Below are 288,358 nucleotides of genomic sequence, written 5' to 3'. Positions count from 1 at the left end.
GTTGGGAACTACCTAGACCACTCCTCTCAGGAGCACCCCCAAATGCCTCTTCAGACTCTCTGGTACTCACCCAGAAGTCTGCCTCCATTGTAAGCTCCCTGGGGTCAGAGAACTCACACTCCACCTGGTGTTGGCATAGCTCTGGAAAATAAGGACTAGACATATGCTCTCCAGCAATTACATCACTCAGCCCCTCGCATGAATTAACCAAAGTACCCTTCACCCAACCATCCAGTGACTCTGCTTTGAAAAAGCACCCCACATCACCCTCCTGAGACTGGTGAGACAGTACTTGACTGTCCCTGACACTCAACCCACACTCTTCTGGGATGTTTTCACACTCCATAACCAGGACTTCTACCTGGGGGGAACCCCTCTCCCTGTCACTCTCACCTAGAGTCAGTAGAGTGTCCCTCCCACCAGTAGGAATATGACTCCCCATGCCAGTTCCCCAATCCACCTCAGGGACCCTGTGCATCACTGGAGCTACCTCATACCCCTGAACCTCCTGGCGTGTGTTAACTCCCTCCTTCAAGTAGGGCACCACCTCTCTGGGCATGTGCACTTCTGCAGCATCACTGGATATACAATTGTTGCTGCCACCATTCCAGCTGGACTCAGCCCTCATGACTTCCAGCTCTTTCAATTTAAGCTCGTAAGCATAAATCATTTTTTTAATCTCTAAGTTCCTCCTCCTTTCTTCCAACTCCCAATCGAGCTTTTTCAGCTCCCATTGGTACTCCCTCTCTGCCTGTCTGTCCTGTAACTCTTCAGGAGTCAGACCCTTGGGTGACACCCTGCCATCCCTCCTGGGGACCCTCCCCCCAGGCGTAACAGGTTCCTCCACTACACCACTGTGTATCCTCTGCACTTCCCCCCCCATATTCTCCTCCTCTGTGTGCCTTCCAGCCTTCTTGATTGTCACCCAGGCCCTCTGTGCCTGTTGCAGCTCCCCCTCCCTGGTGGAGCTCTCAGTGGGACAGTCAAGATCTTTAAGGAACTGTTTTAATTGAGCAACTGAGTACTCCTTCAGTTTCTCCATTTCAAACACAGCTCCAGCTGTTGCATCTCCAGATTGAGACATGATGGTCACAAGTGCAAAGTTCCAAAAGGCAGAAAAAAATAATTTCCCAATGAAGTAAAAAGAATCAGTCAAGGGATCAGCAAAATCATGGAAGTAGAATAAAAAGAGTCCTTAAGAGAAAAATCAAAAGATCACCAAACAAGTAGTATGTGGTCACGTAGTGGTCTGAGATCAAAACAGTAGTGTACACTTAATTACTGTATGTCAAGTACAAATACAAGTCCAATCCCGACCGCTGGTCACCAATGTTAGAAATGGGGTCTCTGGTTGACAGTCAGGTTAACCCCTGTTCAAGCAAGGACCCTCACTCTAGTTAGGATAAAAGAGAATCACCCTCAGCTAACCCCTGCTTACCCCCTTGGTAGCTTGGCAGAGCAGTAGGCTTAACCTCAGAGTGCTGGGCGTAAAGTATTTGTACCAACACACACAGCAACTTAATGAAAACACTACAAAATGACACAACACCAGTTTAGAAAAATAGGAAATATTTATCTAGACAAAACAAGACCAAAACGACAAAAATCCCACATACACAAGTCAAGTTATGATTTTTTAAAGGTTTAAAATAAAAAGAGTCTTTAGGTAGTTGTAACAACACACTAGCGCTGCTAGCGTGTAAATGTACCTGGTTTGCGTCAAAAATAACCCCGCACGGGCGGTGTGCGTCGAAAATAACCCTGCACGGTTATATGCGTCGAAAACAACTCGGCACGGCGATGCGCGTCGAAAAAGCCAGCCACGTGACGGTCCGAAAGTCCCGCGGCGCAGGTTGCGATCTCTCAGCCTTCGTCAGCGATGCTGCGCGTCGTTTCTCCTGCTCCGGGCGTCGATTCTCCGGTCGCGTTTCCTGCGGCGTCGTTTCTCAGCTGCGGAGCCGGCGTCGCGTCGTTTTCTCAGCCGCGATCGGATTCGCGTCGATCTTTTCTCCGCACGGCGCTCGGTGCGTGTATTTTTGTCCTTAGGCTGCCAGCCTCTCCTTTCAGGGTCCCAGGAACTGGAAGGGCACCACAGAGCAGAGTAGGGGTCTCTCCAGAGACTCCAGGTACTGGCAGGAAGAAGTCTTTGCTATCCCTGAGACTTCAACAACAGGAGGCAAGCTCTACATCAAGCCCTTGGAGATTTCTTCTTCAAGATGGAAGGCACACAAAGTCCAGTCTTTGCCCTCTTACTCTGGCAGAAGCAGCACTGCAGGAAAGCTCCACAAAGCACAGTCACAGGCAGGGCAGCCCTTCCTCAGCTGTCAGCTCTTCTCCAGGCAGAGGTTCCCCTTGGTTCCAGAAGTGTTTCTGAAATTTGTAAGTTTGGGTGCCCTTCTTATACCCATTTTAGTCTTTGAAGTCACCTTCCTTCAAAGGGGACTCACACCTTCTTGTGAAATCCTGCCTTGCCCAGGCAAGGCCTCAGACACACACCAGGGGGTTGGAGACAGCATTGTCAGAGGCAGGCACAGTCCTTTCAGATGAGAGTGACCACTCCACCCCTCCCTCCTAGCAGAGATGGCTAATCAGGAAATGCAGATCACACCCCAGCTCCCTTTGTGTCACTGTCTGGTGTGAGGTGAAAAACAACCCAGCTGTCAAACTGACCCAGACAGGGAATCCACAAACAAGGCAAAGTCACAGAATGGTTTAAGCAAGAAAATGCTCAGTTTCTAAAAGTGGCATTTCCAAACGCACAATCTCAAAATCAACTTTACTAAAAGATGTATTTTTAAATTGTGAGTTCAGGGATCCCAAACTCCACATGTCCATCTACTCTCTAGGGGAATCTACACTTTAATCATATTTAAAGGTAGCCCCCATATTATCCTATGAGAGAGACAGACCTTGCAACAGTGAAAACGAAATTGGTAGTATTTCACTGTTAGGACATATAAACCACATTACTATATGTCCTACCTTATCCATACACTGCACCCTGCCCTTGGGGCTACCTAGGGCCTACCTTAGGGGTGCCTTACATGTAAGGAAAGGGAAGGTTTAGACCTGGCAAGTGGGTACACTTGCCAAGTCGAATTTACAGTGTAAAAATACACATACAGACACTGCAGTGGCAGGTCTGAGACATGATTACAGAGCTACTTATGTGGGTGGCACAACCAGTGCTGCAGGCCCACTAGTAGCATTTGATTTACAGGCCCTGGCACCTCTAGTGCACCTTACTAGGGACTTACTAGTAAATCAAATATGCCAATCATGGATAAACCACTTACATACAATTTAAACAGGAGAGCATATGCACTTTAGCACTGGTTAGCAGAGGTAAAGTGCTCAGAGTTGAAAAGCCAACAGCAACATGTCAGAAAAAAATAGGAGGCAGGAGGCAAAAAAGTCTGGGGATGACCCTGCATAAGCAAAAGTCCAACACGACCCCCTACCAGCCTAAAGCCAGGGGAGAACAATCAATACCTTGATGTACTTCCCTGATTGGGGCGATAGAACAGGGACCCAGGCCCACAACAGCAGGGGCATGTTCCAGTTCTACGCCTTCCTGACTCCAGTTGGATCCCTCTGTCCATACTCTCAGGGCCCACTAAGCTAACCCATGGGGAACCCTTCTCCACATCTACAGACACCATCTGTGCAACACCTAACTTTACTTTGCTCACAGATGTATTGCAATGGGCAGATAGTACCACCAGGGCCAACACAGTGGTGTTGCCCACTCCACCCCCGGGGTGTGACTCTCGTCCTCCCCCCCCCAGGGGCAACTCTGTCCACCAGGACAGCAAGCCACAGTGGCCCCAGACAACTGTCAGGGATGAGAGCCCGACCTCAGGCCTCTCTAACCACTGTGACTGTGGAGAGTGGGGGGTGGTAGCCCCAGGTGCCTGGCACCCTTTGACCACTCTCTCTTCCACCAGGTCAGGGATGACAACCTGACCCTGGTCCTCCCTGGGGCTCTGTAACCTCCCTGCAGAAGCGGCACCCCCAGAGTCAAAAACTGTCAGGGTGCTTGTAGAAGCAGTCCTGCACAATTCTTCCACCAGTGCAGGGATGTTAACCTGCAACTGGTCATCCAACCTAGGGTCACCACCCTGCGGTTGAACCACTGCCTGGCACACCAGGACTTCCTTGGGAGCACACTTACCCCCCATCAGGTCAGAGTTTACCCCCTGAACCTGATCATTCAACCCAGAGTCACCACCCTGCGGTTGAACCATTGCCTGGCACACCAGGACTTCCAGGGGGGCACACTTACCCCCCTCAAGGGACACACTGTCCCGAAGGGCCACACAAGAGTCTGGCTGGCGCAGGTCCCCTGGCCTCTGCCCATCTGACAGAGTCTGGATTCCCCCCAACCCAGAAATGGTCTCACCAAGGTCATTCATGGGGGGCTCTGCTCTCAGAGCTGACCCCTGACCCTCCAGGTTCTCCACTGGGGTCCGCAACCCCCTCTCAACCCTCTGTCTGGACTTCTGCACCCCCTCACTAGGAGTGGTACTGCCAGACACCAGAACTGGTGGGACGCTGGCTACAGCCGCCCCCCCCAAGTTCTCCTGACACTGTGGGGTCTCCCTCAACAGATGGCCCTATGGTACAGGCTAGGCTCCCCTCCTGGTGTTCCCGCAGGGAACCCTCCAGGACCTGGGACCGGATCTCGGGCACCTTGGGCCTCAACCCATCCCCATTCCCTCTCCTCTGAGACTGGACATGGGGTCCCTCACCCATCCCACTACACTGGGACCTACCTGGGACACTACAATCCTTCCCTACCTCACCTGGTTGGGAACTACCTAGACCACTCCTCTCAGGAGCACCCCCAAATGCCTCTTCAGACTCTCTGGTACTCACCCAGAAGTCTGCCTCCATTGTAAGCTCCCTGGGGTCAGAGAACTCACACTCCACCTGGTGTTGGCATAGCTCTGGAAAATAAGGACTAGACATATGCTCTCCAGCAATTACATCACTCAGCCCCTCGCATGAATTAACCAAAGTACCCTTCACCCAACCATCCAGTGACTCTGCTTTGAAAAAGCACCCCACATCACCCTCCTGAGACTGGTGAGACAGTACTTGACTGTCCCTGACACTCAACCCACACTCTTCTGGGATGTTTTCACACTCCATAACCAGGACTTCTACCTGGGGGGAACCCCTCTCCCTGTCACTCTCACCTAGAGTCAGTAGAGTGTCCCTCCCACCAGTAGGAATATGACTCCCCATGCCAGTTCCCCAATCCACCTCAGGGACCCTGTGCATCACTGGAGCTACCTCATACCCCTGAACCTCCTGGCGTGTGTTAACTCCCTCCTTCAAGTAGGGCACCACCTCTCTGGGCATGTGCACTTCTGCAGCATCACTGGATATACAATTGTTGCTGCCACCATTCCAGCTGGACTCAGCCCTCATGACTTCCAGCTCTTTCAATTTAAGCTCGTAAGCATAAATCATTTTTTTAATCTCTAAGTTCCTCCTCCTTTCTTCCAACTCCCAATCGAGCTTTTTCAGCTCCCATTGGTACTCCCTCTCTGCCTGTCTGTCCTGTAACTCTTCAGGAGTCAGACCCTTGGGTGACACCCTGCCATCCCTCCTGGGGACCCTCCCCCCAGGCGTAACAGGTTCCTCCACTACACCAATGTGTATCCTCTGCACTTCCCCCCCCATATTCTCCTCCTCTGTGTGCCTTCCAGCCTTCTTGATTGTCACCCAGGCCCTCTGTGCCTGTTGCAGCTCCCCCTCCCTGGTGGAGCTCTCAGTGGGACAGTCAAGATCTTTAAGGAACTGTTTTAATTGAGCAACTGAGTACTCCTTCAGTTTCTCCATTTCAAACACAGCTCCAGCTGTTGCATCTCCAGATTGAGACATGATGGTCACAAGTGCAAAGTTCCAAAAGGCAGAAAAAAATAATTTCCCAATGAAGTAAAAAGAATCAGTCAAGGGATCAGCAAAATCATGGAAGTAGAATAAAAAGAGTCCTTAAGAGAAAAATCAAAAGATCACCAAACAAGTAGTATGTGGTCACGTAGTGGTCTGAGATCAAAACAGTAGTGTACACTTAATTACTGTATGTCAAGTACAAATACAAGTCCAATCCCGACCGCTGGTCACCAATGTTAGAAATGGGGTCTCTGGTTGACAGTCAGGTTACCCCCTGTTCAAGCAAGGACCCTCACTCTAGTTAGGATAAAAGAGAATCACCCTCAGCTAACCCCTGCTTACCCCCTTGGTAGCTTGGCAGAGCAGTAGGCTTAACCTCAGAGTGCTGGGCGTAAAGTATTTGTACCAACACACACAGCAACTTAATGAAAACACTACAAAATGACACAACACCAGTTTAGAAAAATAGGAAATATTTATCTAGACAAAACAAGACCAAAACGACAAAAATCCCACATACACAAGTCAAGTTATGATTTTTTAAAGGTTTAAAATAAAAAGAGTCTTTAGGTAGTTGTAACAACACACTAGCGCTGCTAGCGTGTAAATGTACCTGGTTTGCGTCAAAAATAACCCCGCACGGGCGGTGTGCGTCGAAAATAACCCTGCACGGTTATATGCGTCGAAAACAACTCGGCACGGCGATGCGCGTCGAAAAAGCCAGCCACGCGACGGTCCGAAAGTCCCGCGGCGCAGGTTGCGATCTCTCAGCCTTCGTCAGCGATGCTGCGCGTCGTTTCTCCTGCTCCGGGCGTCGATTCTCCGGTCGCGTTTCCTGCGGCGTCGTTTCTCAGCTGCGGAGCCGGCGTCGCGTCGTTTTCTCAGCCGCGATCGGATTTGCGTCGATCTTTTCTCCGCACGGCGCTCGGTGCGTGTATTTTTGTCCTTAGGCTGCCAGCCTCTCCTTTCAGGGTCCCAGGAACTGGAAGGGCACCACAGAGCAGAGTAGGGGTCTCTCCAGAGACTCCAGGTACTGGCAGGAAGAAGTCTTTGCTATCCCTGAGACTTCAACAACAGGAGGCAAGCTCTACATCAAGCCCTTGGAGATTTCTTCTTCAAGATGGAAGGCACACAAAGTCCAGTCTTTGCCCTCTTACTCTGGCAGAAGCAGCACTGCAGGAAAGCTCCACAAAGCACTGTCACAGGCAGGGCAGCCCTTCCTCAGCTGTCAGCTCTTCTCCAGGCAGAGGTTCCCCTTGGTTCCAGAAGTGTTTCTGAAGTTTGTAAGTTTGGGTGCCCTTCTTATACCCATTTTAGTCTTTGAAGTCACCTTCCTTCAAAGGGGACTCACACCTTCTTGTGAAATCCTGCCTTGCCCAGGCAAGGCCTCAGACACACACCAGGGGGTTGGAGACAGCATTGTCAGAGGCAGGCACAGTCCTTTCAGATGAGAGTGACCACTCCACCCCTCCCTCCTAGCAGAGATGGCTAATCAGGAAATGCAGATCACACCCCAGCTCCCTTTGTGTCACTGTCTGGTGTGAGGTGAAAAACAACCCAGCTGTCAAACTGACCCAGACAGGGAATCCACAAACAAGGCAAAGTCACAGAATGGTTTAAGCAAGAAAATGCTCAGTTTCTAAAAGTGGCATTTCCAAACGCACAATCTCAAAATCAACTTTACTAAAAGATGTATTTTTAAATTGTGAGTTCAGGGATCCCAAACTCCACATGTCCATCTACTCTCTAGGGGAATCTACACTTTAATCATATTTAAAGGTAGCCCCCATATTATCCTATGAGAGAGACAGACCTTGCAACAGTGAAAACGAAATTGGTAGTATTTCACTGTTAGGACATATAAACCACATTACTATATGTCCTACCTTATCCATACACTGCACCCTGCCCTTGGGGCTACCTAGGGCCTACCTTAGGGGTGCCTTACATGTAAGGAAAGGGAAGGTTTAGACCTGGCAAGTGGGTACACTTGCCAAGTCGAATTTACAGTGTAAAAATACACATACAGACACTGCAGTGGCAGGTCTGAGACATGATTACAGAGCTACTTATGTGGGTGGCACAACCAGTGCTGCAGGCCCACTAGTAGCATTTGATTTACAGGCCCTGGCACCTCTAGTGCACCTTACTAGGGACTTACTAGTAAATCAAATATGCCAATCATGGATAAACCACTTACATACAATTTAAACAGGAGAGCATATGCACTTTAGCACTGGTTAGCAGAGGTAAAGTGCTCAGAGTTGAAAAGCCAACAGCAACATGTCAGAAAAAAATAGGAGGCAGGAGGCAAAAAAGTCTGGGGATGACCCTGCATAAGCAAAAGTCCAACAAGTGGCTTATGCCCCGGCAATTGGCTAAAACTGTGTTAAAAAATCAGCTTTTCTTATTCTACTCTGCCTGTTTCTGAAAGCCACGAATGTGGTGATTTTAGAATCACAAACCCTTTGTTGATGCCGTTTGCAGGGTAAACACAAGAAGCTTTATTCTGCATCCCTTTTCCCATTTTTCTCAAAAAAAACAAAATTGTGTTGCATTTTAGCTAATTTCTCAGTCCCCTCAAAGAGAATCCTATACCCTGGGTACCTTTAGAATCCCCAGGATGTTAGAAAAAAAGGACACAAATTTGGCATGGATAGTATAGGTGGACAAATCGTTATGGGGCCGAAGTGCGAACTACACCAAATAGCCAAAAAACAGGCTCAGCACATGGGGGTAAAGGCCTAGCAACGAAGGGGTTGAATTAGCATTTTGCATGTTCAGTATTTGTGATACAGCTGCGGGTATTTGTATATGTGCAAGACATCAAGGGCATTATTTAGAGTTTGGTGGATGGGATACTCTGCCAAATCATGCTTGATGCTATGAGTTATAATGGACTTACAATACGCTGGATGGGATAGAGTTGTGCATTGCAAATTGATGCCCCCCCGGCAAACTGTAATCAGGGACCCATGAGTCTAACATATCTTACATATATTAATTGACCTTGGGTTGAATTGGGACACCCTGAGGAATTGGGGACACCGTGAAGAGCTGGGAGGCTCCCTTGCCCAGCACGGGCTGCAGGGGCCTGTGTTACACTTCTGACAGGATAGCCAAGTTTGTGACAGAGTATCCCATTGCCAAAGTCTAATAAGACCTGAAGAATGTAGCTGCTCCTTCTTAATTGTTCACTGTAATAATTATTGCATTAATTCCACTTGTTTGGAGTCTTTGTGCTATGAAAGAGTATCCCTCAATTTTCTGTTCTGCAGACTGGCAAGTATTTGGGTGCCGCTAGTGTCACTTTGTTGGTTCAGAAACAATTATCCAAGTGCAAAAATAATTTTCCTTTTGGGAAAGACTTTGCACTGCCATTTTGTAGTCTCTATGGTGTGCGTGGGGGGTGTCCCTGGGGAAGCAAGCTTAGCGCCATTATTGAACCCCTTCGCTGCCAGGCCTTTTCTCCCTCCTGTGCCAGGCCTTTTTTTGCCTATTTGGGGCAGTTCGCGCTTAGGCCCTCATAACTTTTTGTCCACATAAGCTAACCAAGCCAAATTTGCGTCCTTTTTTTCCAACATCCTAGGGATTCTAGAGGTACCCAGACTTTGTGGGTTCCCCTGAAGGAGGCCAAGAAATTAGCCAAAATACAGTGAAAATTTCGTTTTTTTCAAAAAAATGGGAAAAAGTGGCTGCAGAAGAAGGCTTGTGGTTTTCCCCCTGAAAATGGCATCAACAAAGGGTTTGTGGTGCTAAACTCAGCAGCTTCCCAGCTTTCAGGAACAGGCAGACTTGAATCAGAAAACCCAATTTTTCAACACAATTTTGGCATTTTACTGGGACATACCCCATTTTTGCAATTTTTTGTGCTTTCAGCCTCCTTCCAGTCAGTGACAGAAATGGGCACGAAACCAATGCTGGATCCCAGAAACCTAAACATTTCTGAAAAGTAGACAAAATTCTGAATTCAGCAAGGGGTCATTTGTGTAGATCCTACAAGGGTTCCTACAGAAAAAAGCAACTGAAAAAGAAAAATATTGAAATTGAGGTGAAAAAAACATCAATTTTTCTCTACGTTTTACTCTGTAACTTTTCCCTGCAATGTCAGATTATCGAAAGCAATATACCGTTACGTCTGCTGGACTCCTCTGGTTGCGGGGATATATAGGGCTTGTAGGTTCATCAAGAACCCTAGGTACCCAGAGCCAATGAATGAGCTGCACCCTGCAGTGCGTTTTCATTCTTTACCGGGTATACAGCAATTCATTTGCTGAAATATAAAGAGTAAAAAATAGCTATCAAGAAAACCTTTGTATTTCCAAAAAGGACACAAGATAAGGTGTTGAGAAGCAGTGGTTATTTGCACATCTCTGAATTCCGGGGTGACCATACTAGTATATGAATTACAGGGCATTTCTCAAATAAATGTCTTTTTTACACACTCTCCTATATTTGGAAGGAAAGAATGTAGAGAAAGACGAGGGGCAATAACACTTGTTTTGCTAATCTATGTTCCCCCAAGTCTCCCGATAAAAATGATACCTCACTTGTGTGGGTAGGCCTAGCGCCCGCGACAGGAAACGCCCCAAAACGCAACGTGGACACATCCAATTTTTTTTAAAGAAAACAGAGGTGTTTTTTGCAAAGTGCCTACCTGTAGATTTTGGCCTCTAGCTCAGCCGGCACCTAGGGAAACTTACCAAACCTGTGCATTTTGTGAAAACTAGAGACCTAGGGAAATCCAAGATGGGGTGACTTGTGGGGCTCTGACCAGGTTCTGTTACCCAGAATCCTTTGCAAACCTCAAAATTTGGCTAAAAAAACACATGTTCTTCACATTTCTGTGGCAGAAAGTTCTGGAATCTGAGAGGAGCCACAAATTTCCTTCCACCCAGCGTTCACCCAAGTCTCCCGATACAAATGATACCTCACTTGTGTGGGTAGGCCTAGCGCCCGCGACAGGAAATGCCCCAAAGCGCAACGTGGACACATCCAATGTTTTTAAAGAAAACAGAGGTGTTTTTTGTAAAGTGCCTACCTGTAGATTTTGGCCTCTAGCTCAGCCAGCACCTAGGGAAACCTACCAAACCTGTGCATTTTTTAAAACTAGAGACCTAGGGGAATCCAAGATGGGGTGACTTCTGGGGCTCTGACCAGGTTCTGTTACCCAGAATCCTTTGCAAACCTCAAAATTTGTCTAAAAAAACACATGTTCCTCACATTTCTGTGGCAGAAAGTTCTGGAATCTGAGAGGAGCCACAAATTTCCTTCCACCCAGCGTTCCCCCAAGTCTCCTGATAAAAATGATACCTCACTTGTGTGGGTAGGCCTAGCGCCCGCGACAGGAAATGCCCCAAAGCGCAACGTGGACACATCCAATTTTTTGAAAGAAAACAGAGGTGTTTTTTGCAAAGTGCCTACCTGTAGATTTTGGCCTCTAGCTCAGCCGGCACCTAGGGAAACCTACCAAACCTGTGCATTTCTGAAAACTAGAGACCTAGGGGAATCCAAGATGGGGTGACTTGTGGGGCTCTGACCAGGTTCTGTTACCCAGAATCCTTTGCAAACCTCAAAATTTGGCTAAAAAAACACATGTTCCTCACATTTTTGTGGCAGAAAGTTCTGGAATCTGAGAGGAGCCACAAATTTCCTTCCACGCAGCGTTCCCCCAAGTCTCCCGATAAAAATGATACCTCACTTGTGTGGGTAGGCCTAGCGCCCGCAACAGGAAATGCCCCAAAGCGCAACGTGGACACATCCAATTTTTTGAAAGAAAACTGAGGTATTTTTTGCAAAGTGCCTACCTGTAGATTTTGGCCTCTTGCTCAGTCGGCACCTAGGGAAACCTACCAAACCTGTGCATTTTTGAAAACTAGAGACCTAGGGGAATCCAAGATTGGGTGACTTGTGGGGCTCTGACCAGGTTCTGTTACCCAGAATCCTTTGCAAACCTCAAAATTTGGCTAAAAAAACACATGTTCCTCACATTTCTGTGGCAGAAAGTTCTGGAATCTGAGAGGAGCCACAAATGTCCTTCCACCCAGCGTTCCCCCAAGTCTCCCGATAAAAATTATACCTCACTTGTGTGGGTAGGCCTAGCGCCCGTGACAGGAAATGCCCCAAAGCGCAACGTGGACAGATCCAATTTTTTGAAAGAAAACAGAGGTGTTTTTTGCAAAGTGCCTACCTGTAGATTTTGGCCTCTAGCTCAGCCGGCACCTAGGGAAACCTACCAAACCTGTGCATGTTTGAAAACTAGAGACCTAGGGGAATCCAAGATGGGGTGACTTGTGGGGCTCTGACCAGGTTCTGTTACCCAGAATCCTTTGCAAACCTCAAAATTTGGCTAAAAAAACCACATGTTCCTCACATTTCTGTGGCAGAAAGATCTGGAATCTGAGAGGAGCCACAAATTTCCTTCCACCCAGCGTTCCACTAAGTCTCTCGATAAAAATGGTACCTCACTTCTGTGGGTAGGTCTAGCGCCCACGAAATGAAATGGCCCAAAACACAACGTGGACACAACATATTTTTTCACAGAAAACAGAAGTGTTTTTTGCAAAGTGCCTACCTGTGGATTTTGGCCTCTAGCTCAGCCGGACCCAGGGGGGGGCAGAAATGCCTTAAAATAAATTTGACCCCCACCCCCCCCCAAACACCCCCCTGCCTGGGAACGACCCTTGCCTACGGGGTCGCTCCCCTGCGTGACATTGGCGCCAAAAAACAAATCCCCGATGCCTAGTGGTTTCTGCCCCCTTGGGGGCAGATTGACCTCAAATCGGCCAATCTGCCCCCAAGGGGGGCAGAAATGGTCTAAATACAATTTGCCCCCCAGGGCAGCGATCCTTGCCTGATGGGTCGCTCCCCATCTCTAAAAAAAACAAACAAACAAAAATAAAAACACAAAAAAAAAAATGCCCTGGCGCCTAGAGGTTTCTGCACCCCCTGGGGGCAGATCGGCCTAATAATAGGCCGATCTGCCCTCAGGGGGGGCAGAAATGGCCTAAAATAAATTTGCCCCCCCAACCCCCACTCCCCCCCCGGGAGCGACCCTTGCCTACGGGGTCGCTCCCCCTGCGTGACATTGGCACCAAAAAACAAATCACCAGTGCCTAGTGGTTTCTGCCCCCTTGGGGGCAGATTGACCTCAAATTGGCCAATCTGCCCCCAAGGGGGGCAAAAATGGTCTAAATACAATTTGCCCCACAGGGCAGCGACCCTTGCCTGATGGGTCGCTCCCCATCTCTAAAAAAACAAACAAACAAACAAAAAAAAACACAAAAAAAAATGTGCCCTGGCGCCTAGAGGTTTCTGCGCCCCCTGGGGGCAGATTGGCCTAATAATAGTCCGATCTGCCCCTAGGGGGGGCAGAAATGGCCTAAAATAAATTTGCCCCTCCAACCCCCACCCCCCCCGGGAGTGACCCTCGCCTATGGGGTCGCTCCCCCTGTGTGACATTGGCGCCCAGGGGGGGCAGAAAAGGCCTTCCCAAAAAAATGCCCCCCCTGGGAGCGACCCTTGCCCAAGGGGTCGCTCCCTTCTGTCAATTTCACACAAAAAAAAAATCCCTGGTGTGTAGTGGGGTTTCAAAAGCCGAATTGCAAGCAATCCGGCTTTTGAAACCCTGGGAGGGACTTCAAAGGGAAGGAAATACATTTCCTTCCCTTTGAAGCCCCTCCGGCCTCCCCCATGTGATTGAAAGAGAAATGCTTTGCATTTCTCTTTCAATCGCGCTGGAAGCTCTGGGGAGGCCCCTGTGACAAATCAGCGCGCGCTCGCGCGCTGACGTCACAGGGGGGGTGGAAGGGGGTGGAAGGGGAAGGTCTTCCCCTTCCATCCCCGCCTCCCCCGCGCTCCCCCTGGTTCCCGTGTGCCTTGGACAAGGTGACCTCGTCCAAGGCACACAGGAACTGTAGCCTTGGACGAGGTCACCTCGTCCAAGGCACAGAAGCGGTTAAGGACCCCTTCCTCCGTGCTTGATTTTAGCACGGAGGAACAAATATGGGGCTAAGGCCATATCGTCAATTTTTGCATGGTAACACCTACCTTGCATCTCATTGACACATGGTAGTTTCTCGCAAGCAAAAAATTACTTTAACTCCAAAACTTTGGAGCTAGACAGGTCTAGCAACAAAGTATAAATATGGAATTAGGTTTGCACCGAATTTGCATAAAAAAAATGATGCAAAGTCAGTGCAAGCAGTGTATAAATCTGGGCCTCTGTGTGCACCATATTTACAATATGGCGCACTATGGAGGTCATCAGGACAATAGCATCAGAATTTTTTACCCTATTATGGAACCTTGCTGTACTAGCGTAAAACATTTTGATGCTAGTGCAGAAAATTGGAGGGGGGTGGGTGTGTCATTTTAATACCTGCTCTGAGCAGGCGTTGGGAGGCCTTCAAAAATGGCGCAGTGAAATCTTGTAGATTTCACTGCGCCATTTTTGCAGGCCTCTCAACTCCAGAACGCTCACTTGCATACATTATACCTGAGACAAGGGGGTGCAATTGAAGCATTGCGCCACTTTGTAAATACAGCGCAACAAAAATGCCTCCTTAATGCCACATTAGTATAAAAAGTTATGCTAATTGGAAACAAAGAGGCGCTAGGGGCTTGTAAATCTTCCCCTAAGCCTTTCTGAAGGCCTAGGTGTTTCTATAATCTTCTTTTGATGCAAAGATACATTTTCGTTAGTACCACTTAATTACTTTTGTGCCTGCTGGATCTTTATTTCTTCATATTATTAATTTTCCTTTTCCAGCAAACTTGCTCTGGGTCTGCCTTGTTTTCTCTCCGACTCCGCACTAGGACACGTACAAACAGTTCAAAATGCACTTAAAAAATTTCACGATTTGGATGCGTATCAATTCTATCAAGATACCATTATCTCTCTCCCATAGGACTACACTCATTAAGCAATTGATTGGCAGGCCAATACCCATAAAATTGCTGGAATTAATTAAAATTCATTAAAATCAATTATCCTGAAGAAGGTGTTCACAGCTGCGTTCTAGTTAATCACCTTCATAAAAATTAGAAGCCTGTAAAGATTATCTTGAGCTAAACGCAGTACCTAAACTCACAAAAAGGCTGGTTAGAAGCATGGAAAACACAAGTAAAGAGATACAGACATCCACACTGTTCAGAACAATATATGAGTCTCTATCCATGTGCTCATAGAGATGAAACACAGAAACGCATGCTCATAGGGATGAAACACAGAAACGCACACACATTCTGTACATCTGTGCATGATTGGCCGTGACATAAAAAACAATGCTAATTTTTGTGTTCAGTAATATAAATTAAAAATTGCAATATTGAGCTAGAGATGAATGCACTTGTGTATTTACATTTTTACATAGCAAAGGTACTTGTGGAGCATTATGGCCCTCATTTATACTTTTTGGTGCAAAACTGCACTAACGCAGTTTTACACCAAATAGTTTAGCACTGGCTTGCACCATTTCTGTGCACCAGTCGGGCACCATATTTATGGAATGGTGCAAGCCAGTGCAAAGGGTGGGCAAGCGTCAAAGAAAATGACTTTAGTCGGGTGGGGCTGGCAGGTTGGAAGAAGGGGTTTTGCACCAAAAAATGACGTTAGGCAGGTTAGAGTAAAAAAAGTTACTCTAACCTGCATAGAGTCATTTTCTGACGCAAAACCATCCATACCACATGAGTCCTGTCTTCAAAAGACAGGAGTCATGCACACCCCCCCAATGGCCAGCACAGGGGACCGTGGTCCCCTGGGCATGGCCATTGCACCCAGTGCCATGTAGGGGGCCCATTTCAGGGCCACCAATGGCACTTAAAAAATACTTACCTGTCCCCCATCCTCTGCTGTCCCTCTGGTGTGTGTGGGGGGTGTTCCTGGGAAGGGCACATGTGGGCTTATTCCATGGTGTTCCACCATGGAAATAGGCCCACAGGTCGACTAACATCTGCCCTGACACAGGCGTTAAAAAATGTTGGAAAGCTAGCTTTGCACCATTTTTTGACACCTTCTCCCTTGCATGTGTGATTTTAGCACAAGGGGATAAATATCGCGCTCAGGCAATAGAGTCATTTTTTGCACGGGAACGCCTACTTTGCATCTCACTGACGCAAAGTACGTTTCCACGTTCAAAAAATGATTTTAACTCCATAAATTTCCAAAGTATAAATATGGAGTTAGTTTTGCAACGAATTTGCATTAAAAAAATGATGCAATTCGGTGGAAAACAAGTATAAATATGCCCCTAAGACTCTGTAAACATCCAGGAACTATGCCAATAATCTGGAACATGCTGGTAATGCTCCCAAAATGTTCAACAGTTAGGTTACCTGTAGATCATTTCCTCTTTGACCATTACAACCATTTTCGGAAGGTATTAGGGCGTGTACCAGTGATGACTTGCAACAACCAGGGACTTCCTAAACCGTTTTCAGAAGGCTTTTTGACCCTCAGAAACAATATTTTCCACCACTTTGTAGAGAGAGAGATGAGACCCTGCAACACGGCCAGGGACTGGACACTGCCTCTCATGGGCATTCACCAGTTCTTGCCCGAGAGGGTAACAGAAAGAGGTGGAGAGTGAAAAGTACACAGTGAGCAGATTACAGACATGGACCGGTATCATGAAAAGTGAGCGCCTGGGTGCTAACAATCTCTGCCACAGTTTTGGGCTGTGTGGTGTTTTGAATCGTTGGAGAGGGGGAACAGCACAATTATATCACATTAGACAGTGGTATATAATTGTTTGTAATAAGAAATGCGAAGGCATGTACTGCTATTATTTGGAATTGTAGTAGTATTTGCTCACTTATCTAAAGTAAACAAAGGAACACAATAAGACACACAAAGCTAAGTAAAAACACCATTAATACCTAACAAGGACCAACACCCCAAAACGGTTAGAAAAGAACACTACAATAATTCAGCACGCACCTCAAATAACAGAATATTTTACCAGTGCAACAAAATGTCACTCAGCAAAATGTGCACAGCATTCATGTCACACATTACCATCTCCAGCAACCTTGTTTCATAATATAATGGTAAAAGATGTTGCACCAAGCACTGCCTTAACAAACCACCAAGTACATGGCAGAGCACCAATCATAAATGTTTTATGGTCTTGTCCAGGGATGTAGGAGTGCAGGTGAGAGAGCATAACTTGGCTATGCCATTATGTGTCATAACTTGAAATAAAGAAGTTTTTTTTTCCTAGATAAACATGTGTAAGTGGTTTTTCATATAACATTATACACTGAAATGCATAATAGTAAAGTGCACGTATGGACATAACTTTTCATGTAAGCCACAATTATTCATCATTTTTGCAATTATGTTATGATACAGTATTTTAAAAATGACATTTCCATAATCATTTTATATTCATCATGAGAAATGTGTGGAAGACCATTTAAACTAAAGTGTATTTCAGCTTGGCCATAGTGAAAGCCTGAGTTATTTTTGGATTTTTAACCTTCAAAGTGAAAGCTTGTGTTATTGCATATCTTTCTAAGCTTCTGGTGTGATGGTACGAGTCTTTGACAAAAAAAGGAGGCTATTGTACAAAGAGGATAAGAGAGCCTGTGGAGACTTGTTACCAAGAACAGAAGAAGTATCCTGAAATGGCAGCTTCAACTCTCCTCTCAAATTCCCAATTAGGAGGGTGCACCAAGGCTGAATGGAAGATATTTGAAAGGATGAAAATGCCAATTACAATGTGTGATTTGTAACTTTGGCTTTCAGTGGAATTTTTTTGCTGTGATGTCAGCTCCTGGAAGAATCAAGATTAAATTTTGGTTGAGATAGTAGGAGATTCAGATTCCCCTTGACCCTCGATCAGAATGGACCTCTGTGAGGTACAGATCTCACATTCTTCTTAAGTGGTTTCATGCTATTCATACCTCTCTACTCGCTTGACAGAAACTTCTACAGGATTTCTCTGAATTTAGTAGATATGAGAATAGTTAGAGAACTAGATTTAATGGTTAGGCAGAAAAAGTTGGATTTTGATTTAATGCATAAGACACTTGTCTTTTTTTCTGAATGATCACCATGGACATAATGGTTCTGCACATGCTGATTAAATTCAATGTAGTGCAACACTTTAATTCTTCTTTGGTGATATTATATATCTCTACTATGGTTTTGTGACTTATTTATGTAAGCTTAACTTTGAGTCTGTAATAAAGCCCTTTGACATTTTTTTTTGTTTCTGAGATTCAATGTGTGGCCAATAGGTTACGCTGTAATTTGCATTGCGAAATAATAATGTGTGTCTCCTCACCCCTCGAAACTTGGAAAAAGATTAATCGGACCCCAAATCTAGAAATGGTGCCCAGAGCCGGATCAGAGGCAAGCACCCTCATTCATACAGGAACAAGTACTCATTACAGACTTGTGAGTAAAGAGTTATCATAATATAGGGAACTGTTTCCAATTATCTATTCTAGGCCTGGGATGTTCCAGCAGCATTGCCAAAGATAACTTCACACCCATACTCCTCCAATAGTTCAAAATCACACTGAAAAGGCACCTGCTGAAAAATAAACACAAAACTGATAATAACCAACCATGTTCTAGATATGTACATAGTATATGCTTTTTATGCTTCTTTAACTATTGAGACAAGGAGTCTCTAAATATATGTCTGCTCTTCGCCACTTAGAGTCATAAATTGGCCTTATGAATCAAAACTAAAACTGCTACTTTCACCTCACACCCATTACCTATGGACCCAATAGTCTGATCAAAATGTTTCTGCTGCATACAAATACATAATAATTCAAATTACCTCAAAACTTCAGGAAATGCAAAAAATATTACTGACAGGGCTTCCAGTAATGTTGATAATTTAGCAGGCATTTCTACAATAATTCACTGTGGAAGGTCTACAGCAGGTCCTGTGATGGGGAAGAAGAACTAATCAAGATCTTGCACAAATGAAAGATAGGTGCAGACAATGTCATCTTAAAGATTTTGAGGGTCAGGAAAAAAATAGTTTGGGGAAACCTGTTTGGAACAACTTTGAAATGTTTACCATTTTCTGCTAATGCATGTTCCATGAAGGCAAACAATATTGAATTATATATTAAAGGTTGAGATAAAGAAGTAGACAGAAGTAAAATAAAGAACAAGTTCTCTTTTCCCAGCGGCCGCTTGGTAGATGGAGTCCATGCAGTAGCAGTTGGTAACACTAAAAGAAAGTGATGAGGAGTAAAAGTTGGGTATGAGATATGCAGAGAGCCAAGCAAGTGAGCTCAATGGAAACATGTGGGTGTAGGGACAGAAAGGTCCTCTGTGTGGTAATGGGTGTGCTCCTGAGTGCCCAACTGTACTAATGTCTGGATCCCCAATGCTGATTTTTGTTGTCATATGCAAACACGGATCATGAGTGTGCGCCATGACACATGCCTGTCTCATGTAAGGCGATTTTGTTAGATCTGGAGGGGTAACCAAAGTGCTACCCTAACAGTGTGGAAACCAACTGCCTCCACCAGGAGCTAAGCAGAACAAGTTCAGTGGTGAAGGCATAATGTGTAGTGATTAGTGGGAGTGAAAAGATCCTTTTTAACCTGTGTCACTAGAGTGAAGCCTACAGGCTCCCTCATTTGTAAGGTTCTGCTGTTGTTAACACACCCTTGGCCTACAATGGTTTGTTGTGAAGTGCTGTGCTGGACAATCTTCTTGTATATTGTGTCTGGGAAGGGTGCAATATGGGGATAATGTAGTACTGAGCAATGCGTGCATGGTGAGTGCATGTGCTGGGTGTATTCGTGCCTATGAGTGGTACAAAACATGGAAGATGTAGTGTGATGCAGTGCATGCAAGTTAACTGCATGCGCTGGATGTATATGTGTCTTTAAGTGGTACAGACAAGAAGGATACAGTGCTGTATGGTGTGTGCATGGTAAATGTATGTGCTGGTTGTATGTGTGCTTATGAGTGGGATAATACATGAAAGATACAGTGCTGTACAATGTATGTAGGTTGTATACATGCACTGGGTGTATTTATGCCTGTAGATGGTTCGATACACGGAGGGCCCTGAGTTCCCTTTTTGGGAGGTCCAGACCTGAGTGGTGAAACATGGTGAGGTAGAGAAATCCTCCAAGACAGATTTGTGTATTGCTGCACTCCTGTGAGCTTAGTGGTGCACATACTATAGTGGGGAGAGCCCAGTTTCACCTGCACCCTTCAGAGGGTGCTTTTTGATTCAGTGAGAGGTCACAAGGAAGGGGCCTAGGCACCTCTCAGGATATAAGTGGGGCTGATAAGAGAACCATAGAGAGTAGGGCTGTGGTCCTTGGCTAACCTTTTGATAGACATATCACTGTGGCTGACATTCAGATGTACATTCTAGTCACTCTCATGGTGCCTGTGCTGTGGGGCTATCAGATATGTAGTTGCCCCTGCTGTGATAGACTGCTTTCAAGAGGAAGAAAAGAGCAGAGGAGTGGGTACTTCAAAAGAAGCAGACTCCCAAGATAAACGTCAAAGACTCCGACTAAAAATTACATTTGGTGTCTGGAAGTGGACTATAAGAAGGGGGATTGAGACCCCTAAAATGTAATCTGCCAAGCAACCAGACTGGCTGTTTGAGGAGGGCAAGTTCTGCAAGACTTCTGCCTGTGACTTAGTCTGGATGCCAGGGTCTGCTAGTCTCCCTGCTGGGTGAGGAGACATCACCTTGGAAATTGAAGGGTACCTGCCCCGGAGCCTGGAGAACCAGCTTCTGCCTGCTTGCCAAGATCAGAGCGCCCTGTGAGGACTGAGGCAACGCAGCACAAGTCGCTGCATTGCCTCACCCTGCGACAGGGAGGCGTGCCATGGGTGTTACAGTGGGTGTTCCCATGTAACACTGAGGGAATTTGACACTTTCCCAGATTTACCAGATTTGGTAAAGCTGGGAATGTGTCAAAAGCCTACACTTCCCCAGTGGAGGTGTAAGGGAGGGCAACGAGGAGAAATACCTTTATTAAAATGCCTCTTTTGTATGTTTGTGCAGGAAGGTGTCTCTTCCCGCACAAAAACAATCATCCCTGCACCCCAAACACCCTTGCACCATGGCATTGGTGCATGGCAGCCCACTGTGCTCCAATGCAGGAGAAAAGGACAGCAATGTGCTGGAGGTCATAGATATGGCACATTCCTGTAATTTTCTTTTGATGCAGGACAGTGAGGAAGAAGGCTTACTGCATTGCCCTGCGACAAAACGTGTAAATATGCCCCTATGTGTACATATTTATCCCTCTGCGCTTGACCCCCTCAAAAGCTGAGGATAGTTGGAACAGCTTCACCAAGGAGCAAAAGCCCTGCATGACTTTTAGATCAAATGTGAGACAATAGTAGAAAACATGTAAACTTATATGCTGCTGCTTGGGACTCTTGTGGTATGCTTGCTATGTAAAATCCGGAAATTGCACTATTTTGCCAAATCATGTAATGACGCTGTCGTTCTCAGCAAAATTGAAGCAGGGGAACAATGTGAACAAAAAATGCAAGCTGCTGCTGTTCATGGCACTTGTGTTTCTACACTTTTTTTAAGCACAAAGGGGCAGATTTACAAGACCCTAGCGCCTCCTTGCATCATGCTATTGCCATTTGTTTTATGCTAATGTGGCCAAAAGGAGGACATTTTTGCTGTACCGTATTTACAAAGTGGCACAATCCATGCATTGCGCCACTTTGCAACCCCTTGTGCCACCTTTTGCCTGCGTCAGGCATAATCTATGCAAGGGAGGCGTTCTGGCATTAGGAGGCTCGCAAAAATGGTGCAGTGAAATCTACAAGATTTTGCTGCACCTTTTTTGGTGCCATTTTTAATGCCTGCTCAAAGCAGGCGTTAAAGTGACACATCCGCCTTAATCAATGAGCCTCCTTGCACTTTGCTGCACATTAGGTGGGAAAGGGACAACAAAAGAAAACTGGCGCATCAGCACAGATGCGCCAGTTTTTGTAAATATGCCCCTAAATTAGTTTTCATGTCAAACATTGACATGAGGCCGCATTACATGGCAAAATATAGTGCTAGATGACGGATTTACATTGTGTGTAAATACGCATAATTTTGCATACTTTTTCTCATGATGCGTAAGTACTCGACAGCAAATGACGCATATTTCACACACACTTAATTTAGACCAGGGTAAATTAATTATTCTATAAGAGTGAGCCCAAATGAGTTAAATATTACACTGCTTACTGGGATTCTGCGTTGTTCTGTTCAGTGTCATGAAACTTCATTAACCCTGGCTTATCTCTCACACATTGGAAGAGAGAGAAGTGCACAAATCACATTCGATGTAGGACAGGTATCCAGCTGTATCTCACTAAGCTCTTGGACATAATTACCTTGTACGGATGTACAATTGTCCTCCCTGGGATATGTATAACTCTGTGAATACCAATTACACCGACTCGCTGGAGCCCTATCCCCAGGTGCCAGCGCTTGTTCATTTGAATCAACTTTTCATGCCTTTTTCATTCAACTTCACTGAATGTCTGCTTTTTAAAAGTACGCAATTGATCAGCTTGGGTAAACTTTAATGCCAACTTAAGTCTGTCTTGGTGACAATCTAGGAATGCCCAGCACAAGTCAGTAGCCTATCACTATCAAAAATGTCAATGATCCTAAAACTGCCCTTTGTCCCTGCTGAGCTGCAAAATACATGCATGCTTGGGGTGCACTGATCCTCTCACACCCCTGGACCCGATGCCCCTGCACCTGCTGCACTGTTCATAGGTGCGCTCCTGCTGCAAGCCCGTATTTATACTTTTTTAGCGCCGCATTTGCGCCGCTTTTTGACGCAAAAGCGACGCAAACTTACAAAATCCAATGATATTTTGTAAGTTTGCGCCGCTTTTGCGTTAAAAAGCGGCGCAAATGCGGCGCTAAAAAAGTATAAATACGGGCCTACAATGCTCTGCTTTATCCAATTAAAACGACCAGTATGGCAGCAATGTTTCAACAATAGTGCTAGATAACACTTCATCGTAATAGTTACTATATTTTTTTCAGATTCTATTCGGCGTGACTAATTCATGTAATTGGGTACAGGATATTTATTTTGTACATAATATGTATTTTGTTGCAAGTGCCTTATTATAGTGGACCATCAAAAACTGAAAACACAAAAAGTTTAATTATTTCGCTTTAGAATATTTACATTTGCCTAATAACGTTAAGCAAAATAATCAGGCAAACCAAACTAACCATTGACTTAGAATGCTACGTAGATAAATCAACTCACAAGTTATTTTATCATTTGGCTGAAATGTCCAAAATTAGCACAAACGAACACCATTCATAAGCTCCAGTAGCATAAAACTACAAGTAGGCAGGCAAGGTCCAGTCATCTAATGCAACAGTACACGCGCATTTGCCACAGGCAAGGAGATGTCAGGCTACCTTAGGTGATGAAAAGCTCAGAGCATCAGGAGATTTGTGTGAGCAATCCCTTACCAGCTCTTGATGATGTCAGGCATGGCAACAGTGAACTGTGGTTTAAGGCAGCAGCTCTTGACGCAGCAGAAGCGCCAGAAAGTTTGCTGTGCCCAACCATGGATAGAGGGGCCGGACTGGGGAACCAAAGCAGCTTTGACAACATTGCTTAAACCAACCCCAATCTCGTCTTCTCCTTCCACAGTCTCTCTCTTCTCATCCATCCATCCTCGTCTTCCTCTCTGATCGTTTTCTCTCCACATCTCTCCCACCTCTAGAAGTCTCCCTCTGTCTGCTGCAATTAATCTCGAAGAGCTGGGGAAAGTGACAGAGGCACCAACAGCGGCCCTGGACTTTCAAAACCAGCCTGCAAGGGCTTCAGCCCACTGGGAAAATGCCTGGGGGAATAGAACACCCGTGTATGTTTCACACACCTGAGACAATATCAATAGTACAAGGAGATACCTTCCATCAAACTTTTGACAGGTGCCCCTCCCCTTGATGACGTAGGCAATGATGTAGGCAGTGACGTAGGTAGTGATGTGGGTGCCCCCGCCCGTGCTGAAATAGGCACGGACGTAGGTGTAGGTGAGTCACGTGGGCTGTGACATCAGGGGGTCACGTTTCAGTCATGTGCCAGGGTCCTAGCCCCTGTGTCTAGGTCTATGGGCTGTGTAAAATGAGGGCCGTGCTGGTGTGCAACCTGGTCCATGTCCTAAGAGGACAAGTCTGGACATGTCAGACATTCAGGACCAAGTGGCTGCTGGTGGGCCTCCTCACAGGGCAGAGCATTGGGAGTGTAAGGCCAAACCCACACTGCTGGCTAATCCAAAAGAGGGGCTGAGCTGCAATGCTGCAAAGGTCGTGACATGTGGTTAGCGTTATGTGCAACCCCTGAACGTATTAGAGCCATCAAGGAGAGCATGTGACCTCTATGTGTTGTAGAGGCATGCGCCCTTTTTGAACCATTGAATATAGATATGGATTCAGCTAGAGCAGCATGCCAAACTGTGAACCATTGCTGAAATAGGTTGGCAAGGCAATATGAAGAGATATAGGCCCTCATTACAACCCTGGCGGTCGGTGTTAAAGCAGCGGTAATACGGCCAAAAGGCCGGCGGCAAAAAAAATGGGATTACGACCGTGGCGGAAACCGCCAACATAGACAGCCACTTTAACACTCCGACCGCCACAGCGGTACAAACAAACAGCGCGGCGGACACCACCAACAGACAGGCGGCAGACAATGTACCGCCCACCCTATCACAACACGGCTATCCGCCACTTTTTTCGTGGCGGAACCAATGAGAATAAAAACACGGCGTAAACAGTACACAGAAGGGAAAACACTCACCTCTCCACACCCAACGAGGAACCAGGACGCCACGGAGCCGGAATTGCAGATCCTGCCGGCGATGGTCTTCCTGCTCCTCTATCAGGAGCTCCAATGACGGCGGCGACGACCACCGTGAGTACTGAACCTATAACACAGGGGAGGGGGAGGGGAAAGAGAGTGACACACACGCGCAACACACAACACCCCACCCCCACCCTCACCCACAACACCATACACACAAATACATGCTGCAACATTACATATACACCCCCCACCCCCCCTTGAATAATGCAAGGACAAAAGGAAATGATTGTCATGATTGTAATCCAAAATTCAAAATTCAAAATGACTTTTACTGGAAGCCATAAAAGTGAACAATAAAACATCATATCATGATTGAGCAGCATGTCAGTTACAAATGGAAATCAGCAGCAATTACCACATTATACATTAAGACCCTGAATCAATAATAAAATCGCTTTTTGTAAAACCAATGCAAAACAGACATTATTCTTAAAATCTTTTGTCCTAAGGTGTTAAATATATAATGCGATGACCACTGTGTCTTAACTCTGGTCAGTTTACAACTTACTATGTAAGATAAATAAATAAATAAAATCTAAAACCAATATGTTGAAACACACGATTATAACAGTTCTCTAGTTCTTATTGCCCATGCACTTTGCAGGTATCTCGCAACAGAACAAACTATTTTATCATATTTATGTGAGGAGACGTAAGGCTGTGTTCCATTCCCTTATCCCCATTAACCTACATAACGGGGCAATCCACTTCTTCCTGGGCACCAGATATCTAGGGCAAAAGAACATAAAGTGCGCAAGTGACTCTTTTGTCTTTTGACAATAATGACAAAATATTGAGTTACAGTCCTCCACATTCCATCGTGCAACGAATGTCTTAAGCGGGAGGATCCCTAATCTAAACTTAATAAAAAGTGTTTTGGTATAGGGAGGATTTATGTTGTCCATATAGGCCTCAAATTTGGGGCTTCATTTATGATCCAGAAACTGTAGCGTCAGACTACCTTGATTTTTCGTCCAAATTTGCACCAGGATGTTCTCCCAATAACACCTATTAACACGCTCTTTTGCTTCCTTGGTCAGGTTATAAGGAGCACTCCACACCTCCTCCATTTTAAGGAGTTTACACGTGTCTCTAATGTGTCTAAGCCAAGGGATCTTTAATACGCAGTCACCTACAAGAAACTCCTTTAATGCTATGTGTAGGATAGACAGGTACTCAGAAGTCCAGAGACGCACCCAATACTTAAGTGGTCTCAGCGCAATTTCGTAGTGGATTTCATTTAGGGCTAGGTCGAGTCTAAGTGGAGTAAGAGGGGTGCTCGTCGGCAGTCGCAGGAAGTTCCGTAGAAAACGGTTTTCTGCCATAGTCAAACACCTGGAATTAGTATGGCCCCAAAGCTCAGCACCATAGGTTGAGGCTGCAACTGCCGCTGCTTTGTAAACAGTAATAGCAGGTGATATCTCCCCTTGCGAGATATTTGATCATGATTGTAATCAATGAAAATCCATTAGTCAAAAGTCAAAATCCAGTATATACAAATATGTACACCAACTACACAAGTCCGGATAGTGCACCAATCATTGTCCGTGGACCACTGGGCCCAAAATGCATGGGCGAGGCCCACACATGATACCTGACTCCAAATGGAGGGAACACTGGAGGGGCATCACATAGAAAATATACAGGCACCTCAGGGGGAGGGGGGGCACCTCAGCCTGATGAACGCACGACACAAAAAGGGGGGGAAAAACAGAAGAAAGACATGTTCAGTGCATGCAACACCACTATTGTTGGCAGACACTACATACACAGCAGCATTCTGCACTACGCCATGCACTTATAGTTCCTAGATTAATCACATGCCCATGGGGTACAAGGCCTAAGCCCGATTGCTGCACACATGGAAGTCACAGGAGCCTGACTAGGTGTAGATGGCACTAACCACTAGTGGGGTTCGGGTGCCACTGAACCTGCCTCACAAGGGACCTTGCCTACCAAGATCGCCCTGGCCTAGGGGAACACACTGCCCACCTCCCCCACCCAGACACCTTGTAATGCACGCAGAGTCAGCTGAATGAGAGTGTACTCACCCCCTTGTGGCTGCTGTAATGCCCTCAAGCGCCCATCCAACTCCGGATACGCCACCGCCAGGATCTGGAACATCAGAGGGGTCATGGTGCGACGGGCACCCCTCCCACGTTGGGAGGCCATCCCCAGCTGGGCCTCTGCCGTCTTCTTGCTCCAGGGGCGAAGGTCCTCCCATCTTTTCCGGCAGGGGGTGCTCCGTCTGTGGTGGACCCCCAGGGTCCAGACGTCCTTGGCCATGGCACGCCAAATAGCCTTCTTCTGGTGGGTGCTGACCTAGAGGAATAGTACAGGGGAAAAGGAAAATCTTTACCCGTCCGGACCGTCATACTCATAGCCCCCCGTTCCCACCCTTGCCCTGATGCACATACACTCAACGTCCGCACATGCAGGCCTCAGTCCCCCCCATGTATCTTCCATCCACACCACTCCAAACAGGCATTGCCCGTGCAGCATGCTCACAGTGTACTCACCTGTTTGTCTGGAGGACCGTACAGTTGTGTGTACTGGGGGAGGACCCCATCCACTAGTTTCCCCAACTCCTCCGAAGTAAAGCAGAGGCCCTTTCCCCAGACACATGAGCCATCGTCGCTTCCAGACTGAGGTCACAGCAGCACTTGCAGTGTAGGTCCTCTCCTGTTGAAGTTTAGGTATCAAGTGAGTGAACAGACAGAAAAGGGCGGTCACGTCCGCGGCGGTGCGTATCGTCACCGCCGGCGTACATCTTCATCGGCTCCTCGGACCCATAGGGTTCAATGTTAACCAATGCAGGATTGCGCCGCGGTCTTCGACCGCCTACCGCGATGGTGTACAACGCCAGTGCAGTTACCTCATATCCCCTCGTCTGACCTTACAGGTCAGGCAGCCGCCATTTCAGGGGGGCCACATGGCATTTATATTAACTGCATCACACCAATGTAGGCATGGAATACACACAGTAACAGGCACATTGCGGATTAATAAATGTGTGCAAATGACATGTTTCATACCTCAGTGTTGGCTGACTCTGTGCTCGCTGTTCTCGTCCATAGGGCACGTCTGCTGGGGCAGGTGATGAGATGGCGGCATCCTCCGGTGTACAGACCACTGGTGGACCTTTCGACAATGGAAGAGAGACACGTAATAGTCGCCTACAGACTTGATCTTGCAACAGTCCATGAACTGTGTGCCCAGTTGGAGCCAGACCTGATGTCAGCTATCTGCCATCCCACAGGAATCCCCCCTCTAGTGCAGGTTCTGTCTGTACTCCATTTCCTGGCAAGTGGTTCCTTTCAAACAACAGTGGCCATTGCATCAGGGATGTCCCAGCCAATGTTCTCTAACGTGTTGTCCAGAGTGTTGTCTGTCCTGCTGAAACACATTCGCAGCTACATCGTGTTCCCTCAGGTGGAGGATTTGCCCACAGTGAAAGCTGACTTCTATGCCCTGGGACATATCCCCAACATAATAGGTGCCAGTGATGGGACACATGTGGCCTTGGTACCCTCCCGCAGGAGTAAACAGGTGTACAGAAACCGGAAGAGCTACCATTCTATGAATGTGCAGATGGTGTGTTTGGCCGACCAGTACATCTCCCATGTGAATGCCAAATTTCCTGGCTCAGTGCATGACGCTTACATTCTGAGGAATAGCAGCATCCCTTATGTGATGGGGCAACTCCAGAGGCACAGTGTGTGGCTAATAAGTGAGGACAAGGACCCTATACAGTGTGAATAGGCGTCTGGGTATGGGGTTGTCCCTACCGGTTAGTGTGTGTCTAACAGTTGTCCCTCGACATTTGCAGGTGACTATAGTTACCCCAACCTGTCAAGGCTACTGACTCCAGTGAGAAATCCCAGGACAAGGGCAGAGGAACGCTACAATGAGGTACATGGGCAAACTAGGAGAGTGATTGAATGCACCTTCGGCCTCCTGAAGGCCAGGTTCCAGTGCCTCCATATGACAGGTGGTTCTCTCTACTACTCACCAATGAAGGTGTGCCAGATCATCGTGACTTGCTGTATGCTGCAAAACCTGGCTTTGCGACGGCAAGTGCCTTTTCTGCAGGAGGATGGTCCAGCTGGTGGTCTTGTGGCAGCTGTGGAGCCTGTGGACAGTGAAGAAGAGGAGGCAGAAGAAGAGGATATCGACAACAGAAACAACATAATCATGCAATACTACCAGTGAGACACAGGTAAGAAGATGTCACTGCCTCCCCCATCTCTTACTATTGTTGTAGCTAGCATAAGTCTGACATTTTCACTCAGTGTATGGACCCTGACTTGTCACTTTGCCTTTCCATTTCACAGATGTGGGTCCCACTTTGTGCCCTCTGCTAGATTTCCTCCAACCCTACAGCTGTGTTACATCGGTATGTGAACAATTAAATTGACATTGCTATATTCCATGGTTATTGCAATTACACTTTTGTGAAAGCACAGACTGACTCCAGATTGTTTTGTGATTGAAGTGTATTTATTTCTGTGCAAATAAGTAGAGAGGGTTGTAAAATGGTGTGGGGTGATGGTGGAGGAATGTCCATGGCAGAGTCCAGTCTATTTGTTTCACAGGTGCATTGTCCAAAGGGGCATAGGAAGTGGAGCAATGGCAGTTTAAGGATGGACAGGGTGACAAAGTGGGACAGAAGGGTGACATTCAGGGGGGGTCTCATTTCCTGGCGGGGGTCTTGGCAATTTTCTCTGTCTTGTTCCTGGATCTCAGGGACCGTTTGGGGGGTGGTTCTCCATCTGCAGGGGGTGGGGTGCTGGTGTTGTGTTCCTGTGGCGGTGCCTCCTGTCCACTAGCGCCGGCGGAGGTGGAGGGCTGTTCATCGTCCAGGCTAGTGCCAGGGGCCCCTTGTTGTGCCACAGTGTCCCTTCTGGTGTTGACAAGGTCTTGCAGCACCCCTGCAATGGTGACCAGGGTGTTGTTAATGGACTTCAGGTCCTCCCTGATCCCCAGATAGTGTTCCTCCTACAGCCGCTGAGTCTCCTGAAACTTGGCCAGTACCATGGCCATCGTCTCCTGGGAATGATGGTAAGCTCCCATGATGTTGGAGAGGGCCTCGTGGAGAGTGGGTTCCCTGGGCCTGTCCTCCCCCTGGCGCACAGCAGTCTTCCCAGTTTCCCTGTTTTCCTGAGCCTCTGTCCCCTGAACCGTGTGCCCACTGCCACTGCCTCAGGTCCCTGATTTTCCTGGGTTGTTGGGTTTGCCTGGGTTCCCTGTAGTGGTGGACACACTGCTGATTGACGTGTCCCTGGGACAGAGGGATGGGCCGCTGGGTGGGTGCTGTGCTGGTGTTTCCTGAGGGGGGAGGCTCTGTGGTGGCTTGTGCCAGTGTCAGGGGAACCGACTGTCCCGAGGTCCCTGATGGGCCGGCCTGGTCATCTTGATCCAGTTGTGCAGAGCTGCTGTCATCACTGTGGATCTCTTCTGTGGGGGGACTGGACATGTCTGGTACCTCCTGTCCGTTGACGTTGGGTTGGGGTCCTGCAGGGGTGTAAAGGCATGATTATTGCATCTGTGTGTGCCATTGTGTGCAATGGGTGAGTGACCCTGTACTCCAGTGCTTGCATTCTTGTCTCGGTCCTTGTGTGATGTTTGGTTTGGGGTCTGTGTGGGTATCTGTAGTGGACATGCTTTGGTGATGGGTGTCCATGCTTTGGTGTTGCATGCAGGGCTTGGTGTTGGGATGGGTGGGTTGTGATAGTGGGGCATATGTGAGGTGTTGGAGTGATGGGGGAGAGGGTGGGAGTATGTGATGGCATGCATGTAGGGTGGAGGATATAATAGTAAAGCTTTGACTTACGAGAGTCCAGTCCTCCTGCTACTCCTGCGAGGCCCTGAGGATACAGTATTGCCAAGATCTGCTCCTCCCATGTTGTTAGTTGTGGGGGAGGAGGTGGGGATCCACCGCCAGTCCTCTGTACAGCAATTTCGTGTCTGGAGACCACGGAACGCACCTTCCCCAGTAGGTCGTTCCACCTCTTCCTGATGTCATCCCATGTTCTGGGGTGCTGTCCCACTGCGTTGACCCTGTCGACGATTCTGCGCCATAGCTCCATCTTCCTTGCAATGGAGGTGTGCTGCACCTGTGATCCGAATAGCTGTGGCTCTACCCGGATGATTTCCTCCACCATGACCCCGAGCTCCTCCTCAGAGAACCTGCGGTGTTGTTGAGGTGCCATAATGTGGTGTGAGTGATATATAAGGTAGTGTGTGTTGTGTTGTGTGAGGGGATGTGTTGTTGTGTGTTGTTTGAGGTGAGTGGATGTTGTGTAAGTGATGGTATTGTGTGCCTGTGGATTCTGGTGTTGTTTATGGTGGTGTTTCTCTCTGGCGTGGTATCAGAATTCTGGTAGTAAGGGTTTGTTGGTGATGTGGGTGTGTGTTTAATATTGGGTTGGGTGTGTGGGTCTGATGTGTGTAAGTGTGTCAGGTGTGTGTATTTCGATTTGTCAAATGTGGTTGTGTTTTGTAAGTGCCAACTTCATCGACTCTGAAGATGATGAAGAAGGTATAGAACCACCGAAATCTCCAGTCTATGAAGACATTGGCTTTCAGGAGGACCCTTATTCAGAAGCAGTTGTCGTACAGCCAGAAAGTGTAAACTCCGAAGATGCTTATACACCAATGGAGCTATGCGACTCACAAGATTTCAGAGCAGCCGCTGAGTGTAGCGAAAATGCTGAGGTTAGCAAAAAATTCTGTAGACAATTATTGGGTATACGCTGATATCATACTTTTAACTAATAGTTTGTCTTTTGCTTTCTGTTTGAACCGTAGAAAACAACTGCAAAAAGAGATGCTTTAGAGGGGTCTACGCCAAAGGTTAACAATGTAACTTTTTACTGCTTATGCTGTTCCAGACAATCTGAAAGTATTACATGCCAGAATAAAGAGCCGCATAAGAAATGTGTTTGCCCCTACAATAGTATCGATTTTGAAAAGGAAACTCTAGGCGTACCCTATGATGCCATATGGCCTGTTAAAGGTTTTGCGTCGGCCGTTGTGAACACATGTGTTAAACGTGACAAAATATAACCTGTGTAACAGTCATGAAATTAACGAGCCACAGCAGGAGGCTCACAAATGTTTACACGAGTCGTACACTGCAAAAACAATTTGACACATATGTAGCCAGTTAAACCTACCCACACAGGGTATATAAGTTGTTAAGGGTGTTGTACAGGTTGCCAGCGGTGGAGAAATGTGTTCACATGGATATGATTAAGGTCATGACAGCAGCGGTCAATGAGATCCGAAATGCTGTTGAGCCCTGCTCAAAACTTGATCGTATGCAGGGGCTGTGCACCTATTTTGACAAAAGCTTGATAGAAAGGGTCATAGAAAGAAAAATGTGTGATATTTATTATAAAAATAGAAGAATGAGTTCTTTAGCCCCACGAAAGTTGTTTAAAAAAGAAATAATAAGACAGAGGTCGTGGATAGCAGACCATAACTGTGTTATTTAATGCTACATACTTTCTTACTTTTAGGACGAGAATCAGAGTGTCGCTGTGCAAGATGTCTATGAGTTACACCCGGGATACATCTGTATCGGGACATTGATATATGTGCTGGTTAAAGAAAGAAAAGCTGCAATACACCCTGGGACTCTGCAGTGTCTGAACATTTCAGAACCTCCATCTACGTTGCAGTGCGACTGCCTTGTGTGTATCGCCAACTGGTGTATCAACGCCTGGCTACCCGCAACGGATAAATACTGGAGCGCGTACAAAGACCAGGCACGTGAGTTAAGACTTTCACCATTGAATGGGCTACACCGTGCTTTTGTAACTTATGACTGAAGATTATTTCACAAATAAAGGTTCAGTCTTATTCGACCTAGAACTGTATGAACTGTTGAATTCTTTCAATATCCTGAGCACCCAGGCCCATATTTATACTTTTTGACGCACAACTGCGCCAACGCAGTTGTGCGTCAAACATTTTACCGCCGGCTAACGCCATTCCAAAGCACCATCCGGGCGCCTTATTTATTGAATGACGTAAGCCGACTCACACCAGGCAGCGCAGGTGTAGGGGAAAATGGAGGTTGGGCGTCAAAAAATGGGGCAAGTCAGGTGTGAGGCAAAATTCAGGCCTCAACCCGATTTGCGCCATTTTTTTTTCCGCCCAACCCCCATTGACATGACTCCTGTCTTAGCAAAGACAGGAGTCATGCCCCCTTTCCCAATGGCCATGCCCAGGGGACTTATGTCCCCTGGGCATGGTCATTGGGCATAGTGGCATGTAGGGGGGCCCAAATCAGGCCCCCCTATGCCACACAAAAAATACTTACCCCAACTTACCTTTACTTCACTGGGATGGGTCCCTGCATCCTTGGGTGTCCTCCTGGGGTGGGCAAGGGTGGCGGGGGGTGTCCCTGGGGGCATGGGAGGGCACCTCTGGGCTCCTTCCGAGCCCACAGGTCCCTTAACGCCTGCCCTGACCCAGGCGTTAAAAAACGGCGCCCATCAGGCTGGGCGCCGTTTTTTAAGGCCTGCCCCCTCCTGTGCGTCAAAATGACGTCACAGTATAAATATGGGGCACAGGCCTTAAAGTCATTTTTTGGAAGGGAACGCCTACCTTGCATATAATTAACGCAAGGCTGGTTCCCCCTTCCAAAAAATGACGCACATGGTGGAACTTTGACGCCCGCGGGGTCGGACGTCAAAGTATAAATATGGGGCAGGGTTTGCGCCGATTGTGCGTCAAAAAGTTTGACCCACATTCGACGCAAACAGAGTATAAATATGCTCCCCAGAGTTATAGGCGGGGGAGCGGGAAGTCATGTCTAGAGCTATTGAGTGTATAGCTATAAAAATATCAATGTTTGTGACACTGGGACCTAGTAAAAAGAATGGCTCGGAGTAATATGTGTAACATGTGTCGTACTATGTATATGTTGTCAAAAGGCCTCACAGTGTTCAGCAGTGATGACAGCTATAAGCTATGTATCGCGAAATGTCAAGTACAATGTGTTTATGTTGTGTTGACACACTTTTCTTTTCTTTTTTTATGTTTAATAAAAATGACCTTACACAAAACAAACGTCTTTCATTTCATGGTTGCGGTGTATAACATCATAACGGGGATGGTTTAAGGAAGCTTTATTACAATACTCTCGGGGTTGGAAACTTCAGAAGCGCCGAAGCTCTGTTTTGAAGAGCTCAAGTTGAAAATGAATCTGTAAACCGATCAGGGGTGAAGACTTGGTTATCGGGGGAAGAGGCATATTCACTCCACAAACCAGCCCAGAGATGTTTTAAGAGGAGGACCACAGTCGTTTGCTCCCAGCTAGATTATCAGTGGCAGGCTGACATAATCAGTCCTCAAGATCTAGCAAAGCGTAACAACGGTGCAATGTATATATTAACAGTCATAGACGTATTGTCCAAAAACGCCTATGCAGAAGCGCTAAATGATAAAAGTGGTACCAGCGTCAACACCGCCTTTAAAGTCATCTTCGCAAGAGGTTGAGTACCTCAAAAACTACAAACAGATGCTGGAAAATAATTTTTAAACAAACCTTTTCAGAAATTATTAAAGCAGAACTCTGTTCAGCATTTTGTAACGCACACTGAGGTAAGAGCGGTGGTTGTAGAGCATTTCAACAGAACTTTAAAATCAAAGATGTAGCTATATTTCACAAACAACAATACCTCATATATGGGGATGTTCTACAGGCTTTTATAGATGTTTATAACGCCAGGACCATCAAACTGTGCGGGAGTCGTCTCGCGGCGAAGGTCAAGAAAAATGTTTTAAAAGAAGGGGATCATGTCAGGGATTCAACGTTGAAGGGCGTCTTCACTAAAGGCTACCAACAGACATTTAGCGATGAGATATTTATAGTGGAAAGTGTGGCGCTTAAAGAAGGGGTATATATTTACAAGTTGAAGGACCACGCCGGGGAAAAGGTAACTGGTGACTTTTACAATGAAGAGTTACAAAAGGTGCCCTACAATCCGAACAGGGTGTACAGGGTTGAAAAGGTTCTGAAAAGGAAAGGCAGCGGAGCTAAGAGAGAGGCACTGGTCAAATGGCAGGGGTGGCCTGAGAAATTTAACAGCTGGGTTTTGGACAACTCGTGCACGGGGTGTGAGGGCGTGATATAAGCGCTGAGATGGAGACTCCACCTTTTTATATGACGCTACCGTCCAACGCCTACACAATCAGATTTCTAATTATATGGTGAAACTAGCTAAATCCGTGGACCTGAAAGGGTCCTGGGAGTTGGCCTTAAAGGAGATACAGTACCCTAGAACATGGAATACATTTACAAAGCACAAGGCTAAATTTAATAAAAAGAGTGAGCAGGACCCTTTGAGCATCCACTCCGGATTGTCTCATGGCTATTACCCTATCGTTAACTCGGGGGTGGATGCCATCAACAAATCTATAGGCAACATTGAAACGTATACGAATATTCATCTAGTGGCAGATAACATTAGAAGAAAAGTGTTTCTTAAAGCCCCGGAACTCGATACAGTGTTAAACTGTTCAGGTAAATTACAAAGGGTTTTAGGGACTGTACAACATGTGAAAAGACAGGTGGATCCAGACCCTACGTGTCCCCATAGTATAGGCGGATTTTATACACTTTACGTGTAGAACCTCAGAGAGTAAGGGATAGTTATTCGCCGTTGTTGAGATGGGTCCCGGTGAAGGGAGACAATAACACAATGGTTAATATCCACATCACAACTCAACTACGTGGCAATTTCCCAAAAACGTTTTGACACTATAACCATCATGGTCTATGACGATCAGTCAGAGCCGGTGGCCTTTAAATGTGGGAAAGTTATTGTTAAGCTTCATTTGAGGCCGCAACGGTGACTATTAGGCAATTGCGATGGCCATCATGAAAACATACGGAGATCCCTCTATGTACAGGGACTATTATAGAGTTTAGGCCGGCTATGGAGGAACCGCCGCTCTACATTCAAGGGGCACCCATTATGCATGGGGCTGGATTGGGGGGACTTCTTTCGGGGTTTGTTTAAAGAGCCATGCCTTTTTTGAGAAGAGGGTAGAAAATTGCAAAACCCCACGTTAAAGTGGCTGCTACGAACATAGCCCATAACGTCATGGGCTCTGTTACGTCGGCTGGCGCATGAACAAACAGCCCCAAAAAGGAGCTGGGTTGTTGTACAAGGCACAGGTGGTTGTTAAAAGGATGAGAAGGGCTTCGAGGCGTAGGGGCCCGCCAGTGCTCTATAAAAAATGGATGACTTCTTAAAAAGGCCGTCACAAAAGAAGAGTCGTATGATGGAAGAGATATTCCAAGAAGAAGAAGAGATCACGCTCTAGTGTGAATATTTTTTAAATCCGCTATCATGGCCTTCGTACACTGTGCCTTGGGTGAATGCACCAAATCTGAGCTAGATTTGTTTTCTCTGAAACCCACACAGACTAGCATCGAGAACATTTTTTTCATGGAATATTGCCTCTAGCCTCTCTGACGTCTCTGGTGCTGATAGAGTTTTATGTGTCGGGATCCACGGATATGTATTTGGATTTCAACAACACACTGCTACACCTAGTCTGCAAAATAACCAAAGCGAACGACACCAACATCGAGGCTGATGCTAAGTGACGCCGATCGCATACCCTGTCGCAACCATGTTTAATCAAGTGGACATTGACCTGGGCGATCGACTCGTCACGCAAAGTGATAACATGTACGCCTACAAGGCCTACATAGAGAGTATTCCAAATTGCAGTCACGAAACCCTGGACACACAGCTTTCAGTGGGACTCTTCTACAAAGATACACAAGCGCATTTTGAGAACATGGTGTTGGACGGGAACAACAATGGTTTTAAAAAAAGAGCTAGCTTAGCCGCGGGCAGTAGGCAGTTTGACCTCCTGGGACGCATACATTCAGACCTTTTCTTCCAAGATAAGCTTCTAGTCAACGGTATAGATCTTAAGATCAAACTCATACGCAACCATCAGCGGCGATGCAGAGCAATATAAACTGATTATATTGTCCACAAGCCTGTTTGTGAACAGAGCGAAAGCTGCAGCTTTACAACTATCGAACGCCAAGTACGCCATTGAAAGAGTGGCTCTGAAGATATTCAGCACCCTGCCGGTACTAGATTAACGCAGCAGCAAAATCTACTTCTGGGGCAACTCCTGAAACTCATCATCATAGGGTTTGTGGACAATACAGCTTTTAGCGGGCTCTATACTCCTAACCCTTTCAACTTCAAACACTACGACATCAAATACATCGCTTTGGTCCACGAGGGAGCTGTTATCCCTGCAAAACCGTTCACTCCTAGTTGTGGAACATCCAATTTTGTCCGGGAATATCTCGGTCTGGTCTCAATAACGGGGAAACATCTGCGGGACTCAGGCGCCGTTGTTTCAATAGAGGGGTTTGGGGCCCGCTACATGTTGTTTGTGTTTGACCTGACTCCTGACATGGAAGACGTGACCACTACAACTTGAACAAAAATGGAAATCTAAAAGCTGAAATAAGCTTTACACAGGCGCTGGATACCAACGTGAACATTGTTGTATTCTCTTTATTCAACAGCATTATCCAAGTCAATCACGCCCAACAGATTATGTTTGACTATCATTAAAAGATTGTAAAAGGGACACTGTGCAGATACGTAACTTCTTAAGCAGGCATAAATACACTAATTAATACTTTTTAGGTGTATATCCTAGCAGCGGGCTACTGGGGGAGATAGGCCCGGAAAGACCTTGCACCCTAGTCTTTAACACTGACCTGCATTACAAGGGCGGTACACATTGGGAAGCCATGTTTCTGGATGTAGACAAGGTTATAGTGTTTGACAGTTTAGCGGATTTCCCGAGCATAACATTTATACAAAACCGATATTCAAATATGTTTAAAAAGCATCGCCCGCCGTTGAGTATAACAAGCTGTGTGCACAGGATTCTCTAGATATCAAATGCGGGGAACATTGTATATATATTATTAGTAAAATGTCTGTGGGTATGATGTTAAGACATTTTTTTAAACGTAGTCGAGTTTGTGATGTTGTATATTAAGCATTGTGTTGTTTTCTCCCTTCACCAGGACCAATCTTAACAACGGCAAATAACTGTCCCCTACCCTCTCAGGTTCTACGATGTGGCTATACACGTAAAGTGTATAAAATCCACCATTAATATCGGGACACGTAGTGTCTGGATCCAACTGTCTTTTCACATGCTGTACGGTCCCTAAAACCCTTGGTATTTTACCTGAACAGTTAAACACTGTATCGAGCTCTGGCGCTTTAAGAAACACTTTTCTTCTAACATTATCCGCCACTAGATGAATATTCGTATACGTTTCAATGTTGCCTATAGATTTGTTGATGGCGTCGACCACCGAGGTAATGGTTGGGTAATAGCCATGAGGGAATCCTGCGTGGATGCTCAAAGGGTCCTGCTCACGCTTTATATTAAATTTAGCCTTGTGCTTCGTAAATGTATTCCATGTTCTAGGGTACTGTATCTCCGTTAGGGCCACCTCTCAGGACCCTTTCAGGTCCACCGGTTTAGCCAGTTTCACCGTATAGTTTGAAATCTGATTGTTGGGGAACATGTTCTTCGAGGTGTTTGACAGTAGCGTGATATAAAAAGGTGAGGTCTCCATCTCAGCACTTATAGCACGCCCTCACACCCCATGCAGCGAGCTGTCCAAAACCCAACGGTTAAATTTCTTGGGGCACCCCCGCCATTTGACCAGCGCCTGTCTCTTAGCTCCACTGCCTTTCCTTTCCAGAACCTTTTCAGAACCTTTTCAACCCTGTACACCCTGTTCAGATCGTCGGGCACCTTTTTAAATTCTTTGTTGTAAAAGACACCGTTACCTTTTCCCTGGCGTAGTCCTTCAACTTGTAAATATATACCCCTTCCTTAAGGTCTGCACTTTCCACTATAAATATCTCATCGCTAAATGTCTGTTGGTAGCCTTTGGTGAAGACGCCCTTCAACGTGAAACCCTGACATGATCCCCTTCTTTTAAAACACGTTTCTTGATCTTCGCTGCGAGATGACTCCCGTACACAGTTCTCCACACCATTAACAAAATATCAGTTGTTACCTCCACAGGAGACATTTTGATGGTACTGTGGTAACTGGCATTATAAACATCTATAAAAGCCTGTAGAACATCCACTTACCTGTAGGTATTTTTGGCTGTGAAATATCGCTACATCTTTGATTTCAAAGTTCTGTTGAAATGCTCTACAACCACCGTTCTTACCTCAGTGTGCGTTACAAAATGCCGAACAGAGTGCTGCTTTAATAATTTCTGAAAAGGTTTGTTTAAAAATTATTTTCCAGCATCTGTTTGTAGTTTATGAGGTACTCAACCTCTTGCGAAGATGACTTTAAAGGCGATGTTGACGCTGGTACCACTTTTATCACTTAGCGCTTCTGCATAGGCGTTTTTGGACAATACGTCTGTGACTGTTAATATATTCATTGCACCATTGTTATGCTTTGCTAGATCTTGAAGACTGATTATGTCAGCCTGCCACTGATAATCTAGCTGTGAGCTAACAACTGTTGGCCTTCTCTTAAAACATCTCCAGGCTGGTTTGTGGAGTGAATACAGCTCCTCCCCCGATAACCAAGTCTTCACCCCTGATCGGTCTACAGATTTATGTTCAACTCAAGCTCTTCTAAACAGAGCTTTGTGGCTTCCGAAGCTTCCAACCCTGAGTGTATCGTAATAAAGCTTCCTTAAACCAGCCCCCGTCATGCTGTCACGCACCGCAGCCATGACATGAAAGACGTTTGTTTTGTGTAAGGTCATTTTTATTAAGCATAAAAAAATAAAATAAAGGTGTGTCAGCACCACGTAAAAACAGTGTCATTGACATTGCTCGGTACATAGATTATAGCTGTCATCGCTGCTGGACGCTGTGACGCCTTTGGACTACGTATATATAGTAGGACACATGTTACACATATTACTCAGAGCCGGTCCTTTCACTAGGTCTCAGCATCACAAGCTTTGATATTTTTATAGCTGTACACTCAATAGCTCTAGACATGACTTCCCGCTCCCCCGCCTATAACTCTGGACGCTCAGGATACTGACAGCATTCAACAGTTCAAACAGTTCTAACTCAGACAATACAGAACCTTTATTTGTGAAATAATCTTCAGTTATAAGTTCCAAAGCACGGTGTAGCCCAGACAATGGTGAAAGTCAAGTCAGCATATGATCTTTGTACACGCTCCAGTATTTATCCGTTGCTGGTAGCCATGCGTTGATACACCAGTTGGGGATACAAAAAGGGCTGTCGCACTGCAATGTAGATGAAGGCTCCTAAATGTTCAGATACCACAGTGTCCCAGGGTGTATTTCAGCTATTCTCTCTTTAACCAGGACATATATCAACCTCCCGATACAGGTGTATCTCGGGTGTAACTCATAGACATCTTGCACAGCGACACTCTGATTCTCGTCCTAAAAGTGAGTAAGTATGTAACGTTAAATAACACAGTTATGGTCTTCTATCCACAACCTCTGTATTTTTTTTTTTAAACAACTTTTGTGGGGCTAAAGAGCTCATTCTTCTATTTTTATATCACACATTCGTCTTTCTATGACCATTTCAAAATAGGTACACAGCCCCTGCATACGTGCAGGTTTTGAGCAGGGCTCAACAGCGAATCGGATCTCATTGACCGCGGCTGCCAAGACCTTAATCATATCCGCGTGAACACATTTCTTCACCGCTGACAACCCATACACCACCCTTAACAACTTAAATACCCTTTGTGGGTCTAACCGGCTATATATGTGTCACATTGTTCTTGCAGTGTACGACTTGTATAGACAGTCGTGAGACTCCTGCTGTGGCTCGTTAATTTTATGCCCGTAACACAGGTTATAATAGTCACGTTTAACACATGTGTTCACAACTGCCGCCGCAAAACCTTTAACAGGCCATATGGCGTCAGAGGGTACGCCTGGAGTTTTCTTTTCAAAATCGATACTATTGTAGGTGCAAACACATTTCTCATGTGGCTCTTTGTTCTGGCTTGTAATACTTTCGGATTGTCTGGAACAGCATAAGCAGTAAAAATTCATGTGGTTAACCTTTGGCGTAGACCCTTCTAGAGCATCTCTTTTTGAAGTTGTTTTCTACAGTTCAAACAGAAAGCGAAAGAGAAACTATTAGTTAAAAGTTTGATATCAGCATATGCACAATAATTGTCTACAGAGTTTTTTTTACTAACCTCTGCATTTTCGCTACGCTCAGCGGCTGCTCTGAAATCTTGCGAGTCACATAGGTCCATTGGTGTATAAGCGGCTTCGGAGTTTACACTTACCGGCTGCACGATGACTGCCTCTGGATCAGGGTCCTCCTGAAAGCCCATGTTTTCATAGACTGGCGAATTCAGTGGTGCCATACATTCTTCATCATCTTCAGTGTTGATGAAGTTGATTGCATCATTTAATTCATCTTTCGAAGCTTCGCTGCTGCTGCTGTCAACCTTAATAGGGGATATCAGTTGTGGCAAATCCTTGAGGCTGAGCTTTTCAAGCCGCTGGCAAAGTTCCTCATGAAAACCGGTAACGTCAGAACCCCCATCTTTAGGGGTAGCCTGCTGTGCATTCTCATCCAACACCAGAGGTGTTAGGGTCCGATAATATTTATTGATAGAGTTCTGGGTCCCTGAGGAGGCGGCTTTTCTGGTTAGTGGATTGTATCTCTTCATGTTGCCTTGCCAACCTATTTCAGCAATGGTTCACGGTTTGGCATGCTGGATTCAATGGACCAAAAAGGGCGTACACCGCTACAACACATAGAGGTCATGTGCTCTCCTACATGGCTCTAATATGTTGAGGGGTTGCACATAACGCTAACCACATATCATGACCTTTGGAGCATTGCAGCCCAGCCCCTCTTTTTGGATTAGCCAGCAGTGTGGAGGTTTGGCCTTACACTCCCAATGCACCGCCCTGTGAGGAGGCCCACAAGCAGCCACTTGGTCCTGAATGTCTGACATGTCCAGACCTGTCCCCTTAAGCCATGAAACAGGTTGCACACCAGCAAGGTCCTCATTTTACACAGCCCATTGATCTAGACACAGGGGCTAGGACCCTGACACATGAATAACACGTGACCCCCTGATATCACAACCCACGTGACTCACCTACACCTACGTCAGTGCCTATTTCAGCACGGGGGCACCTACATCACTACCTACATCACTGCCTCCGTCATCAATGGGAGGGACACCTGTCAAAAGATTGATGGAAGGTATCCTCTCACACTACTGAAATCACCACGTTTGGTACACAAGCGCAACAGCTTATTTTTTGTTCAAAACAAATTTTATTGATTTTGGCAACAGAACGTGGCCACAAGGCCCCACAGTTACAGAGAGGATTTTAATGTATATCTCTTCCATAATGAACCACAACACTGTAACGGGCACATTCAATCCACACCGCCCGCCCATACAACATTTAACACCGGAATATCCACAGTTATACAAAACCTAGTTCACACTGTCTAGAACCCTTGTCGTGCATCTCAGTATTGCCGCACTTCAGTGTCTATCAGGGAAGCCAGAGAACAGACTGGAGTCATACTGTAGTCAGCCCATTGCTGCCATATTTTTAGGTGTTTTTGGGGGCAGCCTCTGGCCTCAAACACCGCTGCCTCCAGTCCCATGCAATCGTCCATCCCAATCTTCCATAGTCTAGTGGTTGGGGGCAATTTCGCCTTCCATGATTTGGCTGTCTCTCTTTGCTAAGGTTAGGCCTAAGAACAATAAATGTTGTTTTATTGGTTACCTTCTATACATTCAGTTCTGTGAAGAGGTATGAGCTTGGGGGTTAGTGGAATGACCCATGAGAGGACCTCCGCAAGGCAAGAGGTCCTCCGCCACCAGAAACCATAGCTTAAATTATTACATCAGTCATAAACCTCACAGGTATCAGGTGAAACAATTAGCAGCTTACATTTTCACACAATACCCTGTGTGTATACACTTTGACAGATAATAGATAAGACATAATAGAGATTAAGAGCCAATGCAAGTGATAATACATCTTTCACAGTTTGACATCATGACAAAATTGCATATGTTAACATCCTAAACTGCTTGCAATAGTTTCCTTTTTCTAACAATATCACGTGAGAAGCATCACAACTTAACATAACATAACATAACATAACATAACATAACATAACGTGAAATAACATAACATAATGTGCATTTGTAAAGTGCATGTTCATCCTTTGGTCTTTTGGTGCTGAAATAACAGATGTTTATTGTTCCCCAACTCCATGGTACTCATTTCATTGATCTCAGAAAGACGAAAGGCTAAGTGGACCTGCTGGGACACAAACCTGTGATGATGAAGTAAAACTTAAATTTCTGGAGTTGCTGTTTAATCATATGTGCATTATAGTATTAATTTGTTGTATATCTTTATATCAGTTTGAGAAATTGGAGTATTGGTTGACGGTATTGAGAACTCACCTAAATAATAATCACAATCTTTGTCAGGATTAATCACTTATAAACCTCAGTTTAACCCGCGGGTAGCTTGGCACAAACCAGTCAGGCTTAATTTAGAGGCAATGTGTAAAATATTTATGCAGCACTTAAATGGTGATAAAGTGAAAACACAACACAAGAAAAATCCAATACCAATTTGAAAAAATAGAGTACATTCCAACAAATAAAATGACAACAAAAATTCAATAGGTGGAGCCAGAGATATGAATTTTCAAAATTTGAATTAAAAATAATGCCAAAATGCCCAAAGCGTCAAATGTATTAATCTGGTTGCGTTTGACTGGGTCAAAGTCAAACGTTAAGGCCGTCCACGATGGAGCATGAGTTGGATACAATGACGAGGCTCATCTGGGTGAAACGATTTCTTTCTGTGCTAACCGGGGAGACAGCAGAAATGAGCCAATCTATTCGTAGATATGGCACATTTCCTCTGCCCCCTTTCATGCAACACAACACAGCAACTTTACTTGCTATCCTGTGGTGCGTGAAAAAATAAATAAAATCCTCCAAAATATACATATCCTACTTTTTATGGTCGAGTACAAAGCACTCTTTCCCTGGTGTAATCTCTCTTTGGGGTTTTAGCCATGCCCACAGCACACCCATCAGTTTCGTTGGTTAGTGGGCTTGCATTTTAAAATTCTCTTGATTTATTTACTGAAAGGCATGCATACGTCATGCCTTTTCTGGGGTTTAGCCCGCCTCAAGTGCACAAGCCAACTACTGAATACATACGGGGCTCCATGTGTTCCGTGTGGTTTCTGGTCTATTACATCAACCCTGTTACATGGATATTTACACTTTTTCAGGTTACATGGATACTTGCATTTTTGCCGGTTAAATGGATAATTGCACTTTTGCCAATACGTTTCACTGCGAGCAAGCTTCTGTTTCCTTTTGTGTGCCTGCTTTGCGCTCATGGCGGCCATCAGCTTGTCTATGTGAAATTGCTTTACTTTTCATTTTCAATTTATGTGGCAAGAAAAGTCAGGCTAGGAGTTCACAACACTAATATCTTTAACTCAAGCAAAAGTGAAACCCATTGCATTGCAAATGCTTGTTAACACAATGCATTCTGCCCTTGGGTTTTTAAGGCCTACCTTAGGTGAAACTTAAAAGTATTAAAAGTATTAGAAAGCAAGACTTTGGCCTGGAAATAGATTTATTTTAGTTTAAAACTATACACCCAGTCTGCAGCGGCAGGTCTGGGGACATGTTTTACAGTGCACATTAGTAGGTGGTGCAATGAGTGCTGCATCCCAATAGTAATACTTCCATTTGCACGCCGTGGTACAGTTGGTATGATATATCAGGGACTTACATGCAATCTAACTGTGCTATTTAGGTCTATACTAATTTTAACATGTTTAAAAAGGGGAGCACGTTCACTTTACCACTGGTTTGGAGGTGTAAAGTGCACAGAGTTCTACAGCCAACAGAAACAGAAAGGCAAAAACCACTTATGATCTTACAGCAAGGGCAAATTTGCAGCAAATAGAATTTAAAGAAACCACACTAAATAACGTGGGAGAGCCAATCGAGTTATTAATTCATATCCTAGCAAATGAAGATATCCTTATGTGAGCAACCCCAGAGTAGAGGTGGAAGATAAAGTCGCCCCTCAGACCAATCTTCACCTCAAGCCAGCTCAAAACCCACATCATAGTCAGAGTCAACCAATTTATAACCAATTTTAACTTGACAACATTAGCTTATCCACCATCTTCAATTTACTGTGTTTCTGAATTAAAGCCTCCCTAAGATGACTGAATGGAAGCGCTGGGTGGGTGGGAAATTACTGCTGTGTGTAAGCATCAGATGACCACAGACAAAGAAGGGGTAGATGGGGGTCACCAAACTCCAGAATTTCCCACGTAAGAACTCATCCCTGGGTTTGCCCAGATAGTTTTGTTCCTCCTGCCTCCTCAGGAAAGCCCCTTTACCTAGGAGAATTTCGGCCAGATTTACAAGTCCCTAGTGCCACCTTAATGCCACATTAGCGTAATTTTTTTTTACCCCAATGTGGCTCAACGAGGCAAAAATCGCTGCGCCATATTTACAAAGTGGCACAATGCACGCATGGTGCCACTTTGCGACCCCTTGCACCCCATTATGCCGGCACCCGGCACAATGTATGCAAGGGGGAATTCTAGCATTAGGAGGCTGGCAAAAATGGTGCAATGAAATCTACAAGATTTCACTGCGCCATTTTTGGCATCATTTTTTACGCTTGCTTAAAGCAAGAGTTAAAAAGACGCACCCATTAAAGTCAATGGGCCTTCTTGCACTTTGCTGGATTAGCATCAACATTTTTGACAGTAGTGCAGTAAAGCGCCACAATAGTGTCCAAAATGTTGACGCTATTGGGATAAAATATGCCATGATGGTATGCCATATTGCAAACACAGTGCACCCATGGTGTTGTTGGGTGGTGGTGGAGGGGACACGAGAAATCTGGAGCATCGGTACTGATGCGCCAGGTTCTTGTACATCTGGGCCTTAGTGTCTATCAATGGATGATGGAGGAGAGGTGAACAGACTGCAAGGAGAACCCTTGAAATCAGGGTCCTTTGGTGATAATGAAAACTATGGTTCAGTGTGTTCAAACCCTAGGTGGAATTAAGGTCCTACCCTCGTTAATCATGAGTATGGCACACAGGACCACATGGTCCATGACAGCGTCATCATTGAGAAGAGCGAGAAGTACCAACTCCTAATGGAAGCACACAAAGGGTAAATCCAGCCTCTGAGTTTCAAAGTATGAAGGTTTTGAGAGGGAAGCATGCTGTGTGAGTGCAGGCGTACCCTCAACAGAGTTTTTAAAGGACATGGTGAAATCTTTACATCCGTGTAATTTAGAAGGCAGCAGTGCTGTGACAATTCTTTCGTGAAGCGAATGTTGCTATTTAGCAGATGAAAGGTGTTTTCTTTTTAATAATGTGTTTAACAGGCAAATGCATATAAGGACAAAACACACCTATGACTTCGCACCAAATGATAAACATGCAAAATGCAACCAGTGCTAAGTAATTATAATAATCAAAACAGCAACCATAAAAGTCAGAAGCTGCCTGTGTAGACAACGTAAATCTCACCTATGCTCACGTCAGCATTCAGCTACCCCTCTGCTTACTCCATCAAGCCGACCCACCTCTTACTCAACTGTTACTCCCCTTTTTTTATGCACAACTTAACAACATATGTTCCTCCATCAACGAAACATGACAAGACTTAAGTAATCACAAACAACCCTATCCTAGTCCCACAGTGCCATTATCTCCCTACCAAACACTGTCGGGAATTCCTAAAATAAAAATGATGCTTTCAAACTCCACCATGGTTTTGTGTAGTCTCCGGTGTAGTCAATAACCAACAAGTGTGGCATGATTGTCTGGATTTAGAAAGAAAGGAAACAGTCATCATTGGACAAGGGATGTCAGTTCTTGGGGTGCTTGATGCTTGTGCCTGTCAATATGTGAGGAATAAGGTTCCTGTGGTGTTTAGTATTTCACTGAGCTTTTGTTATAAGCGGTGTAATGGAATGTGTAGTGTTGAAAATGATGATGTAGAGGGAGAGAGCCTTAGGCCCATATTTATACTTTTTGATGCAAAACTGCGCTAACGCAGTTTTGCGTCAAAAAAATTGGCGCCGGCTAACGCCATTCTGAAGCGCCATGCGGGCGCCGTATTTAATCAATGACGTTAGCCGGCGTTAGCCGGCGGCGCTGCCTGGTGTGCGTGGAAAAAAACGACGTACACCAGGCAGCGCCGGCGTAGGGGGGTATGGGGCATGGGCGTCAAAAAATGGGGTAAGTCAGGTTGAGGCAAATTTTTCGCCTCAACCCGATTTGCGCCATTTTTTTCGACTCCCAACCCCCATAGAAATGACTCCTGTCTTAGCAAAGACAGGAGTCATGCCCCCTTGCCCAATGGCCATGCCCAGGGGACTTCTGTCCCCTGGGCATGGTCATTGGGCATAGTGGCATGTAGGGGGGCACAAATCAGGCCCCCCTATGCCACAAAAAAATTTAAAAAATGACTTACCTGAACTTACCTTAATGTCCCTGGGATGGGTCCCTCCAGCCTTGGGTGTCCTCCTGGGGTGGGCAAGGGTGACAGGGGGTGTCCCTGGGGGCATGGGAGGGCACCTCTGGGCTCCTTCAGAGCCCACAGGTCCCTTAACGCCTGCCTTTTGCAGGCGCTAAAAAACGGCGCAAAAGCGGGCGTACGTAATTTTTTTTGACCCGCCCACTCCCGGGCGTGAATTTTGCCCGGGAGTGTAAATACGGCGCACATGCCTCGGAGTCAATTTTTTAGACGTGAACGCCTACCTTGCATATCATTAACGCAAAGTAGGTGTCCACGCTAAAAAATGACGCAAACTCCATGGACTTTGGCGCTAGACGCGTCTAACGCCAAAGTATAAATATGGAGTTAGTTTTGCGTAGGAATTGCGTCAAAAAAAATGACGCAATTCCGGCGCAAACAGAGTATAAATATGCCCCTTAGAGTCCTTTGGTGCTGATCTCCTGGGGCCTACAGATCTAATACTTGCTGTTTGTGCTTACTACCATAAAAACATATATTTGGAAATAACATTGCTGGCTGGAATGAATATCTTCACAAATTTGGTGACAAGCATGGGAGCTTGTTGGTATGTCGGGATACCTTTCCTCATCAACTGGAAAGTGACAGTTGTCCCACCCCCTCGGAAATGATGTCACATCTGTTACCGGGACTTCTGGTGCCCCTGAGAGCCCGCACCAGAACTGACGTAGGTGTAGGGGGTGTCACGTGGGTTGTGACATTATGGGGTCACGTGTTAGTCATGTGCCAGGGTCCTAGCCCCTGTGTCTAGGTCTATGGGCTGTGTAAAATGAGGGCCCTGCTGGTGTGCAACCTGTTTCAGAGCCTAAGAGTACAAGTCTGGACATGTCAGACATTCAGTACCAAGTGGCTACTTGGGGGCCTCCTCACAGGGCGGAGCATTGCGAATGTAAGGCTAAACCTCCACACTGCTGGCTAATCCAAAAAGGGGGGCAGGGCAAATGTTGCAAAGGTTTTGACATATGGTTAGCGTTACGTGTAACCCCTCAACGTATCAGAGCCATCAAGGAGAGCATGTGACCGCTATGTGTTGTAGAGGTGTGCACCCTTTTTGAACCATTGAATACATATAAGGAGCCAGCTAGAGCAGCATGCCAAACCGTGAACCATTGCTGAAATAGGTTGTCAAGACATTATGAAGAGATACAATCGTCTCACCAGAAAAGCCGCCTCCCCAGGGGCCCAGAACACTATCAATAGATATGATCGGACCCTAACGAATCTGGTGTTGGATAAGAATGCACAGCCGGCTTCCTCTAAAGATGGGGGTTCTGACATTACCGGTTTTCAAGAGGAACTTTGCCAGTGGATTGAAAAGCTCAGCCTCAAGGATTTGCCGCAACTGATATCCCCTATTAAGGTTGAAAGCAGCGGCAGCGAGGCCTCGAAAGATGGATCAAATGATGCAATCACCTTCAACAAACTGAAGATAATGAAGAAGGTATAGCACCACCAAATTCATACACTGATATCATACTTTTAACTAATAATTTTTCTTTTTCTTTCTGTTTGACCCGTAGAAAACAACCGCAAAAAGAGATGATGTAGAGGGGTCTACGCCAAAGGTTAACAACCTAAATTTTTACTGCTTATGCTGTTCCAGACAGACTGAAAGTACTACAAGCCAGAACAAAGAGCCACATAAGAAATGTGTTTGCACCTACTACAGCACTGATTTTGAAAAGGAAACTCTGGGCCTGTTAAAGGTTTTGCAGCGACCGTTATGAAAACATGTGTTAAACGTAACTATTATAACCTATGTTATGGGCATAAAATTAACAAGCCACAGCAGGAGGGTCACAAATGTCTATACGAGTCGTACACTGCAAGAACAATTTGACACATATGTAGCCAGTTAGACCCTTACCAGGTAAATAAGTTGTTAAGGGTGGTGTACGGGTTGTCAGCTGTGAAGAAATGTGTCCACGTTGATATGATTAAGGTCTTGGCAGCAAAGGTCAATGAGATCTGATACGTGGTTGAGCCCTGCTCAAAACTCGAACGTATGCAGGGGCTGTGTACCTATTTTGACAAAAGATTGACAGAAAGGGTCATAGAAAGATGAATGTGTGATGTGTATTAAAAAAAGAGATGAATGAGGCCTTTAGTCCCCAAGAAATTTGTTTTAAAAAATACAGAGGTTGAGAATAGCTGTGTTATTTAACGCTACATACTTACTCACTTTTAGGACGAGAATCAGAGTGTCAGGGTGCAAGATGTCTGTGAGTTACACCCTGGATACATATGCATTGCCAGAATGGTATATGTGCTGCTTAAAGAAAGTATAGCTTAAATACACCCTGTAAAGCTGCAGTATCTGAACATTTCTGACCCGTCAACTACGGGGCTGTGCGACATTCCTGAATGTATAACCAGATGGTGTATCAACGCGTGGATGCCTACAACAGATAAATACTGGAGCGTGTACAAAGGGTGAATGTGCGAGTTAAGACTCTTGCTGATGACCACGTTACGCACAGCTTTGGAACTCCTGACCAACGATTATTTCACAAATAAAGGTTTTGTATTGTCAGGTCTAGAACTGTACAAGCTTCTGAATGCTATCAGTATCCTGAGAGTACAAAGTTATAGGAGAGGTTAGAGGGAAGTCATGTCTAGAGCTATCAAGCGTGTATCTATAAAAATGGCAAAACTGGTGACATTGAGACCTAGTAGCTGATAGGGGACCTAGTATGTATTTAGCATGTGTCATACTATGTACGCATAGTGAAAAGACAACATGTTGTACAGCAATGCCGCCCATAAGACCAATATCTAGAAACTGTAAAGTATGTTATGTTTTTGCTGTGCTAAGATTCTTTAGTTTCAATAAAATGGCCTCACACGAAACATTTGTCTTTCATTTCATGGCTTGTAACAGCTGATAACATGTCCACTTGCGATGGGTTAAGGAAGATTTATTACAATACAAGTGGTGTCATTAGCTTCAGGCGTTTCTAAGCACTGTTTAGAAGGGCTCTAATTGAAAAGGAGCCGGTAAACAGAGCCCAGGTGAAGATGCTGTTACGCAGAAGCCTTATAGGAAAGGCCGAACACCTCAAAAACTACAAACAGATGCTGGAAAAGAGATTTAAACAGAATGTTTCAGAAATTACTAATACAGCACAATGTTAAACATTTTGTAACACACACTGAGGTAAAAGCTGCTGTTATAGAACATTTTAACAGAACCTTAAAGTCTAAAATGTGGAGATATTTGACTGCCGACAACACTTAACCGATACGTGGATGTTCTACAGGCTTTTATAGACATTTATAACGCCACTTACCATAGAACCATCAAAATGGCACCCATAAATCTAACAGCAGATAACTTGTTAAAGGTGTGGAGCACTGTGTATGGGAATTGGATCGCTGCAGGTGTAAAGAGGCCATTTTTAAAAGAAGGCGACCATGTTAGGCTTTCAAAATTAAAAGAGGGCTTCACAAAGGGTTACCAACAGACTTTTAGTGACAAGATATTTATAGTGGAAAGTGTAGCACTTAAAGAGGATGTATACATTTACAGGCTAAACGACTATGAAGGGGAAAAGATATCAGGCGTCTTTTACAAGGAGGAGCTGCAGAAGGTACCTAATGATCCACACCAAGTGTATAGGGTTGAAAAGAGTCGGAAAAACAAAGGTAGTGACTCTAATCAGCAGGTTTTTGTCAAACGGTACGGGTGACCAGAGAAATGTAACAGTTGAATGTTAGCCAGTTCTGTGCAGGTTGTGTGAGTACGACAGTGTGTTGTTGTAGACGCCAAGATGGAGACCTCATCGTTTTATATTACGCTGCCGTCCAACGCCTCAAAGGACATGTTCCCTGACAATCAAATTTCTAATTATACAGTGAAATTGGTTAAACACGTAGATCTGAAAGGGGATTGGGAGGTTACCCTAACTGAGATCCAATACCCCCGAACATGGAATACTTTTTCAGCGCTTGAGGCCAAATTTAATTTCAAGCGTGAGCAGGACCCTTTGAGCATCCACGCAGGATTTCCTCAAGGCTATTACCCAACCATTGCATCAGTGGTCTGTGCCATCAACAAACCTATAGGCAACATTGAAACGTATATGAATATTCATCTAGCGGTAGATAACGGTAGACGGAAGGTGATTCCTAAAGCTCCAAGTCGCAGGTCTCTGATAAGGGTTTTAGGGACAGCACAACCTAACCGAAGTCAAATAGAACTGGACCCGTCGTGCCCCGATATTAACAGCAGATTATATACACTCTAAGTGTATAGCGACATCGTAGAGTCGCAGAGGCCAGGGGATAGTTATTTGCTGTTGCAAAGATGGGTCCAGGTGCAGGGTGAAAATAACACAATGGTTAATATACAATACACCAAACCCGAATACGTGTCAGTTTCTAAAAACCATTTTGACACCATTACAATCATGATCTACGATGATAAGTCTGAGCCGGTGTCCTTTAAATATGGGAAAGTTATTGTTAAGCTTAATTTAAGACCACGACGCTACAGCGACTATTAATGAGTCATCATGGTGATTATGAAAACATATGGCGACCACTCTACGTATAGGGATTATTACAGAAACCAGGCTGGATATGGAGCCCCACCGCCGTACTTTTAAGGGGCACCTGTTATGTACAGGCCCGTTTGGGAGGATTCTTCTGCAGTTTGTTTAGAAGATCCATGCCATTCTTGAGAAGAGGCTATGAAATTGCAAAACCGCACGTCAAAGTGGCGGCTACGAACATTGCGCAGGACGTTGTGGGGTCAGTGACATGTGCAGTTGCCGAACGCATGAATAAACAGACTCAAGAAGGAGCGGGTTTGGTGTACAAATCTCACGCACTTGTTAAAAGGAAGCGTGCTGTTTGAAAGTGCAGGCGTCTGCCAGCCCATTATTTTAAAAAACGCCATTCTTCAAAAAGCGTCACAAACGAAGATCCTTAAGTCGGAAGAGAGCTACGAAGGAGAGGAAGAGAAGGGGCACTAGCGTAAATATTTTGTTAAAAGCTGAACACTGTGCAAACAGGGCCTTGGTACACTGTGCATCGGGTGAATGCGCTAAATTGGAGTTAGACCTGTTATCAATAAAACCTACGCAGACTAGCATCGACAACAGTTTTTTCGTGGAGGTTTCACCGCTAGCCGCTTTAATGCTTTGGCGCCGCTAGAGTTTTATGTGTCAGGGTTCATGGATATGTATCTGGATCTCAAAAATACGCTGTTGCACATCATCTGTAAAATTGTAAAAGCGAATGGTTCCAACATAGCAAACAACGCTAAAGTGGCGATGATTGCTTACCCCATAGCAATCATGTTTAATCAGATGGACAGCATCCTCGGGGACCAACTTATCACGCAGAATGATAACATGTACACGTATAGGACATACATTGAGAGTATTCTGAATTACAGCTGTGATGCCCTGGACACCCAGCTTTCAGCAGGACTCTTCTACAAAGATACTTATGGTAATTTTGAAGCTACGGCATTGGATGGGCACAATCAGGATTTTGTAAAAAGAGCAAACTTTGTCACCGGCAGTAGACAGTTTGACCTCTTAGGGAGCATACATTCAGACCTCTCCTATCACGGTAAGCTACTAGTCAACGGCTTCAATCTTAATATCAAACTAACCTACAACAAGGACTCGTTCTGTCTCATCAGTTGGGATGCGGAACAGTATAAACTTGGTATGCTGTCCGCCAGTTTGTTTGTAAAGAGAGTGAGTGTCACCAAGCGTCAGACTGGCTCATGCAGAGGCCCTACAGCTATCAAAGGCCAAGTACGAATGGAAAGAGTGGCTCTGAAGATATTCAGCATACCCACAGGTACCTGCTTAACCAAATTACAAAATGTATTTCTGGGTCAACTGCTGAAACTTCTTATCATAGGGTTTGTGGACAGCACCACTTTTAGTGGACTGAATACCTCAAACCCATTCAGTTTAAAAAACTATGACATCAACTACGCAGTACTGATAAATGAGGGTGCTGTGATTCCTGCAAAGCTGTACACGCCGAGTTTTGGAACATCTAATTTTATCAAGGAATATCTCTGCCTGGTATCGATAACAGGAAAACATCTGAGGGACTCAGGAGTCGTCGTATCAAGAGACGGGTATGGAGCAGGATACACCCTTTTCACTTTTGATCTGACTCCCGACATGGAAGATGGGGATCACTATAATCTGATTTTAAAAAAACGGAAATCTAAAAGCTGAAATACATTTTAGTCAACCCCTGGCTAACAATGTGAACATGGTTGTATTTGCGGTGTTTGATAGTGTCATTCAAGTCAACCACACTCTGCAGATTATGTTTGACTGTCTTTAAAACACTGTACAATGGACACTGTACAGATATGTGAGTTCTTAAACAGGCATAAATATGCAAAGAAATACTTTTTAGATGTTTTCCCAAGCGATGGGCTACCCACGGAGATGGGTGTAGAAAGACCACGATCGTTAGTCTTTAACACAGATCCACATTATAAGGGTGGAATACACTGAGTGGGAGTGTTTCTGGATAGCAACATGGTTACAGTGTTTGACAGTTCAGCGGCATTCGCAGAGCATAGCATTTATACAAAACATGGATTGAAGCATCAAAAGAAAGCGGCTGTTAGGGTTGAGTATAACAAGATGCGAGTGGAGGATCCTCTAACCATCACATTTGGGGAGCACTGTATATATGTTATTAGTAAAATGTCTGAGGGTATGACGTTTAGAATTTTTTTTGATTTGTATTCGAACGATTTAGTAAACAATGATAGTATTGTTGTGAAATATGTAAAAGAAAATGCTAGGGTTACGTCATGCTCTGTTCAAACAGAATACGCAATTTGCCAAAAGTGTAAGACCTTGTAATGCATGTGCACGTGTAACGTTAAATGTCTACAATAAAAGAATTTAAGCTCAATACCGGACTATACATTTTTATTCAACTGTCATGACATGCACTAAAAAATAAATGCTAAAACATGACATAAGAGTGAAGAAAAGGTTAAAAAGTGTTTATTACACATAATTTTAGTACAATCAAGAAGTATCCAAAAATACTAAGGAAAGTAAATGCTGATCGAAAAGCCCTAAATCTATTAACGTTTGTAAAACTATACACACAGACACTGTAAAACAAAATACACCTCATCACAAGTATCACACATTTAACCACAATTTCTTTTTAGCCACAGAAGGTAGGGGTTCGGTGTTCCACGAGGGGGATAGTTGGGGGGGTAGATGAGGGTTTCAAAACAGATGCTGATGGTGTACTGGGAGGGCCGCAAGTTGGAGCTTTCAAACTTTCAAACAGCCTCTGGTGTTCGGTATTACCAAGAAGCGTAGAAGGAACGTTGAGTTCAGCAGCAGCCTGTAGAAACTGGACCCATCCTCTAGGCACTTTCTGGGGCGGTAGGGTTTTGGGGTGTGCAAAACCTCTGACGAGGTCATACATATGAGACCCCACAATTGGTTGCCCCTTGTAGAGGAATTTACCCCGTTCATTCCAAGAGGTTAGATCTTTAGAAGCAGCCATTGTACTTAGTAACATTTACGTTGCACCTGTCTACCTCTGACTTACATTTTTTAAAAGTTCTTCAAAAAAGACATCTGAGGCCTGGGGTGTAGGAGAAGATGGCTGTTGGGGCTGGTGATTCTAAAGCATTGCAGGGGATGGGGGTGGCAGCTCAGAGACTGGGGAAATATAGATTTAAGGTTTTTTTTAGAAGTCCATTGCTTATAGGTCTGTCGGAAGTTTTGAAGAGCTCTGGAGTAAAGATTGGCTTTGTCGTAAGATTTTAAGTCAGGCCTGCTTAAATGTTTTTAATTTCTCATCCAGGAGTAGTATTTCCTTTTTTTGGATATCTCGAGCGTCGCGCGTAGATGGGCCCAACTGCTCCAGTTGTTGATGCGGCACCAGGTACATCTTTTGGGCATAATCCATCAGTTCCCGGTTAGGAGATTTGTAATTAAAGGTAGCCTATTCCCAGGACCGCTCCTATAAAACCACCCAACTGTTTTACAAGTTTCTTCTTAGAAATGAGGGATGTCCTTTTATTACTAAGCTTTTTGATAAGGGCACGCCTCTTCTTCAGCAAGCGAAACTGACTCTTGGATATAGAGATGTTGTCTTTTAGGGTGTTTACGGCTATTTCTGAAGGGCTGACCCTAAGTCGTCCGAAGCCGAGCAAAGGATGGCTTTTCTTTGTTGGGGGTTAGCTGTGACCAGCATTTTTAGGAGTGCTAAATTACGGTGTACACATGCAGACATGGTCAACATCTTCATATTATAAGGTTTAGAAAGTAAATATTACAAACGTCTTTTTAGCGAGTCTTTTTATACACCCTGGGTCTGGTTTTAGCGGTGTAAGCTACAGGGAGATCCAGGGGGGAAATATCAGCACTTAGTCAGTAGTCTTCTAGAGTCTTGGGTTTTAAGTCTACCAACAGGTACCTGTGAGGTGTAGCAGTGGCATCGTTGAAGGCTTCTAAGTAAAATTGCGAGTTTCCATGGTACATCTGCTTAGCGATGAACGATATTTGTTGTTTTTCCCTAGGGTTTTTAAGTAAAACAAGGTATGAGGCGTTCAGAGTTATAGAAAGACTACTCTTACCCTTGTAAAACAAGTTCTGCACCATGTAGCATACGCTCAGGGTATGATGGTGTGAATATTGGGTAAAAGCTATTTCTATCTCTGGATGATCTCCACCCTCATGCATGAGATTGTCTACAATCACCATGTTTACGCGTGTGTAGGTAACAGTGCATCATCATTGAGATTACCAGGTATGCCTTCTATAAATTTGATGTGCAGGAACCTTAGGGATAGTTCTGTATAAAGATCTTGCCAGCATGAGTAAAGCCATACAACATTGTTTGGGTTTTGGGATAGAACATGGGGGGCATTTTCTTGAAACCTTTTTATAAATTAACTTTTACAGCAATTTGAAGGGCCTGTGGCAAACGGGTGTGTCCATAGTCGTGGGGATTCTAGAGTCCAATGTCTTTTTAATAACCATATAGTAGTGTTTTGTAGTCCTTAGTCAGGACCCTTTTAGCAAATACTACACGTAACATTTTATGTAAAGGCTGGGTTGTGATTTCCCACCCTTTTTTGGACCGCACTATGCTCGGCTGATGTACAAAAATTGTTTTATTATTTTCACAGGTGTCGGACATAGCGTATTCATTAATCAGGTCCTTAAGATTGTCAAAATAAATTTTAATGGTGTTATTAACATTTAAGGTGAATACCTTTCACTTTCATACACATGGTATCGTTTGCCGTTTTGTAGGAATAGATCTTGGGGCCCGATGAAGTGTATTTTACTATGTAGTCGTCCTTATCTAATTCGCTGGTCAAATCTCCTAAATAGTCACCTAGGGTGGGTCTTCGTCACCATCTTTGCTCACAAAAATAACAGAGTCTGTATCATGATACAGACACCTGTCCTGCAGTTCATCTAAGACTCTGTAAAGCTCCAAACAGGCATGAGCTGTTGTAAAACATGCTATGAAGATATTTATATTGTTACACATTGTGGGGTACTCTTTAGTGTACTTGCAACACAGTCTCATCATCGATAAACTCACAACTGGACATCTCATAACTGGGGGTAAAATGGTACGCAAACAACTAATCAGGATCTGTTATTATGGCCGTGTTTGAAATGTCTGTGCGAATTTCCCCCATAATGAGTTTAGGCATAGTTTGGCTAACTGGCGGCGGGCATGGTTGACCTTGATCAATTCTGGTCTCATACGTATACCTTTGTGAGTGTAGTAGTCATCTATGTACTTTTGTTCAGAGGCCTCATCAAGAGACCGCTCTGGAAACCCTGAAGCCTCCTGTTTGTCTCTTACAAACAGGTAGATATAGTTAGAAAAGAGCAATGTGGTTGTCCTTTCAAAGTGCCATATTTCCACTATTTTACCAAGCCTGTATCCTTTCTTTAGAGCCTTGTGTACCTCAATGCTACACCACGTCCCGGTCAGCATCCTTTGTTCTTCACTGTGACTACACACGCCAGTCTCTTTACTTTCAGTGCTTGTATGGCATAGTGGGAACATCAGCTTACCGTCGACTCTGTACAGTAGTACAGGGAAGTAAAGATGGCGAGGTGGGTAGATTTGGCATTTAATGAGCCCAATGGGCTTAAAGTCCCTGTATATGATGGTTGGGTGGCCTACAGGGAATAACTTATGCTTGTTCACAAATGGATACAGACATGTGAAGTCATAATACTGTATTTCCTCACTAGCACCGACAGCCCTGTACAGCTGTGTAGCGTTTGTAAGCCCCCCCAAATCAGGAGTTGCGGGGTTCCATAAGCTCTGGTAACTGGCGACTCTCAATGAAAGACGCGAGCTCAACATTTGTTGTTAACATATCTAACCATTCATGCTCCCGAAGGGTTCTCATGACAAAGCTGTGGTTTTTAACATATTGGGCCTTCATCAGAGTGCAACGGTGTAGGTGCTCAAACTTGGTGCCTAACAGCCTGTTAAACTCATGGCGTTTGTAACAATGAGGAAAACGGTGGGAAAAACACCTGTTGTATTCAAAGGCAGTTTGCACACCATTAATCATGGCATAACCGTCAAGATAATAAGGCGCTAAGCGGTATTCACCACCCTGTAATGCGTGTTGAATGGTTATGTTTTCTATGTCCGCGATATACATGAGCCACTGGATCGAGGGGGTTGAATATCGCTTTTGTTTACCATTATACAGGTCTGGCGGTACTAGGGCGATGCTGCACGGTTTCAAAAATATGTGTTTGTAGATAGACATACACATGGAAGCCAGTGTGATATTCTGGACGGGGTCTATGTATTCTACTGTCTTTGTCATCTGGGGCGTGTTGGGCTTCAAAACTTTCACCTTTTTGGTCATCTCCACCACTACATCTCTGAAAAAGTTGCAGGCTTTTCGCAGGATCAATACATTGGCCTGACAGTACGCTTTCAACTCGGTTTGAAAATGAAAGTTATTTTCACGGTTTTCACCGTACCATTGTAGAAAGCTCTCTTTCTCAGAAAGCATCATATACTCGACACTGGAGCTGGAGGGTAGAGGCATGGGACCCTCATAATTCTGGTTGGCCCATGTGTTGAAAAAGTGGAAGAAATAACCTTTACAACCTGTGAAACCAAAGGCTTTGGGTAATTTACTTAATTTCATGGGTAGAAAATGTAAGGTATTGATGAACCGCTACATCCTGTACTGCTATCAGGATATATTGAGGAGGATGGTGAAGGCCATTTCACGCAGGCACTTGGTGACGGGCTGGTGTGGTCGTACGCTCCAGGAGCTGTAATTGGTGACGTCAGACATGGGGAAGTTAAATGTTGGTCATAATAGCTCAAGGCCTCTGATGCATATGAAGTGCTGTGGCTGGGTGTGGGTGATTGAGATCCTGGTGATTGCAACCCGTCGGGTGTGCATTAGAAGAGTCACAGGGTGCTGCTGTGGCTTCAGAACTCTCTACCAGATGAGCTAGTGCCTTTAGAAGTCCTATACGCCCAGAATATGGCTCCTCTATGGGGCTATCTGTTTCTAGGCGTGTGTCATGTTAAACTGGGAGGGCTAGTTATACAGGCTACCGGTACTTGGGTGTTGACAGACCCAACGATGTTAGACTCCTCAAGCTTTGAACATTTAGAAGGTGGGGGGCTAGGTGGAACAGTCTGAGCCTTAACAACCTTTTTAAAAGACAGGTCTAAAGGCAAGGCTTGTGTCTCAGGGGTCTGTAGCTTCTTCTTGCGGTTCTTTAAGGACAACCAATTTATTTTAGGCTTGTTGCACTGATTAGGGTCCTAATCATAGGTTCTACAAGGTACAAGATGGAGTGCGTCTGAGGCTGTAAGCGCTACGCTGTCAGATTGTCCAAACACTTGCACATAGGTAGTTACTGTAGAACTGTTCACGGTACTGGGCATAGCCTTTACTACTGTAGATGTAGTGTAGTTATGGGCTGTACTTGGGCCATGACATCTGTCTGTAGAGTCGATGCACGGTTTGTCCTGGTGTCCTGCGTTGTTCACGGATGCTGCTGGTGCCATAGGGTTTTGAAGGGTCACGTTGTTGTCCTTTAAAGACAATGCCGTCCCCGTAGCCTGATGGGCGACTCCTCCAGATGACTCTAGGATGTAAAGATCACAAAATACATATTAGGTGTGGCTATAGCCACTAGATCCTAGAGGTGAAAGAGGTTTGAGACAAACTAAGGATTGAAATCATCTGGCTCTAAAGTTTATAAAAATTCACCTGAGGTGTTCCGATGTGAGGGGCCTTTCTTTATAGGTGGACCTTCCTTAGACACTGGGGACTTCCTTTAGCGGACCGTCTTTTTAATACCCCCTACCACATTCTGGGTTGTTACCATGGGAGTCGCTTGTACCACAGGTGGACCTGGGGATAAAAAAAAAGAATAAAATGTAACATTTACAATATAATACACTGACTATACATGATCTCTGAGGGTTCCTTCTATGCTCTTTTTATGGGGGCTTTTTAGGTTTTCACAGCGTTTACACAAGGACTCCTTTTATTTACCCACAAAAGCTGATCCTGAGACACTGTGCTTATACCATCTGGAGCATGGAGGATTTGTTGTAGAGCACCAACCACCAGCTGTAGTTCCGCATCATAACCTGTAAAAGCACACAAACACATAGGAAACCATTAATGGTAACATAAAAAAAAATAACAATCAAGACATCTGTGTTTAGGAGGGATGATGACACGGATCTCTGATCTATAAATCTCTAGATACATATACCTTGTTGCAAGGCCTCCATTTCCTCTGGGGACAACGTTAGCTCTTGGGGATCCTATGTACAGAAGAGACAAAGAGGACTTTTAGCCTCTAAGGCTTTTTTATGCTACATTCATAATTGCAAGGTAGCCACGCAAATAAGTATTAGTTGAAGCAATACCAATCCTCACAACTGGAAGCCTTATTAATTATCAGGGTATACACACACTTTTAGAGGTATATACTAGAACCTATGTCACATTCAAGATTTTTTACATATACATTTAAAAATAAAATTAATTTTAAGCATTCTTGCTCATGATGCTAGCTGTTAAGTATCCCCACAATCCATAAATAGGTCCTGAAAGTACAATACAGAATGCAGCCTATTATTTACATTTCTCAAACACCCTAGCAGTTTATCCCAAAACAGGCCTACATTACGCATAATATTGTTAGAACCGTGCTGTCCTAACAACGTTATCTGTAATGAAGGGCGGGGACCTGGACTAAATGCCACCCGGGTCCCTGGCCTCCATTACATATAACGTTGTTAGGACCGCATGGTCCTAACAGCAGTGCCTATAATAGAGGCCGAGGACCTGGGCCGAGCGCGACCCAGGTTTTCAGACCTCCATTACAGATAAAGTTGTTACGACCGCCTGGTCCTAGCAATATTATGCATAATGGAGGTCTGGGGGCCCCTGCCGTGCTAAGTCCGGATCCCCAGACCACCATTACATATAACGTTGTTAGGACAGCGCAAACCTAGCACGTATGTCTGTAATGACGGTAGGAGACCGCAGCCCAGGTCCCCGACCGCCTGTCAAACAGGTGTTAGGACCTGCATGGCCCTAACAGCAATATGTGCAATGCAGGCCGGATGCAACACATCATTACAGACCTTAAGTAGAAGAGGGTTAGCATCACCAGTCTGTGTTCTGTCCTTCACGTTTTTAGCCTTGAGGTCCTGATGGTACCTGCTCTCTGTAAACTTCAAATATGTAGTTAAAAAAAAAGGGGTCTGTGAATGTGGGGGGTTTATACCAGCCTCCTTGTGCTAATTATGCCTAGGCTTTGTGTTGGGTGGAGCTTAGAAATAGACATCTGTTTTGGGGGGCACTGGCTATCCACTGTTTGTTTCAAACTTTCAATTGCATGGTCAGCTTATAATTTAACCTCTACTGAGACCCCTTTGATGTCTGTCCTGGAAGGTACTGGGGTATACATCTGTTCTAGATTTGTATTGCTTGTCTTCTGCCTATTTCAAAACTTTTTTTAATTGCCTGGTCACTTTATACTGAGACATCTGCTGAACACCTTTGAACCCATGCGGGAACTTTTAGGGCTACATCTGTTTTAGGTTTACATTCCTAAATTCACTGGCTGGCTCTAACAAAAACAACATTTGCCCAGCCCCTCTTTTTGGATTAGCCAGCAGTGTGGAGGTTTGGCCTTACATTCCCAATGCTCCACCCTGTGAGGAGGCCCCCAAGCAGCCACTTGGTCCTGAATGTCTGACATGTCCAAACTTGTACTCCAAGGCTCTGAAACAGGTTGCACGCCAGCAGGGTCCTCATTCTACACAGCCCATAGACCTAGACACAGGGGCTAGGACCCTGGCACATGACTAACATGTGACCCCATGATGTCACAACCCACTTGACACCCCCTACACCTACATCAGTTCCGGAGCGGGTTCTCAGGTGCACCAGAAGTCCCGGTAATGGATGTGACATAATTTCAGAGGGGGGCGGGACACTGTCACTTTCCAGTTGATGAGGAAAGGTATCCCTTCTTAATACTCTGGTATTTTTTTATTGGATTCTTTATTTCTATTGGAATTGGACTTTGCCTACGTTTTAATAAGGTACTGTTTACATGTTATTGCGAGGCTCAAGGGTCGTATGTCAAGAAGAAGGGGTTCCGGGTGTGTGCAGCTCCTATTTTGGCAATTTGTATAAAAGTGATTAAGTCGTTTGGGGACTGCTTGCATCTGCATCCATTAGAAGGCACATCGCTTGAATCTGTGGAGCGGCATTGTTTTAGCGCGAGGAGTCTCTGTCTGTGGTGGCATTGAATTACTATTGGAGCGTCTGTATTATGCTGAACGATTTACTGGTGGAGTGTGGATGGTCTTGGGTTTAGGGGTGGTAGATGAAGTAACGCGCACTGCCAGTGTGCAAGCCTGCTCTTGTGTGCACTTTTTGCACTTGTGTGTGGTCACAGCATGTTGAGTCACGTCTCCAGGTGCTGGGCCGGCAAAATAAGCCTTTGGCCCTTGGACATTTACACACACAATGTTGGAAGACAGCCATCTTAATCGCATGAATTGCATCTCTGCTTTACCAGCATATTGCATCATTGATATGCACACTATAGGCATTCATCGATAGAGTATCTCATCTGCCTGGAAGGGCTTGAGGTTTGCGGCTGCTTCCGGATATCTCTGTCAGTATGTGTTTGTTTTTGAGTACTGTAATTCTGCATGTGTGCAAACAAGCCAGCATTCAAAATAGAACTCTGTTTTGTCACGCAACAAAGAAGACAGTCTGCAGCCATCTTGAGTGTACGGTGGAGACAGTTTATGCTTTTAAATCAGTTGTTCGGCAATATGCATGCCAGGTAAGAGCATATCTCCAATGATGTGCTCAGCATTTCATTTGATCATTTACCTATTTTGGTGTTTACACTTGTCAACAGTGATTGGCATGCTTTTGTAAAAAGGACTGATATAAAATCATTATATCACTTGTGTCAACAGCGATTGGCATGCCAGGCATATTGGGTAATTAGATGTGTTTTATTTTCTGTGACAGTGTGTTCTAATATCCATTAGTTTTTTTTTTTTATATTCGTTACAATGAAAACTGTCACACCACCCAGCCCTTTTTTACAGGAAGCTGGTGAGCCACAAGTAAAATGATGGGTATGGTATAGATCTTTTAATGCATACTTAGGTGCAATACATGATTTGAAATTTAAAACAGATTGGAAACAAAGTTTCCTTTATTACTATCTGGAAATTGAAGGTCAACTTGTATTTTCCCACTTACAGGAATACTCTTGTATGGACAGTGAGGAAATGGATGAATTTCAACTTGCAGTTAAACAACTGAGTGTATATTTTGAAGGACATGTAAATCTTGTAGGATGCAAAACAATTGGAAGCAGTAAATCCACACATATCTGCTGCTGTGAATAGCAGTTCCCAGAATAAAGTGTCACATACTTAAATTGACAATGCAAATTATGGAAGAGGGGGTAAAAATGGCATGGACAGTCTTAAAAAGAGTGAGACAAATGTTAATGTTATCAGTTGAAATCGACATTGTTTAAATGTGGATCAACCACACATGTCTAACTTAAAAAATTAGCCAGTAGTTGCACAGGAATGCTGGAGGTGCAAAAAAGTAGGACATTTTCGAAAAGTATGAAGGGGTGGCAGATGTGTTCCTATTAGATGTGTTCAGGGCTATGGGGGATGTGATGAATCTAAACAGATTGAGAAAAAAATAGAAGAGTCAGTAGTATCACTGGACTGTGTGGACAAGAACAGTGTACAACATGAGAAAAGGTATGGTGATCCTTTGGGGTCAGTGAAAATTGATAACTGTGCTATGCCACTCCTTATTTATTTAGGTACAAGAAGAACAATCATATCAATTGACAAGTTTGAAGAATTTTGGATGCGCAAGATGTTATTACCTCCAGACTTCGGGGCTACTGCATGTGAAGGCACTAAAATAGATCTGGAGGGGTATTTTTGAAGTGCATTTCTTTCGAGTACAAAAACACGGCAAAATCTCTGTAGCACATTAGGGAATACATGTATTGGGATGGTGGCATCAGGTGGAATTTGGCATTATAATCAAATCTGGTCACAAGTGTGCTGTGCCATTCACTAATTCTGCATCAGATCAGTCACAATGGAAACACACATTTTTAAGTGTATTTAAAAACAGGAAGCAGTCAAATAAAAAGAGTTTGGACACATTATTGAAGTCAAAGATGGGGTGACTGCTGTGTAGTATAGGCTTCACTATGTATCGCATAGCATTAGGGGTGAATTGACAGAGATGTTAAAGACTATACAGGAAGAGGAAATTAATAAAAGAGTGGATGCTACACTACGGCTGTCACCTACTGTTCTAGCAGAAAAGTAAACAGATGATTTATGCTGTGTGCATGGATTTAAGGTCTTTCAACAATACAATCTGGGTTGAGAACTACCCTCTACCACATATTGATGATCTTAGTACGGCAATAAGTCAGTCCAAATGGTTCTCGAAATTGAAACTTCGAGTGGCCTACCATCAGGTAGTTCTGGACAAACATTCTCGTCACTTAACAGCTTCCATCACACCTGATGGTACATTTCAATTTTGTTGCATGCCATTTGGACTGGCCTTAGCTGCATCAGTATTCTAAAAGGGAATGACTAGGATCCTGGATGATATTCTCCACGTAGTTGTCTTCCGAGACCACATTCTTGTGCATATTGACACAGAAGAGAGACACAATAAGGTGTTGGAGGACGTTTTAGTGACCTTGCAGAAGAATGGGGCAACACTTAGAGAAGAGAAGTGTATGTTTAGCATGGAGAAAATTTAATATTTATGTGCAGATTCTTTCTAAGGATGGGGTGAAACCCGAATCTAGCATTGTTAAAGGTATTGTTAATGCTTCCAATCCAACAGATATAGAGCAACTACATTAAGTTATTGATTTGTGTAAGTTTTACACAAAGTTTATTAGAAATTTTGCTGGACTAACAGAATGTTTCAGGAGTCTCTTAAAGAAAGGTACAGATTTTATTTGGACCTCAACGTGTCAAAAAAGCTTTCAGCTAAACAAACAGTGAGCTCCTGCATGCCAAGCATATTCTGAGGGCTGTGATACATGTGTTACAGTTGATTCCAACCAACTCACATGGTATGGCAGCAGTTATCTCACAAAGGGTTGGAGAGAAAGAAGTTATGGTTGGATTTGCATCAAGTAGAATGAAGGCAGTGGAAAGAAGGCATTCGGTGATAGAGAAGGAATTGCTTGCTTGTGTGTGGGGTGTAGGAAAATTCAGACATTGCTTTTGGGGAAAGAGGTTTTTGTTAACAACAGACCATAAACCTTTGGTTGAAATTTTGTCTGGGACCAAGATAAAGAAAGCAATGGCCAGATCAGTGAGATTACACACAAAGTTGTTAGAGTTCAATTTTCTGTCAGTTACATCGCAGGAGGAAAAACGTAAAAGTAGATTTTCCATCTAGATCACCTATTAGGAATAGTGAGTTAGAAACAAATGCACAAGAGGAAACTGAGGAATGCATTATTGCATGAGGTGAAGTTACAGAGATTTGTTCAAACATGAAGGAGTGACAAAGTGCTGTAGAGGCTGATGTGGTACTAAAGCAGGTTATGAAGTTTATTATTTCTGGTTGGCCTAAAGAGAGGTCAGTGGAGGTTGATTTACAACCATTTTGCACGGTGGGTAATCAATTATCTTTAGAAAATAATTTCTTAGGAGTGGTAGGTTGATTCCTCCCAAGTGTTTTAGACTGAGAATACTGGAGATGGCCCATTCTGGTCATTTAGGCATGTCTGCAACCAAACAGTCAGGAATTACTTTTGGTGGCTGAGCATAGACCGAGAAATGGAAATGTTGGTAAGGGAGTGTGTACAGTGTTCTTATAGTGACAAACATTTGAACTATTTTGTTGTTTTAATGGATCAACTTTCAAGGTGAGTTGAGGTGAGAGGTATTTCAGAACCCAATACTAAGTCTGCCATTTGTTTTTTACAGGATGTGTTCAGTAGAGAGGGGGTTCCGGAGGAACTCCTAAGACATAATTGTGTCCAATTCACATCATCTGCCATATTGGAGTTTTTAACCAAAAATAGGGGTTAAGCATTTGTGCACATCATTGTATCATCCTCAGGCCAAGGGCAAAGTTGAGAGGTTCAATAGAGGACATGGGGAGTGCATACAGAGTGTCATTAGGGTGAAGGTTGACTGTGAAACGGCTAACAAGGATACAGGCCCATATTTATACTTTTTGACGCAAAACTGCGCTAACGCAGTTTTGCGCCCAAAAAATTAGCGCCGGCTAACGCCATTCTGAAGCGCCATGCGGGCGCCGTATTTATTGAATGGCGTTAGCCGGCGTTAGCCGACCGGCGCTGCCTGGTGTGCGTGAAAAAAAACCACGTACACCAGGCAGCGCCGGCGTAGGGAAAAATGGCGTTTGGGCGTCCAAAAATGGGGCAAGTCAGGCTGAGGCAAAAAAATCGTCTTAACCCGATTTGCGCAATTTTTTTGGGGTGCCCAGACGCCATTAACATGACTCCTGTCTTAGCAAAGACAGGAGTCATGCCCCCTTGCCCAATGGCCATGCCCAGGGGACTTCTGTCCCCTGGGCATGGTCATTGGGCATAGTGGCATGTAGGGGGGCACAAATCAGGCCCCCCTATGCCAATTTTTTTTTTTAAAAAAACACTTACCACAACTTACCTTTTCTTCCCTGGGATGGGTCCCTCCATCCTTGGGTGTCCTCCTGGGGTGGGCAAGGGTGGCAGGGGGTGTCCCTGGGGGCTTGGGAGGGCACCACTGGGCTCATTCTGAGCCCACAGGTCCCTTAACGCCTGCCCTGACCCAGGCGCTAAAATCCGGCGCAAATGCGGGTTTTTTAGTCCCGCCCACTCCCGGGCGTCATTTTTGCCCGGGAGTATAAATACCACGCATATGCATCGCAGTCATTTTTTAAGACGGGAACGCCTACCTTGCATATCATTAACGCAAGGAAGGTGTTCACACAAAAAAATGACGCTAACTCCATGAACTTTGGCGCTAGACGCGTCTAACGCCAAAGTATAAATATGGAGTTAGTTTTGCGTCGAAAAAAACGACGCAAATTCGGCGCAAACGGAGTATAAATATGCCCCACAGTGTGGGCTTACAGGACAGCTCCATGCTCAATTACTGGAAGTATTCCAATTGAGATAATGAGAGGCAGGAAAGTGGTGTCAACATTAAGTACATTTTGGAAATCAACAGCATTAGGTGGCAAAAGTGATGTATTAAATGAATCATACAGGGCCTATAGTACTAATGATTAATTCAGTAGAGAGAAATGTGAAAGAATGTAGTTGCGAAGAAAGAGACACAGGCCCTCATTTCAACCCCGGCGGTCGGTGTTAAAGCGGCAGTAAAAAAATGTAATCACGACCATGGTGGAAACCGCCAACATAGACAGCCACTTTAACACTCCGACCGCCACGGCGATAAAAACAAACAGCATGGCGGACACCGCCAACAGACAGGCGGAAGACAATGTACCGCCCACACTATTATGAGAGGCCAATCCGCCACCTTTTCCGGGGCGGAACCAACGCGAACCAAAACCAAAAACATGGCGGAAACAGGACTTGGAAGGGAAAACACTCACCTCTCCATACCCCACGAGGAACCAGGACGCCATGGAGCCAGAACTCCAAATACTCCCTGCGATAGTCTTCCTGCTCCTCTACCAGGAGCACAAACGACGGCGACGGCGACCACAGTGAGTACTGCACCTACATCACAGGGGAGGGGGGAGGGAAAAGAGAATGACACACACACACAACACGCAAAACCCCCACCCTCACCCTCAACAACATACACACAGATACATGCTGCAACATTACATTTACGCCCCCCAACCTCCCCTGGAAGAATGCAATGACAAAAGGAAATGAGTTGAACGATTGTAATCATGAAAAATCCATTAGTCAAAACTTTAAATACAGTATATACAATTATTTACACCAACTATACAAGTCCGGATAGTCATGAAAAATCCATTAGTCAAAACTTTAAATACAGTATATACAATTATGTACACCAACTATACAAGTCCGGATAGTGCACTATTCATAGTCTGTGGACCCCTGGGCCCAAAATGCATGGGCGAGCCCCACACACGATACCAGACTCCAAACGGAGAGAACACTGCAGGGGCATCAGATCGAAATGAAACAGGACCTCAGGGGGAAGGGAAGGGGGGCATCTCAGCCGGATGAGTGCACGACGCCAGCTCCATGAGGCGGCTCCATGCCCACTGCTGTATCCTGGGGAGTGCAAAGCCACAGTCTCACAAGTCTCTCCAGTGGGTGGGTTGCCCACTGCTTTATCCTGGGGAGTGAAAGCCACAGTCTCTCAAGTTTTTCCAGTGGGTGGGTTGCCCACTGCTTTATCCTGGGGAGTGCAAAGCCACAGTCTCTCAAGTCTCTCCATTGGGTGGGTTGCCCTCTGCTTTATCCTGGGGAGTGCAAAGCCACAGTCTCTCAAGTCTCTCCAGTGGGTGGGTTGCCCACTGCTTTATCCTGGTGAGTGCAAAGCCACAGTCTCTCTAGTGGATGTCTTTCTCCACTGGTTCTGGAGGGGGCTTTGTGCCAGAGTGCTTCATCCTGCCAAGGACTGAGGTAGTGGATGTATCTCTCCACTGGTTCTGGAGGGGGACTTGTGCCCAGAGTGCTTCATCCTACCAAGGACTGAGGTAGTGGATGTGACACTCCACTGACGGTGGTGCAACATACAAGCTGCCCAGGCTCCTGAACTGACCACCGGCCTCGGATGGCTAACCACTGGGGATGGCAGCCATGCCTGTGGTGGTGCCACTGGCTCATGATGTCGGGGGGCCGCTGGCGGTGCTGGCTGCGGTGTCAGTAGCGGCAGTGCTTGCGGCTGCCTCAGTGGCATCGCTGCTGGCGGCGGTGTCATTAGCGGCGGTGCTGGCGGCAGGCTCTGTGGCATCGGTGCTGGCCGCGGGCTCTGTGGCATCGGTGCCGGCGGCGGGCTCTGTGGTATCGGTGCTGGTGGTGGGCTCTGTGGCATCGGTGCTGGCGGCGGTCTTTTTGGCTGCGGTGCTGGTGGCGGGCTCACTGACTGCGGTGCTGGTGGTGGGCTCACTGACTGCGGTGCTGGTGGCGGTCTTGTCCGCCGTGCAGGTTGGCGTCAACGTGGACCTGCCCTTGATCTTCTGGCCCTTCCCCACCTTTGATGGTGGCACAGCTGTCTTGCCACTATCTACTTTTGTTTTGACTGAGCCCTTGGTGGCAGGTGTTTTTGCCTTCTCCCTCCGGGTTGTGGGCAACTTTTTGACTTTTGGAGGTGGCCGAATGTCCTTGTCCTCGCTCCATGGAACACTGGCAGCCCTGTTGCTTGGCGCACTCCAAAAGCCCAAATCGCTGGCACCACTTTGCCCAGTGATGTGGTGGCTGAGGTGCTGGGTTGGGACCTGGAAAGGCGGGCCCTAGGGGACGGACGGGGGGAAGGTGTAGGGAAGAGGTCAACATTAGATAGGAAAAGCTTTTCAGACACACTGGGACGGGTAGATGGAGGGGGTTTGGGAGTGGAGGAAGAGGCAGTGGTTGTAGGAGGTGTACGTTTGCTGACTTTGGGTGAAGGTGCATGGGCTGGAGGCTGTTGTGAGGTGGATGGCTGTTGGGTGGGTGTGTGGCTGCGTTTGTGTACTTTAGGAGGAGGGCTCACAGACACACTGGTAGAGGACACAGGGGATGTGTGAATGGTAGTGGGGGTGGTGAGTGCACGTGAGCGGTGTGTGGTGATGGGCGTGCTGGTGATCGAGGTAGTGGCTGATGATGTAGTGCATGCAGGTGTGAGTGGAGATGAGACAGGGAGGGAGGAGGGAGACGTGGAGGAGGGGGACACAGTAGAGGCAGTGGGTGTTGGTATGTGTACATGGGTATGATGCTTGTGTGAGTGCCTGTGGGATGTGTGGTGCTTGTGTTTGCCAGAGCCACCCTTGTGTGTTAAGGTGTGTGCATGCTGGTCTGATGGTGTGCTTGGGATGGGCTGAGGTACAGGGGATTGGGTCTGGGTGGAGGAAGTTGGAGGGGGGAGCCTGGACACAGGGACAATGGCTGCCATCAGCGCTGAGGCCAGAGCCTGAAATGCTCTCTGTTGGGCCTCCTGGCCAGAATGAATGCCTTCCAGGTATACATTTGTTTGCTGCAACTGCCTCTCTACACCCTGGATGGCATTCAGAATGGTAGACTGCCCAACAGTGAGGGATTTCAGGAGGTCAATAACCTCCTCACTGAGGGCAGCAGGGCTGACTGGGGCAGGGCATGAGGTGCCTGGGGCGAAGAAGATGCCCACCCTCCTGGGTTAGCGGGCACGGGACACATGCTGAGGGCCTGCTGGGAGGGCGGTGCTGGTGGGGGGGTGGCGGCTGTACCTGTTGATGTGGGGGCACAGAGGGGCCCACCACCGCAAGGGAGCTCCCATCAGAGGAGGAGTCGCTGTCGCTGATGTCACCTCCTGTCCCCGCCGTGGAGCTCCCTTTACCCTCCGTCCCACTGTTGGCTTCAGACTCCGTTTTCTCATCCTCCAGGGCCATGTGGGATGCAGCTCCCTCCTGCTCCGGTGGCACTGCTCCTCTGCCTGATGATGCTAATGCACACAAGAACAGGGAGACCACAAAAAGTGGGGAGGGGGGAAGAAAAAAGAAAGACATGTTCAGTGCATGCATTACCACTACAGTTGGCGGACACTACAGACACAGCAGCCCTCTGCACTACGCCATGCACTTAGAGTTGCCTAATTAATCACAGGGACATGGGGTACAAGGCCTATGCCCGATTGCTGCACACATGAAGTCACAGGAGCCTGACTAGGTGTAGTTGGCTCTTACCACTGGTGGGTTTGGGGTGCCACATGGCCTGCCTCACGAAGGGACCTTGCCTACAAAACTCGCCCTGGCCTAGGGGAGCCCACAGCCCACCTCCCCCACCCAGACACCTTGTAATGCGCGCAGAGCCAGCTGAATGAGACTGTACTCACCCCCTTGTGGCTGCTGTGATGCCCTCAAGCACCCATCCAACTCCGGATACGCCACCGCCAGGACCCGGAACATCAGAGGGGTCATGGTGCGACGGGCACTCCTCCCACATTGGGAAGCCATCCCCAGCTGGGCCTCCGCCGTCTTCTTGCTCCAGCGGCGAATGTCCTCCCATCTTTTCCGGCAGTGGGTGCTCTGTCTGTGGTGGACCCCCAGGGTCCCGACATCCTTGGCGATGGCACGCCAAATATCCTTCTTCTGGTGGGCGCTGACCTAGAGGAACACTACAGGGGAAAAGGATAATCTTTAACCGTCCGGACCGTCACAGTCATTGACCAACGTTCCCACCCTTGCCCTGACGCACATACACTCACCGTCCGCTCAGGCAGGCCTTAGTCCCCCCCACCCCTATCTTCCATCCACACTACTCCAAACAGGCATTGCCCACACAGCATGCTCACAGTGTACTCACCTGTTTGTCTGGAGGACCGTAGAGTAGCGTGTACTGGGGAGGACCCCATTCACTAACTTCTCCAACTCCTCCGAAGTAAAGGCAGGGGCCCTTTCCCCAGACACATGAGCCATCGTCACTTCCAAACTGAGGTCACAGCAGCACTTGCAGTGTAGGTCCTCTCCTGTCGAAGGTCAGGTATCAAGTGAGTGAACAGACAGAAAATGGCAGTCACGTCCGCGGCAGTGCGTACCGTCACCACCGGCGTACATCGTCATTGGCTCCTGGGACCCATAGGGTCCAATGTTAACCAATGAAGGATTGCGCCGCGGTCTTCGACCGCCTACAGCGACGGTGTACAGCGCCAGCGCAGTTACCTCATATCCCCTTGTCCCACATTACAGGTCAGTCAGCCGCCATTTCAGGGGGCCACATGGCATTAATTTTAAATGCGTCACACCTATCTTGGCCTTGCATACACACAGTGACATGCACATTGTGGATTGACAAATGTGTGCAATAAATATTTTTTATTATACCTCAGTGTTGGCTGACTCTCTGCTCGCTGTTCTCGTCCATAGGGCACGTCCGCTGGGGTAGGTGAGGAGATGTTGGCATCCTCTGGTGTACAGACCACTGGTGGACCTGTTGACAATGGAAGACAGACACATCATTATCACTTACAGACTTGATCGTGCCACAATCCAGGAACTGTGTGCCCAGTTGGAGCCAGACCTGATGTCAGCTATCCGCCATCCCACAGGAATCCCCCCCTCTAGTGCAGGTCCTGTCAGTACTCCATTTCCTGGCAAGTGGGTCTTTTCAAACAACAGTGGCCATTGCATCAGGGATGTCCCAGCCAATGTTCTCTAACGTGTTGTGCAGAGTGTTGTCTGCCTTGATGAAACACATGCGCAGCTACATCGTTTTCCCTCATGTGGAGGATTTGCCTACAGTGAAAGGTGACTTCTATGCCCTGGGACATATCCCCAACATCATAGGTGCCATTGATGGGACACATGTGGCCTTGGTACCCCCCGCAGGAGTAAATAGGTGTACAGAAACCGGAAGAGCTACCATTCAATGAATGTGCAGATGGTGTGTTTGGCCGACCATTACATCTCCCATGTGAACGCAAAATTTCCAGGCTCAGTGCATGACGCTTACATTTTGAGGAATAGCAGCATCCCTCATGTGATGGGGCAACTCCAGAGGCACCGTGTGTGGCTAATAGGTGAGGACAAGGACCCCATACCCTGTGAATGATTGTCTGGGTCTGGGGTTGTCCCTAAGGGTTAGTGTGTGTTTAACAGTTGTTCCTCAACATTTGCAGGTGACTCTGGGTACCCCAACCTGTCATGGCTACTGACCCTAGTGAGAAATCCGAGGACAAGGGCAGAGGAGTGCTACAATGAGGCACATGGGCGAACTAGGAGAGTGATCAAAAGGACCTTCGGCCTCCTGAAGGCCAGATTCCAGTGGTTCTCTCTACTACTCACCAAAGAAGGTGTGCCAGATCATCGTGGCCTGCTGTATGCTGCACAACCTGGCTTTGCGACAACAGGTGCCTTTTCTGCAGGAGGATGGTCCAGAAGGAGGTCTTGTGGCAGCTGTGGAGCCTGTGGACAGTGAAGAAGAGGTGGCAGTAGAAGAGGATATCGACAACAGAATCAACGTTCTCCAGCAATACTTCCAGTGAGACACAGGTAAGAAGACGTCACTGCCTCCCACATCTCATACAATTGTTAGACCTACCATATGTCTGTCACTTTCACCCAGTGTATGGACCCTGACTTGTCACTTTGCCTTTCCATTTCACAGATGTGGGTCCCACTGTGTGAGCTCTGCTATATTACCTCATGGACTAGAGTTGTGTGACATAGCTATGTTGACAATACAATCAACATTGCTATTTTACTTAGTTATTGTAAATACACATTTGTGAACGCACAGACTGACTCCAGATTGTTTTGTGATTCAAGGGCGTTTATTTAAGTGCAAATTAGTAGAGGGGGTTGTAAAATGGTGTGGGGTGATGGTGGAGGAATGTCCATGGCAGAGTCCAGTCTATTTGTTTCACAGATGCATTGTCCAAAGGGGCATAGGAAGTGGAGCTAGGGCAGTTTAAGGATGGACAGGGTGACGAAGTGGGAAAGAAGGATGACATTTAGGGTGGTCTCATTTCTTGGCGGGGGTCTTGGCATTGTTCTCTGTCTTTGTCCTGGATCTCAGGGACCGTTTGCGGGGTGGTTCTCCATCTGCAGGGGGTGGGGTGCTGCTGTTGTGGTCCTGTGGTGGTGCCTCCTGTCCACTAGCGCCGGCGGAGGTGGTGGGTTGTTCATCATCCAGGATAGTGTCAGGGGCCCCTGGTGTGCCACAGTGTCCCTCCTGGTGTTGACAAGGTCCTTCAGCACCCCTACAATGGTGACCAGGGTGGTGTTGATGGACTTCGGTTCCTCCCTGATCCCCAGATACTGTTTCTCCTGCAGCCGCTGGGTCTCCTGAAACTTGGCCAGTACCGTTGCCATCGTCTCCTGTGAATGATGGTACACTCCCATGATGTTGGAGAGGGCCTCGTGGAGAGTGGGTTCCCTGGGCATGTCCTCCCCCTGTTGCACAGCAGTTCTCCCAGTTCCCCGGTTTTCCTGTTCCTCTGTCCCCTGAACCGTGTGCCCACTGCCACTGCCCCCAGGTCCCTGATGTTCTTGGGTTTGTGGGTTTGCCTGGGTTCCCTTTAGTGGTGGACACACTGCTGCTTGACGTGTCCTGGGGACAGAGGTATGGGCCGGCTGGGTGGGTGCTGTGCTGGTGTTTCCTGTGGGGGAGGCTCTGTGGTGGCATGTGCCAGTGTGTGGGGAACCGACTGTCCCGAGGTCCCAGATGGGCCGGGCTGGTCATCTAGATCCAGTTGTAGAGAGCTGCTGTCATCACTGTGGGCGTCTTCTGTGGGTGGAGTGGACATGTCTGGAACCTCCTGTCCGGTGACAATGGGTAAGGGTCCTGCAGGGGTGTAAAGGCATGATTATTGCATCTGTGTGTGCCATCATGTGCAATGGGTGGGTGACTCTGTACACCAGTGCTTACATTCTTGTCTAGGACCACATGTGATATTTGGTTTGGGGATCTCTGTAGGTATATGTAGTGGACATGCTCCACCATGACCCTGAGCTCCTCCTCAGAGAACCTGGGGTGCCTTTGTGGTACCATGGTGTGGTGTGGGTGATAAGTGAGGTGGTGTGTGTTGTGATGTGTGAGGGGGTGTGTTTGTGTGTGTTGTCTGAGGTGCGTGGATGTACTGTGAGTGATGGTGTTGTGTGCCTGTGGATGCTATTGTTGTTTCTGTTGGTGTCTCTCTCTGGCCTTCTTTCTCTATTTTTTTCGTAGGGGGTTGTGGGTGATGTGGGTGTGTGTTTTATATTAGATTGGGTGTGTGGGAGTGGTGTGTGTATGTGTATCAGGTGTGTGTATTTCGAATTGTCCAATGTGGTTGTGTTTTGTAAGAGTGTTTTGAGCGCAGCGGTGTGTACCGCCAATGGTTTACCGCGGTCGAAAGACCGTCGTGTGGATTCATGGGTCGTGATAGTGTGGGCGTATTCCTGTTGGCGGTTTTGTTATCGCCAGTTTGTCACTGACCTTTGGTGTGGCGGACTTGTGTGGGTGTCTAGATTTTGGCGGATTCCGGCCTGTGGGTCGTAATAGCTGTAGCGGAATTCCGCCGCCGCAGCAGTGTGTTGGCGGTGTTCTGCACGGCAGTAAGTGGGATTTACCACCAATGTTGTAATGAGGGCCACAGTGTTAATTTCACAGCGGGTGATTTAGTCCATGTCAAAGATCCATTGTTGTTGCAAAAAGGAAAGTCAATGTTTAGAGAACCTACTTGTATCCTTGAAATAAGACGCTTGGTGGTGAAAACTAGTAATGGGCAATGGTGGAACATGGCTTGTACATGAGGATAAGCAATTAAGACACCAAGATGCACTGGAATTAGGAAGAAGTGCAAGAATTAGAAAAATACCAAGAAAATTGTAAGATTAATATTGTGCAGTATTTGATTGTTATGATGCTTATCATTTACATTTTTTTTCTTTTTTCTCCTTTTCCTTTTTTCCTTTCAACAGTTTGATTTTTTTAAAGCTTTTTAAAAAAAAAAGTTATGAAAGGGGGGCATATGTGGTGTTTAGTATTTTACTGAGCTTTTATTATAAGCTGTTTAATGGAATGTGTAGTATAGAATGTGAGGAATGTGTAGTGTATAATGTGATGATGTCGAGGAAGAGAGTCTTGAAGTCAGTAGGTGCTGATCTCCTGGGGCTTCAGATATAATACTTGCTGTCTGTATTTACTACAATAAAAACACATATTTGGAAATAACATCAATGGCTGTAATGTATATCTTCACAGTTCCTTCTCAATGTTTGCTGTATACCTCTGCATTAGCCTATGGTGAGAACCTTTTCAAATTCCAATACCTTTCCAAGGAGGTCTGTTCTATAGCTGTGAATTTATTATCTGTCACCCATTCTTTATCGAACTTCATACATATTGCTCGTTGATTGACTATTACATAGCTTACATTTTGTCTTCATAGTTTGTGGTTTGTTGTTGCGTCAGACTTTTTATAGGGTGTTGATGGTGAAACTGTGGTTCCTGGTGGTGCTTGGAAATCTCTCAAGGCCTTCCACCCCTGCTTGAGTCTTACTTTATGTGTGTACTTTCCAAAATTCCTATCTGTTTCAAGTGCCCTCAGGCACACTCATCAGTGAAGCACAGATGCTGTTGTCTTGGTTAGTTGTTGACATCTGCTGCTGTGTATACTGATGTTCTGTGGCCCAGTTGATTGCATTTCAGTATCTCTTTGTGTGTAAGATATTGAAAGTCTACCAATGTCTCTATTAGTAGGCCTTATTTCAAAAGAACCACAGACTCATGTTCACAACTCTTGCAAACTTTTAGGGGAAAGAGACCTGAAGTTTCCTGGTGAAAGTGGAGCCCCTTGATGTCATTTTGTCTGTGTGGGCAGTTGCTAACCAGAGTATGCAGAATTCTAGGATAATGTTACAGGTGCCCTACTGTTCTCTGTTCAGTTGGTCACCATTGTTGTTGACCTTTGCCGTAAGAGAAAGTATATGCTTTTCAACCCCTTCGCTGCAAGGCCTTTTCCCCCTCAGGTGCCGAGCCTTTTTTTGGGCTATTTGGGGTAGTTTGCGCTTAGGCCCTCATAACTCTTTGCCCACATAAGCTACCCACTCCAAATTTGCGTCCTTTTTTTCCAACATCCTAAGGATTCTAGAGGAACCCAGAGTTTGTGGGTTCCCCTGGAGGAGACCAAGAAATTAGCCAAAATACAGCAACATTTTTTATTTATTTTTTAATTGGGATAAAGGGCTGCAGAAGAAGGCTTGTGTTTTTCCCTTGAAATTAGCATCAACAATGCGTTTGCAGTGCGAAAATCACCATATTCCCAGCTTACAGGAACAGGCAGACTTGAATCAGAAAACCCAATTTTTCAACACAATTTTGGCATTTTACTGGGACATACACCATTTTTACTATTTTTTTGTGCTTTTAGCCTCCTTCCAGTTAGTGACACAAATGGGTATAAAACCAATGCTTGATCCTGGAAAGCTAAACATTTCTGAAAAGTAGACAAAATTCGAAATTCACCAAGGGGTCATTTGTGTGGATCCTACAAGGTTTTCCTACAGAAAACAGCAGCTGACATAAAAAAATAATGAAATTGAGGTTAAAAAAGCTATTTTTCTCCACGTTTTACTCTGTAACATTTACCTGCAATGTCAGATTTTCAAAAGTAATATACCGTTGTGTGCTGGACTCTTCTGGTTGTAGGGATATATTGGGCTTGTAGGTCCATTAAGAACCCTAGGTACCCAGAGCCAATCAAGGAGATGCACCTTGCAATGAGTTTTCATTGTATTCCTGGTATACATCAATTCATTTGGTGAAATATAAAGAGTGAAAAATAGGTATCAAGGAAACCTTGTATTTCCAAAATGGACACTAGATAAGGTGTTGAGAAGCAGTGGTTATTTCCACATCTCTGAATTCCGGAGTGCCCATACTAACATGTGAATTCCAGGCATTTCTCAAATAGACATCTTTTTAACACACTGTCTTACATTTGGAAGGAAAACACGTAGAGAGAGACAAGGGGCAATAACACTTTTTCTGCTATTCTGTGTTCCCCGAAGTCTTCCGATAAAACTGGTACCTCACTTGCGTTGGCAAGTTTAACGTCGGCGACAGGAAACGCAACATGGACACATCACATTTTTACATTGAAAACTGATGTGTTTTTTTTAAAGTGCCTAACTGTGGATTTTGATCTCTAGCTTTGCCGGCACCTAGGGAAACCTACCAAACTTGTGCATTTTTGAAAACTAGACACCTAGAGGAATCCAAGATGGGGAGACTTGTGGAGCTCTCATCAGGTTCTGTTACCCAGAATCCTTTGCAAACCTCAAAATTTTGCAAAAAACACCTTTTCCTCACATTTCGGCGACAGAATATTGTGGAATGTGAGAGGAGCCACAAATTTCCTTCCACCCAGCATTCCCCCAAGTCTCCTGATCAAAATGGTATCTCACTGGTGTGGGTAGGCCTAGTGCCCGCAACAGGAAATGACCCAAAACACAATGTGGAAACATCACATTTTCCCGAAAGAAAACAGACCTGTTTTTTGCAAAGTGCCTAGCTGTGGATTTTGGCCTCTAGCTCAGCCGGCACCTAAGAAAACCTACTAAACCTGTGTATTTTTAAAAACTAGATCCAAAACACTATGTTGACACATCAAAATTATCAAATACAAAACTACCTGTTTTTTTTGGGGGGGGGGCTGCATTTTTGGTCCTGCAGCCATATAGGGAAACCTGCCAAACCCAAACATTTTTAAAAACTAGACACCCGAGGGAGTCCAGGGAGGTGTGACTTGCATGGATCCCCCAGTGTTTCCTTACCCAGAATCCTCAGCAAACCTCACATTTAGTTAAAAAATAATATTTTTCCCACATTTCTGTGTGGGATCAGCGCACCAGCGCACATTTCCTACCACCCAACGTTTCCCTTAGTCTCCCGGTAAAAATCATACCTCACTTGTGTAGGTGGGCCAAGTTGAACATGAGGGGGAACCAAAGCGGGTCTAGAAGGGCAGTTTGGAAAAAAAATGTTTTTAGGGGCTGACAAGTGGGGCAGAATTTTAATCCGTATAGATGCGACAATGCTGAGTGGTAGGAATTTTGTGGATTCCTGCAGATTCCGGAAGGTTCCATCACAAAAATGTGGGAAAAATGTGATTATCAGCAAACTTGGAGGAAAATAGTGCACAGTACATGTGAAGCACATCACCCTGGAGTCACCCAGATATTTAGTTGTCAGATGTGTCTAGGTCTTGCAGATTTCTATACATGGCAGCGTCCCAGAGTCCAAAAAGTGCAGCCCTCACTATTCCAAGTGGGGCGATTTTGGGAGTTAGACAAGCTCTCATGGCCCAAATGTAAAACCAAAACCCAAAATAATCAAATGTCCTCTTGCCTGCCGTGGGATAAGATGTTTTAGTGTGCGGGGGAGAGTTGAAAGACTGTTACCCTCTTCAGTTGAGGTAGGGGCATAACCACCCCACTATTTTTTTTTTTTTTTTATTCCCTGGCATCTAGTAGGTTTTCTGCCCCCCCTGGGAGTGAATTGGGGGTAATTGCCCCATCTGCCCACCGTTGGCAGAACAACTTTGTCCCCATTTATTTGGAGTGGGTCTATGGCCATACTCCCACCCTCTCTTTAAAAAACAAATTCTTCCCTAGTCTCTGCTGGGCTTTCTGCCCCCTTGGGGGCAGACAAACCTTCAAAAATAGGCAGATCTGCCCCCAAGGGGGGCAGAAATTGCCAACAGTAATGTGCCCCCACAGGGCTGCCCCCCCAAATAACATACACCAATTCCTGGTGCATAGATCAGCCTAATAGAAATATACCAATCTGCCCCCAGGGGGGCAGAAATGACCTAAAAATAATTGCCCCCAGGGGAGTGACCTTGCCTAAGGGGTCGCTCCCCATCTGTTAAATTTGTTTTTTAAAAATCTCTGGTGCCTATCGGCTTAATTAAAATAGGGCGATCTGCCCCCAAGGGGTGCAGAAATGGGCTAAAATAAAACTGCCCCCGTCCCCCGGGAGCGACCCTTACCTATGGGGTCGCTCCCCATCTGTAAAAAAAAAAAAATCCCTCATACGTAGTGGTTTCTGCCTCCCTTGGGGGCAGATTGGCCTAATTAAAATAGACCGATCTGCCACCAAGGGGGGCAGGAATGGCCTAAAATGAATTTGCCCCACAGGGGAACGACCTTGCCTAGGAGTCACTCCCCTTTAGAGAAATTGTCATAAAAAAAAAATCCTTGTGTCTAGTGGGTTCTGCCCCCTTGGGGGCAGATTGGCCTGATAAAAATAGGCTGATCTGCGCCCAATGGATGGCAGAAATGGCCTAAAAATATTTTGCCCCCAGGAGAGTGACCCTTGCCTAAGGGGTTGCTCCCCACCTGCAAACAAATGCAAAGAAAATAATCCCTGGTGTCTAATGGTTTCTGCCCCCTCAGGGCCGATCGGTCTAATTACACTAGGCCAATCTGCCTGCGGGGGCAGAAAAGGCCTTAAAAAAATTGCCCCCTAGGGAGCGACCCTTGCCCAAGGGGCCACTCCCCTTATTCACAAATATAAAAAAAAAAAATCCTGGTGTCTAGTGGGCATCAGAAATGCTGAGAGAGACATCAAAGGTCCTTAGCATTTCTCTTCGGGATCGTGCAGGAAGCACAGCTTCCAGCGCAATGGGAGGTGACCCCTGATGCGCGCTGATGTTATCAGACGTCACTGGGGGCTGGGGGTCGGTTCCCCTTCCATCCCTGCTCTGGAGGGCTGGGTGGGAGGCTCATGGGGGGAGCGCTAGCGCTCCCCCCAAGAGCCGGGTGCAGGACGAGCTGGTCTCGTCCTCAGCACACGGCGACTGTGGCCAAGGACGAGACCAGCTCGTACCGGGCAACTCGGGGGTTAAAGAGGGTTCACATTATGCAGGCAGGAAAGGCATGCACTGGACACACAGGAACAATCCTAAAATTTAGCATAAATTGACGATGAATGTCTGACACATAACCTGTCCTGTAACCGAACTGTGAATACCATCTCAGTGGGCATACACACTCAAGAAACCTACAACGTCATGTCCTAACAATCCAACTATCTCCTAAAGAAAATAAACACAAATGTAACGGAAATCAATGCCATTTCATAGATTAAGGGCCTCGTTTTGAGTGTGGCAGTCTGAGGACTGCCACACTCGCGGTGACGGTTAGACCTCCGCCCTCCAAGTGGTCCGACTGCCACATTACAACCCTGGTGGGCAGACCTGCCAGGGAACCGTCATCACCGTCAAGAACATCGTTCTTGACAGGCTGACTGCAGTCTGAGTTATATTAGCCACGACCGGCCACCGGCTGATTACAACTCAGCTTTCTACCAGCCTCTCCATGGCAGTCACCTGCCATGAAAAGGCTGATGGAAAGCCAGTGCTGGCCCCCCCCAGCTCATCACCATTGGAATGCGCACTGTCTGCTCAGTAGACAATGCACATTCCGATGGTGCTGGTGTGCTGCAGTATTGGCCTCGGCTCCCTTAAGGGAGCCAAGACCAGTTCCGTAGCACTGTTCCCACCGGTCAGCCTAGCGGTAACGGTGTAATACAATGTTCCCGCCAGTCAAACCGTCCGGAACATTGTAATATTCTTGGGGGGGACACCAAACTCGTAATGAGGCCATAAGTCCCAGAGAATGTTTTCATCTTGGACCCGCACTGACTGTTTTAGAGAACTTTGCTATCTTATGTAGTCAGACATCATTATATCCAAATACTCACAGCAAGCCAAATTGCCCTTCATGGAAACTTACCCTCATAACTTCGACTAAAACCATATGAATCCATTGAGGCTCTCTTATGTTATAAACAATTAGTACACAATACACCATTTTAAACACACACTACTATTTAACACAGCATAAAAGAGAAAAAACTTTGGCCTACACTAATAGTTTGAACACCCTGTACTTTTCCCTTGGAGGCACCATGAGCATGATCTTTCAATAGAAATAGATGATTAACACACAGAATAGTGTAGTTTTGTGTCAGACAGAAAACAACCATCCCAATCAGGATTACCTCCAACTCCACTTTCAATGACAGGTAACACACATCACTGCCATACGCAGCCAGTGATATAAGGCGGCATACCTGCTGATGAGGCACTTGCTGAGAGCATGAGTACAATAGGTTACGGGTAGTGACAGTGAATAGGTGTACCTGTGATAACTTGGGGACTGAAGAAACATTTTTCCAGAGGTTCAGATTTGAATGCTACTAGACAAGCTCAGTGGGAAGCATTACATTCCAGTTAGGCTGTGAAAATGCAAATATTCCTCTAGGCTGAAATTTGTGAACTACCAGCTCTGCACAAGTTCAGATGGTTTGTAGTGACTTCTATTGCTGCTTTATATTATTCTCAGTTATTTTGCACTTACTTTCATAGGTCTAAAGCCATACACTTTTATAGAGTAATGTATACAGAAGAAGATTGGATGATGTCATCAGTGATGTCCTCAATGCTGTCTTTTGAGATGTCATCAGTGATGTCATAAATGATGTCACAGAATGTCATGAGTGATGCAATATGTGAGGTTATAAGCAGTGCATGGCGGGGGTGCAAGTTATAGTTAGCTCCGCTATCTATCAGTGGTGAATGTCTGCATTTTTTTGTGTTCAAAATGTTAATGTTGTCACTGAGCAATTTAGCTAACTATAACATCACTTTAACCATTGTTTTTTAGTGAAAAAAATATATATATACTCACGTGCACTCACCACCCCCACTACCATTCACACATCCCCTGTGTCCTCTCCCAGTGTGTCAGTGAGCGCTCCTCCCAAAGTACACAAACGCAGGCACACACCCACCCAACAGCCATCCACCTCACAACAGATACAGCCCATGCACCTTCACCCAAATTCAGCAGATGTACACCTCCTACAACCACTACCTCTTCCTCCACTCCCAAACCCCCTCCATCTACCCATCCCAGTGTGTCTAAAAAACTTTTCCTGGCTAATATTGAACTCTTCCCTACACACCCCCATCCGTCCCCTAGGGCCAGGCTTTGCAGGTCCCAACCCAGCACCTCAGCCACCACATCCCCAGGCACAGTGGTGCCAGCAACTATGGGCCATTGGAGTGCGCAATACATCAGGGCTTCCAGTGTGCCACGGAGCGAGGGCAAGGACAGTCCGCCACCTGCCAAGCTAAAAAAGTTGCCCACATCCCAGAGGGAGAATCAGAAAACACCTGCCACCAAGGGGTCAGGGAAAACGAAAGGGGATAGTGGCAAGACAGCTGTGCCATCATCAAAGGTGAGGAAGGGCAGGAAACTGAAGGGCAGGTCAGGAGAGGGCATGGTGGCACCGACTGAGGGATCAGTGTCACACCTTCTTTCCACGTCGACGGCAGAGAAGACCGCCACCTGCGCCACCGCCGCCAGCACCGCTGCCACAGAGCCCACTGCCAGCACCGCTGCCACAGAGCCCGTAACCAGCACCGCCACCACAGAGCCCGCAACCAGCACCGCCACCACAGAGCCCGCCGCAAGCACCGCCGAGACTGACACTGCCGCAAGCACCGCCAGCGGCCCCGCGACATCCTGAGCCAGTGGCACCACTGCAGACATGGCTGCCATCCCCAGTGGTCAGTCGTCTGAGGCTGGTGGTGAGCTCCAGGAGCCTCGGGAGCTTCCATGAAGCACCACTTTCAGTGGAGAAAGGCATCCACTACCTCAGTCCTTGGCAGGATGAAGCACTCTGGCCACAAAGCCCCCTCCAGAACCAGTGGAGTATCACATCCACTACCTCAGTCCTTGGCAGGATGAAGCACTCTGGTCACAAGGCCTCCTCCAGAACCAGTGGAGTATCACATCCACTACCACAGACCTTGGCAGGTTGAAACACTCTGGACGCAAAGCCCCCTCCAGAACCAGTGGAGTATCACATCCACTACCTCAGTCCTTGGCAGGATGAAGCACTCTGGGCAGCAAGCCCCCTCCAGAACCAGGCGAGTATCACATCCACTACCTCAGTCCTTGGCAGGATGAAGCCCTCTGGACACAAAGCCCCCTCCAGAACTAGGGGAGAGATACATCCACTACCTCAGTCCTTGGCAGGATGAAGCACTCTGGGCACAAAGCCCCTTCCAGAACCAATGGAGTATCACATCCACTACCTCAGTCCTTGGCAGGATGAAGCACTCTGGGCACAAAGCCCTCTCCAGAACCAGTGGAGAGATACATCCACTACCTCAGTCCTTGGCAGGATAAAGCACTCTGGGCACAAAGCCCCCTCCAGAACCAGTGGAGTATCATATCCACTACCTCAGTCCTTGGCAGGATGAAGCACTCTGGGCACAAAGCCCCCTCCAGAACCAGTGGAGAGATACATCAAAAACCTCAGTCCTTGGCAGGATGAAGCACTCTGGGCACAAAGCCCCCTCCAGAACCAGTGGAGACTGTAATCCACTTGTGAGACTGTGGCTTTGCACTCCCCAGGATAAAGCAGTGGGCAACCCACCCACTGAAAAGACTTGTGAGACTGTGGCTTTGCACTCCCCAGGATAAAGCAGCAGGCAAACCACCCACTGAAAAAGACTTGTGAGACTGTGGCTTTGCAATCCCCAGGATAAAACAGTGGGCAACCCACCCACTGAAAAGACTTGAGAGGCTGTGGCTTTGCACTCCCCAGGATGAAGCAGTGGGCAACCCACCCACTATAAAGACTTGAGAGACTGGGGCTTTGCACTCCCCAGAATACATCAATGGGCATGGAGCCCCCTCGTGGAGCAGTGGCGTTGTGAGTTCATCAGGCTGAGGTGCCCCCCTTCCCTCCCCCTGAGATGCCTGTTTCATTTCGATCTGATGCCCCTGCAGTGTTCTCTCTGTTTCCAGTCAGGTATCTAGTGTGGGCCTTGCCCATTTTTTTTTGTTGCCCAGTGGTCCACAGACAATGATTGGTGCACTATCCGGACTTGTGTAGTTGGTGTAAATAATTGTATATACTGGATTTGGAGTTTTGACCACTGGATTTTTATTGATTGCAATTGTTCAATTAATTTCCTTTTGTCCTTGCGTTATTCAAGGGAGGGTGGGGGGGTGTAAATGTAATGTAGCAGCATGTATTTGTGTGTATGGTGTTGTGGGAGAGGGTGGGGGTGGGGGTGTTGCGTGTGTGTGTCACTCTCTTTTCCCTCCTCCCTCCCCTGTGTTGTAGGTGCAGTACTCACCGTGGTCATCGCCGCCGTCGTTGGAGCTCCTGATAGAGGAGCAGGAAGACCATCGCCGGAAGGATCTGCAGTTCTGGCTCCATGGCGTCCTGGTTCCTCGTGGGGTGTGGAGAGGTGAGTGATTTTCCCTTCTGTGTACTGTTTCCGCCGTGTTTTTTTTCGCATTGGTTCCGCCCCGGAAAAGGTGGTGGATTGCCGGGTTGTGATAGGGTGGGCGGTACATTGTCTTCCGCCTGACTGTTGGCAGTTACCGCCGCGCTGTTTGTTTGTACCGCCGTTGCGGTCGGAGTGTTAAAGTGGCTGTCTATGTTGGTGGTTTCTGCCGTGGTCGTGATTCAATTTTTTTTCTGCCGACCTGTTGGCGGTATTACCGCCGCTTTAACACCGACCTCCAGGGTTGTAATGAGGGCCACAGAGAGCTAGTCATGCGGATATGGTACATATCCTTTACGGATCAATCTGCAGATTCACAAGCCATTGATTGGCTGGCTGCAACTTGTCAGGGAAGTTGTGGCTGCCATTTTGTTTATCAGGGAACCCTCCCCGGGCTGATGTGGGGGCTGAAATGGAGATAAAGGGGTCAGGGTAGAGGTTCCCTGACCTCATGGGGGTTTATATAAATGTAATAAAACAGTACTTAACGGGTTGAAATGGTTTAAAAAAAAATTGGGTCATTTGTCGAAATTCAATACCCCCGGTGTAAATCCATGTGCAGATCCACGGATTTCACAAAACATAAAAAAAAAAAAATAGAAATATAGAAACTTTCACACCCACTCTCCAACCCACTCTCATTATCAGACAGACAATCTCACACCCACTATAAAACCCAGACAGACACTCTCACATCCCCTTTTACACCCAGATAGACACTCCCACACTGATCTCTCACACCCAGACAGACACTCTTATACCCACTCTCACACCCAGGCAGATACTCTTACACCCACTCTCACACCTATACAGACGTTCTCACATTCACTGAAACACCCATTCCCAAAGCCACACAGACACTCTCACACCCACTCACACAGACACTTTCACACCAGCTCACACTCCCAGACCGACTCTCACATCCACTCTGACATCCATCCAATCTCTTTCTCACACATACAATCTCATCTCTACTCTCACACACACGCAGACACTCTCACACCCACTCACACACCCAGACAGACACTTTCACATCCGCTCTCACACCCAGACAGACACTCTCTCACCCACTCTCACACCCCGACTTACACTCTCACACCCACTGTCACGCCCAGGCAGACACTCTCACACCTATTGTCACACTCAGGCACACATTATATGCCCCACTCTCACATCAAGGCAGACACTCTCACACCTACTCTCACACTCAGACACACACTCTCACACACACTGTCTCACCCAGGCAGACACTCTCACATTCACTCAAACACACAGATAGAGAATCTCACACCCACTCTCACACCCAGACAGTCACTCTCACACCCACTCTCACATCAAGACAGGCACTCTCACACCCACTCACATCCAGACACTCTCACACCCACTCTCAGACCCAGATGCTCTTACACATCCAGACTGAGATCCACAGACAGCCCCATACCCAGTCTCACACAGAAACAAACACTCTCACACCCACTCACACACACAGACACTCTCTCACCTACTCTCACACCCAAAGACACCCTCTCACACCCAGACACTCTCACACCCACTCTAACACCAAGACAAACACTCTAACACCTACTCTTACACCAGTACAGACACTCTCCCTTCCAGACAGACACTCTCACACCCACGCTCACACCCACACAGATGCTCTCACATGCAGACTGAGATGCATACAGTCTTACACCCAGTCTCACACCAGACAGACACTCTCACACCCAGACAGACACTCTTTCACCCACTCTTACACTCAGACACACCCTCTCACATCCACTCTCACACCCAGCCACTCTCATACCCACTCTCACACCAACACAGACACTCTCACACCTAGTCTCACACTAAGACATACATTGTCACACCCACTGTCACACCCAGACACTGGCACACCCAATCTCACACCTAAAGATAGACTATCACAACCACTCTCACACACAAACACTCTCACAGTCCCTCTCAGACCCAAACATTCTCACACCCACTCTCACACCCAGAAACACAGTCTCACATACACTCTTACAGTGACATACATAGCTTTGAAGTAATTTTATTTAGACAGTGAGATGGTGCTTATAAATTCATGCACATACCTAAGCGGTAGTTAGGTAGCCAGTGGTATCAGAGGCATTTGCACACACAGTTACATGCTATTGTATTTACACAATTATCAACACAGCCAGTAAGCTATTCATAGTCACTTCAAGACACATTTACAGACCCATAGAGTTAGTGATGCTCTCATATTTTCTTAAACATCTGGTGGCACACTCGTAAAAGGACCCATGCACTCACTCAGCTATCTAGCCAGGTACTGACACAAACTAGTCACCCAGACAAGTACTCCTTAAAACATGGCTTGTCCCTACCACTGCAGAACCTGAGTGTGCACTTTTACTCCTTCCTTGAATTACCAATCAAATGCATTTGCCAAGTTTTAAAGTCTACCTTTAATACAAATAATGCATTCCTCAATAAGACAATCACTAAGAGACTTGTATTAAGAAGTGAACACTCTGGCAGACCTAATCAGTTATAGTATGTAATTTTAACAGGCTACTGTGTACAATTGGAAGTGTAGCAGTATTTGTACTATCCATCAATAAACAATTGATGAATTCAAAACTTTACTAAGAGAATTTTTATGGAAAAGTGTCAAACGGAAAATTAAAATGCTTAAAAAATTAGATTCATGCAAAGTTAGAAAATACACTAACTTACGAAGCCATTTATTGGCATGTCTTTCAAAGACTATGGGGGTCATTACAACATTGGCGGTAAAAGGCGCTTACCGCGGTCCAGAAGAACGCAAACACACCGCCGCGGCAGCGGAATTCCGCCACGGTCATTATGACCCACTGCCCGGAATCCGCCAAAATTCAGACACCCACACAAGTCCGCCACACCAAAGGTCAGTGATAAACTGGCGAAAACAAAACCTCCACCGTCACGCCAACAGAAATACGCCCACACTATCACGACACACGAATCCACGTGGCGGTCTTTCAATCGCGGTATTCCATTGGCGGTACACACCGCTGCGCTCAAAATACACACACTCTTACAAAACACAGCCACATTGGACAATTCGAAATACACACACCTGATAAACATACACACACCACTCCCACACACCCAATCCAATACAAAACACACACCCACATCACCCACAAACCCCTATGACCAAAATTCACGAACGAAGGCCAGAGAGAGACACCACCATCAACAAACTAGCATCCAGAGGCACACAACACCATCACCCACACAACTTCCACGCACCTCACACAACACACCACTACATATCACCACACACTTCACCCCACACATCATTTACACCACCCCATGGCACGGCAAAGACACCCCAGGTTCTCGGAGGAGGAGCTCAGGGTCATGGTGGAGGAAATCGTCCGGGTAGAGCCACAGCTATTCGGAGCACAGGTGCAGCACACCTCAATTGCAAGGAAGATGGAGCTATGGCGAAGAATAGTCGACAGGGTCAACGCAGTGGGACAACACTCAAGAAATCGGGAGGACATCAGAAAAAGGTGGAACGACCTACGGGGGAAGGTGCGTTCTGTGGTCTCAAGACACCACCTGGCGGTTCAGCGGACTGGCGCGGACCCCCACCACCTCCCCCACAACTAACAACATGGGAGGAGCAGGTCTTGGCGATTCTGCATCCTGAGGGCCTCGCAGGAGTTGGTGGAGGAATGGACTCTGGTAAGTCAAATCTTAACTATTACATCCCCCACCCTACCTGCATGCTATCACATACCCCCACCCTCGCCCTCACCCCTATAAATCCAACTCCTCACAAATGTACCAATATCACAATCCACACATCCCAAAACCAAGCCCTGCATGCAACAACAACGCATGGACACCCATCACTAAAGCATGCCCATTGCACATACCCATACACCCCCCTAAACCATCATCACACAAGCTCCCACACAGGAATGCCAGCACTGGGGTACACGGTCACCCACCCATTGCACACCATTACACACACACAGATGCAATAATCATGCCTTTACACCCCTGCAGGACCACTACCCAACGCCACCAGACAGGAGGGTCCAGAAATGTTCACTCCACCCACAGAAGAGGCCCACAGTGATGACAGCACCTCTGTCCAACTGGATCTAGATGACCAGCCCGGACCATCGTGGGCCTCGGGACAGTCGGTTCCCCTCACACTGGCACAGGCCACCACAGACCTTCCCCCCTCTGAAAACACCAGCACAGGACCCACCCAGCGGGCCCATACCTCCGTCCCCAGGACACGTCAATCAGCTGTGTGTCCACCACTACAGGGAACCCAGGATAACCCACCACCCCAACAACAACAGGGACCTGGGGCAGTGGCAGTGGGCACACGGTCCAGGGGACGGAGGCACAGGAACACAGGGGAACTGGGAGGGCTGCCGTGCGACAGGGGGCGGACAGGCCAAGGGAACCCACTCTCCACGAGGCCCTCTCCTCCATAATGGGAGCATACCACCACTCCCAGGAGACGATGGCAACGGTCCTGGCCAAGTTTCAGGAGACCCAGCGCATGCAGGAGGAACAGTATTTGGGCTTCAGGGAGGAAGTCAGAACCGTCAGCTCCACCCTGGGCACCATCGTAGGGGTGCTGAAGGAAGTACTAAACACCAGGAGGGACACTGTGGCACTCCAAGGGGCCCCTGACACTAGCCTGGACGATGAACTGCCCACCACCTCCGCCGGCGCTAGTGGACAGGACGCCCCGCCAAAAGGACTACCACACCAGCACCCCACCCCCTGCAGAGGGAGAACCACCCCACAAACAGTCCCTGAGATCCAGGAACAAGACAGAGCATGATGCCAAGACCCCGCCAAGAAATGAGACCACCCTGATTGTCATCCCACTGTCCCACTTTGTCACCCTGTCCATATTTAAACTGCCCCAGCTCCACTTCCTATGCCCATATGGGGAATGCACCTGTGAGACTAATAGACTGGACTCTGCCATGGACACTCCTCCGCCATCACCTCTCACCATTTAACTTCCCCCTCCAATTATTTTGCATTTAAATAAACACACCTAAAGCACAAAATGATCTGGAGTCTGTCTGTGATTTTGAAATAGTGTATTTGCAATTACAGTGACAAAATGTTCTTGATATAGTAATGTCAACATACGTATGTCACACAGCTCTAGTCCATGAGGAATCTAAGCAGATGACACACAGTGGGACCCACACCTGTGAAACCGTAAGGGAAAGTGACAACTCAGTGACCATACACTGGGTGAAAACGACAGACAGGATATAGGTAGTAGTGTAAAAGTACATGTAGTAGGCAGGAATGTATTCTCACCTGTGTTTCACTGGAAATATTGCTGAATCACTGAGTCCCTGTTCTGCATGTCTTCTTCCTCTGCTTCCTCCTCATCACTGTCCACAGGCTCCACAGCTGCCACAACACCGCCATCTGGACCATCCTCCTGCAGAAAAGGCACCTGGCGTCGCAAAGCCAAGTTGTGAAGCATACAGCAGGCCACGATGATCTGGCACACCTTCTTTGGTGAGTAGAATAGGGATCCACCTGTCATATGCAGGCACCTGAACCTGGCCTTCAGGAGGCCGAAGGTCCGCTCGATCACCCTCCTAGTTCGCCCATGGGCCTCATTGTAGTGTTCCTCTGCCCTTGTCCTGGGATTCCTCACTGGGGTCAGTAGCCATGACAGGTTGGGGTAACCAGAGTTACCTGCAAATGGCGAGGGACAACTGTTAGACACACACTAACTCTTAGGGACATCCCCAGACAACCATTCCCACTGTCTTGCCTCCAGGGGCTCACCTAATAGCCACACACGGTGCCTCTGGAGTTGACCCATCACATAAGGGATGCTGCTATTCCGCAGGATGTAGGCGTCATGCACTGAGCCAGGGAACATGTCATTCACATGGGAGATGTACTGGTCTGCCAAACATACCGTCTGTACATTCATGGAATGATAATTCTTCCGGTTTCTGTACACCTGTTCACTCCTGTGGGGGGGGACAAAAGCCACATGTGTCCCATCAATGGCACCCATGATGGCCCCATCCACGCTGCCCAGGAGTCCACCGCCAGCCCCATCCACGCTGCCCAGGAGGTCTGGTCCAAGGGCATAGAAGTCACCTTTCACTGTAGGCAAATCCTCCACCTGAGGGAAACAATATAGCTCTGCATGTGTTTCAGCAGGGCAGACAACACTTTGGACAATACGTTGGAAAACATAGGCTGGGACATCCCTGATGCTATGGCCACTGTTGTTTGAAAAGACCCACTTGCAAGGAAATGGAGCACTGATAGCACCTGCACTTGAGGGGGGATTCCTGTGGGATGGCGGATTGCTGACATCAGGACTGGCTCCAACTGGGTACACAGTTCCTGGATTGTGGCACGGTCAAAGCTGTAGGTGATTATCAAATGTCGCTCCTCTATTGTCGACAGGTCCAGCAGCGGTCGCTACACTGGAGGATTCCGCCATCTCCTCACATGTCCCAGCGGACGGTGCCTAGGAAGGACAACAGCGACCACAGAGTCAATCAACTCAGAGGTACGTACCCACAGTTTACACAGAACACCAATCTTACACAAAATGTGGCCTGTATGTGTGTTGAGACTAGGCCTAGGTATGTGTGACGCAGTTGGAAATTAGGCCATGTGGGCCCCTGAAATGGCGGCTGCCTGACCCCTAAAGTGGGACAATGGGATGTGAGGTAACTGCGCTGGCGTTGTACACCGTCGCGGTAGGCGGTCGAAGACCGCGGCGCAATGCTGCATTTGTTAACATTGGACCCTATGGGTCCCAGGAGCCAATGACGATGTACGCCGGCGGTGATGGTACGCACCGCCGCGGACGTGACCGCCGCGGACGTGACCGCCATTTTCTATCACTTCAATCCCTCGATACATGATCTTCGACAGGAGAGAACCTACACTGCAAGTGCTGCTGTGACCTCGGTCTGGAAGAGACAATGGCTCGTGCATCTGGGGAAAGGGCCCCTGCCTTCACATCAGAGGAGTTGGAGAAGCTCGTCGATGGGGTCCTCCCCCAGTACACGCTACTCTACGGTCCTCCAGACAAACAGGTAAGTACACAGGGAGACTGTTGTATGGGCTATGCCTGTGTGGAAAGGGCTGGATGTAAGAAGGAAGGGGGCAGAGTTCTGCGTGCATAAAAGACGGTGGGTGCATGTGCCACATGGCAAGGGTAGGGATGGGGCCACTCACTTTGACGGTGCAGTTGGTAATGACTTCCCTTCTTTTCCTGTACATTTCCTGTAGGTCAGCGCCCACCAGAAGAAAGATATTTGGCGTGCCATCGCCAAGGACGTCCGGACCCTGGGGGTCTACCACAGACAGAGCAGCCACTGCCGGAAAAGATGGGAGGACATTCGCCGCTGGAGCAAGAAGACGGCGGAGGCTCAGCTGGGGATGGCCTCCCAACGTGGGAGGGGTGCCCGTCGAACCATGACCCCCCTGATGTTCAGGATCCTGGCGGAGGTCTACCCGGAGTTGGATGGGCGCTTGAGGGCATCACAGCAGACACAAGGGGGTGAGTACACTATCATTCAGCTGACTTTGCGCGCAGTGGAGTTGTCTGGGTGGGGGAGGAGGGCTGTGGGTTTCCCTAGGCTAGGGCGAGTTCTGTAGGCTAGGCCCCTCCATAAGGCATGGCCCTGTGGTCCCCCACCCCACCTCTGTAGAGTGCCAAGTACAGCTATTCATGCCCCTGTGTCACCTATGTGTGCAGATGTCGTCCATAGCCTTGTAGGCCATTTCCCAGGAATTGCACTGTAGAGCCCAAGAGCACGGCGTAGTGCAGGGGGCTTCTGTGTCTGTCTTGTCCGCAAACGGTAGCGGTAAGCCATGCACTCAACATGTCTTTCTTCTGTTTCCCCCCCCCCCCCTTTTTGTGGTCTCCCTGTTCTTGTGTGCATTAGCATCATCAGGTGGAGGAGCAGTGGCACCGGAGCACGAGGGACCTGCATCCCACATGGCCATGGAGCGCCACACTTCGGACTCAGAATTCACCAGTGGGACGGAGGGCGAGGGGAGCTCCACGGCGGGGACAGGAGCTGACACCAGCGACACGGACTTGTCCTCTGATGGGAGCTCTCTTGTGGTGGCGGCAACATCTGTGCCCCCCGCATCTACAGGTACAGCCGCCACCCCCCCTACCAGCACCGCCCTCCCAGCAGCCCCTCAGCCTTCGCCCCGTACCCGCTCACCCAGGAGGGTAGGCATCACCTTCGCCCCAGGCACCTCAGGCCCTGCCCCAGTCACCCCTGCTGCCCTCAGTGAGGAGGCCATTGACCTCCTCAGGTCCCTCACTGTTGGGCAGTCTACCATTTTGAATGCCATTCAGGGTGTAGAAAGGCAGTTGCAACAAACCAATGCATTCCTGGAGGGCATTAATTCTGGTCAGGCGGCCCTTCACCGAGCCTTTCAAACTCTGGCCTCAGCACTGATGGCAGCCATTGTCCTTGTGTCTAGCCTCCCCCTCCAACTTCCTCCACCCAGACCCAATCCCCTGTACCTCTGCCTATCCCAAGCACACCATCAGACCTGCCTGCACACACCTCACCACACAAGGGAAGCTCAGGCAAACATAAGCACCACACATCCCACAGGCACTCACGCAAGCATCACACACATGCAGACACACCCACATCCACTGCCTCCATTGTGTCCCCCTCCTCCTCGTCTCCCTCCTCCCTCCCAGCCTCGTCTACACACACACCAGCATGCACTACCTCTACAGCCAGTACGTCCCTCACCAGCACACCCACCAGCACACCCCGCTCACGTGCAGTCACCACCCCCACTACCATTCACACGTCCCCTGTGTCCTCTCCCAGTGTGTCTGTGACGCCCCCTCCCAAGATACACAAACACAGGCACACACCCACCCAACAGCCATCCACCTCACAACAGCCTCCAGCGCATGCACCTGCATCCAAAGTCACCAAACATAGACCTCCTACTGCCACCATCTCTTCCTCCACTCCCAAACCCCCTCCAGCTACCCGTCCCAGTGTGTCCCAAAAACTTTTCCTGTCCAGCCTTGACCTTTTTCCCACACCTCCCCCACCCCGTCCATCTCATAGGTCTAGTACTAGCACCTCAGCCACAACATCTCCGGGACCAGTGGTGCCTGTAGTCACAGGTATGTGGAGTGCACCGTCCACCAGGACAGCCAGTGTGTCACGGAGCCACAGCACAGCCAGTCCCCCCCGTGAAGCACCAGAAGTTGGCCAGTGCCCGGCGGGAGAGGGGGAAGACTCCAGCCACCCAAGCCGCACCCAGGGGTCCCGGTGGGAGTGTGGTGGCAGCTGTGACACCTCCCAAGGAGGGGAAGGGCCACAAGAAACCCGGCAAGTCTGGGAAGAGTAGCACGGCGGAGAAGACCGCCATCATCCCCGCTGCCCAGGAGGGGCCCGCCAGTCCCATCCCTGCTGCCCAGGAGGCCACCGCCAGCCCCATCCACGCTGCCCAGGAGGCCACCGCCAGCCCCATCCACGCTGGCCAGCCCCATCCACGCTGCCCAGGAGGCCACCGCCAGCCCCATCCACGCTGCCCAGGAGGCCACTGCCAGCCCCATCCGTGCTGCCCAGGAGGGCCCCGTCAGCCACAGCCCAGCTGCCCAGGAGGGCCCCACCAGCCACAGCCCAGCTGCCCAGGAGGGCCTCGCCAGCCCAAGCCCAGCTGGGCCATGAAGGACCGCCAAATAAAGCACCGCTGAACAGGGCAAGCACCGCTGAACAGGGCACCGCCAAATCAAGCGCCGCTGGACAGGGCACAGCCAAATCAAGCATCGCTGAACAGAGCACCGCCAACTCAAGCACCGCTGAACAGGGCACCACCAACTCAAGCACCGCTGAACAGGGCACCGCCAAATCAAGCACGCTGAACAGAGCACCGCCAAATCAAGCACTGCTGAACAGGGCAAGCACCGCTGAACAGGGCACCGCCAAATTAAGCACCGCTGAACAGGGAACCGCCAAATCAAGCACCGCTGAACAGGGCACCGCCAAATCAAGCATCGCTGAACAGGGCAAGCACCGCTGAACAGGGCACCGCCAACTCAAGCACCGCTGAACAGGGCACCGCCAACTCAAGCACCGCTGAACAGGGCACCACCAAATCAAGTGCCGGTGAACAGGGCCCCGCCAACTGAAGCACCGCTGAACAGGGCAAGCACCGCTGAACAGGGCACCGCCAACTCAAGTACTGCTAGCCCATAAGCGGCTGGGGCACTGACACAACTGGGACCGTCACGGGGGAGTGATGCACTCTGGGCACCAGTCCCCCTCCAGAACCAGTTGAGACATGCATCCACTACCTGTGTCCTTAACAGGATGAAGCACTCTGGGCACCAGTCCCCCTCCAGAACCAGTTGAGACATGCATCCACTACCTCTGTCCTTCACAGGATGAAGCACTCTGGGCACCAGTCCCCCTCCAGAACCAGTGGAGACATGCATCCACTACCTCTGTCCTTCACAGGATGAAGCACTCTGGGCACCAGTCCCCCTCCAGAACCAGTGGAGACATGCATCCACTACCTGTGTCCTTAACATGATGAAGCACTCTGGGCACCAGTCCCCCTCCAGAAACAGTGGAGACTGTTATCCACTTGAGAGACTGTGGCTTTGCACTCCCCAGGATACAGCAGTTGGCAACCAACCCACTGGAGAGACTTAAGAGACTGTGACTTTGCACTCCACAGGATACATCAGTGGGCAACCCACCCACAGGAGAGACTTGAGAGACTGTGGCTTTGCACTCCCCAGGATACAGCAGTGGGCAAGCCACCCACTGGAGAGACTTGAGAGACTGTGGCTTTGCACTCCCCAGGATACAGCAGTGGGCAAGCCGCCCACTGGAGAGACTTGAGAGACTGTGGCTTTGCACTCCCAGGATACATCAATGGGCATGGAGTCCTCTTGTGGATCTGGCGTCGTGCACTCATACGGCTGAGGTGCCCCCCCTTCCCTTCCCCCTGAGGTGCCTGTTGGATTTCTATCTGATGCCCTTGCAGTGTTCTCTCTGTTTTGATCTGGTATCGAGTGTGGGCCTCTCCCATGCATTTTGGGCCCAGTGGTCCACGGACTATGAATGGTGCAATAACTGGACTACTATTCTTGGTGTATATTTAGTTAATGGTGTATATATGTATATTTTTCCGTACTGCATTTTGATATATTACAATGATTACACTCATTTCCTTTTGTCTTTGCATTCTTCCGGGCGGGTTGGGGGGTGTAACTATAATGTATAGATATTTATTGGTGTGGGTGAGGGTGGGGGTGTTGCGTGTGTGTGTCCCTGTTTTTTGCCTCCCCCCTCCCCTGTGTCGTAGGTGCAGTACTCACCGTGGTCTTCGCAGCCGGCGTTGGTGCTCCTGGTACAGGAGCAGGAAGACTATTGCAGGTAGGATTTGGAGTTCCAGGTCCATGATGTCCTCGTTCCTCGTGGAGTGTGTAGATGTGAGCGTTTTCCCTTCGAAATCCTGTTTCCGCCGTGTTTTTATCCACGGTGAATCCGCCCCGGAAAAGGTGGCAGGTTGGCCTGTCATAATAGTGTGGGCGGTACATTGTCTCCCGCCTGTCTGTTGGTGGTGACCTCCGCGCTGTTTGTTTGTACCACCGTGGCGGTCTGAGTGTTAAAGTGGCTGTCTTTGTTGGCGGTTTCCGCCACGGCCGTAATTCCAAAATTTTGACCGCCGGCCTGTTGGCGGTCTTACCGCCGCTTTAACACCGTCCGCCAGGGTTGTAATGACCATCTATGTGTAGAAGCCCTTTTCATCACTTTAGAATGTTAACTGTACATCATCAAAAATGTACAATATAGTTAGGAGGCTTTATTATGTAAAAACTTCAGCTTTATGTTTACGAGATTTGAACAGATGTCTGTTACATGGTAGTGTGACCGATGTTGGGAAAGTTTCTGAAGACGTTCAGTTCCATTTCTTTGGGCGTCAAGAAGATAATGCGTACATAACTTTTTGTGATAAAGCCACACTTTGTTTATTACTTATTTTAGACAGTGCTGATTTCTATTTTCTAATAGGTAATTTTGATGTGTCCACGTTGTGTTGTGGGGCATTTCCTGTTGTGGGCACTGGGTCTACCCACACAAGCGAAGTACTATTTTTATCGGGAGACCTGAGGGGATGCTGGGTAGAAGGAAGTTTGTGGCTTCCCTCAGATTCCAGAACTTTGCAGTGCCATAATGTGAGGAAAATAGTTTATTTACCACATTTTGAGGTTTGCAAAGGATTTTGGGTAATAGAACCTGGTGAGAGCCCCACAAGTCACCCCATTGTGGATTCCCCTAGGGGGCTCTAGTTTTGAAAAATGTCTGGGTTTGGTAGGTTTCCCTAAGTGCTGTTGAGCTAGAGGCCAAAATCCACAGCTATGCACTTTGCAAAAAACATGTCAGTTTTCTTAGGGAAAATGTGATGTGTCCACGTTGTGTTTTGGGGCATTTCCTTTCGTGGGAACTGGGCCTACCCACACAAGTGAGGTACCATTTTTATTGGGAGGCATGGGGGAATGCTGGATGGAAGGAAGTTGGAGGCTACCCTCAGATTTCAGAACTTTCCATCAACGAAATATGAGGAAAAAGTGTTTTTTTGTCACATTTTGAGGTTTGCAAAGGATTTTGAGTAACAGAACCTGGTGGGATCCCCACAAGTGACCCCATTCTAGATTTCCATAGGTGTCTAGTTTTCACAAATACACAGGAGTGCTAGGTTTTGGTATGTGCCGGCTGAGCTAGAGGCCAAAATCCACAGCTTGGCACTTTCGAAAAAACATGTGAGATTTCAATGTGAAAATGTGATGTGTCCATTTGTGTTTTGGGGCGTTTCGTGTCGAAGGCGCCAGGCCTACCCACACAAGTGAGGTACAATTTTTATCGGGAGACTTGGGGGAACACAGAATTTAAGAACAAGTATTATTGCCACTTGTCTTTCTCTGCATTTTTTCCTTACAAATGTAAGACAGTGTGTAAGAAAGAAGTCTATTTAAGAAATGCCCTGTAATTCACAAGCTAATATGGGACCCCAGAATTAAGCGATGTGCAAATAACCACTGCTTCTCAACACCTTATCTTCTGCCCATTTTGGAAATACAAAATTTTCCTTGATACCTAATTTTCACTCTTTATATTTTACCAAATGAATTGCTGTATACCCAGTATACAATGAAAACCCATTGCAAGGTGCAGCTCATTTATTTGCTCTGGGTGCCTAGGGTTCTTGATATACCTACAAGCCCTTTATATCACCACAACCAGAAGAGTCCAGCAAACATAATGGTATATTTCAAAAATCTGCCATAGCTGGAAAAAGTTATAGAAGAAAACGTGGACAGAAATTGATCTTTTTTCACCTCAATTTCAATATTTTTTCATTTGAGCTGTTACTTTCTGTAGGAAAACCTTGAACGATCTACACAAATTACCCCTTTCAGAATTCAAAATTTTGTCCACTTTTCACAAATGTTTATTTGTCCGGGATCCAGCATTGGTTTCACACCCATTTCTGTCACTAACTGGAAGGAGGCTGAAAGCACAAAAATAGTAAAAATGGGGTATGTCCCAGTACATTGCCAAAATTGTGTTGAAAAATGTGGTTTTCTGATTCAAGTATGCCTGTACCTGAAAGCTGGGAAGATGGTGATTTTAACACCGCAAACCCTTAGTTGATGCTATTTTCAGGGGAAAAAACACATGCTTTCCTCGGCAGCACTTTTTTCCCAATTTTTATTTTAAAAAAACAAAAAACTTTTAGCTGTATTTTGGCTAATTTCTTGGTCTCCTCCACAAACTCTGGGGATCTTTAGGATGTTGGAAGAAAAGGACGCAAATTTGATGTGGGTAGCTTATGTGGACAGAAAGTTATGAGGGCCTAAGTGCAAAGTACCCCAAATAGCCAAAAAAGGATCGCCACCTGAGGGGTAAAAGGTCTGGCAGAGAATGGGTTAAAGGGAGAGTTATGTGTTTACCTTTAGATTTAAAAAAAATGTACACACTATGGGTGTTAAGAAGGATGTAGATCAACCACTCATTATTCTAGTAAAGGGAGTGCCTATAAAAAGTAAACAAAATCTGGCAAGAGTTACTGATGTGAATAAAGTAAGAAAGGCCACATTATACTTGGAAGAATATAGACCCTCATTATGACAATGGTGGTAAGTGCTGCTTACCACCATGCTGACTGCCGCCAAAATACCGCAACCGCAGCGGTATACTGCTATGGGTATTATGACCCGCACGTAGAAAGCCGCCACTATACAGACACACATAAGTCTGCCAGCGCAAAGGTCAGTGATAAACTGGCGGTACCAAAAACCACACCGTTACGCAAGCATAAATACGCCCACAGCATCATGACCCACAAATCACCGCGGCGGACAATCAACCGCGGTAAACCATTGGTGGTACAGATCGCTGCACTCAAAATACACACACACTAACAAAACTACACCACATTGGACAATTCAAACGACACACACCTGACACACATACAGTACAAACACCACGCCCACCCACCCACACCACTATAAAACACCCACCCACAATACCCACAACCCCTTGCAATGAAAAGAATATTGCCAACTGAGAGAGATAAGCCAGGAGCACCCACTGAATCCAAGCCACAAAACACCATCACCCATACACCATCCACGCACCTCACAACACACACCCCAACACATCACCCCACACACCCACACCACTCACACTACACCCATGGCACCACGACACCCCAGATTCTCAGAGGAGAAGCTAAGGTTCATGGTGGAGGCAATTATCCGGGTAGAGCCACAGCTATTTGGATCACAGGTGCAGCAGACGTCCATTGCTAGGAAGATGGAGCTATGGCGGAGAGTCGTGGACAGAGTCAACGCCGTGGGACAGCACCCAAAAGCAAGGGATGACATCAGGAAGAGGTGGAACGACCTACGGGGGAAGGTGCGTTCCGTGGTAACAAGACACCAGGTGGTTGTACAGAGGACTGGCGGGGGACCCCCACCTCCTCCCCCACAACTAACAACATGGGAAGAGCAAGTCTTGGCGATCATGCATCCTGAGGGCCTGGCAGGAGTAGCAGGAGGATTGGTCTCTGGTAAGTTAAATCTTTACTACTTTCACTACCCCTACCTGCATGCCATCACAAACTCCCACCCCTACCCTCACCCCCATCACTTCACCACCTCACATATACTCCACCATCACAACCCACCCATCCCAATACCAAGCCCTGCATGCAACACCAATGCATGGACCCCCATCACAGACCTGCATGGACACCGATCACCACAGCATGCACACTAGTGACAATCACTTAGCCAACCAAATCACAACTCACACAAGCCAAAGCTGCCTTGCTAATAACAACCATAGAGGGAAACATACCCATGCACAAGATGACACACGCAGAAACAATAATACTGCATTTACATCCCCACATGACCCCCACACAATGTCACCAAAGAGGAGGTGCCAGAAACAACCAGTCCCCCACAGAAGAGGCCCACAGTGATGACAGCAGCTCTGCACACTTGGATCAGGATGACCAACCTGGCCCATCAGGGACCTCTGGACAGTCAGTGACCCAGCCACAGTCCCAAACCACCACAGAGTCTCCCCCCTCAGGAAACACCAGCACAGCACCCACCCAGCGGGCCCATTCCTCTGTCCCCAGGACACGTAAATCAGCAATGTGTCCACCACTACAGGGACCCCAGGCAACCCCACCACCACAGGACGATCAGGGACCTAGGGTCAGTGGCAGTGGGTACATGGTTCAGGGGACAGAGGCACAGGACGACAGGGAAGCTCGGAGGACTGCTGTGCGACAGGGGGAGGACAGGCCAAAGGAACCGACTCTCCACAAGGCACCCAACCAACATCCTGGGACCATACCTCCATTCCCAGGAGACCATGGGCCAGATACTGGACAAGTTGCAGGAGTCCCAGCGGCTGCAGGAGGGACAGTACCTGGGGATCGGGGAGGACCTGAGAGACAGCCACACCACCCTGGTCATCATTGCAGGGGTGCCGGCAGACATGACCAACACCATGAGGGAGGCAGTGGCACACCAACGGGCCCATGACACTAGCCACACGAAGAACAGCCCTCCACCTCTACCAACGCTAGTGTACAGGAGGCCCCGCCACTGGAACAACAGGCCACCAGCCCCCCACCCCTTGCAGAAGGAGAACCACCACGCAAAAGGTCCCTGCAATCCAGGCAGAAGTCAGAGAACATTGCCAAGACCCCCGCCAGGAAATAGGACTCACCTGATTGTCACCCTTCTGTCCCACTCTGTCACCCTGTCCACCTTGAACTGACATTGCTCCACTTCCTATGCCCCCTTGGACAATGCACCTGTGATACCAATAGCGTGGACTCTATCCTGGAAATTTCTCCACCATCAACCCAGCCCATTGCAATACCCCCTACACATATTCTCACAGAAATAAACACCCTTGGAACAAATACAAGTACAGAGTCTGTCAATTGATTGAAATATGTATTACTTAAACAAGCTGTAAACATTGCAGTTCAAATGTACAGTTATATTTACATAGGTATGACCTGTAGTGGGCAGCAGTAAACACACCAGAAGCCAGACTGGGGCACAGATATCTGAAAATAGAGATGCCAAAGGGTACAGTAAGTGGCCATAGAAATAGGGAAGTCAGGCTGCCATGTACAATGTCCAACACAAAACTACAATGTAAGGTGAAGTTACAGTGTCTTACCTGTGTTACTGGAAGCACTGGTGGATTATTGTAGTTCAGTTGGCCACATCGTCTTCCTCTGCCTCCTCTTCGTCACTGTCCACAGGCTCCACTGCTGCCACACGACCATCCCAGGCTCATCCTCCTGCAGAAAAGGCACCTGGCTTCTCAAGGCCAATATGTGCAAGATGCAACATGCAATGATGATCTGGCACACCTTCTTGGGTGAGTAGTACAGCGATCCACCAGTCAGATGGAGGCACCGGAATCTGGCCTTCAGGAGGCCGAAGGTGCGCTCACTGATCCTCCTTGTTCACACATGTGCCTCGTTGTAATGTTCCTCTGGCCTTGTCCTGGCATTCCTCACTGGGGTCAGTAGCCATGAGAGGTTGAGGTAACCAGAGTCACCTGTAAATATCGAGGGATACCTGTTAGCCAGACACCTACCCTTAAGGACAACCCCACACCCATATACCTACATCAACCGGGTGGGGACCATGGGCTCCCCTATTAGCCACACCCGGTGTCTCTGGAGTTGAGACGTCACATATGGGATGCTGCTATTCCTCAAGATAAAGGCATCATGCACAGAACCAGGATACTTAGCATTGACATGGGAGATGTACTGGTCCGCCAAATACACCATCTGCACATTCAGAGAGTGAAAGCTCTTTTGATTTCTGAACACCTGTTCATTTCTCCAGGGGAACAAATGCTATATGTGTACCATCAACAGCACCAATGATATTGGGGATATGTCCCAGTGCATAGAGGTCATCCTTCACAGTGGCCAAATCCTCCACCTGGGGGAATACGATGTAGCTGTGCATGTGTTTCAGCAGGGCAGATAACACTCTGGTTAGCACGTTTGAGAACATAGGCCGTGACTTCCCTGATGCCATGGCCACAGTCGCATGGAAGGAACCACTTGCCAAGAAATGGAGCACTGACAGGACCTGCACTAGAGGGGGAATACCTGTGGGGTGGCGGATAGCTGAAATCAGGTCTAGCTCCAGTTGGGCACACAGCTCTGTGATTGTGGCCCTATCAAGACTGTAGGTTAGGATAATGTGCCTGTCCTCCATTGTCACTAGGTCTACCAGGGGTCTGTACACTGGGGATGTCTCCATCTCCAATTCATCATCAGTGGTTGAACTCTAGAGTGAAAAATGGTGAGCAGAATGTCATAATCAAACATGTACTCGGATTAATCTGCAATTTTTATTTTACAGAAACAGTATGTGCACTTATAAGTTAGTCGATGTGCCTATGTCTGCTGTAACGCAGTTAGGTGCCAATGGCCTGTGCCCCCCTGAAATGGAAGGTGCCTGACCTGTGAGGAGGGACCAGTGGAAATGAGGTAATTCCACTGGCATTGTGCGCCTTTGCAGTCGGCGATCGACTACCGCCGTGCAACACCGCATTGGTTAAAATTGGGGCCTACGGGTTCCAGGAGTCAATGGTGTGATGTACGCCGGCGGTGACGGTACGCACCGCCGCGGACGTGACTGCCGTTTTTTATCTGTTCACTCACTTGCTACCTGACCTTCAGCAGGAGAGGACCTCCACTGCAAGTGCTGCTGTGACATGTGTCTGGAAGCGACCATGGCTTGAGTGTCTGGGGAAAGGGCCCCTGCCTTCACTTCGGAGGAGATGGAGAGACTGGTGGATGGGGTCCTACTCCAGTACCCTTTACTATATGGTCCTCCAGACCAACAGGTGAGTACACTGTGAGCATGATGCGTGGGGCATGAACGAATGGAGTGCGGTGTGTGTAAGCCTCATGTGGGGGGGGCTGAAGGGTCCTGGGCAGAGTGCTGCATGTATGGTGGACAACGTATGTGCGTAAGGGGATTGGAGGGATATGGTTTGCCATGAGTATAACAGTCCGGATGGTATGACTAATACCTTTTCTGCTGTATTTTTCCTGCAGGTCTGCGCCCATCATAAAAAGGGTATTTGTTGTGCCATCGCCAATGAGATGCGGACCCTGGGGTCTTTGACAGGCGGAGCACCCACTACAGCAAACGGTGGGAGGACATGTGCCGCTGGGCAAGGAAGACGGCAGAGGCTGAGCTGGGGCTGGCCTCCCAACGAGGAAGGGGTGCTCGTCGTACCCTGACCCCCATGATATTCCGCATCCTGGCGGTGGCCTATCCGGGGTTGGATGGGCGCTTGAAGGCATCGCAGCAGCCACAAGGATTCAGATTCTTGACTTTGCACGCGTTAAGGTGTTACCTGGGTGGGGGATAGGGGCTGTGGGTGCCCCTAGGCCAGGGCGAACATGGCAGGGTAGGTTCCATGATAGGCAAGCTCAGATGCACTCCAACCACAATAATGTTGGTGGGCATCTACTACTGGGCAGGGTCCTGTGGGTTTCAGGTTTGCAGCTAACGGCGTTAGGCATTGTACCCTATTGGCTAGTGACTAGCATTGTAACAGGTAGTGCATGGCCTAGTGCATAGGGCTGTTCCCTGTGAGTTGTGTATGCCAACAATAGTGTTGTTGCTGGCATTGACCAAATGTATGCTCTGTCTCTCCCCCCTCTTTTTGTTTTGTCACCATGTTCTTGTGTTCATTAGCATCATCTGGCGGAGAAGCAGAGGCACTGGTGACGGAGGGAGATGCATCCCACATGGGCCAGGAGGCCAAATTCACCGACGGTGAGGGCACCAGTGGGACGGAGGGGGAGAAGAGCACCACGACGGGGGAGTGACTCCTCCTCCGATGGAAGCTCCCTGGCAGTGGCAGACACCTCTGTGCCCACCCCAACTACAGGTACATCCGCCACCCCCGTACCAGCACTGCCCTCCCAGTAGCCCCTCAGCGTGTTTTCCGTGCCCGCTCACCCAGGAGGGTGGGCATCTCCTTCACCCCAGGCACCTCAGGCCCTGCCCCAGTAAGCCCTGCTGTCCTCAGTGAGGAAGCTATTGATCTCCTGAGATCCCTCTCTGTTGGGCAGTCAACCATACTGAATGCCATCCAGGGTCTAGCAGGGCATTTGCAACAAACAAATGCATACTTGGAGGGCATTCACTCTGGCATGGTAGCCCAACAGAGCGCATTCCAGGCTCTGGTCAACTCCCTGATGGCAGCCATTGTCCCTGTTTCCAGCCCCCCCTCCAACTTCCTCTACCCAGTCCCAATCCCCTCAACCCCAGCTTATCCCAAGCACAACTTCAGACCAGCAATCACCCAAATCAACACACAGAAGTGGCTCAGGCAAAAACAAGCACCGCACTTCATCTCACAGGCACTCACACAAGCACCATCCACATTCAGACACACCAACATCCACTGATTCCACTGTGCCCCCCTCCTCCTCCTTGTCCACCTCCCTCCCAGTAGCGATTCCACTCACACCTGCATGCACTACATCCTCATCCACTACCTCAATCACCAGCACACTTATCACTACACGCCCCTCACTGGCAGTCACCACCCCCACATCCATGCACACGTCTCCTGTGTCCTCTCCCACTATGTCTGTCCCCCCTCCTCCCAAAGTACACAAATGCAAGCACACAGACACCCAACAGCCATCCACCTGCACCCAAACAAAGCAGACTGACACCTCCTACAACCACTCCCTCTTCCTCCACTCCCAAACCTTGAACCTCTTCCCGTCCAAGGCTGCAGGTGAAGGGCTGGAGTCTACCACCTCCGCGTCCAGCACCGCTTCCTGCACCACAGCCAGTACCGTCACCTGTACCGCAGCCAGCACCGCCACCTACCCCGCCGCCAGTAGCACCACTGCCAGCAGCAGCAGCCCCAGCAGGCAGCCGTCCGAGGCTGCAGGTGAAGGGCTGCAGCCTACCACCTCCACGGCCAGCACCCGCTACCAGCACCGTGGCCAGCACCATCACCTGCCCTGCCGCCAGCAGCACCACTGCCAGCAGCAGTAGTCCCAGTGGGCAGCTGTCTGAGGCTGCAGGTGAAGGGCTGGAGCCTACCACCACCCGGTTAGCACCGCTAACTGCACTGTGACCAGCACTGCCACCTGCACTGAGGCCAGCACCGCCACCTGCCCCACCGCCAGCAGCACCACTGCCAGCAGCAGCATCCCCAGTGGGCAGCCGTCTGAGGCTGCAGGTTGAGGGCTGGAGCCTACCACCACCACTGACAGCACCGCCACCTGCAGCGCAACTGCCATCCACTGGGCAGCCGTCACTGCCGGCGAGCAGTGTGTAGTAGTGACTACCTGGGCTGCAGTGCGTCCTGACCCCTGCAACACCTGTCAGTGTGACACCCAGGATGAGAGACTGTGACCTTGCACCATCCAGGATGAAGCACACTGGGCACAAAGCCCCCTCCAGAACCAGTGGAAGAAGGCATCCACTCACCCCCTCCTTGGCAGGATGAAGCACACTGGGCACAAGGCACCCTCCAGAACCAGTTGAAGAATGCATCCACTCAACCCTTCCTTGGCAGGATGAAGCACACTGGGCACAAAGCCCCCTCCAGAACCAGTGGAAGAAGGCATCCACTTGAGAGACTGTGGCTTTGCACTCCCCAGGACCAAGCAATGGGCAGACCACCCACTAGAGAGACTGTGGCTTTGCACTCCCCAGGACCTAGCAGTGGGCAAACCACCTACTAGAGAGACTGTGGCTTTGCACTCCCCTGGTCCAAGCAGTGGGAAAACCACCCACTAGAGAGACAGTGGCTTTGCACTCCCCAGGACCAAGCAGTGGGCAAACCTCTCACTTGAGAGACTGTGGCTTTGCGCTCCCCAGGACCAAGGAGTGGGCATGTAGCCCCCTCCAGGCCAGTGGCGTTGTACCATCTTCCGGCTGAGGTGCCCCCCCATTCCCCGTCCCCCTGAGGTGCCTGTGTTTTTTCGACTTGATGACCCTGCATTGTTCTCTCTGTATTGAGGCAGGAGTCAAGTGTGCCCTTGGCCTATGTTTCCTTGCCCCATGGGCCATGGACATTTTGGAGTGGGCACTGTCCCTCCTTTTGTATATATTGTACATACTGTTTATTGTTTAAGGACGTATTTATCTAAAACTGTACTATTACACTCATTTTAATCCATTCCTTTTGTCCTCTCATTAATCCTGAAACTTACGTGGTATACATGTAATGTTGCACCTGTTTGTGTATGTAGTGTTGGGGGTGGGAGTGGAGTTGTTGCGTGTTGCATGTGTGTGTCACTCTCTTTTTCCTCCCCTCTTCCCTTGTGTGCTAGGTGCAGTGCTCACCGTGGTCGTCTTCGCCAGCGTTTGTGTTCCTGGTGTATGAGAAGGTACACCAGCATTGGAAAAAAGTGCAGCTCGGGCTCCATGGCATCGTGGTTCTTCTTTGAGTGTTGAAAGGTGTGTCTTTTCCCTTCGGTGTACTGTTTCCGCCGTGCTTTTGTTGTCGTTGGTACTGCCCCAGAAAAGGTGGCGGATAGGTGGGTCATATTACTGTCGGCGGTACATTGTCTTCAGCCTGGCTGTTGGCGGTTACCACCGTGGTGTGTGTTGCTATTGCCGTGGCGGTCGGTGTGTTAAAGTGGCTGTATGTGTTGGCGGTTTCCGCCGTGGTCCTGATTCCATTTTTTTTACCGACGGCCTGTAGGCGGTGTTTCCGCCACTTTATCACCGACCGCCAGGGTTGTAATGAGGGCCATAATACTTTTTTACAAAATTGTTGGCAATATTGGAGATGTAAGTTGTATCAATGAAAAAGTATTACAATGTGGACAAATAGAAAAAGTGGATAAGCAGAAATCAGAAGAGGTATATGAGCACTAAAGTATTCCTCCACTTCATTCAAAAGACATTGTTGGGGATGCTATTGATCTGTTTCAAATGAAACAAGTTAGAGGAGTAGCAATGACTGTGGGGGAAACAGTTTAGAGGCTCGCTGTTTTCCACAGCTTTTTCCCACAGGAGTAGGTGGCCACTATGATAACTGATCTGCACTAGTACCTGCAGCTGAATACAGGTCAACAAGAATATATTCAGGGGACCATAGGATTCAAAAATGTATTCCCTATATATTCCATCTGTTACTTAAGAGTGACTTGTCAGGACTCTCTTTAGCTGTGAACCATATTTTTTAGAAAGGAGTCAATATGCAAAATCGTCCTGCAAAGGACTTTGTTGATAAAATACAAGGTAAGGATGAAAATCGGGAGTACAGATTAATTAGTTTGATGTCATGTCAATGTGGCACTAATGAATACTGGTAACATCGTTACTGAGGACTTAAATGTGTGCAGAGAAGAAGGAAACTTGGAAGAAGATTTCTGCAGAAAAATCTCTATCAAAAAAATTATACAGTTTTAGTTTGAAAATGCTCTAGCATAGGAGATAAGCTCATTTGAGTGCTGTGACAGACTGAGTTCAGCCAGCTTGTTCTCGGAGTCTAGGGGAATTGTTTGGGTTAGTCTGGGCCTTGCTAACATGTGAAACAGAGTTATGAAATCTATCCCATAAATCCAATACCTACTACAGTTTGATCAGGTGAGTACAGATATTGTAAAAACAAATATGTTGGATGCCTACTATCCAAGAAGAAGTTCACATCTTGAAAATATGTGTCTTTACAAAATTCTGCAGCACTAGAGTCACAAAAATAAAGTTTGAAAAACATTGATGAAGGAAAATAAGGTGTACTTAGTTTGGATGGTTGGTTGGTTCAGCATGCAAAGGTAGCTTAATAAACCATAGAAAAGTTACTTGTCAAACTGCTGAGAAAAAATAACTGTTCTACTTACAGCTTCTCCAGCTATTCAAATCTTGACGTTCTGAAACTGAGTTACTTGAACAGTATAACTACTATAAAGACTCTTTCAATGTTGTGAAAGGCAACAATGAGTGTACAATATTTCCCAACTACCTCAAAATCATAAATAAAGACATTGAACAAGAGGAAACAATTGCTACTGAGCTAGCAAAGGACAGTTCACAAAGCACTCTGAATTCCAGACTTCCCAGTCAAGATCCTCTTGGACAGTGAATAATTGAAAATGAAGCTTCCATTGCGATGAATGAGGTGGAGTCAGCCATGCAACAAGCAAGAGAAGAAAATGTTGGCTTATAACACTTAGTTGAATAACTAAATAAGGATGAGAAATAAATATATGTGGCAGACTGAAGAAAATTAGAGCCTGGATTCCTCCACAAAAACAATAAATGTAAGTGTTCAAGTTTGAAGCCAATTCTTTTGTATGTCTGTTGTCAAGTTGGCATTGGAAAACACTTTTTAATCCAAGTTCTAACCACTTATTTACAGAAGACTTCAGACTCCATTTTGTTGGGTGTAGTAACAACCCCTACTAGATTAGCTGCACACAAAACCAAAGGAAATACCTTGCATCGTCTACTTATGCTACCTGTTGAACACTATAATAAACTAGAATACCAAAAGTTATCCGGTGAAGCTTGTCAGAAAGTATCTAGAGTGTTGAAGAAATGAAAGCTTTTAAATCATTGATGAGATGAGCATGGCTTCACACTGAATGCTTGCATTTGTGCATGTATTGCAACTTACCCCAGTAAAAGGACAGCCTGCCTCTGACGCTTTTACATGAAGAAATTTGTAATCCTTAGGAAACATTGGAAATGTAAATATTTGGTTGAATTTCCTAAACAAAGAAATAATTAGAAACATACATCAAGTGTTAGACCTGACAGCCTTAGGGTGGTCACCCTCAACATTTTACCTGTCTTCCCTGGCTAAAGTGCATATGCTCTCTCCCTTAAAACATGGAGACATTGGCTTATACCCAATTGGCTTATGTAATTTACTTACAAGTCCCTAGAAAAAGTGCACTACATGTGCTGGGGCCGGTAGATTAAATGCTACTAGTGGGCCTTCGGCACTGATTGTGCCAACCACATAAGTAGCACCCTAACCATGTCTCCGGCCTGCCATTGCAAGGGATGTGTGTACAAATTCACTGCCAATTCGACTTGGCATTTAAAAGTACTTGCCAAGCCTTAAATGACCCCTTTTCTACCTATAAGCCACCCCTAAGGTAGGTCCTAGGTAACCCATAGGGCAGGGTGCTATGTAGGGAAATGGCAGGACATGTCTCTGTGTAGTTTATATGCCCTGGTAGCATAAACCTCCTAAATTCGTGTTACACTGCTGTGAGGCCTGCTCCTTTCACAGGATAACATTAGGGCTACCCTCATATACTGTTTGAGTGGTAGATTCCGAACTGAAATGAGTAACAAGGTCATATTTAGTATGGCCAGAATGGTAATTCAAAATACTTCTGACTGGTGAAGCTGGATTTAATATTATTATTTTAGAAATGCCACTTTTCAAAAGTGAGCATTTCTCTGCACTTAAATCCTTCTGTGACTCACAATCCAAGTCTGGCTGGGTTAGTTGGCAGCTTCCTTGTGCATTTCACTCAGACAACCCCCAAACACAGGATGCTCAGTCACACCTGCCCACATTTGCACACTGAATGGATCTTCCTGGGATGGGAGAGTAGAGGGCCTGACACTTACATTTTAAAGGACAGTGGCCTGCCCTCACACAATGGACTGCCAAACCACCTACTGGGACCCAGGCAGACAGGATGGAACTGAAAGGGGACATTGTGCACTTCAAATGCACTCTTTGAAGTCTCCCCCACTTCAAAGGCACATTCGGGTATTTAAACAGGGCCTCTTCCCCTACCAACTCAGACACTTCCTGGGGAAGAAACTTGAACCAGAACCTGCATCCTGCCAAGAACTGCCTGGCTGCCCAAAGGACTCACCTGTCTGCTTTCTGTGAAGGACTGCTGCCTTGCTGTTGCCCTGCTACCTTGCTGCTTTCCGGCTGTGATGAAGACGTACTCTCCAAGTGCTTGGATGGAGCTTGCCTCCTGTTCCCTGAAGTCTCAGGACCAAAAAAACGTAATATCTGCAAAGAACTCCTTGTGCGGTGAAAAATCAGCGCACAGTCTGCCGGAATCGATGCACAGTCTGCACTGCGGTGAGAAAAACACCTCACGCCAAACAGGAAAAACGCAGCCCGGCTCCTCAAGTGGAGATCGACACAGCGTTCATAACGCCACGAAAACCATGGTGGTAGGCAGGGCCACAATACCACCAGCGGCACAATGGCGGCCGCTGGGCTGGAGATGGTTACTCCAGCCCAGCGGCTGCTACCGCCATGGCGGTCGGAGTGGTACATTTGTCGGGTTGGTTTCTGCCAACCCTCCAATGTCATGAAGTGGCGTAAAGTACCGCCAGTCTGTTGGCCTTACTACCGCCACATTAGCGCCAACCGCTGGGGTCATAATGAACGCAACATTGTTAACCAGCTGAAGGGGTTCTGCAAGGGGATGGGGGTACCTACCTGGAGTGCCTCCAGATATGAGGGATACCAAAAGGCGCTGAGGCCCTGGGCAGAAGCCCATTCAGAAGAGAATGTTGAGGGGGGAGGAGCCAGAGGCTGGCCCCTCAGAGGATTTTTTGCCAGCACTGGGTGATGTTACCCCTGGAATTGTGCCCCCTGCTAAACCAGGGAACAGTGTCTCTAGCCATGGCCTGACCATAGAGGAAAGGGGGGAAGAGAGAGAATTTCAACTTCAAGTGGCAAAGTTAAGCATGGAGGCAGAAGAGGGGAAAGCAGAGAGGGAAGCCAAACAAGGGGAGGCTGAAAGGTCTTTGGCAGAGAAGAAGATTCTTCTGGCTCTTGAACTGAGTCTCAAGGAGCTGGATTTCAAGGCTAGGCAGTCTGAGTCCAGCAGTGATGGTGGTAGCATACATGCAGGATCTGCTGGGGAAAGGAAGGTTCGTATACCCAAAAATGTGGTGGCAAGTTATATGGTGGGAGATGACATTGATAAGTGATTGGCTGCTTATGAAGTTGCACTAAGGGCTCATGGGATTTCTGAAGAGCAATGGGGGGCAGCCTTGTGGTGGTATGTACCAGTAGTGGGGAGGGGCACACTCCTTGCACTGGATCCAAGGGATCAAAACACATAGACACCCATGAAAACTGCTTTACTTGTCAAGTTTGGGCTAACACCTGAGAAATACCGTCAGAGTTTCAGGGACAGCACCAAACTTTCCACACAGAACTGGGTAGACTTTTTTTATTTCTCCAGTAAGGCACTGAATGGATGGGTGCAGGGCAGTAAAGTAGATAACTATTTGGGGTAATATAATTTGATCCTGAAAGAGCATATGTTCAGTGTTTGCTTTACAGAGTTACGCCAGCACCTAGGTAACAGCAACCTGACTTATCCTAGAAAGCTTGCTGAGGAGGCAGACCTCTGGGTTATCACCAGAGTGTCCAAGAAGGTACCTGGGGGGGACACCCACAAAGGTGGTCAGGGTTCCCATCAGAAGAAAGAGGGGGGAGACAAACTTAAAAATAAGGAGTTCTCAAAAGGCCCCCAAAACAATTGGGGGGGGTTTGTAACCAGTCCCCCCTGAATTTGAAAAGAAGCCAGGGTACTTTGACAAGAAGAATGGGAAATCTATCCCCAAATGCTTATAGTGCTTCAAGCATGGACATTCTAAGGGTGACTCCCAGTGTCCCAAGAGGGCACAGCCCCCCACTGGAGGGCAGACACCTGGGTTGGCTAGTGTAGCGCTCAGGGGAAGATGGCCCCAGTTAGCTTTGGGGGGCAGATAGAGGTGCCCCTAGTATACCTGGGAGATAAGGAAATGGTGCCAAAAGCCCACATGCTTATCAATACTTTCAAGCATAGGCAGTGGGTCACCATTAATGGGTAAAGGGTGGAGGCTCTGTGTGACACAGGAACCAGCATGACTACTGTAGGGGGTCAGCTGTTGTCAACAGGGGAGGTCATCCCTAATTCGTTCCACCAGGTCATAGTCGCAGACAATTGCGAGAGCCACCTACCGGTAGCTCTGTTTCCTTTTGAGTGGGGGGGGGGTCTCTGGTACTCTAAAAGTAGCTGTGAGTCCTGCCATGCCTGCACATTGTCTGTTAGGCAATGATCTTGAGCACACTACCTGGAAGGAGGTAGAGCTCAGATCCCACCTGGAGATGTTAGGTTTGCCTGAATGGGTCTGCATGACCACACGGTTCATGGCTGCCCGGGGAAGGAGTCAAGGGCGTCTGGAGCCTGGAACGATGGCCCAGACAGCTGCACAGTGGAAGGGCAAGGGGTGGGGGGAACCGGCCCCAGATATTCCTGCGGTTGTTGACGGGGTCCCAGAAGAGGAGGGTCCTAAGCCAACTTGGGAGGATATTGGTGCCCTGGATAACCTACCTGAGCTTGCTGGCTGGTACGTGGAGAGTGGACCAACCAGGGAGGAATTCTGCAAAGCGCAGAAGGAGTGCCCCACTCTTGAGGGTCTGAGGCAACAGGCCTCAGCGCAAGCGGCAGGTGAAGCGTCTGGTGATCACCACATACATTGGGAGAATGATCTCCACTACAGTGAGCCTAAGGTACCGTCCGCTAGGGCAGCACGAGTGCTCGTAGTCCCTCAGTGCTACGGGGCCTTCCTACTTGGCCTGGCTCACGACATCCCCCTGGCAGGACATTTGGGGAAAGACAAGACCTTTGCCAGGCTGGTCACCCACTTATTGGCCTCGAATGCGGGTAGCCTCAGATAATTTCTGTAGGTCCTGCCCCACCTGCCAGGCTAGTGGGAAGACAGTGAAAAGGCTCAAGGCCCCCCTGATCCCTCTGCCCGTCATTGGCACCCCCTTTGAAAGTGTGGGCATCAACGTGATTGGTCCCTTGAACCCCAAAACCACCCTAAGCAACAGGTTTATCCTGGTTTTGGTGGACCATGCCACCTGCTATCCAGAGGCAATCCCTCTAAGGACAGTGACTGCATCAGTGGTGACCAGAGCTCTAATGGGGATATTTACCCGTGTGGGGTTCCCAAAGGAGGTTGTGTCTGACAGAGGCACAAACTTCCTGTCAGCGTACATGAAGTCCATGTGGGATGAGTGTGTGCCACCTACCGGTTTACCACCCCTTACCATCCTCGAACCAATGGGCTTGTTGAAAGGTTCAACAAGACTCTGAATGGCTTGATCACTGACCTGCCTGAGGCCATGAGACGCAAGTGAGATGTCCTTCTGCCATGCCTTCTCTCTGCTTATAGGGAGGTGCCCCAGAAAGAGGTGGGGTTCAGCCCCTTTGAACTTCTCTATGGATACCTGTAGGAAAGTAGCCTCTTTCTAGCCTTGTTACCGCCACTTTTGGCCTGTTTGTGAGTATATGTCAGGGTGTTTTCACTGTCTCACTGGGATCCTGCTAGCCAGGGCCCAGTGCTCATAGTGAAGACCCTATGTTGTCAGTATGATTGTTATGTGTCACTAGGACCCTGCTAGCCAGGACCCCAGTGCTCATACTTTTGTGGCCTATATGTGTTCCCTGTGTGATGCCTAACTGTCTCACTGAGGCTCTGCTAACCGTTTGGGGGGGGGGTTGTGTAGAAAAGTACCATCTTGCCTGGCATGTTACCCCCATATTTCACTGTATATATGTTGTTTTAGTTGTATGTGTCACTGGGACCCTGCCAGCCAGGGCCCCAGTGCTCATAAGTGTGCCCTCTATGTGTTACCTGTGTTATGACTAACTGTCTCACTGAGGCTCTGCTAATCAGAACCTCAGTGGTTATGCTCTCTCTTTACTTTAAAATTTGTCACTAACAGGCTAGTGTCTAAATTTACCAATTCACATTCGCATACTGGTACACCCATATAATTCCCTAGTATATGGTACTGAGGTACCCAGGGTATTAGGTTTCCAGGAGATCCCTATGGGTTGCAGCATTTCTTTTGCCACCCATAGGGAGCTCTGATAATTCTTACACAGGCCTGCCAGTGAAGCCTGCGTGAAATAACGTCCATGTTATTTCACAGCCATTTACCACTGCACTTAAGTAACTTATAAGTCACCTATATGTCTAACCTTCACCTGGTGAAGGTTGGGTGCAAAGTTACTTAGTGTGTGGGCACCCTGGCACTAGCCAAGGTGCCCCCACATCGTTCAGGGCAAACTCCCCGGACTTTGTGTGTGCGGGGACACCATTACACGCATGCACTACACATAGGTCACTACCTATGTCTAGCGTCACAATGGTTACTCCGAACATGGCCATGTAACATGTCTAATATCATGGAATTGTCACCCCAATACCATTCTGGTATTGGGGTGACAATTCCATGATCCCCCGGGTCTCTAGCACAGAACCCGGGTACTGCCAAACTGCCTTTCTGGGGTCTCCACTGCAGCTGCTGCTGCTGCTGCCAACTCCTCAGACAGGTTTCTGCCCCCCTGGGGTCCAGGCAGCCCTGGCCCAGGATGGCAGAACAAAGGATTTCCTCTGAGAGAGGGTGTTACACTCTCTCCCTTTGGAAATAGGTGTGAAGGCTGGGGAGGAATATCCTCCCCCAGCCTCTGGAAATGCTTTGATGGACACAGATGGTGCCCATCTCTGCATAAGCCAGTCCACACCGGTTCAGGGATCCCCCAGCCCTGCTCTGGCGCGAAACTGGACAAAGGAAAGGGGAGTGACCACTCCCCTGACCTGCACCTCCCAGGGGAGGTGCCCAGAGCTCCTCCGGTGTGTCCCAGACCTCTGCCACCTCTGCCATCTTGGAAACAGAGGTGTCTGTGGCACAATGGACTGCTCAGAGTGGCCAGTGCCAGCAGGTGATGTCAGAGGCTCCTTCTGATAGGCTCTTACCTCTCTTGGTAGCCACTCCTCCTTCCTAGGTAGCCAAACCTCCTTTTCTGGCTATTTAGGGTGTCTGCTTTGGGGAATTCTTTAGATAACGAATGCAAGAGCTCACCAGAGCTCCTCTGCATCTCCCTCTTCACCTTCTGCCAAAGGATCGACCGCTGACTGCTCAGGATGCCTGCAAAACCGCAACAAAGTAGCAAGACGACTACTAGCAACCTTGTATCGCTTCATCCTGCCGGCTTTCTCTACTGTTTCCAGGTGGTGCATGCTCTGGGGGTAGTCTGCCTCCTCTCTGCACCAGGAGCTCTGAAGAAATCTCCTGTGGGTCGACGGAATCTTCCCCCTGCAAACCGCAGGCACCAAAAGACTTCATCACTGGTCCTCTGGGTCCCCTCTCAGCACGACGAGCGTGGTCCCTGGAACTCAGCAACTCTGTCCAAGTGACTCCCACAGTCCAGTGACTCTTCAGCCCAGCCTCCCCACGCTAGACTGCATTGCTGAGTACTGCATGATTTGCAGGTGCTCCGGCTCCTGTGCACTGTTCCAGGATTTCCTTTGTGCACAGCTATAGGAGGCTGGACTGGCTTGTAGTGAGTACCAAGGGGTACTTACACCTTGCACCAGGCCCAGGTACCCCTTATTAGTGTATAGGGTGTCTAGCAGCTTAGGCTGATAGATAATGGTAGCTTAGCAGAGCAGCTTAGGCTGAACTAGGAGACGAGTGAAGCTCCTACAGTACCACTAGTGTCATATGCACAATATCATAAGAAATCACAATACACAGATATACTAAAAATAAAGGTACTTTATTTTTATGACAATATGCCAAAGTATCTCAGTGAGTACCCTCAGTATGAGGATAGCAAATATACACAAGATATATGTACACAATACCAAAAATATGCAGTATAGTATTAGAAAACAGTGCAAACAATGTATAGTTACAATAGGATGCAATGGGGACACATAGGGATGGGGCAACACAAACCATATACTCCAAAAGTGGAATGCGAACAACAAATGGACCCCAAACCTATGTGACCTTGTAGAGGGTCGCTGGGACTGTAAGAAAACAGTGAGGGTTAGAAAAATAGCCCACCCCAAGACCCTGAAAAGTGAGTGCAAAGTGCACTAAAGTTCCCCAAAGAGCACAGAAGTCCTGGTAGGGGAATTCTGCAGGAAAGACACAAACCAGCAATGCAACAATGATGGATTTTCAAACGAGGGTACCTGTGGAACAAGGGGACCAAGTCCAAAAGTTACAAGCAAGTCGGAGATGGGCAGATGCCCAGGAAATGCCAGCTGTGGGTGCAAAGAAGCTGCTACTGGACAGTAGAAGCTGAGGATTCTGCAGGAACGACAAGGGCTAGAAACTTCCCCTTAGGAGGATGGATGCCCCACGCCATGGAGAGTCGTGCAGAACTGTTTTCCTGAAGAAAGACTGCAAACAAGCCTTGCTAGCTGCAAGTCATGCGGTTAGGGTTTTTGGATGCTGCTGTGGCTCAGGATGGACCAGGATGTCGCCAATTGTGTCAGGGGACAGAGGGGGCGCCCAGCAGGACGAAGAGCCCTCTCAGAAGCAGGCAGCACCCACAGAAGTGTTGGAACAGGCACTACAAAGAGGAGTGAGACGGTGCTCACCCAAAGTTACACAAAGGAGTCCCACGTCACCGGAGGACAACTCAGGAAGTCGTGCAATGCAGGTTAGAGTGCCATGGACCCAGACTTGGCTGTGCACAAAGGATTTCCGCCGGAAGTGCACAGAGGCCGGAGTAGCTGCAAAAGTCGCCTTTCCCAGCAATGCAGTCTGGCGTGGGGAGGCAAGGACTTACCTCCACCAAACTTGGACTGAAGAGTCACTGGACTGTGGGAGTCACTTGGACAGAGTTGCTGGATTCAAGGGACCTCGCTCATCATGCTGAGAGGAGACCCAGGGGACCGGTGATGCACTTCTTTGGTGCCTGCGGTTGCAGGGGGACGATTCCGTTGACCCACGGGAGATTTCTTTGGAGCTTCTAGTGCAGAGAGGAGGCAGACTACCCCCACAGCATGCACCACCAGGAAAGCAGTCGAGAAGGCGACAGGATCAGAGTTACAGAGTTGCAGTAGTAGTCTTTGCTACTTTGTTGCAGTTTTGCAGGCTTCCAGCGCGGTCAGCAGTCGATTCCTTGGCAGAAGGTGAAGAGAGAGATGCAGAGGAACTCTGATGAGCTCTTGCATTCGTTATCTAAGGAAATCCCCAAAGCAGAGACCCTAAATAGCCAGAAAAGAGGGTTTGGATACTTAGGAGAGAAGATAGGCTAGCAACACCTGAAGGAGCCTATCAGAAGGAGTCTCTGACGTCACCTGCTGGCACTGGCCACTCAGAGCAGTCCAGTGTGCCAGCAGCACCTCTGTTTCCAAGATGGCAGAGGTGTGGAGCACACTGGAGGAGCTCTGGGCACCTCCCAGGGGAGGTGCAGGTCAGGGGAGTGGTCACTCCCCTTTCCTTTGTCCAGTTTCGCGCCAGAGCAGGGCTGAGGGGTCCCTGAACCGGTGTAGACTGGCTTATGCAGAAATGGGCACCATGTGTGCCCATGAAAGCATTTCCAGAGGCTGGGGGAGGCTACTCCTCCCCTGCCTTCACACCATTTTCCAAAGGGAGAGGGTGTAACACCCTCTCTCTGAGGAAGTCCTTTGTTCTGCCTTCCTGGGCCAAGCCTGGCTGGACCCCAGGAGGGCAGAAACCTGTCTGAGTGGTTGGCAGCAGCAGCAGCTGCAGTGAAACCCCTGAAAAGGCAGTTTGGCAGTACCCGGGTCTGTGCTACAGACCCGTGGGATCATGGGATTGTGCCAACAATGCCAGGATGGCATAGAGGGGGCAATTCCATGATCATAGACATGTTACATGGCCATATTCGGAGTTACCATTGTAAAGCTACACATAGGTAGTGACCTATATGTAGTGCACGCGTGTAAAGGTGACCCCGCACTCACAAAGTCCGGGGAATTGGCCCTGAACAATGTGGGGGCACCTTGGCTAGTGCCAGGGTGCCCACACACTAAGTAACTTAGCACCTAACCTTTACCAGGTAAAGGTTAGACATATAGGTGACTTATAAGTCACTTAAGTGCAGTGTAAAATGGCTGTGAAATAACGTGGACGTTATTTCACTCAGGCTGCAGTGGCAGGCCTGTGCAAGAATTGTCAGAGCTCCCTATGGGTGGCAAAAGAAATGCTGCAGCCCATAGGGATCTCCTGGAACCCCAATACCCTGGGTACCTCAGTACCATATACTAGGGAATTATAAGGGTGTTCCAGTATGCCAATGTAAATTGGCAAAATTGGTCACTAGCCTGTTAGTGACAATTTGAAAGAAATGAGGCAGCATAACCACTGAGGTTCTGATTAGCAGAGCCTCAGTGAGACAGTTAGTCATAACACAGATAACACATACAGGGCACACTTATGAGCACTGGGGCCCTGGCTGGCAGGGTCCCAGTGACACATACAACTAAAACAACATATATACAGTGAAATATGGGGGTAACATGCCAGGCAAGATGGTACTTTTCTACACAACCCCCCCCCCCAAACGAAGGACAACAAGACTAGCCATGAACTGATGAGGCTTCATTGTGTAAGTGGAAATATCTGGAGAGTCCATCTGCATTGGAGTGGGTACTCCCAGGTCTATGTTCCACTGTATAGTCCATTCCCTGTAGGGATATAGACCACCTCAACAATTTAGGATTTTCACCTTTCATTTGTTTTAGCCAAAGTAGAGGTTTGTGGTCTGTCTGAACAATGAAGTGAGTGCCAAACAGGTATGGCCTCAACTTCTTCATTGCCCAGACCACAGCAAAGGCCTCCCTCTCTATGGCAGACCAATGCTTTTCTCTAGGAGTCAACCTCCTGCTGATAAAAGCAACAGGTTGATCCTGGCCCTCAGAATTACGTTGTGAAAGGACTGCCCCTACCCCTAATTCAAATGCATCAGTTTGGACAATTAATTTTTTGGAGTAACAGGGGCTTTTCAGGACAGGTGCAGAGCACATGGCCTGCTTCAGCTCCTCAAAAGCTTTCGGACAGCTAGCTGTCCACAATACCTTTTTAGGCATTTTCTTGGATGTGAGGTCATTAAGAGGGGCTGCAATGGAGCCATAGTTCTTAATGAACCTCCTGTAATACCCAGTGAGGCCTAAGAAGGCTCTCACCTGGGTCTGAGTTGTAGGGGGAACCCAATCTATAATAGTTTGGATTTTCCCCTGAAGTGGTGCAATCTGTTCTCCACCTACCAGGTGTCCCAGATAAACCACCTTTCCCTGCCCTATCTGGCACTTTGAAGCCTTGATAGTGAGGCCTGCCTTTTGCAGGGCCTCCAAAACTTTCCATAGGTGGACCAGGTGATCATCCCAACTGGAGCTAAAGACAGCTATATCGTCCAGATATGCTGCACTAAAAGCCTCCAGCCCTTGCAGGACTGTATTCACCAACGTTTGAAAAGTGACAGGTGCATTGTTCAATCCAAAAGGCATTACTGTGAATTGGTAATGGCCTCCAATGGTTGAAAATGCAGTTTTTGCTTTTGCATCTTCTGATAATTTTATCTGCCAATACCCTGCAGTCAAGTCAAAAGTGCTTAGACACTTGGCAGATGCCAGTGTATCTATGAGCTCATCTGCCCTGAGTATAGGGTGAGCATCAGTTTTGGTTACTTGGTTGAGACCTCTATAGTCTACACAAAACTGCATTTCCTTCTTTCCATCCTTGGAATGAGGTTTTGGTACAAGTACCACAGGAGAGGCCCATGGACTTTCAGAGTGCTCAACCACTCCCAGTTCTAACATTTTCTGCACCTCTTGTTTTATGCAGTCTCTGACATGGTCAGGCTGCCTATAGATCTTACTTTTGACAGGCAAGCTGTCTCCAGTATCTATAGTGTGCTCACACCAAGAAGTGGTGCCTGGCACAGTAGAAAAGAGTTCAGAAAACTGACCCAGGAGATTTATGCAGTGGTCTTTCTGCTCAGCAGTAAGACAATCTGCTAGTACTACCCCTTCCACCAGAGCATCTTGTTCTGTGGAAGAGAAGAGATCAGGGAGAGGGTCACTCTCTTCTTCCTGTCCCTCATCTGTTGCCATGAGCAGGGTGAGATCAGCCCTGTCATAGTAGGGTTTCAGGCGATTGACGTGGAGCACCCTAAGGGGACTCCTGGCAGTGCCTAAGTCAACTAAGTAGGTGACTTCACCCTTTTTCTCAACAATTGTGTGGGGTCCACTCCATTTATCTTGGAGTGCTCTTGGGGCCACAGGCTCCAAGACCCACACTTTCTGCCCTGGTTGGTACTGAACCAAAACAGCCTTCTGGTCATGCCATTGCTTTTGGAGCTCTTGGCTGGCTTGAAGGTTTTTACTGGCCTTTTTCATGTACTCAGCCATCCTTGATCTGAGGCCAAGTACATAGTCCACCATGTCTTGCTTTGGAGCTTTTAAAGGTTGTTCCCAACCCTCCTTAACAAGTGGTAGAGGACCTCTCACAGGGTGTCCAAATAGGAGTTCAAAGGGGCTGAAGCCCACTCCTTTTTGGGGTACCTCCCTGTAAGCAAAAAGGAGGCAAGGTAACAGTATCCCATCTCCTGTGGAGTTTTTCAGGGAGTCCCATAATCATGCCTTTGAGAGTTTTGTTAAATCTCTCCACCAGTCCATTTGTTTGTGGATGATAGGGTGTGGTGAACTTGTATGTAACACCACACTCCTTCCACATGGCCTTTAAGTAAGCAGACATGAAATTGCTTCCCCTGTCTGATACCACCTCTTTTGGGAAGCCCACCCTGGAAAAGATTCCCAGGAGGGCTTTTGCCACTGCAGGAGCTGTAGTGGTCCTTAGAGGAATTGCTTCGGGATATCTGGTGGCATGGTCCACTACCACCAAGATAAACCTATTGCCTGAAGCAGTAGGAGGGTCAAGGGGGCCAACTATGTCAACCCCTACCCTTTCAAAGGGAACCCCAACCACAGGCAGTGGGATAAGGGGTGCCTTTGGAGTGCCACCTGTCTTGCCACTGGCTTGACAGGTTTCACAGGACTTACAAAATTCCTTTGTGTCCTCTGACATTCTAGGCCAATGAAACAAGGGAACAAGCCTGTCCCAAGTTTTCATTTGCCCCAAATGTCCAGCTAGGGGAATGTCGTGGGCTAGAGTTAGGAGGAACTTTCTGTACTCCTGAGGAATCACCAATCTCCTGGCAGCTCCAGGTGGTTTTGGATCCCTTGCTTCAGTGTACAAGAGGTTGTCCTCCCAGTAAACTCTGTGAGAGACACTGACATCCCCATTAGCTTGTCTGACAGCTTGCTGCCTTAGACCCTCTAGTGTGGGACAGGTTTGATGTGCCACACTCAGCTCCTCCCTGGCAGGCCCCCCTTCACCCAAAAGCTCAGCAGTGTCTGCTTCCAGCTCCTCTGGTGTAGGTTCTGCACAGGGTGGAAATTCTTCTTCCTCAGAAGAAGAATCCACTGTAGAGGGAGGGATAGTAGGTAGTGCTTTACTTCTACTAGCCCTAGCTTTAGGGAGCACTTGGTCCATTCTTCCAGGATCCAAGTCACCCTGTCCTTTTTGCTTTTTGGCCTGAGCCCTGGTTAAAGCAAAAATATGCCCTGGGATGCCCAGCATTGCTGCATGGGCCTCCAACTCCACATCTGACCAAGCTGATGTCTCTAAATCATTTCCAAGTAGACAGTCTACAGGTAAATCTGAGGCAACCACAACTTTCTTTGGACCAGTAACCCCCCCCCCAGTTGAGATTTACAACAGCCATGGGGAGGCTAAGTGTGTTGTTGTGAGCATCGGTTACTTGGTACTGGTGACCAAGTAGGTGTTGTTCAGGGTGAACCAGTTTCTCTATTACCATTGTAACACTGGCACCTGTGTCCCTGTAGGCCTGAACCTCAACACCATTTATTAGGGGTAGTTGCTTGTACTTATCCATGTTAAGGGGACAAGCAACTAAGGTGGCTAAATCAATAGCCCCCTCAGAGACTAACACAGCCTCTGTGGTCTCCCTAACAAGACCAACCCCAACTAAGTTACCAAAAGTGAGACCAGCTTCTCCCTTGGATTGGCTATTAGTAGGTTTGCTCCCACCACCACTGCTATTAGTAGGGACACTAGGTGTAGCAGCAGGGGTTGTAGTGGTAGGAGGCTTGGTGCTTTTCTTTGGACAACTGGGATCTGTTGTCCAATGGCCTTTTATTTTACATAAATAGCACCATGGTTTCTTTTCTTTGTTTTGATTTGAAGAGGATTTGGACCCACCACCCCCACCAGAGTGTTTTTGTGGGCCTGATGAAGACTCATTTTTAGATTTGTCCCCAACCTTGTCAGAAGACTTACCATCCTTCTTCTTGTTGCCATCTTTGTTACCCCCTGTATGAACTTTTCTGTTCACCCTTGTTCTGACCCATTTGTCTGCCTTCTTTCCCAATTCTTGGGGAGAGGTCAGATCAGAGTCCACCAGGTACTGGTGCAACAAATCAGACACACAGTTATTAAGTATATGCTCTCTCAGGATTAAATTATACAGGCTTTCATAATCAGTAATTTTACTGCCATGTAACCACCACTCCAAGGCCTTCACTGAATGGTCAACCAAGTCTACCCATTCTTGTGAAGACTCCTTTTTGGTTTCTCTGAACTTCATCCTGTACTGTTCAGTGGTTAAGCCATAACCATCTAGGAGTGCATTCTTAAGAACTGCAAAATTATTGGCATCACTTTCTTTCACAGTAAGGAGCCTATCCCTACCCTTTCCACTAAATGATAGCCATAGGATAGCAGCCCACTGCCTTTGAGGGACATCCTGTACAACACAGGCCCTCTCAAGTGCAGCAAACCATTTGTTAATGTCATCCCCCTCCTTATAAGGGGGAACTATCTTGTGCATATTCCTGGAATCATGCTCTTTTGCAGGATGACTATGGGGAATACTGCTGCTGCCACCATGGGTTTCTAAACCCAATTTCTGTCTTTCCCTTTCCACCTCTAAGGACTGCCTATCCAAATCCAGCTTTTGCTTCTTGAGCTTCAGTCTGGTGTGTTCCCCTCTCAATCTATTGAGCTCCCTTTCTAACACTCTGTCATCAGGGTGGGTGGGTGAGGCATGTCTAGAGACAGAAGTATGCTGAGATAGAACAGAAGGAGACCTGGCCCTAACAGATGGCACCCTAATAGCTTGACTAACAGAAACAGCACTTCTACTATGATGAGAAGGGATACTCTTACTGTGATGTGAGACAACACTATCAGTATGGTGTGACTCTATATCAGTACCACCTATGCTAGGTGGCTTGCTAGGGGGCAGGCTTGGAAGTTTCCCTCCCACATCTTTTGCTAGGGGTGCCCCAGAATCAGAGTGGGAACCATCAGCTAACTTTTACAAAGGAGTGCCAGCTCTGGCCTTATCCTGTTCAACAAGCATATTTACGAACAGTTCTCTAGAGGGATTCTTCCTTACACTTAAACCTCTTTCTATGCAGAGACTCCTTGCTTCTTTCCAGCTAAGGTGATCATAAGCAAGTTTGGACAGATCAAAAGTTTGGCCTGTGCCAGACATTTTAGAAAGTGTTTAAGTGATAGAAAAAGTGAGAAAACGTTTTTCAGAACTTTTGGAAAGACAGAAAAAAACTTTTAAAACTTTTAAAGAACTTTTTAGAAAGTTTAGAGGTACTTTTCAGCACTTTAGAAAAGAAGTGAGAAAAGAAATGCAAAACTTTTTGGTTAGGTGTACATACACTGAACTTGTTTTGTATATTTTTCTCTTATGAAAAGTACAATGACAAAAGTGGTAAGTAGTTACAAAGCACTTATCCCAACACTGCACAACCAATGTAGGAGGCTGGACTGGCTTGTAGTGAGTACCAAGGGGTACTTACACCTTGCACCAGGCCAAGGTATCCCTTATTAGTGTATAGGGTGTCTAGCAGCTTAGGCTGATAGATAATGGTAGCTTAGCAGAGCAGCTTAGGCTGAACTAGGAGACGAGTGAAGCTCCTACAGTACCACTAGGGTCATATGCACAATATCATAAGAAAACACAATACACAGATATACTAAAAATAAAGGTACTTTATTTTTATGACAATATGCCAAAGTATCTTAGTGAGTACCCTCAGTATGAGGATAGCAAATATACACAAGATATATGTACACAATACCAAAAATATGCAGTATAGTATTAGAAAACAGTGCAAACAATGTATAGTTACAATAGGATGCAATGGGGACACATAGGGATAGGGGCAACACAAACCATATACTCCAAAAGTGGAATGCGAACCACGAATGGACCCCAATCCTATGTGACCTTGTAGAGGGTCACTGGGACTGTAAGAAAACAGTGAGGGTTAGAAAAATAGCCCACCCCAAGACCCTGAAAAGTGAGTGCAAAGTGCACTAAAGTTCCCCAAAGAGCACAGAAGTCGTGATAGGGGAATTCTGCAGGAAAGACACAAACCAGCAATGCAACAACGATGGATTTCCAAACGAGGGTACCTGTGGAACAAGGGGACCAAGTCCAAAAGTCACAAGCAAGTCGGAGATGGGCAGATGCCCAGGAAATGCCAGCTGTGGGTGCAAAGAAGCTGCTACTGGACAGTAGAAGCTGAGGATTCTGCAGGAACGACAGGGGCTAGAAACTTCCCCTTTGGAGGATGGATGCCCCACCTCGTGAAGAGTTGTGCAGAAGTGTTTTCCTGAAGAAAGACTGCAAACAAGCCTTGCTAGCTGCAAGTCATGCTGTTAGGGTTTTTGGATGCTGCTGTGGCCCAGGAGGGACCAGGATGTCGCCAATTGTGTCAGGGGACAGAGGAGGTGCCTAGCAGGACGAAGAGCCCTCTCAAAAGCAGGCAGCACCCGCAGAAGTGCCAGAACATGCACTACGAAGAGGAGTGAATCGGTGCTCACCCGAAGTTACACAAAGGAGTCCCACGTCGCCGGAGGACAACTCAGGAGGTTGTGCAATGCAGGTTAGAGTGCCGTGGACCGAGGCTTGGCTGTGCACAAAGGATTTCCGCCGGAAGTGCACAGAGGCCGGAGGAGCTGCAAAAGTCGCCTTTCCCAGCAATGCAGTCTGGCGTGGGGAGGCAAGGACTTACCTCCACCAAACTTGGACTGAAGAGTCACTGGACTGTGTGAGTCACTTGGACAGAGTTGCTGGATTCAAGGGACCTCGCTCGTCGTGCTGAGAGGAGACCCAGGGGACCAGTGATGCAGTTCTTTGGTGCCTGCGGTTGCAGGGGGACGATTCCGTCGACCCACGGGAGATTTCTTCGGAGCTTCTAGTGCAGAGAGGAGGCAGACTACCCCCACAGCATGCACCACCAGGAAAGCAGTCGAGAAGGCGGCAGGATCAGCGTTACAGAGTTGCAGTAGTCGTCTTCGCTACTTTGTGTTAGGGTTTGTGCACAGCAAAGAGCATGTCCCCTCTCACTGCACTAGTGGGTTCTGTAATAGCTCCCTTTTAAACTTACTATTGAAAGCCTTTCTTGTTATCTCACCTTCCCCCCCCCCCCCCAGGCTTCTGTGTATGTTGTTTAATGTGCTGTTTTGTTTACACATTGGGCCTTGCTTTTACCAAGGCTTCTTTAAAACACTCCGCTCTAGGCCATGTGTTAATTTAACTCATTTGCATAATAACTGAAACTCTGCACACCTTTCAAGAACATGTGCAGCATGTGAGGACCACACCCAGCTCTTCAAACCACACCCAGCTCTGCACACCTTTCAAGAACATGTGCAACATGTGAGGACCACACCCAGCCCTGTCTATAAAAGGCAGCCCCCGAGCCTCACCCAGTGCTTGTGCTCGTCTACCTCCCGCTTACCTGAGGACAGATCCCTCGGCGCTGGCACTCCTGCTCTCTACAGACTTTCATTGGCTTCAATGGGCGCAGCTGCTGGCTCTTCCTTCTTCCGGTTTCCGGTTCCTCCTTGCCTCAGCCTCTCTCCTACAAGCAACCTGCAAAAGAGAAAGAAGACAAGGTTAGACTGATCAGTATCTCTTGCCAGCAACAAGTAAGTGCAAAACTTTTATTACCTGAAAGAACTTTGACAACAATTTCTGGATTCGTGTATAGACAATTTGAAACAAGATACCTTCCACGAACGTTGTGATTCAAACTCTTTGTTACAAGAATACTTTGCGGAACTTTGTGAGGCAAACAGTAAATCAAGGACTTGCACAAATTACATGCTGTATTTTGACGTAAAAGTACAGTATTTGTTTTATAAAAGATTCTGGAAATATGGGAAAAGTGAGTCTGCTATTGGGAATTTAGGCTTTAGTTATATTAAGATGAATGTTTGATATTGGTAATTCTGATAACGGTATTTGTTTAATGTTTTAGAAGCTTTAGAGTAATAGAAAGCACATCCCAGAGCAGTAACACACTCCAAACCTGGAAACTAGAGACCAGGATCCAAGAGGTACTTTTAGAAGAAAAATTTTAATAAATAAAGGGATAGTCAGGAACCCAGTTAGGAATAGGTTGTACTTATCTGTTCTTTGTTTATGTTTCATTAGGCACTAGTTTCTACAGAAGTCAGAGAGGGCCGCAGATTTGTGCAGCACTTCAACAGTGGAAACGCAAGAACGGTGTTGTCTCTTTATTTTATTTTATCCACTTCCCCCCTTCCCTTGAGCTTCTGTTCTTAGTGCACTGTTTTAAAAACTAGTGTGCTGGAACAAGCAGTTTCAGGGTGGGGTCGGATTGTCTTCAACCTCCATCAGAACTGAACAAGGACTCAGGTGAGCAGGGCTTTGACAGAAGCACAAGCCTTAAAAAAAAAAAAATATTCAGTTCTGGTGGACGATGAATATCGGGGAAGAAATAGAGGGCATTGACGTCACGGATATGGCGCAGGCCCTAAATGAGGATTTGGCTCATAATGAATCAGTGTCTGGCATCTTGCAACATATGCAAGAGGAAATAGAGAGATTAAAGATGGAGAATACCTCTTTAAAACAGGATTTAAGCAGGTATAAATTTAGGGTATCTCAGTGGAACACAGCTTTTACGCCTTTGTTTAAAACCTCCTCAGAAACAGGGGCGCCATCAAAACATACAACTTTGCCTCCCCCAGTTGAGGTCGCTGTTAATGTTCCTAATGCTCTGCCCTTAGCAGCACCGGAACGTTTTCATGGAGATAGTAACAAATTCCATGTTTTTATCAATCAATGTCAATTACACTTCGTTTGTAAGCCACAACAGTTCCCTACTGATGCTACGAAAGTGGCATTCGTCTTGTCTTATTTGGGTGGCACAGCAGCCAATTGGTCAATTCCTTTCGTGGAGAGAGATGATCATATCCTCCATAATTGGAATCAATTTAAACGTACCATGACCAGCCTTTTTGCAAAACACACTTTCATGCAGGCAAGTGATAATGAGCTTTTAAATCTTAAACAAGGTAACAAGGATTTATTGACCTATCTCACTAGTTTTAATTGTTTATTCACCGAGACACAGTGGCCAGAAGAAAAGCGTGTCTCCCTTTTCTATAAAGGTTTGAGAGACGAGTTAAAAGACGCGCTGGCTCATATTGTTGATTTGCCAGAAGACTATTCGGACTTTGTAGATTTAGTTGTGAAATTAGAACATAGACTAGGAGAAAGAAAGGGAGATAAATACAAACTGGAATCACGGTTAACTTTTATTAGACACGAGAAGAAAGACCCAGATAATAAACTCCCTGAACCTGAGCCTATGCAAATAGGGACACTCAGAGGTCCACTCACATCAGAGGAAAAAGAAAGAAGGAGAAAACTTCAATTATGTTTATATTGTGGAAGGGCAGGTCACTTTGCCAGAGAATGTCCAGTAAAGCCTAAAAATCCACGAAAGGGTACTGTTTCCTCCACCTCCTTAACTGAATCGGGAAACGATTAAGCTCGACAAGGGGAGAGGTTACTTGTTCGAGAAAACATCTTAATCAAACCTCTAATGCTGCAGCCTTCATGGTACCACACATACCTAGACATTTCATAATTCAGGTAGTTTTAATTGTTACTACCCAAGTGAGGCATTCTCTCCCTGTCCTACTAGACTCAGGCGCGACAGGAAATTTTGTGGATAATAAGTTAGCTGAAAACTTAGGACTTCCTATGTGCCTAAAGCCTTGTCCAGAAGCAGTATGTGCAGTGGATGGGTCAGAATTGACCTCTGGATTAATCACAAAACAAACAAGTCCACTTGTTATGGTCTGTCAGAACGGGCACACAGAGGTGATTAGCTTTGATCTGATAGATACTCCTAATTTTGGTTTGATTCTCGGGGTACCCTGGTTAACAACTCATAACCCAAAAATTGATTGGGTGAATAGAACTGTTACTTTGGATTCCTCTTTCTGTAGAACCAATTGCTATCAAGAAGCAGGTACAGAACAGAGCACAGTATTACACTGTGCTAGTGTTACACAAGATGAACCAAGTCTCCCTCCTGAATATTCTGACTTCAAAGACGTCTTTGATCCAGTAAAGGCTAGTGCGCTGCCCCCACATAGGTCTTATGACAGTCGTATAGATCTTATCCCAGGGGCCCCTTTACCTAATAACAGAGTATATGCTTTGACTGATGAAGAAACCAAATACTTAAGAACCTACCTAGATGACCTACTACAGTCTGGGTTCATCCGTCATTCCACATCTCCGGTGTCATCTCCACTCTTTTTTATCCCGAAGCCGGATAAATCCCTGCGCGCGTGTATCGATTATCGAGGACTAAATAAGACTACAATAAAGAATAAATATCCTCTTCCTCTAATACCTGTGTTGTTGGATCAATTAAGACATTCTACTGTATACACTAAGCTGGATCTGCGGGGAGCTTACCACCTGGTCCGAGTAAAAGAGGGGGATGAGTGGAAGACAGCTTTCAAGACAAAGTTTGGTTTATTTGAGTACACAGTAATGCCCTTTGGGTTATGTAATGCCCCTGCGGCCTTTCAGTTCTTTATAAATGATGTCCTACACGAATTCCTGGACGTTTGTGTCATAGTATACATAGACGACATCCTCATTTACTCTAAGAACTCAGAAGAACATACCCAACATGTTCGTGCAGTATTATCAAAGTTAAAAGAAAATCATCTTTTTGCTAAGTTAGAAAAGTGTACTTTTAATGTCAACAAGGTGGACTTTTTAGGATACTGTCTGTCACCTCAAGGAATAACTATGGATGTAAAGAAAATCAGTGCTATTGCTGATTGGCCAGAACCATCCTCTGTAAAAGATATTCAGAAATTTCTGGGTTTCGCCAGTTTTTATAGGAGGTTTATTGCACATTTTGCAGACATTGCGGCCCCAATAACTACCTTGTTGCGGAAAGGGCAACGATTTCTTTGGACTGATGAGGCGGCACACGCCTTTCAACTCCTAAAACAAAAGTTCACTTCAGCCCCAATTCTGAAACATCCTGATCCTGACTTGCCTTTTTTTGTTGAAGCGGATGCTTCACAAGTAGCTTTAGGAGGAGTTCTCTCTCAACGAGATGCTGTAGATGGTCAGTTACATCCTATAGCCTTCTATTCCAAAAAGTTATTACCAGCTGAACAAAATTACACTGTGGCTGAAAGGGAACTACTAGCTATCAAAGTAGCCTTTTCAGAATGGAGGCACCATTTAATGGGAGCCAAGTACCCAGTTACAATCTTTTCTGACCATAGGAACCTACAGTTTTTTGGATGACTTAAAGCACTAACACCACGTCAGATGCGCTGGTTAAATTTTTTTAGCACATTTGACTTTGTAATAACCTATAGACCAGGTGCACAACAAATTCAATCTGATGTGTTATCTAGATACGGACATACCTCAGACATGAAACAAGATAAAATAGGAGAACCCATTATTCCTCCCCAAAAGTTTTTGGCACCAGTACAACAGAAGGATTTCATCACAGATCTATATAATGCACACATGCAAATAGCACCTCAGGATTGGTTAAAGGATTCCCATAACACAATACAACGAGGTTTATTGTATCACGACAACATGCTGTTAGTGCCCACCTCTGAATTACAAACACAGGTGATAATTTGGCATCACGCCTCACCGTTGGCAGGTCATCCTGGTTGGGTAAAAACCCTGGAAAATGTGAAAAAACACTTTTGGTGGGACACTATAAGAAATTGTCCAATTTGTGCAAGACATAAATCTTCTCATAAGGCCCCTGACGGCTTGTTAATACCAATGCCAACACCCAAACAACCTTGGCACACTGTGAGCGTAGACTTTATTGTAGGTTTACCACCTGTAAAATCTTTCACAACAGTGTTGGTTATAGTGGATTTTTTATCTAAAATGGCACATTTTGTACCATTACGGAAATTACCCACGGCGGCAGAATTTGCCGATATTTTTATAAGGGAAATTGTGCGTTTACATGGTTTGCCAAGCAAAGTGGTGTCAGACCGAGGGAGCCAGTTCAACTCTAAATTTTGGAAAAAATTATGTAAAAAACTGAAAATAGATGTGGCATTATCCACTGCTTTCCACCCAGAGACAGATGGACAGACTGAACGACTGAACCAAACCTTACTTCAAACGCTACGTTGTTTATTGGCTGATTATTCTAGTGAATGGTTGGAAGCTCTCCCTGTAGCGGAGTTTGTTTATAATAATACTGAGCATTCAGCTCTACTTTGCTCACCATTCTATTTCTTGCAGGGATATCATCCAAGAGCTATACCCATTTTGTTAGAAGATTCTCTATTACCTACAGTAACGGATAGACTAACGAGGTTAGGTGACATACAAGACAAAGCCAGGAAACATTTATTAAAGTACAAGGAAAGCATGAAAAGACAAGCAGACAAACACAGATCTGAGGCCCCAATGTATAAAATCGGTGACAAAGTATGGCTCTCCACAAAGAACCTAAACATAGAGGGATCCCGAAAGCTGCAACCACGTTTCATTGGACCCTTTAGTATAACTGCCATAGTAAACCCGGTAACAGTAAAATTAGATTTACCAAAAGAATATCCAGTACATACTACATTCCATGTGTCCTTGCTTAAGCCGTACAATCCAAAAACCCGACCTGAACCACCACCTCCACCCATACCAATTAAGGGAAATCTAGAATATGAAGTGAAAAGCATAAAAGACTCAAAAAGAATTAGTGGACGTCTGTTTTATTTAGTAGAATGGAAAGGATATGATGAATCTGAGAATTCATGGGAACCAGCATCATATGTACATGCCCCAAAGCTGATTAGACGGTTTTATTTAAAAAATCCAGGAAAACCCCGTCCTGTAGGAGGGCCTTTGAGGGGGGCAACTGTTATGGTTTGTGCACAGCAAAGAGCATGTCCCCTCTCACTGCACTAGTGGGTTCTGTAATAGCTCCCTTTTAAACTTACTATTGAAAGCCTTTCTTGTTATCTCACCTTCCCCCCCCCCCCCTAGGCTTCTGTGTATGTTGTTTAATGTGCTGTTTTGTTTACACATTGGGCCTTGCTTTTACCAAGGCTTCTTTAAAACACTCCGCTCTAGGCCATGTGTTAATTTAACTCATTTGCATAATAACTGAAACTCTGCACACCTTTCAAGAACATGTGCAGCATGTGAGGACCACACCCAGCTCTTCAAACCACACCCAGCTCTGCACACCTTTCAAGAACATGTGCAGCATGTGAGGACCACACCCAGCCCTGTCTATAAAAGGCAGCCCCCGAGCCTCACCCAGTGCTTGTGCTTGTCTACCTCCCGCTTACCTGAGGACAGATCCCTCGGCGCTGGCACTCCTGCTCTCTACAGACTTTCATTGGCTTCAATGGGCGCAGCTGCTGGCTCTTCCTTCTTCCGGTTTCCGGTTCCTCCTTGCCTCAGCCTCTCTCCTACAAGCAACCTGCAAAAGAGAAAGAAGACAAGGTTAGACTGATCAGTATCTCTTGCCAGCAACAAGTAAGTGCAAAACTTTTATTACCTGAAAGAACTTTGACAACAATTTCTGGATTCGTGTATAGAAAATTTGAAACAAGATACCTTCCACGAACATTGTGATTCAAACTCTTTGTTACAAGAATACTTTGCGGAACTTTGTGAGGCAAACAGTAAATCAAGGACTTGCACAAATTACATGCTGTATTTTGACGTAAAAGTACAGTATTTGTTTTATAAAAGATTCTGGAAATATGGGAAAAGTGAGTCTGCTATTGGGAATTTAGGCTTTAGTTATATTAAGATGAATGTTTGATATTGGTAATTCTGATAACGGTATTTGTTTAATGTTTTAGAAGCTTTAGAGTAATAGAAAGCACATCCCAGAGCAGTAACACATTCCAAACCTGGAAACTAGAGACCAGGATCCAAGAGGTACTTTTAGAAGAAAAATTTTAATAAATAAAGGGATAGTCAGGAACCCAGTTAGGAATAGGTTGTACTTATCTGTTCTTTGTTTATGTTTCATTAGGCACTAGTTTCTACAGAAGTCAGAGAGGGCCGCAGATTTGTGCAGCACTTCAACAGTGGAAACGCAAGAACGGTGTTGTCTCTTTATTTTATTTTATCCACTTCCCCCCTTCCCTTGAGCTTCTGTTCTTAGTGCACTGTTTTAAAAACTAGTGTGCTGGAACAAGCAGTTTCAGGGTGGGGTCGGATTGTCTTCAACCTCCATCAGAACTGAACAAGGACTCAGGTGAGCTGGGCTTTGACACTTTGTTGCAGTTTTGCAGGCTTCCAGCGCGGTCAGCAGTCGATTCCTTGGCAGAAGGTGAAGAGAGAGATGCAGAGGAACTCTGATTAGCTCTTGCATTCGTTATCTAAGGAAATCCCCAAAGCAGAGACCCTAAATAGCCAGAAAAAGAGGGTTTGGCTACTTAGGAGAGAAGATAGGCTAGCAACACCTGAAGGAGCCTATCAGAAGGAGTCTCTGACGTCACCTGCTGGCACTGGCCACTCAGAGCAGTCCAGTGTGCCAGCAGCACCTCTGTTTCCAAGATGGCAGAGGTGTGGAGCACACTGGAGGAGCTCTGGGCACCTCCCAGGGGAGGTGCAGGTCAGGGGAGTGGTCACTCCCCTTTCCTTTGTCCAGTTTCGCGCCAGAGCAGGGCTGAGGGGTCCCTGAACCGGTGTAGACTGGCTTATGCAGAAATGGGCACCATGTGTGCCCATGAAAGCATTTCCAGAGGCTGGGGGAGGCTACTCCTCCCCTGCCTTCACTCCATTTTCCAAAGGGAGATTGTGTAACACCCTCTTTCTGAGGAAGTCCTTTGTTCTGCCTTCCTGGGCCAAGCCTGGCTGGACCCCAGGAGGGCAGAAACCTGTCTGAGGGGTTGGCAGCAGCAGCAGCTGAAGTGAAACCCCTGAAAAGGCAGTTTGGCAGTACCCGGGTCTGTGCTACAGACCCGTGGGATCATGGGATTGTGCCAACAATGCCATGATGGAATAGAGGGGGCAATTCCATGATCATAGACATGTTACATGGCCATATTCGGAGATACCATTGTGAAGCTACACATAGGTAGTGACCTATATGTTGTGCACGCGTGTAATGGTGTCCCCGCACTCACAAAGTCTGGGGAATTGGCCCTGAACAATGTGGGGGCACCTTGGCTAGTGCCAGGGTGCCCACACACTAAGTAACTTAGCACCCAACCTTTACCAGGTAAAGGTTAGACATATAGGTGACTTATAAGTTACTTAAGTGCAGTGTAAAATGGCTGTGAAATAACGTGGACGTTATTTCACTCAGGCTGCAGTGGCAGGCCTGTGTAAGAATTGTCAGAGCTCCCTATGGGTGGCAAAAGAAATGCTGCAGCCCATAGGGATCTCCTGGAACCCCAATACCCTGGGTACCTCAGTACCATATACTAGGGAATTATAAGGGTGTTCCAGTATGCCAATGTAAATTGGTAAAATTGATCACTTGCCTGTTAGTGACAATTTGAAAGAAATGAGAGAGCATAACCACTGAGGTTCTGATTAGCAGAGCCTCAGTGAGACAGTTAGTCATAACACAGGTAACACATACAGGGCACACTTATGAGCACTGGGGCCATGGCTGGCAGGGTCCCAGTGACACATACAACTAAAACAACATATATACAGTGAAATATGGGGGTAACATGCCAGGCAAGATGGTACTTTCCTACAACAGCCAAGCCTGGGCTCCCGACACTTTAACCTGCAGTGCACAACCTTCTGAGTTGTCCTCCGGCGTCGTGGGACTCCCTTTTGTGACTTTGGGTGGACTCTGGTTCACTTTTCTTCGAAGTGCCTGTTCCGGTACTTCTGCAGGTTCTGCCTGCTTCTGTGAGGGCTCCCTGACTTGCTGGGTGCCCCCTCTGTCTCCTCCTCCAAGTGGTGACATCCTGGTCCCTCCTGGGCCACAGCAGCACCCAAAAACCTCTACCGCAACCCTTGCAGCTAGCAAGGCTTGTTTGTGGTCTTTCTGCGTGGGAATACCTCTGAAAGCGTCATCGCGACGTGGGACATCCATCCTCCAAAGGAGAAGTTCCTAGCTCTCTTCTTTCTTGCAGAACTCCTAGCTTCTTCCAACAGGTGGCAGCTTCCTTGCACCCTCAGCTGGCATTTCCTGGGCTCCTGCCCATTCTCGACACTGTCGCGACTATTGGACTTGGTCCCCTTGTCTTACAGGTACTCAGGTCCGAAAATCCACTGTTGTTGCATTGCTGGTGTTTGTTCTTCCTGCAGAATCTTCCTATCACGACTTCTGTGCTCTCTGGGGGTAGTAGGTACACTCTACACCTACCTTTCAGGGTCTTGGGGTGGGCTATTTTTCTAACCCTCACTGTTTTCTTACAGTCCCAGCGACCCTCTACAAGCTCACATAGGTTTGGGGTCCATTCGTGGTTCGCATTCCACTTTTGGAGTATATGGTTTGTGTTGCCCCTATACCTATGTGCTCCTATTGCAATCTACTGTAATTCTACACTGCTTGCATTACTTTTCTTGCTATTACCTGCATAATTTTGGTTTGTGTACATACATCTTGTGTATATAACTTATACTCATACTGAGGGTACTCACTGAGATACTTTTGGCATATTGTCATAAAAATAAAGTACCTTTATTTTTAGTACTTCTGTGTATTGTGTTTTCTTATGATATTGTGCATATGACACCAGTGGTATAGTAGGAGCTTTACATGTCTCCTAGTTCAGCCTAAGCTGCTTTGCCATACTTACCTTCTATCAGCCTAAGCTGCTAGAAATACCTCTTCTACACTAATAAGGGATAACTGGACCTGGCACAAGGTGTAAGTACCTCTGGTACCCACTACAAGCCAGGCCAGTCTCCTACAATAGCCTGTCAGGGGACCACTAAGCATAGTCAAGTAGGGATGGGAGAAAGCTCCCAAGAAAACCCTCAGGATGTGGTCAGTTACATGTTGGCCCTCTGCAACCAGATGCAGCGTTTCTGGAAGCAGGCCAAGAGCAAGCTCGAGGCCAGTCAAGAGGTGATGAAGGAATGGATAACATTAGGGCTACCCTCATATACAGTTTGAGTGGTAAATTCTGATCTGAAAGGAGTAACAGGGTCATATTTAGTATGGCCAGAATGGTAATACAAAATCCTTCTGACTGGTGAAGTTGGATTTAATATTACTATTTTAGAAATGCCACTTTTTGAAAGTGAGCATTTTTCTGCACTTAAATCCTTCTGTGCCTTACAATCCAAGTCTGGCTGGGTTAGTTGACAGCTCCCTTTGGCATTTCACTCAGACAACCCAAAACACAGGATGCTCAGTCACACCTGCCCTCATCTGCATAGTGAATGGATCTTCCTGGGCTGGGAGGGTAGAGGGCCTGACACTTACAAGTCAAAGGACAGTGGCCTGCCCTCACACAATGGACTTCCAAATGCCCTTCTGGGACCCTGGCAGGCAGGATGGAACTGAAAGGGGACCTTGTGCACTTCTAAGCAACTATTTGAAGTCTCCCCCACTCCAAAGGCACATTTGGGTATTTAAACACTACCAACTCAGACACTTCTGGATAAGATACCTTCTGGGAAAGAAACTCTGAACCAGACCCTCAACTTGCTAAGAGAATCTGCCTGGCTGCCTAAAGGACTCACCTGACTGCTTCGCTGAAAAGGACTGCTGCATTGCTGCCCTCTGGTTCTACTGAGAAGTGCTCTCCAATGGCTTGGATTGAGCTTGCCTCCTGTTTTCTGAAGTCTCGGGTTCAAAAAGACTTGATCTCTGCAAAGAACTCCTTGTGCAGTGAAAAATCGACGCACAGCCTGCCGGAATTGACGCACAGTCTGCACCGCGGTGAGAAAACCACGGCATGTCCAACTGGAACGACGCAGCCCAGCTCCCCTATTGGAGATCGACGCAGCACCAGCGTTGTGACTGGAACTTAGACGCACAGCCCACTGGATCAATGACTCAGTTCAACTTCCTGCTAAGAGGGATCTACGCAGTGCCTGCTGTGCGACAAAAATTTCTCTACATCGCCTACCGGATCAACGCAGTTCCTGTGACTTCGTCCTGCATGGCCAGGATTTCCTTGCATCGTCCCAGGGGCGTCCAACTACCTCGCAACCCGAAGAGGATCCAAGCCTGCACGCCGGAAATCAACACAAAGCCCTTGCTGTATGGAAAAGCATTGATGCATCGTCTCTGTGCGCCCGGAGAAACCAACGCACACCTCCCTGTTTTCCACGCATCTCCTCCTCTGCGGTCCCTTACAGATAATTTATACGCAAACCAGGTACTTTGTGCATGCAAGAGACACTTATTGCTTTTATGAACTTAAGACTCTTTTTATCATTTTCTAAAGTGATATTTCAACATGTACTTATCAAATCACTATCGTTTTTACCTGCATTTAATCAGATAAATATTCTATATTTTTCTAAACCTCTGTGATGTATTTCTGAGGAGTGTATACTGTGTTATTGCATGATTTACAGGGAGTGCAGAATTATTAGGCAAATGAGTATTTTGACCACATCATCCTCTTTATGCATGTTGTCTTACTCCAAGCTGTATAGGCTCGAAAGCCTACTACCAATTAAGCATATTAGGTGATGTGCATCTCTGTAATGAGAAGGGGTGTGGTCTAATGACATCAACACCCTATATCAGGTGTGCATAATTATTAGGCAACTTCCTTTCCTTTGGCAAAATGGGTCAAAAGAAGGACTTGACAGGCTCAGAAAAGTCAAAAATAGTGAGATATCTTGCAGAGGGATGCAGCACTCTTAAAATTGCAAAGCTTCTGAAGCGTGATCATCGAACAATCAAGCGTTTCATTCAAAATAGTCAACAGGGTCGCAAGAAGCGTGTGGAAAAACCAAGGCGCAAAATAACTGCCCATGAACTGAGAAAAGTCAAGCGTGCAGCTGCCACGATGCCACTTGCCACCAGTTTGGCCATATTTCAGAGCTGCAACATCAATGGAGTGCCCAAAAGCACAAAGTGTGCAATACTCAGAGACATGGCCAAGGTAAGAAAGGCTGAAAGACGACCACCACTGAACAAGACACACAAGCTGAAACGTCAAGACTGGGCCAAGAAATATCTCAAGACTGATTTTTCTAAGGTTTTATGGACTGATGAAATGAGAGTGAGTCTTGATGGGCCAGATGGATGGGCCCGTGGCTGGATTGGTAAAGGGCAGAGAGCTCCAGTCCGACTCAGACGCCAGCAAGGTGGAGGTGGAGTACTGGTTTGGGCTGGTATCATCAAAGATGAGCTTGTGGGGCCTTTTCGGGTTGAGGATGGAGTCAAGCTCAACTCCCAGTCCTACTGCCAGTTCCTGGAAGACACCTTCTTCAAGCAGTGGTACAGGAAGAAGTCTGCATCCTTCAAGAAAAACATGGTTTTCATGCAGGACAATGCTCCATCACACGCGTCCAAGTACTCCACAGCGTGGCTGGCAAGAAAGGGTATAAAAGAAGGAAATCTAATGACATGGCCTCCTTGTTCACCTGATCTGAACCCCATTGAGAACCTGTGGTCCATCATCAAATGTGAGATTTACAAGGAGGGAAAACAGTACACCTCTCTGAACAGTGTCTGGGAGGCTGTGGTTGCTGCTGCACGCAATGTTGATGGTGAACAGATCAAAACACTGACAGAATCCATGGATGGCAGGCTTTTGAGTGTCCTTGCAAAGAAAGGTGGCTATATTGGTCACTGATTTGTTTTTGTTTTGTTTTTGAATGTCAGAAATGTATATTTGTGAATGTTGAGATGTTATATTGGTTTCACTGGTAATAATAAATAATTGAAATGGGTATATATATTTTTTTGTTAAGTTGCCTAATAATTATGCACAGTAATAGTCACCTGCACACACAGATATCCCCCTAACATAGCTAAAACTAAAAACAAACTAAAAACTACTTCCAAAAATATTCAGCTTTGATATTAATGAGTTTTTTGGGTTCATTGAGAACATGGTTGTTGTTCACTAATAAAATTAATCCTCAAAAATACAACTTGCCTAATAATTCTGCACTCCCTGTATTGTACAAATACTTTACAAATGTTCTTCTAAGCTAAGCCTGACTGCTCAGTGCCAAGCTACTTGATGGTGGGCACAGGATAATTTGGATTGTGTGTGACTTCCCCTGACTAGAGAGAGGGTCCTTGCTTGGAAAGGGGGTAACCTGACTGCCAACCAAAGACCCCTTTTTTAACATCAAACATCTGATATGCAATATGGAAATATTCAGAATGATATTAGAGTAGGAATACCATCAAAAATGACAACATTGCTTAGAAACTCAGCTTATAAAGAACATTCTGCAGCACAGACAATGTTTGAATTTATTGAACAACAAAAATCTATTGTGGGTCTAATGCCCACTCTTCAAGAATGTGCCTCTTTCAATGAACAATTGCTACAATTGGAGAAAAAAACAAATATTGGATCTCACAGCAGTTGATAAAATGGAACACCAAGGAGTGAAAATACTGTTGACTGAAAAACTACAGTCAAAATTGGATTCTATGGAAATGTCTGCTTCCAAGACTGCACAATTAGAAAAGTGTTTGCATGTTTGTAAGAACTGTATGGTGACTTTGCATTGAAATTTAGATGTTGAAGAAGAATTAGTTAATGGAGTCATGAATAAAATAATTGGTTTTGTTTTGTATCCAAACAGAAATGAGGTTGAATACCTAACAATTACATTTTATGAACTTGAAGATGTAAAACAGATAGTAAGGTCTGTTGTGCGTTTTTTACTTGTACAAGACTTGTATGTTCGCAGAATGCAGTTTCCAATATCTCTAGCATTTGCTGTAACATAGATAGGTCTCAAGGTCTAAGTGTAAATGAAGCATTTCGTAATATTAGTAGCACTGTAGTCAAGGAAGGTATGTCATATGTAGCACTGTCAGGGGTTAGAACTTAGTCCGGGTTGCATCTCATAGAGTTTGATGACAGTTAAGTAAATGCTGATTCCAGTTGTGTAATGGATATAACCATTTGAGAAGCCTGTATGCTCCTCATTTGAGACAGCACCCAGTTTACAAAAAGCCTAGAATCTTAGTGAAACAAAAGACTTTACAGTATCATAGTGATGTTCCTGACAAAAAGAGGAAAAAAGAGAAGAAAGAACAATTGGAGAAGAAAATGTTAAAAATACTGATGAAATTGTTGGTTACCAGTACTTAAACCTCTCTGAAGTCAACTGATATGCCAAAGTAGGTCCCAATGCTCAGTTCTCATTACTTCCTCTAGTTCAAGCAAATAAACAGAAAAAGGTTACAAGATTGTGCTCTTTACTCTTTACGTTGTTACAACGCCTGTGGAGTGATAGAACACAAATATATTCTGCATCTTTTATTAGACATCTTGTAGATCTGTGCACTGGATCTGTACTCCTCACTCAAAGCACTCAAGAAGACGTGCAATAATTTTTGGATGATCATAATTGGTTTCTCAGAAGAAGAGATGGTACCTATTGATGATCTATTTGGAATAGGTTACTCATGGCAGTATGATTGTGAACATTTTTCTTTGTCTTCAAAAACAGAAACAGATTCAGAACGATTTATCTGCGTAACTCTACCAGCCTGTAAAACTGTCAGTTTTGGAAAATTGTTTAGAGATGCATCACAGAATACTATCTGCACAAAATGCAAGTCAGATCTGCTATCAACTTTGAACATATAAAGAACTGGCAAGAATATCATCTGAATGCTACAGCTATGCAATGCAGATGAAACTAAATTAGAAACTCAAATTCCAAAATTTAAAGCTGGACAAATCTCTATTTGTGGAAAAATATATACCTGCATAGCCATTGTTTTTCATGAAGAAGTGAATGTCACACCTGGACACCACACCATCTACTTGAAAAATACAACTGGATGGACAGAGTGTAATGATAGCGACCTTACATTCAAGCGGAGATTACCCTATAAACTGCCAAATTTGTATCTTCTGTTTCTTGAACCAAGGTTCTAAGGAGGATTGCTACTTAACAAATAAAACATTACACTCTTGGGACTTATAATGCAACAAGTTAAGATACCATGCTGCCTACCAGGGGTGATGTATGTATAATGGATTTCAAATCTTGAAATGAAGTTACTCATGCGGGAACCAACAGAGGTACAACTAATTTAGAACCACAAATTAGAAACCACAACCTCAGACAAAGATCTACTGAAGAGACAAATGAATACTGCTAAACGCATGTTTGAAGAGCAGCTCAAACAATATGAGAAGATTTACATCATGGATATACTCTACTCTTTTTTAGTGGATGAGCATATTTTTTGACATCATGCGGCCTACCAAGGATAATGTTTTTATATACCTTTTCAGCAATTAAAATGCTTTATACACATTAACTGTATTAGAAAACTATATAATACATTATATTATTTAACAAGTGTAGGTAAAACTGATAGCTCAATATTTGTAGTGAGTGTGATGCATAGTAATGTTGATTTGAAAGAAAATGTTATGTTCTTATGTTTTTTTTTACAATCTATGTGTATGATTGTTTTCCCCCTCACTTTTCAATGATGAATATCTCTACACTCTTCATTTACAGTGTAAAAGTATAGAAGTTGAAAACTGGGAAGGAATGGAATACAACATCAGTAAATAATATGTGTAATTACTACATAATGATAGAAATGTCTAGGAATTTTACCATTAACAACAGCTTTTCTTATTACTTATTATGAATCTTTAATGGAGAAATTTATAATATGGAACTTTTTGCTCTTTCTACACAGACAAAAGGACACGTCTTAGGCAGAAATTTAGGTAACTAATTACGTTTCTTCAGTCATACACCAATCATACATATACTTCATACACATAGGCCCTCATTACGACCCTGGCGGTTGGTGATAAAGTGGCGGTAATACAACTACTGCCAAATTATGACCATGGCGGTGATATCTCCGAAAGACAGCCAATGTACCACACCGACTGCCAGGGCGGAAACAACAGCCACCATGGCGTTAGCCACCTACAGCCGGGCAGAAGGCAAAGTTCTGCCCACCATAATATGACATGCCAAACTGCCACCTTTTCCAGGGTGGTACCAACGCCATCAAAAGCCTGGTGGAAACAGAGCTCAGAAGTGAAAGGAGTCACCATTGGAGACACCGGGAAGAACGATGCCGCCATAGAACCAGAACTGCAAGTCATCCTGATGATCTTCTACGTTATGCTCTACCATGAACACCAACGCCAGCGAAGATGACGACGGTGAGTACAGCCTCTAGCACAGAAGGGAGGGGGGGAGGAAAACGAAAGTGACACACACATGCACCACACACCCCCATACACACTAACACCCAACCAGCTGCACCAAAAAAACAATTTATCCCTGTAAATCGGCTAAATAATGCAATGACAACAGGAATTGACTAAAGTGATTGTAATAAGATAAACATCAAAGTTAATAAGTCGATGTGGCAATGAAATAGATATGTACAATCTACAAAAAAGGGACACTGCCCAGTCTTCAATTCTCAGGAGCCACATGGCCACAGGGCAAAGTTCAAAGCCCCACTCGATCCCTGCACCAATACGGAGAGAACACTGCAGGGGCATCAGTTGGCAAATAGGCAGGCACCTCAGGGGAAGGGGGCACCTCAGCTGGATGTGGAAACAAGACCACTGGGTCTGTAGGGGCAACATGCCCATTACTCTGTCCTGGGCAGTGCACGGCCACAGTTTCCCAAGTGGGTGACTTGCCCACTGGTTCTAGAGGGGGCAACATGCCCTGTGCTTGGTCCTGGGGAGTGCAAGGCCTCAGTCTCTCAGGTGGGTGACTTTCCCACTGGTTCTGGAGGGGGCAACATGCCCTGTTCTTGGTCCTGGGGAGTGCAAGGCCACAGTCTCTCAGATGGGTGACTTGCCCACTGGTTCTGGTGGGGGCAGGCCGCACAGCAGCCCATGGAGGCTGGATTATATGGCGTCCGCCGGCGGTGACGGCAGCACTGTGGTGGTGGTAGTGGGAGGCTCCTGCTCAGCCCCTGCACCCTCCGATGGCAGCACTGTGGTGGTGGTTGTGGGAGGCTCCTGCTACGCCCCTGCACTCTCCGATGGCTGCACTGTGGTGGTGGTGGTTGTGGGAAGCTCCTGCCAGCCCCTGCACCCTCGGATGTCTGCACTGAGGTGGTGGTGGTGGTTGTGGGAGGCTCCTTCTCAGCCCCTGCACCTTCCTTTGGCTGCACTTTGGTGGTGGTAGTGAGAGGCTCCTGCTCAGCCCCTGCTCAGCCCCTGCACCCTCTGAGGCTGCACTGAGGTGGTGGTAGTGTGAGGCTCATGCTCAGCCCGTGCACTCACTGATGGCTGCACAACCACGGATGGCAGTGGGGGCTCTGAAACAGCTGCTGGTGCAGGCTCCTTCCCCTTTTTGCTGGCTGGTGCAGGCTCCTTCCCCTTTTTGCTGGCTGGTTCAGGCTCCATCCGCTTCTTGCTGGATGGTGTAGGCTCCTTCCCCTTCAGTATTTGTGGCCTGGAATTCTTTCCACCGTGAGTAGGTGCTGCTGAAACTGGGCCCGTGGACAGTTTGGCTGAGGTGCTTGGCTGGGTTCTTGATACCCTGACCATACGTGCAGGACGGGGGGAAGGGTAGGGAAGAGGTCAATGGTGGAATGGAAAAGCTTTTTAGGGATATTGGGCTGGAAGAGGGAGAAGAAATAGAAGAAATGAGGGAGTGGTTGTTGGAGGTGTTTGTCTGCTGGATTTGGGTGCAGGTACATGGGTTGTATGCTGTTGTGAGGTGGATGGCTGTTGGGTGTCTGAGTGCTTGCGTTTGTGTACTTTAGGCGGGGGGACAGACATGGTGGAAGAGGACACGGGGACGTGTGCATGGATGTTGTGGAGGTGTCTGCCAATGAGCTGTGTGTTCTGCTTGTTGTGGTGATGATGCAGGTAGTGGATGATGATGTAGTACATGCAGGTGTGAGTGTGGGCATAACTGAGTGGGAGGTGGAGGAGGAGGAGGAGACAGTGGAAATAGTGGAGGTTGTTGTGTCTGCAAATGAATGGTGTTTGTGTGAGTGCCTCTGGGATGAAGTGTGGTGCTTGTGTTTGCCTGTGACACTATTGGGTGTTGTCCTGTGTGCATGCTCATCTGGCTGTGTGGTTGGGATGTGTTGGGGTTAAGGAGAATGGGACTGGGAAGTGGAAGTTGGAGGGGGGAGGATAGAAACCGGGACAATGGCTGCCATCAGAGAGGATGCCAGAGCCTGAATCGATCTCTATTGGGCCACCAATCCAGTGTGAATGCCCTCCAGGAATGCATTAGATTGTTGCATCTAGGCTGCCAGCCCTTGGATGGCATTCACAATGGTTGAATTGCCTACAGATATGGATCTCAGGGCAGCAGGGCTCACTGGGGCAGGGCCTTGAGTGCCTGGGGCAAAGGAGATGCCCGCCCTCCTGGGTGAGCGGGCACAGGAAACTCGCTGAGGGGCTGCTGGGAGGGCAATGCTGGTACGGGGTGGCGGCTGTGCCTGTAGCTGGGGTGGTCACAGAGGTGTCCACCAGGGATCTCCCATCGGAGGAGGTATCAGAGTCTGTATTGTCCCCTCCAGTCTCTGCTGTGGTGCTCCCCTCACCCTCCGTCCCACTGGTGCCCTCAACATTGGTGGACTCTGCCTCCAGAGTCCTGTGGGATGCAGCTCCCTCCGTCGCCAGTGCCTCTGCACCTCCACCAGATGATGCTAATGCACATAAGGACATGATGACAAAACAAGAAAAGGGGGAGAGAGACTAAGGATACACTGCATCAATGACTGCACCAACACCACCTTTGGCCTACACAGCACACTCACACACAGGGAACAGACCTACGCACTATGCATTGCACTACCAGTGACATTGCTAGCCACCAAGGCATGAGGAGGAGCACACACCGCCAACTGCAGCACACCTGGGACCAACGCAGCCCTGACCAGTAGTGGATGCTAACAAGCTAGGTAGGCAGTATTTCCCTTTCAGACCCTTAGCCACCAGAGGACCTACGCTGCTATGTCTGGCCTGGCCTTGGGGCACCCACTGACACACACCCACCTCTCGGACACCACCCCTCCAGCCGTTTCTTTCAATGATGGCCACTATACTCACCCCTTGTGGCTGCTGTGATGCCCTCAAGCGCCCATCCAGCTCTGGCTCTGCCAGTATGCAGGCCATCATGGGGGAGGGTCAGGATTCGGCAGGCTCCCCTTCTTCGTTGGGAGGTCATCCCCAGCTAGGCCTCCGCGGGATTCCGTGCCCAGTGTCTCAGGTCTTCCCACCGTTTGCGACAGTGGGTGCTCCGCCTGCCATAGACCCCCATGGTCCACACCTCCTTGGCGATGACAGACCATATACCCTTCATTTGATGGGCACTGACCTGCAGAGGCAATACAGACAGGAGAACACCATTAGCTAAACAGTCCGGCCTGTAGCACGAATGACCAACCATACACGTTTCCATCATTATTGGCACAGAAATAGCCTAGCACTCAACGTGTATCCAGCCAAGAGGACATCCCTCCCCCTTACACGATGCTTACACACACACCTCCATACATCCATGCCACATGCATCGTGCCCACAGTGTACTCACCAGATTGTCTTGAGGCCCATACAGCAGTCCGTACTGGTGTAGGACCCCATCCACCAGTCGCTCCAACTCCTCAGAAGTGAAGGCTCGCGCCCGTACCCCGGTCACACGGGCTATGGTAGGTTCCAGACACAGGTCACAGCAGCAAATGCAGTGTAGGTCTTATTCTATGGAAGGTCAGGAAACAAGTGAGGAATCAGATAGAAAATGGCGGTCACGTCCACGGCGGAGCATACCGTCGCCCCCCGCTTAGATCAACATTGGCCCCCATAGGGCCCAATATTAACCAATGAGGAATTTCATGGCGGTCCCCGACCGCCTCCCACCACGGCGCACAAAGTCAGCAGCATTACCTCACTCTCCCCTGTCCCTCCACACAGGACAGGAGGACGCCATTTCAGGGGGGACAGGCCTATGGAATAATGGTGTGTCGCAGGAGAAATAGGCACATACTTGACAAATCACACTGTCCCATAACATGTTTACAGATTGCAGACTACTGTTATGGTTCCATTATTCAGTTTGTGACAGCCCCATCACTCTTTTGTCTCTTAGATTCCTAACCGCTGCGGATGAATAGGAGATGGAGACATACTCCCGTGTACAGACCCCTGGTGGACTTAGCTACACTGGAGGACAGGCACATAATACTCACCTATAGACTGGTCAGGGCCGCAATCACAGAGCTGTGTGCCCAATTGGAGCCTGACCTGATATCTGCTATCCGCCATCCCACTGGGATCCCCCCTCAGTTCTCCATTTCCTGGCAAATGGTTCTTTTCAGGTGGCAGTGTGCTTGGCAGCAGGAATGTCACAGCCAATGTTCTCAATAGTGCTGACAAGAGTGTTGTCTGCCCTGATAAAACACATGTGCAGCTACATTGCATTCCCCCTGGTTGAGGATTTGGCCCCTGTGAAGGCTGAGTTTTATGCAATGGGACATATCCCCAATATAATTGGGGCAAATGACGGAACACATATTGCATTTGTCCCCCCCGCCAGAATGAACAGGTATTCAGGAATCGTAAGAGTTTTCACTCTATGAATGTGCAGATGGTGTGCTTGGCGGACCAGTATATCTCCCACGTCAATGCTGAGTACCCAGGCTCGGCGCATGATGCCTTTGTCCTGAGGAATAGCAGCATCCCAAATGTGATGGGCCAACTACGGAGACACAGGGTGTGGCTAATAGGTGAGCCATGGTTCCCACCCAGTATATGTTGGTGTATGCCTATGGTGTTGGCCATATAGGATAGTGTGTGGCTAAATGTTGTCCCTCAATATTTGCAGGTGCCTCTGGTTACCCAAACCTATCATGGCTGCTGACCCCTGTGAGGAATTCCAAGACAAGGGCAGAAGAACGTTATAATGAGGCACATGAGTGAACCAGGAGGATAATTGAAAGGACATTTGGCCTCCTGAAGGCCAGTTCAGTGGCCTCCATCTAACAGGTGGATCCCTGTGCTACTCACCGAAGAAGGTCTGCCGGATAGTAGTGGCATGCTGCATGTTGCGCAACCTGGCCCTCAGATGCCATGTCCCTTTTCTGCAGGAGGAGAAGACTGGAGATGCCCCTGTGGCAGCAGTTGACCCTGTAGACAGTGAGGATGAGGCTGTAGAGGATGAGGATAAAGACAACAGAACATCTGTAATCCATCAGTATTTCCAATGACAATTGGTTGTATTCTGTGTGGCATTGGCATGCTGGTATTTCCCACTTCTATGTCCACTTCCTGTTCCCCCTGGCTATTCATTTTGTAGATGTTGGTGATTTGACAAATACTCCTGGTGTGATAACCAGCTACTGGTCATTAATTCTATGCTCATTCTATGTACAGTTCATTTGCAATTGTTGTACCTGTTTCAATCAATACATATTTGAAATACATGACATACTCAAAATTGATTTTTATCAAAGGGTTGTTTCTGAAGTGCTAATATATAGAGGGGAAAGTGCAATGGGATGGGGTGATGATGGAGCAAAGTCCAGGGTATTGTTCCAGTCTGTTCGTAGCACAGGTGATTTTTTCAAGGGGTCAAAGGAAGGGGAGCAATGGCAGTTCAAGGTGGACAGGGTGAGTGAGTGGGACATAAGGGGGACAATCAGGAGAGTCACATTTCTTTGTGAGGGTCTCTGGCTTCTGTCTGGATCGCAGGGAACATTTGCGGGGTGGTTCACCTTATGCAGGGGAGGGGTGCTGGAGGCCTGTGAGTCCTGTGGCGGGGCATCCTGGCCACTAGTGGCAGCAGAAGTAGAAGGCTGTTCAGATGACTGGCTAGTGGCAGGGGCCCGCTGGTGTGGCACTGTCTCACTCATAATTTTGGCCATGTCTGCCAGCACCCCAGCTATGGAGATCAGAGTGTTGTTGATGGCCTGCAAGTCCTTCCTGATCCCCTGGTACTGTCCCTCCTACAGCCTCCTGTTCTCCTGCAAGGTGTCTAGGATCTGGCCCATCGTGTCCTGGGAATGTTGATAGGCTCCCAGGATCTTGGAGAGTGCCTCCTGGAGAGTCGGTTCCCTGGTCCTGTCCTCCCCCTGGCACACAGCAGTCCTCCCAGTGTCCCTGGTGGCCTGTGCCTCTGTCCCCTGACCATGTGTCCACTGCCACTGACCCCAGGTCCCTGATTGTCTTGTGTGCGAGGTGTGGCATGGGGTCCCTGAAGTGGTGGGCACACTGCTGAATGACGTGCCCTGGTGACAGAGGTTTAGGGACGCTGGTTGGGTGCTGTGATGTTGGTTCCTGATGGGGGAGGCTCTGAGGTGGTCTGTGACTTGGGCTTGGGTAACCAGCTGTCCAGTGGTCCCTGATGGGCCAGGTAGATCGTCCAGATCCTGAAGATCAGATTTACTGTCATCACTGTGGGCCTCTTCAGTTGGGGGACTGGATAGTGCTGGCACCTCCTCTCCGGTGACATTGGCTGGGGTACTTGTGGGGATGTAAATGATGTGTTTTTTTTTTTTGTTGGAAAGGAACATATAACAAATATAGGCCCTCATTCTGACCCTGGCGGTTCTCTACCGCCAGGGCCAACGGGGGCGGGAGCACCGCCGACAGGCCGGCGGTGCTCCCTTGGTCATTCTGACCGCGGCGCTTTGGCCGCGGTCAGAACGGGAAAACCGGCGGTCTCCCGCCGGTTTTCCACTGACCCTTAGAATACTCCAAGGCGGTGCAGCGAGCTGCGCCGCCGAGGGGATTCTGACCCCCCCTACCGCCATCCTGTTCATGGCAGGAAAGCCGCCATGAACAGGATGGCGGAAGGGGGGGTCGCGGGGCCCCTGGGGGCCCCTGCCGTGCCCATGCCCATGGCATGGGCACGGCAGGGGCCCCCTAACAGGGCCCAACTAGGCTTTTCAGTGTCTGCGATGCAGACACTGAAAAGCGCGACGGGTGCTGCTGCACCCGTCGCACGCCTTCCACTCCGCCGGCTCGATTCCGAGCCGGCTTCCTTGTGGAAGGCGCTTTCCCGCTGGGCCGGCGGGCGATCTGAATCAGATCGCCCGCCGGCCCAGCGGGAAAGTCAGAATACCCCTCGCGGTCTATTGACCGCGGGGCGGTATTCAGGCGGCTTCCGACGGGCGGGCGGCTACCGCCGCCCGCCTAGGTCGGAATGACCACCATAATCTTAAATCAATTCCCAATAACATCTTAAAGTTCAATACACAGAGTGGCACAGACAAGAAAAGAACGTTGCCTAACTATACAAAGAGAAAAAAAAAAAAAACATAGCCACCCGTCTAATCCAGTCCGAAGATGGTGCCCCATTAAATTGAAAGAGGGTGGCCCTGATCATTATGGGCCCGTATCCAAGCCTGAAATAGCCCCCATATTGCCATCCCTTTCCTCCTAGCCTGTTTCCCCTTACGTTCATATAATGCTATCTCCAAATGGTATACAGACAGCAGCCTGGCCATCCATTGCTGCCAGGACGGGGGTTGTACATTCAGCCAAGCAGACGCTATACAGATTCGATGTACTGCCATAGCTACAAAGATAAATGCTCTATAAGGTCCAGCTACTTCTTCATCAGTCCCAAAAACCATGATTTCCGGTGTAAGGGCAAAGTCATATCCCAAAACTTCCTTCAGAACAGATTGAATACCTTCCCTCACACCCTTTAATTCCCCGCAAGTAGCGATCATATGCACGATATCTATACCGTACATCCCACATCTTAGACAATTTGTTCCTGACACACAACCCCACTTGGCGAGGTGAGCCGGAGTATGATACAAGTCGAACATAGTTTTATAGTGCTGCGCTTGCAAGGAAGATGATAATAAAGTACTACATCCCAGCTCCAGTGACCTCATAAAGTTGTTACTCCCATCTACCAGCTGCTTGCTCCACCTCTCCTTATTCTTTTCTAGATCATCTGGTTGTTCTGCCAGCAAAGAGGGATAAATTGACCTAATAGTTATATTGGGATTAGCCAGAATATCATTCAGCAATTGGTTGCTTCTAAATCCCTGCACTCCCCCTGTTTTTTTCCCTAAAAAATCCCATATCTGTAAGTATTTAAAAAAATCCCTTTGCTCTAAACCATATTGCTCCTGTAGATCACTAAACGCCTTGATCCCGAAATTATCGAAAAAGTTCCCTAACCTATTTATGCCTAAGGAGGACCAGTTTGCCAGATATTTATCATGGAAAATTTCAGGGAGCAGTGGATTCTTCTCAATCATGGTATAATAATTATATCTACTGAATCCTTTCTTCTTGTACCATGTTCGCCAGCAGTTCTGGGCTGCTCCCAATACCTTAAATCTAGTTTTCTTATAATATCCAGGCTCATGATATGTTACCAGACACCCATTAGCTGCTGACCCTATCTGCAGTTCGTATATATTGGGGACGTCCACTTCCACATTTCCTTCTTTATTGGGCCCCCATAAAGGGCGCATATACTGAAAAGCTGCTGCCATTTGATATAATTTAATATTCGGTAAGGACCATCCACCCCTTTCCCGAGGGAGAGACATAAATTTACTTGCTCTCCTGCATTTACCATATGCCCAAATAAATCTCATGATCACTCTGTCGATCTCCTTAAATCTTAAATTAGTGAAACTTAGTGGGATGGCGCGGAATAGATACAGCAATTTCGGGAGAAAAATCATCTTTCCATATTACAGCGCCCCACAATAGTCAGATGCAGATTATTCTATCTGCACATATCTTCTCTGACTTTTGCCAGTATAGGATCTATATTCAAATTGACAACATCCTCTACCTTTGATGTGATATCAATACCTAAATATACTGCATGATCCACCCTCCGAGTGTCTTTAGTATTTGTATATTGATTCGCCAACATCTGCGTTTTAGTTCCATTTAACAAGTACCCGGAGAACCTTCCGAACTTTTTCGTCACTTCTTCGATCTCTTTCAGTGCTGGGTCAGGGTAAATGATGTGTTATGGTTAATGTATATGACATATTGTACATCCCTGGCTTCCCCACTATGGTTGGTGTTGCCTTGGCAGCTTTTACATGTATATGTTGGTGTATGGTGGGATTGTTAGCCCTCTATGCTGTGCATGCTTTAGTGATGGGTGTCCATGTAGGGCTGTGAGGGGTGTCTATGCATTTGTACAGCACGTAGGGCTTAGCATTGGGATTGAAGAGTTGTGATGGTGAAGTGTGTGGGATGTAGTGGAGTGATAGAAGTGAGGATGAGGGTATGAGATGGCATGCAAGTAGAGGGGTGATAATAGTAGAGAATTGAATAACCAGAGTCCAGTCCTCCTCCTCCTCCGGCCAGGCCCTCAGGATGCAGTATTGCCAAGACTTGCTCCTCCCATACTGTGAGTTGTGCAGGAGGAGGTGGGGGTCCACCGCCAGTCCTCTGGATAGCGAGCTGGTATCTTGCTGCAATCGAACGTACCTTCCCCGTAGGTCAATCTACTTCCTCCTGATGTCATCCCTTGTTCTTGTGTGCTGTCCCACAGCATTGACCCTGTTCACGATTCTCCGCCATAGCTTCATCTTCCTTGCTATTGATATCTCCTGCACCTGTGCTCCAAATAGCTGTGGCTCTACCCTGACAAGTTCCTCCACCATGACCCTAAACTGCTCCTCAGTGAAATGGGGGTGCCTTTGTGGTGCCAAGGGTGTTATGTGATGTGTGTTGGTGAGGGTGTGTTGGGTAATGTGTTGCGGTGTATGAAGTAGGGTGCGTGAGGGATGTATGGGTGTATGTGGTGTGTGTATGTAGTCGTCGCAGTGGTCTTAGTGTCAGTCTCATGCCAATGATTTGTATTCGTAAAGGTTTGTGGGTACCTTGGGTGTGTGTTTTATAGTGGTGTGGGTGTGGTATGTATATGGGTGTCAGGTGTGTGTTGTTTCAATTGGCCAATGTGGTGTCGTTTTGTCTGTGGGTGTTCTTTGTGAGCGCAGGGGTATGTACTGCCAATGGTTTACCGCCGTTGAATGTCTTCTGTGGTGATTCGTGGGTTATAATGTGGTGGGCATTGTTCTGTTGGCGTGACGGTGAGGGTTTTGATACCGCCAGTTTATCACTGACCTTTGGTCCAGCAGATTTGTGTCTGTGGCTAAATTCTGTTGGATTGGTGTGTGTGTGTCATAATATGGTGAACGGATATCCGCTGCCGCAGCGGTAAGTTGGCGGCTGTCAGCATGGCGGTAAGCAGGATTTACAGCCAGGGTCATAGTGAGGGCCATAGTTTATTATAGTAAAATAATAATGCACTAATGAAAACACACCTTGTTATACACATATGCATACAGTAAAACATCCAGGGATACATTCATGTACACACTCATGCACACACTGACATACCCAGACACACACCCGTGCATACACTGACACACACAGTCCCACAATGATGCATACAGTGACATACCCAGGCATGCACTAACACACCCAGGCACCCACTCATGCATACATTGACACACCCTGCACACACTCATGGACACACTCACATACCCAGACACACACTCATTCATACAATGACATACCAAGTCCCCCTACTGATACAAACACTGAAACACCAAAGTACACACTGATGCATACAGTGACACACCCAGCCACACACTAATGCATACACTGACACGCCCAAACACACACTGATGCATACAGTGACACATCCAGGCACACACTTGTGCATACTCTGACACACCCAGCAGACACTTAGGCTTACACTGACATACCCAGACACATACCCATGCACACAATGACATACCAAGCTACTAACTGATACTAACACTGAAACACCCAGGCACACACTAATTTATACACTGACATATCCATGCACACACCGATGCATACAGTGACACACCCAGGCACACACTATTGCATGTACTGAAACTCCCAGGCATACACTGATACATGCAATCACACACACAGGCACACACTGATGCACACAAAGACACATCCAGGCACACACTAATGCACATACTGACACACCCAGGCACAGACTTATGCAGGCACTGACACATCCAGGCACACCCCATGCATACTCTGACACACCCAGCAGACACTCATGCATATACTGACATACCCAGACACACACACATTCATACATTGACCTACCAAGCCACCCACTGATACAAACACTGAAACACCCAGGCACATACTCTTTCAGACACTGGCACACCCCAGCACAGTTGACAAATACACTGACATACCGAGACACACACTTGTGCATCCACTCAAACACCCAGGCACACACTGATGCATACAGTGACACACCCAGGCACACACTATTGCATACGCAGACACATCCAGGCATACACAGATGCATACAATCACACACACACAGGCACACACTGATGCACACAATGACACACCCAGGGCACACTAATGCACACACTGCCACACCCAGGCATACGCTTATGCAAGCACAGGCACATACCGGCACACACTCATGCATACTCTGACACACCCAGCAGACACTCATGCATATACTGACATTCCCAGACATACACACACACACATTTGAATACACTCACCTACAAAGCCACCCACTGATACAAATACTGAAACACCCAGGCACATACTCTTTCAGACACTGGCACACCCAAGCACACACTGACACATACACTGACATACCCAGACACACAATCATGCATCCACTGAAACATCCAGGCACACACTGATACATACAGCGACAAGCCCTGGCACACACTATTTCACACACTGACACAACCAGGCGTACACTGATGTATACAATCATACAGGCACACACTGATACCCGCAATGGCATACACAGGCACACACTAATGCACACACAGACACACCCAGGCACACACTTATGCATACACTGACACACCCAGGCCCACACTAGTGCACACACTGACACCCACAGACACACACTACTTCACACACTGACTCCCACAGACACACACTACTGCACACACTTACACACCCATCCACACACTGATGCATACCCTGGCACACCCAGACACACACTTTCAGACACTGACACACCCAAGCACACACTAAGACATTCACTGATATACCCAGACACACACTCATGAATAGACTGACACACACAGGCACGTACTGACACATACACTGAGACACCCAAGGGTACACCGATAAAAACACTAACACTGACACATACACTGACACAATCAGGCACACACTAATGCATACACTAACACATCCAGGAAAACACTGATATATACACTAAGACACCCCGGCACACACCAAAACAACCATACACACACTGATGTATACATTGACACATCCAGTTGCACACTCATGCACACACTGACCCAACCAGGCACACAATAATGCACACACTAACACACTCATGCACACACTGATACATAAACTGTCACACCTAGGCACACACTGATGCATACACTGACACACCCAGGCACACACTAATGCATAAACTGACATACCCAGGCATACGCTGATGAATACAATCTCACATAAAAGGACACACTGATGCACACATTGACACACCCAGGCACACACTAATGCACACACTGACATGCCCAGGCACACACTGATCCATACACTGACACACCCAGGCACACACTAATGCACACACTGACACACATAAGCACACATTAATGGATACACTGACACACCTAGGCAGACACTGATGCGTACACTGACACACCAAGGAAGACACTGGTGCATATATTAACACACCCAGGCACACACTCATGCACACTGACAGACCCAGGCACACATTGATCCACACACTGACACACCCAGACACACACTGATGTATATACTGTCACACCCATTTACACACTGATGCATACACTGACACACCCAGGCACACACTGATGCATACACTAACACATCCAGGCACACACTGATGCACACACTCATACATGAAGAGATACAGTGACACATACAGGAATATATCCAGTCAATAATGAAAATGCACAGTACTTTTGTTTTAAAAATTGTAGAATGCAAAAAGTATAAACAATGAAACTATATGCAAAACAGTGGTGTACTGCAAAAACAAGAGTTTTGTAACACTAAAATGAAAACAAGAAAAACCTCAACAACAGTGACTCTTCTCCATGTCTAACATGGTACTATTATCATCATTCCTTTTCGAGACAAGCTCTTGGCACTTGCCATAATGGATGTCTTTCAATTCATTGCACATATGTGGCATAGAAATGTTTGCAGGTGGTTGTACAATGCCAGATGTAGAAGGACCGGCATCAGTTGCAGCAGTGATTCTCTCCCTCACCCTCCTCAGAGAGACACAAGCATGCTTGCTCTTGATTTGCTTTCACATTGTTGATGTTCCAAAGCTGTTCTTTTTAAGTTTGCCTCTCGAAAGCTGCTTCCCACACAGCTTACTTTCCACATATCTTGCGCACACTCTCTCCTCACTTGATGGCACAGTAGACCATGCCCAAACATCACTTTATTTTCCGTCAGAACCCCCTTCTTCATGAACATCTTCTTCCTGCTCTGGTGGCTGAGAAACAGTAGGAGCACTACAGTTAGCCATTATTTATCTGCAACTAAAAGGTTTGCACCTTTTTCAGCAACAGACAATGTAAAAGTGGCAGTATTGGGTGAGGTTTTTTGAAAAGTTGGGTGTGGTTCATATTAACCAACAGAAAGGCAGATTTGTTTTTTGTCATCAAGCGACTCGACTGATTTCGCTACTACTCCGTGGATTCACTGCAATGTTAAAACATCTTATTTATGCAGGAACAAATAAAGAAGATAATTTATCAGCTTTCAAATATGTTCACTCTTATGGTATACTTTAATTTAGAGGGTCCCATATACATAAAATATTTTTTTAACTATTTGGCAAATCCACAGATCGGAATCAGCTGATACATTTAAATCACTTGATTGGGAAAAAAAACCATAGAGTTCAGTCATATGACAATCTCCGGATCCACAGAAAATCTGCAGATCCTGAAAAAGTTTTAAAAAAATAATACATTAATTAATGTTCAGTGTAAATTTTATATTCTGTAATATTGTTCTACCCATAAATGTTTCTTTCTTTATACTTTGCCCTTATTTTCTGTACTTTGCTTCCCATTTTTTTCTCCATCCACCATATTATGTACTTTCTTCTCTCACGTTATTACTTCTTTCTCCTCGCTGGGATAAATAAAATAATAATAATTAACATTACTTTTTGTTAACAAAACATATAAAATTCACTGGAAAAAACAAAGGGTACAGGGATGTTATAGTTAGGTTCACATTTCACTCATACAAAACCAGTGAAATGCAGCAATTATAGGTACCTGAGCTAACTGTAACTTACTTCCCTGCAATGCACTGCTTATGACCACACATATTACATCACTCATGACATGGTCAATGACAACACTGAGGACATCACTGATGACATCTCAAATGATGTCACCATCTACAGGACTACTCACACAACCACTGATACCCCTGTACAACATCTCATAAACCCACGCATGCACACACACAACCACTGGCATACCTATTCACAGACCCATACAACTACTCACACACTCACTCATCCATAGTCCCACTCATACACCCACTTACACTCCCATACAGATACTAACGCAACCACTCACTCACCCATGCAGCCCCTCACACACCTACTCACCCACTCATACAGCCACTCACACAGCCACTAACACATTCAAACAGCTACTCAGACAGTCACTCACTCATTCATACAGCCACTGACACACCCACTCACTCATACAGCCACTCACACAGCCACTCACTCACACATACAGCCCCTCAAACACCCAATCACTCTCTCATAGGGCCATTCATACACCCAATCACTCACCACTACAACCACTTACACACTCTCTCACTTTCCCATACAGCTACTCACACACCCACTCACTCACTCACACACTCACTCACTCACCCATAGAGCCATTCACACACCCACTCCCACCAATATAGCCACTTACACACCTGCTCACTCACTCACTCATACAGCTACTCACACACCCACTTATTCACCCATACAGTCATTCACACACCCACTCATAACCCATACAGTCACTCAGACACCCACTCACACACAGATGCACACATTCCCAAAGCAATTCATCTAATATATGTTAGAAACAGTATCACTTATTAGGAGTATGGAAAGTATACTATTTTAACTTTGGTAGTAGCATGGTATATATGCTTAACACTCATAAACTTTTGGAAAACACACACACTCACTGGATGATGTCATCAGTGATGTCATTCGAGATGTCATCACTGATGTTACTGACCACGTCACAAGTGATGTAATATGTGAGGTCATAAGTAGTGCTTTGCAGGGGCGAAAGTTAAAGCTAGCTCAGGTAACTATATCTGCTGAATTTCATTGGTTTTGTACAAGTGAAATGTGAGTAAACTCCCTATAATTTTTTATTTTTTAGAATATACATATCTATATATATCTATATATCTATATATATATATAGATATATATATATATATCTATATATATAGATATATATATATAGAGAGAGAGAGAGAGAGATAGATAGATAGATAGATAGATAGATAGATAGATAGATAGATAGATAGATAGATAGATAGATAGATAGATAGATAGATATACATATGTATATCACCTACTAAATATCACAAGCAAGGGCCTGGTTGGCTGGCTGCAACCTGAGAGGAAAGTTGTGGCCACCATTTTCTATCTCACATCGGGGCATGGGGAGGAAAAAACACTAAAAAACTGACATAAGGGATACAAGTACCCGGACCCTTCTCGGCAAAAAATTGCCACTTTTTTTCCCCATAGATCTGTGGATCTACCATAGGGCGCAGTGTGGCCCGATGTAAACTTATGAAAGGCCCGCTGACCTTAAAGACAATGTAAAAAAAAACCTACTCACACAGCAAAGCGCGCCGTGCATGGCCAAAGGGTGTGCATGGGGTTGGGTGCATGTAGGGGGGAGGGGGTTGGCCAAAGGGGCCAACCCCCTCCTGTTCACGTCCAAAGGTCAAGCGCAGTAGTGGTTGTATTAACATGCACAATTTTTATATTACTTTACATTGAAAAAAACTTACAAATTCACATAAAAAGCTAAGGGTTACATGACGTTATAGTTAGGTTGATGTTTTGCCCCTACACAACGATTGAAATTCAGAGTGCTAGTTATATGTACAGATATACTTATCTAAAGAAACTACAACTCATCCTGGGCCACGAATTATAGTTTCTTAACATCAGTATAACTATAACTGATGAATTTCTATGGTTTTCAGCCGAAGACTGCGCAGCAGTGGTTGTATGAACATAAAGTAATTAAAATTACTTTACGTAAAAAATATAATAGAAATTCACTGAAAAAAAACAAAGATTAGAGGGACACTATAGTTAGGTTCTGAATTTACTAGCACAAAACTATAGAAATTCAGCAGTTATAGTTATGGTTAGCTGAAGTAACTATAGCTTGTGCCCTAAGGTAACTATAACTCACACCCTCTGCTTAATCGCACATTGGATAAAAACTGCAGTGAAAAAGCAGATCTTTTTTCAGTGATGTTACTGACCACGTCACGAGTGGCGTAATATGTGAGGTCATAAGCAGTGCTTTGCATGGGCGAAAGTTATAGCTACCTCAGGTAACTATAGCTGCTGAATTTCATTGGTTTTGTACTATTTTTTGTGCAGATCCCCATATATGCCAGGGCAGTTGGTTTATCTGCCTTCCTCCATGCTCCACCATCCAGACAACTTGCTAGGAAGAAGCTCTTCAGAGAACTTAAGGAGCAAGTATCTAGAGTGCCAGGGGGAGATAAAGAATTCGTTCCTGCCCAGGATAAGGCCGGTATTGACAAGCTCCCACCTTGGTCATGTTCTGGAGGAGCAAAGAAAAAGGACACAAAGCCTAATCCCAACTTTGCTATCGGTCAAAGGGACACAATAGGGCCAAAGCCACAATTCGACCAATGGGTAAAAGGGGAAGGGAACAGAGAATACAGAATATCCATGAAGGAGAGCACTGCACTTCTGTCAGGATATGTTTACTTGCTGTTCTCCCTGGAGTAAACATAAAATATTAGCATAACCAACTACGTAATGCCTTCCCTTGGGCATGCCCTCCAAATGTGCCTGAGATAAATGTTGTAAGAATCCGGAGATTCCCCTTTTCCTAAATGTGGGATGATTGGACCAAATGGACACAGCTGGATAGGCTGCAAATGCAAATATACAATTTAAGGGGTTATTTAATGTCTATGTATCACTGTATTGCTCATTTACACACCCATACATACTTTTTCTAAGACATACCTAGATGCCAGATTGGTCTTCTTTTTATACTTATGAATGATGGCAGCAATCTGCAAAATCAATAACTAAACACAGAACATGAGTAACTCAGACACCGCATTATACATCATGTATTAAACACAATAAGACCATTTTATAAGAGCTTAAGATATCAGCCCAAATAAGAGAGCACCTGTATACTGTTTTCTCATCCATTTGTTTTGCAGTTCACCAAATCACAGAATGATGGAGTGCTAGCAATGCAGGGAGAAATCCCCAAGTTCTGTTAAACTTAGATAAGTATCTCTGCAGTTTGTGTACCGTCATTAGCGCTAACGGCATTACCAGTCATTTTGATGCTAGTCCTGATACTTGATTTGTTCCTTCTGCTTGCAGGGATTCGTGAGATGAAGCTCCACGAATGCCGAAGAAGATCAACAGCAGGCAAAACGATTACACAGGGACCGCCAACACATACGCGGTATGCCAGGTACTCAGATTAGTATTCCTGTTCAATAGGGAGTGGCCGCCAAGGACGCAGTGAGCCAGAGAGTCAAGGAAATAATCCCGTTTGTAGGAAGCCACAGACGAGAAAGCAGAAACGCCAAAGGGAAACAGAGGTAAGTACCAGGGTGTTAGACCTGACAGCCTTAGGGTGGTCACCCCTAACTTTTTGCCTGCCTCCCTCCACTTTTTAGATACTGTTTTAGATGGTTTTTAGACTCTGCACACTTTACTACTGCTAACCAGTGCTAAAGTGCATATGCTCTCTCCCTTTAAACATGATATTATTGGATCATACCCAATTTGACTATATAATTTACTTATATGTCCCGAGTAAAGTGCACTATATGTGACCAGGGCCTGTAGATTAAATGCTACTAGTGGGCCTGCAGCACTGATTGTGCCACCCACTTAAGTAGCTCCACCACCTTGTCTCTGGCCTGCCATTGCAAGGCCTGTGTGTGCAGTTTCACTGCCAATTCGACTTGGCATTTAAAAGTACTTGCCAAGCCTAAAAGTCCCCTTTTCGTACATATAAGACACCCCTAAGGGATGCCCTAGGTAACCCAGGGGGCAGGGTGCTGTGTTGGCAAAATGCAGGACATGTACCTGTGTAGTTCCTGGAGAAGAAACTTGAACCAGAACCTGCATCCTGCCAAGAAGAACTGCCTGGGTGCCCAAAGGACTCACAAGTCTGCTTTCTGTGAAGGACTGTTGCCTTGCTGTTGCCCTGCTGCCTTGCTGCTCTCCGGCTGTGGTGAAGAAGTGCTCTCCAAGGGCTTGGACAGAGCTTGCCTCCTGTTCCCTGAAGTCTCAGGACCAAAAAGACTTCATCTCCACAAGAAGGACTCCTTGTGAGGGGAAATTCGACGCACAGCCTGCCAGAAACGATTCACAGCCTGCACTGCTGTGAAAAATTCACTGCACGCCAAACCGGAATGACACAGCCTGGCTTTGCCTCAAGAAGATCAATGCAGTGTCAGCGTAGCGACTGGATATTTGACGCACGGCCCACTGGAACAACACACAGCCGAACCAGAACAACGCAGCGCGACTTTCAGAGAGACTTCGTCCTGCCAGCGCAGGAAATCCACACATCGTCCCCGGGTGTCCGAAAACCCCAAAACCCAAAGAGGATCCACGACCGAGAGCTGGAAATCTACGCACTGCCGTCGCTGCGTGAAAATTAAATGACGCATCGCTGTGTGTGGCCCGAGAAATCGACGCACAACCCTTTGTTTCCACGCATCTCCTCCTCTGCAGTTCTTTACGAAGATTTTTCACGCCAACCAGGTAATTTGTGCTTAAAAAATACTTTGATTGCTTTTAAAATACTTAAGACACTTTATATCACTTTTACAGTGACATCTTAACATATACTTATTGCATTTCAATCGTTTTTGACCTGCATCTTATCAGATAAATACTATGGGGGTCATTCTGACCGCGGCGGACGGCGGTCGCCGCCCGCCACGCGGTTCCCGCCGAAAGACCGCTCTGCGGTCAAAAGACCGCGGCAGTCATTCTGGCTTTCCCACTGGGCTGGCGGGCGACCGCCGAAAGTCTGCCCGCCAGCCCAGCGGGAAACACCCTTCCCACGAGGACGCCGGCTCAGAATTGAGCCGGCGGTGTGGGAAGGTGCGGCGGGTGCAGTTGCACCCGTCGCGAATTTCAGTGTCTGCTAGGCAGACACTGAAATTCTTTTTGGGGCCCTCTTACGGGGGCCCCTGCAGTGCCCATGCCATTGGCATGGGCACTGCAGGGGCCCCCAGGGGCCCCACGGCACCCCCTACCGCCATCCTGTTCCCGGCAGGAGAACCGCCAGGAACTGGATGGCGGTAGGGGGTGTCAGAATCCCCATGGCGGCGGAGCGCGCTCCGCCGCCATGGAGGATTCTCAAGGGCAGCGGAAAGTCGGCGGGACACCGCCGACTTTCCGTTTCTGGCCGCGGCTGAACCGCCGCGGTCAGAATGCCCAGCGGTGCACCGCCAGCCTGTTGGCGGTGCTACCGCCGACCTCCGCCATGGTGGTAATTACCGCCAGGGTCAGAATGACCCCCTATATATTTTTCTAAACACTGTGTGGTGTATTTTTGTGGTGTTATATGGTGTTATTGTATGATTTATTGCACAGATACTTTACACATTGCCTTCTAAGTTAAGCCTGACTGCTCAGTGCCAAGCTACCAGAGGGTGGGCACAGTATAATTTGGATTGTGTATGATTTACCCTGACTAGAGTTAGGGTCCTTGCTTGGACAGGAGGTAACCTGACTGCCAACCAAAGACCCCATTTCTAACACCAGGTGAACACAGAAGTGATGCAACGCCAGGAAGCTGCAGTCCAAAATATTAGAACGGCAAGTAGCTTCCTGGAGGATGGCGCACGTCTTATGGCCATTGCATACCGCCTTCATTGCTGACAAAGACCCTGACCGCGTTCTCAGCGTGAGCAGGCTGCAGTCACTCGCCCACAGGCCTGACACGTGTTACGAATGTACCTCATCCAAGGGATGTTTAAGCATTGGTTGAGTTTCAGGCAACCGGCATGCACAGCCCGATTAAAGGTTTGTATCCATGTCCAGATCCTGACCTACGGGAGGAGGGGTTGCATTTTAGATATGTCATTGATATACCCTAACCAAACCTCAGAGTGGCAAATAAAGGAAGTTGGGGACAACTAGTCGCTTTTTAATAAAGCTGTTCTCGATATTCTCTTGTACCCCTGGTCACTGATTCCCCAGATCTCTGCCCCATACGAGGCAACTGCATAACATTCACCTTTATAGATTGCCACAAGTTACCTAATGGGCTTTTTACCTAACCTGCATGCAAAGTTAAAAACCGCCTCCACTGCTTTAGTGAATGCAGCAGCTCTACAAGTCCTCAGTGGGCCCCATGTAAGATGCTTGTCAAAAGTGATGCCTAAATAAGTAAACTTGGGCACAGTATGAACTTTACTGTTGACTGTAAAAGGTGGACTATGGACAAATGTCAAACTTTCAGGTATGGCAGTGCTTGAGCCTCATGCCTTAGCACCAAGTAAGCTGTGCCCACTCCACCCTTTGGCTAACAGCCCATTTAGGAGGGGGTTGTCCTCTATCAGGGAACTCATCTGAGGTGCTGCATCTGGGATGGCAATTAATAGTACTCATTATCTGGAAGCACTAGACTCTCCCTTTTCACAAAGGAGTTTAAGTGTGCTGAGTTTAATTTTGGGGCGTACACTGTCACACAACAATGTGGTAAGTATATTGTCAATTCCGTGGAAAACAGATATGGGCAGAAGGCACAATGCACCCTTGAAAACATATGTGCATCTGGGGAGTATGATCATTTTACAAAGGGCTGTGCACACAAGGGACAGTGGCAGTTTCCTCTGGAATGGAAGTGAGGACTCTACCCACTGGAATACTTGTTCAACATTTAAATCCGAAATTAATTTCCAAACATTTAATGGATGTGGCCTGCATGATCATGAAGCTCTTGCGGTGGACCTCAGGCCAGTGCATCTATGGGAACAGTCTCAGCTTTGGTAAATTAGTAGCTAAGTCAATATTTGTTTAAACACATCCAAGTACATTGTCTATCATACATTGATGCCATGTGGATTATAAGACCTATCTGGATCCCCCTGTCTGCCATCTCCATCCGCAACATGCTTGCTTATGATCCCATGGCCAAGGCGAACTCCAGGGGTGACAGAGGGCCACCCTATTGAGTACGTCTCCCCAACTCTCACTTGGATGACACCAACCTTCCAGTTTTGGCTCTGGTTTTAGACTGGGTCTATAATAATCAAATCCAATGCAGCATGTAAAGCCCAAATTCAATTCTTTCAACACATGAAATATATTTCCCACCCAAAGGGTTTGAAAGCTTTTTTTTATATTGAGTCTAGCAAATGCATACATCCCAGCTACAACGCCTAAGATGTGTTCCACATCTGCTAGTCTACGAAGAATAAAAAAGGTACTTGTGTGTGGTATAAACCCTGTTTGGTCTTCGTTCACTAGAAACGACATCACGTGTCAGTCGGTGGGCCTACAGGATACTGAAGATCTTGGTATCTGTGTTGATCATGAACAAAGGGCAGTATGAGCCTAACCGTTCGTAGTCTTTACCAGCATTGGGAATTGTAACTATTAGAGCTTCCCTCATTCCATTTGTCAGGTAGCAATCTTGGTAGGCTTCTTCAGTCGCCTCCAGGACTTTGGTCATGGGCAGTAAACTGTCTAGGCCGGAGATCTTCCCAATTTACATAGACTGCATGCAGATGCCAGGGCTGCAAGCAACTGCTCAACAGAAAGGGGTTGCTTCAGTTCCTCCCTAATACCCATGAGCAGCTGGAAAAAACCCACCTGCCCGAAATAGACAGTCTGTTGTTTCTCTCTGGGTACCTCCCTTTCAAGTATATACGCGGTAGCTGAACCTAGAAAGCTTTATTTATGGCTTACTGAGCTGTGTTAACTAGATCTGACCATTACCATCTCGACATGAAGGTCTTTCAGTGCCAGCATCAGTGGACCAAGCACAGGATTCTAAAATGGGAGCCAGAATGCCATTAATAGTTGATTCTATTATAATCCCTAAAATGGTTCCTAAGTTCTACGCTTGTTTACAGCTTAATGGCTTTCTTGTCTTGGGGAGGGTTCCTTGAGATACCACATATCAAACGGCATGCATCTATAGATCTCTGTCTTTATCAGACTGCACTACACTTATACTCTGGGCCCAACAAGAGCAATTCACTTGTGCTTCTCTCACTGCCTTCACCACTGACAACATATAAAGTGAATATCAAGGGTAATAGTGGAAACAGGGAAAGGGGAATGTCAAAAGAGAGAAAACAGAGATACCAGGTACCAAAATTCTGTTTCCTTACTCTGCTGGGCATTCATGTCTGCAGGTCGAACCAGATATCTAATGACCATTGGAGATTTCTTAGTAACCAACCGTAAAAGGTCTGCAGCTATCCTTAACAGTGGAAATGATATCCCTTAAAAGTATCTCTCTGTAACCAGGTATCTGTATTATAGCAAGATTCTGAGTTTCCTGAAACTGAAGCATAACAAGAAATGAATAACCATTTATTAACTCTTTCCCTCTGTTAGTAAAACAGATACCCCAAGCTTCATAACCACGTGCACTCCGATGAAGATAAGGTTAGTTTAAACTTGACTCTTGTTTAACTGGAAAAAAGTAATTAACTGGCATTAATATTCTGTGGTTCATATAAGAATGTCATGTTCCTTATGCGTATTTAAAGTTAGATTTAAACTAAATCTTCTTTAAAAGTTGAAAAGCATAGATGAAGTAGCCCTTTTTAACAACAACTCTGGTGTTTTTTTTCTATTTGTCTAAAAAGTCCAGATTGTTAGTGTTATGCATTCTGATCAGGGAGGATGAGGGCAACCGTAGTGCACCCTACGTTGGTGGCTTCTAGGTCACCTGCTGAAAGCTAGCCCTAGGCGTAAGCACCTGAAAGACATTACCATCTGGCGCCTCGTTTAGTAGCGTGAAATGTTCAGTTAATGGGACTTGAAATAAACTGCAAAACCATGAGGTAATTTCAAAGCTCGTGCGTCGGTTCTAATCGCGAATCTAACTGTGTTCTCTCATTTGAAAGATAATAGATGGGTCCTGTTAAGGAATAAATGGCTGCAAAGAAAAGAAAATGCATTCACCAGTATCTAAGTGCAAAGAAGATATTTTTTGAAGCCGTATTGTAGAGCATATCACACCTTACTTCCCACCGCTCAGTCTTTTTTCTCTCTTGTTACCATCGTCCCCCCCCCCCCCCCCCCCCCCCCCCCCGCCATCTTGCTCTCTTAAATATCAGCACTAGGAGATTACTTTTGTCCTTACCTGTGAGTGCACTAAGAGAAGCGAAACTATTAGTAGTGGCATTTATTTTTTACCGTAGGTATTGTTTTTTTTCCTACTGTACTCACATAGATGAGTAAGTTGCGTTGAGATCTGTATTAATGCCCTTAGTGCTAGTCATAATTACACAGTAGTAAAAATGCATGACTCGACGTTTTCGCCCCGGACACATCATTCCTGCAACATTTTTTTTAAATATGCTGATAAAAATCGTTTTTTTCTAACACAGGGTAGGAAAAAAACAATCTTGTATATTTGTTCTATTGCAGTGGACTCACTCAACTCAAGGATTTTCCAGAGGCATAGGAATTTCAAATAGAGTTTTACAGAAAACATTGGTTTCTATTTAATAAGTTATATAATGAATGCTGCTTTTTTTAACACAAACTTTATTGCATTTTCAATTTTCCATGTGCATAAAGTTGCATATCTTACAGCAGAATTAAAGCAGTTATATAAGTCACGTGTCACATCATGACTCGAACAGCAATTTATTCAAAACTGTTTGGTTCCTCACTGAAAAGGCAAAGAACACAAATGGAAATAGAACTGTAATCCCGATAACACTCCCCTCCACAATTCCCTGTGTGAATCATTATTGGTGGGACAGTTACTCCGATGTATCTATTCATTTCTGACTACAGAACAGATGGTAAATGGTACCTGGAGGTCGGTTGTTCATATAGGTCCATTATCTGCTAGGAAGAGGATTGATGAGACATTGATGTGGGTCGTAGTGGAGGTCTGGTGTTAGTAGAAGATCTCTACAATGGCCTAGCAAGCTCTGTCAGCCTCGCTGTATTGATTGTTTATTTTTTCTAGTACATGATCCCATTTCATTGCTATTGGCCTTTTGCGGTGCCCATTGTGTTCCTCCTGACGAGGTGCAACCCCTTCTGCCAGCCCCCATTGTGCCACTTCCTTCCTCCAGCGGAGAATCGAAGGGAGCCGTGAAGACTAATGACAGGTCCGCAGATCGGGAGAATACCTTAGACAATTTGAGCCTGGGATATAAGCCTAATATATATTGTTCCAGTGTGCGCCAATGATCATTCCCCGTCAAACTTCACAATGTTGTCCCCAACTCGGCCTAATAGTGCGCCAGCAACAGGCAGGACCATTACATGTGGACCAGGCTCGTGGTCTGTGTATGACATCTGGGACAGGACGCTGAGGCCGATGGGGACATCAGGTTTATTTTGTGGGGCGTGAGGTGGGCCCTGTGGAATATTGAAAATTGTATAAATTTGAAACGTGTATTACTTGAGATTTGTTTCGGGTATTGTAAGAGAAGGACCATTCTTTGTCAGTTATTGCCCTGCTAATGTCAAGCTCCCATTTATGTCCTAGAGAGCTAAATGGGATCCTAAAATCCCAAAATGTGCTCAGTGTCCATTATTTAACCATTTGACCAAGTGTCTCCCATTTACCATAGTATGGAGTGCCTGTAGTAATTCATGCGTTTCAGGTATGTTTCCATCTGGAGCCCAATACTGATGCACTTATCCTGTTTTCCTAGCATGTGTTAAGATTATGGTGTTTGGTAATCCGTGTGTGTGTGTAGGTGGTGGGGCATTAATAAACTATCAGTGAATAGGGAGTTTACAGTCTTCTCCATCCCTTGCCCAGGGATGCAACATTGCAGTTGTGAGAGTCCCAACGCCACACAACAGTATATTAGGAGTCTATAGTGTAGATGAGTGCATGTATTTCATGGCTAGCTTCCAATAAGAGAGGACAATTCTTAGTAGTAGGGGGCCAGTGGTAGGTGGAGTGGGTCCTGGGCAGATAATTTTATGTAAACGTCCGCTTTTGAGCATGCAGGGAGTGTAGCCAATTTCTTCTAGGTTATGTCCTGCCAGCCAATATGTCATCCATTGCATTTGACACGCTAGAGAATAGAATTTCAGATCTAGGTCTCCCATTCCATTCCTGTCTGGTGGTAATGGTAATTTTGTTAGGCTGGTCCTGCAACGGCCTGAGCCCCATATCAGGTCTATCCGCACAGTGTTTAGTATTGTGAATATGTGTGGTGGTATCAGTATTGGCAAATTTACAAAGTAGTATAGTAAACGTGGAAGGAGAACCATTTTGGACAATGGTAGTCAGCCCGCCATTTTAAGGGGCAGGGTCATCCAGAAGTTTATTTGCGACCACAATGATGCGATTGCTTAGCCTAAGTTGCCATCTAGGAGGTCCTCTGGGTTAAGATACACTTGCACACCCAGATAGCAGAACGATTGTGTGGCTAGTTGGATCTGTAGCATTCCAAATGTGACCTGTGGGGTATCATGTAATCCACTAAAAGAAAATGCATAGGATTTACTTGTCTTTATCCGTAGACCTCATAGGTCACCAAAGTCAGACATTAGGTGTGCTGCTTCCCTGGATGATGCCTTGGGTCCCTGAAGTAGAGGACCATATCTTCCTCATAAAGAGATATTGCATTAAGCGAACGGTCCACGTACATTTCCCAACCGGCCTGTTGATGTAAATATTGGGCCAGAGGTTCCAAAGCTAAAACAAACAGAAGCGGGGACAGGGGCCACCCTCGTCTGGTGTCTCGTTATATCTGGTACGGAGCTGAAATGTGATATCCAATTTTGGCTCTTGCTCTGGGGCTCGAATAAAGTAGTCTCACCCAGCGAATATATGTTGGGGGTATACCATAAGCAGAGAGAGCTGATAGCGTGAAGTCCCAACTGAGGGAGTCGGAGGCTTGTGTAAAATCTAGGGAGAGGCAGCCAGCATATGAGCCACACTCCTGGGCTGCGTCTATGACGTGAAACAGTCTACATATGTTTAAGGAAGTGCAGCACCAGGGCACGAAGCCGCAGTGATTGACCTATAACCAAGGGGGAAGCAGTGGAAGTAATCGGTGTGCCAGTACTTTACTGAGGATCTTATATTCTGTATTCAAAAGGGAAAGGGATCTGTAGGATGACTTCTCAGCAGAGGGTCTAAAAGGCTTGAGGAGGGACGTCACTAGTGTCTCCTGAGTTGAAGGGGGGCACATACCCTTTCCTACCACAATGTTTTATGATTAAACAATTTAATTTAACAAGTTAGACTCGTGGCATAGGTAGAATAAAATTCTGTTGGTAACCCATCGGTGCCAGGTGTTTTGTTATGGGCTAATTCTTTGATGGCACAGCGTATTTCATACGCAATAATAGGAGCTTCTAGGATTTCATGATCGGGGTCCTCTACCTGGGGAACCCTTATTCGAGTGAGATAGTCTGCTAATGTCTTAGATAAATGGGATAGAAACACATCCTGCTCTGAATTGCAACCCAGTACTACCGGTGCTCCATCCAAGCTGCCTCTCATTAGGACATATCAACTTTGTGTGCCTATTTTGGACTCTTGATGTCAGTAGGGGACTCCCGCCCTCACCTAGATTGCCATCCCTCTGGCATATGCTGAATATGAAGTATGGAACAGTTGTCCTCTCCACTTGTTTCATAGTTATTGTGCTTCTGTAAGTGTGAGGTTTGTCCCTTGAAGATAAGTGATGTGTATTTTCCTTCTGTGTAATTGTACCAGTACCCGATGGTGCTTGTGCAACAAATCTAGCCCATGAACATTCCAGGTGAGTGTATCATAAGCACTTGGAACTGTAGTATAGCTACGAGGGGCATGGTGAATGCGTCCAGTCTTCTGTTGATGACTCAGTCACACAGTATTACTGTCATCAGTGTCAGGTTTAACCTTTAACTGTAACTTCCCCAATTCATGGTCCAGTGAGCAAAATTCGTTTAACCAAACTAATAAAGCAAACATTATGTAAAATACAAAGCAAACCATATGCATTCGCTTCTGGAGATGTAGCATACGGGCTGTGTTGTTTAGGACGCTAATTAAGTAGTACATTTTGAGAACCAAATATGTGTCCGGACCCTTTCTAACACAACATATAAATGCATTGTATATATATGGGAAATAATATTTTATTGGATCCTCAAATAATATGGTTGGTATAATGATTTGAGACTGTACTGGTATTACTCATTTAAGAGACTCTGTTTGGAGATATCCATAAGGTGAGGACAGTCATGTGTACATAGCATTACGGTCGAGTGATCTCATGAGACTTAATATAGTAGTTTGAACTGCTCAGAACTGGTCATTTGTTAATTAGATTTACAGTCACGTGTTATTGATGGGAAGAATGCCATACTTCCGTCGGTATCTGAGCCTGAGGCGCTACCTCCTATGTGTTACTGCCAAAAAGCAGGGCTTCTTTTTTACTTTCCTTGGCCTCTCGATGGGATGGTGCAGACTGTGTGGGAGTCTCTGTAGCTCCTCTGTGACCTAGTGTAGGAGGCTGGCCTGGCTTGTAGTGGGTACCAGAGGTACTTGCACCTTGTGCCAGGTCCAGTTATCCCTTATTAGTGTAGAAGAGGTGTTTCTAGCAGCTGAGGCTGATAGAAGGTAGCTATGGCAAAGCAGCTTAGGCTGAACTAGGAGACATGTAAAGCTCCTACTATACCACTGGTGTCATATGCATAATATCATAAGAAAACACAATACACAGATATACTAAAAATAAAGGTACTTTATTTTTATGACAATATACCAAAAGTATCTCAGTGAGTACCTTCAGTATGAGGATGAGAAATATACACAAGATATATGTACACAAACCAAAATTATGCAGATAATAGCAAAAGGAAGTAATGCAAGCAATGTAAAGTTACAGTAGATTGCAATAGGAGCACATAGGTATAGGGGCAACACAAACCATATACTCCAAAAGTGGAATGCGAACCACGAATGGACCCCAAACCTATGTGAGCTTGTAGATGGTCACTGGGAATGTAAGAAAACAGTGACGGTTAGAAAAATAGCCCACCCGAGACCCTGAAAGGTAGGTGTAAAGTGCACTTACTACCCCCAGAGAGCACAGAAGTCGTGAAAGGGGGATTCTGCAAGAAAAACAAACACCAGCAATGCAACAACAGTGGATTTCCAGACCTGAGTACCTGTAAGACAAGGGGACCAAGTCCAAGAGTCGCGACAGTGTCGAGAGTGGGCAGGAGCCCAGGAAATGCCAGCTGAGGGTGCAAGGAAGCTGCCACCAGATGGAAGAAGCTTGGTGTTTTGCAAGAACAAAGAGGACTAGGAACTTCCCCTTTGGAGGATGGATGTCCCACATCGTGAAGAAGCTTGCAGAAGTGTTCCCACGCAGAAAGACCGCAAACAGGCCTTGCTAGCTGCAAGGGTCGCAGTTAGGGTTTTTGGATGCTGTTGTGGTCCAGGAGGGACCAGGATGTCGCCACTTGGATGAGGGGACAGAGGGGGCACCCAGCAACGTAGGGAGCCCTCACAGAAGCAGGCAGCACCCACAGAAGTACCTGAACAGGCACTTAGAAGAAAAGTGAACCGGAGTCCACCCGAGGTCACAAAAGGGAGTCCCACGACGCCAGAGGACAACTCAGAAGGTTGTGCACTGCAGGTTAGAGTGTCGGAGACCCAGGCTTGGCTGTGCATGAAGGAAATCCTGGAAGAGTGCACAGGAGCCGGAGCAGCTGCAAATCACGCGGTACCCAGCAATGCAGTCTAGCGTGAGGAGGCAAGGACTTACCTCCACCAAACTTGGACTGAAGAGTCACTGGACTGTGGGAGTCACTTGGACAGAGTTGCTGAGTTCCAGGGACCACGCTTGTCGTGCTGAGAGGGGACCCAGAGGACCGGTGATGCAGTCTTTTGTTGCCTGCGGTTGCAGGGGAAAGATTCCGTCGACCCACGGGAGATTTCTTCAGAGCTCCTGGTGCAGAAAGGAGGCAGGCTACCCCCAGAGCATGCACCACCTGGAAACAGTCGAGAAAGCCGGCAGGATGAAGCGATACAAGGTTGCTAGTAGTCGTCTTGCTACTTTGTTGCAGTTTTACAGGCGTCCTGAGCAGTCAGCGGTCGATCCTTTGGCAGAAGGTGAAGAGGGAGATGCAGAGGAACTCTGGTGAGCTCTTGCATTCGTTATCTGGTGAGATCCCCAAAGCAGAGACCCTAAATAGCCAGAAAAGGAGGTTTGGCTACCTAGGAAGGAGGATTGGCTACCAAGAGAGGTAAGAGCCTATCAGAAGGAGCCTCTGACGTCACCTGCTGGCACTGGCCACTCAGAGCAGTCCAGTGTGCCACAGACACCTCTGTTTCCAAGATGGCAGAGGTCTGGGACACACTGGAGGAGCTCTGGGCACCTCCCCTGGGAGGTGCAGGTCAGGGGAGTGGTCACTCCCCTTTCTTTTGTCCAGTTTCACGCCAGAGCAGGGCTGGGGGATCCCTGAACCGGTGTAGACCGGCTTATGCAGAGATGAGCACCATCTGTGCCCATCAAAGCATTTCCAGAGGCTGGGGGAGGCTACTCCTCCCCAGCCCATCACACCTATTCCCAAAGGGAGAGGGTGTAACACCCTCTCTCAGAGGAAATCCTTTGTTCTGCCTTCCTGGGCCAGGGCTGCCTGGACCCCAGGGGGGCAGAAACCTGTCTGAGGGGTTGGCAGCAGCAGCAGCTGCAGTGCAAACCCTGAAAAGGCAGTTGGCAGTACCCGGGTTCTGTGCTAGAGACCCGGGGGATCATGGAATTGTCCCCCAAATGCCAAAATGGCATTGGGGGGACAATTCCATGATCTTAGACATGTTACATGGCCATGTTCGGAGTTACCATTGTGACGCTATACATAGGTAGTGACCTATGTATAGTGCACACGTGTAATGGTGTCCCCGCACTCACAAAGTCCGGGGAATTTGCCCTGAACGATGTGGGGGCACCTTGGCTAGTGCCAGGGTGCCCACACACTAAGTAACTTTGCACCCAACCTTCACCAGGTGAAGGTTAGACATATAGGTGACTTATAAGTTACTTAAGTGCAGTGGTAAATGGCTGTGAAATAACGTGGACGTTATTTCACGCAGGCTGCAGTGGCAGGCCTGTGTAAGAATTGTTAGAGCTCCCTATGGGTGGCAAAAGAAATGCTGCAGCCCATAGGGATCTCCTGGAACCCCAATACCCTGGGTACCTCAGTACCATATACTTGGGAATTATATGGGTGTACCAGAATGCCAATGTGAATTGGTAAATTTAGTCACTAGCCTGTTAGTGACAAATATGGAAAGCAGAGAGAGCATAACCACTGAGGTTCTGGTTAGCAGAGCCTCAGTGAGACAGTTAGGCATCACACAGGGAACACATACATATAGGCCACAATCTTATGAGCACTGGGGTCCTGGCTAGCAGGGTCCCAGTGTCACATAACAAACATACTGACAACATAGGGTTTTCACTATAAGCACTGGGCCCTGGCTAGCAGGATCCCAGTGAGACAGTGAAAACACCCTGACATATACTCACAAACAGGCCAAAAGTGGGGCTAACAAGGCTAGAAAGAGGCTACTTTCTCACACCTAAGCAGTGGGAATTGCGGCTGAACCCCAGGGGCAGCGATCGCTGCTGGTTCTGTCTTTGCGAGTCCAGTATGTTGTGGTCCAGCCATGTTTGGCCAGCTTCCGGGGTGTCAAAATAGTGGGAGTGTTGTTCATGGCTACTTTAAGTTTTGCTGGGAAAATCAGTGCATGAGTGAGACAAGATGCACAGAGAAGATTTTTCACTTCCATGAACGAGGAGCGTTGGCCTTGAGCCGCCAAAGTGTAATCTGGGAACAGAGAGACTTGTATGTTTTCGATAATGAGCAATGCTCATTCTCTGGCTGCCCAGATTAATTGATACTGATCTCTATCATTTGGGATTTTCACCACAATGGGTCTTGTGGGTGCTCCAGGTATGGTTTTCCTTGTTGGTACACAGTGTGCCCTCTCTACTGTTATGTGGTCTGAGAATCCTGCAGGGGACACCATTGTGCGGAGCCAGTATTCCCTAAATTCAGTTGGGTGGGCACCCTCTGTACCTTTGGGCATTCCTTTAATGCGTACATTATTGCGACGTGCCCTTCCTTCTGCATCCTTGGCGCGTTCCTGCTGCTGCTCCACCTGCCTGCGCAATTGAGTCACTCTATAGGCTTGTTCTGCTACGTCCGGCACTAGCGTTGTTAGTGTTTTTTTGTTCTTTGGCCCCTGTCTACCAAAGTGCGATGTTCGTCTTCCATGATGCCTATATCTGTGGATAGTGTACCGAGTTGCAGTTCCACAGCCGCCCTAGATTCACAAATCTCCTGTAAAATTAGATCCAGTTTTCCACCAATGGTGCCCATTCCGTGGGTGGCACAAAGTCTGTAGGCCTTATCGTGGAGGAACAATCTGAGGAAGGAGTATTGGGCCAAACCCTTTGTCTTGGCCATGTGTTTTTAGCTTAGTGCATCCCATTGTGGTTGTGCAGTGTTGTACCTCTCAGGAAGTGGCGCGCCAATTGTTTGGATGATCTACTGAGCTGGTTGTGGGTCTCAGTGGAGACACATGCCACTATCACAAAGGTCACACTAGATACAATTAGCAGCGCGGTAGGTAAAGGCAGAGGAAGGGGGTTGTGTGCCCTGGTGTTGGTACGTGGTCTTAATGCTTGGGTTGGCAGGTGGTCGTGTGACACTTTCTCTCTATTATTGACAGGACTTATGCTGAATCTATTCAGTGTGCAAGATTTTTTTGGGGAAGCTGATATGAACAAACAATGCGATCTGTAGTTCATGCAGAAAGCGCTGAGGGGCAAACAACCACGGGGAATGCTGGGGATTTTGTGTAATTAGGCCACGGACCTGGCCTCCTTGGTGTCACGGGGCCACAGGAGTCCCGGGGGGGCCAAGGATGTCCCAATTTACCCCCTGCAATGTCACAGGCCAATGGGGCTCCCAAGCGGGTACCAGCACCCCAAGTCACTTGTCCCTGAGACGGTACGGCTCAGGTGATCAAGCACAGACTCCACGAGGACTCAGGACAGGCACTCTACTATCCCGGCCACGTGCCTCCGCTCCAGGAGCGGCCTCTATGCTCCGGCACCCACTTCGTGACCTGGACCCTCGACTCTCATCCCCAAAGGCTGCCAATGGTAAGGGGATCACATGGGAGGCCGGAGCTCAGCGAGCCGACTGGGCGTTCTCCAGGTCCTCTCAGTCTGTTCAGCTCCAGTGTCCACGAGGCCTCCGCTCCCGGCGCAGGTAGTCCTTAGCTGCTTGTTGCTGTCTCGTGGGCAATCCACGGGCCACACCCAGCCTGGCTGCCCTGCCGCCGCAGCCCACCCCACGTATCCGGATTTGTGGCACATGTGCTCAGAGCAGGACGCCGTCAGACAAAAGCTGGTGCCCCAGCGCTGCAGGTCACTGTGTTGGTATCTGGGGACACAGATGGTGGTGAATTTTGCCGGATATCTGATGTTTCAGGGTCCAGGAGCTGCAGGTTCAGCCTCCCGCCATCTTGTTCCAGTAGCCACTCCAGGCCCCCCACTGCCATTTGAATGTACTTTGCATGAGCGTTACTATATCTGCAAATGTGTTTAACAATTCTGTTAATTTATTCTGTGTGTAAGTAGCTCGATACTCAATTGATTTGGTTTATGTGCTAAAAACAGTAGTCAATCTATATTTAACATATTTTTTAAAGAGGTCATATGGTTATATTTTACAGGTGTCGGAAGGTGGATTTTAAAGCATATGGCCAATGTCTTTTAACTCTCGATATACGTAGAGAAAATAAGTAAAAAGGATTTGCTCCAAAGTCATTGAACAAGTTAGAGTATTTTTGTTTGTTCTATACCAAACGCCTGCTTAAGATCTGGAATCTCGATGGAGCTAGTGTTGCCACATGGTCCATTTAAGGAGGACCCAGTGGCCCCCACTGACAAAACTTCTATTCTGATCAGAGCCAGCAATAAGAGAATAAACATGTAAATAAATAAATAATGCATACCTATGTTTTGGGCTGTAGAAAAAGATATTTTAAAGCCATAAATGAAAAAAGTTTACAGGATTCTTCTTTTCCAAAAAGGGATTAGCACAGTGCATGTTTAAAACTCGTATCCACAATTCTCCATAAAACGACTATGTGAGGATACATTATTAAGAGTATACATAGTACAGAGTACACTGTCACACCCACGAAGGCCCAAACATTATGCTCATGCGATGCAAGGTAAAAGAATGTATAAATTTAAATGCCATTGTAAAGGCTGACGCGCACAGCTCTATTCTGCAAACATTAAAACATGTGGGCGCGCATATCTAGGGAACAACCATCTTTTGAAAGCTTTTCTAAACTTCAGAAGTGAGGGCTGAATGCATAATGAGAATACGGTAAGGTGGCTCTAAAGCCATGGAGTGGCCACAGGGAAAGCACTATCTCCCACTCTAATTGAGTAAGTGACAGGGATCTGCAACAGTGCTGTACCGAAAGACTTGACAAAGCAGGCTGATGTCCAAACCAATCTCTTTGTTTGGTGTCCTGCTGGACAGCTTTGCACTTTTTAGGTCTGCCAACAGAAAACTGTCTGTCAGAGCTCAAGTCACGAGCATACAAAATGAGAGGAGTGGCATTTAGGTCAGACCCCTTTGGCCATTGATTGTTCTTTTATCAGCTGACAGGAGTATTTTGGAGTCACACTTTATGCAACGGCAACTAAAAAAAAGGAGTCCATGTGTAGCAGCCCAATCAATCAGTTTTTGCAAAGCGTGGCTACTCACCCGTGAGGGTCTCAAGGCGCTGTGCGGAGGGGCTTCATCTGAAGAGCCACATCTTGAGGTTCTTCCTGAAGATGGTGAGCGACAAGCTTTGTTTGAGGTGCAGGGGGAGTTTGTTCCAGCTCTTTGCTGCAATGTAGGTGAAGGATCGTCCTCCGGCAGTGGTTTTGCAGATGCGAGGGATAGTGGTCAGGGCCATCTGGGAAGAGCGGAGGGATCTGGTGGGGGCATGGGAGGAGACGCAGAGGTTCAGGTAGGCTGGTCCTGCGTTGTGTATGGCCTTGTACGTTTGGCTGAGTAGCTTGAAGGTGATTTGCTTCTCGACCCGGTAACCAGTGAAGGGTCCTCAGGTGTTGGGAGATGTATTCTTGGTGAGGGAGGTCCAGAATTAGTCTGGCGGCTGCGTTCTGGATGAGTTGTAGTTTCTTGATATTTCCAGCACATTCATGCTGCGATATAAAACGAGATAGCTATTGAACAGCACAGTGTTTAAATATATTCTGTCAAAATATTTCAAATAGTAGCACTGAGAAGAGACCCAGTACAGCCCATATCTTTTTACAAAGCCATCTCAAATCTTTGAAATAATCCATTCGTAAAGATTAATGACAATCGGAAGGAAGAAGATGGTACTGGTGTGTGATAGCAGCATCAGGGTATAATAAATATGCACACAAAAAAACTACCATGGGTGCTTACTGGACAGTGAGTTGTATAGGATACTAATAGAGCTGAAGCGAACATCCGTTTGATCGTAGCAGAGGAACCTGTAACATATAAGGCACTGGCTAAAGGCCTCACAGGTAGTGAGGACATTTCAAAGATCTGCTCTCCTACAGGCACTTTTAAAACACAAATGTATTGTAGAATGTGTGTTCTTGTGTTGATATCATACCTATTAATTCACTTTGCTTTCACTAAAACTTCAGGTCAAGCCCTAAACAAACTAACAAAAAAAGAAAGATCCAACATTAACCACCAAAGCAAACAATTTTTATGAGTAGATTATTGAAGCCATAAATAATTCTGTGGCTCTCTTTGAAACTATCAGACTTTGCAATAATTTAATCCCACCCAGCAACTAAAAAGACCCAGTTCATATTCGGGGGAAGATTTATGGAAAGTGGTGCTGCACCAAGTGCAGCAACACTTTCCCTGCTCCCCTTAGCACCCCCCTACCGCCGCCATGCGTGCACCATGGCGCAGAGTAGAGGGCAATAGCATCATCCTTCATGACGCTATTGATGTATTCTGCAGGAATAGCGCCAAAATGTTGCAGCTACTCCTGCAGAGTACATAGGGCCCATTATAAAGAATGGAATGACCCTTTTAATGCCTGCTCTTGAGCAAGCGTTAACTGTGCCGTAAAAAATGGTGAAGGAAATCTCATAGATTTCCTTACACCATTTTTCTGGCTCCCTTAATGAGGGAACACCCCCTTTGCATACATTATGCCTGGCGCAGGCATATTGTAGCGCAGAGGGTTACGGAGTGGCGCAATGCATGCATTGTGCAACTCTGTAAATACGTCGCTGGGATTTTGGCTTTTGTTGGGCCACATCAACGTAAAAATAAATAATGTTAATGTGGCATAAGGTGGTGCTAGGGGCCTATAAGTATACCCCTCATTACCTAGCAATATTGTCAATTTCTTTTCAGACACAATTAAAGCAATCCATGACAAACTCAAAATGAGCTCTAAGGGGTAGTTTCGAGATTGTCGGTGGAAAGCCTTTTATTTAAGAACTTGATAGTTGTATGTGACAATGCCACATAAAAAACGCTATCTTACATACATATTGTGTTCTAAAATTGTTTGTAAAAGATATCATCCCATTGACTATTTTCTATTATTAACTTACCACTGAGCAAATTGTATTATCCACCACAATCCATTAATAATTTTTAGGGCTGTTACATATTCACACCTCTTCATGCACCACCACCATTCATTCTTGAAAGGCTCAGTGCGCTAGCGAAGATGTGGGTCAACATTTTTAATGCAAACTAATGCCGTTCCCTAACATCATCTGTGTGCCATATTTATAAAATGACGCACGGTGGCGCTAAGGAATGGTCAGCGCCCAAAAAAATGATACAAACATCTGTGACATGCCAAAAGTACAAATTAACCTAATGCTGAAAAAGTGGCGTTAGAACGTTTTGCTGCAAGTTTTTTTACGCAAAATGGGCAAGAGCCATATATAACCACATTAGCGTAAAAAAAAACAAAAAAACATTTGGGTAGACATGATGGAGAATGCAGGCCAGGAGAGATATCAGAGAGATCACAATCAGCCAAGTACCAGCCAGGAGGATCTAGAAAAGTCCCAGGAGAATGAGAAAAGGAAGCAGAAGTGTCGCTATAGTGAGGAGGAGAATGACCTCATGATGAGAGAGGTGACGGAGCACCAACATCAGCTCTACATCACCTTCAAATTGCCAATTGGTAGGAGAGAGGATATATGGCAGGCAATAGTAGACAAAGTCAAAAGCGTTGGAGAGGTGAAGAGGACTGTCACTGATTGCAAGAAGCACTGGCACGATTGCAAGCACAGAACAAAGGAGAAACTGGCCAGGAACCAAAAGGCAGCACTGCAGACTGGAGGTGGAAGTTCTGCACCCTAGAAGGACCTGGATGACTTGGAGGATGTTAGAAATGGGGTCTTTGGTGACAGTCAGGTCACCCCTCGTCCAAGAAAGGACCCTTACTCTAGTCAGGATGAAGTAGAATCACACTCAGTTAACCCCCGCTCACCACCTTGGTAGCTTGGCACGAGCAGCCAGGCTTAACTTCAGAAACAATGTGTAAAGTATTTGTACCAACACATACAGTAATACAGTGAACCACTACATGACACAACATAGGTTTATAAAAATAGGTAATATTTATCTAAACAAAACAAGACCAAAACAACCAAAATCCAACATACACAAGTCAAGATATGAATTTTCAAAAGAATAAGAGCCTTCATCCTTAGAAAACAGTGAGAATGCTGTTGTTACACAAAGTACCTGGTTAGCTTCAAAAATAAAGCAGCACGGTCGGAAAAGTCAGCAATGCGTTGATTCTTTACTCGCAAGTGAGGCCAAGCGTCGTTTTCTTCTCAAGTCGGATCGGCAATGTGTCATTTTTCTCTGTTGCAAGAGAGCAATGTGTTGATTTCCGGATGAGGCACCTCGGATCCGTGCACAGTCGGGTTGACTTTGACGCCCAGGGACGATGCATGTAAAATCTGGTCACACGGTATCAGAAAACCATGCTGCGTGGGGTTTACGTTGTTATCAGCCTCTGTAAGCAGGTGTTATATGTCGTTTCTCCAGCTGTGATGCTTCGATCTCCCATCTGCGATGCAGGTGGAGCATTGATTTTAGCCGCAAAGCCTATGGCACGTCGTTTATCAGCCGCGTTGCGGAAGGTGCATCAAAAATGTCCCCACATGGGGTTCTGTGCGTGGAGTTTCAGTTCTTGTCTGCCAACCTCACTTTTCAAGGGCCCAGGGAGTGAATAGTGCACCACTTGGCAGGGCCGGAGTCTCAGCAGAGAGTCCAGCAGGTGCTGGCAGGGGAAATCTTTGATGACCCTGAGGCTTCAACAATAGGAGGCAAGCTTAGTTCAAGCCCCTGGAGATTCTTCTCAGACAGGGATGCACAAAAAAGTACAGTCTTTGTCCCCTTTCCCAGGCAGGCAGTCAGCCCAACAAACCATAGTCACAGGCAGGGGCAGCACTTCTCCTCAGCTCTTCTCCTTGGAAGAGGTCCGTCTTGATTCCAGAAGTGATCTAATTTTCAGGGGTTTTAGGTCCACTACTTATTCCCCTTTCTGCCTTTGAAGTAGGCAAACTTCAAAGGAAAGTCTCTCTTGTTTGAAAGATCCTGCCTCGCCCAGGCCAGGCTCCAGACACACACCAGGGGGTTGGAGACTCCATTGTATGAGGGCAGGTACAGCCCTTTCAGGTGTGAGTGACCTCTCCCTCCCAGCACAGAGGGCTCATCAGGATATGCAGGCTACACCCCAGCTCCCTTTGTGTCACTGTCTAGAGGAGAGGTGCAAATAGCCTATCTGTCAAACTGACCCAGACAGGGAATCCACAAACAGGCAGAGTCACAGAATGGTTTAAGCAAGAAAATTCCTACTTTCTAAAAGTGGCATTTTCAAAAACACTCACACAATCTAAAAACATACTTTACTAAAAGATGTATTTTTAAATTGTGAGTTCAGAGACCCCAAACTCCTCATTTCTATCTGCTCTCAAAAGGAATCTACACTTTAATAATATTTTAAGGCGGCCCCAATGTTAAACTATGAGAGAGCTAGGTCTTGCACAGTGAAAACCGAATTTGACAGTCTTTCCCCGTCAGGACATATAAAACACATTCGTATATGTCCTACCTTAAACGTACACTTCACCCTGCCCACGGGGCTACCTAGGGCCTACCTTAGGGGTGCCTTATATGTAAGAAAAGGGAAGATTTAGGCCTGGCAAATGGGTACACTTGCTAAGTCAAATTGGCAATTTAAAACTGCAAACACAGACACTGCAGTGGCAGGTCTGAGCCATGTTTACACGGCTACTCGTGTGAGTGGCACAACCACTGCTGCAGGCCCACTTGTAGCATTTGATTTACGGGCCCTGGGCAACTCAAGTGCACTGTACTAGAGACTTACTAGTAGACCAAATATGCCAATCATGGAAAGCCATTTACACATACATTTTACACAGGAGCATTTGCACTTTAACCCTGGATAGCAGTGGTAAAGTGCCCAGAGTATCAAAACCAGCAAAAACAGAGTCTAGCACACATTAACAACCTGGGGAATTGAGTCAAAAAGTTAGGAGAGACCGTGCCAAGGATGCCAAGTCTAACAGAGGAGATGGGGGCAGAAGTTATCCCGGAGGAGCTGGTCACTGGAATCGCAGGACAGCACGGCCTAAAAAGACCTACCACAAATGCATGGTAAGTTGCAAGGGGGATTATCTGGAATCATACAAATGGCAGAAGGGGGAGGCACATAGGACACACTGAATGCATGCAGAACTGTCACATTGTGACACATAGGGCCAGAATCAATAGGCCCCATCGCCACCCAAGCTTCACTTCACTTCAGTGACGCTCTGGTGGCGCTATGCACTCTGACATATACACAACATGGTGTAAAGCCAATTACTGTGGCTTAACACCATCTTGTAAATATGGCTCCTCACACATGCAGCACTTTGGATGGAAGGGGCATGCAATCAGTGTGGCTGTGTCACAACAACACCCATTTCATAATGGTGTTGCCCCAGATCCATTACAACATGTTCACCAGAGACTGTGACTAAAGTCAACACCACCTCAGGGGTGGTGTCAGGATGGCGCAACAACACAAACGTTTACCATCCTCCTTATGTGCATGCCCTGCACATGTGTGCTGCATCCCACACAATAATAGAAAGTTTATGTGCAGGAAGGGACACCCTCCTCCATATCAACAATCTATCCCCACAACGCAGGCACCCTTGCACTATGGTGCGGCAATGCCTCTATTGGTGAGGGAGAACAAGTCTGTGCAGGCATTGGAGAAATGCAGGGATGTGCCGTCTTCCAGAAAACATGGCACATCCCTGCTTTTCAATAGTGGTACAGTGCGGTGCAAATATTAATGCCGCTGCACCAAGGTGCACTACATATGAAAAAATCAGGGCCTCACTGTGCAACATGTGGAATGCAAGCCACACACAGTGACCCAAAAATAACTCCCACAAATCTCCATGAGCCATTTCAGAATGGGCACAAAAGTTAACTCTTACAATGTGTGGGGCATGTCTGTGATCAACATTTGTGCTGCAGTAAAGGTTGCTCCAATCTTATCATGTAACAAGGTTGTCTGTGTTGTGTGAATGGTTAGTGTTGTACATAAAGGGACACCTCACTACGTAAGAACTGGCACAAGTGGCATCATTGGTGCACTACGGACACAATCTCACTAGGCCGTAAAGCAACTGTAGCATCATACGAAATGTTGTCCATGTGCATCCAAGCTGCTGATTCCTCTGTGCCACATTAACAATGTCTCAAGTTGTATGCATTGATCCACATTGTACATACTTACACCAACATGTGCCTGTGTCAGATATGCTGTATGCAAGGAAATGTCCCTAATGTAGGGAGGGATGATCTAATGGAGCTGACAATCTATAATGTTTAGACTGTACCATACAAATAGCACATGTGTGGGGCCAGCTAAAGGCAGATGTCAGAGTAACACAAGCAGTGCACTAGTGCCATCATTCATGGTGACAATGCAGTAAAGCACCAAAAGAGTGACAAAACTCATTACACCACTATAGGAATATCCTCCAAGGTGAATCAGGAGGTTAATGACCTATTACCATGGTATCAGTGGCTGGGGCAAGGGGCCTGCAAGGAATATGGTGGTGTGGTATCAATGCACAAAATACCTTGATAGGTTGCCCCATGGGTGTTGCACAATGCAACACATGAATAACAACTACAACCTGGGGTCTGTAACATTTCACTGATCCTCCAGCAGCAAGTAAATGATGAACCATGTCAATAGCCACTACAGTCAAAGACTGACATTTCACTATCTCCAGAGGATGATGGCTTACCTCCTGCCGACCTGCCTGTCCTGGATTTTACAGATGACATGGATGACCAGCTCCTGACCATCAATGAAGAGACTCTCCAGGATGGCCTAGGTTCCCTCAAGACACAACCTCCAGTTGCAGGGAGGTCACACAGCGTTGTGGGGTCTCCACATAAACCACTCAACTACCAACACAGTTCCAACCAGTCTTGCCACAGCCCTGGACTCTTAAGGACCCAACCATCACCTTTCAGGGGACAGTGGTAGGAGTCCAGCGGGAGCTGGCACAGGAGGTGCGGTTGGGGATGGAGACCATGGCAGGCAGCCTAGAGGGAGTGCAGAGGTGCCTCCGTCCAAATAAGGACAACTCAGCTGCCATCAGAAGCACCCACTCCCCGCGACATGGACTTCAGCAGCCCCTGACCGACATAGCTGCTGTTATGAGGCAGAGACTTCAACAATTGCCCTCCTAAAGAGGCAGCAGCAGGCTGGGGGTTCATAGAAAATGCCCTGTAGTCCAAACAGCGGGAAGTGGCATTCCTCAGGGAATACATGGCTGCCTACTACTGGGATGTAGCTGTAGTGTTGAAATATCAGCAGTTCCTCCTTGCTGCAGTGGTGACTTATGTGTTCCCACAAATGACAGTGGCTGGGACCTAAGATTTCACATCTCTAACCCCTGATGTGTGTAAGGACCCATGAACTTCAGCAACAACACCCTTGGCACAGGAGACACCACACACATCAGAGGTTGAAGATGTGGAAGGAATTACATTCACACTGAAAACCACCCGGTATCACTAGACAGTATCTCATTTTGTCTGGGCTTTACATCATGCCAATCTTGTGACAGCTGGCTATGTGCCCTCTTCACTCAACCACTGTTGACGTAGCTGCTATAGACTTTCATTATCTCGAATCCCACCTATTGTCAATTTTGACACTTCCTCACTAATGCACACTTCTCCTATCCATATCTCATGACATGTCCCTCAACCTTGGACTCTGACTGTAGTACAAAAGGCTTTGGATCTCTCATGAGGTATGTGAGCTGGACAGTGTATTACATTGGAAAATACACTTGCACATGTAAATAAATCTCCATGTTCACATGTATCATGTCAACGTTTACTATGATCCATTAGCTCAGCTAAATGTATGCATTGTGTGAAGCTATGTCAATGAAAACAGAACCTAATTACATGTGTGCCTTACTGTTAGACACAAAGCGACATGCTATGATCCAAACACAAAATAGGTGACAGATGGTGCTGTTGGCTGCAACCAAATTACAGAGTCTTAAATACATATATAGAACAGTTATCCATAGAAGTTGACATATGGCATGTATGGGTCAGAACCAAGTGTCTGGAATTTTCCCAGATGAGAGTATCAGTACAACTAATATGTGTGGGACAGAAGAGGCAATGTAATTACTGACGGGCAGCTGTCAGAGTGCCAGGATACATACCCTAAAATGTCTGATGTAATATGTGCCACACTTTCCACCAACGTTTCTGACAGACCTCAGCAATGACAGTTGAAGTTCCATACTTACCGGTCCAAAATTCCATATACATACACAATGTCAAAGGCTGGAACTGGAGAGGACAAATGTTGTGAGTAGCTGATTCCATATTGCAGCCAATCTGACAGCACCTTGGTCATAGGGGATGCACATGCTCATTCATGTAAGTAAATACAGAAAGCATACCCTAAGGCATTCCTCCTACTTGGCCAGTCCACACATGAGAACACCTAGACACTCAATCAACACAGAGAGATAATTGTCTTAAACCAACAAGATTTATTAAAACATTAAAAGTACATCATATTAAAACCTAACCCAGACACTACCCTACACTAAACTAACCTAAACTAACTTATTTTAACTTACCTCTACAGCTATCTATCCTAATCTAAACTTAACTTAAACATGTAACGCCACACTCTAAACATTGTCACCACACCCCGCTTAAGAGAAAAGATACAAGTAGGACAACATAAACTAAGGTTACACATGTACTAACTTAATCTATATCCTAAACAAATAAATATTTTTTTTAATTGATTTATTATATTTTATTTGTTTTTTCTTCTTTTAAATAAATATAGAAACCCCACCATAACCCCCCAACAAACCCCCCAAAATAAATATATACTAAAAGCCACCCCCAACCATACTTACACTAACCTACAACTAACCTAAACTATTTCACTAACCTATAACTACCCACCTAAAACCAACTAAAACAGATAATAATAGAAAAAGGGAGAAGGGAAGGAAGTGGGAGGCTGTGCTACAAAACGTCTACATCCTCTTATATTTCTTTTTGCAGTACTTCAGCAACATGTAGTTCCTGTCATTGTCCTTGTCCAATCTGTTAAATTTTGCCATCAGGGCTGCCATGTTTCAACTCATGTCCTCCTCAAAGGTTAAGGTTGTGGCAGTTCCAGGTGGCTGTTGCGGTGCCTGACTATGGATAGGTCCAGCTGATGTGGAGGAGATAGGACCAGTGGAGGCCCCCCCCGACCCCAGATTTTTTGACTGATGTGGCTTGTATAGTTGTGGCCTGTAGCGGAGGTCCCCTATGTGAAAAGGCAAGCTAAGCCCCAGTGGATTTCTCTCTTCGATATTTCTTGGTCATCCTTTGGTACCTAGCCTGTACCTCCTTGATGTGTCTGTAATGTTCAGCCCGCTTCTCAAATGCATGTTTCTGTGCTGTGGTCATATTGGCAGCTAAACCATGAGGTGAACATTGTATCAAATACTGCATTGGGTAGAGGTAGAACAAACATGCAATGTACACAGCGTCCTCAGATGACACATGCTGTCTATCACACATTCCACAACAATGTCAAACTCCAAATCAGTACTACAATTCCTACCAGCCATGTACAGTATCATGTACATGTCATTGGGGTAACGCCTATCCATTGTTGACCAACAGGGCCAGAAGTGCTTAATTTGTGACTAAAAACGTGCTGGTGCCCAAAGCCCTCCTCTTAAACATGCGGCTGCTGCAATTAAATGTGCGAGAGGAATACTGAGATAGCATAATCCTGAAGCCATCTCATGCCTCTTCAATCCATTTAAAGCCACTCCCTGCCCCTTCGGCTCACTCTTGCAGCTTTCTGATTTCTCCCATTGTGACACTTTTTTTGTTTTTCTCTTCCTCTGCCTTTCCTATATGTGTCTTTTGCTCGCAGTAAATCCTTGAGGTAGAATAATAGGTGCCGGCCCTCAAAAATAAGTGCCGGTGATCTGCACCGGAAGCAACAAGCACAAATTAAGCACTGGGGCCCAGAGGTAAATGGAGTACTGCGTCCTTGCGCAGCATTTATGTCATCATACTAGTGAGGATCAAGTAGCCCAACAAGTCCCAAATCCCTGCGCCATTTTCAATAAGTGGCACAATGCATGCAGTCCACAACTTTGACACTCCTAATGCTACATCAAGCCTTGGCTAGGCATCATGGATGCAAGGGAAGGGTCATCTGGTTGGGGGACAGGGAAACTTGCCACAGGCAATTCTAAGGTGTGCCAATGCATCATTCATATGTCATTGGGTTAACACCTGTTCAGAGCACATGATACAATTGTTCACAATGGGCCCCCATGTACAGTTCGGGGTTAGTGCCCATAAAGTTTGCCCAAAGCCTGAACAGTGCATCTATGTTGTCCACAGATTTTGTAGCAATTTCCCTCTACAACGTGGTATGATGTGCAAATTGTGTAATGTGGCACACACATGGTGGCTGTATGGGTGCCCTAAGGGGCACAGGAAGATTGACACTGCACTGGGTGCAGCCACAGTAATCTTACTTATTTAACTGCATGTCAAACATGTCCTAAGTATGAGGAATGCACTCAGCATTCACATTCTATGCACATGTGATGTGACCAAGATCACTCACAAATATCATGATGGGTAGATAATGTTAGTAAATCTGCACACATCTAGTTTGCTACATTCTGTAGACATGCCCCACATCCATCTGGAGCAGAGTTGTATTCTCATTGTGTACTCAACTGACTGCTGGACAGCACAATAAGGCTTCTTGCACGACCCCTGCTTCACTTAAATTCTGAAGAGTAGTGAGGCACCGGTGGTTCAAGTGTCTCCTACATAAACCCCCTAGAGACCTCAACACATGTACATCATCTGTACCATTTCCTGAGTAACTGAAAGTTGCGTGTGGCACACAGTGCAGTAAAAGGTGTTAGAACTATGTTGGTAACAGGCATGCTAATCAGATAAGCAGCACCTCTGACACATATCTTGACTGACATCACTGTGTATGTGGGCATGCTTTCTTTTTCCTAACACCCACAATTCCATAGCAGCACACGCTGGCGCTTGTGCATCAATCAACTAATTCTCCATCAACAACATAGCATCAGACATGATGTCCATATCCTAACTCAGATGACATCATCTTGTTGGTCACACATTACATTTCATCATTGCATTGCACACATCATACCCTCTCACACAAAACCCTGGATTCACACATGTGACGCACAACGTGACATTTACTGGCTGCATTGGTGTCTTCAAATAGGGTAACTTCTCCAATGGTGTAGGGTGGGGGCCACCTGCAATACATGACAGGAAAACACAGTTTAGTGAATTTTGAACATTTCTGTGCATGGACAACAGTTACACATTAAACTTGTTAAGCTGATTAGGTAAGTCAACTTAATGGTAGGTCAGATCAACTGCCAAACATAAATCTGTTTGTAAGACAAATAGTCAGGTAATGGAGGCTCTGGCACCACCAAAGTGTCACTTTCCCTGATGCTCCTTTGGTGAATTTCACTGCACCATATGTACCTGGTTTTGTTATGTAGCTTTATGTTGCATTACACCTTCATGTACATATGGGATAGCATGACAGAGTATTCTGCATCAGAGGAGCATGCAATGGTTGTTGCAGTGGCCGTCCCATTGTAACACCCATTGCTTTTGACGCTGCCCTAGATGTTGAAGACATCTTACTCATTATCAGTGCTAAAAGATAAACAACTTCCCAGGGGTGGTGTGAACAGAGCAAAGTGTTGAGGAATGCATTGATACATACCTATTTCTTGCTTCTTGTATGTGTGCGCCATTTGAAGGCACATACAGTAGAGCTAAATTGCCATTGCAGTTTCCTTTAGTGCATGTAGTTATCCCTTCCTGCACATCAACAGAATAACATTACTGATGTCTTGCCACTACTATGTGGGCAGCCATTGCCGCCATAGTAGACTATTTATGTCGAGAAAGGGATACCAACCTGCGCATAGACACTTGCTTCAACACAGACACACTTGCACTGTAGTCCAAGTATGCCTGTGTTGGTGCAGGCTGCTGAGTTATGTGCCAGTGCTGGCGCAGATGCAGACCTGCCCCATACTGTCGGTAATACGGGGAAGGCCTGTGGTACAAAATCATCACATGTGTGTCTGATATTTGACACTTTATGGAGTGTATATGATACACAATGTACACAAAGTGGAATGTGCAAGTAGTCTGGACCCGGTGCATAGCTAAGCTCCCTTAAATGTAGTTGGCTAAAGACACAAAGGGACAGATTCAAGAAAAGTGGCGCAGCACCTAGTGCAGCACAACTTTCCTTGCGCTCCTTATCACCCCCCTATCCCCCAGCATGCATGAGCCCTCTTTAAAATATGGGGCACTATGGTGCAGGGTAGGGGGCAATAGTGTCTTTATATTTAGACGCTATTGATGTACTCTGCAGGAGTAACACCAAAATTTTGGTGCAACTCCTGCAGAGTTCATAAGGGCCTATCTTATATATTGGTATGCTCCCTTTTAACACCTGCTCTGATCAGGCGTAAAATGTGCAGGAAAAATGGTACAAGAAAATCTTTAAGATTTCCATGCGCCATTTTGTGCGCCCCCCCCCCTAATTGTGGAACGCAGCTCTTGCATTCATTATGCTGGCGCAAGCATAATGTTGTGCAACTGTTAATAAAATGCTATGCATGCATTGCACCACTTAGTTAATATGGCGCTGGAAAATGCCACTATAATAAATCCCACAACTTCCAGTTGTTGGAGTTAATATAAGTTGTTCAGGTAAAGAGTTTTAAACTTTACCTGAACAGTTGCCAACTTCAGTCCTGCAGTGTTTTTGCTGCTTTGCTCCGATTGGCCAGCCTCTGGCAGCCTGGCCAGGCTGCCTTGATGAGGTGTGAAGTGGCCTGGCTCCACACAAAGAGATGTGCCTGGGGGAGGAGATCTCCCCTCGGCAGATGGGGAAGAAGGAAGGGGGAGGGGTGCCAAAGTGGTCTTCAAAGGCAGAGAAGGACATTTGGAGCAACCCAGCAACACCCTCATATCCTGCAAACCCAGACAATTAGGTGCCCCCTTGATTAGATTAGAAGAGGGCAGGAGAGGGGTGTGTTTAGGATTTTTAGCCACACCACTGGGTGGGCTCAGCCAGATGTGACCTCCAAAACTCACTTTCAGCCATGATGGATTTTTGAGGAATGTTGCTCCCTGAGATTGATTTTTGCCACACTTCCCAGGAAGTGGTCATCACAGGGGGAAGGAGCCTGCCCCTGATTGGAGAACCAGGACCCCCCTGTTTTTCACCCAGGAGCAAGGATAAAACTGGCAGGCTTGCACCCACACCTCAGATCCCTATCAGATTCCAAAAAGGAAGAACTACAGGAGAAGAAGGACTCCCCTGCTGGACCCTTGACCTGCACCTGGACACTGCACTCTGAAGGACTGCACCAGCTGCACACTTGGGCTTCACCACTAAAATAACTTTACCTGCCTTCTACTGCTTCAAGAAGGGACTCCCTGTTTGCTACAGGTACAAAGGAGCTGCCCAGAGTCCCCTGCATCAAGTCCTGCAAGCAGAGCCCAGCTGACCAGCGTCCAGTGGCCATTTGAGGATTCTGACCAGGTGTATTCTGGGAATTGTAGTCCCAACTCCCAAGGAACAAATCAGAGCTTCTGGAACCTTGGATGAAGTTATGGACACAAAAAGGACACAAAAAGGACGTCTGGAAGAAGATCCAGACGTTTGGAGACGTTTGGAGCAACTCCATAAGTTGAAGAGGTGCATTGTGGGAGTTGTAGTCCCAGACCCCAAGAGGCACACCAGAGCCTCTGAACCCTTGGCTGGTGCTGGGGACCACTTTCCTGAATCAAACACTTCTGAAAGTAAGTGTGACAGTGTTTCCTCATGTGTGGCCTGAACTATGGACTTTGTTCCTTTCCAGTGTGACCTTTTTTAACCCTTTGAGCGCTGGTTGATTTTATGCACTAGAAAGCATTAATTCTTTAAAAAATTCATATGTCTGGTGTAGGAGGCTGGCCTGGCTTGTAGTGGGTACCAGTGGTACTTACACCCTGTGCCAGGTCCAGTTATCCCTTATTAGTGTAGAAGAGGTGTTTCTAGCAGCTTAGGCTGATAGAAGGTAGCTATGGCAAAGCAGCTTAGGCTGAACTAGGAGAAATGTAAAGCTCCTACTATACCACTGGTGTCATATGCACAATATCATAAGAAAACATCATACACAGAAGTACTAAAGATAAAGGTATTTTTATGACAATATGCCAAAAGTATCTCAGTGAGTACCCTCAGTATGAGGATAAGTTATATACACAAGATATATGTACACAAACCAAAATTATGCAGATAATAGCAAAAGGAAGTAATGCAAGCAATGTAAAATTACAGTAGATTGCAATAGGAGCACATAGGTATAGGGGCAACACAAACCATATACTCCAAAAGTGGAATGCGAACCACGAATGGACCCCAAACCTATGTGAGCTTGTAGAGGGTCGCTGGGACTGTAAGAAAACAGTGAGGGTTAGAAAAATAGCCCACCCCAAGACCCTGAAAGGTAGATGTAAAGTGCACCTACTACCCCCAGAGAGCACAGAAGTCGTGATAGGGGGATTCTGCAGAAAGAACACACACCAGCAATGCAACAACAGTGGATTTCCGGACCTGAGTACCTGTAAGACAAGGGGACCAAGTCCAATAGTCACGACAGTGTCGAGAGTGGACAGAAGCCCAGGAAATGCCAGCTGAGGGTGCAAGGAAGCTGCCACCTGATGGAAGAAGCTTGGAGTTCTGCAAGAACGAAGAGGACTAGGAACTTCCCCTTTGGAGGATGGATGTCCCACGTTGTGAAGAAGCTTGCAGAGGTGTTCCCACGCAGAAAGACCGCAAACAAGCCTTGCTTGCTAGCTGCAAGGGTCACGGTTAGGGTTTTTGTGTGCTGCTGTGGCCCAGAAGGGACCAGGATGTCGCCACTTGGATGAGGAGACAGAGGGGGTGCCCAGCAACGTAGGGAGCCCTCACAGAAGCAGTTAGCACCCGCAGAAGTACCTGAACAGGCACCTAGAAGAAAAGTGAACCGGAGTCCACCCAAAGTCACAAAAGGGAGTCCCACGACGCCGGAGGACAACTCAGAAGGTTGTGCACTGCAGGTTAGAGTGTCGGTGATCCAGGCTTGGCTGTGCATGAAGGAAATCCTGGAAGAGTGCACAGGAGCCGGAGCAGCTGCAAATCACGCAGTACCTAGCAATGCAGTCTAGCGTGGGGAGGGAAGTACTTACCTCCACCAAACTTGGACTGAAGAGTCACTGGACTGTGGTAGTCACTTGGACAGAGTTGCGGAGTTCCAGGGACAACGCTCGTCATGCTGAGAGGGGACCCAGAAGACCGGTGATGCAGTCTTTTGTTGCCTGCGGTTGCAGGGGGAAGATTCCGTCGACCCACGGGAGATTTCTTCAGAGCTCCTTGTGCAGAGAGGAGGCAGGCTACCCCCAGAGCATGGAAACAGTCGAGAAAGCCGGCAGGATGAAGCGATACAAGGTTGCTAGTAGTCGTCTTGCTACTTTGTTGCAGTTTTGCAGGCGTCCTGAGCAGTCAGCGGTCGATCCTTTGGCAGAAGGTGAAGAGGGAGATGCAGAGGAACTCTGGTGAGCTCTTGCATTCGTTATCTGGTGAGATCCCCAAAGCAGAGACCCTAAATAGCCAGAAAAGGAGGTTTGGCTACCTAGGAAGGAGGATTGGCTACCAAGAGAGGTAAGAGCCTATCAGAAGGAGCCTCTGATGTCACCTGCTGGCACTGGCCACTCAGAGCAGTCCAGTGTGCCACAAACACCTCTGTTTCCAAGATGGCAGAGGTCTGGGACACACTGGAGGAGCTCTGGGCACCTCCCCTGGGAGGTGCAGGTCAGGGGAGTGGTCACTCCCCTTTCCTTTGTCCAGTTTCGCGCCAGAGCAGGGCTGGGGGATCCCTGAACCGGTGTAGACTGGCTTATGCAGAGATGGGCACCATCTGTGCCCATCAAAACATTTTCAGAGGCTGGGAGAGGCTACTCCTCCCCAGCCTTCACACCTATTTCCAAAGGGAGAGGGTGTTACACCCTCTCTCATAGGAAGTCCTTTGTTCTGCCTTCCTGGGCCAGGGCTGCCTGGACCCCAGGAGGGCAGAAACCTGTCTGAGGGGTTGGCACCAGGAGCAGCTGCAGTGGAGACCCCGGAAAGGCAGTTTGGCAGTACCCGGGTTCTGTGCTAGAGACCCGGGGGATCATGGAATTGTCCCCCCCAATGCCAGAATGGCATTGGGGTGACAATTCCATGATCTTAGACATGTAGATGGCCATGTTCGGAGTGACCATTGTGACGTTGTACATAGGTAGTGACCTATGTACAGTGCACGCGTGTAATGGTGTCCCCACACTCACAAAGTCTGGGGAATTTGCCTTGAACGATGTGGGGGCACCTTGGCTAGTGCCAGGGTGCCCTCACACTAAGTAACTTTGCACCCAACCTTCACCAGGTGAAGGTTAGACATATAGGTGACTTATAAGTTACTTAAGTGCAGTGGTAAATGGCTGTGAAATAACGTGGATGTTATTTCACTCAGGCTGCACTGGCAGGCTTGTGTAAGAATTGTTAGAGCTCCCTATGGGTGGCAAACGAAATGCTGCAGCCCATAGGGATCTCCTCGAACCCCAATACCCTGGGTACCTCAGTACCATATACTAGGGAATTATATGGGTGTACCAGTATGCCAATGTGAATTGGTAAATTTACTCACTAGCCTGTTAGTGACAAATTTGGAAAGCAGAGAGAGCATAACCACTGAGGTTCTGGTTAGCAGAGCCTCAGTGAGACAGTTAGGCATCACACAGGGAACACAAACAGGGCACATACTTATGATCACTGGGGCCCTGCCTGGCAGGGTCCCAGTGACACATAGACTAAAACAACATATATACAGTGAAATATGGGGGTAACATGCCAGGCAAGATGGTACTTCCCTACATCTGGTTCCCCATATCCAATTGTATTTCTTTTGGTGTCATTTTAAAGATAAAAATATAATCTATTTTTATAAATTGATTTTGGATTTTTATACTGTTTCCTGTGTTTTATTTAGTTATTGTTTTGTGATATTTGAATGCTTTACGCTTTGTCTCCTCAGTTAAGCCTTGTCGCTCGTTGCCAAGCTACCAAGGGTTGAGCTGGGTTTAATTTACTGAGACCTGACTGGACCTGAGTTGCTAAGTGTAGGTACTTACTTGCCCTTACCAATAACCCATTTTCCAACAGGGCTCTTATATCAGGCCCAAAACAACATGTCCTGACCCTTGACAAAACATGCTGTAGTCAACCTTATGTTTGCCTGTCATGCACATGCAAATGAGGATGTTTCAGTGTAAATGGGGTACTTACCAAGTGGTCCACCAATCTAAATCGCCAGGTGATCACGTAGATCCTGCTCCTGTGCTATGAGGACTGCCCAATGGTGTTTTATCCGGTGGTCAGTGCCCAGATCTTCAAAAAATCTGAATAGATCATGAAGCACTTTGACCCACCGCAGCTTCGTTGCCTCTGTGGGGAAGCCCTGTACTAACTGGACACCCAAAGTTAGGATCATGGGGAGGTAATTTTCCACCAGGGAGCCAGCTAAATCCTCCCAGTTCATCTCCACTCAACTTAGTTTCCCAGACATTTTGCAGTATAAGGTAACTGCAAATCAAAGAGTCCCAAAAAATAAATATAAACTACCCCACCTAACCCCAAATAACCCAACTGTGAGAAACTAGGGCTGATTGCAGAGGCCCCATAACTTTTTGCCCCCATTTTCCACTTTATGCTGGTGTTTTCCTGACTCTGATGGTGCCCTGGGTACTGCTAACCAGTCCCAGGGCCTGTGCTCTGTGTAAAATGGATATGCAAATTAGGCTAATTATAATTGGCTAAGTTAACCTACCTATAAGTCCCTAGTATATGGTAGGGCATGTAGGTTTAGGGACCACAGCATAGGTGGTGCACACCTAGGTGCATTGCTGAGGTGCCCAGTGTCATTTTAAAAGCAAGCCTGCCTTGCTGGCTGCTTTTAAATTAAAGTTATATGCAAATTCGACTTTGGAATTAAAGGTACTTCCAAAGTCTTAAACTACCTTATTTTTACATATAAGTCACCCCTAAGGTGTGCCCTGTGTGCCCCTAGGGCTGGGTGCCATGTAACTATAAGCGGGGACTTTATAAAAGTAGATTTATAAGCCCTGGTGAGGTAAAAACAGCCAAATTTGTTTTTCCCTCATGGAAGTAAATGGCCTTCATAGGCTAGAATGGGCAGACTTTATTTAAAATTTTAAAGTCTCCTTAAATGTTACATACCAAGAATTTGGTATCAAATTGATTGTTATAATAAATCCCACAACTTCCAGTTGTTGGATTTAATATAACTAGTGCAGGTAAAAAGTTTAGACTTTACCTAAAAAGTTGCCAATTTCAGCTCTGCATTGTTTTTGCTGCTGTGCTCTGATTGGCCAGCCTGCAGCAGCTTCTGCCAGGCTACTTTAATGAGGTGTGAAGTGGCCTGACTTCACACAAAGGAATGTGCTTGGGGGAGAGAATCTCCCCTCAGCAGATGGTGAGGCAGGAAGGGGGAGGGCTGCCAAACTGGTCTTCAAAGGCAGAGAAGGACATTTGCAGCACCCAGCAACACCCCCACATCCTGCAACCCCAGACAGCTAGGTGCCCCCTTGATTAGATTAGGAGAGGGCAGGAGAGGGGTGTGTTTATGATTTTTAGCCACACCAGTGGGTGGGCTCAGCCAGATCTCTCCTCCAAAAATCAGATTCATCCATTTTGGATTTTTAGAGACTGTTGCCTTCTGGGATGGATTTTTGCCACACTTCCCAGGAAGTGGTCATCACAGGGGGACGACCCTGTCCCTGATTGGAGGACCAGGGCCCCCCTGCTTTTCACCCAGGAGCAAGGATAAAACTGGCAGACCTGCACCCACGCCTCAGATCCCCACCAAATTTCAAGAAGAAAGAACTTAAGGAGAAGAAGGACTGCCCTGCTGGACCCCTGGCCTGCACCTGGACCCTGCACTCAGAAGGACTGCACCAGCTGCACACTTGGGCTTCACCACAAGAAGGACTTTGCCTGGCTTCAACTGGTTCAAGGAGGGACTCCCTGTTTGCTACAGGTGAAAAATTGCTAAACCAGAGTCCCCTGCACCAACTCCTGAAGAAAGCGACCAGCTGACCACTGTCCAGTGGCCAAAAAGGAGTTTGCACCAGGTGCATTCTGGGAGTTGAAGTCCGCACCCCCCAAGGACCATCACAGAACTTCTGGACCCTTGGGGTGAGCTGTGGACCCCAAGAGAACCTTAAAAGAACATCTGGGTGAAGCCCCAGAAGTTTGGAAAAGATTTGAGAATTTTTGGAAAAAAGCTCCAGAGAGGGACCGACCCGCCGCGGAAATTCTAGCCGGCTTGCCTCAACCGCGACCCGGCCTGACTTCGTGGTTCGTCCCGGTAAAGAAAAACATCCAAAAAAGAGACTAAGTCCGAACGTAAAAAGTTGACCGGGACCTCCCAGCCATCGTATCCGAGAAAGGCTCCATGGACGTCGGATCAAGATCCAGGTTTACCCCGGTCGAAGGATTTTCATCTCGAAAAAACGACTAAGTCCGAAGGTAAAAATCACCACCGAGGAAACCGACTTCGCGTATCCGGACAAGGGCTCCAGGAGGTCGGATCCAACTGGCAGGTTCGTCCCGGTGAAGAAAAACTTCAAAATAAAGACTAAGTCAGAAGGTAACTTTTTAACCGAGGCCTCCCGCGACCTGTAGCCGAGCAGGGCTCCATCGCGGTCGGCCTGAAAGTTTGACTTTGCCCCGGTCCTGGTGCAACCAGATGACCCGATTGGCGCTTTTTGTTTCTAAGCGCTAGAAAATAATAATACTTTAAAAATTCATATCTCCGGTTCCCCTGAACCGATTTTAATCGTTTTTGTGTCATTTTAAAGATAAAAATATAAACTATTTTTATAAATTGGTTGTGGATTTTTAAACTGTTTCCTGTGTTTTATTTAATTACTGTTTTGTGATATTTGAATGCTTTACACTTTGTCTCCTAAGTTAAGCCTTGACGCTCGATGCCAAGCTACCAAGGGTAGAGCTGGGATTAATTTACTGAGACCTAACTGTACTTTTGTGGAGGTTTGTGGCTTGTTGCTAGGTGTAGGTACCTACCTGCCCTACCAATAACCCATTTTCCAACACCAACACACTATGCTAGCCCAAGACAACGCCCCACAATACAATAACAGGACAAAAACACTACACAAGACTGGGGAAAAAAGACAAAAGGCACACAACAGCAACAGGACACAGCACAAAACTCTTCAAAACCACCACTCCTCGACCAGCACCAGCTACACACACGCTCTCACCGTCACATACAAAAAGACTGTGAAGTAAAAGTGAAAGTGAAATCACTGTAAAATGTATGTAGCCATGATGTTCTGTTTCCTCACTTCCTGGGTGTGTGTGTGTCACGTTATCTGATATGCTTTGTGTTTTTTGACGCATGACAGTCATGCGTCAATTTTTTTCTCATTGAGGCTGACAAGACATCATGACTTGTGACTGAGGCTCTGGGGCAAGGCATCATTTTTCGATTAGTTAAGTACAGAGTATTGGCGTTTGCATCAAAACAACTTGACACATGACGATCATGCTTGGTAATCCTTCCCATGAAGGCTGACAAGGCCTGTGGACTTGTGATTGATGTGCAGGGGCCAGGAATTTTTGACACATAACAGTAATGCGTGGATTTTGTTCGAAAGGCTGACAGTGCACCCAGAATTACATACCATGTCACAGGGACTATGCATGCATGTAGTCAGTGTGGTATGGCTACCTGGGTGTGCATGTGCATTCTTATTTTAACAGTAACATTGGTGTGTGTTACCATTATGTTCGTATATGTGTGTGATGCATGCAATGACTGATACCGTTGGTATACATGCATATGTTGGTAGATTTTGTCCATATACATTTACCACATGTGTACTAGGAGAGTACATATGTGATGTAACACATATTTGTGGGTCTACCACATTGTCATGTCTGATTTCCAAATGTACATTTAACAACAACACAATAGATATGATGGGCTAGGTCCAGTACATGGTCATGCATGTGATAACCTTGAAAATCATCCTCAGAGGATGCAGTGATTTCACGTAACCCCTGCCAATGTGAGTGCCTGTGTGTCCACATTGTGGTGTGTTTGTTGGTTCAGGATTCATGATGCTGTGCTACACGTGTAACATATGGTTCCCCATGTATCCATGATGCAGGGGATGGGGTACTCAATTAGGGTGGTATGTGATATGTGGGTGGAAAGAAATGTGAAGTGTCATATGTGTAAAGAATTCCACAGCAATGTGTTCATGGGATCTGAAACCTCACATATCTATCTTCCTGCATGGACACATGTTGGACATTGTTAAATGGCTGTGTAGCCATATCAGTGCCACCCATGTTTCTGTATGTAGGAACACATCTGACGGTCATTTAAGTCTATCAATAATCATGTGATACAAATGCATTTTCATTAGTGGAAAGTCTACTTTTTTGCAGCCTCCAATACACAATACCAGGCCTGTACCTTTTAAGTGGTACATGTGTGCTGAGAAATTAGACATATGTGTGAATGGCACTTACTAGATACTTACAATCGACCACAACATGTTTAATATGACTGTCACATACAATGGCATACAACTATGTAGCAGTGGTCTACATGACTATGCTGCCAATGATGGCAGCCTAGTCATCATTGTTAGTGTGGGACTTTTTGTGCCCACACAGACCCATGGTTACATGTTAGGATACAGGTTGATGGTGCTCCACACAGCTCAGCCCACTGTGCAAGTGCATCAGGCCCCTGACTATGTCAAAAGTCAATGTAGCCTCAACATGGGAGTTAGGGGGTGTTTGGAGGGGATCTGGCCTCATCATGATTGCTCTTCAGCAGAGCAATACGCAGTCCCCTGCAGACAGACACCTGCACAAATGTGATCACATGGCATGGGATTTTCAATTTCCTTTGGGATACTTGATGTCAGAAGTGCCCTATCATGTACAGAGGACTGGCTGCTTGTATGTGTAGGACAAGTCTCATCATTTGGCATGGTTTGACAGAAATGGTTATACATTCTTAGTAATTTCCATATGCAGCTTTGTTAGGGCATGTATCTCTAGTGCAAACTGTTCAGTTTTTTGGACCCAGGGTACAAATTATGTCATTTGTCACTGCCTTCTGTCAGAATAGTATGTTATTGTCACAGGGACCTTTCCTTGGGATCTGCACGTTGCTGGACAAAAGGCCCACCTTCCGACATCACCAACTCAGAAAGCTATTATAGCACAGAGTTATGATGAAGCCAATCGGGGGGAAGGGAATTAGGGAAGGGAACAGCAGGGAGAGAGATCTGAAAAGTAAAGGTTAGAACAATATGCATTTACTCATTCATAGAAACGTAACTCATTTATGGGCTCCTGAATAAATGCGTCTCTGAGATATCGGGTGGAGACCTCTTCTGAAATGAGGGCAAAGCCCCGTCTTTGAACCATGGAAAAAAGTAAAACATGACCTCAGAATCAAGAGATGGTAAGAACTTTGAACTATGATTATAAACAGAATATCAATCCTGTTACATTTATGTATTCACAACATAAACCTTGGATCATGGCTTAGAAATTCTCAAAGATTTAAATATGCTTTTCACATCTTAAGCTATTCAAAGAACAATAAAAACTTAGATTTGTTTATCTCCAGAAATACTTTTACGTTCATAATAATAAATGCCTAAAGTTTTACTCATTGAACCTAAAGCGCATTACTTAATAACACCAAGAAGCGTTTTTATTCAAGTAGTCTGAATCACTTAGATTGTTATGCAAAGAACCTTTTCCTCCTGTTAATTGAAGCACTTTAATTCTTTGAACTGAAGCGCCTGAATTGTCGTGCCAAGAGCGCTCTACATCTGTGAACTGATGTGCCTGAATTGTCGTGCCAAGAGCGCTTTACATGTAAGAACTGAAGTGCCTGGATTATCATGCCAGGAGCGCTTTACATCCAAGAACTGAAGCGTCTGAATTATCATGCCTAGAATGCTTTACATCTAAGAACTGAAGCGCTATGAATTACTGTGCCAAAAGAGCGCTTTACATCGGTGAATGGAATCACCTTGAGTTACTGTGCACAAAAGCGCGTTACCTCTGTGAACTGAAACGCTTTCAATTACTGAGCCAAAAGAGAGCTCTACATCTGTGAACGGAAACACCTTGAATAACTGTGCACAAAAGCGCATTACCTCTGTGAACTGAAACGCTTTGAATTACTGAGCCAAAAGAGCACTTTACATCTGTGAACGGAAACACCTTGAATTACTTGTGCACAAAGCGCGTTACCTTTGTGAACTGAAAGGCTTTGAATTACTGAGCCACAAGAGCGCTTTACATCTGTGAAAGGAAACACCTTAAATTACTTGTGCACAAAGCGCGTTATCTCTGTGAACTGAAACGCTTTGAATTACTGAGCCAAACAAGCACTTTATATCTGTGAACGGAAACACCTTGAATTACTGTGCACAAAAGCGCGTTACATCTGTAAACTGAAACGCTTTGAATTACTGTGCCAAAAGAGCGCTTTACATCTGTGAACTGAAACACCTTGAATTACTTGTGCACAAAGCGCGTTATCTCTGTGAACTGAAACGCTTTGAATTACTGAGCCAAACGAGCGCTTTACATCTATGAACGGAAACACCTTGAATTACTGTGCACAAAAGCGTGTTACATCTGTATACTGAAACGCTTTGAATTACTGTGCCAAAAGAGTGCTTTACATCTGTGCACGGAAACACCTCAAATTACTGTGCATAAAAGCGCGTTACCTTTTGGAAGTAATAGCTTCCTCCAAACTTGGATTCAGCAAGGCCTTACCGCTATGAGTACGACCTACTAGTTTTGGAATGCTCCATGGACTTTGGTTAGACGATACTCTGCCATTCAGAAACTCTGGACTTCTCCAGAGAAACCTCCACGAGGTCTGGCTTCATTGAAGTCTTCAAAATAGTGAGCAATGTGCTTGGGTGTGGCTGGGCTTTATAAGCCTGCCACACCCCGAGATGGCTGCTGCCTCTAAAAACATGGGAATTGTAGTCCCTTCATAGAGTAGCACTGATAAGTGCATCTTGTCCACCAATTCCCTGAACCTGCAGCTCTATGAGCTTTGCCACAGGGCAGACGACGCTGGTGGTCACCTTTGTAACAAGAGGGGATGACAAGTGGTGCGCATAAAGTGCCCCAGAGTTGCGCAGCGGAATTTCGGGCGAGACCTGGACCGCGCCTGGCCTTATTTCCTGACAGGTATGGGCTACTGCAATGTTGTTGTTGTAGTAGCAAACATTATTGGGTTATGTACTGACCTGGACATCCTCAGTGAACATATGTCGGGTGGTCACATGGTGAAATTGTTGTGTTGCACTGTCAGTATTGGTCTATGTGTGTACCTTTTCCAACATTAACAGCATATCTTGTTTGGAATAGATTTGGTCCTACTTTACTGGCATTCTTTAGGCTTACACTTCGTACAATCTTCTACTGCAACATTGTCCGGTCGAACATGGACAGGATGCTACATGTGTCTTGTGTAAATTGAAGAGGCACACATCTACTACTAAAGGCTACGTGATAGTTTCCCTCCCATTTCCAGGCTGTGCACGATTACATGACTTCCACATACACAGCAGTACAGCAGTCACAGCACTTGTGTAGTATCTAAAGTGACCTCCCCATGTTGTATCTCCAAGTGTCTGTGGGAGTCTCTCAAATGTCCTTCTACATCCTTTGGAGTACATGAGGATGCACTCACATTTGCATTCCACAACCTATGTCACTGTCACCATGAGTGTATCTTCGTAGTGTGTGAAATCATCTCAGGTCTAGATTTCTGATTTGCTACATGCAACATATCTGTCTTCTTCTTCATCCATACAATTTACAATGGGTCTGTGACATGTTTGTACATTGCAAGACATACATGCAAATCCCAAACCTGATTGGCATGTTGGAGAACTAGACATTTTAGGGATTTTGTCACAGTAGGTTCTCTTAATCAGGCATTTGAGTGTCAATGAGAGGTGTGCTTTCATATGCGTGTGTGATGGTATCATACAGACTATACTGGGTTACTTTGCTGACACATGTCAAGCATTGTAGGTAATTGCAAACCATTTCCTAACAAGGCTGTACACCTGTAAATCAGTCTTCACATGTATATTCGGACTAGCTGTAGGCATGTGTCAAGACAGCAGATTTGTGTGACAAGTGTGTTAGAATGTGCATAGGGAGGACAACAAACCCTGCCTGCATTCCACCTTCACATTAATTTAGCGGTGCATTCTCTAATGTTACTGCTAATTCCTGGGTAGGGGGCATATGTATGCAGAGTGGATCAGAACCCACTGCTGCTTCACTTGTCTAGCAACCCTTAGTGCACTCCAAAGCCAACATGTGCGTGCTATATTTGAGGTACAGCACACCATGTGGCAGGGTTGGGGCCAATGCCTGTGCTGGTGCATAACACCATTGATCTACGCTGCAGGGCTAGGCTCAAACTTTTTTTCCTAAGCCTGAACAGACAAGGAAGGTCCTTTGATACCAATGGTGTTCCCCCTTCTCACACGTGGTCAGTGCTCGTGTTGCAGATACCCACCTGAGATATGATACAGTTTAGTTCCTTATTTTCAAGTGCACCATTTGAAAAAAGCCCCTACCATATGTATGCCCCCCATGTATACATCTTGCCTGGTGTGGGCATGATGTGGGGAAAGTGGTCGGAATTTGCGCTATGCCTACTTAATGCCACACATGTTTTTCTGGTGCATGGATGTAGGCCTTCGAGAGCCACATGGCTATGAGTTATGTGACGCTGATGTGTGGCATGGAGGCGCTAGACCCTCTTACATCACAACCTGTGTTCCGGCCATCTTTGAAACTGTTGTGTTTCTTTTCTGCTCTCTGAAGTATGAGATACATTCCAATGGTATATGTAGTGGAGAAGGAGTACACCATGGACATTCTGGTGCAAAGTGATTTATTGTTGATTTACAAATTGATATTAGTTGTACAGTGTCTAGGTGTAGAAGTTCTGTACAATTTGCTATCTCCTGCGAACTTCTGCAGCAGTGTTTTATAGTTTTCCCTCCACCTGTGCTGCAACATTGTCATCTTCCTCCTCATTTGGGGCCTCTACCAGTTCATCCCAGGGGACATTAGTCTGTATACATATGTTATGCAAGGTAGCACATAGAAGGATCATCTTGCATACCAGGGGTGGTGCATAAAACAGGCTTCATCCTGTCAGGCACATGAACCTTGACTTCAGGAGCCCTAATGTCCTCTCCACCACATTTCGTGTCCTTATGTGCCCTTCATCGTATGCCCGGTCTTCCACCGTTGTCGGGTTACCAAAAGGAGTCATCACCCATGGCTGGATGCCATAGCCTTGATCGACTGCAAAGGAATGAGAGAACTTGTGTTGGTCATGCATATTTGTGGTTTCGTATGTGCCATGGCACATGTTATTTTTAGGTGGAGTGGGGATTCAGATTTGCTTCTGATATTGTGTGTGTTCCTGTTTTGTGGAATGGTTGCATTGGTCTGCAGTGATGGTAATTACTATTATGGGTTGTGGCTCAGGGACCTGGTGATTGCCAAAATAAATCTGAACTGACAATTCAACCATGCAAAATATGTGTTGTGTTGTCCATATTTGAGACTGTGTCCTATTGTTAGTGGAACCTACCCCTTCCTTGCACTACAATGGTGTTATTTGTATTGACAGCATGGTAGACCTACAAAGCAAACTTAGGCCTCCATGTTACCATGTGGCACTATGCATGCAGTGCGATACTTAGTGACCCTTTGTGGTATATTATGCCTGTGCCATGCATCATGTGTACAAGGGTTAGATTCACACAATTGGAGGAGTAGCAAAATTATTGAAGAGGAATATCCAAGGTTCCTAGACATGATTTGTCACACACATTCAAACCCTGCACAGTGCAGATGTTAGGAGGGGGCACACCATAGTTTTGTATGGGTCCCTATGTACGGTGCATGAAAAGCCAGGTATGTTCTCAATACTCCTACAGAGTCCTACTACAGCATCCATTATCTTGACAGTATTGCACTTACTCTGCACCATGGTGGGCCATTTCTTGTATATGGCACACACGTTGTGGCATTAGGGAGACGCATGTAAAGTGGCGCTGGACTAGGTGTTGCACCACTTTTCATTAATCTGCCTCATGGTCTTTCATGTCTGATGATGTTGCCTTCCTATGTGTGCGGCATAATGGCGCAGACAGGTGAAGGTGCACACAAAGGGTTAGTCAGGTATGTTTAGGTGATATGTATTTGGTAATGCAACACTTGGATGGTATTTGATACTGGTGCCGTCAGAGGCTTCAACACCAGGACAAATATGGGGCTATGCCTATGTGTGACTTTCTTTACATTGACATAGCCAACGCCATTCACATAGCTGAGCTATTCATTGTTTGGTGTTGTGTCTTGGATCTGCACTTGATCAGTGGACACTTGTAGTGGTTTGGGGCCAGCTTCTGTATGCAAAGGGGACAGAGCTCCACCTGTTCTTCACGTGGTGTGCCAGTCAGGCTGTGGCTGTATCATGTAGATGTGTGTGTGATGTGCAATGAATGCGGTGTAGTGTGGCATGTGGCATTTGTGTTGTTGTTTTTACATCCGTATTCCCCTGTCTATGTCTGTTTAGTGTGGTGTATGTATTGTTTGCCCTACAAGGTTAGTGTGTTGTCTGTGTAATGATTAGTGTGGTGGCTTACCTACGAGTAGCCCATTGCCATATTGCTCATCCTGGAACTTCTCATTGATGGTGGAATGCTGGAATATGTAGGCATCATGGATGCTGCCGGGATATTTGGCTAGGGTGTTTACGAAGAGCCCACGGTGGTCCACAATGGCCTGCACATTTATCGAATGGGTGTGTTTGCGGTTCCTGTAGAGGTGTTCCATTGCAGCAGGTGGTTCAAGTTGGACATGGGTGCAGTCCATTGCACCCAGCACATTTGGGAACCCAGAAATTAGGTAGAAACCTTGCTTGGTCTCCTGCTGCAGCGGCTGGGTGTTGGGGAAGCAGATGTGGTGGGTCTGAGGTGGATGATTGCATCCAAAACCTTTGGTAGGAAGGCCGAAAAGGATGGATGGGAGATACCAGCCACTTGTGCGCAGTTGTCTGGAATGATCCTGACGCCAGCATATAGAGGACAGCCAGGTGTTTGGTCATGGGTGGAGTAGTTGTTGGAGTTTCCATCCTTGCAGTGATGTCAGGCACTATGTGGTGCAGCAGGTGTACAATAGAGTCCCACTTCAGACGGTAGGTTCTGATGACATCTTGTTCCCTGAGCCCAAGGATGGTTGTTTGCTGTCTAAATATCCTCTCCTGCCTTCTTCACAGGCTTTGTGGCTGCTGTGGATGTGTATGGGGTTGCTGAGGTGGTGCTGGAGGGACCTGTTGTCAATGCTGTAGTCTGTGGGATGTGCCAAGCTGGCTCATTAACAGATCCATGTTGTCCAGGAGGTTGCCAATAATCCTTCTGTGTGTTTTCCTTAGGTAATAGTGTGTGAGCCTCATTTTAACACATGGGGCCTGATTCTAACTTTGGAGGACGGTGTTAAACCGTCCCAAAAGTGGCGGATATACCACCTACCGTATTACGAGTCCATTATATCCTATGGAACTCGTAATATGGTAGGTGGTATATCCGCCACTTTTGGGACGGTTTAACACCGTCCTCCAAAGTTAGAATCAGGCCCATGGTCTGATCAGGCGTTAAAATTTTACGCAAATCGGGCTTTGCTTCGTTTTTTTGGGACCGGTTCCTTAATATACATCGTTTTAGCAGCAGGCTGTAAATATGTCACTGGAGGGTTTGCATAATTTTTTTGGAAGGGAGCGCCTACCTTGCATAGAATTTTTGCAAAATGATGCAAGGTGGGTTGGCGCTCCCAAAAAATGATGCTAACTCAGAAATGTTGTCACTAGACGGGTTTAGCGTCAAATTATAAATGTGACTGTAGGTTAGCACGGCTTTTACGTAAAAAAAAATGTTGCATTGGTGGCACTAACTTTTCTGAAATATGGGCCTATTTCTCCAGCATGATACTGTTGTATGATGGATTGTTTTGGAATACATCCTCTGGGTGAATATAGAACAAACTGAGAGGTGGAGACCCCGATGCGATGGCATTAAGTAAATGGTGTTATTTGGGGATACACGGAGGAAGCATACTCCTTTTGAGTTAATATGCCTTGAAGAAGTTCATCTGAACTAAGCGTGTTGGCTGTGGCTGTGATTATTTTTATGCAAAAAGAAAGATCAATTTTGGAATGTAATAAAGAAGAGACAAAAAATTGACAAAATCTCATTGGACTTTGTGCTTTATATTTATTTGGGTGTATGTTTTATTATTATATTCCAGGATATAGTGCTCGTTAGAAACAACAGCTTTCACAGGTGCTGGCACAAAAGGGATATTAGAAAATCACAGTCTGCTGTTCTGCAGAAATATGGTTCAAACGTAGAAAAGGGTCTTACATCTTACGTTGGGAAGCAGAAGAGTGCTACAGGGAGAAGCTATCTGGCAGACCAGAAAAATATGAAGAATAATGCCTTTGTTTCCATGTAACACTGATGTGGTTTGGTGGGGACCACAGCTTAGTCGCACCACCACACTTATCAGAGCTCACTTGGTCTTGCAAGGCATGGGTCTTCCGTCTAGGATGGGGATAATATGCACAATGAAGGACTAGTCGTTTTAGTGAATTAGACAGTTGTTTTATGCTAGCAACGGTAATAAATATTACCCACTTTCTATCATTGATAGTGTGATTAAGTGAACGTATATACTTTTAAAAAACAAAATATATAATGAGGTGTGGCATAGTTAGTTTTTTATTGGCTACAGTAGCAGATGCGACCAGCAATATAGAAGAACTGTAACAAAGGCCCATACAGCAGACAGGAAAACAAAATTAGCCAAAACTGAAAATAAACTGGCTTGGATTAAAGTGGCAGACAGAGTAAAGGACTGATAGAGACCTTTAAGGTACATATGTGGCACTGGACACTAATTTTACAAGACAATCCCTTTTAGGTAGTATGTTTTTTTTTTAAAGTACGACATATAATGCAGCACATTATATACACCTTACGAGATAATAATGAGAGTAAGCATTTTTATATAAAACTAAATACGTTTATTTTGGAGAGCAAAGTATTGTTTCAAAAATTGCTTCTGTGTCCACTAAATACCCCTTGTATGTGCTAAAACCAGTGCAGCTCACTGATTGCAATGGGAGTACTTCAGAGGCGAAACAAACACCAAACAGCCAAAAGCATGTGGTGGGGGATGTTAAGCCCACTGCATGTCTATTATTTAGAGCAGTGATACTCAAAGTATGTCCCAGGAGGGCACATGTGCCCCTACTGACCTTTACATGTGCCCACCTGATTACCAGCAGCATTGGTCTGCTAACATCAAAAGGATGTTAAATAAACAGGCAAGCCTTTATTTAAAGGTTAATTGAAGTTAAAGAAAGGAAATAACTATATTGTCCTTCACCACTTAATTTTAGGACACTCTCATTTTCAAAGCCATCTTGCCCCAAAAGTGTATATATACCATAACTTATTTGCAAAAGCCAAAAGAATTGTATTGCGTTAACACACAGAAACATTTCCCCTTAGTACATCTGATCATATCATTGCATTGGGAAGTAGAAAGTGAAAGTTTTCCAATATGAATTTAGAAACACTTATTCCCCACCCCAAGACACACTGACAACAATGCCAATAGTGATCTAAGAGGCAAGTCAGTTGGTATGCGCACTCTTAGGATGGCCTGGGTTCCTATTATTCATGAACCACAGTATAGTTTATTAAATGAAACACAGGAGAATGTTTGTAAGCTGCACATCATGAAATCAAGTATTTCAAGGTTCTCTCATATGTGATAATGAAGAAAAAGGAAGGAAACTGAAAATAAACAATTGCCTAGGATCACACAGTTTGGTAAAGTGGGGTAGCTGAATTTAATCTTCGGTTGTATGGTTTTAAATTGTGCAATTCAGCCTCTAGATTTACATTGTTAGAAATGGGGTTTCTGGTTGGCTAGGGTATGCACCTAATCCAGGCAGAACCCACCCACACTAGTCCGGGCAAGGGAGTTACACATCCAAGATAACCCCTGCTCACCCTCTTGGTAGCTTGGCACGAGCAGTCAGGCCTAACCCTGACGCAATGTGTAAAGCGTTTGCACAACACACACAACACACTTGACGCAAAGTAAACACAACACTGAGCTATGTAAAAATAAACTATATTGCACAAAACATAATTAGACCAACATTACACGTTAGTAATACCCTGCTACCTTAGCAGTTGTTAGAACGTTACACAATTTACTAATACTCTGCAAGAATACGCAGTTGTCACATTAGAATACTTAAGTACTCAGGATTCTGCAACATAAGCAGTAGTCAGGAATTACAGTAAGAATTCTATACACTTTTCATGAATACCTCATAAATACCCATAAAAGGATCATTAGAGAACATATCACAAGTCTTAAAAAATACATATCAGCTTGTCATGCCCATAAAAGGAACATCAGCACATATATGTTATGTCAGGAAGAAACATATAAACCCCCACCAAGGTTCATATTAGGCTCACTGAGGCAATATTTCCTATAAAGTACCTGGTTTCCTGAAGAAGAGGCACTCCCAGTGCCTAGAAGCGGAGCATGGGGGGCCCCCACACTCCTGGGTGCACAACGGGGGCCACGCGGCGCTCCTGGGGTAGAGATCTTAGTGGGGGCCTCCCTCTGCCCCCTCACACCCTGTCCGCGGGGTGGGAGACAGGCAAGGCCCAACAAGCAATTATGTAGTGATAGGAAGGAGGCCTCCATCGAGGTCTCCCTTTCCCGTGTTAAAATAAATGGTTGCCTGGTTTCAAAAAGAGAGGAGCGCCCTGCTCCTAAGGCAGAGACCGGGGTAAGGGGCATTCCCCTTGCATTCCCCTGAGTCCTCTGGTTCCGATTCGGAGATCAGACCCCTCCTGGGGCATGAGAAGGCACTCCCCCGCACCCAGTGCGGTGCGCGAGTGTGTGTAACTGGTTCCCGGGCCGCCGCGGTGATCCAGAGGAAGTACAGGGCGGCTGGAGCCCCAGGGGCGCTCCAACAAGCGGACCGTGCCCCATGGGCGCCAATTTATTTTTCTATTGCCCCCAGGGCACTGGGAGGTGTACGATCCTCGTGCTTAGTGTGTAGAGGGCGCCCAGGCTGCGGTGGTGATTTGGGCAACTAAAAAGCGCTTTCCAAAGCGCAAAAAACACATTTGCAGCCCGGGTGGCAGTAGTGATGTTTGTGGACACAGAGAGCACTCCAAAACAGCGCAACCGCAGCACAGAAGCCCTCCTGTTGTCAAGTAAGTTTTACAGAGGTCAGGGGCCACAGCACCCTGTCTCTGGAGACAAAAGAATGGAGAAGGGGCACAGGGCTGATGAACCCAGCTACAGGCCAGCACACAAGGGGATGTGACTAGTGGTAGTTTCTCCTTGTGACCAGGCAGGTCACAGGTCAGCACAGCAGTAGCAGTCCAATGTGGCCCTGGTGAGTCCTCTCAACAGCGTCCTGTCCAGCTCCAGGTAAGGTTCCTTGAGTTCCAAGAATGTCCAAAATGATGTCTAAATTGTGGGGAAAATTCCCCTGTACTTATACTAGGTTTACAGTGTGTTTTGCAATGGGGAGGAGAGGGGGATCCAACCAGTTACAACTGGTTCTGGGAGTGACCTTTCTCTCCTCCAGCACAGGCTCCAAACATCAGTGGGGGGTAAACGACCCTATTGTGCGAGGCCAGGGCACAGCCTTTACAAATGCAGGTGTGCCCCGCCTCTCCCTTCTCTCATACCAGGAAGGCTTTACAATTTGTAGATACACCTCTGTGACACCTCCACCCTTCCTGTGTACAGGCTGTCTGAAAAGTATGCACAAAGCCCCAACTGTAAGCCTGACCAGACGTGGATTAGAGGCAAGCTGCAAAACACCGGAGTCGTAAGCACAGATAAATGATGACTTTCTAGAAGTGGCATTTCTGTGATAGTAATAAAAAATACACCTACACCAGTAAGCAGCATTTCTCATCACTATCACAACCATACCAAACATTCCTTCGCTACCCCTCATAAATCAGACAATACCCCTTACACATAAGGCAGGGCATTTCGAATGCAATCCTAGGAGAAGGCAGCACTTACAGCAGTGAGACACCAAGTAAGGCTGTTTGTCATTACCAGGTCAGGCCACGCAGCCTGCACATGTCCTGCCTTCTACATACATGGCACCCTGCCCGTAGGGCTAGCTAGGGCGTACCTTAGAGGCGACTTATATGTAGTAAAAGGGGAGTTCTGGGCCTGGCAAATAAATTTAGATGCCAGGTCCCTGTGGCAGAAAACTGCGCACACAGGCCCTGCGTTAATAGGCCTGAGATAGGTTTGAAAGGCTACTTCAGTGGGTGGCGCAAGCAGCGCTGCAGGCCCACTAGTAGCATTTAATTTACAGGCCCTGGGTATAGGGATAACACTTTACAAGGGACTTATAGGTAAATTAAATTTGCCAATTAGGTATAAGCCAATCATACCAATTTTGCAAGTGAGAGCACATGCACTTTAGCACTGTTTAGCAGTGAAAAAGATCTCGGAGTCAAAACGTCAGCCAACAAGGGCCAGAAAAAAAGGGAGCCAAAAGGCAAAAAGTCTGGGGAATGACCCTGTAAAAGGGCCAGGTCCAACATATAGGCTTTGCTTTCCTATGCCCACCTCACCGCCCCACCCCGACTTCCACCCTGCTGGCATCAATGCGGCCCTTGGTCAGATCTCTGAGAAAATGTTAGTGAGTACCCATGATTTAGAGTGATGACAAACAATGCAGAAATACCAAAAGATAACTGTTTCTCTGAGGATCATTGAAAGACATGATTTGCGACAGATGCCGTATGAGTAGAGACAATCCAGTGTGATAACAGATGTAAAGGTGGTGCTCAGATTAAGCTAACTTTCATCAAAGTATTAAAGTGAGGAAAGCACAGTTGGAAATTATGAGCAGGAACATAGTTTGCCTTCAGGCATTATTTTATAATGTTAGACGGGGAATTAGGCATCAGAAACAAAGAGGTGTAGGTTCAATGGTAAATATAAGGGAGATTTCCTCATAGATCAAAATATTTTTCATAGTTTAAATACACAAGAAGTATAAATAGAAAAGTCCAAGAAATAAAAGTGAGCCTAAGAAAAAATGGTTGTGGCGTAAAATGGACAGTTACTTGAACAGCACAGACCATATACTAGCTGAGATGAAGAGATTATGATTCAGGGGGACCGTCACAAAAAGCTCGAGCCAGGCTAGAGCCTGTGGCTTGGATCTGGCTCATCTTGTGGTCCTATTATAACCTCAACTCCATAACCAGTAGAGCTGGTGGTGGGGTGCTGCCGGCGGTGGAAGCACCGGGTTCCATTTCCTGGAGGATGACCTCCTCGCCAGACAAGGTAAGTTGATCATCTGACAGGGGAGGGGGTGGGAGGGTGCGGGGTGCTGTGTGTGCATATGTCTGCGTTTGGGTATGTAAGTGTGTATGCATGTGTATATGCATGTTTGAATGCATGTGTGAATGTGTGTGTGATTGTAGAAGTGAGTGCGTGTTGGAATGTTTGTGTGAATGCATGTCTGTTGGTGTGAGGAATGCTTGCAGGTATACGTGTTGGTGAATGCGTGTATGTAAGTGTTGGTGAATGAGTGTATGAGCGGTGAGTGTGGGTGTGTGTGTGTGTGTGTGCATGTGCATGTATGCGGGGTGGGGGAGCTGTCATGAAAGGGGGAATAGGGAGGGGGGTGCTGTTATGGAAGGTGGTATTGTAATTGCAGTGGGGGTTGGGGGAGTTGTCTGCCAGCAACAGGAAAGGAGCTTCCTTTCACTGACAACCTTTCTGCCAGTGTTTTCATAGAGGTGCTACCACTGCGGAAACCCTGGTGGAATCCAACTCATTATACCGCAGGCAGTCTTCAGTGGACAGCTGGCCCGGAGGTGCTGTCCTCTGGCCCGGCTGTCCTACCGCCATAGCCGTACCAGCGGAGATGTGGCGGTTTGGCAGAGGCCAAACCTCCACACTCATAATGTGGCAGTCTTCACCACCGGGCCATCAGCAGTGAGACTGCCTCCATGGCCCTGGTGGTCGTCAGACCGCCAGGGACGTAATGAAGGCCTTAATCTCCCCATGCTGATTAACAATGCCAGTGACCTTGTGTAATGTAACTGGTGCTCTGATACCTTTGGGTTGAGTTTGTGCCATATTTAAAAAAACAGCAGAAGAATGCACTAAGAGGTAAAAAAAATCCCTAACATAAGGAAAGACAAATAGATACACATTTACCGGCTAATTTGTAAAGTGGAATCAGAAAAATTGATAAATCAGGGCTTTCCTGCTCAAGCTGTGTGATCTTAGGAAATATTTTATTTAATCAAAACACTTGTTTTCATTAACACTTTCCAAAATGTGAGTTCATACCACTGATTGTACAAAACAATCACTTTTAATAAGTACTTCTCAGTGCATGCGCCCAGTCAAAACTTCCACATGATAAAGAAATAGACTTTTTGGATCTGTGAAGAGACTATTGCATTTTATGTCCTTTGTTGTATGATTTAAATAACACATATTTTCAGTGCTCATCTGGTGCATGGGCTCTAAGATCTGAGCCAGATCCTTGGTTTGGCTTTGGCTCGGCTCTTCCTTTTAATTTGTTAGCTCACCAACCTTTGGGTTATGATGATTATTTATACGATGATGCCCATTATTCTGATTATTATTATTATGGTGATGATGTTGAAGATGCAGATAATGAGTCTTTGGCTAGAAGTGTTCTACATTCAAGGACATTTGTTTCCTTTTACTAAATGCTAAGGCCATTTTAGATCCTCAAGGAGAGTACATGTTTAATCCATAAAGAGATAAAACAAAGGTCCCTAGGCGTTAATTTGCTCACCACAATCATATCAATCCATTGTGAATAGCAATATAATTGCTATGCCAACTCAATCATAACACCATGGACGTCAATTCACCAAAATGCCAGGAGTAGCGGAAGTGACATCACACGCCCTTTGACCTCCACATTCACTCACAGACACACAAGTTCACACTTATACACACTCTCTCACATAAACACACTCTAACCCGCAAGCACACACACAAGAGACACTTAATTTTTTTTTTACTTACTTCAGCTGCCATGGAAGGGCATATTCCAGCTGTTTCTCATTTTTATTACACTAACAGTGAATAATATGTTATAATTTACGATTAGTTAATAAAAATAGACAGAAAACAAAGAGAGTGGAGCCCCAACTAACGAGTTGCCACTGTGTTCCTGTCAATGAATTTGCCACCTCTGAAGCCAGGGGTCGCAAAGGCAGTGCAGGGGTCACAAAGTGATCTCCATATATAACACCAACCAAAACGAAAAGATTGAGAAATAGAGCAAATAAACGGAGAAACCCAAAATTATGTGTAAGAATATATATATATCGGTATTCTGGTTATATCACTTCCATACATCTCCACGAAATATAAACATCAAGTGCAGGAGTCACAGTGCTCTTGTAAAAAGGGAGGCACAAAACGAATACACACAAGTAGCCAAAAAAGAGAAAAATATATCTGAACTATCACAAAAGTTAACAAAAGAAGACAAGCTAGAACAAAAGAAAAAGCTCTAAATGTTACTATTATTGTAAACAAATCTATACAGTCTCTGTATAGTATTGTCACTATCTTGACCTAATTAGAATAGATTAGTAGATTTCATCTGGACAAATGATACCATACGGCTGTTTCCTTAAAGTAAAAAAAGAACAAAAATACGATCTCCAGTACTCCTACAGTCAGTGCTTAATTTGTAAATAAAGAGGTGCCGGTGCTCAAAGCCCTTCTCTTAAAACCAAGACTGCTGTAATTAAATCTGCCAGCACTGAATGCTGAGGCAGCGTAACCGTGAAGCCATCTCGGGCCTCTTCAATCCATTTACGGCCACCCCTGTCCCTTCAGCTCATCCTGCAACTTTCTACTTTCTCCCTTTATGACGCTTTTTAGTTTTTCCTTCTTCCGTCTTTCTCATATGTGTCTTTTGCTTGCAGCAAATGCTTGAGGCATAAGAATAAGCCCCGGCCCTCACAAATAAGTGCCGGTGCTCAGCACCGGAAACAACAAGCACAAATTAAGCACTGCCTACAGTCTCACTGATGGGAAAATGTGGTACAAAGGGACCTCAATACTCAGATGAAACGCAGGCAAAAACTCAAAATGGGGATCAAGCAACTGGAAAAAAACAAGAAAAAAGATGAGTAATTTTGGTTTGCTTATATGTATATATTTCAACCATGTGGTCACAAAAATGACTTACCCAGAATGTATAGGTAGTCTCTTTACTTCACATATAACAACAAAAGAAAATTCTAATGTATCAATGTGCAATGTATCAAATGCTAAAGGCGCACATATAAAACAAGCAAAATTATTTTTCATGCAGAATGTGGTGTGCACCATCAACTTCACACAAGAAAACATTTGTTACAGATGAGAAAACATGGCTGGCAGAAAAAGTCCAACACTCCACGGTGATGCCGCTCAAACGGTGTGTGCCGAAAGCACATGCTTTGGGGAATGTGATGAATGTTAAAATGGCTCAAAGACTGAGGGCCATATTTATACTTTTTGACGCACAACTGCGCCAACGCAGTTGTGCGTCAAAAATTTTAACGCCGGCTAACGCCATTCCAAAGCGCCATGCGGGCGCCTTATTTATTGAATGACTTTAGCCGGCGCAGATGACTGGTGTGCGTCAAAAAAAATGACCCACACCAGGCAGCGCCGGCGTAGGGGAAAATGGAGCTTGGGTGTCAAAAAATGGGGCAAGTCAGGTCTGAGGCAAAATATTGGCCTCAACCCGATTTGCGCCATTTTTTTGGACTCCCAACCCCCATTGAAATGACTCCTGTCTTAGCACAGACAGGAGTCATGCCCCCTTGCCCAATGGCCATGCCCAGGGGACTTATGTCCCCTGGGCATGGTCATTGGGCATAGTGGCATGTAGGGGGGCACAAATCAGGCCCCCCTATGCCACAAAAAAAAAAAAAAAATTGCTTACCTGAACTTACCTTAAGTTCCCTGGGATGGGTCCCTCCATCCTTGGGCGACCTCCTGCGGTGGGCAAGGGTGGCAGGGGGTGTCCCTGGGGGCATGGGAGGGCACCTCTGGGCTCCTTTCGAGCCCACAGGTCCCTTAACGCCTGCCCTGACCAGGCGTTAAAAAATGACGCAAAAACGGCTGGACGTCATTTTTTCAGGCCCGCCCACTCCCGTGCGTAATTTTTGCACGGGAGTTTAAATAAGGCGCACATGCCTTAGAGTCATTTTTTAGAAGGGAACGCCTACCTTGCATATCATTAACGCAAGGTAGGTGTCCACGCTAAAAAATTACGCAAACTCCAAGATCTTTGGCGCTAGACGGGTCTAACGCCAAAGTATAAATATGGAGTTAGCTTTGCGTCGGATTTGCGTAAAAAAAAACGATGCAAATCCGGCGCAAACAGATTATAAATATGCCCCTGAGAGTCTAAAGCTCTGAGCTGGAACTCTAGGCAGCCATGCTGGGTGTAGTAAACATTTCTGAAAATGCTAGATGGTATTTTGGAAATAACAAATGAATAAAACAATTATGTTGTGTCAATCAAAATAAAAAAAGTTGTGTTCCGTGTTGAAAAAATATGACAGCTGCCATCACAATCATAAACATCAGCTGAGATAGCAATTAAAAAAGTGCAAAGTGTCAGGGGGTGTGAGATCACTGAACACGTGCCCGAAAATGGTCAAAGGAAAATGTTGAAAAGAACATAATCATTTAGGTAATATACCCTAACTACATAGCATGAGACAAATCTTCATAGAAAGGCACCAGGGATAATCAAAAAATGAATGACTCAAAGCAGTATAAGTAAACAAATAAAGACCCGTATTTATACTTTTTTTAGCGCCGCATTTGCGCCGCTTTTTGACACAAAACGGCGCAAACCTACAAAATACAATGGTATTTTGCAAGTTTGCGCCGTTTTTGCGTCAAAAAACGACGCAAATGCGGCGCAAAACAAGTATAAATACGGGCCAAAGTCTAATGACGTGACAACAATCAGATCACATGATTCAATATATCAAATTATTTTGTAAGAGTAGGAAAATGGAAGAATGACAAGTGAATCCATTAGCAGCTTCTGAGAGGCAGCCATCATCATCTGGTCGATAGCTGAACTCCTGAGTTCTAAAATCTCATTCGCTCCATTAATTACTTTGTTTATAGCAAGTCCATCCATCTGAATTCTTGTTTGGTCAATAGGTATTTTTAAGTTGCTGCCTCTTGAATCTGGTCTAACCACTTTGATCACCTGCCATTCCAAATCCTTTTTCACCTGTTTCTAGGTGACGCAATTTTCTACTCTTGCGTAGGGATATTCTTTGCCTGACCATATATATGATTTGCCTATTATACAACATTGGACGAGGTCGTTTGATAGTATAAATCATGTTTGAGGTAGTAAAATTTGAAAAGGAGAAGAAAGTCTGTTCCTGTTTTCCCACCAATGTCCTAACATTGGAGCAAGATCCCACTGGGCCGTAACGGAGTAATTTGGTTTACATTCCCTATAGGCTCACTCTACAAAATCTCTGATATTAAACTTGAAAGGAGGCGCCGATTTCATCTTATCTTCTGCATCTTATTGCGAAAACATGTAAGACGATCAGTGGATACCGATGGGCTTCTCTACTGAGAAAGACTGTGAGAAACTGGCTCATCAACTAGAGGTAATGGAAATAGATGAGCTCCACTAAATTAAGTAACCCATTACTGAAGAAGTAAAACGAAGATTTTAATGAGGATCCTTGATTTACTACTAGGGCTCAAAGCAACAGGATCCCCTCAGCGAAAATGTGTGTAAACTGTTTTAGCAGTTTGAAACAGCATTAGAGAGATTAAGGAGACAAAAAACCCAATACAGTCAGCAGAAGGGATCAAACTTTAGTTTATTAAAATTACCACCAAACAATAACAATTTGAAAAGGGAATCAGGAATTATGGATTTTGAAATAAAAAGTGCCTATAACAAACAATTGAAAATGGGTAAAGTCAAAAGTTGATATACGGACCACAGGTGACTGTTTTCCCTTTCAAGCCAACAGCACATACGCTAACTTAGTAGGTTGGCAGAGCCCCTGGGATCTGCAGCCTGGCACAGATCTTCCCACCACATTTTGAGAGCTCACTGTCTACAGTAGATCTGCTGGTGTTGTGGTTGCACTGTAAGTAGAGACGTGTGTTGAGGAGGCACATTTATTTTTGGCTGGGCATGGCATACATTTTTCTTTCATTGAAACAGACTCCCAAAGTGGGAGTTTGTTTCAATGCAACAAAAATGCCATGACAACTGCATGCAGGGAATCGCAGGGATTCTAGAAGCAGAACCTCAGCTAGCTCTGCCAGTGGAACCCTGTGCCCTGATGACCTGTTCGTCAGAGGGTCTTCTGGCCATACCGACTGTCACCTTAGCCTATTTTCAATGTTACTAGATCTCTCTTTTCAGGATTACATTCCTTGCAGTTTATTTAAAAAACAAACTCCTACTTGGGGGTACGTTTTGAAAACCAAAACCATTTTCCTTCTGGACCAAAACAATATTCTGCCCACTCTGCAACATATTCTGCTTTTTGAGCAAACATCCTAACGGTGGTTTCTCTAAAGGTAGTGAGATCCCATCCAAGCTGGTGGGGTTTTACAATTAGGTGAGTGGTACTCTACCAAGGAAGTGGAGGCCATAGCCTATGCTGACCTACAGGCAGAAGGCAGATTTAAATGTCCTGTAAGTTAAGACTTGTCCTTGAGTTGGATACAAATTTCGTTAGATATTACAAATATCATTAAACTTTCATGAACTTCTCTCAGGGATCCAAAACACAGATATAAAGGGGAGACAGACTTCTCTACCAGTCCTTTACTCGAACTGTAGCCAAAAGTCCAGTCCACTTGTAGAGTGAAGTCACGTGTAGTGGTGCAGAGTGGGGTGGCATAGAGTGGAGTGTCATGTAGTGTCACAGAGTGGAGTAGAGTGGCGTAAAGTGGAGTGCTGCAGAGTGGCATAGTGTGGAGTGTAGTAGAGTGGAATAGAGTATTTTAGAGTGGAATGTTGTAGAGTGGAGTGGCGTAGAGTGAAGTAGTGTGGCTTAGACTGGAATGGAGTGTTATCTAGTGTAGTGGAGTGATGTAGAATGGAGTGTCATACAGTAGAGTGGAGTAGAGTGGGTAGTGTTTAGCAGAAAAAAAGAGTCAGAGTGTCAGAGAATGGAGAGGCGTAGAGTTTGCGAAGCATATTACCTTATCTGTTTATTTACGTGAATTCAGAAGGGGATGCGGTCTTAGGTCGATGGACCTTTTGACTTGTTTAAGATGTTCACACCACTAAATCTGTACAATCACATGAACATCACCAAATAAACAATAAGATTCTTGGAGTCAGTAACTTTACATACCATGACCCATTAGGCCACGTATAACCACACCTTTAGTATCAAATTGAAAATGTATTTGCTTAGATTAACAACATTAGTATCAAGTAAATTAGTCTCAAAACCACGATATAAGTATAAGAATAACACTGGTTGATCAAACCTTCTGAAGAATCTCAATGTAGCTAATGCATTAACGACTAGTACGTCTAATACTTAGATACAGATCAGCAATAAGAGTAATTGCGAATATTAATAGCATACATTGAAGTTCAGCAATTGAGTAACATCAGACAGTAATTTAGCTGAATGCAGGAAAACTCTATAACGTCAGATTAGCATCAGCATGGTTGGACTTCATGCAAAAGAATTTAGTCAACATGAATTTGGAAAGCATCTAACTATGGCTCTATCAAAAGGCAGCAGTTGGTACCTAGAAACAAAAGACAAATCAACAATAAAGACATTTGCAAATATACCTGTCCTTTTATGGACAGCAAGCCGTTGATTATTCTTCGTCAGGCGGACATCAGTTAGGTCAGCACCAGCATTGGGACATGAAAGGGGTAATGGTTCAGAATCAGGGACTCTAAGCTCTCCGAACCATTAGAAAGAAAGGTGGTGATTATGAAGTTGGCGGTGTGGCCTGCCATGCCGGCGGTGGCGGGAAAACCTTGAGGACTGCATAAAGAACACCTTGAGGGCCGCCATCAGCAGCCCTCACTCACCGCCAGGCTGCCTCTGTCAGGCAGCCTGGCGGTGGTCGGAATCATTATCCGTCAGGGCAATGGTGCGCCCCTCGGATAATGATCCCTAATCCTCCAGCCTTTCCCTGGCGGGGAAACCTGCCAGGGAAAGGCTGGTGGAGCGAGTGCCCCAGCACCACCCATGCATTTGACATGGGCAGTGCAGGGGCCACTGTGCAGTGCCCCATCGCACAGGTCACTGCCGGATTTTCGGGCAGTGATCTTTGCGATGGGTGCAGCTGCACCCGCCGCACAGAGGCATTGGTGGCGGCTCAATGTCCCGGCCAGGCATTCCTCTGGGCCGGCGGGCGGAAACAATGTTTCCGCCCGCCGGCCCAGAGGAATGTTCCTAATACGGACGGCGGGGATCCGGGGACGCTGGCGGTCAGTGTTTTGACCGCCAGCATGAACAAGGCGGTTTCGACCACCGTATTCATAATGAGGCCCAAAATGTCTAAGGCAGGTAGCAAAGGCGAATCGAGTGCTAAGCATCGAGCGCAAGTGTAAGCACTAGCATCACGCATGGAGCACAAAGATAACAGTAGAGTAACCTCTCAGCAGAAAGTATCGAAGTGACCCAGAAGAGGAGCTCATGAGAGTGGCCATGCAAGTTCTCTCTGCTCTGAATTTTCTGAGTGCAGTGCGGTTAAGTTAAAGTTGTGCCACGTTGTCATTGGTCAGAAAATCATGCAATAATTTTTAATCCAATAAAATGAATATTTTAAATCTAAGATATAACTACACAGTCTTTCACACGTTGATGATTGGCTCTTCTCCTTTACGCACATCGTTTGACTCGTCAGGTATCAATTTGTAACTTTCCGTTCTTTCTGTCAGTACATCCAATGTTAGTTCCTGGGAACATCACTTTCTCACACATCTCTAGTTGAGGTTTGCAACAATTTAGAACATTCATTGTTTCTATCTAACATTTCCTAACAAGCAGTTCTCGTGAAAACAGGAATGACGTTTTTGCTACACTAAATGATTTGGTCAACCTTTTCAGTTAAACAAAGCATTTTTATTATTCAGTGAGTATGAGATCACATTTTATTCTGACATATCATTTTCAAATATGAAGCTCTGTAATACTAAGGCTTAGACCTCACTAACTTGATGCCTACAGTTAATTTAAGCAGACGCATGGCATTTAATCATAAGTATAACCTATTGCTGTATTTTCATATTCAAATAAGGTTCAAATAATCATTAGTATGCTTTTAATAGGAATATTAAATGTTAGATGATGGCCATTCAAGTAGGAACATTTCCAGGCTGCACGTTATTTTCTATGTGAATATATTTTCTAAGCAAATTCAAGTACAGAATACATGAAATATTTTATTAGTAGAAATCCAACGCTCACAATCCCTCCTCTGATGACTAAATATGTCATCACATTTACATTTCCCAGATAAATGTATTTATTTGTTATACAATTTCCTTTAAAAAATGTGTCTCTTTCATGTTTTTATTCATTCTTTTTTTCCCTTTGAAGTTTTCCCAAGCAACTTTTTCCATTCTATTTTCTTCCTTCTTCGGATCCCTTTTCAATCTTTTCATTTTAATCACATTGTACAATTTACATATTCCCCATACTCAAAATAAGCAAATTACAACAATCATAATCCCTTGTATTATCTTCATTAATACCCCTTTTCCCAGGTTGCAAAGCCAATTTCCCTTAAAGTAGGTTCAATTAGTTCTTTCAAATCAGCTTTATCTTTGGTTAGATTGTTAATAAGGTGTCTAATTTCTTTACTACTATCTGGTATATATGAGCAACCATGTTGCAGTCTCAGCAATTTACAAACTACGCCCTCTTTTGCTAAGAGGATGTCTAAAGCATTGCAGTTCTGAAGAGTCATAGTGCTCACCACAGCCATCTCTGTATCCATTAGGATAATAGCTCCCTGATAATCTGTCAGCATGTTATCCACGATAGTAGACAACTTCTGTAATTTTATGGCATTCAAAACAACTCCCAATGAAGGAATCATTGCTCCAAATATGTCTACAACAATGCTGGAAACTGATTCTTGCTTTTTTCTTTCATTATATAATTCAGTCATTTTAGGTCATTTGTTCAAGTCTTCAAGTTGGTACATTTTTGGGAAAACTGTCCCTAAGTAACACGTGCCATACCATCCTCTAGGAGGACGGTAATATGCATTTGGCCCAGAAGTGTAATAAACTCCAGGAACTGCCGGATCCCGACTATGCAACATAAATGTCAATTTATACTGAAACAAAAACATGTCTGCATTCACTCGTTCCCACAAACACCTTATCAACTCTAGATTTAGGCCTATATACACAAAGCTTTCTTACATGCTGCGCATCTAAAGCTAATTTCCCTTGTATGTTAATGCCACTAAATGCATGATCATTTCCTGGTGTCCTTATCACTAACCCTCTTTCTAGTTTTACCTTTAATGCCATTCTCCTATCCTCATTGTGATCTAAAAAGCTCCTTTCTAGAGGTGTAAGCAAGCATGTTAAATTGTTCTTATACGCGTAAGCAGTTCCAAATGTAAATTTAGGTTCAAAGAAACCTCTCACTATTTCTATGTTATTTTTCTTAGTTACTGTACTCATGTACGTAATTATAGGGACAAACAAAAATACAACGTAATAGTTAGAATAAAAATATTGGATATACACCTGGTTATAAAATCTTGTTGGTAAAAGACTACAACTTATGCCGTAAGTTAGATGCAAACTATGATAGGTTACTCCTTACTCAACTGAGGCAGGAATGTGTGTACACACATAACACCCTTTCACCTCCATCGTGTTAACATATTCACGCAATAAGTGATAGAAAATGTTAGAAGAAAGTTCTCCTTGAGTGTTGTCTAAATGTGGATATTTCTCATCTAACCTAAATTTATCTATGTCTGAGGGTATAGTAGTGGTTTCTATAGCTGTGGTAATGTTGCCCTCATTCTTGTCCTGAACAGTTACACCTACAATCAATATCAGGCAGACAATCACACAAACAATCACCAAACCAATACCCATGTATTTACAGCATCTATTTTTATTATCCTGCTGGCTAAGATTACCCATGGTCTGTAAAGAATGAGAAAGTAGAACCAGTGGAAAATATTTACCTATGCAGCAAAAATCAAAAACAAAACAAAGCTTTCAACACTTCTTCATCAATTATTTACAACCTTCAATCTTTCTTCCAGGGCGCTTGTCAAAAATAGGTAGATTTTCTTGTCAAAATCAGTTTAGCAGCTTGTCAAATCAGGTTATCAAAAATGTCTCTTCCGGTTACATTTTCAACAGTCTCTTTTTCTATGCATTTTCTCAGTTTATAGGCTTTACAACAGTTCAGTTTATCAGTTCTCTTCACGTGCCAAAATATTGACCTGGAATATCTCGATCAAAACAAAAAGACACCAATTCTTTCTGCCACTCACTGGTAGCTACATACTTCCATTCAGGACCTGAGTACCTTTGATTTGCAATTCTTTTTCTCTTCAGTTTTCGATCTCCACTTATTTCACCCTCACTTAAGACTTCCTTTCTGGTGGTATCGACTTCTTCCTCGATTGTTGTCACTGTGATTGCTTTCTTTGCCTTTGACTGCGATTCTGGCCACTTGTCACCTTTGAGTTGTCCTCTTGTTCCTGCTCTTTTTAGTGCTGGACGTACAGATCCCCTTTGGTCTAGAATATCTTCTTTTGACATACCCGCAACCGGTTCCGGAGGAGTAAAATAGTTTTGGCTTTGGTCTGCCACAACTCCTTTCCCACTGGGGTTTGTTGTTTGTTCTATTTGTCTTTTAAGATCGTCTGCTTCTGGCAGAGCCCTCCTATGATCAAACTCTCCTGTTACCTCAGTTGAGGTTGGTTCATTGTCACTGCTGTATTTCTTCGACTTTGTCTCTCACAAGAGTGTTTACGCTGGATGTGGTCTGCTCAGGTACAGTTTCCAGTTTGTTTTCTCCTCTCTCCGAGCCTGGAGTTTGTCTGGATGTTGTCTGAATGTTGTTGCTATTCTCAACAACTCTGCTTCCTCATCTGAGGGATTTGGTACTTTCCGACCATGGCTGGTGTGGATCCATTTCGGAAGTCCAGGGCACTTTACAGCTGTTGTTGTGATCAGCACTAACTGGTAGGGGGCCTTCCACTGAGGCTCCAAGCATGATTTCCTCACATGCTTTTGGATCACAACCCAATCACCTGCTTTCAGGTTGTGTCCTTGGTCTTGTGACGGTTGTAGTGTGGTAGCTTCCACCTCATGAGAGAAAGAGCGAATTACATCAGCCAGGCCTTTGCAGTAGTCCAACACCATATCATCTGTAATGTTGAGAGCACTTGTAGGGACCGTTGGTAACCTCATTGCTCTGCCAAGGAGGATTTTGTGAGGTGACAGTCCTGTTTTCTTGTCGGGTGTACTTCTCATCAACATTAAAACTAACTGCAGTGTGTCAGGCCCTTTCAGAATTGTGGACGCACACATTTTTGCCATTCTTGACTTCAAGGTACCATTCATCTGTTCCACAAGCCCTGATGCTCCAGGGTGATAATTACAGTGCAGTTTTTGCTCAATATTTAAAGCTGAACATAGCATTTTCATTACTTCATTGTTAAAGTGACTTCCTCTATCTGATTCTAAGGAGACCGGAAACTCAAAATGTGGTATCAGTTCCCTAAGCAGTAACTTTGCTACTGTGAGGCTGTCATTTCTCCATGTGGGGTAGGCTTTAATCCAATGACTAAAGGTGCACACTATCACCAAACCATATCTCAAGCCTCCAGGCACAGGTATTTCAATAAAATCTATCTGCATTCTGCTGAATGGCCCGCCAGCTTTTCCAATATGGCCCATATTAACCACCGTTCCTTTTCCCACATTCATCTGCTGGCAAATCACTCACCTATTGCAAATTGCTTCGGCAACTTGTCTAAGTTTTGGATCGGACCATTGTTGCTTGAAAATGAGAACCATGACATCCCTCCCAATATGTGCTTGTCTATGATAATATCTAACCATTTGAATCAGTAGATTACTTTGCAAAACCACCCGTCCTTCTTCTGAGGTCCAGATATCATCTTCTCCCTGAACACATTTCATTCTGACCCACTCCCTCTTCTCATCCTTGGGTACATTGCCCGGTAAAGCTTTTAGTTCTTCCAGTGTATCTCTGACATGCAAGGCGTAAGTAGGATCCAGTTCATCGTCATCAGATAGCAATTACCATTTCTCCTTAAATGATATACAGTTCAATGCCCAAAACCTTGCGACTTGGGGCCAGATGTAGCAAACTTTTGCAAGTCGCAAATGGCCCGACCCTGCAAAATCGGAAATGGGATGCAAAAATCCCATTTCCGACTCGCAAAATGCGACGCGAGCCATTACCGACTCGCAAAAATAGCGACCCCATTTTGCGACCCGCAAATAAGAAGTCGCTATTTGCGAGTCGCAATCCATATGCAATAGCCACTCGCAAATTGCGACTAGTCGCAAAAAGCCCATTTTGCACTTCCAATTTACCACTAACTCAGAGGAGGTGGTAACCAGAACCAAAGTATAAAAGGAGACCCAGAAGGCACCTGGGTTACTCAAGATGGCGGAGATATATGTGATAGCAAGTAGGAGGAGAGCCCACGCCGCACAGCAGATGAGGAGGAGGAGCCAGAGACAGGAGAAGATATACAGAACCAGGCAGACACTTTTCCAACAAACTGAGGAGGAGATATATGATAAATACAGACTTAGCAGTGCAGCAATCCTAGATTTAATAGATCTACTCAATCCGCAGCTACAACGCCAGACTGTGCGCAGCTGCGCCATCCCCACACATGTGCAAGTGCTATGCTCACTGCACCTCTTGGCCTCGGGTAGCTATCAGGGGGTCATTGCCGTGGCAGGTGGGGTATCCCAAAGTGCACTCTCACGGTTCTTCAGAGCATTCCTAGATGCCATACTCACACATATGTCCAGATACATATACCTACCCAGGAATGAGGCAGAAATCAACAGCACCAAGTTGGAATTCTACAGGATTGCCAACTTCCCCCATGTAATAGGGTGTGTAGACGGGACACATATACAAAAATGCCCTCCTGCAAATCTGGAATATCTGTTCCGCAACCGGAAGTGTACCCACTCACTGAACATCCAGGTGGTATGTGACACCCATTATGTTATCACTGACATGGTTGCCAAATTTCCAGGGAGTACACATGACTCCTACATTTTCAGGCACAGTGGGATACACCAACGCCTAGAATGTGGGGAGTTTGGAGACGGCTATCTCTTAGGTATTGCTGAATACACCCTGAAGCCATACACACAGGTCACTGTTGAAACCATCCATGCCCTGCTAACATTGTCCATTTATGCCAAACAGGTGACAGTGCATATGCGTTACGTCCATGGATACTTACCCCGTACTTAACACCCAGCAATGAGACAGAGAGGCGCACATAGGAGGACCCAAAATATTATAGAAAGGACCTTTGGACTGCTGAAGGCAAGATTCAGATGCCTCCACAGAAGTGGAGGTGCCCGCCAGTATGCCCCAATAACAGCTTTCAATATCGTTGGCGCATGCGCTATACTCCACAACATTGCCTCCAGACGTGGGCTACCTCTCACCCCAGAAGACCCAGATTCGGAGGATGACGAGCAAGAGCTACCACATCGCCATCATGGGGATAGAAGCATTGCAAATCAAGGCAGACAGAGACGGGACCACATTGCAAACCAATACTTTGGAAGGTACGTGGCAAATGACACCACACTCACTAATGTCACACACAAAGACTCCAGGTGTGAAGTGGAACAAACAAGGAATTTAATAATGTGCACCAAAAAACTATTTACATAAACGACAATTCAGGGGCTGTTAAAGTCCACCTGGCATGAGGACACATTAACCTCATGTTCCTCCAGTCAAGGACAGTGCGTAGCTCACACTCTACACCGTGCTCGCCCAGCGTGGCTGGTTCCTGGTGCGTCTGCAGTGCCCTGCCTTGCGCTACCACTGCGCAACACCCTGGTGTCTGTGGCTGAGACACTGCTAATGGTGGAGCCCTCCTCACTGTCCTGTGGAGTGTCTGCCACGCCCCTAGCCACCTGTCGTGCCTCCATAAGATCTACTGCGTGGTTGATACGTCCCAGCCCACGTGCCACATCACTGGCAAAGTGGCCCATGTCCACCTGGAGGCTGACCGTGCGCCGTGACAGCCCAGTGGTGTTAACCACCAGCCGGACGATGGAGGCAGACATGCGGTCCAACCGGTGGATGAGCTGCCGGTCACAGCGCCTTGCACCCTCTCTCTCAGTGATTAGTTCTGACACCAGTTGTCTCATTGAGAGCGCAAGGTCACCAACATGGGTATTTAGTTGTTGCAGCTCAGTGTGTACCAGTTGCAGCCCTGTGTTCTGGTTCCGTTCCATGCGCCGCATGGCCCCTAATATGTTTCTTATCTCTCGTGTCTGCAGGCGCTGACCACGTAGGAGTGCAGCCTCGGTGGCGGACATGGAGGCGTCCCCTGCCTCACCCTGTGGCACTGGAGGGACATTGAGACGTCGCCTGCGACGCAGTGGAAGTTCCGTGTCCTGTACACCGGCACTGTGGCTGGGACCGGGTGCTGGCTCACTCTCCAGTATGGCCACTGGTGCATCAGGAGGGGACTGTGTTTGGGTGGTGCAGGTCCCTGTGGTGGCTGGTCCTGAGTCCTGTGCTGGCTGGTGGCTGACCTGTGGCCCTTGGACGCTGTGGCTGGAGGTGGTGTCGTGTGGGAGACCTGTGGGACATAGGGAACACACTGTCAGTATCAACCATCTGTTATCTGCTTCCTAATAAACTGTTACCTATCAACTGCCTACTTGACTACATTGCCCATAATGCACCATGCAGGTGGTTGCTACTCTGAAATGGAGCTATATTTGGTTGTGCATACTGCTGTGTACTAGCTGTGTACTAGGTGGGTGGGGGTATGACAGATATGGGTGTACATACATGTCTCATGGTCCTGTTGCTGACGTGTCCAGCTCTCCTATCCCGCACACTGCCTCTGGCTCCAAGGTGTCCTCCACTCTTTCCTCCAAGGGTGTGGGTGGTGGTATGGTGGATGGTCCCCCTCCAGTGCCCCTCATCTCCCGGAGCCGCTCTGCCACCCTCTCCTTGGTCCGGGAGCACAGGTCATACCACTGTTTCTTCAGTTCCTCAATACTCCGGTGGCTCACACCCAAGGAGTTTACCTTGTCCTGTATTTCTGTCCAAATCCGTCTTTTTCCACCTCAGGCACACTGAGGGCTGCCCTCCCAAAAAGTTGTTCATGGTGCTGGCAGCATTCCTCAGTCAGCACCTCCAGTTCTTTTTCAGCAAATTTCAATTTTCTCTTTCTAGGAGTGTCTGCCATTGAAGCTGCTGTTCCTCCTGTTGGCTGTTCAGCAGTTTAAAATGGGTGTGGTCCTCCCTCCTCCCAGGTGTATTAGTAAACTTCCTGGCTGTGATGTCATCATCAAGAGCCAGGAAGTGTTTTCCAGAGTGTTCTGCTGCCCCTGCATTCAATTTGGGGCACAGTCGCAATTTGCGACACCCACTCGCAATTTGCGTGTTCATTTTTAGCGCGGTCGCAAAAAGCGACCTCGCAAACAGCGGACTCGCAATCTGCGGTGCGACTTCATTTGTGAGTCGCAAAATTAAGTTGCTTTTTCTTCTTGGATACCATTTAGCGAGTTGGAAATTGCGAGTCGCAACGACTTGCAATTTCCGACTCGCTAATTTTTTCCTACCTACATCTGGCCCTAGATCCGAATATCCCATTGGCACGATATCTTGGGATTTCAGGTGTGCACTGCATTTAACCACAGCATTCTTTTCGGGCAACTGAATAGCTGGTAACAGCTTGTGAATTGTCTCGCCATTTCTTACAGGAGAACCAGAAGAGGTTAGGAAACTTCTCTGCAACCAAAATTGGCTGAAGTCATGGACTATTCCAAATCCATTCTGGCTGTTTGTAAAAATTGTGACCTTAAACTGTGCGGAAACATGGCACGCTCCAGTAAGAGCTACCAGCTCTGCCACCTGTGCACAAAATACTCCTTGAAGCCATGACTCTTCCAGAATCCCAGAGAAGACAATTTGGTCATTCTCTTCCAAGCAAGTATCACTAATATTGGGTCTTGGTTTTGTGCATAATTCAGTTACCTCTAGACAGTCATGTTCAATGTCATCTACTTTGTCAATTTCAACATTCTCATTCAGGAGTAGAGTTACTAGGTTAAGCACTGTACATATTTTAATTGACCCATCTGGGGACCCCAGGATAATGGACTGGTATTTAGTCAAGCGAGCACTTGTTGAATGCTGGGTCTGTGATCCAGTGAGCAAAACCTCAATTGAGTGAGGGACCAGTACTGTAAGGGGGAGTCCCATCACAATGCTTTCACTCTGAGTGAGACTCAGCTCAACTGCTGCTACGGACCATAGACAACCCGGTAAGGCTGCTGCAACTGGGTCCAAGGTAGCTGACAAATAGGCTAGCCGGTGATTTACACCACCATGTGCTTGAGTCAAAACAGACAAAGAACATGCATTAGATTTATGACAAAACAACATGAAGGGTTTTGTGTAATCAGGAATACCCAAAGCTGGGGCTTGACACAGACACTCTCTCAATTCTGTAAATGCTTTCATACAGTCTTGATCTAACACTAGGGTGTCAGAAATGTCCTTGTGACTTAGCTTTTGCAGGGGTTTTGAAATGACTGACCAATTTGGAATCCATTGGTGGCAGTGGCCCACCATTCCCCAAAACATTCTAACATCTCTCTGAGTGGTTGGGGGATTCATTTGCAATATAGCTGCAACCCTTTCTTTGGAAACCTTTCATTTTTCTTTCTCAATCCAGTGTCCCAAATATTTCACCTCACTCTGACAGTACTATAATTTTCCTGGGGACAGTTTATGATCATTCTTCCCTAAGTGATTCAGTAAGGCAATAGTATTGTACTTGCACTCTTCCTTTGTTTTGGATGCAATGGACAAATCATCAATGTACTGTACCAATGTTGACTGGTAAGGCATTTTGAGTGACTCTAAATTCCTTTTTAAGATTTGGTTGAAAATGGAAGGTGACCCTGAGAACCCTTGTGGGATCCTACACCAACAATAGTCTTGATTTAAGAATTTGAAACAGAAGAGAAATTGGCCATCTTCATGAAGAGGAACAGAGAAAAATGCTTTTGACAGGTCCACTACAGTGAACCATTCAGAGTCGCACGGAATTTGAAACATGATCACTGGGTAATTGGGTCCCACCAGGCAACATTTAACCACAATGTAATTGACCTTTCTCAGATCTTGAACAACTCGAAACTTCCCACATGGTTTTCGCAATCCCCTTATTGGTGAATTACAAGGACTATTCAGTACTTCTTTCAAAACACCTTGCTCTACAAAGTCTGCAATTATTGGTACTATGCCTTCAATAATTTATTTTGTCATGTGGTACTGAGGAATCTGAGGGAAAAATGCATTTGGCTTGACTGTAACTTTAACTGGCTTAACTCTTTTTATCAGCTCATTATCCTTTCCTGAAAAATCCCATACTTTCATCTTGACAGTACCCTGCAAATTGGAAGGAAGGTCTCTCACAGTGAAAACTATAAAGGAACTAATCAGAGGGTATTTCTCACTTACTGTGTCATGATCTGTCCCTGTGAGTAAGTCTTCTTCATCATCACTGTTCGTCTGAATTTCAGTCCCTTCATTTGAGCAAGTAATTGAGCATTTCATTTTGCACAATAAATCCCTTCTCTATTAGGGACACAGGGCTTGAGTCACAAATCACAAATTTGCGCAATCCCCTAAAATTGCTAGTTTTGACCAGGACTGGTTCTGTTATTGGGTTTGTCAAATATTGATTTGCAACTCCTACAATCTGAACTGTTTTCCCTGAAAGGGGCAGGTCTGGAACTTCTGCGGTTCTCACATTAGAGTGTGTAGCTCCAGTGTCAACTAGGAATGAGACTTTGTGATCCATCACCTTTCCTTTAACATAGGGACCTTTCTGGTCTACCTCTACTGAGGCTGCCAACATGCATTCTTCCTCATCTGAACTCTCACTCACCCAATCATTGTTTATTCCATTCTCACTGTGTAGGGGGAATTGGTGTATAGTATTATTAACCTAGTTAAATCTTTGACCTGAGGCCGTCTGAGGAAGCATCACCTGCTGCCAGTCCATAGGGTCTTGAGGTATTTTAATTTGTTGTCTAGGCACCTTTCGCACTTGAGGTTGCATCTGCTGTGTCTGGGGTATCTGTAATTGTGGCAAATGCACCTGCTGCATGGGGTGGAAACTTTGCATCGGATTCATATTACTTTGAAAGCTCTCGTTCTCGGCCCTCTCATGTTCTGGAAAGAATTGACATCCCTCATTTGCTGAACAACACCTCCCTGACTCCCTGACTTACCATCGAGCACTCAATGCCCGAGGCCTCTGCAAGCATGACAATTCTTTCAATTCCTTCTGCTTCTCCTTGTACTACCACCGTACTTAAAACAGGACCACGATTTACACTTTCCGTTCATCCCCAACCTCTACCTCTGTCAAGGTTTTGAAACAGCGCATTTCTCTGTTGCTGCTATTGTGGAAAACTTCCTTGTAACCCTGTTTGCCCTGCTTTAATCTGAATCACCCAGATCTGTGACTGGGGGTGAATGTTTGATTTGTTCTGCATTCCGTCCATCATCTGTTGTTTTTGCATTTGTCGCCCCAAGTGGGAAGGGTATGCCAAGACATGGGTCCTGTGCTTGCTATGCCACCAGATTCAAGCTAGCCTGGCTGATGAAGTGTAATACCCGGAAACCGGTTCCAAGATGCTTGTTTCTGGTCCAGGGAGAACCTGGCCTCGAAGTTCAGGCTGGACTGTTCCCATGGGGGACAGGGCTAAAACTGATTTGCATATGGGTGGGTCCAAACTGGAATGGCATGGAAAGCAAAAGAACTGATGGATTAACCCCAGATCTGTGAATGGGGGTGAATGTTTGATTTGTTCTGCATTCTGTCCATCATCCGTTGTTTTTGCATTTGTCACCCCAAGTGGGAGGAGTACACCCAGACGTGGGTCCCGTGCTTGCTGTGCCACCAGATTCAAGCTGGCCTGGCTGATGAAGGATGATACTCTGAAACTGGTTCCAGGATGCTTGTTTCTGGTCCAGGGAGGACCTGGCTTGGCAGCTTGGGCTGGATTGTTCCCAGGGGAAACAAGGTCAAGACTGATTTGCATATGGCTGGGTCCAAACTGGAATGGCATGGCAAGCAAAAACACTGATGGATTAAGCCCAGATCTGTGAACAGGGGTGAATGTTTGATTTGTTCTGCATCCTGTCCATCATCTGTTGTTTTTGCATTTGTTGCCCCAAGTTGGAAGGGTATACTCAGACGTGGGTCCTGTGCTTGCTATGCCACCAGATTCAAGATAGTCTGGCTGATGAAGGGTGATTCCCTGATACCGGTCCCAGGATGCTCGTTTCTGGTCCATGGAGGACCTGGCCTGGCAGTTCGGGCTGGACTGTTCCCATGGGGAACATGGTCAAGACTGATTTGCTTATGGCTGGGTCCAAACTGCAGTGGCATGGCAAGCAAACAAACTTATAGATTAAGCCCAGATCTGTGATTGGGGGTGAATGCTTGATTTGTTCTGCATTCTGTCCATCACCTGTTATTTTTGCATTTGTTGCACCAAGTGGGAAAGGTGTGCCCAGACGTGGGTCTTGGGCTTGCTATGCCACCAGATTCAAGCTAGCCTGGCTGATGAAGGGTGATACTCTGAAACCGGTCCCTGGATGCTTGTTTCTGGTCTAGGGAGGACCTGGCTTTGCAGTTCGGGCTGGATTGTTCCCATGGGGAACAGGGTCAAGATTCATTTGCATATGGCTGAGTCCAAATTGGAATGGCATGGCAAACTAAAAAACTGATGGATTAAGCCCAGATCTGTCACTGGTGGTGAATGTTTGATTTGTTCTGCATTGCGTCCATCATCTATTGTTTTTGCATTAATCTGCATCACCATCACCTATTTCAACTGTCTCTGCTTCAACTCAGTCTCATCACTGCAGTATTTTGCGTATTGCAACACCTCATCAATCGGCATTGCTTGCCAGCAAATCAAATGGCTCTTAATCATCTGACTGATTTCAGGTGTCAGTCCTTCAACAAATCTGAACACAAAATGAATCATGTCTTTCGGCTCAATTGCTTCTGTACCACGGTACTGCTTAAATGCCTGCAACAATATCTCATAGTAAGCATGTTCGACTCTTTCTCTTCCTGGGGTGTTCTATCTATGCACTGCCAGTCAATGTTCTTGGGCGAAATACCTGTCTTTAAAAATCCACCCACCTTATAGTAATATTTCATTACCTCAGGAAATGGTACACCTGTTCCTGGATCTCTCAGGTTCCCCCGATCTATACTCCTCTTCCACTCCACGCACAAGTCTGCTGGGGCTATTATCTCTAATAAAGTGGTTAAGTCTTCCCATAGGCTCTTGGCAAGTTTCATAAACCTATCTATCTGCTGATTCCATTCTACAGGTTTCTCTCTCAATCTAGGGTAGTCATTAGTAAATGACAAAATGTAACTTCTGCTTCAAGGAACGTGAACAAAGTTCCCTCCTGGAATCTCTCTCATCTGTAATATTTTTACTGCTTCCTCAACCTGCGGTATATTTGTAGGGGGAATTTCAGAATCTTATTTTTCTTTTATCACGTTTCTTTACCCATCTGTTTTCCCATTTGTCTAGAACTCTCAATGTTTGAATGCTTTGAAACAATTCTGAGGTGTGCCTTCATTCCTGCAGATCTCATGTGTTCAAAGTCTTTTGTGTCAAACTCTAACCTGTGACTCCTTTTCAAATGTTTAGTTTTCTCAAGGCCTATATCATATTTGTCTGCTATTTCTGCTAGGTTTTAGTGCACTATGCCCGCTTCCTTTGTAATCAAAGGGCACAGGTAACAAAATTTTTCTTCTGTGTATTACTCGAGTCGGTTTACACTGATAGCTCCTTCAATTAGTTAATCTGCTTCCATCTTAAGCCGAGTATAGTTTAGATAATTTCCTCTACTAGGAGCATCTTGGGGGCTACCCAACTTTTCTAACCATTAAATTAATTGTTTAGCTGTCAAACCTTGCAGTGAAATGTTGTTGAGCTGATTACTTGGCAACTGTTGTATAGTTAATTTTGGAGGTTATGGTGTCAATAACTTCAGGTTGGGACTGATGTGTGACCCTGCTTCAGTATTTGGAGGAGCTCTGTAGGGGCTTAAGTCTAACAGTGATTCTGTTCCATTAAAGGTCTGACTTGCCCAATGGTGATGGATACTGACACAGCATCTGACACAGCGGCTGGACTTGGTCTAACATTAGTGTTCTGAGGGTGCATCACTTCTGTGTTCTGGCTCATCAATACGGACTTCTCAGTCTGTGTTCTTGTTATAGGGGTATACTTTGGAATCGTTTGGGGCTGCATTTGAGGCAGTAAGTGCGGAGTTGGCTCTGTCTGAACCAACGTTGTTTTCGGGCAAACGTGTCCTGTTGGCACCATTAAATTGGTTGCAGCATCTACAATAGGCACATCTGGGTAAATTCTGGGAATACTCAGCTATGGCATCGGATTTTGTGCTGCCATTGTAGTAGGTAGATTAGGACTACTCTGCATCAGACTCTGCGTCATAATAACCGGTGTTGGTGCAGAAGGGTTTACACTAGTGCTTAGACCGCTCTCTTGTGCTGCATGTGGTGAGGGGGAATTTCTCAGTAACTGTAAAATAATTACGTCATCATCTGACTCTTCATCATGAGTCAAAGACTTCCTAGTCTCTTTGGATTTCTGCTCTCTATTCTCAGAAGGGCTTCTATTTGTCTTTCTGGTAGCTTTCCTCCCTTCTTTCTCATTATCCTGTGTAATTACAGGAAACAGTTTGATTCCCTGTAAAGTGTCTGATCTCCAAAGCTTCTGGTCCCACCTAGCCTCCGCTAGTGTCTTCTCTGCCTTTTTCATTCTCTTTTCAAACTTCAGTTGCTGCTGCTGTCTAGCCACTAGTTCCCAGACCGCTAATGCGTCGAACTGAGCTGCTCTCGGGAGGGGTTTTAGGTCATACATCACCCTCCTCAAGTTCTCTAGAATCTTCAAATAAAATATACCATGAATAGAAAACGCATAACTCCCATCTTTCTCTGTTGCTTTGCACCACTGTTTTAACCAAAGGAATGGCACGCAACACGCTCCTCAAGTACTGCATAGGCAGGAGCACCTTCTGGAGGAGTAACTTCCCCTACTGTGGATGGAATACACACTTCTCCTCTTAGCACACTCTTTAGAGCTTTGAAAAACGTCATATTTGCAAATTTTTGTTATATGTCAATAATCAGGAAGTGTCTTTTAATCCTGAGATCCTCTTCATTTACCTTCTCAACCAATTGCACTTCACGGTTGTCCACCAATCCGTGCGTCACCCCTCTCACCAACTGACCTATCCCAGCACGGCTCCAATGACGTCACACTCACACCTACAGCAGCTGACAAAGTCTTGAGGCTCATCTTCCTCAAACTCAGATCACACCAAACTAATGCAAAATGAATGCAAGCATTTTAACAAAATCCAGAAAGTCAAATTGGTCTGTTTGCTACAGGTACGGTAACACAATTGCTTCAGAAACCTTATGGATTTTTCAATGATGGCTTTTCGCTCTAGCAGCGAATCTTTCATTCTCAGTTTCCCCGATTCGCAAGCAAAATTCGACCTGCAAATTTTACTCTCAGCTGATCAGTGGGTCTGTCCTGGTGCACATAGGAATCGCTAGATCTCAGTTGAAAAATGTATTTCACTCACTTACACTCTGACTTGTCGACCACGGACGATCGACCTACTAAACAAACAAATAACAACAATAAACCAAGGGGCATATTTATACTCTGTTTACACCGAATTAGTGTGCTTTTTCTAACTCTAAATCAGTGCAAAACTAACTCCATATTTATACTTTGGTGCTAGACCCCTCTAGCACCAAATTTCTGGAGTTAAAGTCATTTTTTGAAAGTGGATACCTACCTTGCCTTAATGAGATGCAAGGTAGGCGTTCCCGTGCAAAAAATGACTCAATGGCCTTAACGCCATACTTAGGGGCATATTTATACTCTGCGGCATATTTATACTCTGTTTGCACCTAATTAGCGTCATTTTTTTACTCTAATTCGGTGCAAATCTCACTCCATATTTATACTTTGGTGCTAGACCCATCTAGCACCAAGGCCCTGATTTATACATTTTTTGCACCGCATTAACGTCATTTTTTGAGGCAAAAGTAGCGCAAACTTACAAAATATTGGCCCTTATTTATACTTTTTGCTGAAAAACTGCACTCGGTTTTGCACCAAAAAGTTTAGCACCGGCTTGCAACATTTCTGTGCACCAGCCGGGCACCATATTTATGGAATGGTGCAAGCCGGTGCAAAGGGTAGGCTAGAGTTTTAAAAAATGACTTTAGTCGGGTGGGGCTGGCAGTATGGAAGAAGAGGGTTTAGCACCAAAAAATGGCTTTAAGCCAGGTTAGAGTAAACAAAAATGACTCTAACCAGATTAGCGTCATTTTATGGTGCTAAACCTACCATGCCACACGACGCCTGCCTTAGAAAAGGCAGGAGTCATGCCCACCACCCCAATGGCCAGCACAGAGGACAGGGGTCCCCTGGGCATGGCCATTGCACCCTGTGCCAGGTATGGGGGCCCATTTCAGGGCCCAAATGGCACTTTCAAAAATAAAATGCACTTACCTGTACTTACCTGGGATGGGGTCCCCCATCCTCGCAGTCCCTCTAGTGTGGGTGGAGGTGCCCATGGGGCCTAGCGAGGACACTTCTGGGCTGATTCAATGGTGTTCCACCATGGAAATAGGCCCACAGGTCCCCTAACGCCTGCCCTGACCCAGGTCTTAAAAATTGGGGCAAAGCAAGCTTTGCCCCATTTTTTGACCCCTCCTCCCTCCTTTGCACCATTGTTGCATGGGAGTATAAATATGGCGTTAAGGCCATAGAGTCATTTTTTGCACAGGAACACCTACCTTGCATCTCATTAAGGCAAGGAAGTTTTCTACTTCCATAAAATGACTTTAACTCCATAAATTTGGCGCTAGACGGGTCTAGCACCAAAGTATAAATATAGAGTTAGTTTTGCACTGAATTAGAGTAAAAAATAAAATCTGGTCAGAATCATTTATTTTGTCTCAAAACTGCCTAACGTCATTTTTTTTTTAAGCTAGCCTACCCTTTGCACCGGCTTACACCATTCCATAAATATGGTGCCCAGCTGGTGCTAAAAAATGGTGCAAGTCGGTGCAAACCTTTTTGGTGCAAAACTGCGTTAGTGCAGTTTTGCACCAAAAAGTATAAATAAGGCCCCAAGTGTCTCATACACTTTTCAATATACTCCAGAGTCTTAGACCTCGAAGGGCCCGTATACCAACAACCACGTGGACAATTCTTTAGCACAAAGCGCCACACACATGTGAAGTTTAACGACTTCTCTACTCTCACACTTTGGAGTACGCACACTCTTTCTACAACTTCATTTGGAGTACGCAAACTCTCTAACTTCTCACAAACAACTCCATTCACCTGTGATTCACAAAAGCTGTGCAAGCCCAAAATGTATTTAATTCAACTTGTCAACAAATGCCCAGAACATCTTCAAACAAGTATAGGCAAACTCCGAGCACCTGGGAAAGTCATCGTAGGCTTTTTAGGGGTACATTTTCCATCTACTTTGTGTCATTGAATCTGAAAATCTAAACCAAATCAAGCTTTGTCTCCTTATCTAAAGGACTCTCTAGTGATTTCTCTAAGGAGACAAACCTCAAACTGTATTTAATGATGTGCTCTTAAAGAGACTAACCATCATGCTATGCTACCATTTCTTGTGAGCATCTTAATTTATCTGTTTATTTATATGAATTAATAAGGGAATGTGTTCTTAGGTCGATGGACCTTTTGACTCATTCAAGATGTTCCCACCACTAAATCACATGAATATCACCAAATAAACAATAAGATTCTTGGAGTCAGTAACTTTACACACCATGACCTATTAGGCCACGAATAACCACACCTTTAGTATCAAATTGAAAATTTATTTCCCTAGAATAACAACGCTAGTATCACGTAAATTAGACTCAAAACCACATGACATAAGTATAAGAATAACACTGGTTGACCAAACCTTTTAAAGAATCTCAACTTAGCTAATGCGTTAACGATTAGTACTTCTAATACTAAGGTACAGATCACCAGTAAGAGTAATTGCCCAATAGTAATAGCATACACTGAAATTCAGCAACTGAGTAACATAAGACAGCAATTTAGTTCAATACAGGAAAACTCTCTAACGTCAGATTTGCATCAGGATGTTTGGACTTCATGCAAAATAATTTAGTTAACATAAATTTGGAAAATATCCAGCTATGGCTTTATCAAAAGGCATCAGTTGGAACCTAGAAACAAAAGACAAATCAACAATAAAGACATTTGCAAATATACCTGTCCTTTTATGGATCAGAAAGCTGTTGGTTAATCTTCGTCAGGCCGACATCAGTTAGGTCAGCATCAGCATTAGGGCATGAAAGGTGTAATGGTTCAGAATCAGGGATTCTAAGCTCTCCGAACCATTAGAAAGAAAATGTCTAAGGCAAGTAGCAAAGATGCATCAAGCTCCAAGTATCCAGCACAAGAGTAAGCACCAGCATCACGCATGGAGCACGAAGATAACAGTAGAGTAAGCTCTCAGCAGAAAGTATCGAAGTTACCCAAAAGAGGAGCTCATGACAGTGGCCACGCAAGTTCTCTCTACTCCGAATTTTCCAAGTGTAGTGCGGTTAAGTTAAAGTTGTCCCACGTTTGTCATTGGTCAGAAAATCAAACTATAGCTTTTAATCCAATAAAATTAATATTCTAAATCTAAGATATAACTAGACAGTCTTTTACACATTGATGATTGCCTCTTCTCCTTTACGCACATCTTTTGACTCGTCAAGGATCAATTTGTATTTTTCCATTCCTTCTGTCAGTACATTCAATGTTAGTTCCTGGAAACATCACTTTCTCACACATCTCTAGTTGAGGTTTGCAACAATTTAGAACATTCATTGTTTCTATCTAACATTTCCTAATAAGCAGCTCTCGTGAAAACAGAAAATACATTTTTGCTACACTAAATGACTTGGTCAACTTTTTTAGTTAAACAAAGCCTTTTGATTATTCAGCGAGTATAAAAAAAGACATTGCATTTTCCAATATGAAGCTGTGTAATACTAAGGCCCTCATTATGAGTAGAGTATTATGGATTGCAGTGGCATGGAGTGGCATGGTGTTGCATAGAGTGGAATGTAATGGGGTGGAATAGAGTGGAGTAGAGCGCTGTACAGTGAAATGGAGTACACATGGTGGAGCAAGTAGAATGTCAGGCAGTGGAGTAGAGTGTCGTAGAATGGAGTTTTGTAGAGTGGAGTGGCTTAGAGTGGAGTGTTGTAGCATGGAAAATTGTAGAATTAAGTGGCGTGGTGCAGAGTGGAGTAAAGTGTCATAGAAAAGAGTACAGTGGAATGTCATAAAGTGAAGTGTTGTGGAGTGGTGTAGAGTGTAGTCAAGTGTGGTAGAGTGGAGTGGCATAGGGTGGTGTGGCATATAATGGAGTAGAGGGTTGTAGGGTGGAGGGGCATAGAGTGGTGTAGAATGGAGCGGCATTGAGTGGAGTATAGTGTTGTACAGTGGAGTGGAGTAGAGTGGAGTGATATAGAGTGGAGTGGAGTAGAGTGACGTGACACAGAGTGGAGTAAAGTGGCATAGAGTGGAGTAGAGGTCATAGAGTGGAGAAGAGTGTCATGGAGTGGAGTTGCATAGAGTGCCAGCCATGGAATAGGGTAAGTGGAGAGGCATAGAGTAGAGTACCATGGTGTAAGATCGAGCGGCTTGTAGTGGAGTAGAGTTTCATATATTGGAGGGGTGTAACGTGGTATAGAATCGAGTAGAGTGGTGCAGAGTGGAGTGGCATTTACAGTGGAGTGGTATAGAGTGGAGTGTGCATAGTGTGGTAATGCGCTGCTATTACAGACAACACATTTTGAATTGAAAATACCATTACTGTTGCACATGTGTTTGGCTTCAAAAAGTGATTCGTTTTAGTGCCCCAAAAGCAGTATTTCAGTGGTTTAAAAATTGTCCCTTACTTGAAAAGTAGATTCTGTATATCTGCAAGTAAAGAATTTTATAAAATTCTCAACGAATTTCAAAAACTTAAAGGTATGGAAGGAAGTCATCTCAATACTCAAGAATTAACAGTCAAATTGTCAAATCATTACTCAAACAAGACAGAAACATTGGACTCCTATTTAAAACAAAGGAAAACCATCAGGACCAACCTGTTTCCAAAACTCACCTCCAAGAGTAAGCCAATTCAGCCTCTGCAACCCTTTAAACAAATATCACAAAGTGAATTTATAGATCTGGTCAGACAAGCAGCCTTCCGGCTGTCCTTCTGACCCTTGTAGACCACACATCTTCAAGAACATTCTATTTACCTCTGCTGCCACACCAGTTAGAAGAATTATCAATAATTCTTTCTGCTCACACACGTTTTTAGAAGCAGATGCTTTAGTCTTCTTGCTAAACATTTTTTCACTTTTAAACATACACTTTCAAATGATAACACCTTCTCCATGCCGACTATGCCAAAGTGTTTTGCTTTACTGCTGACCGAGCAAAAATACTCACAATGAAAAGAGTCAAAAAGAATCTCTGGAATGCGATTCTTAGTCTAAAGAAGACATTTCTTAAATCACTTTGCAAGGCTCGTGAAGGAAGGTCAGTACAACCGAAAGTGCACCTTTGAAATGTGAAACAATAAGGTGAGAACATGTGCAAAGGATCTTCAATCTATAAACAGCAAATATATACAGGCACAGATAAAAATACCTATATTGACACATATATTCATACACAACGCAAAGCACATAATTAGTAAAAATTCATCAACATGGGGCACAGTTGCTCCTTCATCCTTCTCATTCCAGCAAGTCGTTGATCCCGGTTCGACTGCAAAGAGAAAGAGAAATCTACCCTCATGGGAAATATATCAGGCATTTTATGTCTCAATCCTGATTGAAGTCTCTGAATCTCCCACTGTCGACCAGGGCCTCTTATATACCTTAAACAAGTCAGGACGGAGATGTCTAGAAAACCCCTCCCGGTCTGCAAAAAGTGTTCAAAGATGCTGGCTACTTAAGGTCAGTTTTGAAAGAAACACGTTGGAACTGGTCAGTTTCCCAAGGTGTCTCTCCCAAAACTAAACCGTTCCCTGCTGTACCATAAACATCATTCTAGTGCATCCTTATCTTGCTGACTGACTGACTCCTCCACGTTATGTCCTAGCCCTTTGGTGAGAAAGCGCACGCAGACATGCAGAATAGAAAACACGTTGCATAACATGTTTTGTATGGAAAAATACTTTCCCCTTTAATGTGGAGGTGAAGCTAAGGCTAAGTTGAATACAAAATGGAGTCTGTAACTTGTGACCGCTAATGTGACAGTGGACAGCTAAGCCAAGTGCAAAGTGGCGCGACATAGAGTCAGTCGCCAAAACACAAATATCACCACACACCCTCAGTGACTAATGTTGCCTCTGAGGGGACACTGACATGGTCAGGCCACACCTCTGACCCCATCTGGATGTTGGCAACTGCATTTACTGAAGGTTGACTAGAGGGATTCTTTTTGTTTTTACTGCCAGAGTCTCCAGTTTGGTGCCCATTGGTTCTACAATTTTGACACCAAGTCTTGCTTGGGTCAAAGTGTTTTCCTTTGTACCCACTCCTAGACTGTGAGTAGTATCTGGGCCCACCCTCCTGTGCAGGGTTTTGGGGGCCTTGAGAAGACTCTTTGTGTTTTTACCCTGTCTCCCATCTTTCCCTTCGGTGGACATTTTGGCCTCTTTCTTTTGGTCTCCGCTACCAATAGTAGTTTTGGTCACCCTGGTTTTGACCCAAGTGCCTGCCTTCCTTCCCAACTCTTGAGGGGAAAGTGGACCCAGGTCTACCAGATGTTGATGTAGCCTATCATTGGAACAATTACGCAATGGCTGCTCTTTCACAAACAAACTGTGCAGCCCATCATAATCTTGTACCTTGTTTCCAGCTAACCAACCACCCAGAATTTTTACTGAATAGTCCACAAAGTCTATCCAGGTCTAGCTCTGGGATTTTCTAGCCTCCCTGAACTTTATTCTGTACTCTCCAGATCTAAAGCAGTTTTAAATCCAAAGTCCTCAATCAGGGTACCCTTCATGAGGTCATAGGATTTAGAATCTGCCTTCTCATTTCGTGTCAGGAGCCTATCCCTGAACTTTCCTGAGATTAACTCCCACATAAGTGTACCCCAGTGTTTTTTTCTCAATTTCCCCCCAATGCAGGCTCTTTTAAAGGCAGATATAAATATCTGATATTCACTATATCATCCCCTTCAGTGAAGAGAGGGACAACTCCTTTGGGGAGTTTGTTGTTGAAAGCTTTTTCCTTCAACACTTGAATGCTGCCACCTGAGTTGGGTGCCAAGTGAAACTCTTTTCTTTGCTTCTCTATCTCCAAGAGCTGGCTTCCTAAAGCCAGTCTTTTTGTCAACCTGACAATGTCCAAGTTTGTGTCTGTGGGTGCTCCAGAGCTTCAGAAGGAAGAGGAGCTACCCACATCCCCGTCATCCACAGGATTGTCATACATCTCAGATGTATCATCATCATCCACCAGAAACCTAAGTTTCTCTGTTTTGGGGCTTTTAACAGTATGAATCTTGTACAGCTTGCAGAGTTTCCTTAATTGGTCATAGCTATATGCCTCAGAAGGTTCCAGGTTGAGCTCCTGGGTTCTGGATTCTACTTCTGACATTTTTATCTTACCAAAGTTGGGACCTTTTTTTAGAATTTAGAATTCTGCTTTTTGGATAACCAACTAAAGCAAAGACTTTTAAAACTTTATTTAAAGTGGTAGGGACCTAACCAGGGCCCTAACAATTATTTTAAAAATGTGTAAAACATTATAAAACATTATTAGTCAATTAGAAAATCAAAAATAATTATCTAAAGACAATTTAGAGAGTTATTCATTGATTTACACAATTGACAGAGTGGTATCAGAAAATGCAAAGTCTTTAATCCCACTGCTGATACACCAAATGAGGAGGCTGGCCCTCTCTCTAGTATGCAAAACTAGGCACACTGTGCAGGGGGTCCAGGCAACCACATTTTGGTTTCTAGATGTAAAAAGTAGACCACCCAATGCTCCAATTTTTTAGATAGCTGGTCAAGCAGTTAGGCTAATCCAGGAGATATGCTAAGCATTTGTTGTACTCACAAATTCAATCATGCACCACACACACTCAATGAATAACTCAAGATCAGAATTTATCAAAATACTTCAGACATTTCTATAATTTTTAAGACCAAGATGGTTCAGAGACGTTATGTACTTTTTGAATTAGGAGTTTTCAAAATTTTAATAAAGTTAGTCTTTCTGTGTGAGGGCAGGCATAGCCAATTTAGCTTTAAGTGACCACTCCTCCCTCCACTCCAGCCCAGATAGCCCATCAAGACATGCAGGCTAAATCACAGCTCCCTTTGTGTCACTGTCTAGAGGGGATTCACAAGCAACTCAACTGTCAGTCTTACAGAGACAGGGAATACTCAGGCAGTCAGCAAATGGTTTAAGCAAGAAAATGCCCACTTTCTAAAAGTGGCTTTTTCAAACTGACAATTTGAAAAACAACTTTACCAAAAGATGTATTTTTAAATTCTGAGTTTATAGACTCCAAACGCCACATCTCTATCTTCTCCCGAAGGGAAACTGCACTTAAAAGACATTTAGAGACAGTCCCCATGTTAACCTATGATCAAGATAGGCCTTGCAACACTGAAAATCGAATTTGGCAGTATTTCACTGTTAGGATATGTAAAACACATCAGTAAATGTCCCGCCATTAAAATACACTGCACCCTGCCCATTGGGCTACCTAGGGCCTACCTTGGGGAGCCTTGTATGTATAAAAAGGGGAGGTTTGGGCCTGGCAAGTGGGTACACTTGCCAGGTCGAATTGACAGGTTTAAACGGCACACACAGACACTGTAGTGGCAGGTCTGAGCCATGTTTACAGGGTCACACATGTGGGTGGCACAATCAGTGCTGCAGGCTCACTAGTAGCATTTGATTTACAGGCCCTGGGTACCTCTAGTGCACTTTACTAGGGACTTACTAGTAAATCAAATATGCCAATCAGGGGTAAACCATTCACGAATACAATTTACACAGAAAGCATATACACTTTAGCACTGGTTAGCAGTGGTAAAGTGCCCAGAGTCCTAAAGCCAACAAAAACTGGTCAGAACAGAAAAAATAGGAGGAAGGAGGCAAAATGTTTGGGGTTGACCCTGCAAAAAAGGCCATGTCCAACAAGCATCAAAATCAACGTGAACTTGTGCAGACCCAAGGTATCTCGTCATTAAAATGACGCACGGGCTCACTTGGGAGTGAGAAAACGATGCATCGCTGACTTTTTCGATGGACGGTTCAGATTTATTTTGGACGCAAAACAGGTGTTGCGTAGGTTCTCATAATCCCAATGAAACTACTGGATTTGGGTGGCAGAATCACTTGTACTGCGGGGGACTGAGTCTGAATCCACACCAGGTGACCCCTGTCGGCTTATTCCATGTTTTCTTCTGGCTAACTAGCAGTGCCTCATCTCCACACAAGAGCAGGGATGTTTGGCAACCGGCCGCATGACACAAATGACTCCTCAGGGAAATCGTGGTCACTCAGATCTCATCCGTTTCTCTCATTTACATTAGCCTCACGTATGCCAGGACAATCAGAGGCAGAGTATAGTTCAATAAGGTTTTATTGAAGTAACTGCATCTTAGATAATAAAGCATGTATTGCAATAACTAGGATGATTAAGCACAATAGGATTACATTTGTGACAAGGAGAGTGAAACATAAAAAAAACGCTATCATATTGTCACTAAGATTGTTAAGAATAGTTAGTACCTAGGCTATGTTAGAGCACAGCATGTTAAGTTCTAATTCTGCCCTTCAAGTTCCCCTGGGAAGACATCATCCCTCTTACCTGAGCAAGAGGCCTGTAGTCTACATAAGCAGCTGCAGCGAAGCACTCAGCAATCAGCATACAGTCATGGTCATCTGGCTGGAATCTCCATCTATCGTACATGGGTCAAAATTGTGTTTTTATAATAAAACAGCTGATGTTCCAAAAAAGGATCCCCACGTAAAAGTGTGTATGTTTCTGTGAACATTTGAGACAAAGAGTACCACTTTTTGGCGGCAACCCATCTTACTAAAGCCTTGACAAAATCACAGAGTGAAAGAAATGCCTTGTTTAAGAACATGGTACTGACCCAGGCGAAGAACAGCTAGATAGAGAAAATAAAACAAGACCGCAAATGTGGCTATTGTTAAAATAATATAACCGGATAGAATAAAACATATCTAGGTTAAAGTGCACAGTGGCAGGCCTAGTTTGCTAAAATAGCGTGTATAAAAGTGTCACTAAAATGGCTACACAACACCCTCCCCTTGCTGGTTCAAAGGTGGCTCAAAACCTAATTTTGTATAAAAGCTTCTAAAATTCAACCTAAGGCATATATATGGGAATGTCAATAATGACAAGTTAAAGACACTTGAGCATGCATTAAAAGGAAAACTTGAAATGTTTATTGTGGCGTCAAGAAAAAGCAGAATTTCAAAAGTCAGAGTCATTTTGGAAGTCGCTAGTTAAATCCGGGATAATTGAATACAGGAAATCTTCCACTTCGGCAGGTGGTAAATTAGGAAGTTCATCACCAAGGAAAACCAAGCAGCATTCGTGTTCCAAAGCCTTAGCTGCAGCCAAGGCAGCTGCATTCCGTGGTGTGCCCAACAGTGAGTTTTGAGCTGCATGATCCACAAAGGGCAACTCAGAAACAGCTTCCCATACCAAACGCACCCTCAACGTGCATGTCTGGTAGTTAGAGAAAATAAAACAAGACCGCAAATGTGGCTATTGTTAAAATAATATAACCAGCTAGAATAAAACAGATCTAGGTTAAAGTGCACAGTGGCAGGCCTAGTTTGCTAAAATAACATGTATAAAACTGTAGCTAAAATGGCTACACAACACCCTCCCCTTGCTGGTTCAAAGGTGGTTTCAAAACCTAATTATGTATAAAAGCTACTAAAATTCAACCTAAGGCATATGTATGGAATGTCAATAATGACAAGTTAAAGACACTTGAGCATGTATTAAAAGGAAAACATTAAATGTTTATTGTGGCATCAAGCAAAAGCCGAATTTCAAAAGTCAGATTCATTTTGGAAGTCGCCAGTTAAATCCGGGATAATTGAATACAGGAAATCTTCCACTTCGGCAGGTGGTAAATTAGGAAGTTCATCACCAAGGAAAACCAAGGAGCATTCGTGTTCCAAAGCCTTAGCTGCAGCCAAGGCAGCAGCATTCCGTGCTGTGCCCAACAGTGAGTTTCGAGCTGCATGATCCACAAAGGGCAACTCATAAACAGCTTCCCATAGCAAACACACCCTCAACGAGCATATCTGGTAATGAGCCCTTAGCGAGAACATCAACAGATCAGCGTCCAATGAAAGCAAGCACTGCGTAGAAAGACAAACTTTCAGACACATGGAAAAGGGCACCAAAGGCACCGAAACACGGGCTGCACACAATGCAAAACTGGTCTGAATGACAGAGACCAGTCACACTCCAATTGTTCCAGGAGTGATGCTCCAAAGTACTGCATCATGCGTTCATGACACAGCTGTGCTGATGGAAGCACTTTCAGTCCTCCTTATTGCAAAGGGGCAGCCGTTGTGCATAAAATGTAGCAATAGCAGATGTAAGTGCCACATGTTTTTGAAACAATAAAGCCTTGAGTCTGCTCAGGGTGTCGAAATTCACATTTGAAGTAGCGATATGGGGCCAAAGTATGTTCCTGCAGCATGTAACAAACTTAGAGACCGAAACAACATAAACTATTCCGGCTCGCATCCCACAACAGCTCTCACTATTGAGGAGAACATTCCTGCCAATTAAAAGCACCTAGAACGCATGTCTAATCAAGGGGACTGGGACTCCTTTCAGATAACAAGCCAAGTTCGCTGCCTAAGTGTTGCACGCCGGTGCAAGGACAACTTTTTACAAACCATTGAATGGGTAACAGAAGTCACACATTTACTACCGCTAAGAAAGACCTCTTTCATGCCACTGAGACATTTGTACGAGAAGGGTAGCTCCCACACGTCATGAATGTAACTATCTCATAGCCTTTCATATTTGCCCACTGGAATGTGTTTTAAGTAGGACGTGAATTGAAGTGTTGAAATAGGCAGATTAATGACCCTGTGTATTAACAACAGCAGATGGTATTTCAGCCACAGTAAAATGCAACTTTTCAAAATTTTCAATGTTTAACATAAATCGCTTCTTTTTTAGCCATTAGTTGTTGTTGTCGCGTTAAATTAAATGTGGAAAATATGTCCCTCGCGCTAACGTGTTGCCAGGGAGCGTGACCCACCTTCAGTGTTTGTAGTGTCCAACCTAACTGCATAATGGACCTTAGTTGACTCTGTCCGTGGTGTAAAGAGGACATGTTGCTTTGTACTATGTCTATTGCAGACAAAACAATGTTGTTTAAAGTGTATATTCGGTATTAATCCCATTATCTACAACAGCTAATGCCTAATGTATGTTTTCCTGATCTATTTGCCTTAACCGGGTGACAGCTTCTTGTTGAGAAGGCTTTCAAATTTCATTACAGACTGCATAGAAGAAGCGCTTTTTGCGTTGTTTTCTGGGGCCTTACAGGAAAACCTGTAGATCAGTATTATTAGACAGGAGATTGAGGTGTTGCATAACAGCATCTAGTGAGGAACTCTTCAACCATTGCTTGGATAGCTTCCTTACACTGTATGTGGTTACTATACCTGCAAGTTCAGATGACACATAGTGAGTGTCAGGCCTACTTGTTCTAAAAACCCCTGTGGAGTTTACAAAACATTTATGATACCCATTGGTATCTATTGGCCACAATAACCACCCACCAGGACATGAAAGGGAAGCATTAAACGTGCCTTTTTGGACCCATTCATCCAGCTGATATCCAGTTGCATTTATATAATTTTGCCATTTGTAAAATTTTGCAGGGGCAGGAATACTGGGACTGTTGTACAGTTTCATTTAAAAATATATTTGGAACATGTATCAGGCATGCTCTCAATAAAGCTTCCTTTCCCCTTATTAGCCAATTTTGTTGTTCCCCACACACTTTTTAAGTCAATTGACTTCAACCAATATTCATAGCCTTCTATAGCCGACTGGGAAAAAAAGGAATACGAATAGATTAATTTTGTATCTGTCAATAATATATGTACATTTTCCATAAATGGCTATTTGAAATAATACCACTCAGCATTTTTAAGATTGTGCCTAGAAAAATACGTAAATTTTTCAGAATATGTTTGAGAACTCCTTGTGGTTGAGTCGGACAATGTTCCCATTGTGTGTAATTAAAGGTAGTCTTTGGGGTACTTGCTCGGTGAATGAAATGGTGTCCATAATAATTATAACAAAACCTGTCACCATAATTTTCTTTGGTTTGATAAACATCCTCACTTTCAAATACAGTAAAATACTGCAACTCAGTCATCATAGAATCAACTGTTTTCACATCCCTGTCATCAGAAACAACTCTGGGTATTATTACATCATTCATAGAAAGTGTAAACACATATGGTATTTGAGTGACCTCGGTTGGGCCGTATATATCAAATGTGACTTTATCCCAAACAATCCCATCAGGAATTGGTATAGCGGAAATGTTCACAAAAGACAAGTCTCTGCGGACCTTGTGAGAAGAAAAATTGGGTTTTAGGACCTCATTCACCAGTTCAACTGTTGATCTTTCAGGAAGGTAGTGACCATGTGTTAATAGAAAGAAAGTCATAACAAAGCCAATCCAAAGGAGGAAAGCTAATATAGTCAAGGAAAGCCACAGATAGTTCCATGGGAAAATAAGGTAATTTGTTTTAAGCCAATTTATCAGCTTACATGTTTTTGGAAGTTCAGGTGTAGAAGTTTAAAAGGGTGTTGTTAATGTTGGCAAAATATCAAGAAGCAGTTTGTGCAAAAACTGGAGCCGTATTTGAAGGAAGAGCACTGGTTTGGGTCTCCTACGGTGGTTCACTGTAAATGACGCCTTGCCTTTGTGTAGAGGTCAAATCAAATTGATCAGCAATTTCTGTGTTGCTTGTTGTAATAGATGTTAGTGGAACTAATGTAAGATAATTTGCCACCCTCCCCAACCGTGGAGAGGTATGAGCATTGCTGCTCAAAACTTGTAGAGGGACATCTTAACCAGTTGTTAGAGGGATTCGGATACTACTGGGTGTTCCTCTTGGTCTGCTGTGCAGTATCGGCCACATGGTGTAATTTGACATTGTTGATAGAGACAAAGCGGTTTTCTTTAGAACCAGGCGGTGGTGATAGAATAACAGCTCAGGTGCCGTGTATTTCCAGTACTGGGACCGGTGCACAATAGGCAGGACTAAACTCCTTTTTCTCAGCAACCTTTTCACGTACTTGATCCCCAACCTTTGGAATCCAGCCGGTAGATGTTATTGATATATCCTTAATTCCTATGGAGGCAGCACTAGCAGAAGCATTGTCATCACGGAACTGTTGTAATTTCTGCAAGACAGTGACACATTCATTTATGTCAAAAGGTGTTTCTGTCGCCTCCACGCCTGGACGATCAAGATCTGGAACATACATTTGAGTTCCAAACAGGCACTTGTATGAATTATGACCCCCCCCAGGGAACTTCTAGGCAGATTATTAAGTGCTCTCTGGACTCCATACAAGTGATTAAGCCAACAATTACCCGTACCTAATACTCTGGCTGTTCAGGATTGCTTTAAATCTCGGTCTCGTCTCTCCACGACACTATGGGGGTCATTCCGACCCTGGCGGTAAATACCGCCAGGGCCGGGGACCGCGGGAGCACCGCCAACAGGCTGGCGGTGCTCCCTTGGGCATTCTGACCGCGGCGGTTCGGCCGCGGTCAGAACAGGAAAACCGGCGGTCTCCCACCGGTTTTCCGCTGCCCTGGGAATCCCCCATGGCGGCGCAGCTTGCTGCGCCGCCATGGGGGATTCCGACCCCCTCACCGCCATCCTGTTCCTGGCGGTTCCGCCCGCCAGGAACAGGATGGCGGTGAGGGGTTCGTGGGGCCCCTGGGGGCCCCTGCAGTGCCCATGCCAATGGCATGGGCACTGCAGGGGTCCCCGTAAGAGGGCCCCACTTTGTATTTCAGTGTCTGCATTGCAGACACTGAAATACGCGACGGGTGCCACTGCACCGTCGCACATCCTCCACTCCGCTGGCTCCATTCGGAGCCGGCATCCTCATGGAGGGCAGTTTCCCACTGGGCTGGTGGGCGGCCTTTTGGCGGTCGCCCGCCAGCCCAGTGGGAAACCCAGAATGACCGCCGCGGTACGGTCTTCTGGCGGTTCCCTCCAGGCGGGCGGCTCCCGCCGCCCACCGGGGTCAGAATGACCCCCTATTTCTCTTGGGATGAAATGGAGACAAGTAATGGAGTTGGACCCCTAACGAAACCATTGTGTCCCGGAATGCCCTTGAGGTAAAAGCAGAGCCCTGGTCCAAGTGGAAAGCCGCAACTGCATATGTGCCGATAAAAACTTGCAAATCTTTAATAACAGTCCGAGCGTCAGCCCAGCGTTGTGGCCACACCCATAAAAATCTGTAGCAGGAGTCAACAGCAACTAAGATGTGTTTGTATGCACTATCAAGTGTTTGGTGACCACATTGTAATGGTTTGTTTGAAATTAGGAAGGGGTGTCTGCCGTGGGAGTTTGACGTGGACCGCTTAATTTGTTGGCAGATATCACAACAAAGGACATACTGCCTGGTCTGTTTGTAAAGACCTGACCACCAATAACAAGCTTGCAATAATGATATTGTAGCCGCCATACCAGCCTGGGCAGAGGCAACCCCCTCATGCACTGCTTTGATGAATTATGGTCTTAAGTTTTTATTGGGAGATACTCAAACTCCCACATCTGGTATTTTTACTTCTACGTCAAGGAAGCCTCCCTTCTGGTAGGAATATTTATCAGGAAATGCTTTTGGTAAGGGCGTGCCTTCAGCCGTGGCTTTTACGGCAGCCCATATGTCCTTGTCCGGTTTTGTTCTAGGACGAGTTACTGCAGCAACAGAAGCAGTGGCTGCTGCTGATTTGGCTGCTTGGTCAGCCAGTGTATTCCTAGCAACATGTATTCCAACTCGCTGGTGTTCAAATGTATGTACAACATGGACATTTGGTAGCGTTTCCTTCAGATCCGCTACTTTACCCCACAGAACTCTGTGTTTGATGGTGTTACCTTTAGAATCTCTAAGTCCATTCTGGCACCAGTAATGCAGATATTCATTGAAGGACTGGACACAATAGTAGAAATCACAGACAATCAGTGTTAGCTGTGCAGGATCCGTATGTTCCAGTGACATCACCAGAGCCTTTAGCTCTGCTAGTTGTGCAGTGCAATCCCCTAGGGTTTGCGTGAAAGTATGTTGTGGATAGAATTTATTACCCTCAATATAGCCGCTTACGACTGCGCAAGCAGTGGAGTATTGATTCTTAGTGCCTATTGCAGGTCAAAAATAAAGTCAACATCAGTGGCTGTCAGAGACGTTGCCCATTGGATCCAACGTGGATGTAATGCTTTAGTGTTTGGAATGCTGGCTTTGGTAACAGCCTCGAGGGCTGGGATTGGAGATGCAACAAAAATGCGTTTCCCCTGGGCCAGTGGTGTTTCTTTAATGACAGCCATCTGAACAGCAGTGAGAATTTTCTCAGTGGGAGCAAAACGTTTTTCTGCTGTAGAGTACAAATGTGATTTGTATGCAATCGGGACTGTCTCACCCTCATTGAATGTTACATAGGTGAAACCAATGGCACAAGCACTTACTCTGATGACAAGATTTTCTTTATTGTCCCTTGTGTGTAAGTGTTTTGCTGCAAGCACGTCTTGTTGCAATGCTCTGAGAATGCGTGTGTATTTGACTGCCAAGAATTTACTGGAAAAGTCAGGACGTATTAAGTCATATAAAGGTTTTATTCGTGATGCGTAATCTGGAATGTATGTTCTGCCAACATTTAAAAAAAACAATAGGGTTTGGAGTTTTTTAATGATGTTTGGAGGTCGTAACTGTGCGCATTTTTCTAAGAATTGTGGTGCTAGGCTCTTACCTTTACTTGATAGTTCGTATCACAGAAACAGGACGCTAAGGAAGGGTATTTTTTTTTTTTAATTTGAATTCATAACAGAATTCGGCAAATCCCACAACAATGTGGGCCACCCGTCTTAGATGTTGCAGTAATTCATTGTCCGCGAGGTACATGTCATAGACATTGTAAAATGTTTCAGGGTCTGTGTCGTGCAATATTGAAGTTACATGAGCAGCGAACAGTCCTGGACTGTTCTTATACCCCTGTGGCAAACAACAAAAGTTTTTCTGGGAGCCTAGTGCGTGGAAACTTGTTAAGTGTCTACTGTCAGGTTCTATATTTTGCCAGAAGAAGCCATTGGAAATATCCAGTGTTGTTTTGTATTTTTTGTGCACTGTGTTGTTCATAAGTGCTGTTCTATGAGAGTTTGGCATATGTGCATGTATGACTGTTTAGGTGTCTATAGTGTAAGACTATTCTGTATGAGTGGTCCGGTTTGCTACAGGGAATAAAGGAGTATTCATTGGTGAAACACAGGGTTTGATTACGCCCTGGTACTCCAGGTGTCTGAGGATTTCCCTCACGGGTGCATTAGCATCATGTTTTATTAGGTATTGTGGTTGAGGTTGATTTTTAATTGGAATTACATGATAGGGTAAACCTTTATCTCACCCTACGTGGTTGTGATATAACGCGGGAGCTTGTGCCAATGCCTAATAATGGCATAGGATTCTGCGAGCTCTTCGGGAACAAGGGGCGAGAAAGAAGGTTTGATAACATCTTCCCCATATGGGGAGGTACGGACAAATTCAGGTGGCCAATCCTTTTCGGACAGTAGAATACCATAAATGTTTACGACGCGGTCCCAAAAGATTGCATCGATTGTCCATTCAATGTTTTCTTCTCACTGTAATGTTACTTTGTACACCCTATCAGGCGTGGAGGCATGCATGTCTGCAGTTTCAACTTGTAAGAAGTCATCAGTTGCTTTCACCTCCAGATGCTCTTGAAGATTCCAGTGAACTATTGTGACCTCTGCTGCGCTGTCTAGCAGAGATAGTGCCCACTTCTTTTTCTTCAATAGAGCCCTCTTCTTGAGTGGCATGACAAAGCTCAACTGCTGCCACTTTTTTCTTTTTAAATTGAGTTTTGTGTTGGGGAAGTTTCTCTTCTTTTTTGACAGAAACTTTTGTAGAGCGTTGTGATTCCTGTCTCAGTTTCACATACTCAATTCTTCGCTCTGACCACCCACCTCTCTCACTGCGTTTTTCTGGTGAGTCCTGAAAGGAACAAGATTGGCGTGTATCAGTATATTGATATCAGTCAGGCATTTTTATATTATCTCTATTTCTGAGATTACATCTATTCTGTGGGGTCTCCGTATGCAGAGATTCTCCCCTTTCTTTTTTAGGTGTTTATTGTTTTTTTAATCCCAGAATTTTTTAGAACCCTCGGGTGCTTGCTTGGCAGAATCTTTATTAGATTTACCCTGAAACTGCGGTTTTGTGGGTCTGGTCCCCAGACTATCTTGACCAATACTAGAGTAGGTCTCCGCAATAATCTTTGGCAGCTCACATTCCTGATCCTGTGGAGGAATGTCCCGGAGCCGCATGTGCACTGCTAGTGTAACTGCTTCCTCTTTGAGGTTACTTAATATGATTGAAGATACAGTGTCAAAATTGCCTATAAGTTGCATCCCCAAGTCCAGGGCCAGGGCAGCCCCGGATTCATCTTGAATTTGTTTTAACACTTCCAGTGGATTGGCAAGTGTCAGTGTACTGTGTGTGGTAGTATAGAGCGTGGCAAATACCATGCCCCAAGTATTGCAGTTATCTACTGTGGGAACCATCCCAAATGGCTAGCACATAGTTAATATTCTATGCTTGTCCTGAGGTCCCATTTGGAGAAATACTGCTGCCAGTGCATTTTTTTTTTGAGTTAACCAAAACGGAATCTCTTCTCTTATGGCGGGTACCTTACCCATGATCGAATGTACAGTCGCAAGATTAATATCTGGCATTACTGCATGTGGTTGCACTGGGGCAGCACGTGCTGGATTTGTATTTAATGTTTGCATTACAAACTGTACTAACCGTCTCTATATTTCTGTAAGCTCAGCATATCAGCGGCGGACTTCAGCTACCGTCAGGGTGGCAGCATCAGGGTGCAGTGTACATGTGGCCATTAAAGGCCAGGTAGGACCATAATTACTTAGAGGACCTAACCTAACGTGTAGGGGTGTATGTGGTAGAGTGCCATCAAGCCAATTATTATGTTCTTGATAAGATAGAGGTATTTCTAGATATGTGTATGCTCTATATTGTGCAGGTATTTTTGTAGGTGTATAGTAATGAAATGTATTTGTGTTCCCATCAGCTGCTGGAAATGTGGACCAAGAATAGAACATTTCTGTTCTATAGGATGGATGAGCCTTAATAACAAATATAACAGGATCCCCCTGGGCCGTTAGGCCACGTGCCAATAAATGTGCAGTAAGGGGTGGTCACATATTGACTGCAATTGCTTACCGTTGCGGATTTGCCATGATGAATGGTAAATTGTGTCCAGAGATAAGCACAACAAATGGGGATTATCCTTTTAAGGTTTAAGCTTGAACAACCTACAGCGTTAGTTATGTACTCCCTCCTTAGCTGAGGAGGAAAATCCTCAATACCACGGACGTCTCCGTAAATAGTACTGAGGTATCTTTGCATGTAGTGAGACAGAGATACTCAGGCGGACCCGAAAATTAGTGCCTGACCAAACATTGGCGGCGCCATGTCGACTAGGTTCTCATTATCCTAATGAGACTACTGGATTGGGGCGGCAGAATCACTTGTACTGTGGGGGACTGAGTCTGAACCCACACCAGGTGACACCTGTCGGCCTAATCCTGGTTTTCTTCTGGCTAACTAGCAGTGCCTCATCTCCGCCCAGGAGCAGGGATGATTGGGCAACCCGGGGCATGACACAAATTACTCCTCAGGGAAATCGTGGTCACTCAGATCTCATCCATTTCTCTCAGTTACATTAGTCTCACATATGCAAGGACAATCAGAGGCAGAGTATAGTTCAATAAGGTTTTATTGAAGTAACTGCATCTTAGATAATAAAGCATGTATTGCAATAACTAGGATGATTAAGCACAATAGGATTAAAATTGTGACAAGAAGAGTGAAACATAAAAATAACGCTACCATATTGTCACTAAGATCGTTAGGAATAGTTCCAACCTAGGCTATGTTAGAGCACAGCATGTTAAGCTCTAATTCAGCCCTTCAAGTTCCCCTTGGAAGACATTATCCCTCATACTTGAGCAAGAGGCCTGTAGTCTAGGTAAGCAGCTGCAGCGAAGCACTCAGCAATCAGCATACAGTCGTGCTCATATAGCCGAAATCTCCCTGTAACGTACATGGGTCAAAGTAGTGTTTTTATAATGAAACAGCTGATGTTCCAAGAAAGGATCCCCACGTAAGAGTGTGTATGTTTCTGTGAACATTGAAGACAAAGCGTACCACTTTTGCTGGCAACCTATCTTACTACAGCCTTGAGACAAGCACAGAGTGAAAGAAATGTCTTACTTAAGAATGTAGTGCTGACCTAGGCGAAGAACAGGAAGATAGAGAAAATAAAACAAGACCGCAAATGTGGCTATTGTTAAAATAATATAGCGGAGCTAGAATAAAACATATCTAGGTTAAAGTGCACAGCGGCAGTCCTAGTTTGCTAAAATAACGTGTATAAAACTGTAGCTAAAATGGCTACACAACACAAGTTATTTGTGTAACAACAACGTTTCCATTGTTTTCTATGGAGTAAGAGTCTATTATTTTGAAAATTCATAACTTTACTTGTGTATGTTGGAGTTTTGTTGTTTTGGTCTTGTTTGATTTAGATAAATAATGCCTATTTCTTTAAACTGGTATGGTGTCCATTTTGTGGTGTTTTCACTGCATTACTGTGTGTGTTTGTAGAAATACTTTACTCATTGCCTTTAAGATAAGTCTGACTGCTTGTGTCATGCCACCAAGGGGGTGAGCAGGGGTTATCTTAAGTGTGTATCTCCATTGCCCTGACTAGAGTGAGTGTCCCTGTCATTTCTGACACTGCAACTCTTGAAGGTCTGTGTTTATCCGATAGAACTTTAAATCTCAATATATTATATTCCTTACACAAATATTCCCTTACAACATAGTCATGCATCTATATATTTATTACTTTAGTCCTACTGTAGAAGAAAACAAATACTGTCTTGAAAGCTTCAGTCTGTCTCACCCTCACCCTATACCTCAATCAATCTATCCTCTGTCTCTACCCTCTGGGTCATCCCAAACTCAGTCTACTACTATGATCTCCAAAATAACCCTTCCTAGACTCTTCCCTCCTCTACCTCTCCTGGCTCACCCCAAACCTCAGTTTACTACTATGATCTGCCAAACAACCCTGCTACATTCTCCCTCATTTATCTCTCCTTTGACTCATCCAATGCCCCATTGTACTACTAATATCTCTTTAATCCCTCACTGCAGATTCTTCCCTACTCCATCTCTCCTTTACTCATCCCAAACCTCATCTTACTACTATGATCATCCAATTAACATTTCTGGATTCTCCCCTCCTCTATCCCTCCATTATTTTGTTCAATCCAACTAACAGTTTCACATGTCCTCCACTCAAATGAACTCATACCTCCCCTTACTAATACAACATTGTACTCATAATTCCCTATACTAATCCACCACTAATCCTTTTGTGTTCTGGAGTTGAATACTACTCGCCAAAAAGTGCTTCGACACGTTGTGAGGGATAGTATGCGCTATATAACTACAATTATAATTACGATTACATTTGCACAGGCATACAGTTTTACAGATAAGTCTATAAAGAGCACAAAAGATAATGGGGGTCATTCCGACCCCGGCGGTCAAGGACCGCTGGGGCCGGGGATGCGGGAGCACCGCCAACAGGCTGGCGGTGCCCCGCAGGGCAGGAAAACCGGCGGTCTCCCGCCTGTTTCCCTCTGCCCTGGGGAATCCCCCATGGCGGCACAGCTTGCTGCGCCGCCATGGGGATTCCGACACCCCATACCGCCATCCTGTTCCTGGCGGTTCGCCCGCCAGGAACAGGATGGCGGTATGGGGTGTCGTGGGGCCCCTGGGGGCCCCTGCAGTGGCCATGCCAATGGCATGGGCACTGCAGGGGCCCTGTAAGAGGGCCCCACAAAGAATTTCAGTGTCTGCTGTGCAGACACTGAAATTCGCGACGGGTGCAAATGCACCCGTCGCACCTTCCCACTCCGCCGGCTCCATTCGGAGCCGGCTTCCTCGTGGGAAGGGGTTTCCCGCTGGGCTGGCGGGCGGCCTTCTGGCGGTCGCCCGCCAGCCCAGCGGGAAAACCAGAATGGCCTCCGCGGTCTTTCGACCGCGGAGCGGCCATTTGGCGGTTCCCGCCAGGCGGGCGGAGGCCCAATGTGTGGAAATCAGTATCACCTAGTTTATTGATTTTTTTGATTGGATTAAAATATTTGTTTCCACCACACTTCAGAATCACAGAAAATGTGCTTTATGTGTGCTTTCCTAATTTTGATATGTTTGTAAAGTTACTTTAATGGCACTTAAATTTTGATGTGTTAGAAAAAATATTATTCCACCGCTTTTAGTTTCCCAACTCCAGTACACAGCATGATTGTCGTATAAATCCTCTCACTATGCATTCAGAGAAAGAAAAGGAAACATAAACCTCTCTCGGAAGACAGAGCCTAACATTTGACCTCTGTCTTTGAATGCACAGCAAATGTGGCAAGATAAAAACTAAATCTAAAGGCCTGTTTATTGATCATTCACTTCTCAACTCCAACATGGTTATTTTGGGGTAGCTTCAGCACCATCCGCTCCCCTATGTCTAGCGCCAATGTTATGGGCATCAACTTGCAGAAGAGGATTGTTTAACTTATGCTATTAGTAAAGAGCACTCATGAAGATTAGCTCGTAGACAGACAATTGTTCCTCACAGGTACGCAAAATTGACGAACTGATAGTGGAAAAGATAAGTAGAATCAGTCAAGCAGAAAGAAAGGAGGCAGGACCATTGTCCAAGAAATACAGCATGTTTACTGCTTTCTGAAGTCATTTCAAGCGAGACAAATGAAAACGTGTACTTTCATGATGTTCCTCAGGAAAAAGACAAAAGGAGAAAGGGGCACTTGTTGAGCAATGCAAGGATCCAGTCAGAGATGTGATAAAAAGGATATGCTCTGCAGGAGAGACAAAGACAGGCTACAGAGCTTAACACAAATAAAGCCAGCAAATAGAAAGCAAGAACATTTGAGTTTCAAAACATAAAGCCAATGTTAAGGAATGAGTTAAATGCATTCCTAGGGAAGATTTTAGCATGTCCCAGAGATATCTTTGCAGGCAGACTGCTCCACTCTCTGTTAGACTTCAGTCAAAAACAATTGTCCTGAAGTATGCAGTGTAATGATAAACTTCATCCATTGAGAACACCGTCCGACATGCAGGAGCAGCACAACATTGAGGGGTAGAGCCACCAAATGAAAAGGAAACACAGGCTATAGAATGAAAAATTCCACCATGAGCAGCAGAATAGTGGCCAATCGGCCCACTCTTAGTAAAGGTTATGTATTGGAAATAGAACAATAGTTCTTGCCAACTGACAGCTAAAGCTGTGTCTATTGGAGAGCTAAATTGGGCCAGACTGCTGTGGATGGAACACCAATGTTTGGGAAAGGTCTAGATTTCACTTTATTGTGAGACATTAATAGTGTTATTTGTTGGCAGCTGGTGTGCTGTAGCCCGATCTAGAATGGGTCCATATCAATTCGTCCTTGCTGCCCCGTGTCACCCTGTAACAGCTCTGCAAACGGCTGAATACAGAAATCTAACAATATGGGACCCAAATCGTGATGTGCTGTTAGGAGGAGTGTTTGTGTTTCGTTCTTAATTTCTAAAGTCTCTCAGTCGCTTAAGAGGTAACCGGTTCTTACATTCATGGCACTGTGTGCCCCGTGGATAGTGTTATTTGTATCACACCTATGCTTTTGAGTGCATGAAATGGGATCAGGAGTGATATAGCAACCTTCACCTGGAAGTGATCAAACTGTGATGTTACGGTGGCTCCTAACGCATTTTTTTTTGTCTGTTCGGTTAATCTACCTAGCGATCACTTATCTGATTTCTGTATAGCTGCAGTCTTATGTCTATTTTTCTGTCTTAGTCAATACTTGTTTCTCTTTGTCTGTTCTCTGTTTTTCCTCTTCCACTTTCAACCCTCAATCTCACTATTCTTTTCCTATTTTCCTTCTATCTCCTGTCACGCTGTCTTGCCACTTCTTCATCCTCCTCCACATTTCACATCTACACCAGATGTTTACTAATTTATGAACTCTCTCGTGCCTGCTGTTCTTCTCTGTCTAAATCATTTCCACAATTTGTTCGGTTTACCCTTACTCATTCTTCTATTTCATTCCTTCATCTTGCTATCCCGTTTCAATCCTCCATCTCCCGTAATTTGTTTTATGCCAACAGTACTGCTCTGGGTACCTTCTCCTGTAGCAATTTTCTCTCCTATCGCCCCCCCCGTTCTTTTACCGTCTGTGTCATTTACTTATTTCTCCAAGTTCTGTTGCTTTCCCGGTAGTAGCAGCCTTTTTCAGTCCCACCTCTGCCTGTCTCCCATTCTCTGACATCCACACCCATGCGTGTAACTAACTCAAAATGCTTGGATCGCCCTGCAGAATGTAATGAGAAGCCCTTGAATCTCCCATACCGCACAGCTATCCATTGACCTCGGACTGAATGAGCGTACCCTGAATGGTTAGGGAGTCCCTGAAAGGGTGTGGGGGGCTGCATCGTAGGGGCTTGTGTCACATCCCTGAGTATACCTGTACTAAAGGTTGTCAGTCAGTGCAGCAGTTAGTGTGTGGTAGAGGTAAGTGAGTATCACCAGTCTCATCATATTCCCCTTTACCTTTCCTAAATAAGTATTCACAAAAGGTGCTGTCAAGTGAACTGGTCATTCATAACTAGGCATAGGTGAAATCTAAATTGAGCTGCGTAGTTAATGTAATTTGGGGAATTACGCATTACTTTATTTACACATTTTGTGCTAAAATGTAGCGCAAAATAACAGATTCGCATTTCACGTATTTATACATAATTTTGCCACAGTTTCAGAGAATTACGCAAAAGCAAGTTACACACATTTGGAAACACTCCTAGTAAGAAAGTCTCAAGTGGCACTCATTTGGAATCCGATCTTATTTTCTCCAGGTTGTTTCAATACTTTATTGTTTGAAGAATCAGTTAGAGGTGAGCAGAAGCAAGGCATCTTCCAAAAACTGGCAGATACTCAATCTGGCCATGGCTTGGTTTCCTACACTTATATGGATGGATAGATAAGAAAGTGCTGAGTGGAGTGCCCAAATTGTTTCAGTCCCTAGCAATTAATTATTCAGTCCATCATTTTATTTGCCCACTGTCACCAGTCTAGACAGAGACCAGATACATGCACATCAGAAATGTTCTTGCTCTTTGGGGGCCAAGCCAGGTCCCCTCTAGACTTGATCATAAGCAGGGCTGCAGGAACTATACAATTTTATGGTTGCAGCATTTTTTGCATAGCTATGGATTTGACACATAATCCATCACCTGGTCAGTGCATTGCATTGCTCTGCCTTCCATGGCTCCACCATCTAAGAAGAGCCCTTTCCCTGGCTCCTCTGAACTCCTGACCCCTGTCAGGTGTTTGAGGCCCTCCTCCACCCGCAGGTTTCTGCCTGCACCTCATCGCTGGTGTCTAGTGGGAGAGCTCTGCTTTCCTACTAGGCTACCTTCTGCCTCTCTCCTTCTTTTGCTTTGCTTTGCTCCGCTCTCTGCTCCACTACTGCCCCTTAGTGCTCCTTTTCCTTGTTTTTCTCTAACTCTGTGCTCTCTCTCACTTTCACTCTCCCACTCTCTCTCTCTCCTCCGCCGCTGCTGCCCCCGTGGCCCCACCATCTTTTTCAGCTCCACCCCCTTTTTTGCATGATTTTTCATCCTCCGCCCGCCTCCCAGCTGTCCTCTCCTACCCTCTACCTCCCTACTTAATGGTGGCTGCTGCGTGGTAGTCTGAGCAATACCACTGACCTGGTCAGTGGATTGCTCTGCCTCCCTTGGCTCTACCGTCTAAGTAGATGGCTCTACTGTCTAAGTAGAGCTCTTTCCCTGGCTCCTCTGAACTCCTGACCCCTGTCTGGAGCTCGAGGCCCTCTTCCACCCGCAGGCTTCTGCCTGCGCCTCATCATTGGTGTCTAGTGGGAGAGCTCTACTTTCATACTAGGCTACCTTCTGCCTCTTTCCTTCTTTTTCTTTGCTTTGCTCTGCTCTCTGCTCCACTACTGTCCCTTAGTGCTCCTTTTCCTTGTTTCTTTCTCACTCTGCTCTCTCTCTCAGTTTCACTCTCCCCCTCTTTCTCTCTCTCCCACCCCCTTTTTGTCCCCACTCCCTTTTCGGCTCCGCCCCCTTTTTTGCACGGTTTTTCATCCCCCTCCTGCCTCCCAGCTGTCCTATCCTCCCCCCCACTTCCCTACTTAGTGGCGGCCGCTGCGTGGTAGGCTGAGCAATACCACTGACCTGGTCAGTGCATTGCTCTGCCTCCCGTGACTCCACCGTCTAAGTAGAGCCCTTTCCTTGCCTCCTCTGAACTCCTGACCCCTGTCAGGAGTTCGAGGCCTTCCTCCACCCGCAGGATTCTGCCTGTGCCTCATCCCTGGTGTTTAGTGGGAGAGCTCTGCTTTCCAACTAGGCTACCTTCTGCCTGTCTCCTTCTTTTGCTTTGGTTTGCTCTGCTCTCTGCTCCGATACTGTCCCTTAGTGCTCCTTTTCCTTGTTTCTCTCTCACTCCGCTCTCTCTCTCTCTCTCTCTCTCTCTCTCTCACTTTTACTCCCCCCCTCTCTCTCTCTCTCCCCTGCTGCTGCCCCGTAGCCCTGACCCTTTTTCATCTCTGCCCCCTTTTTTGGCTCTGCCCCCTTTTCGCACCGTTTTTTGTCCCCCTCCCACCTCCCAGCTATACTCTCCTCCCCCCACCTCCCTACTTAATGGCAGCCGCTGCGTGGCTGTGCATGGCTGCGTGCAGCAGGCACGCTGCTGGGCGCCACTGGGGCACCAAAGGCAAGCCCATCTGCGCCCGTCCACGCCGTGACCGTGCCCATCGCCAGAACCCCGGGCTCCCGTCCGCCCACCGCCAACGCGCACGTCTTCGCTACGACACCACCACCCTCTGCGCCATCAACACCGGCTGCTCTCCCGCCTGCCTTCAAGCCTCCCAACAGAGCACCCGTGGACCCTTCTCCTGCCAGAACGGCACCTTCACCAGTCTCCACGCCAATGGAACATCCACCAAGGCAGGATGCAACCATCTCAGATGTATCCTCCTCAACACTCGCTCCGTCCACAAGCACGCAGTAGAGCTATGGAATCTACTCGACTCAACCTCCCCAGATGTTGCCTTCCTGACCGAGACCTGGATAAACCCCTCCTCAGCCCCTGACATCGTCAGCCATTCCGGACGGCTAAAGATCACCTGCAGGGACTGCTCCAACAAATCTGGAGGAGGCATCGCCATCATACACAAGAACACCCTCAGGATCATGACCAACACCGAAGACACCCTCAGCACCGCCGAACTTCTGCACTTCCAAATCCACACTGACCCAAACACAACCCTTCGAGGGACCCTCATCTACAGGCCCCCCGGCCCACGACAGCAGTTCAGTGTGAGAAAGTAGCCTCTTTCTAGCATGGTTACCCCCACTTTTGGCCTGTTTGTGAGTGAGTGTCAGCGTGTTGGTACTGTGTCACTGGTATCCTGCTAGCCAGGACCCCAGTGCTCATACATAAAAACCTTTATGTCAGTATCTTTTTGCCTGTCTCACTGGGATCCTGCTGGTCAGGACCCCAGTGCTCATAGTTTATGGCCTAATGTGTATGCCTGTGTAGTGCCTAAGTGTGTCACTGAGGCTCTGCTAATCAGAACCTCAGTGCTTATGCTCTCCCTGCTTTTAAATGTGTCATAGTAGGCCAGTGACTTCATTTACCAATTTCAGTTGGCACACGTGAACCCCCCCTCTTATAAGTCCCTAGGATATGGTACCTAGGTACCCAGGGCATTGGGGTTCCAGGAGATCCATATGGGCTGCAGCATTTCTTTTGCCACCCATAGGGAGCTCAGACAAACCCTTACACAGGACTGCCATTGTAGCCTGCTTGAAATAACGCACACGTTATTTCACATCCATTTTCACTGCACTTAAGTAACTCATAAGTCACCTGCTGAAGGTTAGGTGCCAAGTTACTAAGTGTGAGGGCACCCTTGCACTAGCAAAGGTGCCCCCACATAGTTCAGGGCCATTTCCCCAGAATTTGTGAGTGCGGGTACACCATTACACTTGTGCACTACATATAGGTCAATACCTATATGTAGCTTCACAATGGTAACTCCGAATATGACCATGTAACATGTATAAGACCATGGAATTGTCCCCCATTCCAAAACTGGTATTGGGGAGCCAATTCCATGCATCCTGGGGGCTCCACCATGGACCCCAGTACTGCAACCAGCTCTCTGAGGCTTGCACTGCAGCTACAGCTGCTGCCACCTCATAGACAGTGTTCTGCCCTCCTGGGGTCTGGGCAGCCCAGTCCCAGGAAGGCAGAAAAAAGCATTTTCTCTGAGAGCCGGGTGTTACACCCTCTCCCTTTGGAAATAGGTGTTACAGGCTGGAGAGGGGTAGCCTCCCCCAGGCTCTGGGAATGCTTTGAAGGGCACAGATGGTGCCCTCCTTGCATAAACCAGTCTACACTGGTTCAGGGACCCCTTCTCCCCTGCTCTGGTAAGAACCTGGACAAAGGAAAGGGGAGTGACCACTCACCTGTCCATCACCACCCCAGGGGTGGTGCCCAGAGCTCCTCCGGTGTGTCCCAGACTTCAGACATCTTGCTTTGCAAGGTGTGGGGGCACTCTGGAGGGCTCTGAGTTGGCAGTGCCAGCAGGTGACATCAGAGACCCTCCTGATATGTCCATACTTGATAAGGTAGCCAATCCCCCTCTCAGGGCTATTTAGGGTCTCTCCTGTGGGTTCTCTTCAGATTCTGCTTGCAAGTTTCCTTCAGGAATCCTCTGCAACAACTTCAGACTCTTCTGACATCGGATCAACTGCAGCCTGCTCCAAGAAACACTGTAACTGCAGCAAAGTGTCTACAAGAGACACTTTTCTTCAGCAACCTCAGCTCCAAGTCAGCAACTGCAACAGTTTCCACAGTGTGCATGTTCTGGGGGCTCCCTGTCTTCATCCTGCACCAGAAGAAATGAAGAAATCTCCCATGGAGTGACGGAGTCACTCCCCTGCTCCAAGCAGGCACCTTCCAAGAAGACGACTGGTACCCTGGGACTCCTCTCACAATGACAAGTGTGCTCCTAAGGACACAGAGGGTGGACATCATCGACATAGACTGTCCTGAGGTCCTGCTGATGCAATTTGGAGGAGGTAAGAATTTGTCTTCCCCGAGAGCGACATTAACCCTGTGTGTTGTGGCTTCTTTGCCTCCTGAGGCCTCTGTGCACTCTTTGCAAAATTCCTTTGTTCATGGCCTGCCCCAGGTCCCCAGCACTCCTTCCATCAATGCACAACTCACTGACTTGTTCTCTAGCACTGTGGGATCTTCTTTTGTTGTGCTGCATCAACTGTGTTTTACACCTCCTTTGAACCTGGGTCCTGCGGCTCCTGAGGGTGCTGGCTGGCATCCTGAGGGCTCTTTAAAGTGCTGAGTACCCCGTCTTCCTCCTCACACAGAGTTGAAGCCCCCAGGTCCCTCCAGTGCCATTTTGATGAAAAATGCACTTTTGTCATAGCCAAGGCTTGTTGGCGACTTCTAACACAAAATCTCATCTGCAACAATCTTCATGCCGTGGGACATCTTTTACATTATGCAGGAACCCACTGGCATCTTCCTAGGTGCATTTCTGCAGTCTTCAACTAACCAGGGACTCTTCTTTTGCACCCTCTTCTGGGTTGGCAGGGGCTCCTGTCTTTCCTGGAACTTCTTTCGACTTCTGGACTTGGCCCTCTTCCTTTGCAGGTCTTCAGGTCCAATAATCCAGCAGTTGTTCTTTGCAGACTTGGTTAGCTGCTGCAAAATCCCCAAAACGAGGTGTAGTGTGGCCTAAGGAAACTTGCAGTACTTTACTCCTGCTTTTCTGGGCTCTAGGGTGGGGTAATTTACTTACCTTTACTGTAGTATTACACTCCCAGCGATTCTGCACACACTACACTTGTCTAGTGGGGAATTTGTGATTTACATTCCACTTTCTCAGTATATGGTTTGTGTTGCCCCTAAACCAATTTTCCCCCATTGCATTCTATAGCATTTCCTATTGTTTGCATTGTTCTATGACTATTTACTTGTCTAATTTTGGTGTCTACTGTATATATTGTGTATAATACTTACCTCCAGAAGGATTGCCGCTAAGACATTTTTGGTACTGTGTCACCCAAATAAATACCTTTATTTTTGGTAACACTGAGTATTGTCTTTACTGTGTATAAGTACTGTGTAACTATAAGTAGAATTGAATGAGCTTTGCATATCTCCTAGTTCAGGCTAAGCTGCTCTGCTATAGCTACCTCTATCAGCCTAAGCTGCTAGAACACTACTACATTTCACTAATAAGGGATAACTGGACCTGGTATAAGGTGTAAGTACCCAAGGTACTCACTACAAACCAGGCTAGCCTCCTGCATTCAGCAACTCCATTACCGACATCATCAGCATGCACGCTCTCGCATCCACTGACTACATACTCCTCAGAGACTTAAACTTCCACCTCGAGAACACCAACGACAACAACACTGCCACCCTACTCAAAAACCTCTCCAACTTTGGCCTCAAACAGCCCGTCACGACACCAACCCACTCGGCAGGACACACACTCGACCCTCTTTTCTCCGCCAGCAATCATGTCTCTTTCAGCCACACCACCAGACTCCACTGGACAGACCACCGCTGCATCCACTTCTCCTTCAAGAAACCCACAACACACCACCACCCACAACGGATCCCCCACTGCAATTGGAACAAGGTCACCGAAGGCTAACTTATTGCAACCCTCTCCCAGAACCCACCCATCGACACCACCGACACTGATGCAGCTGCCCGCAACTTCACTCAATGGGTCAACAACACCTGTGCCAATACTCTCGCCCCAGTCAAGAATCCCTCCAATAGACGCACTGACAAAAAGGCCTTCTAGTTTACCGCCGACCTCCACGAATCTAAGCAAAGCTGCCAAAGACTTGAAAGAAATTGACGCCAAGATCAGACTCTGGACAACTACACAGCCTTCAAAAATGCCATCCACAGACACCACCAACTCATCCAAGCCGCCAAAAGAACCGCCTTCAAAGACCGAATCCACAACAACGCACACAGCCACAAGGAGCTCTTCAACGTCGTGTAGGAACTCTCTAGCCCCAGCTCCAACGTCAATGACATCCTGCCATCCCAAGACCTCTGCGACTCCCTAGCCCTCTTCTCCCACCACAAAATTACAGACATCCATGACAGCTTCAGCACTCAGACCCCAATGGCAACCACCAACACCACAGATTCACCTCCAACCAACCTCCTGCTCTCCTGGACCCCGTCAACGACAACAACACCATTGAAATCATTAACACCATCCACTCCGGATCTCCATCTGACCCTGCCCTCACCACATCCTCAACAAAGCAAGCTCCGTCATCGCACCCCAACTATGGAAGATCATCAACAGCTCCTTTGAGTCTGTCACCTTCCCGGAGAGCTGGAACCACGCCGAGATCAACGCCCTCCTCAAAAAACCCGAGGCGGACCCAAAGGACCTCAAGAACTTCCGGCCTACCTCCCTGCTCCCCTTCCCGGCAAAAGTCATCGAGAAGGCCGTCAACAGACAACTAACCCGCTTCCTAGAGGAGAACCGCACCCTGGACCCTTCCCAATCCGGATTCCATAGCAATCACAGCACCTAAACCGCCCTCATCGCCGCCACCAACATCAGAACCATACTGGGCAGTGCCAAAACCGCGACCCTTATCCTCCTGGGCCTCTTGGCCGCATTCAACACCGTCTGCCACCACACCCTACGCTCACGCCTCAGCAATGCTGGAATCCATGACAGAGCCCTGAACTGGATCACCTCCTTTCTCACTGGCAGAACTCAGAGAGTCCGCCTCCCCCATTCCGCTCAGAGGCCACCGAAATCATCTGTGGCATACCCGAGGGTACGTCTCTCAGCCCGATCCTCTTCAACGTCTACATGATCCCACACTCACATCACATGATCCCACAACCTCAACATCATCTCATACGCTGACGACACCCAGCTGATCCTCTCTCTCGCCAAGGACTCCGCCAAGACCTACCTCCACGAAGAAATGAGGGTCATCGCCGAATGGATGAAGAGCAGCTGCCTCTAACTCAATTCGGACAAGACCGAAGTCCTTATCTTTGGCTCCACCCCCTCCGTATGGGATGACTCCTGGTGGCCTACCACTCTCAGAACTGCTCCGTCTCCCACCGACCGCGCACACAACCTAGGATTCATCTTGGACCCCTCACTATCCATGACGCAGCAAGTCAACGCCATCTCCTCCTCCTGCTTCAACACCCTCCGCATGCTCCGAAAGATCTACAAATGGATACCCACTGAAACCAGAAGAACAGTCACCCAAGACCTCGTAAGCAGCAAACTGGACTACGACAATGCCCTCTATGCAGGAACCACAGGCAAACTCCAGAAGAGGCTGCATCGCATCCAGAAAGCCTCTGCATGCCTCATCCTGGACATCCCCCACCACTGCCACATCACAGACCACCTGAAAGACCTGCACTGGCTCCCAGTCAACAAGAGAATCACCTTCATACTCCTCACCCATGCTTACAAAGCACTGCACAACGCCGGAGCAGAATACCTCAACAAACAACTCTCCTTCTGCACCCCGACCCGGCATCTCTGCTCCACTGACCTCGCCCTCGCAACTGTCCCACGCGTCCGCAGAACTACAACTGGCGGTAGATCATTTTCACACCTTGCTGCCGAAACGTTGAACAATCTTCCCACCCACCTGCGCCAGACCAAAGACCTCCTTACCTTCAGGAAACTTCTCAAGACCCGGCTGTTCGAGCAGTAGCAGCACCTCCCTCCCCACCTTCTTCCCCTCCCCTCCTCAGTGCTTTGAGACTCTCACGGGTGAGTAGTGCGCTTTACATATCCCCTGATTGATTGATTGATTGATTGATTGATTGATTGATTGATCATCTACTGCATAGTGGGCAGATTTCAGCATACAAAAAAATATTTCTAACTTAAACTGATCAAAAGTTACTAAAAACAATCAGCATGTATTGTCGCGCAGTGAAAGGCCCTATGCAAATGAAGAATGGTCACCTTTATGAGGTGATACTAACAAAAAATGTGCCACATTATGCCATTTAATTAGCCTTTTCTTTCCCCATAATTTAGTCAATTCTGACTCATAATTCTAATTGCCCTGATCATAAGCAACTCTAAACCAGTTTTGGAACAAGACTGGCTTGCATATAGCTGGTCTCTGTCATGAGTGGCCTAGTGGGCAAAGAAATAATGGACTGGAATGAGTAATTTTCACTGATTTGTTCATGCAATTCAGTCATAACTTTTTTCATGTAGATACTAGGGTATCACAATGTCCAGTATTAGCGACTGATGCTTTCTAAGATCTGCATTGTTAACCATTTATCACCCTTCCTAACAAGCAAGCCAAGTTGATATTATACAAACGGTTTGGTGGTAGCCCAGCTTATGGCTCATAGTGTTCTTTGTTTCTGAGATAAAGTGTCCGTTCACACCTTCTGCTTGCATCCATATGTGCTCTCTTGCTTTGCCCATTTTAGCAATTTCAGTTTTCATGACTATTTTACAGCTACACTTCGAGCATAACTTTATTGCTCCATTGAAGTCTCTGTGTGATTCTTCAAAGCCCCAGTTGTAAATCTGTAATGCACAATATGTGCATTGCAGATCTGAGAAAAAAGCAGGGGAAATTTGGAGGTATCCTATTACAAGGCTGCCAGATGGCTCAGTGGCTTAATGCTTTTGTAGCTGACATATGTTATGATCTCCTGGGACATTATTACACATAGGGTGCATTTTCCTATTTGTATAATGGTGCACCTTTAAATAGATGGACCATGTGCAAACAAGGAAAGTGAGCTCTGTTATAGAGAATGCACTGCCCTCAGGGTAGCCACAGACTAGTGCTGCTCTGGTGGCAGTGCATTCAATTAAAATATGGAGCAACTGTTTCAAAGCTGCACCATGCTTTACAACGCATGTGGCAACCTGCCTGCACTTTGAGGGGAAACACTCCTCCAAAAAAGCCATCTGATTCACCCCGTACTCCAGGAATCAAAGCGCTCATGTAAGAGGCTGGAGAAGAAGTAGAGAAACAGCAAATCCCCTCAAGATCTGGCAACCTTCAAAGCCGGCACAAGGTCCCAGCACAGCCTGATCAGGTCCACCAGTAAGGATGCCCTGCAGGACCGCATCAACTCCACTTCTCACAACACTAAAGAACTTTTCAATATCATCAAAGAATTTGCCAAACCACAAGCCTAGACCACCAAAATCCCTCCATATCAGGGGCTCTGCGACAGGCTGGGCACCTTCTTCCATAGGAAGATCAAGGACATTTATGACAGTTTCGGACCCAAGAATCTCTAAAACCACCAACAACACCCCTGCCAGAATCAGCTGAACACCCTCAACTCCTGCACTCCTGGACCCTCCTCACGACGGATGACACCCTCTTCAACATGAGCAGCATCCACTCCAGAGCTTCTGACCAACCCCTGCCCACACTACATTTTCAACAAGGGCAGCACCGTGATCATGCCAGAACTCTGCAAGACCATAAACTGCTCCCGAGAAGCAGCAACCTACCCAGAAAACTGGAAGCATGTCGAGATTCATCCTCTTCTAAAGAAACCCACAGCTGACCCGGCCGACCTCAAGAACTACCGCCCCATCTCACTTCTACACTTCCCAGCTAAAGTCGCCAAGAAAGCAATCATCACTCAGCTACGCCAACACATCGAGGACAACAAAATCCTGGACGTCTCCCAATCAGGATTCAGAACCAACCACAGCACCGAAACAACCCTGCCGCAGCCACAGATGACATTCACTCCCTCCTCAACCAAGAACAGGCAGCAGCCCTCATCCGACTTGATCTCGCAGCCGTCTTCGATACAGTATCTCACCGTACAGTATGCACCAGTCTCAACGCAGCAGGAATATGAGGCAAGGCCCTTCAATGGATTCACTCCTTCCTGACAGGCAGAACCCAGAAAGTCAGGCTCCCGCCCCACCGGTCAGAACCCACCGACATCAGCTGCGGAGTACCCCAAGGATCATCGCTGATACCCACGCTGTTCAACATCTACATGATCCCTCTCATCCCCATCGTCAGGAACTATAGGATGAATATTCTCTCCTACGCTGATGACACCCAACTGATCCTCTTCCTGACCGAAAACCCATCAACAGGCAGGAAGAATTTCAGAGAAGGAATGGAAGCAGGGTGAGGGAAAGATGCCTCAAGCTGAACTCAGACAAAACTGAGACCCTCGTCCTGGGACCCTCACCGTCAGCCTGGGATGATCCCTGGTGGCCCTCTACACTCAGCAAACCTCCAACCCCTACAGGCCATGCACACAACCTTGCGTCATCCTTGACTCAGTGCTCATCATGACCAGGCAGGTCAACTCCCTCGCCTCAACCTGCTTCCACACCCTCCGACTCCTACGAAAGATCATCAGATAGATACCTACTGACTGCAGGAAAACTGTTACACCAGCCCTTATCACAATCAGACTTCACTATTGCAACACCCTCTATGCTGGAACCTCCAAGAAGAACCTGAACAAGCTGGAACAGATTCAGAACGCCACTGTCAGACTTGTCCTAGACCTCCCCCGCCTAGAACACATCACAGTGTAAAAAAAGAAAGGGGTCTACCCTATTAACCCTACTATACCTGGGTAAACTAGGACATAATACAAAAAAGTGGTACAATAGTAGCAAGAGATGTAATCATCAATACAACAGTAAAACTATAAATCAATCACAGAGACAAAGAGATTCCCTCATTTGCATGGGCATGCCCCAGTGCAAATCAGGGAATGCCCTTTTGAGATACCGCTAGAACTACCTGTGCACCAGTGCTATCAGTATTACCGAAGGGACAGTCCAAGCATCTGCAGTCCCTTCCAAAGTGCTGTGGGGCCTCTAAGTGGTATGTAAAATACAAATTGCTATTAATGTGAAGTAGACCTATCAGTGTTAGATAGCCACATAGGTAAATTGAGTGTTTTGCAATGCACCCTTCATGTTTGAGCATCAACCTAGGGGACACAGAGGGATCCAGATGACCTGAAAAGGTACCTGACCCAGGACATGTGCCAGACAGAGTGGAGCAGATGGGTCTCCGAGGACCCCTCCTATCCAATTCCATTTATTATATTTCTACTCTCTACATCAGTGCATGAACGCCGGGTGTGTGGGGCTGGAGTACTGTACACTGAAAGCAGAAAGCATCATTGTGTGAATTGTTCCTGCTGTCATGGACAAATAATTACCATTCACATTAGTTGCCCTTTGCCGCTCTTCAGTAGATCGCCAGAGAATATACCATGGCTGGTTGTGCTATACCCATTCCTAAAGGTTGCTCTGTGTTCACATGTATTGCCCCTCTATTGCCAGAACAAAAGCTACAACTGGCTGTATAATGCTTGCACACACACACGCACGCAGACACACACACACAAACATGCATCTGAGTAGAACCACCAGAGAAAACACTAGGGTTTTTGTATAACACATATTCATACATATTCACACAGATTGATCCCTTTCTGCTCCTTCTGTGGATTCCAGAGTTTATACTGTACTCCATGAAGCATGCAGCACTTCAAACTCAGACTGGTTAATCTGTATGATACAACCTCCCTCTCACATAGGCATGTTTCCATGCCTACATGTATTACCACACCTTTCCTAAACAGTTGTGTATGCACAACCTCACACTTGTAGTGACAAGGATTGAGTTTTCTCTGTCACATTCTCAGTCCACTGGGTAGTTAATTTGATCTTCACACCTAGAAGCACAACTATGGTCCATTACACACAACCTCAAAACACAAACCGTAGAGGCAGGGCCATTGAAATTCTGCAATTCTTTGGCCATGGTATTTTCTGAATATTTATGGATTTGCCACATGATCTATCATCTCCTGCGTAATCTGCAGATTTTAACAAAAAAATAATTTCTAGCTGATATGAATCAAAAGTTACTAAAAATGTTGCAGGATGTATTCCAGCACAGTGGAAAGCCGTTCACAAATGCTGACTGGTCATCTGTCTGGTGCTTATTTCTGTATTTGGTTGTTAAACTGGTGCTAATGAGGTGAAATATTTGGCAACATGATTAAGGAATATCACAAAATGTGCTGCATTATGCAGTATAATATGTCTTTTCATGATGCACAATTTAGTCAACACTGCTGCATACTGGGGTGCTCCCTGCCGTATAATACCAGTGGTCCTGCATGTAGGCCACATGATGTACACACATTCGTCCATCCAAAGAAGACTATTCCATCTGCAAACGCTCTTTGACACCTTGTGTGTAAGGGCATGAAATGCTACCAAATTCAATTACACCCCTGCTACTATCTCTATCTGGGCATCCTGCTTGATTGTATGCTTGACTGTGCAATCACAGCATGGAGACAGCACTACTGGCAGCCACCGATGACATCCGATTACTCCTAGACCTCGGCGACATCGCAGCACTTATACTCCTCAACCTTTCAGCAGCTTTTGACACGGTTTCCTACAGCATTCTGCGCACCAGACTCCACGACATAGGAATCCGCGGAATGGATCCACTCCTTCCTCTCTGGGAGGCCACAGAGGTTCAAACTCCCGCCCTACACTTCCAGACCCACAGGAGTCAACTGCAGAGTCCCCCAAGTATCCTGACTGAGTCCCACACTGTTCAACGTATACATGGCCCCTCTTGCTGCAATCGTCAGAAGCCTCAGTATGAACATTGTGTCATATGCCGATGACACACAACTCATCATTTCCCTCACTGAAGACCCGGAAACAGACAAAAGGAACTTTCATGCAGGAATGGAAGCCGTCGCCACCTGGATGAGAGAAAGCTACCTCAAGCTTAACTCCGACAAGAAGGAACTCATCTTTGGAAACGCCACCTCAGCTTGGGATGACTCATGGTGGCCCACATCTCTCAGCGCCGCCCTGCACCTACCGAGCATGCCCTCAACTTAGGAATCATCCTTGACTCCTCCCTATCCATGACTCGCCAGGTAAACTCTGTCACCTCCTCCTGCTGGCACACACTCCACAAACTCCGGAAGATCTTCAGATGGAGCCCAGCAGACTGTCGCAGGACAGTCGCTCACGCTTTAGTCACGAACAAGCTCGACTACGGCAACACCCTGTACGCCAGCACCTCAACTAGGAACATCAAAAAACTTCAACACATCCAGAATGCCTCCGCCAGACGCATTCTGGACCTCCCTGGCCAAGAACACAGGTCCCAACACCTGGTGACCCTTCACTGGCTACCAGTTGGGAAGCGAATCACCTTTAAGTTTCTCACCCACACGTACAAGGCCATACACAATGCAGGACCAGCCTACCTGAACCTCTGCATCTACTTCCACACCCCGCCAGATCCCTCTGCTCCACCCAGATGGCCTTGGCCACAGTCCCTCTCATCTGCAAAACCACTGCCAGTGGACGATCTTTTACCTACACTGCGTCGAAGAGCTGGAACAACCTCTCCCTGCACCTCTGATAAAGCCCGTTGCTCACCATCTTCAGGGAGAACCTCAAGACGTTGCTCTTCGGATGAGGCCCCTCTCCACCCTCCCAGTGCTTTGAGACCCTCACAGGTGAGTAGCGGCGCTCTATAAATACTGATTGATTGATCGATTGACAAGCAGCTCATGCACATCGCTAACTGCTGAAAAGCAGCCAAATCGGGCTGCCAAACCCTGCTTTGGAAACCATTGCGTGAAAATATTGTGCACTTTTACCAACTGGCGCCCACATTTTGCACCTGCAAGCTGGAAAGTTATATTTGTGAATAAATATCTTTATGGTCATATCGGTGTCTTAAGTAATATTATAAACATATGACAAACAGTCAAATAATTAATTGATCGGATTGGGGAGAATGAGAGGTGTGGGTAGTGGCTATACACTATGGGATGCGGTTGGTCCATTGGGACTTGGGAGGTAGTGTATATGATTTTCTCTTTTTAGTTCTTCATGAGATATACTTCAAGAAAAATGATGAATGGTTTTGTCTTATCTTGTTTTTTAGGTTTATTTGTGTTTTTTTAACTGTAAACATATTTTTGAATATTTATGTACAGTAATGTATGATTGCTATAAAACACATTTGACAGGAGAATATTTACTTCTGCACCTACTTTTCATGGTGAGGATTTATTTGGTGATGAAATGCTCACTTTTCGGCCATACCATACAAATAATGAAAAACAGGGGGTGTTTGTGTGAGCACTGTGCGATAGTGTGAATAGTCCATTTATCTACGGGTTATGTACTCAGCCGATATTTGACTGTGCTGGGGCCAATGTACTTGATAGACGGTTATCAAAAGACCTCCACTAACATATGGCAAAGTAAGGCATTTTGCCTTAGTAATTAGCAGTGGAGGTTTGAGTGATATTTGGTTGTGTATGTGCTAGATCAATTTGCAGGCATCAGGCAGGGGTCAACCAATCATCTCTGCCACTTCACGCATTGATGTTGTCCGGCGAGTTTCATTCTGATCATGTGATTGGCTAAACAGCTCTGTTTTCGTAATCTTCCAAAAGAGTAGGTAGTTGGTGATTAAAGGTCGTTGTCAGTGGGCAAATAGCCGTATTATGAAAAGGCATCATCACTAAGTGAATCATTATTTTAAAAAAATAGACCGATATGAAAAACTACAATTTGAGTTTACCCTTTGAATATTGGAAGCAGATTTTCGGAAAGTTCATAATCCTGCTGTTCTTGCTGTGCTCCACTATATTTGAGTAGAATTACATTTGTGTTCATGTTTGACCTTTTAAAATGTCACACCACAAAACTTAGTAATGCAGTAATTAATGAAGACCATCGTCTTCTTCACATCAAATTTATATATCAAACAGAAGAAATTAACGTTACAAAGGTGTTTGAATTTGATCAATGTACACAGAAGGAGATCGAAAATTAAACATTTGTTTCTATGAGAACGTGTGTTTTACCCACAACTAGGCCAGGCGGAATGTTGAATACTTCAGTTTAATCTTGCGTAATTCACCTAGTTGGGTCACACGCATTTACATAATTGTTCTCCTCAGACGTTTACACTTTCATGTAATATTAGTTGGAGGAATCCGAAAATGCCTCATCGCGTAAAATCGATGAGGCCCATGTCCAAGAGGAGATTTTCTATTCCAATCTGCCGCCTGTATCTCGAGTGACTTTCTATGCACGAAATTGTCCTCGTACATTTTTCATATAGATGACTGGAAAATGCACTTTGAGCAATTCACATAATTCTTGAGAATATTACGCATATTTTGCAACAAAATGGCGATTTCACCGACCATTTCTAAACAATTTAAGCATTAGTTTTAATTTCCAGAAGCCAGAACCACTACCAGAAAAACATTTGAGAATCGGATAAATGGAGTGAAAAAGATCTGGATTTTCAATAGTCTATATTTTGTAAACTTGTTTAATTGTATTTCTTCAGTTCCTTCGAAAAGAAAACCAGTGTACATCAGGGTATTAACAAAAGGGTCTTCAACAAGGGAACGCACAGTTATTTTTTAAGGTGATGTGTCATCAATTACATAATTAGGGAAGTGGAAAGGAAGAAAAGGATCTACGAAGCCAAACCAGGGTATGTGCGAAAGGTTATTGTTAACATTCTCACTGTTTTGTTTTCCCTTACTTTCTGTGATGGGGGCAAAAATCAGCCAATGGAAATCCCTCCCATCACGCTTGAGCTAGTACAACAGCGTTAAAAAATGATGAGCCGGCCTTAAGTCTCCAGGGACAGCGGTCCACAAGAACAGTACTAATGAAATATATTTGGATGGAAGTTCATTGGCAGTGCTGCAGTGAATGCCAGCTGCTTTCAAAAAGAATTTCTAATATATTAGAGAGATGTGTTTATTTGTTGACTGGAGTTTGCATCATTATGGGGAAAAGCAGACAGCTTAGTGGCGTATTAGCTATTCCTTTTGAAGGCATCTGCTGTCCCCTGAAGCGGTGAGGACCACGTGAGCTTGAAGCTCACGCCAGCAAAAGCTGCACAAAATCCGCGTGAGGTGGCGTAACAGCGAGTGTCCTTGCACGCTATCCGTCATCTCCGGCCGCATTAAAGGTGAGCGCGCCACCCAGTCACCTCTGTTGCACGAAATTACGTTTTTGAAAGAGAAGTCAAGGGTCAGGACAGGATGTGTTCAGAAAGTGGGCCTGGAGACGGTTGCAGTGGGGAAATCAAACCATATTCATAAAAATGTCATGATGAGCATCCCAGGTGAGAAGGAAATGGGATTGTTTGGCATAGCTGCCGAGCATTATGACACATGCCGTCATTTTAAACACCACTCCGGTGGGGGTAGGTAGCAAACTGTGAGGTGAGGGGTGGCCTACCTTAATGGATTTTCCAGCGATAGCACATTACAGGAGTATGGACTTTGATAAACCCAGAATTTGCGAGGTGATGGGGCTAGACACTTAATTGCTGACCATGGCTCTTTGAAACCGGGCTTCTAATCTTAGTTTCATCCTTTGATCCAAAAATTGGTATGGCCCTGGGTAATAAACAGTATATGTCTGTCCAGTAAATATAACACCACATGTACAGGGTCATCTCTAACACAAACCCAGCACCACTCAACTCATCATTTACTTAATCTGGGGCCAGAAGGATCTTCGAAACACATTCTTTTATTTTTAAATCAGCTAAATGGATTTTCAAGTAATGTTAGCATCAACATTAGTGATAAAGTCATGTCCGCTTACAGGGATTCATGAGGAATTCAAATAATATGGCGTGCCCCTAACAAAATAAGAAGCATAGGTGTCAGAAAGAATGATAACTGTCAACGGAGAAATATAGGAGGCACTGTAGTACGTTCGTGGATGATAAATTCCCCATCTTTAGATGTTCTGCATTTGGATGAAGCAGTTAATTGACGTGGCCATCGTCTAATTAGAGTTAGAGTTGCGTAGCAGTATTTAAAATAGGTTAGGTACAGTTACCTGGTCATTTGGGGGACAGATTTTCATTGAGTCATGCAACAAAGCAATTCGACGTTCTGTCTGGAATACATCATAACTATCAAGATATGGTGCATTCCAGTCCCCTTCTTGCGCCTCTTGCACTCAGTGCAACCTAGCACCAATGCAGGCACCTTTGCATCATGGCGCAAAGATGTTTGTGTTGCAGGCAGGATTGTTTTTCGGCAGGAAGATGTCCCTTCCTGCACAAAAACAACCCTGGATGCAATTTCCTCTATTGAAGTGTGCTGCAGAATGCAAGTGCATTGCAGAAGTCAATGTCATGCAATTTTTTTTAGCCGGTATTAAGATTTTGTATGTGCCGTGTAGAAGGGGACTGTTCTGTTGGCGAACTATAGGGATAACCTAATGAGCCTAGGGCGCAGGCTATTATAAGATAGAGGGTGTTCTTACTCCATGGGTCTCTGTGGTGAATTCAGAGTACCCTCTAATTATAAAGAAGGCTAAAGTTTTTGCTTGAGAAGTTGGGGTACAAGCATAGTGAGAAAAGGTGCACATCATCAGATTCAAGACCCTGAGTGTACCTAAAACATTGTTCCTAAGGCTCCTGTGTTTCATGTCCTTCACCTTTATTTAGAAGCAATATTTTGTTAGATCAAGCCGCTGTCCAGATGATGCTCCAGTGCCACCACTTTTTTGTTCCATCACATCCAACTTTGAATGAAAGTTTATTCTCATTGATTTTACCTATGATGAAGTGGTCATCATTCTCCTTGCATACTGAGCCCATTGTCACTTTGATCAAGATAGTTTTTTTCAGTAACATCTGTAGCGTGGGTTCCACCATTTTGCCTGTGGAATAGCATAGAATGGAGTGGCCTGGAGTGGAGTGGCATAAAGTGGAATAGCCTAGAGTGGAGTGGCATAGAGCACAGTGGCGTAGAGTGGAGTGGCCTTGAGTGGAATAGCAGAGAATGAGATGGTGTAGAGGTGGTGTGTCATAGGGTGGAGTGGCATGTCATAGAAATGAGTGGCATGGACGGTCATAGAGTGGAGTGACATGTTGTAGAGTGGAGTGGTGTGTCGCAGAGTGAGGTGGCCTATGTTAGGCTGGAGTGGCTTGTCGTAAAATGGAGTGGCATGGAGTATAATAGACTGGAGTGGGCTACCCCAGAAGCTTTAATCCTGACAATTCTCATGAAAATCCAATGGGCCATTTAGCTGCTACTCCTGATTAAAAAGTGTATGGAAAATGCATTGGTGAAAAACATGTTTTGAGACCTCACTTTTTTCTTTGCAGCCCCTTCATGAATCACTGCAAAACTTTGCATCTTCTGGCAATGTAGAAAAAGTCATAGGTCTGCAAAACCTTGTGGAGACTTGTCAAATGGTGGTAAAGTTATTACCAAGCAAAAATCAAAGCAATTCTTATCTCTGTGATATATGTTTATATTCATTTTAAAAAACAAAGGTTATAGGGACATTATAGTAAGGCTCACATTTAACATTTTTAAATGTAGCAAATCATAGAAATTCACCTGTTATACTTATCTCAAATAACTATAACTTGTGCTCTAAAGTAACTGTAACTCGCACCCCCCACCATGCACAGTTTTTTCATCAAAAATGTTCCTGTAAATGTAACATTGATATTATCGATTATGTGAGCTGTGCCAGACCCTGCAGCCAACCCCTATAACCACCCGGCTGTGTGCAGTGGGAGGTTGGCTGCAGGGCCTGGCCAGCAGCAAGTCCATGCTGCCAACACCCCTAATCACCCAAACCCATGCTGCGCACAGCTGTTGGTCATGCACATCAGTAGTTGGCTGCAGGTCTACATGCACCCCTACCATGGCAGATTTCAGCCCTGGGGACTACATTCCCCAGGGACCAGTCTATTCGGCCTCCGGGGACCCCATTCCCCGAGGCCTGGCCTAAATATTTATTTATTGTTTGAGGAGGTGGGCCGCATAGCCCCCCTCTGCATGCTGATCTCAGCACTGGGTACCACATCCTCCAGGGCCTGGCATATATTTTTTATTTTTTTGGGGTGATGGGGCTGTGCGGCTCCCCTCACCTAGCCGATCTTAGGCCCAGGGACCTGAGCCCTGCCTAATTATCATTTTTTTGGGCAGGGCGCCAAGTGACCCCATCTCAACCCCCAGGGACCCCATCTGCCAGGGCCCGCCATGGAACCTGGGAGCCCCCTAGGACACCCAGTGACAATGTTGGGGACCAAGGGGGAGCCTGAAGGGTCCTGCGGTCCCCACCAACTCTCTATCTCCTGTGGGAGTTGGCATTACTGTCACAGCCCTGCATTTCTGGGGACCGCCACCTCCCTGGGGCACTTATGCAAACTATTGTGGAGGGGCCACCTGGCCCCCCTCGCAGCCCCAGGGATCGCTACCTCCCTGGGGCACTGTAAAAACTATTGCAGAGAGGCTGCCTGCCCCACTGCAGCCCTGGGGTCCTATACCTCCCTGGGGCACTTATCAAATACATTTCAGGTGGCCACAGAGCCCCCCACTGCACTGGGGACCACCACCTCCCTGTGGCAATGCTTGCTGGAATTGGGCCACGTAGCTCCCCTCGTGAAGCCAATAATAGCCCTGAGGACCGCCATCCCAAAGGGCTGGCTCTTAAATGTCCCGGGGTACTCACCCCCGGGACATATCTGTTTGCTGTGACTTGTTGGAAGCTGACAGATCCCCCAAGTCACATAAAACACTCTGCTCTGATGAAGTGAGAGCTGTCAAACATTCTGCACTGTGTTTGATAAGTGCCCCAGGGAGGTGGTGGTCCCCGGGGCTGCAGGTGGCTGCTTGCCTCCACACTCTCTTTGATAAGTGCCCCGAAGAGGGGGAGGTTCCCAGGCCTGCTGGGAGGCCGGGCAACACACTGCAATGATTTCCATAAGTCCCCCGGGGAGATGGTGGTTCCCGGGGCAGTGGGGGGCTGGCCAGCCCCCGCAATGGTTTCTTGAGTGGCCCGTGGAGGTGGTGGTCCCAGGGGCTGCGGAGAGGCCAGGCACCCCCTCCCCACTTTGCACTGCTTTTGGTAAGTCTTTTTCTTGTTTGGTGTAAATCCATTCAGTGGTTTTAGTTTTTGGGACATTAAAAGTAAAAGAAATATGGATATCTAGAGGCGTGAAGGATTTATGAATAATATCGAGCTTGTGCAAAGAAATGCACACTTCAACCAGAAAGTGTTGGCAGCCATACTGGGACTCAACTTCAGTCGGGTTCCACAAAAAAACAAAAAATATATGACAAGGGGCCAGGGTACAGACACCCTGACCCCTTAGCTCTGGTGTGGGGTCCCATAGGTACTGTAAAAAAAGTAATGATTTTTTTTTTTTTTGCTGTGAATTTGTGACAAAATCACAGCAAAAAACCCCTAAACAAACTTAGTTCAGAAGTCCCCCGTTGGGTCATTGCTATTGTTAATGCGTGGGGTGCACAGCCACCCCCAGCTCCCAGGACCGCCAACTCCCAGTGCTTCAAAGTAAATTAGTGCGGGGGCCATGCAGCCCTCCTGCAGCCCCAGGGACCACCACCTCCACAGGGCTTTAAATTAAATTAAGGCAGGTGGAAGGCTGTGAAGCTCCCCTGCGGACCCGGGGACCCCCACATCCTTTAAACAAATTAAAACGGGGTAGCACCCAGCCCCCTTCAGCCCTGGAGACTGCCAACTCCCTGTGGCTTTAAATATGTTTAATGCGGGAGGCCCGAGGGACTGCCACCTCCTCAAGGGCTTTAAACCTGGTTAAGGTGGGTGTGGGGCATCTGACTCCCCCACAGCCCTAGGGACCGCCATCTCCCTGGGACTTTAAACAAATATAATGCAAGGGGGGTTGCATGGCCCCGGGGTTCAATAAAAATAGGATAGAGGGTCCGTTGTGGACCTCCTGCCCTGGGGACCACAACCTTCCCGGGGATACTTGAAATGCTGGAGAGGGGCCCCACGATCCCCCGTGTGTAACACCTGAGGGCTCTGGGGACAGACTTTCTCCAGGGCTGGCTTGGATGTCCTGGGGTGCCCACCTCCGGGTACGTAGCTGTTTGGTGTGGCTTGACGGGAGCTGACAGCTCCCGCCCAATCACAGCAAGCACTTCACTCATATAAAGTGAGAGCTGTCACTTCATGTGAGCAGAGGTTTCTTCTGTTTTCCAGCCAGCGTAGATGCAGGCAGAGAAGCAGAGGAAACTGCTCTCACAGAAAGCGAGCAGCATTGATTTGCATGAATGTTTGATAAGTATTCTCCTAAGTATTGAAAGCAGCCTTGAGGATTCAGACAGAATCTTCCCAGCATAACATAGAAACAAGTACTTACCTATGTACACATGCTTGAATAGCTTCAGAAGATGGGCTATGTGTAAAGTTTTCACCACAGTATGAAGGTTGCAGATCGTGTGACCTTTGGTACCTTCAGACCTAGGGTATTTTTAGCGATTAGTGTCTCTTTGGAGAGGTTTTGCATGGAGTGAACATGGCTCTTAGTAGATATTTTATAGCACTCTGTGGTGTAATTCTCATGAGAGTTTCACTGTCTGCAAACATTGTGTTGTACCGATTAAAACTCTCTCTATTGCGTTAACACAGTTTTCACTGCCCACTTTTTTACGTATGCCAGCTTCATATCTCACAAGAGCATCACGGACTGTGAAGGGTTTGATACAGGCTAAATGCTACCCTTAGTAGGTCATTAATTAGACAACAGGTTTCATGTGTCTGGAACAACCTGGTTTTCTCTGAACAGCAGTGCACAGATTGAAAACTGTATGGAATAGAGGTTACTCATCTATGTGCGGTTCATTATCAACATCAGCTCAGCTCCACATGAAGTGTACGGTATAGGGCCAATGTTGCACATAACAGAAGCTTGCTTCACCTAACGGGGTTGCATGTGTGATGGCATTAAAGAAGCTTCTTATTATTCTGAGCTAGTTTGTACTTTCATTACTCTAATGCCTTACTCATTCCTAGATTAATGTATAGAAAAGAAGCTTGGATAATGTCATCAGTGATGTCATCAGAGATGTCATCAATGATGAAATTTGGGATTGATCAGTTATGTTATAAATGATGTCATAGAACATGTCATGACTTGTGCTTATCGTTCACTTTTGTGCCTTTTTTACCTGTTTTTTTGCCCCTTAGGCGCTCCCCCTTGCCGCTTCCCCTGCCGCTGCCTCCCTGCGGCCCGCCCCCCTCGCGCCCCCATTCGCCGCTCCCTCCCGCCTCCCGCCTCCCAGCTGCTCCTCCCTCCCCCCTCCCCCTCCCCCCTCCCTTCTTAATGGCTGGCGCTGCGCATCCGCGCAGCGGGCGCGCCAGAGGCGCGCCAGAGGCAAGCCCGTCTGCGCCCGTCCGCGCCTGGACCGTGCCCAGCGCCACCCCCCGGTCCGCACGCCCCACGCACCACCAGCCTTCGCTACTCGGCCAGCGAACTCTTCGCCCTCAACCCTGGCTCCTCCACAGCCTACTTCCAGGCCACTCCGAAGCACACCAAAGGACCCTTCTCCTGCCGCACCTGCAACTTCACCTGTAACAGAACAAGGAAGCCTGCAACAACCAACACCAACCACCTCCACTGCATCCTCCTCAACACACGCTCCGCACGAAAGCACGCCATCGAACTCAGGGACCTGCACGACACCACCGCCCCAGACGTAGCCTTCCTGACCGAAACCTGGTGGAACGACTCCTTGGCCCCAGACATCGCCATCGCCATCCCTGACGGCTACAAGATCACCAGAAGAGATCGCACCAATGGAATCGGTGGAGGAATAGCCATTGTCCACAAATCTACCCTCAAGATCCACACCCACACGGACGACACCCTCAAGACAGCTGGACACCTTCACTTCCAGATCCACACGGACCCCAACACTACCCTCAGAGGAACTCTCATATACCGACCTCCAGGACCAAGAGCCCCCTTCAGTGACACCATTGCCAACATTGCAAGCACCCACGCCCTTGCCTCAACGGACTACATCCTCCTTGGAGACCTCAACTTCCACCTGGAGAACAACAACGCCGCCAACACCGCATCACTGGCCACCAACCTCTCCAACCTCGGACTCAGACAACTGGTCAACACACTCACCCACATCGCCGGTCACACTCTAGACCCACTCTTCACTGCAAGCAACCACATCTCCTTCAGCCACACCACCGAACTCCACTAGACCGACCACCACTGCGTCCACTTCACATTCAAGAAACACACCGAACACCACCGCACCCCACTACCACCGCACCGCCGCTGGGGCAAAGTCACCGAGGACCAACTAACCAGCACCCTCGCCAAGAACCCGCCGACCAACCCTACCGACCCGGACTCCGCCGCCATCAACCTCCAACAGTGGATACTCAACTGCACCAACACCCTCGCACCACTCAAGAAGCCCACCGTCAACCAAGAAAATAAAAAAACGCACCTGCCGGAAACTTAAGAAAAAATGGCTTCTCGAATGCACACCTGACACCCTGGCAACCCACAAGGAAGCCAGCCGCAAGCACCACCAACTTATCCGACTTGCCAAACGCTCCCACTTCACAGAACGCCTAAACAACAACAACAGCAAGGAGCTCTTCTGCATCGTGAAGGAGCTCTCCAACCCCAGCGCCAACGTCAACGACGTCCCACCATCCCAGAAACTCTGCGACGCACTCTCCACCTTCTTTTACCAGAAAATCGCCGCTATCCACGACAGCCTCAACACCACACCTCCGCCTGACCCCACCCCCGACAACTCCTCTTACGCCGACCGCCTCACCACCTGGACCCAAGTAGATGATGCCGAAACCCGAAAGACCATGAACTCCATCCACTCAGGATCCCCCTCAGACCCCTGCCCACACCACGTCTACAACAAAGCCGACTCCACCATCGCCCCCCAACTTCGTAAGATCATCAACCTATCCTTCGATACTGCGACCTTCCCGGACAGCTGGAAGCACGCCGACATCCAAGCCCTCCTCAAGAAACCCAAGGCTGACCTCAACGACCTCAAAAACTTCTGCCCGATCTCCCTCCTCGCCTTCCCAGCGAAGGTCATCGAGAAGATCGTCAACGCCCAGCTCACCCACTACCTCGAGGACAACTCCATCCTAGACCCCTCCCAATCCAGATTCAGACGCAATCACAGCACCGAGACTGCGCTCCTCGCCGCCACAGATGACATCAGACAGCAAATGGACAACGGCGAAACTTCAGCCCTCATCCTCCTAGACCTCTCCGCTGCCTTCGATACGGTCTGCCACCGCACCCTACTAACTCGTCTCCACGAAGCCGGAATACAAGACAAAGCCCTCAACTGGATCTCCTCATTCCTCTCCGGCAGAACCCAGAGAGTCCGACTCTCACCCTTCCGCTCCGAAGCCACCAACCTCATCTGCGGCGTCCCCCAAGGCTCCTCGCTAAGCCCAACGCTGTTCAACGTCTACATGGCACCCCTCGCACAACTGGCCCGTCAGCACAACCTCAGCATCCTCTCCTACCCCAACGACACCCAGCTCATCCTCTCCCTCACCAATGACCCACACACCGCCAAAGCCAACCTCCATGAGGGATTGAAATCCATCGCCGAGTGGATGAGAAACAGCCGCCTAAAATTAAACTCCGACAAGACGGAAGTCCTCATCCTCGGACGCACCCCCCGGCCTGGGACGACTCCTGGTGGCCCACCGTGCTGGGACCCCCCCTACTCCAGCCAACCACGCACGCAACCTCGGCTTCATCTTCGACTCCGCCCTCACCATGTCCAAACAGGTCAACGCAGTCTCCTCCGCCTGCTTCAACACCCTTCGCATGCTCCGTAGAATCTACAAGTGGATCCCGACGGAAACCAGAAAAACGGTGACCCAGGCCCTCGTCAGTAGCAGACTTGACTACGGCAATGCACTCTACACAGGCATCCCAGAAAAAGACATCCAACGACTCCAACGCATCCAGAACGCATCCGCCCGCCTGATCCTCGACATACCCCGCCGATGCCACATCTCCCACCACCTGAAGGACCTCCACTGGCTCCCCTTGGACAAGAGGATCACCTTTAAACTCCTCACCCACGCGCACAAAGCACTACACAACGCCGGACCCGCCTACCTGAACAACAGACTCAACTTCAACGTCCCCTCCCGCCAACTCCGCTCTGCCAACCTCGCCCTCGCCATCGTTCCCCGATTCCAACACAAGACCTCCAGCGGCAGATCCTTCTCCTACCTCGCCGCCAAGACCTGGAACTCCCTCCCGACCCCCCTGCGCCAGACCCAGGACCTCCTCACCTTCAGGAGGCTCCTTAAGACCTGGCTCTTTGACCAATAGCAGCTGCCCCCCCCTCAGCGCCTTGAAACCCTAACGGGTACATAACGCGCTTTATAAATTTAATGATTGAATGATTGATTGATGAGTGATGATGTAATATGTGTGGTCAAAATCAGCGCATGGCAGGGGTGCACGTTGTAGTTTACTCTGCTAAGTATAAGCAGTGAATTTCTTTGTTTTTTAACATTCAAAACACTGGGGGCCTAATTTAGAATTTGGCAGATGGGTTACTCTGTTACAACAGTAACGGATATCCTGTCCGGCAAAACCTAAATCCCATAGGAAAGAATGAAATTTAGATTCCGGTGGATGGGATATCCATCACCGTTGTGACAGAGTAACCCTCAGCCGAGTTCTAAATCAGGTCCTGTGTTGGCACTGACATATTCACCTAACTATAACATCAGTTTAACTTTTGACTTTTTCAGTTAGTTTCTAAGGTTTTGTTACATAAAGTAATATTTTGTTACAATACATAAATCCAACCCCCTCAGAAGCAGCCAATCCAATGCAATGCATGGCGGTTGGTCGTGTGTGGTGTGGGGATGGCCAAAGCGCCTCGCTTGCAGGCAGGTCCTGTGGCCAACTCCCCCAGCAGGTAACCAACCCAGGCTGCGCATGGTCTTCAATGGTGTGCTGATGGGGTTTGACTGAAGAGTCTGGCCTGCACACAGCCCCCTCACCAAGCCAATAGTGGACCCAGGGATCCCATCCCTCTGGGACACACCATATATGATAGTGGGAGAGGGGTGCACACCCCCTCGCTAAGCCAGTATTGCACCCTAGGAATCCTATCTCACGAGGGCAAAACATATATATTAAGGGGAGGGGAACACAGCTCCCCTCCCTGAGCATTATTTTGCCCCAGGACCTCATTTCCTGGGGCTGAACTGAATGGGGAGTGTGGTGTGTTTTCCCCTCCCTGAGCCGTACTAGGCCCCGGGGACCCCACCTCCAGGGTGAAATTAGATGAATAATGGACGTGGGCATTTGCCTCTCTGAGCATTTTTGGGCACTGGGAACCCCATTCTTCTGGGTCAAATTCCAATAAAAAGGAGAGGAGGGAAATCAACATTCCTCCCCAAGCATTTGTAGGCACTGGAGACCCCATCTTATGTGGCCACATTTAACAATAAAGGAAGGGGGCTGGCTGGCTCCCCCTCTACAAACCAATGGTGGCCCGAAGACCCAATCCCCTGGGACCTCTCTACATTATAGGTGGGTGCCCAGTGCCCACCCAAGGAAACACTTACATTAAGGGGAGGGGCACATGGCCCAACTCCGAGCCTCATTAGACCCTAGGGAACCCCATCCTCTGGGGCCAAATTCAATTTAAAATGGGAGGTGGAGTCACGGGGCACCTTCCTGAGCTTTATTAGACACAGGGTCCCCAGAACCCAGAGCCAAATTCAGTTCAAAAGGGGAGTGGCCTCTAGGCCCCACTCCTCAAGCCTTCTTGGATCCCAGGAACCCCAGCGCAAACTAGAGCTCGGGGAAAGGGTGTTGCATGGCTCTCCTCTCCAAACCTTCTTCAGCCTCAAGGAGCCCATCCTTTGGGGCCACATGTATTTAAAAAGTGGAGGGGAACTCCATTCCCCAGGGCAAAATAAAAAAAAAGGGGAGGGAAGCCACATGACCTCTTTCCCAGCCCTTAATAGGCCCTGGAACCACATCCCCTGGGGCTTAAACATATATATTAGGGGGAGAGAGTGTGCAGCTCCCTACCCAAACCTTATTGGCCCTCAGGAACCAAAACTCAGGGGCCAGAGGTGGGTATCATAGTGCCTCCTTGGGTGGTCACATAGCACACATTTAGGACTGAGGGGGAGCCACAGATGACCCCGTGGCCCCAGCTGCTCCCCACGTAGTGTGAGAGCCGGCATTGCTCCAATCTGGAGTAAGCAGAGAATTCTGAATTTTGCATGTTTCCTCCAGCCAGAAGCAATAAGGCGCAGATTTTTGAAAAGTTGCGGTGCACTTAGTGCAACACCATTTTTCTTTCGCCCCTTAGCGACAAATAACACATCATGTGTGTGCCATATTACAATACTGCACACCATGGGGTAGTCAGGAGTACTAGCATCATAACTTGTTTGGGGAGGGGAGATGCATGGCCCTACTCCCTAAGAAGTGGCGACCGGCAGCTTTAGGAGGGAGGGGGGCAGGCGGGAAGCACACACACACTCATTCTTTCACACAAACATGAATGCACGCATGCACATCCATTATCAACACTCATAACATTCAAACAGGCATGCACGCCCCAAACATTCATTTTAAAAGATCTCACACACACACTCATTCTTCCACACACACACACGCATGCACATCCATTAACAACAGTCATAACATTCAAACATGTACACACACACCAAACATTCATTTAAAAAAAATCACACATACACATTCATTCTTTCACACACACACGCATGCACATACATTAACAACACTCATAACATTCAAACATGCAGGCACGCACCAAACATTCATTTTAAAAGATCACACATACACACACACACTCATTCTTTCACACACACGTGCATACATGCACATCCATTAACAACACTCAGAACATTCAAACATGCACGCACGCACCAATCATTCATTTAAAAAAATCACACACACACTCATTCTTTAACACACACATGCACGCACATCCATTAACAACACTCATAACATTCAAACATGCAGGCACGCACCAAACATTAGTTTTAAAAGATCACACATACACACACACACACTCATTCTTTCACACACACGTGCATACATGCACATCCATTAACAACACTCAGAACATTCAAACATGCACGCACGCACCAAACATTCATTTTAAAATATCACACACACACTCATTCTTTAACACACACACGCACACACGAACATCCATTAACAACACTCATAACATTCAAGCATGCACCCACGCACCAAACATTCATTAAAAAAAATCACACACTCATTCTTTCACACACACACGCACGCACACACATCCATTAACAACGCTCATAATATTCAAACATGCACGCACCAAACATTCATTTTAAAAGATGACACACACACACACACTGACCTTCAGCCTAGGAGGTCTCAGGAGAGTTGGGACTGCTGCCTTCCCTCATTGGCTGACCAGCAGTCCCAGCCTCTTCACAGAGTGGGATGGGGTTAGTGAGGCTGCTGACCCCACCACACTCTGTGACGAAGTGTCACTGATTGACACTCCCCCTGGGCGCTTCAGGGCTTAAACCTGAAGCGCCCAGATCGAAGTCAATGGGTGACGCTTTCCTCGTCACCCAGGGGAGGGCCTCGAGGCACCTTTGCTGAGCCGAGTAGGTCACGCCCATAAGAGCTGTGACGTCCTCAGCCCAGCAAAGGTCAGCTCCGGCAGCCAGGAGTCTGCACAAACCGCACATGTCTGCTCCTGGCTGCCTGACCTGAACATGAAGAGTGTCTGTCAGGCTGACCTTTGTTCAGCCTGACAGACACTCTTCAAGAGGGGCAAAAGGTGGGGGGCATGGCCCCTCCACCGTAAAGGACGAGCCGCACCTGTCCCTAAGCTTTCTTCAGCCCCAGGGAGCCCATCCTCTGTGGCCACATGCAATTAAAAAGTGAAGGGGGACACCGTTCCCCAGGGCAAATTTTAAAAAAAGGGGAAGGAGGCCACATGA

General features: G+C 46.3%; 1 protein-coding gene across 1 annotated transcript; it reads left to right on the top strand.

The window, feature by feature from the left end:
- Nucleotides 1–52,613: 52,613 nt before the first annotated feature.
- LOC138301765 (uncharacterized protein F54H12.2-like) lies at nt 52,614–53,645 on the top strand. Its single transcript, XM_069242272.1, has one exon. The coding sequence runs from the start codon at nt 52,614–52,616 to the stop codon at nt 53,643–53,645; it is 1,032 nt and encodes a 343-aa protein (XP_069098373.1).
- The last annotated feature ends 234,713 nt before the right edge of the window (nt 53,646–288,358 follow it).

The sequence above is a fragment of the Pleurodeles waltl genome, chromosome 6, assembly GCF_031143425.1.
Source record: "Pleurodeles waltl isolate 20211129_DDA chromosome 6, aPleWal1.hap1.20221129, whole genome shotgun sequence".
Classification (NCBI taxonomy): domain Eukaryota; kingdom Metazoa; phylum Chordata; class Amphibia; order Caudata; family Salamandridae; genus Pleurodeles; species Pleurodeles waltl.
This window is presented reverse-complemented; position numbering and strand designations above follow the sequence as displayed.

Excerpts from the sequence above, each read along its gene's own strand:
- LOC138301765 (XM_069242272.1), top strand. The coding sequence starts at position 52,614 with ATGGATATGTATCTGGATCTCAAAAATACGCTGTTGCACATCATCTGT.